General features: G+C 48.5%; 7 protein-coding genes and 1 long non-coding RNA gene across 19 annotated transcripts in view; 2 read left to right on the top strand and 6 right to left on the bottom strand.

The window, feature by feature from the left end:
• Positions 1 to 23,586: 23,586 nt before the first annotated feature.
• On the bottom strand, positions 23,587 to 55,832 carry SNAP29 (synaptosome associated protein 29). Its single transcript, XM_004063069.5, has 5 exons — positions 55,290 to 55,832; positions 44,090 to 44,286; positions 33,645 to 33,730; positions 31,207 to 31,305; positions 23,587 to 27,076 (listed from the first exon to the last, which is right to left on the bottom strand). Exons 1-5 carry the CDS (start codon positions 55,704 to 55,706, stop codon positions 26,919 to 26,921), a joined length of 957 nt encoding a protein of 318 aa, XP_004063117.2. The 5' UTR covers positions 55,707 to 55,832; the 3' UTR covers positions 23,587 to 26,918.
• Positions 55,824 to 206,551, top strand: PI4KA (phosphatidylinositol 4-kinase alpha). Of its 5 annotated transcripts, XM_031007555.3 has the most exons (56): positions 55,911 to 56,081; positions 75,869 to 75,985; positions 79,943 to 80,036; positions 90,138 to 90,226; positions 93,932 to 94,004; positions 94,643 to 94,902; positions 95,997 to 96,063; positions 101,030 to 101,178; positions 103,511 to 103,576; positions 107,095 to 107,191; positions 109,408 to 109,599; positions 110,171 to 110,271; positions 111,270 to 111,399; positions 112,489 to 112,621; positions 114,821 to 114,916; positions 115,310 to 115,493; positions 115,899 to 116,002; positions 118,270 to 118,438; positions 121,351 to 121,401; positions 148,919 to 149,027; positions 149,374 to 149,510; positions 149,660 to 149,793; positions 153,212 to 153,294; positions 161,388 to 161,458; positions 161,541 to 161,665; positions 162,810 to 162,891; positions 163,189 to 163,272; positions 164,569 to 164,658; positions 166,888 to 167,007; positions 169,867 to 169,959; positions 171,383 to 171,539; positions 171,792 to 171,919; positions 179,605 to 179,763; positions 179,964 to 180,115; positions 180,315 to 180,422; positions 181,060 to 181,187; positions 184,162 to 184,281; positions 184,461 to 184,540; positions 184,666 to 184,859; positions 186,309 to 186,399; positions 186,776 to 186,943; positions 187,633 to 187,686; positions 192,802 to 192,922; positions 195,388 to 195,517; positions 196,419 to 196,489; positions 199,509 to 199,581; positions 199,682 to 199,752; positions 200,820 to 200,929; positions 201,423 to 201,527; positions 201,609 to 201,734; positions 202,762 to 202,882; positions 203,386 to 203,545; positions 203,975 to 204,130; positions 204,246 to 204,335; positions 204,866 to 204,949; positions 206,144 to 206,551. In XM_031007555.3, exons 1-56 carry the CDS (start codon positions 55,911 to 55,913, stop codon positions 206,193 to 206,195), a joined length of 6,480 nt encoding a protein of 2,159 aa, XP_030863415.3. In that variant the 3' UTR covers positions 206,196 to 206,551. The 5 variants fall into 5 exon arrangements, with proteins under 5 accessions (XP_030863418.2, XP_055230992.1, XP_030863415.3 ...); XM_031007558.3 differs by lacking the exon at positions 203,975 to 204,130 and having other exon boundaries at positions 55,824 to 56,081; XM_055375015.1 differs by lacking the exon at positions 103,511 to 103,576.
• On the bottom strand, positions 126,865 to 140,469 carry SERPIND1 (serpin family D member 1). Its single transcript, XM_031007559.3, has 5 exons — positions 140,400 to 140,469; positions 134,366 to 135,270; positions 130,339 to 130,612; positions 128,436 to 128,580; positions 126,865 to 127,710 (listed from the first exon to the last, which is right to left on the bottom strand). The coding sequence occupies exons 2-5, from the start codon at positions 135,252 to 135,254 to the stop codon at positions 127,519 to 127,521; spliced, it is 1,500 nt and encodes a 499-aa protein (XP_030863419.1). The 5' UTR covers positions 135,255 to 135,270; positions 140,400 to 140,469; the 3' UTR covers positions 126,865 to 127,518.
• Positions 206,552 to 209,666: 3,115 nt separating the features above from the next.
• LOC101134240 (transmembrane protein 191B) lies at positions 209,667 to 212,284 on the bottom strand. 6 transcript variants are annotated; one of them, XM_055375019.2, is made up of 10 exons: positions 211,989 to 212,284; positions 211,586 to 211,709; positions 211,401 to 211,451; positions 211,172 to 211,249; positions 210,770 to 210,826; positions 210,602 to 210,649; positions 210,411 to 210,475; positions 210,259 to 210,331; positions 210,071 to 210,162; positions 209,667 to 209,988 (listed from the first exon to the last, which is right to left on the bottom strand). In XM_055375019.2, the coding sequence occupies exons 1-10, from the start codon at positions 212,282 to 212,284 to the stop codon at positions 209,784 to 209,786; spliced, it is 1,089 nt and encodes a 362-aa protein (XP_055230994.1). In that variant the 3' UTR covers positions 209,667 to 209,783. The 6 variants fall into 6 exon arrangements, with proteins under 6 accessions (XP_055230994.1, XP_055230995.1, XP_030863421.1 ...); XM_055375020.2 differs by lacking the exon at positions 210,411 to 210,475 and having other exon boundaries at positions 210,543 to 210,649; XM_031007561.3 differs by having other exon boundaries at positions 210,071 to 210,331.
• A 406-nt stretch (positions 212,285 to 212,690) lies between these two features.
• On the top strand, positions 212,691 to 214,200 carry LOC129529581 (breakpoint cluster region protein-like). Its single transcript, XM_055375021.2, has 2 exons — positions 212,691 to 212,953; positions 213,673 to 214,200. Exons 1-2 carry the CDS (start codon positions 212,720 to 212,722, stop codon positions 213,760 to 213,762), a joined length of 324 nt encoding a protein of 107 aa, XP_055230996.1. The 5' UTR covers positions 212,691 to 212,719; the 3' UTR covers positions 213,763 to 214,200.
• On the bottom strand, positions 212,757 to 217,090 carry LOC129529582 (uncharacterized). The gene is made up of 3 exons (XR_008675126.2): positions 216,731 to 217,090; positions 214,818 to 214,924; positions 212,757 to 212,784 (listed from the first exon to the last, which is right to left on the bottom strand). It is a non-coding gene; the product is annotated as an uncharacterized lncRNA (long non-coding RNA).
• Positions 217,091 to 223,475: 6,385 nt separating this feature from the next.
• LOC101130998 (uncharacterized) lies at positions 223,476 to 231,018 on the bottom strand. Of its 3 annotated transcripts, none has more exons than XM_031006406.3 (5): positions 230,086 to 231,018; positions 229,480 to 229,552; positions 229,213 to 229,253; positions 228,596 to 228,750; positions 223,476 to 223,915 (listed from the first exon to the last, which is right to left on the bottom strand). In XM_031006406.3, exons 1-2 carry the CDS (start codon positions 230,665 to 230,667, stop codon positions 229,481 to 229,483), a joined length of 654 nt encoding a protein of 217 aa, XP_030862266.2. In that variant the 5' UTR covers positions 230,668 to 231,018; the 3' UTR covers positions 223,476 to 223,915; positions 228,596 to 228,750; positions 229,213 to 229,253; position 229,480. The 3 variants fall into 3 exon arrangements, with proteins under 3 accessions (XP_030862266.2, XP_063561119.1, XP_030862265.2); XM_063705049.1 differs by having other exon boundaries at positions 223,476 to 223,826; XM_031006405.3 differs by lacking the exon at positions 229,213 to 229,253.
• A 5,996-nt stretch (positions 231,019 to 237,014) lies between these two features.
• LOC129529663 (uncharacterized) overlaps positions 237,015 to 243,186 on the bottom strand; it is a gene marked incomplete at its 3' end in the record, with an annotated part of 17,796 nt that continues 11,624 nt past the window's right edge. Inside the window, exons 5-8 of the mRNA XM_055375393.2 lie at positions 241,934 to 241,999; positions 239,873 to 239,934; positions 239,374 to 239,407; positions 237,015 to 237,160 (exon numbers count right to left, since the gene is read on the bottom strand). Coding sequence (XP_055231368.2) covers positions 237,015 to 237,160; positions 239,374 to 239,407; positions 239,873 to 239,934; positions 241,934 to 241,999 — 308 coding nt within the window. The remainder of the gene's footprint in view (positions 237,161 to 239,373; positions 239,408 to 239,872; positions 239,935 to 241,933; positions 242,000 to 243,186) is intronic.

Here is a 243,186-nt window from a genome sequence, read left to right as displayed (position 1 = left end):
GTGACTCCAAACACATATTCTAAAAGCAGAACCAAAACTGACCATACTCTCTGATTACTATGTATACACTGTGGGCACAGCCTAAATTAATTTTTATCGCATTCTATTGTAATTGTTCATAAATATTTTTCTCATCCCAATCTGAGCATCTTGAGGGCAGCCTGCTATATATTATTTTTTCTATTCCCAGTACCTAGCACATAATACATACTTTTTTTTTTTTTTGAGATGGGGTCTCATTCTGCTGCCCAGGCTGGAGTGTAGTGGTGCAGTCTCGGCTCACTGCAACCTCTGCCTTCTGGATTCAAGTGATTCTCCTGCTTCAGCCTCCTGCGTAGTTGGGATTACAGGCACGCGCCACCATGCCTGACTAATTTTTGTATTTTTAGTAGAGATAGGGTTTCACCATGTTAGCCAGGCTGGTCTCAAACTCCTGACCTCATGATCTGCCCGCCTTGGCCTCCCAAAGTGCTCGGATTACAGGTGTGAGCCACCACGCTCAGCCGATACATACTTAATGTATGGTTTTTTAATGTAGATGGATAAAGATGGGAGGAAGCCAGAGAAAAATGATAATTGAACATTAGCTGCTGGCTCACTCCCTTTTCAGCAGCCCTCTTTGCCTCATCTTTTCAGGGTGTACTATCTGTCTATATAAACTATCTGCTCTTGGCAAGGTGCAGTGGCTCACACCTGTAATCCCAGCATTTTGGGAAGGTGAAGCAGGTGGATCCTTTGAGGCCAGGAGTTAGAGACCAGCCTGGACAAGATTGCGAAACCCCATCTCTATTTTAAAAAAAGTAAAAACATTCTTTTTTTCGAGACAGAGTCTCACTCTGTTGCTCAGGCTAGAGTGCAGTGGCGTGATCTCGGCTCACTGCAACCTCTGCCTCCCTGGTTCAAGTGATTCTTCCTGCCTCAGCCTCCTGAGTAGCTGGGACTACAGGCGCATGCCACAACACCTGGCTAATTTTTGTATTTTTTAGTAGAGACCGGGTTTCGACATATTGGCCAGGCTGGTCTTGAACTCCTGACCTCGCAACCCGCCCACCTTGGCCTCCCAAAGTGCTGGGATTACAGGAGTGAGCCACGGCACCCAGCCAATGTAAAAACATTGTAAAAATAAACTCTCTGCTCTCTATTTTCCTTAAATAAACTCTCCTTTTAGAAAAAAGTAAAGTCCGGGCACGGTGGTTCACACCTGTAATCCCAGCACTTTGCAAGGCTGAGGTGGGCAGATCACTTGAGGTGAGGAGTTCAAGACCAGTCTGGCCAACATAGTGAAACCCTGTCTCTACCAAAAATACCAAAATTAGCTGAGCATGGTGGCGCTCACCTGTAGTCCCAGCTACTTAGGAGGCTGAGACAGGAGAATAGCTTGAACCTGGGAGGCAGAGGTTGCAGTGAGCCGAGATTGTGCCACTACCCTCCAGCCTGGGAGACAGAGTGAGACACCATCTCAAAAAAAAAAAAAAAAGAACCAAATATCTCTCATTTTGCTTCTAAATACTCCAGAGGGGAATAAGGTGTGGGTTAGATAAAAGTGAAACAAGAATGGCCATGTGAGATTGATAATTATTGAAACCAGGTGACATGATGTGAGGGTAGGGTTAATTATATTCTATAATACTTTTATGTATGTTTGGAATTTGTCATAATAAAATTTTTGTAAAAGATACTTTCCTTTATTTTTCCTTAGCACAGTTGAGACAAGCATAAAATAAACTTTCCAGGCTGGGCATGTTGGCTCATGCCTGTAATCCCAGCACTTTGGGAGGCCAAGGTGGGTAGATCACTTGAGCCCAGGTGTTCAAGTCCCAGCTACTCAGGAGGCTGAGGTTGGGGGATCATCTGAGCCCAGGAGGTCGAGGCTGCAGTAAGCCTTGATTGTGCCACTGCACCTCAGCCTAGGCAACAGAGCAAGACCCTGTCAAAAACATTCCAAAAAAAGTTACTAAATGCTGAGATAGCAAAACAGCAATGAGTAGAGAAACAGAAAGAAACCATTAAAAAAGCTGTAACAGGCAGGGCTCAGTGGCTCATGCCTGTAATCCCAGCACTTTTGGAGGCCGAGGCGGGTGGATCACGATGTAAGGAGATCAAGACTATCCTGGCTAACACGGTGAAACCCCATCTCTACTAAAAATACAAAAAATTAGCCGGGCATGGTGGCAGGAGCCTGTAGTCCCAGCTACTCGGCAGGCTGAAGCAGGAGAATGGCGTGAACCCGGGAGGCGGAGCTTGCAGTGAGCCGAGATTGCACCACTGCACTCCAGCCTGGGCGATAGAGCCAGACTCCGTCTCAAAAAAAAAAAAAAAAAAAAACTGTAACATATAGATTTTGATTCTTCCTTAGCTTGCATATTCCCAGGGTTTCTAGATGGTATTATACTTAAACTCTTGTCTTCTAAAATAATTACAATTGCCAGGCCAGCTGCGGTGGCTCATGCCTGTAATCCCAACACTTTGGGAGGCCGAGGTGGGCAGATGAGCTGAGGTCAGGAGTTCAAGACCAGCCTGGCCAACATGGTGAAACCCCGTCTCTACTAAAGACCGGGCATGGTGGCACATGCCTGTAGTCCCAGCTACTGGGAAGGCTGAGGCAGGAGAATTGCTTGAGCCCAGGAGGTGGAGGTTGCAGTGAGCCGAGATCGCACCAATGCACTCCAGCCTTGGTGACAGAGTGAGACTCTGCCTTGGTGACAGAGTGAGACTCTGTATCAAAAAATAATAGCTACAGTTGCCACATGTGGTGGCTCATGCCTGTAAACACAACACTTTGGAAGTCTGAGTCAGGAGGAGTGCTTGAGCCTAGGAGGTTGAAGCTGCAGTGAGCCCCAGATCATGCCACTGTATTCCAGCCTGGGTGACACAGTGAGACTGTGTCTCAAAAAAAAAAAAAAGGCTGGGTGTGGTGGCTCACACCTGTAATCCCAGCACTTTGGGAGGCCAAGGCAGGCAGCTCACCTGAGGTCAGGAGTTTGAGACCAGCGTGGTGAAACCCCGTCTCTACTAAAAATAGAAAAATTAGCGAGGCATGGTGGCGTGCGCCTGTAGTCCCAGCTACTCAGGGGGCTGAGGCAGGAGAATCACTTGAACCTGGGAGGCAGAGGTTGCAGTGAACTGAGATTGCGCCACTGCACGCCAGCCTGGGTGACTGAGAGAGACTCTGTCTCAAAAATATATATATATTTTTATCATGGATTAGTTTCAGATGAATAATGTCATAAATAACCATAGGCTCTAAACACCTTATATTTTCCAGGGCTTTATAAATTTGCTCAACTAAGCCTTTTTCTGCTTCATACATGATTACCACCATCACTTGTTACACATTTTAGCAGATTCCACTGTGGGTTATACTGAATTATTGTTTTCTCAACTTAAAAAGAATACGTATATATATATAATGCACACACACACACACGCATATATATGTAAAAACTCTGCAAGGCAGGCATTTGGTGCTGGGCTCTTACCTGTTCACTTGCCATTACTGAGGGAATCCTGGTTAGTTTCTTTTCCTCTGCTGACTAATATGCTTAAATTCAGCTAGTCATCACGTCTGGTCTGAGGTCAAGTCTTTTATGTATTTATTTTGTTGTTGTTTGTTTGTTTTTTTGAGACAGAGTCTCGCTCTGTCGCCCAGGCTAGAGTGCAATGGCATGATCTCAGCTCACTGCAACCTCTGCCTCCTGGGTTCAAATGATTTTCCTGCCTCAGCCTCCTGAGTAGCTGGGATTACAGGCGCGTGCCAACATGCATGGCTAATTTTTGTATTCTTGTAGACACTGGGTTTCACCATGTTGGGCAGGCTGGTCTTGAACTCCTGACCTCAGGTGATCCGCCTGCCTCGGCCTCCCAAAGTGCTGGGATTACAGGTGTGAGCCACTGCACCCGGCCTATTTATTTATTTTTGAGACAGAGTCTCACTCTGTCACCCAGGCTGGAGTGCAGTGGCATGATCTTGGCTCAGTGCAACCTCTGCCTCCCAGGCTCAAGCGACTCTCATGCCTCAGCTTCCCGAGCAGCTGAAATGACAGGTGTGTGCCAACACGTCCAGCTAATTTTTGTATTTGTAGTAGAGAGAGCGTTTCACCCTGTTGGCCAGGCTGGTCTCGAACTCCCGACCTCAGGTGATCTGCCTGCGTCAGCCTCCAAAAGTGCTGGATTACAGGCATGAGCCACTGTGCCTGGCAGAGGTTAAGTCTGTTAGAGATGAGGGCCCACTGTGTTGCCCAGGCTGGTCTCGAATTCCTGGGCTCAAGCAGTCCGCTGTCCTTGGCCTCCCAGTTAGGATTACAAGCATGAGCCACCATGCCCGGCCAACTTTTCAGAATATTGCCTATAGTTATTCCATGCACACTATTCAAGAGAAATGTATTTGTCAGTGATTTTATATTCAGCATTGGCACCTCAAATAAACAACAATTGAGCACTAATGGTAACATCTATCAAGTCGTTGATAATCAAGGAAAATCATTCAAAATCATTTTTCTTTGGACACTTTTCTTCTGCTACGACAAACAATTTAATGAACTCACTGCCAGTAAGCAGCTTTCTTTGGCTAACACATAAGCCCCTTGGAAACTTACTTTTGCAGTTTCATTTTCATTTTTTCTTTTCTTTTTTTTTTTTTTTTTGGAGACAGGGTTTCACTCTGGCACCCAAGTTGGAATGCAGTGGCATGATCACAGCTCACTGCAGCCTCTACCTCCAGGGCTCAAGTGATTCTCCCACCTCAGCCTCCCAAGTAGCTGGTACTATAGGCATGTGCCACCACACCTGCCTAATTAAAAAAATTTTTTTTGTACAGGCAGGGTCTTGCTATGTTGCCCAGTCTGGTCTCAAACTCCTGGGCTCAAGTGATCCTCCCACCTTGGCCTCCCGAAGTGTTGGGATTATAAGCATGAGCTACCATACCCAGCCTCATTTTTCATTTTTGTGCAGAAATTCTGATAAGATGTTCCATTTGAAATTTTCCTATTTTTTTTCTTTCTTTCTTTCTTTTTTTTTTTTTCTTTTTTCTGAGACGGGTTTTGCTTTGTCACCCAGGCTGGAGTGCGGTGGCATGATCACAGCTCACTGCAGCCACGACCTCCTGGGCTGAGGCAGTCTTCCCACCTCAGCTTCCCAAGCAGCTGGGAGCACAGGCACATGCCACCACTCCTGGCCAATTTTTTTTTTTTTTTTTTTTGGTAGTGATGAGGTCTTGCTGTGTTACCCAGGATGGTCTCAAATTCCTGGGCTCAAGCAGTTCTCCTGCCTCAGCCTCCCAAAGTGTTGGGATTACAGGCATGAGCCACAGCACCTAGCCAAAATTGTCCAATTTTTCTGACTGTTGCTTTCCTATAAATTGGTAATACTGTGATGACTGCTTAGTCTAAGTTAACATACATTTTATTCTTTTAGCACAGATACAGTGTCACTGCATAATAAACACAATACTTTGCAATTGTATGCTTTTTTTTTTTTTTGAGACAGTTTTACTCTTGTCACCCAGGCTGGAGTGCAGTGGTGCAATCTCGGCTTACTGCAACCTCCGTCTCCCGGGTTCAAGTGATTCTTCTGCCTCAGCCTCCCAAGTAGCTGGGATTACAGGTGTGAGCCACTGCGCCCCCGACCTTGCAATTGTATACAGTAACAAAATAATCTACACTTTGCCTTGAAAGTATGACATCCAAAGTCTACTTTTCTGGCCTGGTGCGGTGGCTCATGCCTGTAATCCCAGCACTTTGGGAGGCTGGGGCAGAAGGATCACTTGAGGTCAGGAGTTTGAGACCAGCCTGGGCAACATAGCAAGACCCCATTTCCACAAAAAATTTTTAAAAATTAGCTGTGCATAGTGGCCCCAGCTACTCAGGAGGCTGAGGTAGGAGAATTGCTTGAGCCCAGGAGGTCAAGGCTGCAGTTAGCTGTGATTAAACACCACGGCACTCCAGCTTGGGCATTGAGACAGCGAGACCCTGTCTCAAAAAAAGAAAATTATACTTTTCTTCTTTTGATACAAGAACGTGCATTGGCAATTTTTTTTTTTTTTTTTTTTTGAGAAGGAGTCTTGCTCTGTCGCCAGGCTGGAGTGCAGTGGCATGATCTCGGCTCACGGCAACCTCCGCCTCCCAGGTTCAAGTGATTCCCCTACCTCGGCCTCCTGAGTAGCTGGGACTACAGGCGCCCACCACCACACCTGGCTAATTTTTGTATTTTTAGTAGAGATGGGGTTTCACCATGTTGATCAGGCTGGTCTCGAACTCCTGACCTTGTGATCTGCCCACCTCAGCCTCCCAAAGTGCTGGGATTACAGGCGTGTGCCACCACGCCTGGCCAAAATACTGCTGAATTATAATTGCAGCACTCCAACTTGTAGTGCACTGAGCAGCAGCACAAAGGGATGAGAGTGCCAGGTACGTGTCTGCCACAACTACTCAACTCTGCCATTGTAGTGGGAAAGCAGCCACACTGTATGTGACTTTGTCCCAATAGGTTTAGGTTTAGCTATATTCCAGGAAAACTTTATTTATGGGCCCTGAAATTTGAATTTCACATAATCTTCATGTATCATGAGATATTCTTTTGATTTTCCCCCCAACCGTTTAAAGATGTAAAAACCACTCTTGACTGGGTGCGATGGCTCACGCCCAACACTTTGGGAGGCTGAGGTGGGTGTATCACCTGAGGTGAGACCAGCTTGATCAACATGGAGAAACCCTGTCTCTACTAAAAATACAAAAGTAGCCAGGCGTGGTGGCACATGCCTGTAATCCCAGCTACTTGGGAGGCTGAGGCAGGAAAATTGCTTGAACCCGGGAGGCAGAGGTTGCGGTGAGCCAAGATCGTGCCATTGCACTCCAGCCTGGGCAACAAGAGCAAAACTCCATCTCAAAAAACAAACAAACAAAAAAACACTCTTTGCCCACAAGCCTTAAAGGTAGAGTTGATGGGCAAGATTTGGCCCATGGGCCATTGTTTGCCAACTTTAGGTCAAAAATCTTCTGTATTGAATGTGTGCCTTTTGTGTTGCTCCCAGTGTGACCCAGAACTTTTTTAAGGTCACTGCCACAAATTCTTTTTTTGTTTTCTTGAGACGGAGTCTTGCCCTGTCGCCCAGGCTGGAGTGCAGTGGCGCAATCTTGGCTCACTGCAACCTCTGCCTCCCATGCTCAAGTGATTCTCCTGCCTCAGCCTCCTGAGTAGCTGGGATTACAGGCGCCTGCCACCACACCTGGCTAATATTTGTATTTTTAGTAGAGACAGGGTTTGACCATGTTGGTCAAGCTGGTCTCAAACTCCTGACCTCGTGATCTGCCCGCCTTGGCCTCCCAAAGTGCTAGAATTACAGGCGTGAGCCACCGTGCCCAGCCTACTACCACAACTTCTAATAGATGTCTTCCCCTAAAAAAGACCCCTGATTATAACCACACAGCCTTGATAAATTCAGTATTGGTTTGCATCTTACTTCATCTCTGTGTCTAGCCCAATTCTCTAGTTCAGAGTATTCAGTTCCAGATAGCCTGGCACATGATCCGGGCATATCCCACAGCACTGTCAACATCTGTGCCAGATGGAGCTCCCTCATCTAGTTATAGTATTCCAACCAGAAGGGTTACTTGAGCCATCAGAGTTAGGTTCTAGAACACAGAGCAAAGGCCAAATACTACCCATACCCACAACACAAAAACTGCCTCTCAGATATCCTGTTTCATCGAGACTGAAGCTTAAAATACCAATTCTCAGTGCTGACTGAACATTTGATCACCTGCATAGCATAAAAAAACAACAACAACAAAAAGCCCAGTCCTGATCCCAGAAGACTCATTTATTTATTTGGCTTGCAGGGAGACCTGAGTACTATATTTAAAAAAAATAATGTATTAATATGGTTCAAATATAAAGTGATACAAATGGTATTTATTGAGAAGTCCTGCTCCCATCCCATCCAACTTGGAGGACCCTATAGTTAACCACTTCTATTCATCTCTTGTGTATCACACAAATGTTTATGTAAGAATATTTTTATTTTCCCCCTTTCTTACACTAAAGGAAACATATCCACTCTTCTGCATCTTGCTTTTTAAAAATCTAACAATATATCCTGGAATAATTTCCACATCAGCATTTTGAGAGTTTCCTTATTGTTTGTTTGTTTTTATATTTGCATACTATTCCATTGTGAAGATAGACCATAGTTTATTTAACCAGTCTCCATACTTAGATATTTATTTCCAAACTCTCGTTACAAACAATGCCATAATGTATAACTTTGTACATACATCATTTCATATGTATGCAGGCATTTCTGTAGGATGAATTCCCAGAAGTGGAATTAAATGATAGATTAAATGATAAATGTGCATCTATAGCTATGGTCAAATTGCCCTCCATGATGCTTATAGCATTTGGTACTATTGCAGCAATATAGGAGAATACCTGTTTACTCACAGCTTCATCAACAGCGTGTGTCACAATGGGCTGGGATTATGCAGCAGTGGCTTAACTATTTCTGACACAGGGCAATGTTCCTCGGTGCAGCGGCTCAGATCCAGGGTGGTGAAATTCCCCCATCCTGAGGCTGCACCAAATGGAACACTTCACCTTCTCCCTTAGTAGCTGAATTGGGGAACAGAACTGGAGAATCCCCATAGTTTGATTAATAGCACCAGCTATTAAATCCTTCAGCCCAGAGGAAAATATGTTAATTCTGCTCACATTTTATGGGCCAGAATGAGTCACATGCTAAGCCTAAATTCAGGGGGTGCAGGAAATTGTATAGTCCATATTCTCAGAAGTAGAGGAGAACTGGATATTAATAAAATTTTATGTCCAACTTTTAGATTCTTGCCAATCTGATAGGTGAAAAAAAATGTTCAGAGTAGTTTTATTTTGCATTGCTCTTATTAGGAGTGAGGTCAAGCATCTTTTCATATGTTCAGGGGCTATCATGAGTATTTATTAAAACTTCTAGCCAATTCTAATGTGCAACCAGGCTTGCACCTCCTGGGGCTTTCCTACTCAGTTTAGATTTTCTGAGAGAAACATCTTTTCCCTCCATGATTAGTAGGACCACAGTGACTGACCAAGGGAGAATTCGTTCTATAGCTGAGACTGCCTTTTATGTAATAGCAATAGGGTGTCTCATTATAAAATGGCTTTCAGTCAATAACCATAGCATTCTTGTTATATAACCTGTGTACCATAATGGGTGGCCAGATGGTCTTTCAGTAATAGAGCCAGAATTAGAAATCTTTGACTAAAAACAACCAAGAGTCAATGCTTACTAAGAGTATTGCATCAATGCCTGTTATCATCATCTCTATTTGAAGGAGGAAGTATTTTATAATGGATCTTCACTGAACTCGAATCTTTGATAGGGTAAGATTTTTTTTTTTAAATTGAGGTAGGGGTCTTACTCTGTCACTCAGGCTGGAGTGCAGTGGCTTGATCTTGGCTCACTGCAACCTCCAACTTCCAGGCTCAAGTGATCCTCCCACACCAGCCTCCCGATTAGCTGTGACCACAGGCATGTGCCAATCTGATAGGGTAAAATCTTTTAATGCTGTAGATTGTGTATGGACAGAAGACTTTAATCCTAAATCCACTTTTCCTAACACAAGACTAAAACCTCAAGAGCTAGTATAAAATCATGAACATAGTTTTTCCTGCTTCAGGTACCTGTTTCCACTTTTTTATCTCCTACCCATCATGGAGCAGTTTCTTGGGACATCTTTTCTTCTAAAATTGAAGATTTTATTTTTGTTTAAACTCCTAGATCACCTAGGTTCCTCCCACTCAATTCCTGGTGCCAAGCCTATTCAGAAAGTAGTCATGACTGAGGTCAGGGCCTAACCCTCCTGGAATTAGGCAATCAGATCCGTCTATACTTGCAACACCAGAGTGACTCAATGGTCTTACAAAAGTTTACTCGCCATGGATTCATGATGTAATCATCTTAACTAACAAGCTGTATTAGCATGCTTTGGCTGCAATATCAGAAATCCCTATTCAAAATAGTTTGAGCCAGGAGCAAGGGCATTTATTATTTTTCATAACACGAACTCTGTAGCAGGCAGCTCAAGATGCAGGATGTCCAGGCCGTGGGTCTGCTTCTGTGTGATTTTTTTTGGTTCTAATTTCTTTCAGGTTTTGGCTTCATCCTCTGGCTGGTTATCCCACGCCTCACATCCAGTTATGCCAATGCCCAGTGGGAAAAGGACAGTCATTTCCTTGTGTCCTTTTTTTAGAGACAGGGTCTCACTATGTTGCCCAGACGGGAGTGCAGTGGCACGATCATCATTCACTGCAGCGTCAACCTCCTGGGCTCCAGTAATCCTCGTGCCTCAACCTCCCAAGTAGCTGGGACCACAGTTATGTGCCACCATGTCTGGCCTTCTGTCCTCTTTTATTTTTTTCTGTTTTGCAGAGATGAGGTCTCTCACTATGTTGCTCAGGCTGGTCTCAAACTCCTGGCCTCAAATGATCCTCCCACCTTGCCCTCCCAATATGCTGGGATTACAAGTATGAGCCACCAAGGCCAGCCCTTGTGTCCCTTTTTAAGGGCAAAGAGCACTTCCTCCAGAAACCTGAGAGCTCTCCCTTTACATCCCATCCCATCAGGGCACATGCCCATTCCTAAGGCAAGGACCAGCAAGAATGGGACCACCTGTGCTTGACTGAGCGCATACAAGACTCTGGCTTCCTGCTAGGCATGGTGGCTCATGCCTGTAATCCCAGCACTTTGGGAGGCTGAGACAGGTGTATCACCTCAGGTCAGGAGTTTGAGACCAGCCTGACCAATATGATGAAACCCCTTCTCTACTAAAAATACAAAAATTGCCAGGCACAGTGGCTCACGCCTGTAATCCCAGCACTTTGGGAGGCCGAGGCGGGCAGATCATGAGGTCAGGAGATCGAGACCATCCTGGCTAACACGGTGAAACCGCATGTCTACTAAAAATACAAAAGATTAGCTGGGCGCGGTGGCAGGCGCCTGTAGTCCCAGCCACTTGGGAGGTTGAGACAGGAGAATGGCACGAATCTGGGAGGGGGAGCTTGCAGTGAGCTGAGATCCTGAGACTCCGTCTCAAAAAAAGAAAAAAGAAAAAAAGAAAGACTGTGGCTTTGCCTTCAAGCGGAAGGAAACATTTCTTTGGGTAATCAGACACATGCGGACTAAAACTCCTCCTTGCTGGATTTCAGGAAAAAAAGCCCTTTGTAAGATCCTGAGATAATGAACATTTAAGTGACAAATAGGTTCAGCACACCTGTATTAAGCATCTCCCAGGAGCTAGACTTGGGGATGCAAAGTGAATGTGATATGGTCCTGCTTGGTGGTACTTAGTCTAGTGGAGGAATAAGCACTATTCAATCTGATTTTAACTTGGCTCCTCAGATAGCCTTCCTACAGAAAGAGAATGAGCTTTTTTCACCTTTCACTTGCTCCTTCCCCACCGCCTCTTCTCTCCCTTCCTTTTCTTACTATCCATCCTACAAAAACTTCTTAAGTGCCTACTCTGTGCCAGGCACAATGCTCTGCGCTCGCATCAGAAAACTTACATTCTGGTCAGTTATCTTTCTTATTGTAAATGAGTAATAATGGTCTTCTGATTATAAGATTTATTGTGATTTTGGTTAGTACCTGTAAGACGCTAGCCACCTCTCGTCCTGTGAACCCAGGGCCACACTCAGGGCCATCAGTGGAGACTGTGTCATGTGCTGCCTAAGCTGGCCAATTGGCTTCCCTAAATGACACGTTAATAGGAGCCAACAGAAGTGGGATTTGTTTGTTTGTTTGTTTTTGAGACAGGGTCTTACTCTGTCACCCAGGCTGGAGTGCAGTGGCGTGATCTTGGCTCACTGCAACCTCCACCTCCCAGGCTCAGGCAATCCTCCTGCCTCAGCCTCCCGAGTAGCTGGGATTACAGGCGCCTGCCACCATTGCTGGCTAATTTTTGTATTTTTAGTACAGAAAGGGTCTCTCACAATGTTGACCAGGCTGGTCTCAAACTCCTGACCTCAAGTGATTCACCCACCTCGGCCTTCCAAAGTGCTGGGATTATAGGCATGAGCCAAGGCACCTGGCCCCCAACAGATGGTTTTTTTGGTTTTTTTTTTTTGTTGTTGTTGTTGTTGTTGTTTTTGAGACGGAGTCTCGCTCTGTCACCCAGGCTGGAGTGCAGTGGCGCGATCTTGGCTCGCTGCAAGCTCCATCTCCCGGGTTCACGCCATTCTCCTTCCTCAGCCTCCCGAGTAGCTGGGACTACAGGCGCCCGCCACGACGCCCGGCTAATTTTTTGTATTTTTAGTAGAGACGGGGTTTCACCATGTTAGCCAGGATGGTCTTTATCTCCTGACTTTGTGATCCACCCGCCTTGGCCTCCCAAAGTGCTGGGATTATAGGCGTGAGCCACCACGCCCGGCCCCAACAGAAGTTTTAAGTGGTGGAATGACATGATCAGTATTAGCCTATCGTGGAGAAGGGAAACTTGAAACAAACCACATTTTAAAAAAGAAAAAAAAAAAAGCCAAATCAACCCACAACAGAACTTGGTCTCTCAATGTTGCCCAAGCTGGTCTTGAACTCCTGTACTCAAGCAATCCTTCTGCCTTGCCCTCCTAAAGTGCTTGAATTACAGGCATGAGCCACCACACAGGCCTTTTTTTTTTTTTTTTTTTTTTGAGATGAGATCTCACTCTGTCGACCAGGAGTGCAGTGGCAGGATTATAGCTCACTGCCGCCTCAATCTCCTGGGCTCAAGCAATCCTCCTGCCTTAGCCTCCCAGGTAGCTGAGACTACAGGTGCAGACCATCACGCCCAGCTAATTATTTTTATTCTTTGTGTGTGTGTGTGTGTGTGTGTGTGTGTGTGTGTGTGTGTGTGTGTGTGTGTAGACAGGGTCTTGCCGTGTTGCTCAGGCTAGTTTCAAACTCCTGGGCTTGCCGGGCACGGTGGCTCATGTCTGTAATCCCAACACTTTGGGAGGCCGAGGAGGGCAGATCACCTGAGCTCAGGAGTTCGAGACCAGCTTGACCAACATGGAGAAACCCTGTCTCTACTAAAAATACATAATCAGTTGGGTGCGGTGGTGCATGCCTGTAATCCCAGCTACTCAGAAGGCTGAGGCGGGAGAATATCTTGAACCTGGGAGGTGGAGGTTGCGGTGAGCTGAGATTGCGCCATTGCACTCCAGCCTGGGCAACAAGAGTGAAACTCCATCTCAAAAAAAAAAAAAAAAAACAACTCCTGGGCTCAAGTAATCCTCCTGCCTTGGCCTCCCAAGGTGCTGGGATTTATAGACATGAGGCACTGCACCCATCTGTTTTAATTTAATTTTTTTTTTTTTGAGATGGAGTCTTGCTCTGTCATCCAGGCTGGAGTGCAGTGATGTGATCTTGGCTTACTGCAATCTCTGCCTCCTGGGTTCAAATGATTCTCCCACCTCAGCCTCCTGAGTAGCTGGGATTACAGGCATGCACCACCAGGCCTGGCTAATTTTGTATTTTTGGTAGAGATATGGTTTCTCCATGTTGGTCAGGCTGGTCTCGAACTCAGGTGATCTGCCCATCTTGGCCTCCCAGCGGCTGCGCCTGGCCTTGATTTACTTTCTTTCTTTTTTTTTTTTTTTGAGACGGAGTCTCGCTCTGTTGCCAGGCTGGAGTGCAGTGGCGCAATCTCACTTCACTGCAACCTCCACCTCCCAGGTTCAATTGATTCTCCTGTGTAGCTGGGACTACAGACAAGCGCCACCACACCCAACTAATTTTTTTTTTTTTTTTTTGACACGGAGTCTCGCTGTCGCCCAGACTGGAGTGCAGTGGCGCGATCTCGGCTCACTGCAGGCTCTGCCTCCTGGTTCCCGCCATTCTCCTGCCTCAGCCTCCTGAGTAGCTGGGACTACAGGCGCCCGCCACCACACCCGGCTAATTTTTGCATTTTTAGTAGAGACGGTGTTTCAGTGTGTTAGCCAGGATGGTCTTGATCTCCTGACCTCATGATCTGCCTGCCTCAGCCTCCCAAAGTGCTGGGATTACAGGCGTGAGCCACCGCGCCCGGCCTAATTTTTGTATTTTTAGTAGAGATGGAGTTTCACCATATTGGTCAGGATGGTCTCGATCTCTTGACCTCGTGATCCGCCTGCCTCAGCCTCCCAAAGTGCTGGGATTACAGGCGTGAGCCGCCATGCCCGGCTTGGTTTAATTTCTAAATGACCTAGAGGTGCTCTTGGTCTCCAAGGTTTGTATCTTCTTTAGGGTGTTGTTGTGCTTCCTTCAGCATTGGTGGGGGTCGGGTGAGCAGTTTCTTTCCTATTTATAAATGGCTTGCCTCACTCTCTTGCTTTTAGTCTATGGTCAAGTCCTGGCTGGGTGGAGTGGCTCACACCTGGAATCCCAGCACTTTGAAAGGCAAAGGTGGGAGGATGATTTGAGCCTAGGAGTTCAAGATCAGCTTGCACAACACAGCGAGACCTGGTCTAAAAAAAAAAAAAAAAAAAAAATTAGCAGGACGTAGTGGCATGTGCTTGTGGCCCCAGCTACTCAGGAAGCTGAGGTGGGAGGATCGCTTATGCCTGGGAGGTCGAGGCTGCAGTGAGCCATGATTACATCACTGCAATCCAGCATGGGCAACTAAGCAAGTGTCAGTCAAGTCAAGTCCTATCCAGATTTTGGGACATTTTTTTGGGGAATATTTAAAGCACTTAAATGCAAAGATCAATGTCAAGTCAGCTTTACTTTTTCTCTGATTTGAGCCCTGGGTCTGGCACCTAGACTTCTGCCTTGTGACCATAGTCAGGGAACCAGACCTTTGCCCTAAGCCTTAAGCCAGAGCTCTGATTTCTAACTTGCCTTTCTTGGCTGTCTGGTCAGCCCAGGGACAGGAGGCTCGATCTTTTTAAAATTTAATTTTTAGCTGAGCACAGTAGTTCACTCCTATAATCCCAGCACTTTGGGAGGCCAAGGCGGGTGGATCACCTGAGGTCAGGAGTTCAAGAGCAGCTTGGCCAACATGGTGAAACCCTTTCTCTACTAATAATACAAAAATTAGCCAGGTGTGGTGGCGTGTGCCTATAATTCCAGCTACTCGGGAGGCTGAGGCAGGAGAATTGCTTGAACTTGGGAGGTGGAGGTTGCAGTGAGCCAAGATTGCGCCATTGCACTCCAGGCTGGGTCACAAGAATGAAACTCCGTCTCCAAAAAAAAATTTAATTTTCTAAGAAGTGTAGGGGGCCAGTTCTTGCTGTGTTACCCACACTGGTCCCAGACTCCTGGCCTCAAGTGTTCTCGCTTTAGCCTCCCGAGTACCTGGGATTATAGGTGCAAGACAGAGGGCCTGGTTCAGGAGTCCTGCTCTTGAACTTCAGCCGTATTGGTGAGGTCCTCTACTACCTGCTGCTAAGCAGCTGCAAAGCTAACTAGTGACTCTAAGGCTAGAAACTGCTACTCTATTTCTTTAAATCCATGAAATGTGTTAAAGACCAGGGTCCTTCTAAGTGCCCTGTCTTAGCTGGGTCTACAACAGCCCTATCCTTGGTGATCTAACTCTCCAATCATCTATCTCTGCTCCATCCAATTTCAGCCACGCAAAGAAAATAAAGGCCAGGCCAGGTGCAGTGGCTCACGCCTGTAATCCCAGCGCTTTGGGAGGCTGAGGCGGGTGGATCACAAGGTCAGGAGATTGAGACCATCCTGGCCAACACGGTGAAACCCCATCTCAACTAAAAATACAAAAAATTAGCCAGGCGTGGTGGTGGGCACCGGTTGTCTCAGCTACTCAAGAGGCTGAGGCAGGAGAATGGCATGAACCCGGGAGGTGGAGCTTGCAATGAGCCGAGACCGCTCCCCTGCATTCCAGCCTGGGCAACAGAGCGAGACTCTATCTCAGAAAAAAAATAAAGAAAGAAAAGAAAGGCCATCAGATGTCAGCTCCTTCCAGCTGAAACTTATTTGTATGGGTTCTGGGTTGAACTGTGCTCCCCTGACTCCCCTGCCAAATTCATATGTGGATGTTCTAATCCCCAGTACCTCAGAATATGACCTTATTTGGAGATAGGGTCTTAACAAAGGTAATTACTGAAAGTAAGGTCTTTGGGGTGGGTCATAATCCAGTACAACTGGTGTCCTTAAGATGATATAAAGATACAGGGAGGAGACTGCCCTGTACAAGCCAGGGAGAGACCCAGAACAGATCTTTCTCTCACCACTCTCAGAAGGGACCCAACACTTTGGTTCCTCTAGAACTGTGAGAAAATAAATTTCTAGACTGGGCGCAGTGGTTCATGCCTATAATCCCAGTACTTTGGGAAGCCAAGGCAGGCTGATCACTTGAGCTCAGGAATTTCAGAGCAGCCTGGCCAACCCCATCTCTACAAAAAATTAAAAAATCAGTTGGGTGTGGTGGCACATGTCTATAATCCCAGCTATTTAGGAGGCTGTGGTGGGAGGATCACTTATGCCTGAGAGGTTGAGGCTGCAGTGAGCCATGATCCCACCACTGAACTCCAGCCTGGGTAGCAGAGTGAGACACTGTCTCAAAATATGTATATAGCTGGGTGCAGTGGCTCATGTCTATAATCCCAGTACTTTGGGAGGCTGAGGCGGGCAGATCACCTGAGGTCAGGAGTTCGAGACCAGCCCGGCCAACATGGTGAAACCCTGTCTCTACTAAAAATACAAAAAATTAGCCGGGCGTGGTGGCAGGTGCCTGTAACCCCAGCTATTTGGGATGCTGAGGCAGGGGAATCGCTTAAACCTGCGAGGCGGAGGTTGCAGTGAGCTGAGATTGTGCTATTGCACCCCAGCCTGGGTGACAGAGCAAGACTCTGTCGCAAAAAAAAAAAAAAAAAAAAAGGCCAGGCGTGGCATGCCTGTAATCCCAGCTACTCAGGAGGCTAAGACACAAGAATTGCTTGAACCTGGGAGGCCGAGGTGGCAGTGAGCCGAGATCGAGCCACTGCATTCCAGCCTGGGTGACAGAGTGAGACTGTCTCAAAAACAAAACAAAACAAACAACAACAAAAAGTATACAGGAGAATGTACATAGGTCATATGCAAATACTTCACCATGGTCACATTTAATATTCTATTAATTTTCTTTTCTCTTTTTTTTTTTTTTTTTGAGAGGGAGTTTTGCTCTTGTCACCCACGCTGGAGTGCAATGGCACAGTCCCGGCTCACTTCAACCTCTGCCTCCTGGGTTCAAGTGATTCTCCTGCTTCAGCCTCCCAAGTAGCTGGAATTAATAGGCACCCACTACCATGCCTGGCTAATTTTTGTATTTTGTATTTTTATTTTATTTTATTTTTTTTTGAGATGGAGTTTTGCTCTTTTGCCCAGGCTAGAGTGAAGTGGGGCAATCTTGGCTCACTGCAATCTCTGCCACCCGGGTTCAAGCGATTCTCCTGCCTCAGCCCCTGGAGTAGCTGGGATTACAGGCACCCACCAGCACGCCTGGTTAATTTTTGTACTTTTAGTGGAGACAAATTTCGCCACGTTGGCCAAATTGGTCTCAAACTCATGACCTTAGGTGATCTACCCACCTCGGCCTCCCAAAGTGCTGGCATTACAGGCGTGAGCCACCACATCCAGCCTAATTTTTGTATTTTTTTAAATTGTTTTGTAATTTTTGTATTTTTTAGTAGAGAGGGGGTTTCACCATGTTGGCCAGGTTAGTCTCGAACTCCTGACCTCAGGTAATCTGCCGGCCTCGGCCTCCCAAACTGCTGGGATGACAGGTGTGAACCACTGCGCCTGGCCTGTTTTCTTTCCCTTTTTTTTGAGATGGAGTTTCGCTCTTGTTGCCCAGGTTGGAGTGCAACGGCATGATCCCAGCTCAGTACAACCTCTGCCTCCTGGGTTCAAGCGATTCTCCTGCCTCAGCCTCTCGAGTAGCTGGGATTACAGGCATGCACCACCATGCCCGGTTAATTTTTTTATATTTAGTAGAGAGAGAGTTTCACCATGTTGGTCAGGCTGGTCTTGAACTCCTGACCTCGGGTGATCCACCTGCCTTGGCCTACCAAAGTGCTGGGATTACAGGCCTGAACCACCACACCTGGCCTGGCCTATTAATTTTCTTTTTTCTTTTTTTTTTTTTTTTGAGACGGAATCTCGCTGTTGCCCAGACTAGAGTGCAGTGGTGCGATCTCAGCTCACTGCAAGCTCTGCCTCCCAGGTTCATGCGATTCTCCCGCCTCAGCCTCCCGAGTAGCTGGGACCACAGGTGCCCACCACCACGCCCGGCTAATTTTTTGTATTTTTAGTAGAGGCAGGGTTTCTCCGTGTTAGCCAGGATGGTCTCGATCTCCTGACCTCGTGATCCGCCCGCCTCGGCCTCCCAAAGTGCTGGGATTACAGGCGTGAGCCACCGCGCCCGGCCTATTAATTTTCTACTTGTCTTGTTCATTGTCTTCTCTGTCCATTCCATGAGGGCAGGGATTCTGATCTGTTTTGTGCATAACTTTTGGTGCAGCACCTGGGATCCATCTGGATGTCCCAAAGGTCTTCAAACTTAACCTGTCCAGTACCTAGTTCATCAATGCCCCTAACCCCAAACTTGCTTGTGCTTTTTTTTTTTTTTTTTTTTTTTTTTGAGACAGGGTCACACTCTCTTGCCCAAGTGGCATGGTCATGGCTCACTGCAGCCTTGACTTCCTGGGCTCAAGTAGTTCTCCTGTCTCAGCCTCTCTAGTAGCTGGGACCACAGGCATGCACCACAATGCCTGGCTAATTTTTGATTATTTGTAAAGACAGGGTCTCACTATGTTGCCCAGGCTGGTCTCAAACACGTGGACTCAAGCAATCCTCCTGCCTCTGCCTCCCAAAGTGCTGGGATTACAGGTGTGAGCTGCCATACCCAGCCATGTTTTTTTTGTTGTTGTTTGTTTGTTTTTTTGAGACAGAGTCTTGTTCTGTTGCCCAGGCTGGGGTGCGGTGGTGCAATCTTGGCTCACTGCAACCTCCATCTCCTGGGCTCAAGCAATTCTTATGCCTCAGCCTCCCAAGAAGCTGGGACTACAGGTGCTCGCCACCACACGTGGGTAATTTTTTGTATTTTTAATAGAGACAGGGTTTCACCATATTGCCCAGGGTGGTCTCAAGCTCCTGGCCTCATGTGATTCACCCACCCATTGATCTTGGCCTCCCAAAGTGCTGGGATTACAGGTGTGAGCCACCACACCTGGCCTGTTTTTGTATTCCTTTTGTGAAATAAAACACTGTCTACTAATTCCTTTGCCCAGAAGCCTGAGTGCTATCTTCGCTTCCTCCTTCTACGTCATCCTACATTGGTGAGTTTGTCACTAAAGCCTGTCCTACCCAGTGCTCTGCAGTCTGCCCCATCTCTCCCTTTCTGTCCTGCCACCACTCTAGTTTGGTCCCCTCTTCAATTCTTGCTTGGACCATGACCAAAGTCTTTTCCTTACTCTGTTCCCAGCTTGTCCTCCTCACTGATGCAATAGTGATTTTTTTTGTTTGAAATTCACATATTGGTTTGCTTTTCCACAAAATTGGGACCATACCATATAATGTTTTATGTTAACCTTGCAAGCATTATCTTTGAAGACTTTTCATAGATGCAATTGTCTGTTGCAGCTATGGGTGAACATAGTTGACTCCATCATCTTCCTAATCAGGTTGTTTCTAGGCTTATTATTTGCTTTTATTTATTTATATTTATATTTATTTATTTTGAGACAGAGTCTTGCTCTGTCACCCAGGCTGGAGCACAGTGGTGTGATCTTGGCTCACTGCAACCTTTGCTTCCCGGGTTCAAGCGATTCTCCTGCCTCGGCTTCCCGAGTAGCTGGGATTACAGGTGTCTGCCACCACGCCTGGCCAATTTTTGTATTCTCAGTGGAGACAGGGTTTTGCCATGTTGGCCAGGCTGGTCTCAAACTCCTGACCTGAGGAGATCTGCCTGCCTTGGCTTCCCAAAGTGCTGGGATTACAGGCAAGAGCCGCCGCGTCCAGCCATTATTTGCTTTTATAAATAATGCGGTGATGCATCTTTATGATCTTTCAAAATCTGAATCTTGTCACGTCACTCGCTTGCTTAGACTCCATCAGTACCTCCCTGTCATTGAAGTGCAATGTTCTGACTCCTCAGTATGGCTCATAAGGCCTCTTAGATTAGATCCTGCCTACCTTTCATGTCATCTCCCACCCACAACCCATAACGCCAATTCCCTACTTGCAGATGCCAAATGTGAGCCGCCTTGATTTTTTTCACTTATGCTTCTTCCTCTGTAATGTCCTCTTTTTTTTTTTTTTGAGATGGAGTCTCACTCTGTCACCCAGGCTGGGGTGCAGTGGTGCGATCTTGGTTCACTGCAACCTCCGCCTCCTGGGTTCAAGAGATTCTCCTGCTTCAGCCTCTTGAGTAGCTGGGATTACAGATGCCTACCACCACGCCCGGCTAATTTTTGTATTTTTAGTAGAGACGAGGTTTCACAATGTTGGCCAGGCTGGTCTCGAGCTCCTGACCTCAGGTGATCCACCCACCTCAGCCTCCCAAAGTGCTGGGATTATAGGCGTGAGCCACCACGTCCAGCTTGTAATGTCCACTTCTTTGTCTCCCCAGAAAAGTTCACTGCCTGGGTTCAAATCCTCATCGTTCCTTATTTATAATGATGATATTTAAAGATGATATTTGGCCGGGCACAGTGGCTCACGTCTGTAATCCCTGCACTTTGGGAGGCCGAGGCGGGCAGATCACCAGGTCAGGTGATCGAGATCATCCTAGCTAACAGGGTGAAACCCCGTCTCTACTAAAAATACAAAAAATTAGTCAGGCGTGGTGGCATGCGCCTGTAATCCCAGCTACTCAGGAGGCTGAGGCAGGAGAATCACTTGAACCCGGAAGGTGGAGGTTGCAGTGAGCCGAGATCGCGCCATTGCACTCCAGCCTGGGCGACAGAGCAAGACTCTGTCTCAAAAAAATTAAAAATAAATAAATAAATAAATAAATAAAGATGATATTCCACTAAAACCAGAGTGGCTTTTGGGACACGGGGAGCTAGCCCACTGACAGATAAAAATTTCCAAGATGGGCCAGACTCCGTGGCTCACACCTGTAATCCCAGCACTTTGGGAGGCTGAGGTGGGCGGATCACGAGGCCAGGAGTTTGAGACCAGCCTGGCCAACATGGTGAAACCCCGTCTCTACTAAAGTTACAAAAAATTATCTGGGCGTGGTGGTGGGCACCTGTAATCTCAGCTACTCGGGAGGCTGAGGCAGGAGAATCGCTTGAACATGGGAGGCAGAGGTTGCAGTGAGCTGAGATTGCGCCAGTGCACTCCAGCCTGGAAGACAGAGACTCCATCTCAAAAAAAAAAAAAAATTAATTAATTAAAAAAAAAATTCCAAAATGGCCTAGCCTAACCTACAGATGCTTTCTCAGACCTTTTGATTCTACAATAAGATGCTGTCTCAAAAACAAAAAAAATTCATAGCATTTTATCACATGTGAATTATGTGAAATTTCAGTCTCCATAAATAAAGCTTTGGAACACAGCCACTCTCGCACACTCTCACTTATTTACGTATTGTCTTTGGCTGCTTTTATTCTTTATTTTTTGAAACTCACTCTGTTGCCCAGGCTGGAGTGCAGTGATACAATCTCGGCTCACTGCAACCTCTGCCTCCTGGGTTCAAGTGATTCTCCTGCCTCAGCCTCCCAAGTAGCTGGTACTATAGGTCCACTCCACCATGATTGGCTAATTTCTGCATTTTTAGTAGAGACAGGGTTTCACCATGTTGGCCAGGCTGTTCTCAAACTCCTGACCCCAAGCGATCCACCTGCCTCGGCCTTCCAAAGTGCTGGGATTACAGGCGTGAGCCACTGCGCCCGATCTTTGGCTGCTTTTATGCAACAATGGCAGAGCTGAGCAGCTGCAATAGAGATGGAGATGGTTTGGCCTGTAAGCCTGAAACACTGACTCTCCGGCCCTTTACAGAAATTTGCTGAGCCCTGGTCTAGATAGTGCTGCAGAGCGGGTAGGGAGCTAGGAGACAGACTGGAAAATTGATGAGAGGGTTTCAGGACAGAAGGTAGTTCGTAGGGCTAAACATGGCATCAAAGACCAAATACATGAAGACTCAACGAGGAAGATCCCCTCCACCAACTCACTAAGAAATAACCACACAGGAGACAAAATTTGTTTAAAAAAACAACTTGACATTTTGATGGAATATGGTCATTTGTTGAGTTGAAGGCATGGAGGAAAAGTGCTGTTCTGAAACAGAGTTCGAACTAAAGAGCCCATCCCATCCCCACATAATGAGCACTTTTTTTTTCTTTTTTCTTTTTTTTTTTTTTGAGACGGAGTCTCACTCTGTCACCCAGGCTGGAATGCAATGGCGCAATCTTGGCTCACTGCGAGGTCCACCTCCCGGGTTCACGCCATTCTCCTTCCTCAGCCTCCCGAGTAGCTGGGACTACAGGTGCCCGCCACTGCGCCCAGCTAATTTTTTGTATTTTTAGTAGAGACGGGGTTTCACCGTGTTAGCCAGGATGGTCTTGATCTTCTGACCTCATGATCCGCCTGCCTCGGCCTCCCAAAGTGCTGGGATTACAGGCGAGTCACCATGCCCAGCCATAATGAGCACTTTTAATGACTAGCTCATCAATTTTTTTTAATATGGAATTTCGCTCTGTCGCCCAGGCTGGAGTGCAGTGGTGTGGTCTCGGCTCACTGCAACCTCTGCCTTCTGGGTTCAGGTGATTCTCGTGCCTCAGTCTCCTGAGTAGCTGGGACTATAGGCACATGCCACCATGCCTGGCTAATTTTTGTATTTTTAATAGAGACAGCGTTTCACTGTGTTGGCCAGGCTGGTCTCGAACTTAGCTCATCATTTTGTTTATTATTTTTTAGAGACAGGGTCTCCCTCTGTTGCCCAGGCCAGAGTGCAGTGGCATGATCATAACTCACTGCAGCCTCGAATTCCTGAGCTCAAGCAATTCTCCCACCTTAGCCTCCAAAGTAGCTGGGACTAGAGGCCCAGCTATTTTTTAAAATTTTTTCTAGAGATGGGGTCTCGCTACGTTGTCCAGACTGATCTCAAACTCCTGGCCTCAGCCTCCCAAAGCACTGGGATTATTGGCATGAGCCACCATGCCCCGGCTCTAGCTCATCATTTTGTACTGACACCGCATTCTTCAGAGCTAAAGATGCTGAACAACATTTGTAACTTTAAAATTCTACAGGTCACCTGTAATCCCAGCACTTTGGGAGGCTGAGGCGGGCAGATCACAAGGTCAGGAGTTGGAGACCAGCCTGGCCAGCACAGTGAAACCCTGTCTGTATTAAAAAAATTAAAAAATTAGCCGGGCATGGTGGTGCACACCTGTAACTCCAGCTACTCGACACGCTGAGGCAGGAGAATTGCTTGAACCTGGGAGGCGGAGGTTGCAGTGAGCCGAGATTGTGCCACTGCACTCCAGGCTGGGTGACAGAGTGAGACTCTATCTCAAAAAAAAAAAAAAAAAAAAAAAAATCTGAAGAAAAGGCCCATATGGGCAAAGTATAAGATTATTACTAAATTGGTATAGTGTACACTTAAAATTACATATTCACAAAAAGAGGTTAAAGAGAAATTTAAATGCACTGACATTTTTATTTCTTGCAACCCGAGTTAAATTCACGTTTCATTTCCTACAGAATGCAAAAAAGACATCACAAGGCAACTCCACTTCTAAGTTACAAATTACTAGATGTTAGAAAACTTTCTCGAAGGACAGTGCACTATTTTTTATTTTTTGAGACAGAGTCTTGCTCTGTCGCCTTGGCTCACTGCAAGCTCCGCCTCCTGAGTTCACGCCATTCTTCTGCCTCAGTCTCCCGAGTAGCTGGGACTACAGGCGCCCGCCACCATGCCCGACTAATTTTTTATATTTTTAGTAGAGATGGGGTTTCACTGTGTTAGCCAGGATGGTCTCGATCTTCTGACCTCGTGATCCGCCTGCCTCGGCCTTCCAAAGTGCTGAGATTACAGGCGTGAGCCACCGTGCCCGGCCAGAGAGTGCACTTTTTTTTTTTTTTTTTTAGACGGAGTCTCACTCTGTTGCCCAGGCTGGAGTGCAATGGCGCTATCTTGGCTCACTGCAAGCTCTGCCTCCCAGGTTCACGCCATTCTCCTGCCTCAGCCTCCCGAGTAGCTGGGACTACAGGCGCCCGCCACCACGCCCAGCTAATTTTTTGTGTGTTTTTAGTAGAGATGGGGTTTCACCGTGTTAGCCAGGATGGTCTCGATCTCCTGACCTCGTGATCCCCCCGCCTTGGCCTCCCAAAGCGCTGGGATTACAGGCATGAGCCACCACGCCCAGCCACTATTTTTTAAGTTAGTAGCACACTTAACATATAACCAACCTTAAGTTAGAAAAGTCATTTTTTGAAGGCACAGTTTGTTTCCAGCTCAACTGTGGAAATCAAAATCCGTCTGCAGTACCAAATCCCATCCCACAGTCAGCCCAGCCCTGGCACCTTTTTGCTTGTCTCCATGAAATGTGTCTAGTCTAGAGGGTAGCATTTTTTTGTCGATCCCAATCATCATGTGAAAAGTTTCTGGAGCCATGTTACGTCTTCCTTCATTCTCTGTGAAAATGCAAGCAACTCATTTATAAAGTAGCATCAGCAACTAGGCCTTCCTGGGCATGGGAGTGGGGAAGAAGTGGCAGAAAGGACCAGCTCGCTGTCCTGTAGCTTAAGGACAGTCCCCTCAGCATAGGACGTAGAATGAGAGGGTCTGAACAAGAACAGGACAAAACGAGGCCCTCTAATATGTCAGACGAAGACAAATTTCCAGAAAAGTGAAGGCAACTCCCCTTCCATATACCTGGGGTTAAGAAAAAAAAAAAAACCAAAAAACAGAGAAGGGCGGGTGACTGGCTTCATCAGTCCAGCAAAAGACAGGGAAGGTGCATAAAATAAGATGTTACTGTGCTTCAAGTCAGTTGAATCACTAATCTCATTAGGCAAGTGGAAGTCTGCTGAGAATGTGGCAGTGGCCTTTACATGTATTTATTTTAAATAATTAGCTTAGGTCTGAGGTATAATGACTAATCTCCACGAGTCTATGCCTGACGGTGATAAAAAGTTGACATACATGGAAGGTGTTAGAGGAAAGAACCGGAAACAATTACAGTAAGTGGAACTGTGCACAAAAGCTGCTCTGCATCCCGGGTTCATGCTTTTAAGCAGCCTTTTTGCTGAAAGCCTCACGAAGTAGTTTTGTTTGGGTTGAGTGTTATGTTTAAAATTTCCCTTCTACCAGTTATTGAGAAAATAATAATGCTGAGCTCATCTAATAAACAAATGTCTAGTTCGATAAGCTTTAATCAGGCCCTCACACCCTGGGATGGTCGTTAATGACATGGATCAGAATCCCTGAGGTGGCTAGAATCTAACCAGTGGGTAGCACAGAAAGCTCACCTTGCCTATGGTGGCTGTGGATATTTTTAGGAAGGTCATGCATTATAGGATGGGAATTTTTATAAATAAATTGCTACATAAAAACTAATGCACTGTTGCAGCACTTGTGGAGGTTTCCTTTGCTTTGAGACACCACTGTTTATAGGCTGCAGACTGTAAAGGGAAGTACTGGGAAATGGCAAAGGTCACATGGGCCAGTGCCATGTTTTAAGGTCAAAGGCACTGTTATTTTAAGTGACCTATCTCATTAAAATCAGTCACTTTCACCATCTTCAAAATATTTTGTTTTTTTAAAAAGACAAGGGCCTTGTGGCTCCAACTATTTTGTTGGATGTACCAACATAAATAAATCAGTTTTAATTGATGCTTCTGCATGATTTCTTTTGTAAAATGAAAGGAGAAAATGAGCTGGGCCAGTTAAAATGGTATCTGGGCTTTTTGCCCCCTTAGCTAAATCCTTCTATACAAAGTCAGCGTCATTTATAGAGTGCCAGTCCTAAAACCAGGTGGCAGAGAAATAAGTGATGATTCAAGTTACCTTGCAAGAAGTGCAGAAGAGTGGGTGGGAATGCTAGACAGGTCAGGAGACCCCCGGTACCAAATAAACATTTTGCCCTACTGAGGCCTGCCTAATGGTGATTCCCAGAGGGGTGGAGGAAGACCATTGTGCAGCCGCATCTGTGCGATACTCCATTCCCACAAACTCTATTGGGCGCCCCTGTCGGTCAGCCTCGCAGCCTCGAGCCAGTGGAAGACCTGTTGCAAATCACAGATGGAGAGTTACAGATGAGAGCACGTGGGGAAGAGGGGCTCACCCAATTCCCCACACATTTCCAGGAGTCGCAGTGAGCAGTCCTGGTGTGAAGCCCTCCTACTAATATACATGCCAAGGATGGGGGGCTGGAGGGAAGCGGGGACATCTGCCAACAAAAGAGCAAGATGGCACACTCTATTTCCCATTCTAACACTGATCCTTTCCGGGAGGATGAAAGAATCGCAGATAACGTGGTGTGTGTGTGTGTGTGTTTTGACTCCTAAACAAAGGTGTGGGAAGGACCCTCCTCCACCAAACGACTGGCTCACAGGCCCCCTTAACACTCTGACTCATGGTAAGGCTTAGGAATGAGAAATAGAGGCTCATGGCTGCAAGACTGAAATTCTGTCCCCATCTTTCCATATGCTCATTAAAATGAGAAATGCAACTCTTCTTATTCCAGCATGGTAATCAAACGCCCAAGATATGCAGGGCCAGGCTACTGTGCTCAGACAAAAACTCTAATAAGCATTTTGCTGGAAGAACTTGGTGAGGTGTTAACCCTAGGAAAATGTGGGACAAACACTTCCTTATAACAGCAAAAATGTCTTAAGACCTACTCTATTATAACATTTGCAAACACACATTAATTTACATACTAAAATAGTAAATGAAATTTCTTGGAAGTTCAAAAAAAGATCTTTCAAATCTTTTCATCACAATAGAGTGGAAATCTGTCTGTCTTCAGAGTTGTCGAACTTTTCTTTCTGTGCTTTTTATGTTGACATCTAACTTGTCCACTTTGGTTGTCAGCCGGTCAAGAATGTCATCTTGCTCCTCAATTTCTGTCTGCATCCCCAGGGCTATGTCCTTCAGACGGCCCAGTCCCATGGACAGCTCATCTGCAGGAGGAGGAAATGACACGCAGGCATGAGCAAACAGTCACGGCACCTGCAAATGCTTCTTGATGGTGTGGGTAAGGGGGAGAGACAGGGATCTGTGTTGCCTGGGGGGGCTGCACCCACTGCAGAGATGAGTCTTGACTTAACTGATTCTGTCAGGGTGAAGAGTAAAGCCTTTTCCCAGGTTTGTGACTCTGTGTGTGTGTGTATGTGTGTGTGTGTTTGTGCACGCTGGGGGTAGGGAGATATGCCCAGGGCTGCTTTCTGCCTTTTTACTAGGAACAGCAGCCAGGAAAGAGCCAGAGAGGAGAGAGAAGAGGTGGTGCTTTGTAAGCCTTCTTACTTGCAAGATTAAATATAAAACACTAAGAGAAAAAGGATCAGGATACACAAAGGCTTAGCACTGGTACCACAAATCTAAGCAAAATCAGTTTTTTGTTTTTTGTTTTTGTTTTTTGTTTTTTTTTTTTTGAGACAGCATTTTGCTTTTTCGTCCAGGCTGGACTGCAGTGCCATGATCTCGGCTCACTGCAACCTCCGCCTCCCGGGTTCAAGCAATTCTTCTGCCTCAGCCTCCCGAGTAGCTGGGACTACAGGCACACGCAACCACACCCGACTAATTTTTTTTGTATTTTTAGTAGAGATAGGGTTTCACCATATTGGCCAGGCTGGTCTCGAACTCCATACCTTGTGATCCGCCCGTCTTGGCCTCCCAAAGTGCTAGGATTACAGGCGTGAGCCACCGCGCCCAGCCAAAATCAGTTTTTTTAAAAAGGTAGTCTTGGCCGGGCACAATGGCTCATGCCTGTAATCCCAGCACTTTGAGAGGCTGAGGCGGGTGGATCGTATGAGGTCAGGAGTTTGAGGCCAGCTTGGCCAACATGGTGAAACCCCATCTCTACTAAAAAATATAAAAATTAGCCAGATGTGGTGGTGCATGCCTGTATTCCCTGCTACTCGGGAGGCTGAGGCAAGAGAATCACTTGAACCTGAAAGGAGGAGGTTGCAGTAAGCTGAGATCAATGCACTGTACTCCAAGCTGGGCGACAGAGCAAGACTCCGTCTCAAAAAATAAAATAAAAAGGCTGAGTGTGGTGGCTCATGCCTGTAATCCCAGCACTTTGGGAGGCCGAGGTGGGTGGATCACTTGAGGTCAGGAGATCGAGACCATCCTGGCTAACATGGTGAAACCCCGTCTCTACTAAAAATACAAAAATTAGCTGGGCATGGTGGTGCACACCTTGTAATCCCAGCTACTCGGGAGGCTGAGGCATGAGAATCGCTTGAACCCAGCAGGCAGAGGCTGCAGTGAGCTGAGATTGCACCACTGCACTCCAGCCTGGGCGACAGAGTAAAACTCTCAGAAAGAAATTAAAAAATATAAAAATAAAAAGATTTCCTTCAGGTCAGGCACAGTGGCTCATGCTTGTAATCCCAGCACTCTGGGAGGCTGAGGTGGGAGGATCACTTGAGCCCAGGAGTTGGAGACTAGCCTGGGCAACAAAGCGAGACTCCATCTCTAAAAAAGAAAAGAAAAGAAAGAGAAAAACAGTATAATTAAAATTAAAAAAAAAAAAAAAAAGATAAGTCTTCAGCTCTTTGCTTCTTAAGCTTACTAAAATTCATGGCCTCGTGCTCCATGGCCAGCAGAGCCTGTGGTTGCCTCAGGCCTCAGGAGGAAGCTCACTGGCAGCCAGGGCAGCAAAGCATAAGCAAACAGAGAGGCTGAGATAAAATGTGTGATAATGTAAAACCACCAGGCCAGGGCGCTGGAGTCCAGAGAGCTTGCCTGAGATCCTGAAATAGCAGGGAGATAGTGTTAAGACGGGAAGAGTGCGAACAAAGGCAACACTCCCTGCCCCACCAGAGTGGACTGGCCTGGCCTGTGTCAGCAGGGCCAGAGGGCTGAGCTCTGAACTAGCCACTCGCCCTTCTGCCCAGGCCCATCTCCTACTCTAGACTGCGTCCTTCCGGGACCTGCCCAGCTGCCCGTCCACAGTGCCAACTGTGCACCCTCAGCACCTCCTAGTGGCGGGCAGTACTCAGCACTTCTTCCTGCCTCTGAATGCAGTATCCTTCCTCAAAGTCCCTTCTCCCACTTCTGCCAGCAGGCACCAACCATACCACTAGCCCTAACCACTCCCTTTCTCGTAGTGAAGGACAAAGGGCTTTCACGCCTCTCTGGGCTTCTCTGGAGTGGTTAGATCTGGGCAGACACACCTTCTGCCTCAGAGAAGTCTTTGGCTCTGGAGGACAGAGTCCAGGGCATAGAAGGAGGTGGCAGCTGTCTGGGGCTTCCCAGACAGCAAGCAGGAGCAAACCCGTGCACAGACACTCCATGTGCATCTTCATGGGTTTCAGTTTTGCCTTCCACTAGATACCTTTACAGCAGGGTAGGATTTTATTATTTGTCCCCTACACTTTACCAACTCCTAACAGGGGCTGGGAGACTGACAGGGTGACCCAGGTCACCACGGGGGAGATTTCTGTTCAGGGAATAGCGGTAGGAGGAGGCAGCAAGTCTGAGACACTACTTAGAATAAACTCACAGAACTGCCCACAGGCCAACACCTACTTGAATTTCAAGTAACTGACTTTTCCATTCAAAAAATAATCACTGGCTAGGGCGCAGTGGCTCACGCCTATAATCCCAGCACTTTGGGAGGCCGAGGCAGGCGGGTCACCTGAGGTCGGGAGTTCGAGACCAGCCTGACCAACAAGGAGAAACCTCATCTTTACTAAAAATACAAAATTAGCTGAGCATGGTGGTGCATGTCTGTAATTCCAGCTACTCGGGAGGCTGAGGCAGGAGAATCGCTTGAACCCAGGAGGTGGCGGTTGCAATGAGCTGAGATTGCGCCATTGCACTGCAGCCTGGGCAACAAAAGCAAAACTCTGTCTCAAAACAAAACAAAACAAAACAAAACAAAAAATAATCACTAAGTGCTTGCCTGTTGGGCCCCAGATACAAAGTAGTGACAAAATGGAAACACTCCCATGCTGTCCTGGAATCTACAGTCTGATTGGGAAGACAGCAGGCAAACCAGCAGATACACAATCACAAACGGCCAGGGCAGCCCCCTGGAAACACAAGGGTCCTGAGAGACAGGGAGAGGAGGCCACACTAATGCAAGACTGACAGAAAGAGAAGGAGCCAGCCTGCAGAGAGTCGGGGGAGCCCATCCAGGCAGATAGCGGCCACGAGGCAGAAAGAACTCACATCAGAAATCCCACACGAGCCTGCAGGTGATGAGGGCAGAAGGGACTAGGGCAGCCAAAGAGAGCCTGGACTGCACTGTGAGTGTGTGGGGTTCCATGAGAGAGTTCTGGAAGAATATACCCCTCACTTCTTCTTTTTTTTTTTTTTTAGGTGGAGTTTCGCTCTTGTTGCCCAGGTTGGAGTGCAATGGTGCGATCTTGGCTCACTGCAACCTCTGCCTCCTGGGTTCAAGTGATCCTCCTGCCTCAGCCACCCGATAGCTGGGATTACAGGCGCCTGCCACCACGCCTGGCTAATTTTTGTATTTTTAGTAGAGACAGGGTTTCACCATGTTGGTCAGGCTGGTCTTGAACTCCTGACCTCAGGTGATCCACCCGCCTTGGCCTCCCAAAGTGCTGGGACTGCAGGCGTGAGCCATTGCGCCCGGCCCCCTGCACACCCTTCTGTTTTGAAACATCATGCTGGAGGCTGTGTGGCCAAAGTGCCAATTGCAACACGAGCACCAACTCTTACCATCCCAGGCACTTTCTGGCTCAGGTAATCTTTCCACTGTTCTCAGAGGTAGCCCATTTCACAAGGAGGAAAACAGGGCTCTGAGTGGCCAGGTGGGAAGGATGAAGTGAGCGGTCACGTCCAGGCTACACTTTATGGCCTCTCAGGGACTCCTGGGTCCCTGGTGCTGTTCATGAAAGTGAGAGGTGGGGAGGGCTCGGCTGGGCTAGAAGTAGGAAATGGCGAGAAGTGGAGAGATTCCAGAGACAGTGAGGTGGCAAGATGGACCCAGCTTGGCGTGGGATGTGATGTGTGGTGAGGGAACTGAAGCTGGAGGATGCTCATGCAGGGGCTATGCTTGGCGTGAGCTGCCTGAAGGACAGTGGCTTACAGAAGCTAGTGTGGCGCTCAGTCTTACCTAGGTTGCTGTCGATCTTCTGGTGATAGGCTCGAAGGTGTGGGTTCTTTGGGTAAGCATCAGTACTCACGGCAGAACCAGCCCCTCTGGGGACAGGATCTAAGTTTAGAAGGAAACACCAGGAGAGCGGTTAATTGACATTCCTTCAAATGCTGCTTCACACACCCAAAACAATTTCATCTGGAAAATGGGTGGAAGGAATGAAGGGGTTGGTTCTGAGGCTATCCAGAGGGATGAGGGAGGAGCACAGCGCAGGCTCATGGGCCAGAAGAAGAGACGCTTCCATGGGGTAGGAGAGGGTTCTCACTTTCCCTCAGTACTTGGGAGATCAAACACCCTCAAACTAAGGGTCACCTAACTCCTGGTGCACAAGCTCAGGAAAGACAGAGTCACACAAGTGACAATACAGAAGTGGAACTGCAATAATGCAAAACTACACAGTCTGTGGACAAAGTATAAAAATACAAATTGTTACGTTACATAAATGGAATTATGGGTAATTTTGTTTCTTTCTGAAATTTATTTCTACACTATCTTTGCACTTGAAACAAATGCGCAAAAAAAAAAAAAAAGAAATGTTAAATAATGCACATTTGCCACAAGAAATCTTCCTTGAACTTTTAGTTTCTTCTTTTTTAAAATTATCTTTCTTGGCTTGAATGAACTTCAGTTTCTAAACGCACACAGAAAAGCCCTGTCATCCCGGTTTATCTCTTTCAGGGAAACTTCACTTTCTAGACTTAGCACATTTCCTCCAGCACCAACCAACTGAAACCATTCTGCAAACTGTGTCGATTTTTTCTTCAGTCTTTTAAGTTAATATATACTGCACAAATGAAAACTCTCTTTAATTCCTTAAAATTGTGTCTTGGGTGCAGTGTCCTGTGCCCCTTCTCCAGGGTGTGATGAGGCCGGTTTTCCCAGCCCTTGCCTTTCAATTTACACTCACTTCCTCCACTTGCCTTTCCAGAATGAACTGTGCTGATGATGTTAGTCTCTCCTGCTCCCCGCTCTTCCTCCATATGGGCTCTCCTCAGCTGCATCAACCACAACCATGGTGGGTTCCAGAGCTTCCATGGTGTATCGTTTTCTTGAAGGCAGCACAGTAAGCCTTTGGTTTCTAGCACCAATTTCAATGTACCTGGCTATTGTGGGGGCCTATGGAAGAGGCCCCAGGAGCCCTAAATTCCTTTCCAGATAAGGGATGTTTCTGGGCCTATCACTTGATAGAAGTGGAATGATTCGATCAACACTGTCTTGCACACCTTGTCCATGTGGCTGCTGCTCCTCCTGCTTGGGCTGGAGGCTGTATTAGTCCCTCACTGATGCTGTGACAAATGACCACAAACTTGTCTTACGGTTCTGGAGGTCAGAAGTCCAACATGGGTCTCACTGGGCTGAGTCGGGGTGTCCTCAGGGTTGCACTCCTTCTGGAGCTCTTGGGAAGAATCTAATTCCTCACCTTTTGCAGTTTCTACAGTTCACCTGTGTACCTTGGCAGGTGGGCCCCTTTCTCTATCTTCAAGGCCAGCAGCATCTTCAGATCTCTGACTCTGCTGCTCTCTCTCCTGCTTCTCTTTCCACTTAAAAGGGACCTTTGTGATGACACTGGACCCAACTGGACAACCCAGGATAATCTCCCCATCTTGCTGATTAGCAATTGTAACTCCATCTGCAACTGTAATTCCACCTTTGCCATATAACCTAACACACTCACGGGGTCTGGGGATTATGACGTGGACAGCTTTGGGGGGCCAGTATTCTATTTACCAAGGGGTTTATCTGCAGTTGGCTTTTTACTGCTGGAACAATTGAGAATGACACAGGCAGGAACCAATGATGGGCACGCTCATTTTCTTTTTTGAGACAGAATTTCACTCTTGTTGCCCAGGCTATATAGTGCAGTGGTGTGATCTCAGCTCACTGCAACCTCCGCCTCCCAGGTACAAGTGATTCTCCTGTCCGAGCCTCCCAAGTAGCTTGGATTAGAGGCATGTGCCACTACATTTGGCTAATTTTTTTGTATTTAGTAGAGACAGGGTTTCACCACGTTATTACTAAGGCTGGTCACAAACTCCTGACCTCAGGTGATTCACCCAGCTTGGCCTCCCAAAGTGCTGGGATTACAGGCGTGTGTTACTGCATCAGGCCGGCCGGGCAGGCTCATTTTCAATGGAATGCAGGCCCTCACTTCCTTGTTCTCGTCTCCATGGAGGGAGGGAGGGAGAGAAGGAGGAGCCCCACCATAATGCACACCCCCAGCTCCGCAAGAGCATGCTGGGTCCCTAAGGCCCTTCGGCTAGCATGGGTGATGCCAGCAGCTGGGGCCCCTGCCCACCTCCCCAGAGAGGTTGCCACTGCCCCCCAAGGACCAACGCCAAACCTAGAGGTCTCCCCCCAGAATTCAAATGTGGCTGTGCACACAGGTATCCACTTACCTGTATCATCCAGCTTTCTAAGGTTTGGGTGGCTGGCCTGGTACTTTGCTTCCTGTTCTTTACTTGTACTTATAGCTTCTTTCAATCTTTGGATAAAAGTTCACAAAAAAGAAAACGTTTAAAAAGGAAAAACCCCTATGACAATGTTATCAGTCTTTTCACACAATGCCTGTGTGCTAAAAATCAAATGCCTCCTCTGTGCCAAACTCCTTCTGACCAAAGTAGGGATTTCAACAGCTTCTCCCAGGAGCACAGTTGGCCAAGCAGTAAGCTTATGAAGACCCCTGCCTCAGAAGTGTGGCAGCTAAGCCAGGTGTGGTGACTCATGCCTGCAATCCCAGCATTTTGGGAAACGGAGGTGGGAGAATTGCCTGAGCCCACAAGTGTGAGATCTGGGAAACATAATAAGACCTTGTCTTTACTGAAAAAAAAGAAAAAAAAAGCAGTGTAGCATCGAGTTAGGTGGCCCTCTCTCAGGGGAACCTGGATTCCTAGGACCAGGCAGATGAAAAGCACATGGAACAACCAAATGGGTACTTTAGACTACAGTCAGCAAACAATGACCTGCTGATCACATCTGGCTCACCTCCTGTTTTTGTACTGTTTCCCCATTCTTTTTTTTTTTTTTTTGAGATGGAGTCTTGCTTTGTCACCCAGGCTGGAGTGCAGTGGCGTGATCTTGGCTCACTGCAACCTCTGCCTCTCGGGTTCAAGTGATTCTCCCGCCTTAGTCTCCCGAGTAGCTGGGATATTACAGTTATAGGCAGGTGCCACCATCCCCAGCTAATTTCTGTATTTTCAGTAGAGATGGGGTTTCACCATGTTGGCCAGGCTGGTCTCGAACTCCTGATCTCAAGTGATCCAACCACCTCGGCCTCCCGAAGTGTTGGGATTATAGGCATGAGCCACTGTGCCTGGCCCCAAGTTATTTTTATTATGGTAAAATACACAAAACAAAATTTCACCTGTTTTTATATGACCATGAGCAAAGAATGGCCTTACAGATGACCATGTGCACCTCAGATGACAAACTTAGAACCTCAAGAGTTTCATTCCTCTCATTAGTGCGCTTATATTACCAGAATACTGTACTCAACTATTACTGTTTTTGTTGTTGTTGTTGTTTGAGATAGGGTCTCTCTCTGTCACCAAGTTTGGAGTATAGTGGCGCAAACACTGAAGTGTCTAACTCCGAGGCTCGTGATCCTCCCACCTCAGCCTCCTGGGTAGCTGAGACCACAGGCACTCACCACCCTGCCTGGCTTTTTTTTTTTTTTTTTTTTTTTAATTTTTTCAGACAGAGTCTCGCTCTGTCACCTAGGCTGGAGTGCAGTGGCGCAATCTTGGCTCACTGCAGCCTCTGCCTCCCGGGTTCAAGTGATTCTCCTGCCTCAGGCTCCTGAGTAGCTGGGATTACAGGCCCCCACCACCACACCTGGCTATTTTTTGTATTTTTAGTAGAGACAGAGTTTCACCATGTTGGGCAGGCTGGTCATGAACTCCTGACCTCAGGTGATCCGCCCGCCTTAGCCTCCCAAAGTTCTGGGATTACAGGCATAAGCCACCATGCTTGGCCAATTTTTAAATTGTTTTTTCTTTTTGAGACAGAGTCTGGCTCTGTTGCCCAGGCTGGAGTGCAGTGGCGTGATCTCAATTTACTGCAACCTCCACCTTCCGGGTTCAAGCTATTCTTCTGCCTCAGCCTCCTGAGTAGCTGGGATTACAGGTGCCTACTCAAGTGATCCCCCTGCCTCAGCCTCCAAAAGTGCCAGGATTACAGCCATGCAGGCATGAGCCACTGTGTCCAGCCTATTACTTTTTTTCTTTTTTTTTTGAGATGGAGTCTCGCTCTGTTGCCCAGGCTGGAGCGCAGTGGCACGATCTCGGCTCACTGCAACCTCTGCTGACCAGGTTCACACCATTCTCCTGTCTCACCCTCCTGAGTAGCTGGAACTACAGGCGCCCACCACCACGCCCGGCTAATTTTTTGTATTTTTAGTGGAGACGGGGTTTCACCGTGTTAGCCGGAATGGTCTCGATCTCCTGACCTCGTGATCCGCCCACCTTGGCCTCCCAAAGTGCTGGGATTACAGGCGTGAGCCACCGCACCCGGCCACTGTTTTTATATTTTAAATTTTGTCACTAAAAAGTTGTGAAAATATGTTTTTTTCTCATCACGTAAGTCCCTATAAAATATCTTTGATTTTGCTCCGTGGCCTAGTTTGCTGACTCTGGCTGTAGACAGGGATAGCTCTTGCAACTCAAAGTCATTTAGACTATGCCTGATGCCCTGCTGATCCCCCTGACATCCTGCTGAGCCCCCTAAGGCGTGGCAGGTGCCTCCAGCTGGGAGCTGTGCCTCCCCAACAGCCTGCTCTCCTCTATCTCAACAGCAGCCTGACCACTTCGCCAGCCAATCTGGGAATCAGGGTTACTCGCAATTTTTGCCCTCCCCCTGCACAGCGCTACTCCCAGTAATCCAGGCAAAACAAACGCCCTCTTGATCTCCCACCCCCTAAGTAGCCCAGAAACCCAGCCTCTCCTTCTGCCTTGCCTTTCTTTTTTTTTTGAGACATAGTCTCGCTCTGTCACCCAGGCTGGAGTGCAGTGGCGTGATCTCCACACACTGCAAGCTCTGCCTCCCGGGTTCACGCCATTCTCCTGCCTCAGCCTCCCAAGTAGCTGGGACTACAGGCACGCACCACCACGCCCGGCTAATTTTTTGTATTTTTAGTAGAGACAGGGTTTCACTGTGTTAGCCAGGATGGTCTCGATCTCCTGACCTCATGATCCGCCCGCCTCGGCCTCCCAAAGTGCTGGGATTACAGGCTTGAGCCACCGTGCCCGGCCTGCCTTGCTTTTCTTTACCTTTAACAAGGATTATGGCAATGCCTCTCAATTCAATCCCCTCCCTTCCAATCCTTACTCCCCATGGGTGCTGGGCATCTTTCTAAAGCAATACGAGCAAGCACCTCTTCAGTTAAAGTCTTTAATGACTCCCAACTTGTAAGAGCAAGTCCAGACTCCCGCAAGCTAAGGATTTTGCAGGCCCAGGGCTCCAGCTATGGGTAGAATGCAGCAGAGCCTCATGAATGGAAGGATTTAACACTCCAGGATTTCACCCCACGGAAGCTGTGACTGAAAGTCTAGAACACAGAACTGGCTCCTCTAAGCACCACTGTGGGCAGTGCATTGCCATGCTGGGAGTAGGAGGAGACACTTGGCTTCTGAGTCTGCCTGGCCACCTCTCAGCCTGCACATCTCAACGCTGGCTTTATTCTTTCTATGTGCCATCACATATATACTGGTAATACATAAATGAGGAAAACAATGGTTTCTTTGTGAAAAATGGCTCCCCCACAAAGAAAGCCAATTTTTTTCTTTTTCTTTTTTTGAGACGGAGTCTAGCTCTGTCTCCCAGGCTGGAGTACAGTGGCATGACCTCGGCTCACTGCAACCTCCACCTCCCTGGTTCAAGAGATTCTCCTGCTTCAGCCTCCTCCTGAGTAGCTGGGATTATAGGTGAGCGCCACTACGCCTGGCTAATTTTTTTTTTTAGATGGAGTTCTGCTCTTGTTGCCCAGGCTGGCGTACAATGGTGCGATCTCGGCTTACTGCAACCTCTGCCTCCCCGGTTCAAGCGATTCTCCTGCCTCAGCCTCCCAAGTAGCTGAGATTACAGGTGTGTGCCACCTTGCTTGGCTCATTTTGTATTTTTAGTAGAGACAGGGTTTCTCCATGTTGGTGAGGCTGGTCTCGAACTCCTGACCTCAGGTGATCCACCCTCCTTGGCCTCCCAAAGTGCTGGGATTACAGGCGTGAGCCACTGCGCCAGGCCTGATTTTTGTATTTTTAGTAGAGACAGGGTTTCATCATGTTGGCTAGGCTGGTCTTGAACACCTGACTTTGTGATCCGCCCACCTTAACCTCCAAAGTGCTGGGATTACAGGCGTGAGCCACCACGCTCAGCCAAGAAAGCCAATTTCTAGGGAGACTGAGAAAAGTGATAAGACAGTAGAGGTTTAAGAGAGGGTGGTTCCTGGTCAGAGACCAAGTCTTAAATAAGTTAGAGAATTTCAAATTAAGGGTGCATCTGTGACAGGAACGCATGAGCTGTAAGTGAAAATGAGAACAAGCAGCTTGGAAAGCTGTCAGCAAGAACAGGGCTTCCCAAGAGACAAAACTTCAGAGAAGGCCGAAGGGTTTGTGTGATAATGATGTACGCAGGAAATGCATGACTGAACAGAAGTTTGATAGGAGAAACTTATTTTAAAAGCTTTTGAGGCCGAGGCGGGCAGATCACTAGGTCAGGAGATCGAGACCATCCTGGCTAACATGGTGAAACCCCATCTCTACTAAAAATACAAAAAAAATTTAGCCGGGCGTGGTGGCGGGCGCCTGTAGTCCCAGCTACCTGGGAAGCTGAGGCAGGAGAATGGCGTGAACCTGGGAGACGGAGCTTGCAGTGAGCCGACATCACGCCACTGCACTCCAGCCTGGGTGACAGAGCAAGATTCCATCTCAAAAAAAAAAAAAAAAAAGCTTTTAAGTGGGCCAGGCACGGTGGCTCATGCCTGCAATCCCAGCACTTTGGGAGGCTGAGGCGGGAGGATCAGTTGAGCCCAGGTGGTTGAGATCAGCCTGGGAGACATAGTGAGACCTTGTTTCTACAAAAAATACGAAAATTAGCAGTGCATGGTGGCCGACGCATGTAGTCCCAGCTACCTGGGAGGCAGAGGTGGGAGGGTTGCTGGATCCTGGGAGGTGGAGGATACAGTGAGCAGAGATTGCACCACTGCACTCCAGCCTGGGCGACAGAGCGAGACCTTGTCTTAAAAAAAAAAAAAAAAAAAGGCAAAGTTTTTAAGTGACAGTATTCCTGCATTTATGGATTAAAGGTTTTGACAGGATCACAAAAATTTTACTCACAATTTATTGCATTTTTTTTTTTTTTTGAGATGGAGTCTCCGTCGCCCAGGCTGGACTGCAGCGGCTTGATCTTGGCTCACTGCAACCTCCACCTCCCGGGTACATGCCATTCTCCTGCCTCAGCCTCCCAAGCAGCTGGGACTACAGGTGCCCGCCATCACCCCCGGCTAATTTTTTGTATTTTTAGTAGAGACGGGGTTTCACCGTGTTAGCTAGGATGGTCTCGATCTCCTGACCTCGTGATCTGCCCACCTTAGCCTCCCAAAAGTGCTGGGATTACAGGCGTGAGCCACTGCACCCAGCTCCCCCCTATTTTTTTTTTTTTTGGTCGTCCATGTAGATATGACTACAGGCCTGTATCACCATGCCCAGCTTTAAAAATTTTTTATGTTTGTAGAGACAGAATCTTGCTATGTTGCCCAGGCTGATCTTCAACTCCTGGCCCCAAGTGATTGTCCCGCCTTGGCCTTATAAAATGTTAGGATAACAGGCATGAGCCACTGTGTCTGGCCCTGCTGGGCCCTTGAAATGGCCAACAACTTCCTTCATCCTGGCTTCCCCTGTGCTTTTACTGCCATGTGCCTGCACCAACCCCTCCTTCAATTGGTGGGTTCCCTCAAAACCTTCACCTTCTGTAAAAAGTCAGGTCCTTTGTGCAGCCTTCCTCTGTTCCCAGGGCCAACCTCCCTCTCCTCTGGGTCCCCACTGCATCCCTGTGGACTGTCTGCCTCCCCCATATCTTCCAACAGACAGACTGCATTCCTGCAGCTTCTGCTCCCACAGAACTGCAGAGTGTGGGTGAAAGTTTTGCTTTCTTGAATTTACTAAGAGATGGCAAGAATGCTACAACTGATTGGGGCTAATCTAGGGGCAGGCCAGGCAGGGTACATGACTTTGGGGACCTTGACGGGAACGCATCAGCTTTAAGTGGAAATGAGAACAAGCAGCTTGGAAAGCTGTCAGCAAGGACAAACAGGACTTCCCAAGAGACAAAGCCCACCTCACTGAAATAACTATGGCTGCCTCACTGATGGAAGCCTTTACTGGGAAGCCCCTGAGTTTTCATGATGCTCCAAAAAAAGAAAACTGCCCCTGGAGCCACAGGACTTCCATGGCTTTCATAGCTACGTTCAGGGATGCAGGGGCCTCCAAGAGCCCCAGAAGCAGCCTTTGTGAAGAGGTATGTAGGATGTGGAAGGGTGTGAAAGGGTGCTAGTCACGAACTTGCCAGCTTCCCACTCCTCCAAGGGCTCACTCTGCTCCTGAGTTTGTACATGGAGGATGTCTTAGACCAAAACAAATGAACATCCTACCTTCTCCTATGGCAATTAAATGTGGCCAAAGATTAGGATATAAAACATCTTTCTGATATGTATATTGAAAAAAAAAACAACAAAAAACAAGCAACGACTAGAACTGGAGGGAAATGGCAGATGTTTAAAATTAGGGTTGAGCTGGAGAACCCAGAATGGTGATTATGGCTGAACCAAAAAAACCAACCAACCCTCATAACCTTAGCTAGTGCCTCCCCAGGGCACTCACTGAGGCCTGCAGGTTCCCAGGGCCAACTCTGCAGGTCCTTCCTGCAGTATTTTTTTTTTTTTTTTTGAGACAGGGTCTCACCCTGTCACCCAGGCTGGAGTAGACTGGTACAATCATAGCTCATTGCAGGCTCAACCTCCCTGGGTTCAGGTGATCCTCCCACCTAAGCCAAAAGGTCGGGTCCACCTCAGCCGCCTCAGTAGCTGGGACCACGAGCACGTACCACCATGTCCGGCTAATTTTCGTGTGTGTGTGTGACAGAGTCTTGCTCTGTCGCCCAGGCTGGAGTGCAGTGGCGCGATCTCAGCTCACTGTAAGCTCCGCCTCCTGGGTTCACGCCATTCTCCTGCCTCAGCCTCCCGAGTAGCTGGGACCACAGGCGCCCGCCACCACACCCGGCTAATATTTTGTATTTTTAGTAGAGATGGGGTTTCACCGTGTTAGCCAGGATGGTCTCAATCTCCTGACCTTGTGCTCCGCTGGCCTTGGCCTCCCAAAGTGCTGGGATTACAGGCGTGACTCACCATGCCCGGCCTTTTTTTTTTTTTTTTTTTTTTGAGACAGAGTCTCACTGTTACCCAGGCTGAGGTGCAGTGGTGCAATCTCCGCTCACTACAACCTCTGCCTCCCAGGCTTAAGGGATTCTCCTCCTCAGCCTCCCAAGTAGCTGGGGCTACAGGTAGGCACCACCATGCCTGGCTGATTTTTGTATTTTTAGGAGACACTGGGTTTCACCATGTTGGCCGGCCTGGTCTCACACTCCTGACCTCAAATGATGCACCCGCCTCGGCCTCCCAAAGTGCTGGGATTATAGGCCTGAACCACCATGCCCAACTTCATTTTTGTGTTTTTCTGTAGAGACGGGGTTTTGTCATGTTGCTTAGGCTGGGATCAAGTGATCCTCCTGCCTCAGTCTCCCAAATTGCTGGGATTACAGGCATGAGCCACCATGCCTGAACCTCTCCATAACTCTTGATGGCTTTGCCTGCCTGTTCTTTCTGCCATCACCACCAGCTTTGTTACCTACACTGGTTTCTCCCCAGCCCCACTCTGAGTTTGAAGTAGTTATCTAATTTCCTCCCTGCCACACCCTACATCTTGATCTGGGTGGTGGCCACACTAGTGTACACAGGTTCACAGTCACTGGCTCTCCACTTAAGATGCACGCATTTTACTGTACCTTAGTGATGCATTAAAAAAAATGGCTCTGCAGTTAGGTGTGGTGGCTCATGCCTGTAATCCTAGCACTTTGGGAGGCCGAGGTGGGAGGACTGCTTGAGGCCAGGAGTTCAAGACCAACCTGGCCAACACAGCAAGACCTCATCTCTTAAAAAATAAATAAATAAAATGAAAAAGAAAAGCTCCACATTACAGAATTAAAACAAAGAGAGAGGCCAGGTGTGGTGGCTCACGCCCATAATCCTAGCACTTTGGAAGGCTGAGGCGGGCGGATCATCTGAGATCAAGAGTTCGAGACTATCCTAGCCAACATGGAGAAACCCCATCTCTCCTAAAAATACAAAAATTAACCAGGCATGGTGACACATGCCTGTAATCCCAGCTACTCAGGAGGCTGAGGCAAGAGAACTGCTTGAACCTGGGAGACAGAGGTTTCAGTGAGCTGAGATGGTGCCACTGCACTCCAGCCTGGGCAACAGAGTGAGACTCTGTCTCTCAAAAAAAAAAAAAAAAAAAAAAGCCTGGCGTGGTGGCTCGGCACTCTAGGAGGCTGAGGCAGGTGGATCACCTGAGGTCAGGAGTTTGAGACCAGACTGGCCAACATGGTGAAACCCCATCTCTACTAAAAATACAAAAATTAGGCCGGGTGTGGTGGCTCACACCTGTAATCCCAGCACTTTGGGAGGCGGAGGCGGACGGATCACGAAGTCAGGAGATCAAGACCATCCTGGCTAACACTGTGAAACCCCGTCTCTACTAAAAATACAAAAAATTAGCCAGGCATGGTGGCGGGCGCCTGTAGTCCCAGCTACTCGGGAGGCTGAGGCAGGAGAACGGCATGAGCCCGGGAGGCGGAGCTTGCAGTGAGCCGAGATCGCACCACTGCACTCCAGCCTTGGTGACAGAGTGAGACTCCGTCTCAAAAAAAAGAATTAGCCAGGCATGGTGTGGGCACCTGTGATCCCAGCTATTTGGGAGGCTAAGCAGGAGAATCGCTTTAACCTGGAAGGCAGAGGTTGCAGTGAGCTGAGATAGCGCCTTTGCACTCCAGCCTGGGCAACAAGGGTGAAACTCCATCTCAAGAAAAATAAATAAATAAAATAAAAAATAAATAAATAAAAGAGAGAGAGAGAGATGGTTATGGAACCTGAGTTATCACATAATATAAAGCAGTTTTTCTGGGTTAAATGGAAGAAAAAGGCTATCAAACCAAAAGAATACTATGGTTACAACTATGAAAATACTGAATAAGGGGAAAATGAAATTTTCTGTTTTTGTGTTGTGGTAGGTAAAGTATAGATTGTCTGTAATATGGCCATGTTGTTTTTGTAATAAAAACAGACACAGTGATCTGAAATACAAACAATAGTAATCTACTTCAGCAGAAACTCCATTCCTTTATCCTTGAACATGTAACACTGAAGTCTACCAAAATCTCATGAATTTTTTTTTTTGAGACGGAGTCTTGCTCTGTTGCCCAGGCTGGAGTGCAGTGGCGCGATCTCAGCTCACTGCAAGCTCCACCTCCCGGGTTCACACCATTCTCCTGCCTCAGCCTCCCGAGTAGCTGGGACTACGGGCGCCCACCATCACACCCGGCTAATTTTTTGTATTTTTAATAGAGACGGGGTTTCACCGTGTTAGCCAGGATGGTCTTGATTTCCTGACTTGGTGATCCACCCGCCTCGGCCTCCCAAAGTGCTAGGATTATAGGCGTGAGCCACCGTGCCTGGCCCCCAGTCTCATGTATGATTTTATATTTCGAGCCAAAACCTGAGGAAAGCAACTTCTAACTTTATTTTTTTGATTTTAATTATTTAGCTTTAAATCTTTTTTTTTTTTTTTTCTTTAGAGACAGGGAGACTCTGTCCCTGATGCTATAGCGCAGTGGCACCATCATACCTTAACTCTAGTCTCTAACACCTGGGCTAAAGCAATCCTTCCACCTCAGTCTCCCCTGTAGCTAGGAATATAGGCACGTGCCATCATGTCTGGCTAATTTTTTTTTTTTTTAGTTTTTATAGAGATGGGTTTTTGCTATGTTGTCTAGGCTGGTCTCAAACAATCCTCCTACCTTAGCCTCTGAAAGCATGGGATTTTACAGATAAGCCACTGAGCCCAGCCTTGTAATTTTCAAATAAAAATCAACGGGCGAATTGGATTAGATATGACAAATTTAGACATAAAGACTTTTTTTTTTTTTCTTGAGACAGGGCCTCCCTCTGTAGCCCAGGTTGTAGTGCACCATTACAGCTCACTGCAGCCTTGACCTCCAGGCCTCATGAGATCCTCTTACCTCAGCCTCCTGAGGAGCTGGGACTACAGGTGTGCACCACAATGCCTGGGTAATTTTTGTAAAGACTGGGTTCCCACTATGTTGCCCAGGCTGGTCTCGAACTCCTGGGCTTAAGCAATCTACCCACCTTGGCATCCTGAAGTGTCGGGATTATAGGTGTGAGCCACTGCACCCAGCCCTAAAGATTTTTTAAAGCAAAAATTATGTGAAGTGAGTCATATTTGTACAGATTACGCTGAGGTGAACACCCTCTCTTTCAAAGTAGTGGGGTCACAATTATTGGAGAAGCAACTGACAGACTAGATGTCAATCAAGTGAACATGGGATCAGGGAAGAACAGTTCCTGGTTTCACAATGTTTGAGGACAAATATCCCCTGATGAGTAATTTAAAGGGTTGTTGGATCCCTTCATGGCACTGATGTGGACTGAAAGTCTTGGTCATTTGCACTAATCCCCACTTCTGCTCCTTTATACCCAGATGGTAGAAGATGCACTCACCTGCTGTTGGGCTGGGAGGTGAGGGTGCCATTCTGTTCAGGTGGGGTCTCTACTGGTTTGGATTTGAAGTAATTGACCAGCCCCCCAAACACGCTCTTAATGCTATTGATGTGTTTCTGGCTGATCTTCAAATCTTGGTCCATCTTGTCCACCATCTTCTCTGTGCGCTCCAGGACTCCTCGCTGACGGGCGAGCTCCTGGGGAAACCGAGAGGCAGTGGCATTATAGCTTTCTGTGACTCTCCCCCAGGGCAGTCAAGGACCACATGGAGCAGCCCCTTCATAAACTCTCAGTGGGCACATCTGGAGACGCGTACTGTCATCTGTGAGGGGCACACTACCCTTTCCAACAACACATTCCTTTGCCTCTCCCTCCCTGCCCTACCTCTACTTGCTTTCCTCATTTGTTCATGAGACCCTTTTCCTGAGAGGCTGGCTCATGGCGCCATGTTAAGATGGATGGCAGAGGCCTGGTGCAGTGATTCACACCCGTAATCCCAGCATTTTGGGAGGCTGAGGCGGGCGGATCATGAGGTCAGGAGTTCAAGACCAGCCTGGCCAACATGGTGAAACCTCCTCTCTACTAAAAATACAAAAAGTAGCCAGGTGTTGTGGCGGGCGCCTGTAATCCCAGCTACTTGGGGGGCTGAGGCAGGAGAATTGCTTCAACCCTGAACGCAGAGGTTGCAGTGAGCCAAGATCGTGCCAATGTACTCCAGCCTGGGCGACAGAGCAAGACTCCGTCTCGGTTGGGGGTTGAGGGAGATGGATGGCAATGTGCCTGTGAGGTTCAGAGTCCATGGCCTGAACTGGAAGCAGATTCTCTCTAGCCCTCCAACTCTGGGAACCCTCACAGGCTTGGGCCTGGCACTGCCCCCTGGACTTTGGTTCTTATATTCTTCCTTTAGAAGTTCCCACTTAAGGAGTTCCCACTGGGCCACCTGAGCCTCCTGGCCATGGTCAAATCCTCAAATTCTATTTCAAGGACCAGTGTCTCCTCTGGGCCCTATTAGCGTCTGACTCTAGCCCATCCACAATTCCAGCTTTAAAACCTGTTAACACGGGTGACCCTGTCCCAGGGCCTTTGCACACACCACTGTCTCCGCCTGTAATGTTTTCCATCCAGATACTTACATGGCTCAGCCTCTCATCCCTCATCCAATTAGGGTCTCCTTTCAAAGGCCACTCTCTCAGAGAGGCCTTCCCAGACATCTTCCCTAAAGGAGAATTCCTCCTTCCAACCACTACCCCTCTTCTCCACCTCCTTTTCTGTTTTGAGATGGAGTCTTGCTCTGTCACCCAGGCTGGAGTGCAGTGGCGCGATATTAGCTCACTGCAACTTCTGCCTCCTGTGTTCAAGCGATTCTCCTGCCTCAGTCTCCTGAGTAGCTGGGATTCCAGGCGCCTGCCACCATGCCTGGCTAGTTTTTTGTATTTTTGGTAGAGACGGATTTTCACCATGTTGGCCCGGCTGGTCTCGAACCAACCGCGTCGGCCTCCCAAAGTGCTGGGATTATAGGCATGAGCCACCGCTCACAGCATATGAGCTCCACGAGGCAGGGACTTGTTCTGTTCACTGCTGAGTCTCTGCAAATCTGCCCAATGGAGACGTGAGTGATGCTCTGTGGCCACAGTGGCAGCCTGATGGTCCCTCCAGAGCTGACGGTTCTGGTTGTGGATATACATTCACAACATCAACACTACCACTTTCCTTTATTTACGACAAACTTGCTTCAGTCCCTAGTTCAGAACTGATCTACAGCTGCGGCCCATCTGTGAGCTGCCTTTCCAGCCAGAAGGCTCTCGAGCTTCATTTTTCCTGCTCTGTCAGGCAGCCTCTGCCCTCAGCTGCCTTCCTCTGAATCTGCTATCCACCCATCACCCTGTGGCTTAGCAATTACACTAACTATGCAAATGTTTTTTAGATATATTCTCTCTTGATGCCTAAAAACAAAGTCAAAAAAAATTTTAAACATCCTGGAAATCTGAAGAGCAAAATGCAACTATAAATAAATGGTTGTGGCTTCCTTAAAGTCCTTAAGGAATCAATGTGTAACCTGAGTCCTTGTTTAACGGGTGAAATTTAAAAACATAATGTATAGGCAAAAAAGCTAAAACACTAGTTGGTTGAATTTACTATTAAACTTTGTTTAACTCTTGCTGGAAATAAACTTAGAACTGCTGAATTTTACAGCTTTCAACGTTTATGTTTTTCACTAGTTCACAAGAGATGTCTGAACAAACCATCAGCCTTTTTTAAGTAAAAAAAAAAACGTTTTCTGGATAGTGTCACTCAGTATGTCAAGCAAATCTTGCAAGGGCTAGTTTTCAAAAGAAAAAAGAGCTGCTAATGTATCTGGCATTTCTGCTTCTTCCATCACCTCAAGTTTATCATCTTCATGTCCACACTGCGGTCTTTTCTGGAATAAGGCAGAGCTATACGTTAGGATTAACAGATTTTCTCCAGCATCTACATGTTTTTCTGACAGTCCAGTTCCAGCTAGCTTTGCAGGCTGCAGAAGAAGCTTTCCAGTAGCTGGAAAGACACTCAGAGCAGCCAGGTTGGGGACTGGGGAATGAAGAGGTGGCCAAGACTCTGCTGTCACATTAGGAGGGGGGTCCTCAGCTTCCCTGATGGTGAGCTCCTCCCATCAGGGCCAACCCACGACCACTCACCCTCCCACCCTGACCTCCTCATCTCAATATGGAGAGCTACCTTCCCCAGTATGGACTTATTTTCTCCTATTCACAAGTGACACATTCTCTCAAACTCCCAGAGTCTGTGCTACTGTTAAGGAAACCAGATGGCTGATTTAGATGTTTAGATGGGAGCCCAGAGAAGTCTGTGAGGGTGGCTTATCTTGCCTGTGAGGCTGGAAGGCCAGGCGAGTGAGTGCTGCTCTGGCCTCTGGAAGTTTCTGTTTGCTGAAAGCTAGTGTTCACCAGAGGTCATGAGGCCAGCAAGGGAGGAGTTGTTTCTTCTGCTAAAATCCACCCCCAGAAGGCAGAGGAAATGACCGGACTTAATGTGCTTGTGACCTAGTTCCAACCAATGAGGAAGAAGGGTTTGACAGAGCAAACACCAAAATACCAGGAAAGAGAACACTGACAGTCTGTAAGGACAGGCCAGGCAGACACCTGTGCCCCAGCCACCACCAAGACAGGCCTCAACCGCTCCAGGTACCGAGGCTGGTCCACACCCCCCTCCGCAGAGCCACAGCCCATCTTCTCCAACGTCCCCTGGGAGAATGAGGTCCCTGAACGGACTTGAGTGGCTGCTAGGGGAGTGAGCTCCGCAGGTGCCCTCAGCGTAAAGGACGCACATGCAAAGTGCTTCCTTGTTTCAGTGATTACTAAGCATTACAGGTGATGCCCTTCTTACTCCCTTGAACCCCAACAAGAGTTCTCTCTTTGTCCACGAAACAATCCCAAGTCTCTGTCCTGATGGTGTTTACAGTCTGACAGAGAGCAAGATGAGTGAGGTTCAATCTCAGCTTTTCATTTGTTGACAACATCGCAATGCTCGGAATCCAAGAAAGGCAGATGAGTCCTTGCTTCACTGAGCTTACAGTCTTGTGGGGGAAGCAGAAACTAAAGCTACTGCACGCGTGCACACAAACACATACACACACAGAGTCACCTCTCCCTGCAGACTCTTTGTTTAGCTTAAGGTGGGGGTCAGAGAGGCTCCCTGTTGAGGCTGGAGGAGAGACTGAGAAGTTAGGCAGTCAGAAAGTTGGGGGTCCTGTCCATTTGGACTTAGTTTTCCTAAAAACAAATCACATTGAAGAGTTGGGGTGGGGCAAGGGCACCAGGCAGAGGGTGCAGCTTGTGCAGGGGCAGAGGAACCGTGTGGGGAGTGAGCGGGGCTACCCACAGGACTCGGCAGGGAACACCCACAGGATGTCACTAAGGCCTTCAAAGGGCAGCAGTGACCAACAGATCTCAACTGCAACTCGCAGCCAACACATCTTATAACATCAGGTGGGCTTCCGTGACCGAGACCTCCCCAGGTTCCTGACGGAAGGGCATCAATACCGTGTTTCTCATACTGAGCTCGTAAACTCAGGTTCTGATAAGTGAGGTTCATCATAAGTAGATGGAGGCCAATCTGGAGTCAGTGAGCTGAATCTAGAAATCTGAAATTTATCTTTGTTCCATCTCTCCCTTCCCAAGGGAGTGTGCACAGGCACAAGCCTTGGCAGGGATACGTGAGCACCCATGGCAGATGCTCAAACCCGGGGCTCTGACTGTGGCAGCTGGAGTATGGGGTGGATTCAGAGACAAATCGGGTCTTAGGGTGCAGGAAAAACCACCAAGGGCAAAGGCGGTAGTGCTGGTGCCCCTCACTGTCTGTGTGCAGGCCAACCTGGGGCTGAGCAAAAGGCTAGCTCAGCAGCTCTGGGTTGTCCATACACTCAACATTCCAAAGAGAGGTGTGGCCCTAGCCTGGTTCCTTGTTTTTGGAATATCCTGCCTGATAAGAGTGTCCTTGCTTAAGTGAGCCTAAGCTTAGACCAGGTCAGACAGACTATGCTAACAATGTGATATACGATGGTGGCCTTGGGCTACATGTTATCGGCTTGACCTCTGGTGGGGTTGGAGACTATACTCAGCCATGCCTATGTGACAGACTCCCCAAAAAACTCTGGACACCCAGGCTTAAGTGAGGGTCCTTGGTTGACAATACTCTGTGTGTGTTGTCATGCACTGCTTGGAGAAGTGTTGTCCACATGACTCCATGGGGAGAGGACAACTGGAAGCTTGTGCTTGGTTTCCCCTGGACGCTGCCCTATGCACTTTTTTCATTTGATGGTTTTAATTGGCATCTTTTCATTGTAAGAAACCATCACCATACGTATAACAGTTCTGTGCATCCTTCCAGTGAATCAGTGAAGTTGAGGGTAGTCTTGGGAACCCCCAAACACCTCCCTACAACACTTCCCACTCTAAGAACACCTCAGAGGCAGAAAGCTGTATAGCAGATGGCCGCTCAGCTTGTCACAGCATGTTTCCTGGTCAGCAAAGCAAGGTTCCTTGGGACAATGTGGCAGCTGTGAGTGGATGTGCCCAGGAAGGAGAAGCCAGAAGCTCGAACAACCAGCCCATCCTCAGAAGGCATCCTGTTACAGCCAACAAGCCAGCAAGTTGGCCTGGGATCAATGGTCTAATTCTTTTTTTTTTTTGAGACAGGGTCTCACTTTGTCACCCAGGCTGGAATACAGTGGCATGACCTCAGCTCACTGCAGCCTTGACCTCCCTGGTTCAAGAGATCCTCCTACCTCAGCCTTCTGAGTAGCTGGAACTACAGGCGTGCACCGCCATGCCCAGGTAATTTTTGTATTTTTTGTAGAGCCAGGGTTTTACCACATTCCCCAGGCTGATCTTGAACTCCTGGGTTCAAGGGATCCACCTGCCTCAGCCTCCCCAAGTGCTAGGATTACAGGTGTGAGCCACCACACCTGGCCATCAATGGTCAAATTCAATCATTGACAGTTCACCAAAAATTAATTAAAAATAAATCCCGAACAGACCTAGCAGTGAGTATGTGGTCCAATGCCATTTCTCCACCAGACTCCCTCCCACCTGCTAGACACAGCCTGACATGTGTTGGGATGCATTTTCTGGTCACAGGACAGGCATTGCAACCAAGGCACACAGCTCAATGCGTTCTTTCCACCCAACTCTCTCCTCCTTTTTCAAGCAATCTTCTGTTCCCTCCCTCCTTCCTTTCCTTCCCCAGGTCACTTATTCATTTGGCAACTATTTTGGGAGCGCCAATAACGCTTAAGGACATTGTGCTGAGAAGCGTGGGGGTAGAAAGTTGAGCAAGAGATGGGTAAGAGACTGCTCCTGTTCCACTGCTGACATTTACAAATTTGAGGAATTACTTAGTCTAGCAGCTGCTTGTCCCCATCCATCAACTTTTGCTAAGAACTCTGGCTGCATCAGCATCACCACACGCTGCCTCAGAGGGGTGACTTTGGTCTGTACGGCCCCTCATTTGGAGTGGGCTGCTCCAAGACCAGAATCCCTGAGAATGAGGATATCACCTTTTGGCAATGTATCTACTCTAAGTTCCAGGGACACCTTGATGGCCTCTGCTCCTGGGCCAGGAGGGGTGTCCTCCTCTCTCCCACCTCTGAACGGAATGCCCAGTGTGGGTGACTGTTGTGTGCTGGAAAGACACAGAGATGGGTGCGCCCCTGCACGAGACGGTGTGGAGGATGTGCTGGCGGTGGCTGCTGAGTGCATCACGTTTGAACTTTCAAACTCTGTCCCTTTCCATTGATGTTACTGTGCCAGCCGTTCCAACCCTGGTCTAATGTTTGTTGCTGGACTCCCCTGAACCGAGATCTCGGGCCCCAGAAAACCTCAGTGGAGTTAAGTTCAGCTACAAGAGAGGAAGCAGAGTGTCCTGGGCAGGTGAGTCTCCTCCACTGGAGTGATGAAAGGGTGTACAAAAACCATGTCCAAGTAGGATGCAAATAGACTCACCAAAAGGTGTAAACAACCTCAATGCTCATCATTAGGGGACAGGCTGCATAAATAGAAGTCATTTGTTCAATGGAATACAACACAGCCAAAAAGAAAGCCCAGCTCATTACATACTAGTGTGGAACAACCTCCATTCTATTAAGCACGTGCAGACCAGAATGTATAGAATACTTCACTTAAAAAAAAAACAAACCATTTTTATCCACAGCATTATCTCCCCAAAACACTGAAGGAGGGAAAGTGCCTGGCTGCCTTAGGGGCAGAGGGATGACAGGGAGGGAAGTGGGAGAAGACTACACCCTTTTGTATGTTTTGAAATTTTGAACCATGTGATTGGAGTATCTCTTCATAAAAATTAAACCTTAGGAAAAAAAAAAGAAGAAATCATGCTTACTAAACAGGGAAAGAGATGAGTGGCTTACAAGTCTCCCTGTAGTTCTACAAAGCGCCTACCAGGTCGGCCTGGGGAAACCGCCCTGCTCCCACTACTTCTCCTCTGTTCTTTTGTGGTCACAGCCTGTGGCCTGAGCCTTTGTGAGAAACAATCCTTGCCAGGTTTCACAGTAGGAGAAGGGCAGCTCTCTTTGCTAGAGGTGACTTAACTAAGCCATTTTCCTGCCAAGCTGGGACTGAATTATGATCTTCCCAACCTGATATAATTTGTAAAGTCCTCATCTTTGACATAAATCTGTCATGTGTTGGCATGTTTCACAGTGCTGGGGTAACCAGGAGGCACCTAAGTTGGGTGATTAGCAGGGTACACTGGTACACTGGAATTTGCTGGAAGCCACACTGTGCACTGAGGGTTGGAAGAGCTCATACTCCTCTGTTCCCATCCCAACACCAAAGGGAATGAAAGAGTGATTACAGTGATTCAAAGACAGCTTGGAGCCTGTAATCCAGCACTGGGAGGCCAAGGTGTGCAGATCATCTGAGCTCAGGAATTCGAGACTAGCCTGGGTAACATGGCGAAAGCCCCTCTCCACCAAAAATACCAAAAATTAGTCGAGTGTGGTGGCGTGCACCTGTAGTCTCGGCTACTTGGGAGGCTGTGGCAGGAGGATCACTTGCACCTGGAGGCAGAGGCTGCAGTAAGCCAAGATTGCACCACGGCACTCTAGCCTGGTTGACAGAGTGAGACCCCCATCTCAAAAAACCTCCCCCAAAACAAAAGACAAAAACAAAGACAGCTTGGAGAACACTGGGTGTGGTGGAGATGTAGGTCATCCCTGACTCCCAGGGCTTCTCATAATTGAGAACTGACCCAATCCTGGAAAATTCCAACGTGTTGTCTCACTGACAAGAGCACCTGTCACCTGCCCAGTCATGACCACATTGTACTTCTCACAGCAATGCCTGGCCTGGCCAAGCCTGATATGCCTGAAGTGCCACTCTGCCTCAGCTCTCACTGTCCCCACTGCATAGAAAGACCTTTGGGGGCAGCACGGGGCATGTCATCACAATCTATATCAAACTCACACCTATTACGTTTTTGCCTCCCCTGAGTTATGAGACCAGAACTTTCCCTATGACCTCCAAGGGCTCCTAAGCTACCTCCTCCATCCCCTGTCCTCTAACACACCCAGTCTATCACGTCCCTTCTCTGGACCCAGGAGCTCTGTTGCTGGGCCAGTGCATTTGCATATTCGCTTGTCTTCCCTAAGAACATCCCTCATTCTCACTCCTCTTGTGTAAACCTCAGCCTTAAAAGCTAGATTCAAGTTTATCCTCTGCCACAATGCCCTACTTTGAATCATTGATTCCCTACTTCATTTTTTCTCAGTTTACAAAGATGTCTCCTTAAATAGTTGTTAGTTGACTTCCTTGGGCTTGAGATCCTCAATCATGTGACCCATTCACCACGGCCCTAAAACCTCAGGCAATCCTCTCAAATCTAAACCAAGACTTCCCATTTAGAATGGAACATAGGAATCCAGTAGGTATGAGATGTAAGAACTACAAGCAAAACCTCCTCAACAAGGTTAGGACCGGGCGCAGTGGCTCACATCTGTAATCCCAGCACTTTGGGAGGCTGAGGTGGGCAGATCACCTAAGGTCAGGAGTTTGAGACCAGCCTGCCCAACATGGCGAAACCTGTCTCTACTAAAAATACAAAAATCAGAGGCCAGGTGTGGTGGCTCACACCTGTAATCCCAACACTTTGGGAGGCCAAGGCAGGTGGATCATGAGGTCAGGAGTTCAAGACCAGCCTGACCAACACAGTGAAACCCCGTCTCTGCTAAAAATACAAAAATTAGCTGGGCATGGCGGTGGGTGCCTGTAAGCCCAGCTACTCAGGAGGTTGAGGCAGGAGAATTGCTTGACCTGGGAGGCAGAGGTAGCAGTGAGCTGAGATCGCGCCACTGAACTCTAGCCTGGGAGACACAGCAAGACTCCAACTCAAAAACAAAAAACACCAAAAAAACAAAAACAAAAAAATTAGCCAGGTGTTGTAGCAGGTGCCTGTAATCCCAGCTACTCGGGAGGTTGAGGCAGGAGAATCACTTGAACTGGGGAGGTGGAGGTTGCAGTGAGCTGAGATCACACCATTGCACTCCAGCCTAGGTGACAGAGTAAGACTTTGTCTCAAACAAAACAAAAATAAAAAACCAACAGTTAAACACAGGGAGGTGGGCTAGGTGCAGTGGCTCACGCCTATAATCCCAGGACTTTGGGAGGCCGAGGTGATGGATCATGAGGTCAAGAGATCGAGACCATCCTGGCCAACATGGCAAAACCCCATCTCTATTAATACCAAAATTAGCTGGGTGTGGTAGTGCACGCCTGTAGTCCCAGCTACTCAGGAGGCTGAGGCAGGAGAATCACTTGAACCCAGGAGGCGGAGGCTGTAGTGAGCCAAGTTGGTGCCACTGCACTCCAGTCTGGTGACAGAGCGAGAATCTGTCTCAAAAAAAAAAAAAAAAAAACACAGGGAGGTGGATCAATGAGGGATACATGAACAGAGAGAGGTGGGGAAGGGAATTAACCCAAGAAAACAGCAAGGGGAAATGATAGGGTGTTGCTCTGTCGCCCAAGCTGGAGTGCAGTGGTATGAACATGGCTCACTGCAACCTTGACATCGTGGGCTCAAGCGATCCTCCTGCCTCAGCCTCCACAGTAGCTGCACTCACATGCGTGTGCCACCATGCCTGGCTAATTTTTCAAATTTTGTAGAGACGCAGTTTCGCCTGCTGGTCTCAAACTCCTGGGCTAAAGTGATCTGCCTACCTCAGCCTCACAAATTGTTGGGATTACAGAAGTACAACCGCGCCTGGCTTATACATTTTTTTAAACCTTTTTTTTTCCTCTGTCCAAACAAAACTGTTTCATTAGCAGGCTGAAGAGAGACTGTGGTGTACAATAGAGAATAATTCTCGACCGGTATGGTGGCTCACGCCTGTAATCCCAGCCCTTTGGGAGGCCAAAGCGGGCGGATTGCCTGAGGTCAGGAGTTCCAGACCAGCCTGGCCAACGTGGCAAAACCCTGTCTCCACTAAAAACACAAAAAAAATTAGCCGGGTGTGGCGGCGCACCTGTAGTCCCAGCTACTCGGGAGGCTGAGGCAGGAGAATCGTCTGAACCCCGGAGGCGGAAGTTGCAGTGAGCCCAGATCGTGCCACTGCACTCCAAGCAAGGGCGACAGAGCGAGATTCCATCTCAAAAAAAAAAAAAAAAAGAAAAAGAAAAAGACCCTCCAGGATCTCGGTCTGTTGCCCATGCTGCAGTGCAGCAGCACGATCTCAGCTCACTGCAACCTCTGCCTCCCGGGTACAAGCGATTCTCCTACCTCAGCCTCCTGAGTAGCTGCGACTACAGACGCACCACCACACCCGGCTAGTTTTTTTTTTTTTAATTTTAGTGGAGACAGGGTTTCACCATGTTGCCCAGGCGGGTCTCGAACTCCTGAGCTCAGGCGATGCGACGCCTAGGCCTCCCAAAGTGCTGGGATTACAGGCGTGAGTCACTGCGCTCGGCCAGAATAATTGTTATTGAAGGTACTACTCTCTGAAATCTAAGGATGGGAAGAACTGATGAATATGAGTTGGAGCAACAAACTCTTAACCCGCACACTATTTGTCTAGGATTTGGGAAGTAAAGGTAAGACCCTGGACTCAACCAAACCCAGGCTTTGGTCAACTCGGCAGCTGTCTGAGCTGAAAGGACTTCAATACCTCTATTGGTTGGTTAGGTGGAGATGTGGTCAATGATGCGGGAAGAACTCGTGGACCACCTGCCCTGATGCTTCAGGGTATCACCTGACACTCGCAGGCACATAGTCCTCTCTTTCTGGCTCACTCCGGAAGGAATGGCCAAAACCCTGTGCCAGATTTTGCACAGGAAATAATGTCGAAGAAACGGACTCTCCATTTCCCAAACTTAGGACCTGCTGTTCAGAATTTTTACTCACCTGGACAGAAAATAATCTGGCGTTTCCCCGTGAGCTAGGCGTAAGAAAAAAAAAATCAACGAAGCAGACTAATAGCTAAGGAAGATTTCTGGGGTAAACTGCCCTCTTCAAGTACTCCAGATGCACATACCTTTACATAGTTAACAGATTGTTACCACCATCGAGTCACTAAGGTGCAAGAATCTATGCTAGGCAACTTGAGAATTCTCAAAAGATTGTGAGCAAAAAACATTTCTCGTCTCCGTTTGACAGCGCAGACACCGGCCAGTCCACACCAGCCCTGCCCCAGGCTCACCTCGGAAGAGGCGACCCCAACCTTCTCGGACTCGTACATGAGGGCCAGGGACCTGCTGGTGCTGGCGGCCGTGGCCTCAGCCCTGCGGAGGACCTCCTGCCGCAAGTACTGCTGCCTGTCCGCGGGAGCGTCGGGCCCGTCGGAGAGGTCTCGGGCGTCCCTCCAAGGGGCCGGCCGGGCGCCTTCGTCCTCCCCGTCGTCGTCGAACGGATTGTAGCTTTTAGGGTAAGCTGACATGGTGCCGGCGCGGCTCTCGGTCTGGGAAGGAGAAGGAGGAGCCCCACTGCCGCCGCCGTCCAGGGCCTCGCCCCGCCCGCCGACCCCGCGGTCGTCGCGCGAACTCCTTCCGCGCGTCGCGCGCAGGTGGCCCCGCCCTCGGAGCCGACCATCGCGCAGGTCGGCTGGGGGGGCCCACATCCGGCGCGCGCAACCGCAGCCTACTGTCCATCCCCTCTCTCCCCTGCAGCGGTGGGCCCGCCCTGCAGCCACGCCCTATCTAGTGTCGGCAACTGATAGGTCACGTGGCGGGAAAGCCGGATGCACCTACGCCTGCGCCGTGAGGTCGGGCGCTCGCGGGCCGGGAGCGGGGAGCCGGCGGGCAGCGCCGCGGCTCGTGAGGCGATGGCGGCGGCCCCGGCCCGGGGAGGCGGAGGCGGAGGAGGAGGCGGAGGCGGAGGAGGCGGCGGCGGCTGCTTCGGCTCCGGCTCCAGCGCCTCGCGGGGTTTCTATTTCAACACGGTCCTGTCACTGGCCCGCTCCCTGGCGGTGCAGAGACCAGCATCCTTGGAGAAGGTAACGTCGGCGGGCTGGGCCGCGGGCTGACAGGAGGAGGGGCTGGGGTGACGAAGCGTGGAGGCGGGACGAGGGTCTGTGGGAGGCCGAGGCTGGGCTCGCCGGCAGCCTGTGCGGGAGGGGGCGCCTGAGCGGAGGGATCTAGCGGGGGAAGGAGGCCCTAGAGGGAGGGGCTGGTGAAGAGAGAGGGACCGTGGGGGAGGGGTCGGCGGGGCCTGCAGGGCCGCTGCAGGTGGGTGGTTGTGGGATGGAGGTGGGGGATGTGAGCTGCTGGCCCAGGGAGCATCTTGTGACATCGCGGAGGTGGAGGCTGGATCGTGGGCGGCTGTGCGGAGCAGTGGGATGAGCCGAGGACCAGGGGTCAAGACCTGGGTTTCTGCTCCCGATTTCACCTGCTTTTTATTCCGCGACCTTGGGAAGATGGCTTTCTTGTAAAATGGGGATGCTTTTATCTGCTTTGCCGGCTTCACCGGACTGTGGTGACCAGGAGACGAAACACTGTCTTGAAAGTGCTTTGTGACTGTAAACCAACTGCGCAGTGTTATTCTACGAGGCTGGGGGCGTTAGGTTGGGTAAAAGATTGTGCGTTTGCAGAGGGGACAGTGGCAGGGAAAGGAGAGTGAACTGTCAGTGGGCAGAGAAGTGAACTCGGAATTGCTTCAGAAGAGAAAGGTGAAGTCATGCCAGAGCAATCCTCATCTTGGGAGAAAGGTGAAAGGCAACTCAGTGGTGTGCCTTGAGATCTGGAAAGAGACAGATTTTAGAGTCAGACCTGAATTTGTTCCCTGCACTGGCACTTACCATGTCCTCTTGGGTAAATTTAACTCTTAGAGCCTCTGTATCCTTATCTGTAAAATGAGGTTGTTCTTGAGAATTAAATGAGTTCTAGCATAAAGCATCTTGCACGGGTCAAGGCACAGAGTGGGTGAGCAGTAAATGTCAACTTTCTTTGCCCACCAGTGTGCGATGAGACTCAGCACAGTGTTTAGCCCTGAAAGGATGGAATTATTTTCCCACTCAACTTTTTGGCAGATGGAAAGAGGATGTTTTCCGACAAGATAAGGCAGTGTGATCGGAGACCAGCCTGCTGCAGTTGGGAGTGGTTTTGTGGCTGTCTGCTGATGGATGAAGCTGAAAGGCTGTTTTAGGCACTTTTGGCAGAGTGACCTGGTCCTTGGCCTTGTCGGTTCTCATATTTGATTTTATCATGCACCTTCGGGGTGAGAAGGTCCTGGCAGATTGGTGCTAACCTGACTTCTAGCTAAAGAGGGAGTACAATGCAATGGAAAGGACGTGAGTTTGGAAAATGGGACCTCTGAATTTAAATCCTGTATCACTTGCTTTCACTAGTGTGACTCTAGACAGGTCAGTTCCCTTCTCTGATACTTTGCTATCTTCTGTCAAATACAAGGTAGTACTTCATAGGAGTATTGTGAAGAGCAACAAAAAGGCACGTGGGTACCTAATGTATGAGCACTGTTATCATTAGATAGTCTGACTAATGGAGTGTAGTGCTGTTTTATTGAATCAAACTCATGCTAGCTAGTCAGCACATTCGCTTCTTAGCAGGAGAGCCAACAAATATATCTTATGACTGATTGCTGGATTCTGGGAGGAGAGAAGAGAATGCAGTGAATTGGATGATCTTTAAGAAGCTGGTCCTGCAGCTCCAGCAGTGGTAGCACCCTTTCCACTCAGTAACTCAGAAAAGGGCACCTTGAGCTCAATTTGCTTCTTCAGCCATGTTCACTAGTCACGAGAACATTCTGTAATTGCAACATTCTTAGCTTTGTAGTAATAACTGCTTCAGTTGTTAAGATTATATTTTATGGCGGGGCGCGGTGGCTCATGCCTGTAATCCCAGCACTTTGGGAGGCTGAGACAGGCAGATCACTTGAGGTCGGAGTTTGAGACCAGCCTGGCCAACATGGTGAAACCCTGTCTCTACTAAAAACCCAACATTAGCCAGGTGTGGTGGCACGTGCCTCTAATCCCAGCTACTTGGGAGGCTGAGGCAGGAGAATCGCTTGAACCTGAGAGGCAGAGGTTGCAGTGAGCCAAGATTGCACCATTGCACTTCAGCCTGGGTGATAAGAGCAAAACTGTCTCAAAAAAAAAAAAAAAAAGGAAAAAGATTATATTTTACAAGGAACACAGCCATAGCCACAGGTTGGCAGCTCCCTAATGCCACTTACTTTAGGAAGTACTTCAGTCTCATTGGCAACATTTACCAATCACTTTTTTGGTTTTTTTGAGAGGGAGTCTCGCTCTGTTGCCCAGGCTGGAGTGCAGTGGTGAGATCTCGGCTCACTGCAACCTCTGCCTCTCAGTTTCAGGCTATTTTTCCACCGTAGCCTCCTGAGTAGCTGGGACTACAGGCACGTGCCACCACCCCGGGCAAATTTTTTAGTATTTAGTAGAGACGGGGTTTAGTATTTAGTATTTAGTAGAGACGGGGTTTCACCCTATTGGCCAGGCTGGTCTTGAACTCCTGACCTCAAGTGATCCACCTGCCTCGGTCTCCCAAAGTGCTGGGATTACAGGCATGAGCCACTGTGCCCGGCCATTACTAATCACTTCTGTGAAGAAGAGTGAATAGAGCAGCACTGGGGCTGCTGTTTTTACAAGAGCCTGCTTACGAGGTTGGCCTTTGGCTGGCATCTGGGAAATAGGCACTTGAATGCTTTCCTCAATCCTGTAACTATTAGTAATAAAGATGGTTCACTATGCCTAGATCCTTTTTACAAACTGTGATTTATGTTGAATACCTGCTTTCCTTCTGGGAATCTGATGGCTAGGCTGGTAGTGCATAAATTAAAAACTTAGGGTGCTGATTCTCTAATGGACTTTCCTGGGCACAAACTGCACACATGTATTGAATTTTTTGCTGCTGTAGCAAGGAGCAAGCTTGATGTATATCCTCACAGGAGGGAGAGAACATGAGGAAGCCTGTGCATGGGTTTCTACAGGCAGCCCTGACATGCTTTTAGTGACACTTGAGGTCCTTTCCTATTGCTGATATCCATTCACTGTAAAAAATTTAGCCATGAGTACAACTATATACATGTGGGCAGTCTGGGGACCCCTGAAGCAACTTATTTCATAGAGGAGGCTTCTGTAAGTGGCTGACCCCATTAAGTATATGTGAATTCCTCTCATCCTTATCTAAGATCTTGCGACTTGATTATGCTAGGGATCATTGTTAATATGTAGTCCCTGGCACATGTATACATATGTAACAAACCTGCATGTTGTGCACATGTACCGTTGAACTTAAAGTATAATAAAAATATATATATATAAAATATGTAGTCCTATAATATGTGTTTTACTACATTCCTCCTTTTAAAGCAATTGACAAAAAGCCCTTAGCATTCCCAAGGAAAAGTTTCTTGTTCTTTTTTTTTTTTTTTTTGAGACAGTTTCACTCTTGTTGCCCAGGCTGGAGTGCAATGGCATGATCTCGGTTCACTGCAACCTCCACCTCCCGGGTTCAAGCGATTCTCCTGCCTCAGTCTCCTGAGTAGCTGGGACTACAGGCACCTGCCACCACACCCAGCTAATTTTTGTATTTTTAGTAGAGATGGGGTTTCGCCATGTTGGCCAGGCTGGTCTCAAACTCCTGACCTCAGGTGATCCGCCCACCTTGGCCTCCCAAAGTGCTGGGATTGCAGGCGTGAGCCACCACGCCCGGCCAAATTTCTTGTTCTTAAGAGTAAAGGAATTTTAGAGTACGCACCTGAGATAATAAAGATGGAGACTTATAGGGGGAGATGAGTATTTAAAACCCAATCCCTCCCCTTCTCTCTTCCTTCTTCCCCTTCTCTTTGCTTCTATTTTATTCTCTTCTTCCTGAGAGATTGGAGGACTGCGTGGGGCTTGATCTAGATAGGGTTGACATGGCGAAGGCTAAGTTTGCAGAACCAGACCTCACATCTCAGCTCAGACATTGGTAACTCAGGCAGCCCTGACATGGTTTTAGTGACACTTGAGGTACATTAATGACATAACCTTCCCTACCTTTGTCTCTCTACATGCCACAGTTGTGTTTACTTACTCTAGTCACTCACTCTAATCCCAGTCCGTGAAACCAAGCCTATTGCTGCTCTGTGGACTTTACTTAAAAAAAAAAAAATTACCTTAGGCTGGGCACAGTGACTCACGCCTGTAATCCCAGCACTTTGGGAGGCTGAGGCAGGCTGATCGCTTGAGGTCAGGAGTTCGAGACCAGCCTGGCCAACATGGTGGAACCCCGTCTCTACTAAAAATACAAAAATTAGCCAGGCATGGTGGCGGACGCCTGTAATCCCAGCTACTCTGGAGGCTGAGGCCAGAGAATCACTGGAACCCAGGAGGTGGAGGTTGCAGTGAGCCGAGATCTCACCACTGCATTCTGGCTTGGGTGACAAACGGAGACTCCGTCTCAAAAAAAAAAAAAAAATTACTTTCAGAAAACATTTATTGAGCTCCTGCTGCTCCTTGGTATGTGCTAGGCCCCAGGTAAATCAGAAACAGTGTTAATTTGATTGCTCAGGTGAACAGCAGCAAGTCAGCCTTGCTACAAGTTTCCCGTCTACTCTTTTTTTTTTCTTTTTCCTTTAATGAACCAATGAAATCCCATAAATCCCATCTACTTTTTTTTTTTATTTAAATAGAGATGGGGGTCTCACCATCTTGCCCAAGCTGGTCTCAAATTCCAGAGCTTAAGGGATCCTCCTGCTTTCGCCTCCCAAAGTGCTGGGATTACAGGTGTGAGCTACCCCAACCTGACCAAGATCCCATCTACGCTCATATTTCAGGTCTGGTGACTAGACTCCTGCCATGTTCCCATAGCCAAAGCCAAGACCCTTGAGCATCTGTTCTGATCCATGGCTGAGCTTTGAGCTTTTCCTGCTAGGCTGTGCTTTAGACTGGGGTCCCACCCCCAGGATTGGAACCCACCTCAGAGGACACTCTGTCTGTGAAGCCCTTTGAACCAAATCCTACCCAGTCCTCAGCCCTCTCCCTCTGGGAGAAAGATAAGAAGAAAAAAATAGACAAGAAAGAAAGTGAGGCTTTTCAACATTGGGATCTCCATATACAGTTGGCTTCCAGACTCCTCCTTCCTGATTTTTATCTGCCCCGCTAGTCTTGTTCTGCTTTCCTGGTTCTCACCTGTCTTCAGAATGTTGCTGAGCCACCCCTACTAAGCTTCCTCCTGGCCCTGCCTGGTTAATCTTCCTTTGTCAGGGAAGTTCAGTGGCCTGTTTGTGTCTCTCCTCTATAGGCCTGTATTAAACCAGTGGACCCTCGATCCTGGGATACCGAGAGTCATGGGCAGAGCTGCAAAGTAGATAGCATTCCTTGTCCTTCTATTCCTCTCCCCACCCTCAGGAGGCTTTGATCAGAGCCCTTTTTCCATGTCCTAAAATGTTCTCTTTGTTTTCTTCAGTTAGAATGCCAGAATCCTGAGGTGTCATAGCTAACTATTGATCTGGTTTTTGAAAGAAAATACAGATGGGGTCTCACCATTTTGCCCAGGCTGGTCTCAGATTTCTGGGCTCAGGTGATTCTCTTGCCTTGGCCGCCCAAAGTGCTGGGATTACAGGTGTGAGCTGCTGCACCCAGCCTGATCTGATGTTTAAATGGCACTGCGGCATTAGGGACAGGCTGAACCCTCCTTGGTGGACATATGTGCTCCATAAGATGAGTTAATTATAATCTGTAGTTGAGAGAATATGTGGCTTGGTGCTTAGGGTAGTGGGCTTTCTGGGGTTCATGGTTATTCAGTCTGTACTTTAGAGTGGTCTGCCATGGAGTAAAAATCATAGTGTTGGCGTTTTTCCAGTATCATGAAGCCAAGAATTTCCTATCCTCTTTCCCTTTCCTTTGTAAGGCTATGTTAAGAAGAGCCATCCGTAGAGCGAGAGGAGAGAGATAATGAGGGTCGGCGGAGGGTATACGCAGTGCCAGAATCATTGTTATTAAATCAACTAGAAAATATTTTAAGAAGAAATTGGAAGAAGAAAAAATCTTTACCTGTAACCATGCCATATTAACTATTAGTTTGCTAGGCTGCCATAACAAAGTACCACAGACTGGCTTAAACAACACAGATATATTTCCTCCTCATTCTGGAAGTTAGAAGTTCAAGATGAAGGTGTCAGCAATGTTGATTTCTTCCGAGGCCACTTTCTCCCTCTGTCTTCACGTAGCCTTCCCTCAGTGCCCTTCTGTGTCACCAGCTGTTTGTCTCCCCAGGGGGCAGAAATGTTCTATTTCTCACTCCTTACTGCAGATTCTCTTTTCTGCTGTCTGTGTTTGCAGTTTGCACTCATTGGAGATGTGGTTGCCTCTAATCTTTCCCACCAGCAGCTATTTCCATCATTGACGTCAGTTGCTGAAATTTATGCATTTTATCTTCCTGATTGCTTATTTGTTTATTTATTTATTTACTTTTTGAGATGGAGTCTTGTTCTGTCACCCAGGCTGGAGTGCAGTGGCGTGATCTCTGCTCACTGCAAGCTCCGCCTCCTGGGTTCACGCCATTCTCCTGCCTCAGCCTCCCGAGTAGCTGGGACTACAGGCGCCCGCCACCACGCCCGGCTAATTTTTTGTATTTTTAGTAGAGACAGGGTTTCACTGTGTTAGCCAGGATGGCTTATTTATATTTTTATTTTTGTATTTGCTTCTGTTGTATATGTTGGCATGCTGGAGAAAAGCTTGGCCTTTCATGAACATTGCCAAGTTGGCCAGAACACTACTTTCATTTGTGTGGTAAACTGACAAATAAATACAGAGTTGAGGCAGAAATCCTCAGGTCTCACTTGCATTTGTTTATTGAGTCCTGAGAGGCTCTGTCTCTGCTGCAGAAGCCATTCTCTTTTCCTGAATGTTTTTCTGTGTTTAAAGCTTGTCTGGAAGCCTGGATTCAGGATAACCAACGCGGCCAGGCACAGTGGCTCACGCCTGTAATCCCAGCACTTTGGGAGGCTGAGGCAGGCAGATCACCTGAGGTCAGGAGTTCGAGACCAGCCTGGCCAACATGGTGCAACCCTGTCTCTACTAAAAATACAAAAATTAGCAGGGCATGGTGGTGTGCGCCTGTAAGCCCAGCTACTTGGGAGGCTAAGACAGGAGAATTGCTTGAACCCGGGAGGTGGTGTGGTAAGCTGAGATTGCACCACGGCACTCCAGCTTGGACGACAGAGCAAGACTCCGTCACAAAACAACAACAACAACAACAAAAAAACCCCAAGGCTATACTATTATGAAAGCAAAAGATGGCACCATCTGTTCATATGATAAATCTTTGGGGGTTTGCTGTGTTGCAGGCACTGTGCTAGGCCCTGGTATTAGAGGGGTGGATAAATAGACATTAAAAAAAAATAGAGATAGGGTCTCACTGTGTTGCCCAAGCTGGTCTCAAATTCCAGGGCTCAAGCCGTCTGCCCACTTCGGCCTCGCAAAGTGCTGGGATTATAGGCATGAGCCACTGTGCCTGGCCTAGACATTTTTAAAAATAGAAATTACATTTTTTTGGAGACAGTTTTGCTTTTTCACTCAGGCTGGAGTGCAGTGGCATGATCATAACTTACTACCACCTTGAATTCCTCGGTTTGAGGGATCCTCCTGCCTCAGCCTCCCAAGTAGTTGGGACTACAGGCACACACATCGTACCTGGCTAAGTAAAAAAAGAAAAATTTTTTTAGAGATGGGGTCTTACTATCTTGCCCAGGCTTATCTCAAACCGTGGGCTCAAGTGATCCACTCACCTCAGCCTCTCAAAGTGCTGAGATTATAGGCTTGAGTCACTGTACCCAGCGAAAATTTTAAAAAATTTTAGTAGGCCAGGCGCGGTGGCTCACACCTGTAATCCCAGCACTTTGGGAGGCCGAGGCAGGCGGATCACGAGGTCACGAAATCCAGACCATCCTGGCTAACATGGTGAAACCCCGTCTCTACTAAAAATACAAAAAATTAGCTGGGCGTGGTGGCCTGTAGTCCCAGCTACTGGGGAGGCTGAGGCAGGAGAATGGCATGAACCTGGGAGGCAGAGCTTGCAGTGAGCTGAGATCACGCCACTGCACTCCAGCCTGGGTGACAGAGCAAGACACCATCTCAAAAAAAAAATTTTTTTTTTAAATGAGTATTTATAGTCCCAGGGACCTATGGGGACTCCTTCAGCATGCGCCACCACAGTCAGCTGATTTTTTGTATTTTAGTAGAGACGGTGTTCCAGGCTAGTCTTGAACTCCTGGCCTCAAGTGATCCACCTGCCTTGGCCTCCCAAAGTGCTGGTGTTAACAGGCGAGCCACCGTGCCTGGCTTGAGTGTTTAGATTTTTGTTGTGTTACTTTAGGGAATGTTGGGCTTTGTTCTGGTAGGCAGTTGCTTGTGGTTTGATTTGATCCTTCAGAGGCTAGGTTTTTCAATAGTGCTTTCTTGAGATATAATTCACATACCACAAAATTTACCCATTTAAAATGTACAATTCATCATATTTAGTGTATTCACAGAGTTGTCCATCCATCACCATGATCAATTTTAGGTCATTTTCATTGCCCTCAAAAGAAACCTTGCTGTTACCCTGCAGCCCTACCAGCCCCATCCCTAGACAACCACTAGTTTACTTTCTGTCTCTGTAGATTTATTCTGAACATTTTGTAGAAATAGAATTATATAAGATGTGGTTTTTTGTGATGGTTTATTTTTATTTTTATTTTTTTTTGAGACAGAGTTTCGCTCTGGAGCCCAGGCTAGAGTGCAGTGGCGCGATCTCGGCTCACTGCAAGCTCTGCCTCTCAGGTTCACGCCATTCTTCTGCCTCAGCCTCCCGAGTAGCTGGGACTACAGGCGCCCGCCACTGCGCCTGGCTAATTTTTTGTATTTTTAGTAGAGGCAGAGTTTCACCGTGTTAGCCGGATGGTCTTGATCTCCTGACCTTGTTGTGATCCACCTGCCTCGGCCTCCCAGAGTGCTGGGATTACAGGCGTGAGCCACCACACTTGCCATGATGGTTTTTACTTGGCATATTTTCAAGGTTCATCCATGTTGTAGCATCTCATTACTTCATTTTTATTACTGAATAATATTTGTATGCATATACCATATTTTATCCATTCATTAGTAGTTGGATGTTTGGATTGTTTCTACGTTTTGACTATTATAAATAATGCCACTATGGAAATTCATGTACAAGTGTTTCTGTAGACATATTTTCATTTCTCTTGGGTCTTTAACTAGATGTGGAATTGCTGGGCCATGCAGTAACTCTAGGTTTAACCTTTAGAGAAACTCGAGACTGTTTTCCAAAGTTGCTACACCATTTACATTCCCACCAACGGTGTACAGAGGGCTTGTTTTCTTTACATTGTCACCAACACTCTGTATTGTCTGTCTTTCCAGTTATAGCCATCCTAGTGGATGTGAAGTGGGATCTTATTATTCTGTTGTTGATATGCATTTGCCCGATGGTTAATGATGTTGAGCCAGCCTATTCTATCCTAGAACAGCCACTCTTTTGGGGTATTTGTAGATCTCCTTTGGAGATATATCTATTCAGATCCTGTGCCCAATTTTAAATTGTAGTATTTTTTTAATTAAGTTGTAATAGTTCTTTATTTTAGATACAAGTTTCTTAAGATATATGATTTGCAAATATTTTCTCCCATTCTGTGGGCTTTTTCACTTTCTTCATGGTGTTCTTTGAAGTACAAAAGTTTTAAATTTTGATGATGTCCATTTTGTCATTTTTTTTTCTTTTGTCCCTTGTGCTTTTTGTGTTGTATCTGAGAAACCATTGTCTAATTTCAAGGTCACAAAGACTTACACCTGTGTTTTTTGTTGGCAGTTTTATAGTTTAGCTCTTACATTTGAGTTTTTGATCCATTTTGAGTTAAGTTTTTATGTGATATGAGATGGGGGTCCAGTTTCATTCTTTTGCATGTGAATATCCAGTTGTCTCAGCACGATTTCTTGGAAAGACTATTCTTTTTTCCATTGAGGGGTCCTGGAACCCTTGTCAAAAATCAGTTGACTGTAAGTGTGAGGGTTTATTTGGTCTGTATGTCTTTCCTGATGCTGGCTAGTATACTGTCTTGATTACTTTAGCTTTGTAGCAAGTTTTGAAATTGGGAAGAATGAGTCCTCCAACTTTGTCCTTCCTTTTCAAGATTGTTTTTGTTATTCTGGGTCCCTTGAATTACCATGGAAATTTTAGGGTTAGCATGTTAGTTTCTGCAAAGAACTCACCTAGGGTTTTGACAGGGATGGTGTTGAATTTGTAGGTTAGTTTGGACTGTATTGCTATATTGTCCCTTTTTTTTTTTTTTTGAGATGGAGTCTCGGTCTGTCACCCAGGCTGGAGTGCAGTGGCACAATCTCAGCTCACTGCAACCTCCGCCTCCCGAGTTCAAGCAATTCTCCTGCCTCTGCCTCCCAGGTAGCTGGGACTACAGGTGTGCACAACCATGCCCGGCTAATTTTTGTATTTTTAGTAGAGACAGGGTTTTGCCATGTTGGCCAGGCTGGTCTCGAACTCTTGACCTCAGGTGATCCACCCACCCTGGCCCCTCAAAGTTCTGGGATTATAGGCATGAGCCACTGTGCTCGGCCTGTATTGCCATCTAAACAGTAGTCACTGTTTTGATCTATGAACATGGGATGTCTTTCCATTTATTTAGGTTTTCTTTACTTTTAGCAGTGTTGTAATGTTTCTTAGTTTTGCACTTCTTTTGTTTTTATTCATAAGTACTTTTTCTTTTTGATGCTGTTTTAAATGAAATTGTTCTACTGGTTTTTTTTGTTTTTTTTTTTGAAACAGGGTCTCACTATCACTCAGGCTGGAGAGCAGTGGTATGCAGTGGTATTATCACAGTTTACTATAGCCTGGACCTCCTAGGCTTAAGCAGTCCTCCCACCTCAGTCTCTGAAGTAGCTGGGACTAAAGGCACAAGCCACCATGGCCTGGCTAGTTTTTGTAGAAACTGGGTTTCACCATGTACTCCAGGTTGGTCTTGGGTTTCACCATGTACCCCAGGCTGGTCTTGAATTCCTGGGCTCAAGAGATCCACCCACCTCAGCCTCCCAAAGTGTTGAGATTACAGGCGTGAGCCACTGCACCCAGCCTCCTGGTTAATTTCTAAAATTTTTCTTAGAGACTCACTATGTTGCCCAGACTGGTCTCAAACTCCTGGGTTCAAGCAATCCTCCTGCCTCGGCCTCCCAAAGTGCTGGGATTATTACAGTTGTTTTTCTTTTTAAATTTTTATTTATTCATTTTTCTTCAACTTTTATTTTAGGTTCATGTGCAGGATGTGCAGGTTTGTTAAATGTGTGCCATGGTGGTTTGCTGCACAGATCTTCTCATCACCTGTGTATTAAGCCCAGCATCCATTAGCTATTACTTTTTTTTTTTTTTTTGAGATGGAGTCTTACTCTGTTGCCCAGTCTGGAGTTCAGTGGCGTGATCTCGGCTCACTGCAACCTCCACCTCCTCGGTTCAAGTGATTCTCCTGCCTCAGCCTCCTGAGTGGCTGGGATTACAGGCGCGTTGCACCACACCCAGCTAATTTTTTTGTATTTTTAGTAGAGACGGGGTTTCATCATGTTGGTCAGGCTGGTCTCGAACTCCTGATCTCATGATCCACCCACCTCGGCTTCCCAAAGTGCTGGGATTACAGGCATGAGCCACCGCACCTGGCCCCCCACCCGTTTTTTATTTTTTTTGAGCCTGCACTATTGCCCATGCTGGAATGCACTGTGGTGATCTCAGTTCACTGCAATCTCTGCTTCCCAGGTTCTAGCAATTCTCTTGCCTCAGCCTCCTGATTAGCTGGGACTACAGACGCTCGCCCCCACGCCTGGCTAATTTTTGTATTTTTAGTAGAGATGGGGTTTCACCATATTGACCAGGCTGATCTTGAACTCCTGACCTAAAGTGATCCACCCACCTTGGCCTCCCAAAGTGCTGGGATTACAGGCATGGGCCACTGTGCCTGACAGCTATTTTTCCTGATATTCTCCCTCCCCACCTCACAGGCCCCAGCGTGCATTGTTCCCCCCCACTGTGTGTTCCTGTGTTCTCATCATTCAGCTCCCACTTATAATTGAGAACGTGCAGTATTTGGTTTTCTGTTCCTGCGTTAGTGTTTTTCTTTTTTTTTTTTAATAATTGAGATAAAGTTCATATAACATAAAATTAACCATGGAATAGTTTTCTTAATTTGCTCATTGCTGCGTTGTAGAAATACAATTTATTTTCTTTTTTTTTTCTTTTTTTTTTGAGATAGAGTCTTGTTCTGTCGCCCAGGCTGGAGTGCAGTGGCGCGATCTTGGCTCACTGCAAGCTCTGCCTCCCGGGTTCATGCCATTCTCCTGCCTCAGCCTCCCGAGTAGCTGGGACTAGAGGCACTCGCCACCAAGCCTGGCTAATTTTTTTGTATTTTTCTTTTAGCAGAGGCAGGGTTTCACCGTGTTGGCCAGGATGGTCTCGATCTCCTGACCTCCTGATCTGCCCGCCTCGGCCTCCCAAAGTGTTGGGATTACAGGCGTGAGCCACAGCGCCCGGCTGATTTTCGTATCTTAATCTTGTGTCCTGTAACCTTGCTGAATTTGTTTGTTAGAAGGTCATGAATCTGTCTACAGATGACCAAAGAGCATCTTTTTTATTTTGTATTTTTGGAGACAGGATTCTGCTCTGTTGCCCAGGCTGGAGTGCAGTGGCACGATCATAGCTTACTGCAGCCTCTAACTCCTAGGCTCAAGCAGTACTCCCACCTCAGCTTCCCAAGCAGCTGGGATTACAGGCACTTCCCACCGCGCTCAGCTCAAAAGCGCATCTCTAATGAAACTCTGATCCAGGGTGCTTGTAGGAGCAGGTGCTGTTCCATTTACATTTGTAGGTCCATGTGTATCATGTCACAGTCACCTTTGTTTATCATGATAGCTCTGAGTCACTTCGAAAATATCAGCTTATGTTCAATATTTTTTGTCTGAGGGGATGGTACATTTGAGAAAGACAATTACAAATGGTTTTAACAGAAAAATATACCATTAATACTTAAATCTTAGTCTTTTGTTCTCAGAGAATTTTGTTTCTCCAGAAAGACAATTCCCAGAGGTTTTAAATAACAAGTAGTGCTCTTTTAAAAAAATCATTTAATTATCCAACTTTTATAATGCTATTATTGTAGCTTTATTTTGACCTAAATACCTTACAAGTACCCTCTGTTATGGTTGATTCTCATCTGCAATTTTCTGCCCAGTCATCCAGACTTACTTTCTCCTTGAATCTTATTTTCTCCTTGGTTTAGCATTTCCTTACCTTGGCAGTCAAAATTCACATCTTTGAGATACCTGTCTTTTAATATCCTTGGGTTAAAGTATTGCCAAGAGTTCTTATCAAAGTCTAAGTCAGTCATATTTGTTGCCTCCCTGTGGTCCATTGACTTAAAAACCTTTCGAAAGTGGTGGGTAGAAGCCCTCTGGATCCTTTTTGTAAATGGGAATAACCCTGGCCATCGTGGTCAGATTTTGGGCTTAATGACTTTTTATAATGACCCACTCCCCCTAAGACCCATAAAAACAAACAACTTGCTAGTTTATTGTAAAATTCTGATTCTGAAAAGCCATTTGATGTTATTTTTCTTTTCATTTTTTCAAAGACTATAGGGTTAATGCTTTATCCTGCATTAGGACTTCGACCTCTCTGTGTCTGTTTCATCATATGTAAAAGGGGGATGATTAATAATAGCTACCTAATGAGCTGTTGTGAGGATTAAATAAGATAATATAGATGAACACATGATAAATGTTCAATATGTGTTAGCTGTCATTATTTGGAGAATGGCACCCACCAGAACTGGGTGTGATGATTTCTGTAGGACCCAGGTTCAAGTTTTCAGATGTCTTTCTAATAAGAGTCCCAGTTTCCAAGAGCATTTTGCTCCAGGCTTTCAGGGCCCTCTGTCGTTTAGTTTCTGACTTGTGTTATTTGCTAGTTGTATTATTTTTATTAGTTTTGTAACTCCTGCTGGATTGTAACGCTCATGAGGGAGTGACTGTACATTATATATTACTTCATTTGAGAGTTCTTCCATCCGTCCCTCCATTCATTCAGTGAGGCAGCAGATACTTGTTCAGTGTCAACTGCATGCCAGCACTGTGCCTGGTACTGACTATATGACAAGTATCACAGTGTAGTTAAACCCTGCTTTCTAGTAGCCCTGTACCTCTTTTCTTTCCTCCTCACCTTATCAAATGTCTGTGACCTTGGCCGCTTTAGTCCCATTAAGTAGTTGTTAAAGTTCTGAAATGTGTAGGGTGCAGTGGAGTGATGAGGAGGTCACAGGCCTCTCTGCAGTGAGAGGATAAGTATACAAGTAACTGTAAGATATCAGGACGGTAATTATCTTGAGAAATACAGAGTTCTATGTGAGCTATTGAGAGGTATGATGGGAGATATGTCAAGTTGCTGGGGTCTGGAAAATGTTTGAGAGTTTTGAGACAGTTGAGATGGATCTTGGAAGGATGGGTTGAATTTTTATAGGGGAGATAGGGCAGGTTGGACAAAATGTTTCAGATGGGTCAAAACCATGGAAGAGGCCAGGCAGGGAGAAATGAGAATTGATACATAGCAGCCTGGGTTTATGAGAGAAGTTTTGGGGCTGGGAGTGTGCACTGAGTGTTATTTGGGCAATGGGGAACCATTGAAGGTATATGAACCAGCAGTGGAAATATTGGAGTAGGAAGAGACAAAATGAGAAGGAAGATCTATTTAGGAGCCTGTTGCCTCAGGTGCACTTAACTTATCTGGACCTAGTTGCCTAACCTGTAAAACAGGAATAGGATAACACATGGCCTGCCTGAAAGTGAACGTTTGCTGGTTGCTTCTGTGCAACCTCTCCTGACCTTATACCTACACTTCTTCATATGTTTGGGAGTTGTCAGTGATCCTTAGGCCTGCAGTTCAGGTAAGCATATCAGTGCAGCACATGAACTTGGGTATATTCTATATTTCTTTTCTTTTTCTTTTTTTGTTTGGAGATAGGGTCTTGCTTTGCCACCCAAGCTGGAGTGTAGTAGTGTGATCACAGCTCACTGCAGCCTTAACCTGCTGGGCTCAAGCGATCCTCTAGCAATCTTCCCTCCTCGGACCCCCGAGCATCTAGGACTACAGGGGCATGCCACCGTGCCTGGCTAATTATTAAATTTTTTGTAGAGACAGGGTCTTGCCATGTTGCCCAGCCTGGTCTTGAACTCCTGGGCTCAAGCAGCCCTCCTGCCTCAGCCTTCCAAATTGCTGGGATTACAAGCGTAAGCCCATGCCTGGCCGTATTTTTTTCTGATTCTAAAGTTATCAATATTTTTTATAGAAAATATGGGAAATACAGAAAAGAATAAAGAAGCAACTAAATATTGTCTGTAATTTTTTTTTTTTTTTTTTTGAGACGGAGTCTCGCTCTGTCGCCCAGGCTGGAGTGCAGTGGCGCAGTCTCGGCTCACTACAAGCTCTGCCTCCCGGGTTCACGCCATTCTCCTGCCACAGCCTCCCAAGTAGCTGGGACTATAGGCGCATGCCGCCACGCCTGGCTAATTTTTTGTATTTTTAGTAGAGACGGGGTTTCGCTGTGGTCTCGATCTCCTGATCTCGTGATCCGCCCGCCTCGGCCTCCCAAAGTGCTGGGATTACAGGCGTGAGCCACTGCGCCCAGCCTTTTTTTTTTTTTTTTTTTTTTTTTTGAGACAGAGTCTTGCTCTGTGGCCCAGGCTGGAGAGTGCAGTGGCACAATCTCGGCTCACTGCTATCTCCGGCTCCTGGGTTCAAGCAATTCTTGCGCCTCAGCCTCCCGAGTAGCTGGGATTATAGGCCCAGGCCACCACACCCGGCTGATTTTTGTATTTTTAGTAGAGATGGAGTTTTGCCATGTTGGCCAGGATAGTCTGGAACTCCTGGCCTCATGTGATCCGCCCACCTCAACCTCCCAAAGTGCTGGGATTACAGGTGTGAGCCACGGTGCCCGGCCTATTGCCTGTAATCTGATTACTCAGTTTGGTACTTTTCTTGATAGGCAGTCCAGTAGGCTTTGAGTTTTGTTTAATTACCTGTGACCGATTACATTAGTTTCCTATTACTACTGTAAATAAATTGCCACAGACTTGTTAGAATAACACATTTATAATTTTACAGTTCTGTAGATTAGAAACCCAACCTATGTTTCACTGGACTGAAATCAAGGTGATGGCAGGGCTCTGTATCTTTTTAGAGACTCTAGGGGAGAACTCATTTCCAAGCCTTTTTCTTTTTTTTTTAAATATGTATATATTGAGATGGAGTCTTGCTCTGTTGCCCAGGCTGGAGTGCAGTGGCGCAGTCTCAGCTCACTGCAACCTCTGCCTCCCGGGTTCAAGCAATTCTCTTGCCTCAGCATCCCGAGTAGCTGGGACTACAGGCACCTGCCATGGGGCCTGCCACCATGCCCGGCTAATTTTTGTATTTTTAGTAGAGATGGGGTTTCACAATGTTGGCTAGGCTGGTCTTGAACTCCTAACCTCAGGTGATCCACCCACTTCGGCCTCCCAAAGTGCTGGAATTACAGGTATGAGCCACCCGCACCCAGCCATCATTTCCAAGCCTTTTACAGCTCCTAGAGCTGCCCACATTCCTTGATTCCTGTCCCCTTCCTTCATTTTCAAAGGGAGCAATGGTTGGCCAAGCCCCCATCTCACATCACTCTGACTCCCTCTTCTGCCTCTCTCTTCTCCTTTTAATGACCTTTGTGATTGCCCTGGGCCTATCTAAATAATCCAGGATATCCCTCCATTTCAAGGTTCTTAATTTAATTAGATCTGGAAGGTCTCTTTTGCCATGTAAAGTAACATATTCACAGGTTCCAGGGGATTGAGGGTGTGGACATCTTTGAGGTGCCATTATTCTGCCTGACATGCCAGTGTAGTGCATAAATCATGGAATCATTACATGGATCTCTGAGTTGTTCTTTTTGGTATCTTCGCTTCACATTTAAAGCTATGCCTGGCTTTTAAAGTAATTTATGAATGGTCACAGATTATTTCTATTTAAATGTTTTTAGTTGAGTGGGGATAGGGGAGGAAGGTCTGAAGTCAGAGTACCCCAGAGCCCCTCTGGGCATTTGAAAGAGAGGAGGCCCTGGCAGTCCAGGGAATTGAGGATGGTAAAAAATGCTGCCTTCAGTTCTTTCTACTGGGTGGGGTGACAGCTGCACTGGCAGTATGGCTAAACTGTGTTGATGATGCTGAATTCTGATCCTGGGATATTGTTAGAGCCCAACCCAGAGCACCTGGCCTGAGAGAGGAAATCCATTCTTATGCTTTATGTAAAAAAGAAAGCCTTGTTGGCCGGGTGCGATGGCTCATGCCTGTAATCTCAGCGCTCTGGGAGGCCGAGATGGGCGTATCACCTGAGATAAGGAGTTCGAGACCAGACATCTTGGTTTTGGTGGGTTTTAGCTGGCTTCTTTACTGCAGCCTGTTTTATCAGCAAGGTCTTTATGACTTGTATCTTGTGTTGACTTCCTGTCTCACCCTGTGACTTAGAATGCCTGAACTGCCTGGGAATGTAGCCCAGTAGGTCTCAGCCTCATTTTACCCAGCCCCTATTCAGGATGGAGTTGCTCTGGTTCACTCGCCTCTGACAATAGCTGATTACTTTTGTTATTTTTTTGAAGGGACAGGGTCTTACTATGTTGCCCAGGCTGGTCTCAAACTCCTGGGCTCAAGTGATCCTCCTGCCTTGGCCTTCCAAAGTGCTGGGATTACAGGCATGAGCCTTGCACCTGGCCTGGATACTTTCTAGTGTGGTAAAGAGGCAACTAAAGTAATCTCTCCTATATCCTGTCCATCATCAAGTCCTCTTAACTCTTCCTTCAAAACATATCCTGAACTGGTCTGTTTCTGTCTCTACTCATTGATTGCTACCATGCTAACATCTTCGCCTAAGCTGCTGCAGGGGTCTCCTCACCTGTCTCTGTTTTCACTCTTGTCTTCCAAAATCCATTTTCTGTGTATCAGCCAGAGGGATTCTTCTAGATTTCAGTTCTAAACTTGATGCCCTAAGGCCTCTATGTGTTTGTTATTAGGATACAATTCAGGCTTCTGACCTGGCCTGTGGGGCCCTCTGGGGACCTTCTCTATCTGGACCTGAACTCCTGGGCCTCCTTGCTTCTTTTCCACTGTGCTGCTGCAGCAGCAGCCTTTCCTGATTTGTCCTGGCTTCCTTCTTGATCAGATCCCAATTTAAGGAACCATCTTAGAGAGGCCCTCCCTGATCACATTATCAAAAGTTGTCTTTCAGGCACTGTTGTTGGAGAAATAATGATGTTATGCCAATTTTGATGAGTTTTCAAGTCTTCGTGCTGTCTTCTAGCACGTTAGTTTCATCTGCCAGGTTTGTAGTGGAATGTATCTTCTGTGTTTTAGTGCAGGGTATTGATAAAGTATTGCATAGGACAGAGCAAAGTACATAGGCTTTGATAGGGCCAGTTCTTCCCTGTGCTTCAGTGATTGACTCATTAATCAGCATTCTTTGAATCTCATTGCCTGCTTTTGCCTTCCACTAGCCACTTTTATAGTATATCCAATAACAATAGATAATGTTTATTGAGCACTTACTATATGCTGTGCTCAGTCCCAACTGCTTCACACATTTGATTTTTTTTTTGAGATGGAGTCTTGCTCTGTCGCCCAGGCTGGAGAGTGCAGTGGTGCCATCTCGGCTCTCTGCAACCTCCGCCTTCCGGGTTCAAGCAATTCTCCCGCCTCAGCCTCCTGAGTAGCTGGGATTACAGCCGCTTGCCACCATGCCTGGCTATATTTTGTATTTCTAGTAGAGACGGAGTTTCACCATATTGGCCAAGCTGGTCTCAAACTTCTGACCTCTTGATCCGCCTGCCTCGGCCTACCAAAGTGCTGGGATTACAGGCATGAGCCACCGCTCCTGGCCATGCATTTGATTTTTTAAAAGAGTCAGTGAGGCATTGTTACTGCAGGTTGGTTTGGGTAACCTGTTCGTGGTCAAGGGGTGGGGACACCCACTTAGACTGTCCTAACACCAAAATGCAAACTTTAGCCATTGTGTCTTACCCCCTCTGAGTATACACAGTTTTAACCTTCAGCTCATATTACTCAGAGTTTATGTGTTTTGAGGGGCATGTGTACAATTGTTTCAGCAGCTAGAGATGTCCTGTGATCTTTTAACTGAAAAAAAACTATGACTTATTGGTTACATGGACTCTTTGGGGTTTATGGTAGTGTTTTTTGTTTGTTTGTTTGTTTGTTTGTTTTTGAGACAGAGTCTTGCTGTGTCACCCAGGCTGGAGTGCAGTGGCACGATCTTGGCTCTCACTACAACCTCTGTCTCCTGGTTCAAGTGATTCTTCTGCCTCAGCCTCCCAAGTAGCTGGGACGATAGGTGTGCGCCACCACGCCTGGCTAATTTTTGTATTTTTAGTAGAGATGGGGTTTCACCATGTTGGCCAGGCTGGTCTTGAACTCCTGACCTCAGGTGATCCACCTGTCTTGGCCTCCCAAAGGGTTGGGATTACAGGTGTGAGCCACTGCACCTGGCCTATTTTTTATTTTATTTATTTAAGAGATAGGGTCTCACTATGTTGGCCAGGCTAGTCTCAAACTCTCAACTCAAGTTATCCTCCCACCTCAGCCTCCTGAATAGCTGCTACTACAGGCATGTGACACTGCACTCAGCTTGCTTTATTTTGAATGTGGTTTTCTATTTTGTAGAGCTGTTTTTGGGGGATCTCATTTTCTAGGTCCAAAAGCTTCTTTGCATGTGTCCAGTGGATTTCCATGGGATCTTCCAGTTAGATGAAAGACGGAGAGATGCAGTGATTGCATTGGGCATTTTTCTGATTGAATCTGATCTTCAGGTAAGTCTTCATGAAATTAAAAGTTTCTTCATTGTAAAAGGGGGTGTAGTGAGCATTTAAGTTTGTATCTGCTTATATTTACCTAAAGCATTAGTAGAAGAATACATTTGAACCTAATCAAAGTGGTTAGTGGAGAGGGTAGGACAAGGTGGGAATGAAACTTCCTAATGTAAACCTTCTTAGAAAATTTGAGTTTTTTAGAATTGTGTGCATATATTATGTTGTAAAAAAAGTGTATTTTTGTTTGTTTGTTATTATGTGCCACAGAGTAAGTTAAAATGCTTTGAGAAGTAATTGTGTGCCTTCCAGGGTAGGTTTGGTTTTCAAGCTCAGGTAAAATGCTTATCAGTCAGACTCAGGGGTATTGTATTTCTCCTTCCAAAAGGACAAAATCATTTTAGGTAATTTTGATATGATATCATCTTTTTCAAAATTGCGATTATGTATATAAACTTTTAGAGTATGTATCAGTGTGTCTTGTTTTTTTTTTTTTTTTTGAGATGGAGTCTTGCTTTGTCGCCCAGGCTGGAGTGCAGTGGTGCAATCTCGGCTCACTGCAACCTCCGCCTCCAGGGTTCAAGTGATTCTCCTGCCTCAGCCTCCTGAGTAGCTGGGATTACAGGCACCAGCCACCACTTGTGGCTAATTTTTTTGTATTTTTAGTAGAGACAGGGTTTCTCCATGTTGGGCAGGCAGGTCTCAAACTCCTGACCTCAGGTAATCCGCCTGCCTCTGCCTCCCAAAGTGTTAGGAGTACAGGCGTGAGCCACGTGTGAGCCATCATGCCTGGCCTCAGTGTACCTTTTAATAGGGACTTAAAAGCTAGCCCTGTAGCTCCAACAAAAAAATAGTGTGACTGTTGTGTATGTGTATTTTTATATTTACCAAAGCTATTTGAAACAAATGATTGATCATTGGATATTGAATCTTTTATTTATTTATTTTTATCATTACTAGATACTATTTCTAAATTCCAAGTTAATTATGCTGTGTTAGGTAAATAAAGATGTTAGATATTTGAATATTTATCTAGAACAGGTTGCTTCCATCTCCTGGAAATTTTGCTGTAATAAGCATTAATATTTTAACAGTATTTGTACATTGGAAACAAATAAGAATTTTAATTATAGAGCAGTATTTTAATAATTAAATAGGTTACCTGATCAAGGTTACATAAAAAACCAAAATTAGATACATAAGCTGCATTTTGGCCTTTCTTCTGCTATCTATTTATTTATTTATTCTTAGAGTGTCACTTGCCTAGGCTGGAGTGCAGTGGCACAGTCATTATTTAATGCAGCCTTGAACTCCTGGGCTCAAGGGATTCTCCCATCTCAGTCTCCTGAGCAGCTGGGATTATAGGCATTGGCATGATTTTTTAATTTTCTGTAGAAATGAGGGTCTTGCTATGTTGCCCAGGTTGATCTCCAACCCTGGTCTCAAGTGATCCTCATGCCTAGGCCTCCCAAAGTGCTGGGATTACAGGCATGTGCCACCATACCCAGCTTGCCTGTTTATTTATAAATGTGAAAAGAAAGAAAACTATTTTTTTTTCTGTTTACCATATCCTACATAAATATAAAATGAATTATAAAGGGCAAAAAATAATTTTAAAAATATTTATAAGAAACTATTGTTGTTCAAATGTGGATTACTTGATAATATCTTTGGCAAACACGTTTCTTGATAGATTTACCTGTAAGTCCTGAAAGTGTTGTACTTGTATTAGACTTCTTAAGATGACAACAAATAGATGAGCACAAGTGTCATTCAGGTTCTGGGTAAGGACTAGCAGGGTCCCAGGTGGCATGTGATGTTGTCCCTTGGACCATAGAGTTTGCCTGTATGTCCAGGGCAGCCCACCGGCCTTGCATATACTGGGAGAGAAGCCTAGCATGCTTTGCCAGCCCCCTGAGAAAGCCCTAGGGACCACCTTGGTTTACCTGGTGCTTATATTCCTTGCTTCCCTCCAGGATGGGCTGTGCATTGACCTCCTTCAGGTCCCAGCAGTGGGCTGCCATGGTAGCAGCTGTGGCCAGAGGAGCTGAGGTGGTTTTACTCACCCTGTGCTGCTAATGTCATCACAGTTTATATAGGAAAGAGCCACCTGGAGCCACTTCCTCTGCAGGAGGCCATGTGGTTCAGGCCTTATGGAGTTTTGTTCCTGTTAGTACACTAGGATCCTCGACAGATGTCTTAGCCAGTTCCTTTTTATGGTTTAGAGAAAAAACTTTTGTTTTTGATAAAGTTCTTTGTTTTTAGTTATCTATTATGGTATAACAAACTCCCCCCAGACTTAGTGCTTAATACATCATTTTGTTTGATTCGTGAATCTGCAATTTAGACAGGGCTCAACTGACTCCATTTAGCGTCTGTTGGGGTGGCTCAAAAGCTGGGGGCAGGAATCACCTGAAGTCTCATTCATGGGTCTTATCACAGCATAGCGTCTAGGTTCCAGGGCAAATGTCCTGAAAAAGAGCCAGGTGGAAGCTGCATGCCTTCTGCCATGTTTTTTTGTTGTTTTTTATTTTGTTTTGTTTTGTTTTGTTTTGTTTTTTTGAAATGGAGTCTCTCTCTGTCACCCAGGCTGGAGTGCAGTGGTGCCATCTAGGCTCACTGCAAGCTCCGCCTCCTGGGTTTACTTATGCCATTATCATGCCTCAGCCTCCCAAGTAGCTGGGACTACAGACGCCCACCACCATGCCTGGCTAATTTTTTGTATTTTTAGTAGAGAAGGGGTTTCACCATATTGGCCAGGACGGTCTCGATCTCCTGACCTCGTGATCCGCCTGCCTCGGCCTCCCAAAGTGCTGGGATTACAGGTGTGAGCCACTGCACCTGGCCACCTTCTGCCATGCTTTTATGTTTTAATTTTTTTCGAGACAGGATTTCACTCTCTTGCGCAGGCTGGAGTGCAGTGGCACAATCTTGACTTACTGCAGCCTTCACCTCCCATGCTCAAGCGATCCTCCCACCCCAGCCTCCCAAGTAGCTGGGACTACAGGCACGTGCCACTGCACCCAGCTAATACTTGTATTTTTAGTAGAGACAGGGTTTTGCCATGTTGGCCAGCTGGGTCTCGAATTCCTGAGCTCAAGTGATTCACCTGCCTGGGTCTCCCAAAGTGCTGGGATTACGGGTGTGAGCCACTATGAGCCACTATGCCTGGCTGCAGCCATGTTTTTAAAACTACCATGTGGTTTGTCAGCATTTCAAAACATCAAATAGTACTCCTCTTCTCTAGAGCACACTTCTTCTCTGGAGCACATCTAATCCTTAACTGGAACATCTGTAAATAGGGAAATAGCTCCAAAAGCCAATGATGGAAGATTATGAAGCTATATATTGGTGTTGATTGGCTAGTTCAGAAATTAGAGGAAAGTAAAATTTTTCACTGGGCTAAAGTTGGCTATAAAGTCTGATGCTCAACTTGAGAAGAACAAGAGGAAACATGAAGTAGAAAATTAAAAAAAAAAAAAAAACAAGGAAAATGGACAAGGGACATGAACAGAAAAAAGCATCACCCAGTTGAGATGCCCGCATTGTGAGCTTCTTTCCATCCCCAGGATCTTATTCTGGGGCTCATGGATGGGTTTTGGGGCTCTAAACCATTCTCACTGAAGACAGCTTTGAGTGCGTACACACGTGTACCTCCTGTAGAGGCCCAGCCCCCAGAAGAGGCCTGAGCAGGCTGGACCCTCAGCTCCAGAAGGCAGGTGTGAACCCTTCCTTAGGCTCCTGTGGTACAGGTTGATGGGACAGCCTCTGGACTCTCCAGTGTGAAAACAGGAATGGAGTGATGCCACGTGAATTTACATGCACTTTACATTATCCCTGGAGAATCTCTGAGATGATTAGGATATGGATATGCTTTGCTTTGGGCTTAATCTGGGCTAAAAAGCTGCCAATCACTTATTTTATTAAATCTAATTTATTATTATTCTTATTATTTTTTAGCACAAAGATTATGTGGTTCCTTACCTTCTTCGACTTCTCAAAGGTCTTCCAAAAGTGTATTGGGTAGAAGAAAGCACAGCTCGGAAAGGCAGAGGTAATTGTATATAATATTTTCTCTGAATATAAGAGAAAATACACATGTTCAGTGTCTGTAGGATCAAGTGTTTATTCATATTGACACATCAGATGCATCTTGTCTCCCTCCTGGCTGTGAAACAATTGCCTGCAGCATTGTGGGCTGAGCTTACATCCATGTGTTGGCCACAGCCCATGGATGAGTTGGGGAGAAGGTAGGCCTGGGTAGGCCAGCTTTCCATTGCATTCTTCTGAGAGTGAGCAAGAACGTTGAGACCTTCAAGAACCTTTTCTCATGTCTCATTGGCCAGAATTGGATCATCTGCCCGTCCCCAAATCAGTCACTGTTACCGTTAGAATTTATAGGCTCACTCCTGGAGTGAGGTCAGTTTTCCAGATTATATTGCTGCTGCTCAAAAAGGGTGAGATGGAGGTTGGAGCAATGTTCACTGTAAATAGTTTCATCACTTTGTTTCTAAGTTCCAGTTAAACTTTGCACCTTTAGAAACGGAATAAATTGGCTGGTATGGTGGCTCACTCCTGTAATTCTAGCACTCTGGGAGGCTGAGGTGGGCAGATCGTTTGAGCTCAGGAGTTTAAGACTAGTCTGGGTCAGCCGGGCGTGGTGGCTCACACCTGTAATCCCAGCACTTTGGGAGGCCGAGGCGGGTGGATCACGAGGTCAGGAGTTCAAGACCAGCCTGGCCAATATGGTGAAACTCTATCTCTACTAAAAGTACAAAAATTAGCCGGGCATGGTGGTATGTGCCTGTAGTCCCAGCTACTCGGGAGGCTGAGGCAGAAGAATTGCTTGAACCCAGGAGGCAGAGGTTGCAGTGAGCCGAGATATGCTACTGCACTCCAGCCTGGGCGACAGCACGAGACTTCGTCTCAAAAAAAAAAAAAACAAAAACAAACCAAAACTAGTCTGGGCAACATGTCCCAGTCTGCTAAAGATGGGTTTTGCTGTTCTCATTAACATTCTGGGCCCCGCAACACCACCGCCACAGGCATGAACGCATGTACAGAGGTCACCAGCTCCAACTCTGTGCTACCGCTGCCATTGGTGCAAATGTGCACACAGACCCCAGCGGCCGTGCACCACTGCTACTGCCAATGCCCACACAGAGGCAGGCAGCCCCAGGCCTCCTAGCACCCCACCTCAGCCAATGAGCATGCACCGCATTGCACTGCTGGTGCTGCTGTCACAAGCAAATAAGCTGCCACTATCCGACAGAGTGCTTTGGCTGGCACTACCCTTCAGAGTGTTGTGGCTGTGGCCCAAGAACACCTCAACCCCTCCAGTGCTGCATGTTCTCAACCTCAGAGAGCCAGAGAACAAAACTGAGTGCCCAATACCAGCCCCCCAGTGTTGGAGGACACAGCCCAGGAGTGCTGAGCTGAGCCTTAGTCCCCCAAAAATCTGCCAGAAATGAAGCCAGTTGACTGAACCCAATCAAACCCCCAAAGACATCAAAGAAGATAAAAGCACCACCCCCAAAAAAATCCATCCAAAGGACAGCAGCTTCAAAGATTGAAAGAACATTAGCCCATGAAGATAAGAAAGAGCCAGCATAGGAACTCTGGCATCTCCAAAAGCCAGTGTCTTCTTGCTGCTAAGTTGACTGCACTAGTTCCCCAGCAGTGGTTCTTAACCAAGCCAAAATGACAGAAATAGAATTCAGAATATGGATAGGAACGAAGATCATCAACATTCAGGAGAAAGTTGAAACCCAATCCAAAGACTGTAAAGGATACAATAAAACGATATAGGAGATGTAAGATGAAATGGCCATTTTAAGAAAAAACCAGCCGGGCACAGTGGCTCACACCTGTAATCTCTGCACTTTGGGAGGCCGAGGTGGGTAGATCACTTGAGGTCAGGAGTTCGAGACCAGCTTGGCCAACATGGTGAAACCCCATCTCTACTAAAAATACAAAAAATTAGCCAGGTGTGGTGGCAGGTTCCTATAATCCCAGCTACTTGGGTGGCTGAGGCAGGAGAATCGCTTGAACCTGGGAGGTAGAGGTTGCAGTGAGCTGAGATCATGCCACTGCACTTCAGCCTGGGTAACAGAGTGAGACTCCGTCTCAAAAAGAAAACAAGCAAACTGAGCTGATGGAGCTGAAAAACTCACTTCAGGAATTTCGGCTGGGCACAGTGGCTTATACCTGTAATCCCAACACTTTGGGAGGCCAAGGGAGGTGGATCACAAGGTCAGGAGTTCAAGACCAGCCTTGCCAAGGTGATGAAACCCCATCTTTACCAAAAATACAAAAATCGGCTGAGTGTGGTGGCGCACGCCTGTAAATCCCAGCTACTTGGGAGGCTGAGACAGGAGAATCGCTTGAACCTGGGAGGCAGAGGCAGCAATGAGCCGAGATCGCGCCACTGCACTCCAGCCTGGGCAACAGAGCAAGACTCCATCTCAAAAAAAAAAAAAAAGAATTTCAAAATAAACAACAGAATTGAGCAAACTGAGGAAAGAATCCCAGAGCTCAAAGACCAGCTGTCCAAAATAACTCAGACAAAAATAAAGAAAATAAAGAATGAACACCTCTGAGAAATATGGGATTATGTAGAGACCAAATATACAACTCACTGGCGTCCCTGAAAGATAGGGAGAGAGAAAATAAGCAACATGGAAAACATATTTCAGGATATTATCCATGAGTATTTTCCCAATCTCACTAGAGAGGCCAAAATTCACATTCAGGAAATGCAGAGAACCCCTATGAAATACTACACAAGAAGACCATCCCCAAGGCACATAGTCATCAGATTCTCCAAGGTCTAAATGAAAGAAAAAAAATGTTAAAGGCAGCTAGAGAGAAGGGACAGGTCACCTTCAAAGGGAGTCCCACCAGGCTAACAGCAGACCTTTTAGCAGAAACTCTACAAGCCGGAAGAGAATGGAGGCCTATATTCAGCCTTTTTGTTTTGTTTTGTTTTTGTTTTTGTTTTTGTTTTGAGAAAGAGTCTCACTCCATCACTCAGGCTGGAGTGCAGTGGTGCGATCTTGGGTCACTACAACCTCCGCCTCCCAGGTTCAAGCAATTCTCATGCCTCAGCCTCCTGAGTAACTGGGGACTACAGGCACACACCACCATGCCCAGCTAATTTTTGTATTTTTAGTAGAGACAGGGTTTTGCCATGTTGACTAGGCTGGTCTTGAACTCCTGGCCTCAAGTGACCCCCACTCCTCAGCCTCACAAAGTGCTGGGATTGCAGGCATGAGCCTCTGGGCCTGGCTCATGTTCAGCATTGTTAAAGAAAAGAATTTCCAACGAAGAATTTCATATCTGGTCAAACTAAGCTTTATGAGTGAAGGAGAAATAAGATCTTTTTGAGACAAGCACATGCTAAGGGATTTCTTTACCACGACCTGCCTTACAGGGTCTTGAAGGGAATGCTAAACATGGAAGGGAAAGATTATTACCAACCACTACAGAAACACACCTAAGGGCTGGGCGCAGTAGCTCACACCTGTAATCCCAGCACTTTGGGAGTCCAAGGCGGATGGAACACCTGAGGTCAGGAGTTTGAGACCAGGCTGGCCAACATGGTGAAACCCCGTTTCCACTAAAAAGACAAAAAATTAGCTGAGCATGGTGGCAGATGCCTGTAGTCCCAGCTACTCAGGAGGCCGAGGCAGGAGAATCACTTGAACCCGGGAGGTGGAGGTTACAGTGAGCCACAATCGCATCACTGCACTCCAGTCTGGGCAACAGGAATGAAACTCTGTCTCAAAAAAAAAAACAAACAACAACAATAACAAAACACACCTAAGTACCTAGACTAGTGACACTATAAAGCAACCACACAAACAAGCCTACATAATAACCAGCTGACAATATGGTGACAAGGAACAGAGCCACACATGTCAATATGAATGTAAATGGACTAAATGTCCCATTTAAAAGACACATTGTGGCAAATTGGATAAAGAAGCAAGACCCAATGGTATGCTGTCTTCAAGAGACCAATCCCACATACAGTGACACCCATACATTCAAAGTAAAAGGATGAAAAAAATCTGCCAAGCAAATGGAAAATGGAAAAAAGAGCAGGGATTGCTATTCTGATTTCAGACAAAATAGACTTCCAACCAACGAAGATCACGAAAGACAAAGGCATTACATAATGGTAAAAGGCTTGATTCAGCAAGATTTGACTATATGTATCCAACACGGGAGCAAATTTATACATATCGAACACGGAAGCAACCACATTCATAAAGCAAGTTCTTAGAGACCTATGAAGAGGCTTACATAACCACATAATAACTGGGACACTTCAACACCCCACTGACAGTGCTAGACAGATCATCAGGGCAGAAAACTGTTAAAAGATATTCAGGATTTAAACTCGACACTTGACCAAATGGACCTAATAGATATCTACAGAACACTCCGCTCGAAAGCAGCAGAATATACATTCTTCTCATCTGCACATGCAACATACTCTAAAATCAACCACACTATCAGACATAAAACAAGCCTCAGCAAATTCAGAAAAACTGAACTCATACTAACCATGCTCTTGGGCCGCGGCACAATAAAAATAGAATTAAGTACTAAGAAAATCACTGAAAGCATATAATTACATGAAAATTAAATAACCTGCTCCTGAATGACCTTCGGGTAAATGATGAAATTAAGGCAGAAATCAAGAAATTATTTGAAATTAATGAGAACGAAGATACAACATACCAGAATCTCTGGGACACAGCTAAGGCAGAATTAAGAGGGAAGTTTATAGCATGAATGCTGACGTCGAAAAGTTAGATCTCAAATTAACAACCTAACATCACAACTAGAGGAACTAAAGAAACAAGAACAAACTAACCCCAAAGCTAGCAGAAGATAAGAAATAACTAAAACCAAAGCTGAACTGAAGGAAATGAGATATGAAAACCATACAGAAGATCAACAAATCCAGGAGTTGGTTTTTTGAATTAAAAAAAAAAAGATCACTAGCTAGACTTACAAAGAAAAAAAGAGAAAAGGTCCAAATAGACACAACCAGAAATTGATAAAGGGGACATTACCAGTGACTCCACAGAAATAATAATAATTAAAAAACCCAACCCAGAGAGACAAACACCTCTATGCATACAAGCCAGAAAACCTAGAAGAAATGGATAAATTCCTGGACATATACAACCTACCAAGACTAAACCCAGAAGAAATTGAATGCCTGAACAGACAAATAGCAAGTTCCGAAATTGAGTCAGTAGTAAAAAGTCTGCCAGCTGAAGAAAGCCTAGGACCAGATGGATTCACAGCTGAATTCTACCAGATGCATAAAGAAGAGCTGGTACCACTCCTACTGAAACTATTACAAAAAATTAAGGAGGAGGGACTCCTCCCTAATTCTATGAGGGTAGCATCATCCTGATACCAAAACCTGGCAGAGACACAACAAAAAAAGAAAACTTCAGGCCAATAGATGAACATAGATGCAAACATCCTCAACAAAATACTAGGTAACTGAATCTAGCAGCACATCAAAATGCTAATCCACCAAGTCAAGTAGGCTTTATCCCTGGGATACAGGATCGATGCAATGTATGCAAATCAATTAATGTGATTCATGGCAGAAACAGAACTAAAAACAAAAACCATGTGATTATCTTAATAGATACAGAAGAGGCTTTTCATAAAATTCAATATCCCTTCATGTTAAAAATCCTCAACAGGCCAGGCGTGGTGGTTCACGCCTGTAATCCCAGCACTTTGGGAGGCCGAGGTGGGCGGATTACGAGGTCAGGAGATTGAGACCATCCTGGCCAACATGGTGAAATCCTGTCTCTCCTGAAATACAAAAAATTAGCCAGGCGTGGTGGCAGGCATCTGTAGTCCCAGCTACTCGGGAGGCTGAGGCAGGAGAATCGCTTGAACCCGGGAGGCAGAGGTTGCAGTGAGCCGAGATCACGCCACCGCACTCCAATCTGGCAACAGAGCAAGACTCTGTCTCAAAAAAACAAAAAACAAAAAAAATCCACAACAAACTCTAGGCATTGAAGGAACATACTTTAAAGTAATAATAGCCATCTATGACAAACCCATAGCCATCATTATACTGTATGGTCAAAAGCTCGAAGCATTCCCCTTGAAAACCAGAACAAGACAGAGATGCCCTCTCTCACCTCTCCTATCCAGCATAGTTCTGGAAGTCCTGGCCAGAGCAGTCAGGCAAGAGAAAGAAATAAAAGGCATCCAGATAGGAAGAGAGGAAGTCAAACGATCTCTTTTCACAGATTATATGATTTTATACCTAGAAAACCCTATAGTCTCTGCCCAAAGCCCCTTGATCTGATAAACAACTTCAGCAAAGTTTCAGGATACAAAATCAATGTACAAAAATCAGTAGCATTCCTATACACCAACAACATCCAAGCTGAGAGCCAAATCAAGAACACAGTCCCATTCACAATATTCACAAAAATAATAAAGTACCAGCCGGGCATAGTAGCTCACGACTGTAATCCCAGCACTTTGGGAGGCCGAGGCAGGTGGATCACTTGAGGTCAGGAGTTCGACACCAGCCTGGCCAACATGGTGAAACCCATCTCTGCTAAAAACACAAAAATTAGCTGGGCATGGTAGCACACGCCTGTAATCCCAGCTACTTGGAAGGCTGAGGCAGGAGAATCGCTTGAACCTGGGAGGCGGAGGTTGCAGTGAGCCGCGATTGCGCCACTGCCCTCCAGCCTGGGCGACAGAGTGAGACTCCATCTCAAAAAAAAGAAAAGATAAAATACCTTGGAATACAGCTAACCAGGGAGGTGAAAAATCTCTATAGCAAGAATTACAAAATACTGCTGAAAGAAATCAGAGCTTACACAAACAAATGGAAAAACATCCCATACTCATAGATAGGAAGAATCAATATTGTTAACATGGCCATACTACCCAGAGCAATTTATGGATTCAGTGCTATTCCTATCAAACTACCAATGACATTCTTCACAGAATTAGAAAAAAACTATTTTAAAATTTTTATGGAACCAAAAAAGAGCCTGAATAACTAAGGTAGTCTGAAAAAGAGTAAAGCTGGAGACATCACATTACCCAACTTCGAACTTCACCTCTACTACAGGGCTACAGTAACCAAAACAGCATGGTACTGGTAAAAAAAATAGCACATAGACAAATAGAACAGAATAGAGAGCCCAGAAATAATGCTGCACACCTGGAACCATCTGATCTTCAACAGAGTCAACAAAACAAGTAATGGGGAAAGGACTCCCTGCTCAATAAATGGTGCTAGGATAACTGGCTAGCTGTATTCGGAAGATTGAAACTAGACCCCTTACTTACGCCTTATACAAAAATCAATTGAAGATGGATTAAAGATCTAGATGTAAAACCTTAAACTATAAACACCCTGGAAGATACTAGGAAATACCACTCTGGACATAGACCCTGGCAAAGATTTAATGGCAAAAATTTAATGACAAAGATGCCAAAAGCACTTGCAGCAAAACCAAAAATTGACAAATGGGACCTAATTAAACTAAAGAGCTTCTGCACAGTAAAATAAACTGTCAAGAGAGTAAACAGCCACCCTACTGAATGAAAGAAAATATTTGCAAACTATGCAAAGGTCTAAAGTCCAGAATCTATGAGGAACTTAAATTTACAAACAAAAAACAACCCCGTTAAAAGGTGAGCCAAGGACGAATAGATACTTTTCAAAAGAAGACATACAAGTGGCCAAAAATATATGAAAAATATGCTCATCATCTGATGCTAATAATAAGAGAAATGCAAATCAAAATTGCAGTGAGATACCATCTTACACCAGTCAGAATGGCTATTATTAAAAAGTCAAGAAATAACAGATGCTGGTGAGGTTGTAGAGAAAAGGGAACACTTACACACTGCTGGTGTGAATGTAAATTAGCTCAGCCATTGTGGAATGCAGTTTGGCAATTTCTGAAAGAATTTAAAACAGGATTACCATTTGACCCAGCAATCCCATTAGTGGGTATGTACTCAAAGGAATGTAAATCATTCTACTGTAAAGATGCATGCGTAAGTATGTTTATTACAGCAGTATTCACAATAACAAAGATAAGGAATCAACCTAAATGCCCATCAATGGAAGACTGGATAAAGAAAATGTCGTATGTGTACCATGGAGTACTGTGTAGCCATAAAAAAAGAAAAAGATCATGTCCTTTTATTTTTTATTTTATTTTATCTTTTTTTGAGACAATCTCGCTCTGTCACCCAGCTTGGAGTGCAGTGGTGCGATCTCTGCTCACTGCAACCCCCGCCTCCCAGGTTCAAGCGATTCTCCTGTCTCAGCCTCCCAAGTAGCTGGGATTATAGGCATGTGCCACTACACCCGGCTAATTTTTATATTTATAGTGGAGATGGAGTTTTGCCGTGTTGGCTAGGCTGGTCTCGAACTCCTGGCCTCAAGTTATTTGCCTGCCTCAGCCTCCCAAAGTGCTGGGATTACAAGTGTGAGGCCACCATACCCGGCCAAGATCACGTCTTTTGTAGCAACATGGATGGAGCTGGAGACCGTTATGGGAGAATTAGCACAGGAACAGGAAACCAAACGCTGCATGTTCTCATTTATAAGTGGGAGCTAAACATCGAGTACATATGAACACAGAAGGGAACAGCAGACACTGGGGCCTACTTAAGAGTGGAGAGTAGGAGGAGGGTGAGGATGGGAAAACTACTTTTTGGGTACTATGCTTATTACGGGGATGATGAAATAATCTGTACACCAAACCCCCGTAACATGCAGTTTACCTGTATAACAAAACTGCATATGTACCCCTGAACCTGAAATAAAAATTAAAAAACGTTCTGTTTGTGCCAGTATTCCTCTTAACCTTTGGGTTTTCATCATTTCTGGTAACATGCCTAAAACTGACAGATCGCAAATTATGCATGTACCTGCAATTTGTTAGGATTTTGTTTGTTTTTTGTTTTTTTGAGACAGTCTCACTCTGTCTGCACTCCAAGCTGTAGTGCAGTGGCCTGACCTCAGTTCACTGCAACCTCCACCTCCTGGGTTCAAGCAGTTCTTGTGCCTCAGCCTCCCGAGTACCTGGGATTACAGGCATGCATCACCATACCTGGCTAATTTTTGTATTTTCGGTAGAGATAGAATTTTGCCATGTTGGCTGGGCTGGTCTTGAACTCCTGGCCTCAAGTGATCTGCCTGCCTTGGCCTCCTAAAATGCTAGGACTATAGGCGTGAGCCACTGCACCCAGTCTGTCCTGCAATTTGATGGACTACAAATTAAATAGAGCATCATTACTAAAAAGTCAAATTTTAGGCCGGGCATGGGCACATTCAAGTTTGAGAACAGCCTAGAGCTGCACTTTAAAATTTTAAGTGCTGGAGTAGAAATGTAAGTCTTCTGTCATGTACTATGAATATATCTATTAAATAGTGGATACTCTCTTGTCCTTGATTCAACATTCAATATTCAAAATTGATTTTTTATTTTTTTTGAGATGGCGTCTCATTCTGTCACCCAGGCTGGAGTACAGTGGTGCGATCTCGGCTCACTGGAACCTCCACTTCCTGGCTTCAAGCTATTCTCCTGTCTCAGCCTCCCAAGTGGCTGGGATTACAGGTGTGCGCCACCACACCCAGCTCATTTTTGTATTTTTAGTAGAGACGGGGTTTCACCATGTTGGCCAGGCTGGTCTTGAACTCGACCTCAGGTGATCCGTCTGCCTTGGCCCCCCAAAAGTGCTGGGATTACAGACATGAGCCACTTCGCTCAGCCAAGTGTTTTTTTTTTTTTGTGTGTGTGTGATTTATCACATTTACTTAGGGAATAAAAAATTGAATCTGTCATGCTGAGAGGCTTTGTTATCTCACACTAGCTATTGGCTCAGGAAACATTTAAGTTTATTGAACCAGAACATTTACTTAAAGGAAAGGTAGGGGTGTTTCTCAGCAAACTCATTGGGCCCATAGCTGTTCTTTTGAGACTCGTCTCAAGGAGGGCAGCTGCTGTAAACTGGTCCCTTGGCAGGTCATGGTGGTGGTTGGGAACATATTGAATTGGATGGCCAGAGGTGTGACCCAGTATCTGGTTCCTGGTTATCTGATTTATGTTTTTACATCTTCCAGGTGCCCTCCCGGTTGCAGAGAGCTTCAGCTTCTGCTTGGTAACTCTGTTGTCTGATGTGGCCTATAGGGATCCTTCACTTAGGGATGAGGTAAGCATGTGTTGGTTGATTTGGTATGCATTTCTATTAGATTGAATAGAGTCCCAAAGTGATGAAAAGATTTTAAAAATGTGAAATGTGATTGGATTGTTTGTTGGTATTTATCTATTTCATCCTGTTCACAGCAGACCTAAGACATGTTTAGGTCTTTCAGTACTCTTTAGGATCTCATGAGTCTTATCTTATTCAACTTTTCTTTTTTTTCTTTTTCTTTTTTCTAATGAAGGGCAGGCGCTGCAGAGACATGAGCAGCGCTGTCCCTTTCAGCTTTTCAGAAAGTCCTGTAAGGTAGGTGGCAGAAAAAGGCAGAGGCAGCTCATTTTTCTTGCTCTTTGTTGGGGATTGAAGTCATTCATAGAAGATCATTTTCTTTTCTTTTTTTGAGGCAGAGTCTTGCTCTGTCATCCAGGCTGGAGTGCAGTGGCGCAATCTTGGCTCACTGCAACCTCTGCCTTCCACCTCAAGCCAGCCTCCCTAGTAGCTGAGACTATAGGCGTGCACCATCATGCCAGCTAATTTGTTTTGTATTTTTTGTAGAGACGAGGTTTCGCCATGTTGCCCAGGCTGGTCTTGAACTCTGGGCCTCAAGTGATCCTTCTGCCTCGACCTCCCAGAGTGCTGGGATTATAGGTGTGAGCCACTGTGCCCAGCTAGAAGAGAATCTTCTAGGTAGCTGAAGCTTTTATCTTTAAGGGCACAGACTTTCTTTAGATTTTGTTAATTTTGATAGAAATGTTACAAACGTGTATTTCATACTTTCCTGTTCTTTAAACAAAGAATATAATCATACAACTTTTTCTTAAATTTATCACTTAGAAAGTTAGTTTTTGTATGCTGCTGTTCCTAGGTTCTTCCAAACAGTGCCTAGTTGCTTGTCTGCATTCTAAATGTTCCCAGTTAGTGATGTATTTTGACTAATTTAGATTCTTCATTTATTTGTAGGTTGGCTAAAGAAATACTTAAATATGTTAGAATAATGTGTTTTTATTAAAAAGTTGGACATTAAGGGCTTTTCTGTGAATAAAATTTATCAGAATAAAGAGGCCAGCACCAAAGGTGATAACATGACTTTAACATATAAAATGGAAAAAGTGGCTGGGTGCGGTGGCTCAGGCCTGTAATCCTAGTACTTTGGGATGCTGAGGCAGGTGGATCACCTGAGGTCAGGAGTTTGAGACCAGCCTGGCCAACATGAAGAAATCCCATCTCTACTAAAAATATAAAAATTAGCCGGGCGTGGTGGCAGGAGCCTGTAATCCCAGCTACTCAGGAGGCTGAGGCATGAGAATCACTTGAACCTGGGAGGCAGAGGTTGCAGTGAGCTGAGATCATGCCACTGCACTCCAGCCTGGACAACAGAGTGAGACTCGGTCTCAAAATAAATAAATAAAGTAAAATAAATAAATAAAATGGAAAAACTATTGCTTTTTAAGCTTTTGTAGATTATTCAGCATTACTTAATATTAGGAAAATGTAAGAGATTTGACTTGGTTATGAACAAGTCATGTCACACCAACTTCATTTTTTCTTTGCCTGGGTTTTCTAAGAAGAATGGTTGAGAGAAATGAAGTTGCTGCATTCTAGTGGATCTTCATAAATGCTTTGGACAAGCACCTTTCCTGACATCCTGGACCAATTATATGGGCTGAGGGCCAAATGGTTTGGAGGGTTTGCAGAACTGCCTGAAGGGCTGTCCCAAAGGGTGATCAGTGAGGTATCAGCCCAGCAGGACCCTCCTGTCATTGGAGCAAAACAAGCTAGTGCTGTGAATGAAGATCTGGAAAGCAAGTTGATTTCATTTGTAGAAGGCACAAAGCTGGGAATCACAGATTTGTACAATGAGCTAAAGCTAATACCATGAGTTTTTGTAGGGGTAGATGAAAGATAAAAAATACCAACTACGTTAGTAGAGATTACATAGTTCAGGAGAAGCAGGTGCGAAAGAAGACTTAGGTATCTTCCTTATCTGTAAGCTCATTGTCATGCATGGTGGCTCACGCCTGTAATCCCAACATTCTGGGAGGCTGAGGCAGGAGGATCACTTGAGCCCAGGAATTTGAGACCAGCTTGGGCAGCATAGCGAAACCTATCCCTACAAAAATAAAAATAAAATTTAGCTGGGCATAGTGACACATGCCTGTAATCCCAGCTACTTAGGAGGCTGAGGCAGGAGGATTGCTTGAGTCCAGGAGTTTGAGGCTACAGTGAGCTATAATTGAACCCTTGCACTGTTCTTGGCTCACTATATCCTCGGCCTCCTGGGCTCAAGTGACCCTCACACCTAAGCCTCCTGACCGCAGGCACGCACCACCACACCTGGCTAATTTTTATATGTTTTGTAGAGACAGGGTTTCGATACTTTGCCCAGGCAGGTCTGAACTCCTGAGCTCAACTGATCCACCCGCTTCAGCCTCCCAAAGTGCTGGGATTGGCTGGGCGCGGTGGCTCATGCCTGTAATCCCAGCACTTTGGGAGGCCGAGGTGGGTGGATCACCTGAGGTTGGGAGTTTGAGACCAGACTAACCAATGTGGAGAAACCCCGTTCTCTACTAAAAATAAAAAATTAGCCAGGCGTGGTGGTGCATGCCTGCAATCCCAGCTACTAAGGAGGCTGAGGCAGGAGAATCGCTTGAACCCAGGAGGCGGAGGTTGTGGTGAGCCAAGACATGCCATTGCACTCCAGCCTGGGCAACAAGAGTGAAACCGTGCCTCAAAACAAACAAACACAAACAAAAGTGCTGGGATCATAGGCATAAGCCACCCTGCCAGGACAAAAAAAAATTTCTTAACTTAAAAAATTATGGACTGGGCGCAGTGGCTCACGCCTATAATCTCAGCACTTTGCGAGGCCAAGGCAGGTGGATCACCTGAGGTCAGGAGTTCGAGACCAGCCCGGCTAACATGGTGAAACCCTGTCTGTACTAAAAATACAAAAAATTAGCCAGGCATGGTGGCATGCACCTGTAATCTTAGCTATTCAGGAGACTGAGTCAGGAGAATCGCTTGAACCTGGGAGGTGGAGGTTGCAGTAAGCCAAGATCATGCCACTGCACTCCAGCCTGGGCAACAAGAGCGAAACTTCGTCTCAAACAAATAAAAAATATTTAAAAATTATGTATAAGCTCATTGAGATAGCAGTGTGAAATGGCTGCAGAAAAGCTAATGTCACATACATAGAAGTGTAGAATCTGTGATGAGTTTGGTGAGTATGCTGGGTGAGTTCCAGCATCCCAGATGTTAATGTATTTTATTCTGAGCACTACACTTCCAGACAGAAAAGTGGACTACCGTAAAATCAGAAGCTGGCAATTAGCATTATAAAGGATTTGTGATCATGAAGAATACAGTTGAAAAGCGCTAGGGCGTTTACCCATGAAAAGAGAAGATTTGGGGACCCATCACCTGTTTACAGAATATGTTAATAGAGGAAAAAGTAGCCCCAAGGGCTGGTAGGTACAAGCCCCAGGAGGACAACATTGGCCCAGTATTGGGAGGAACTCTGAACCAGCCCAGAGAGTGAGGGTTTTGTCCCTGGAAAGTCAGCTGGTTGGCCACTTGGCACAGTCGTTGTGGAGGGATGTATCAGATATGGGGTTGGTTAAGATGTCTGAAGTGCCTTCTAATTCTGACTTAGTTTCGTGATATTTACCTGATTTTGTTCATGTTTTTTTTTTCTTGTTTCCTTGACTGTTACAGATTTTAGAGGCGCTTTTGCAGGTTTTGCATGTCCTCTTGGGGATGTGCCAGGCCTTGGAGATTCAAGACAAAGGTACGCATATCCTTAAGGTTTTTCTTAAAATGGTTTTGTGGTTACTCTTTCCCTTGCTTTTCTCCAGTCTTTTCTGTTGTTGGGTACCTAATATATATGATGGGAGAAAACCTTCCTATGTTAGTTTGATTTGTTGTGTGTTAGTATCCTCAGAGGCCACATGGGGTCATGCGCATTGCTCTGCTACATAGATGCTGGGTCACCTTGGACAAGTAGCTTCACCCTTCTGGGCCCCAGTTTCTTCACCTGTAACATCTGTGGGTAGATTAGTTGACTTCCAAAGGTCATTTTTTCTGTGTTGTGAGGCTACCAATATGCTCCTAAGGGGAATAAATGTGTAAGGTACTTGATAATACGGCCTAGCTATATTATTGATTTGGGTGTGCCATGAATAGATGAAGACCTTCCAAGCAGGGCAGCTGGGTGTGTTGAAGTCATAGTCTGAAGTTGTTAATGACAGGTTGAAGATATCACTTGTCAGCCCTTGGGGTTGACCCCATTATTGTGGCTTATTTTGAACCTTCACAGTTATTAGTGGGTGGGTTGTGAAATCTTGGTCAATGTTACAAGTTAGTACTTACTATATGACTCTATCAGGATACTTTCTTATATTGTAACGTTTTCACTTGATCTTCTAGAATACCTCTGCAAGTATGCTCTCCCATGCCTGATAGGAATCTCGCGAGCATTTGGGCGTTACAGCAACATGGAAGAGTCTCTCCTCTCAAAGCTCTTTCCCAAAATCCCTCCTCATTCCCTCCGTGTCCCGGAAGAGCTTGAAGGTGTTCGAAGGCGTTCCTTTAATGACTTCCGCTCCATCCTCCCCAGCAATCTGCTGACTGTCTGTCAGGAGGGTACCCTGAAGAGGAAAACCAGCAGTGTGTCCAGCATCTCTCAGGTGGGCCTGGGCTACTGGGGAAAGAGCAGAGGAGAAAGACCCCGTTAAGCTCCCCTGCGAAGAAAATCCCTCTTCTTTGTAGTTGGAGTAAACTTAAGTAACGTGAAATGTTTCGCTAGAATTCTCTTTAATACAAAGACTTGTCTTGTCCCTCTTAAGATGTTGGGGGGAAGGGCTTAGAGAGTGCACATATAAACTGGCCATAAAACTATGAAACAGTGAGGTGTAAAAAGCCACAAAAGGCTTCTAAAAAAAAAGCCTTCTTATCGCCATTATATTCCCATACTCTGAGCAAGACTTACTCTCTTATCCATAAACACTGTGTTAAAAAAAAAACCCCACTCCTTTAAAACATGAAAATATGGCCAAACATACAGACTCCTAGTTAAGCCTGCTCCCACTAACTGCTGTCCAATAAGTTGGAAATAATACTGTTTAAACACAAAAAAAATTCATTTAAACTGCCGCTACTATAGATTACACATATGACACACTGCCTTCCTTTCACCGTTTCGCCCTAAACATCTGCTTCTTAAATCTAAGTGATTATACTCAATAAATAGTGTAAAAACCAAAACTCTAGGCCTTTGTGGCCTCTGATTTGCTCTGGTCCCCTGGCTCCCACCTTTATAAACTCTTAACCTGTTTCTTCTCATTCCTTTGTCGCCACCAAACTTCAAATACCCTACAGGTGGTGTTGAGGCTAGTCCCCAACATAAGATTTATAAGTGATTTCATAGTCGTAAAGTATATGTTTCATAGCAGTTGGGTGCCAAATGCTATTTTGCCTGGAAGACAGTTGGTGCCCTTAAGAAGTATATAATTGACTCATGGAGAAAAGACAAAAACACAAAACACTGAGGACAATTCAGCTCAGTAATCAAGTGTCAAATATACGGCTAAACACAAAGAATTTAGTGATATAGCATGTAGTAGAGAATGCTGTAGCTGTGATGGGCTTTAGGAAGGAAATGAGGCTTCAACCAGGACTTGAAGTACAAACATTGGGCTGGCAGAGAGGACCTTGTCTAAGACAAATCTGATGGAGGTCTCACTGGTGTTTTCTGATATGTAACTGTGATTGTGTGTTTCAGGTCAGCCCTGAACGCGGCATGCCCCCTCCCAGTTCCCCTGGAGGATCCGCCTTTCACTACTTTGAAGGTGGGCTTCACCTTTCCCAAGAATATTTTGACCTAATACTTGGAGAACAGGCTCACAGTGACTTCTCGTGATATTAAGGATGCTGATGCTAACTCTGTTGTCATGGATGGACCTAGAGTGCCAAGCTTTTAGGAAGCATTTATTTTCTGTTTTCATTTAAGTTTCTTAAAATTTAATTTTCAAATATTTTATATATAGAGAAAAGTACATTTAATTTTCAAATATTTTATTTAGAGAGAAAAGTACAGAAAATAACTTACAGACCCCTATATACCTGCCATCAGAATTTTTGCACTTTAACTTGTAAAAGTTCCTTTTCAGGTGGAAGTGCTAATGGTGGATATTTCTTTTCTTTTTCTGAGATAGAGTGTGGCTCTGTTGCCCAGGTTGGAGCACAGTGGTGTAATCTCAGCTCACTGCAGGCCCTGCCTCCTGGGTTCAAGCAATTCTCTTGCCTCAGCCTCCCAAGTAGCTGGGATTACAGGCACACACCAGCATGCTCAGCTAATTTTTGTATTTTTAGTAGAGACAGGGTTTCACCATGGTAGCCAGGCTTGTCTTGAACTCCTGACCTCAAGTGATCCACCCATTTCCTCCTTCCAGAGTTCTAGGATTACATGCATGAGCCACCACACCTGGCTGGACATTTTTTTTTAATGATATTAAGTACGTAGATAATATTAAAGAATGTAGTAATACTACCGTTACTACTATTTTTTTTTTTTTTTTTTGGAGAGAGAGTCTCACTCTGCCACCCAGGCTGGAGTGCAGCGGCATGATCATGGCTCACCGCAGCTTCAATCTTCTGGGCTCAAGTGATCCTCCCACCTCAGCCTCCCAAGTAGCTAAGACTATAGGCACCCTCCACAACGCCCACTAATTTGTGTATTTTTTGTAGAGATGGGGTTTTGCCATGTTGCCCAGGCTGGTCCGGAACTCCTGGGCTCAAGGGAACGCCTGCCTTGGTCTCTCAAAGTGCTAGGATTATAGCCCTGAACCACCATACCCAGCCTATTACTACTTTTTATAGAGCTCTGCTGTTCACAAAGTACTTTTACATAATTTACTGAATTGGATTCATGTGACTACCCTGTGCCATGTCAGACACATGTTAAAATTACTTCTACCTTATACTTGATGGAAGTAAGACCCAGATTAAGGGATAGCAAATGGGGAAGGCAGAATTCCATGCTTCAGTATAGTCTCTCCTTTTTTGAATAATGCTGTTGGTTAAAAGAGCATGTCTCAAGACAATTTCGAGAGATGTGAGGGGAATTTTGAAGGAAAAAGGGAATATCTGGGCTTAGATAAATGTAGGAAGCTTTCCATCTCTTAGATCTGTGAGAATGTAACAGGTTACATTCTATATATATGTTAGAATATAAGGGCTAATTTCAGCCACTCAGAATTGCACCTCTTAGAGACAAGTCCTTGTTTAAGTATAGAATGTATTCCTCCAGGCTCTGAAAATCTCACTGCCACCTGCCTGCCTTTGGGGCATTTTAGGATGGCCATGATGTGCCCTTGGAGGCTTCCCTTTTCCTGGTAAACAGCTCATTGTCCACCCTCTGTGGTGAGGGCTCCTCTCCATGACCGCTGCCCCACTTTGAGCACATCCAGTAAGTGGCAGATGGAAGCACGCTAATGTGGCTGACTGCGAGATCCCCATGCATCACTCCATCAGACCTGGCTGCCGCCCACTTTGCCTGTAGTGGTGACGAGACAAGCGAGCCCTGCTCTCTGAAATGCCACACTGTAGGACAGACAGCAGCAGACCCTGTGCCTTCTGAGTTTCCTCTCAAACTTCCTGTTTTACTTGGACTTTTTCTTTTTTTTGAGTTGGGGTCCTGCTCTGTCACCCAGGCTGGAGTGCAGGGGTGCAGTCATAATGATCCTCTGGCCTTGGCCTTTCAAGTAGCTGGGACTTCAGGTATACAACACCACATACTAAGACTTTTCTTACAGCTGGTCCTTCTATCTCCCTTCCCAGGCCCTCTTCCAAACTGCTGTAAGAATTTAGTTTTTAAGAATTGTTTTTAGGCCAGGAGATGTGGCTCACGCCTGTAATCACAGCACTTTGGGAGGCCCATGTAGGAGGATTGCTTGAGCCTAGGAGTTTGAGACCAGCCTGGGCAACATAGTGAGACCCTTAAAAACTAAATAAAAGAAAAAATAAATAAGAATTATTTTTAATAGCGCAAATTTGATCACTTATTTTCCTGCTTAAAAACTTTCAGGTTGGGCACAGTGGCTAACACCTGTAATCCCAGCACTTTGGGACAGGTGGATCACTTGAGACTAGGAGTTCGAGACCAGCCTGGCCAACATGGCAAAACCCCATCTCTACTAAAAATACAAAAATTAGCCGGGTGCAGTGGCTCACACCTATAATCCCAGCTACTCAGGAGACTGAGACATGAGAATCACTTGAACCTGGGAGACGCAGGTTGCGGTGAGCAGACATTGTGACACTGCACTGCAGCCTGGGCAACAGAGTGAGACTCTTGTCTCACAGGAAAAAAAAAAAGAAGTTTCAATGACATCCCCTGCGTAAATCCCAAATGTTAGGTCCCTAGTTCTTGCAGCCCCTGTCGTTTGCCATCATCTGTGCCCTCTGTGGGGTTCAGCCACACAGGACTTAGCCCTTATTTCATGATGTCTTTCTGAGAAGTGCCCGATAATCACAACCTTCCTTTCTCCCTCATCTACCCTTTTTAATCCGGCTGTTTCTCCCTCCCTTCTTTCCTCACTTGTTCCCTCTTTCAGTGGCCATTTCTTATGTTGGCCTCTTGGCGTCTCAGCTCCCAGTGGTATTGTTGCCCATCCTTTCTGCTGTAAGTTGCTGGTTTGCGTCCTCTTTAGACAGATTGGCAGTGTGCCACCAGCTATGAGATACCAGCTTTGACACAACTGGAGCTAAACTAAACTCTTTGAGTCTGTTCTCTAGTGCTTGAAAAAGTCATAAAATTTAGTATTCACTTCTTTATGAATTGATACTGTCTTATGAAAATATTACAAATTCATCTGTTTTTCAATCATAGTTTTTTGTTTGTTTGTTTGTTTTGATTTGTTTTGTTGTTTTTTTTTTTTGAGACGGAGTCTCCTACTGTCACCAGACTGGAGTGCAGTGGCGTAGTCTTGGCTCACTGCAACCTCAGCCTCCTGGGCTTAAGCAGTTTTCCTGCCTCAGCCTCCCAAGTAGCTAGGATTATAGGCACGTGCCACCACGCCCAGTTAATTTTTGTATTTTTAGTAGGGACAGCGTTTCACCATGTTGGCCAGGATGGTCTCAATCTCTTGACCTTGTGATCCGCCCGCCTCGGCCTCCCAAAGTGCTGGGATTACAGGCATGAGCCACCACACCTGGCCTCATAGTTTTCTATTATAGTTTCCAAATAATAGATTTTCAAACAATTATATGCTTTTGGGTTCCTATTTACTATATTTCTATTTTAATTAAAAAAAATTTTATTTATGTGGAGACAGGGTCTCGTCGTGTTGCCCAGGCTGGTCTCAAACTCTTGGGATGAGGTGATCTTCCCACCTCAGCCTCCCAAAGTGCTGGGATTACATGTGTGAGTCACTGCATTGGGTCTGGGTTCATATTTATTAAATGTCAAATGACTGAATGACTTTATTTTTGTTGATTTTTTTCCTTCATTTTTTTTTATTGTGGTAAAATACACATAACATAAAATTTGCTATGTCATTTTTTTTTTAAATACAGGATTTTACTCTGTTACCCAGACTGGAGTGCAGTGACAAATTCATAGCTCCACTGTAGCCTCGACCTCCCAGGCTCAAGCAACCCTCCTGCTCCAGCTTCCTGAGTAGCTGGGACTATAGGCCCATGGTGCCGTATCCGGCTAATTTTTATTTTTTGTAGAGACAGGATCTCCTTATATTGCCCAGGCTGGTCTTGAATTCCTGGACTCAAGCAATCCTCCCACCTCAGCCTTCGAAAACTCTGGGATTATAGGCATGAGCCACCATGCTTGGCCTTAATTATTTTAAAGTGTATAGTTTAGTAGTATTGAGTACATTTATAATATTGTGCAACTATCACCACAATTCATCTCAAAAACTCTTTTCATCTTGTGAAACTGAAACTATACATCAAACAATTATTCCCCATTTCCCCTTCCCCCAGTCCCTGATAGCTACCATTCTACCTCTATGTATGATTTAAGTTCCTCTAATAAGTGGGATCGTACAGTGTTTGTCTTTTAGTGACAGGTGTATTTCACTTAGTTGCTCTGACTTTGAAACTTCTAGTAGTGTGCATTTTTTTTTTCTAATTTTGATGGGAAAATATCTCTGAGGCCCTGTGGACCCCAAGCTTTCATATCTCTTCACCTTTAAAAAGGTGTATTTTGGCTGGGCATGGTGGCTCACGCCTGTAATCCCAGCACTTTGGGAGGCCGAGACAGGTAGATCACTTGAGGTCAGGAGTTCGAGACTAGCCTGGCCAACATGGCAAAACTCCGTCTCTACTAAAAATACAAAAATTACCTGGGTGTGGCGACGGGCATCTGTTATTCCAGCTACTCGGAAGGCTGAGGCAGGAGAATTGCTTGAACCTGGGAGGCAGAGGTTGCAGTGAGCTGAGATCACACTGCTGCACTCCAGCCTGGGCAACAGAGCGAGACTCTGTCTCAAAAAATAAAAATAAAAATAAAAAAGATATAATTCTTTTTTCACTTCCCACATACTAAGTTATATTGTCTAAGATGGAAATATTAGGACCATCATATCTGAGTCTTTGACCTGAAAGACACAGGTGAGGGGCATCAGTCCCCAAGGATTTGCAATCTACCCTGTAGTTGTTAATTTAAAAACATGCAGAGAATTGGGATATAAACAAAGGCAAAATCTGCGCCTTTGTTGGTTATTGGGGGAGTCAGCTTGAGGAAGTACCCTAGTTGCCTGTCACCATGGCTGAGTTTCCAGCTTTATCTCCCACCAGCCTCCTGCTTGCCCGATGGGACTGCCCTAGAGCCTGAGTACTACTTTTCAACCATCAGCTCCAGCTTCTCAGTCTCTCCCCTTTTCAACGGTGTCACATATAAGGAGTTTAACATTCCATTGGAAATGCTTCGGGAACTCTTAAACCTGGTAAGCAAAGAACTGATGGATGAACAGACCATGGATATGTCAGTAAAATTGCTAGTGGTGAAAGCTTGTATTTTTAAAAGAAAAACTCAGAGTACCAGTATTTCAAAGTACAATTTAATAGTCATAAACTTGCAGATTAATGAAGGAAGTAGAGTAACATTCATGGAATCATTGTATACTGGTTTCTCATTTCATCCTTGAGCAACCATGTTGGGGAGGCACCCATGCATCCCCATTTGGAGGTCAGGAAATCAGTGTCAAACACATCATGGATATGTAGGCCAGCAGCTGGGCTGCATCCAGTCCAGGAATTCTGACTCCAAGTCCAGTGCTTTTCCTGGGCTTGACTTCCTCTAAGGGGTGGCTCTATTTGGGTTAATAACAAAACCTGACTTTTTCATATTTGGGTACCTTTGGATGACATTGAGGGTGATACCAGAGAAAACACCAGTGCCATTGTTCGATTCCTTAAATGGCCAGAGCTTTGGTCAGATTCAGGGACCCTGGTTGGACGCCATGGCTCATGCCTGTAATCCCAACTTTGGGAGGCCAAAGTGGGCGGATCACTTGAGGTCAGGAGTTCGAGACTAGCCTGGCCAACATGGTGAAATCCCATCTCTACTAAAAAACACAAAACTTTAGCTGTACATGGTGGTGGATCCCTGTAATCCCAGCTACTCAGGAGGCAGAGTTAGGAGGATCGCTTGAACCTTGGAGGTGGAGGTTGCAGTAGCCAACATCGCACCACTGCACTCCAGCCTGGGCAACAGAGTGAGACTCCATCTCAAAAAAAATTACAAAATAAAGATCCAGGGGCCCTGAAGTTGTTACAATCAAGCTAGGATGGTTCAAGACAGATTTGAATAGGTACGGGTGATGATGTCATCAAGGCCAGACTCTCAAGATTGGGCTTGCTGTCTTGGAAATGAGAACAATTTGGATAGCATGGAGCATGTGCTGAGGAGTGGCCACCTCCCTGCTGTGTGGAGTGTGAATAGAAATCCCTCAGAGAATGGCTTCAGGCTGAAGATGTAAGAAGACATTACAACATAGGTAATAATTAATGAGGATGGAACCATAATGAATTACTAAATAGGCTAGGATGTTTTTGAAGTTGCTGTCAAGAAGGAAAACTACCTAAACTGCTTCTCAGTGTCAGTGCCCCGGACAGAATGGTGGCCTGGTAGAGCCATGACCTTCACAGATGGCTGTTCCCAGTACCATGTCAGAAATTCTAACTGAAGACTGACTGTTTCACATCCTTTCTTGGGGTATTATTTTTTGCAGTATATTTTAACTTTTAACTTTTTTCAAGTTTAGGTTTTCTTTCTTTTTTTTTTTTTTTTTTTTTTTGAGATGGAGTCTCGCCCTGTCGCCCAAGCTGGAGTGCAGTGGCACGATCTCAGCTCACTGCAAGCTCCGCCTCCCAGGTTCACGCCATTCTCCTCCCTCAGCCTCCCGAGTAGCTGGGACTCCAGGTGACCACCACCATGCCTGGCTAAGTTTTTGTATTTTTAGTAGAAACGGGGTTTCACCTTGTTAGCCAGGATGGTCTCGATCTCCTGACCTCATTATCCGCCTGCCTCGGCCTCCCAGAGTGCTGGGATTACAGGCGTGAGCCACCACGGCTGGCCTAGGTTTTCTTTTAGGCGGTTTTTCATTTCTTTTCCTAGCATGTTTATCATTATCTATACATTTTGGAAATGACTTTCATCAAATACTACAATTGTGGATGTGGGCAGTTTTGTTTTTTTTTTGTGGTTTTGCAGTTGACAGAACAATTCATTCCTACACTAAATACTGTACAGATAACAGGTGAAAATAATTGCTTCTATTGAAAATTTAAAATATGAGCTCTAGTTTGAGTACCTAAGCAGTTGTAGAAGAGCCAGTGCACCGGGCCCGGAGAGGAGGGAGGTGCCATGAGCTCCAAGGACTGGCTGTGAGGATGTCCTTGATGTCTGGGAGGGGATTGCAGGAGGATGTCACACAACTGTGCTTGTTAACCATGAGTGGGTGAAATGGCAGCAAGGCCTGAGGTCTGCACATCCTGGAAACGGAAATCTCAGGTCAACAAATCTGAGGGAGTTTGGCTTTTTTCCTTTGTTTCTATGTCATTGCTATCTAAGGTAGAAAAGCAGTCCCAAGTGACTTCAGAATTAAAGGCATTTTGTGCATATAGTTTGATACATAGCCATAATTTGTATTTATTGGCCTTTATCTGCATCACATTTTTCACCATGTGAGTTTGTCATGGGTTTTTGGTAGAAGGAGCTAGCATTCCTGTCTCTGTGTATGTCAGTTGCTTCATGAGGTTCTGTTTCCTTGGTAGGTGAAGAAGATCGTTGAGGAGGCTGTTCTCAAATCTTTGGATGCCATTGTAGCCAGTGTGATGGAGGTATGTCGCTTCTGAGGGCATTACCATGAGATCAGCCTGACTTCAACATGTGTGTAGAGAAAGCAGGAAGAGTTTGAGCGGGGGCTGGAGTGGAAGGGGTTTTGCAGTGTTTTCACTTTCCTTGTTCATGTGGTAACAATCCACCTGCCGCTGAGGGCTTGGTCTGTGGTAGGTACTGTTGCATGCTCTTTTAAATACGTCACCTCAGGGTGCCTCTGACTGGCGGCATTTCACAGACAGAAGATAGAGTTTCAGTGAGAACTCACTAATGTGCCCACATCACATAGTTACTGTGGGAGCTGGGAGTCTGGCCTGGGTCTCTCCTACTCTTTTATCTTCCTCGCTCCTTTGGTGCTTCCAAAGCTGCTCCTCTGGGCTCAGAGCTGCACTTTCTAGGCGTATGCAAGTCCTGGTTTTTAAGTGTAAGGGGTACGTAACTAGGGAACTTTTTTTTTTTTTTTTTGAGACGGAGTCTCGCTCTGTCACCCAGGCTGGAGTGCAGTGGCGCGATCTCGGCTCACTGCAAGCCCTGCCTCCCAGGTTCACGCCATTCTCCTACCTCCGCCTCCTAAGTAGCTGGGACTACAGGCACCCGCCACCACACCTGGCTAACTTTTTTTGTATTTTTTGGTAGAGACTGGGTTTTACCGTGTTAGCCAGGATGGTCTCGATCTCCTGACCTCGTGATCTGCCTGCCTCTGCCTCCCAAAGTGCTGGGATTACAGGCGTGAGCCACCATGCCCGGCTGGAACTCTTGTCTTTAATGTATTTGGAACCAAGGCCTACAGCATTATTTATGAAATCATTACATTGGTGCTGGGAGGTCTCAAAAATCTCGGGGAACATTTGGGTCAGGCCCCTCTTGAGGGTTAGGATGCAGACAGGTTGTCATTTGCCAGGCTAATTATTACCATGGGTATGTCCCTGACCCAGATTCCTTATTGAAGCCTGGTGTTCCTTCTCTCACCTGATTTTAAGACACAGAGTACCTGATATCACTGTACCTGGGGCTCAGGTATGAAGCAGGGAAGGAACTACCGGGGCCCTTCATGTGCTGTAGACCATGTCTCTTCCTGCTTTGTACCCCTGCCAACGAGCTATTGCAGATGTGAGATGTATGTGCTGGCCGTGGTTTGGTCTGGGTTGGTTCTTGGTTAAGTAACAGAGTTCTTCTAACTCCCCAAGTTGCATCTGGGCAGTTCCTACCTTGTCTCCAACCCTTTTTCAGGTTGTCATTCTGCCCATTGGCCTGAGCTTTAGCTCTCTCACTCACTCGCTATAGACTGAGCTTGTGGTCTCAGAGACCTTTGGTTTTCCATCATAAGTGTATGATCATTTGTGACTGAGGGCAGACCAGGAGGACCAGGGTGAGAGCTGGGCTGGGCAGTTAGACAAGTGGAGACTTAGTGGGCCTGCACTCCACCTCTGGGACCCTCCTTCTCGTTGAACCAGGGCAGTTTCTGGTATTTTTTGTTTTGTAATTTGTTCTTTAGCATAAACATCCATTTGAAGAAACAGTTTCATAGCTAAAAAAAAAAAAGTTTCTTGTAATCTTGACCTAGAGTCTGCAATATATTACTCAGTATCTGTAATCAGTGTAATAACCACTACCAATTATTACATGCTTATTATGTGCCAGAATTTTACTCACTCACTCCTTGAATCTCACAACAATCCCCAGTTTACACATGGGGAAACTGAGGCTTAGCTAAGGAACTTTATTTACATAGCTCGTGAGTGATGGAGCTGGGCTATGGGCTTGTAAGATGGTTGGTCTCCACGGCTCCAAAGTTTAACACTCGTGTTGTCTGGACTCCCAGAGTCAAAGCCCTGAACTGCTTTAACCTCTCCCAGTCTCATTTCTCCATTTCTGCCCTGTGAGGACCACCAGACGTTGTCTGTAAAGCCATCATTGCAGTGCTGTCAACCACAGCTCTTCCTGTCAGTGTCCTCCTGGGAATTGGCATGACTCTCACACTCTCCACATGATTCTTCTTTTCTCCACCTGCTCGCTCACCCTCTGTCAACCTCACACTGCATGCCCTATCCCACTCTGGCCAACTTCTGGCCCCTTTAAGATTTGCTATATTTGCAGACCACTTTTATACTTGTCAAGAATTATAATATTAGCTGGGCATGGTGGTACATGCCTGTAGTCCCTGCTACTCAGGAGGCTGAGGCAGGAGGATCACTTGAGCCCAGGAGTTCAAGGCTGCAGTGAGCTGTGATCACACCACTGCATTCCAGCCTGGGGTACAGAGTGAGACCCTATCTCTAAAAAAAAAAAAAAGAAAAAAACGAGTTATGATAAACCATAATTTTCTATCCTACTCAACTAGGAGTATATAGAAGTTAAGGACTGTTACCTTTTTTTTTTTTTTTTTTTGAGACGGAGTCTCACTCTGTCACCCAGGCTGGAGTGCAGTGGCATGATCTTGGCTCACTGCAAGCTCCGCCTCCCAGGTCAAAGCAATTCTTCTGCCTCAGCCTCCTTAGTAGCTGGGATTACAGGTGCATGCCACCACGCCCGGCTAATTTTTTGTATTTTTAGTAGAGACAGGGTGTCACCATGTGGACAGGCTGGTCTCGAACTCCTGATCTCGTGATCCACCCGCCTTGGCCTCCCAAAGTGCTGGGATTACAGGCAAGAGCCACTGCACCTGGCCTTTTTTTTTTTTTTTTTTTTTTTTGAGACAGAGTTTTGTTGTTGCCCAGGCTGGAGTACAATGGCGCGATCTCTGCTCACCGCAACCTCTGCCTTTCAGGTTCAAGCAATTCTCTTGCCTCAGCCTCCCAAGTAGCTGGGATTACAGTCATGCACCACCACGCCCAGCTAATTTTGTATTTTTAGTAGAGACAGGGTTTCTCCATGTTGGTCAGGCTGGTCTCAAACTCCCGACCTCAGGTGATCCACCCTCCTTGGCCTCCCCAAATGCTGGGATTACAGGCGTGAGCCACCACGCCCGGGCTGGACTATTATCTTTCTTAACTCATTAGACCTTGTGTGAATTTTTTTTTTTTTTCAGAAGAAGAATAGTGCTACATTTCAAATAGATTCCTAAAGAATAATTTAAAATGAGTTTTAATTACAAAACATAAGTTGTATCTGAAGGTGTCCTGGCTGTAATTTGTATCCTTGGGATGATGGACAGTGTGGATCCCTTACTCTGGTGGCCTTTGTCAGTCTTCCTCCTTCACCACTTCCCATGTCCCTGTCTGGGCCAATGATGGCCAAAGATGGTGAGCTTCAGCCACAGCAAGGAGGTTCTTCCTACTAGGGTGCAGATGGCTGCTCCCCCGCAGGCATCTCTGGACTGCATGAGCCTCCTGTTTTCCTTGGTCTGATGCTTAAGAGGATGAAGACAGTAGAGTGTCCAAGTGATGAGTCATGATAAACAGTTGCTTCATTTAGAATGCTAAGTCATGAATCACCATTCCGCTGGGCCTTGCTGTGAAGGCAAAGGGTGGGCAGAAGGGCGTTTTTGTTCTATAGTCATGTGTGTCTGCCTTCCCTGCAGGCCAACCCCAGTGCTGATCTCTACTACACTTCCTTCAGTGACCCCCTCTACCTGACCATGTTCAAGATGCTGCGCGACACTCTGTACTACATGAAGGGTGAGGACAGTTTGCCCATGTGTTTGTGAGTACGGCAAGACTGGCTCCCAGGCCACTGTCGCATGCTAGTGGTTGCAGACTGGTACTCACTTTCTGCTGGGGCCACTGAAAAACACATATGAGCAAAGTGGTCATGTTACTGAAATTTTGGGAAAAAAGCAAATTTGAAAAATCTGTCCATGATCCTGCAACCCCGGTACCATCGATGATGGCTCCTTTGCTGAGTTTATTTCCTAAGGTGTTTATCTAAAATGTGCATGTTATATTGTCCTAAGGACAGATATAGTTTTACATATCCATTTAGATAGTTTAGAAAATTAAAAAAGAGGCCAGGCACAGTGGCTTACGCATGTAATCCCAGCACTTTGGGAGGACAAGGTGGGCGGATCACTTAAGGTCAGGAGTTCGAGACCAGCCTTGCCAAACAGGGTGAAACCCTGTCTCTACTAAAAATACAAAAGAAATTAGCCAGGCGCAGTGGCATGCACCTGTAATCCCAGCTACACAGGAGGCTGAGGCAGGAGAATCGCTTGAACTTGGGAGGCGGAGGTTGCAGTGAGCCCAGATCGTGCCACTGCACTCCAGCCTATGTGACAGAGTAAGACTCCATCTCAAAAACATTAAAAAAAAGAAAATTAAGTACTTGTAATACATGTAATCTGTTAATGTAGAGGTACTAGCTTTTTTTTTCAGACAGAGTCTTTCCCTGTCGCCCAGGCTGAAGTGCATTGGCTTGATCTGGGGTCACTGCAACTTCTGCCTCCCAGGCTCAAGCAATTCTCTTGTGCCTCAGCCTCCCAAATAGCTGGGATTAGAGGCATGTGCCACCACGTCTGCCTAATTTTTGTATTTTTAGTAGAGATGGGGTTTTACCATGTTGGCCAGGCTGGTCTTGAACTCCTGGCCTCAAATGATCCACCCACCTTGGCCTCCCAAAGTGCTGGGATTACAGGTGTTAGCCACTGCACCCAACCTGAGACAATAGCTTAATAATTAACATGCACACACAACAATTTAGCATTTTCTTCTAGTCCCTCTTTCATGAATTTTGTTTTTCCCAGAAGTAAGGAAACAATCTTTTATGCATTTTACAAAATGTTTTTCCTGTGCTCTCCCCTCACACTGTTGAGTGTTCTTCGTAAGCTTAAGTTTTGATGAGCACATAATATTTTGTCAGGAAGGTATACCAAAATTTAGTAACCACTTTCCTAATCTGATTCTGAACATTCCTCAGAAGCTGAGTCATCTGGGCCACGGCAAGGGTTGAGACTCCCTAAGAAGGGGCATCAGGGATTGCCCCTGCCCTCCCCACCACCCCTGCCCTCCCCACCACCCCTGCTGTGTGTCGCTGGCTGCCTTGGCTGGGCTGACTTGTGCGTGCATCATGGTGGTTCTCCTGAATTTTCCAGGCCCTGGGGATGAGGGTTTGAAAAGTCTCTCAAACTCAGGGTGAGTGCTCTGAAGATCCAGATAATTCTCTTCTCAAGGCTGCAACCAGTTTTTGCCCTTATCTGACAACCTTTTTCTTTCTTTTTTTTTTTTTTTTGAGATGGGAGTCTTGCTGTGTTGCCCAGGCTGGAATGCAGTGGCACGATCTCGGCTCACTGCAAGCTCCGCCTCCCGGGTTGACGCCATTCTCCTGCCTCAGCGTCCCGAGTAGCTGGGACTACAGGCGCCCACCACCACGCCCGGCTAATTTTTTGTATTTTTATTAGAGATGGGGTTTCACCGTGTTAGCCAGGATGGTCTCGATCTCCTGACCTCATGATCTGCCTGCCTTGGCCTCCCAAGTTGCTGAGATTACAGGCGTGAGCCACCGCGCCTGGCCCTGACAACCTCTTTCTTAAAAGAAAAAAAAAAAATCACAGAAGTATCTCATATTGTCAGTGGAAGTAGTTCCAGTGACGATACTTCCCAATTTATCTGTTTCATGTATTCAGGTTTTAGTACATTGACTGCTTAAAACAAAGCATGGCTGTAACGTCCCTGGGAAATGATCATTTCCTCTGATTGCCAGGTTGTGTGCACGTGGAGGACAGCTGTGCACTTCCTATCCAACTTCTTTCCAGTGGGCATTCTAGGACCCAAAGTGGCCAGTAGCAAATGCTACTTTTCTGGGGTTTTTGTTAAAAGGGGAAGACTGTAGCCGCTGCTAGCACTGCCTGTGTTCTACTGTAGTTTTGTTCCCAGCTGTGATGCCACACTCTTTCCTACAGACCTCCCGACCTCTTTTGTGAAGGAGATCCATGATTTTGTGCTGGAGCAGTTCAACACGAGCCAGGGGGAGCTCCAGAAGATTCTACATGACGCAGACCGGATCCACAATGAGCTGAGCCCCCTCAAACTGCGCTGTCAGGCGAATGCTGCCTGTGTGGACCTCATGGTGTGGGCTGTGAAGGACGAGCAGGGTGAGACAGACTGCCTTGCCTCTCATGTGAGCTCCAGGCATGACCCAGAGGCTTTCTTGCCACAAGTTTCCCCAAACTACTTCTAGAACACTTGGCTCTGTTACCAGCACAGGCAGTTGCAGTAGGCCTCCTGGGCACGTGCAGAGTGGAGCATTAGCCCCTGCTGTACTCTGCACGTCTGGTGTCCTGTCCTGCAGGGAGGGCACTGGACCTGGGAGGATGGGGATGCCCGTGGCCTCAGGGCCTGTGTATGCTCTCTGCTGCATCTTGCTGGTTCTTTAGGCTTTTCTGTGGTGACATGGAAGCTCAGTGCCTTCAGGTGAAGTGTTTTTCTCGGGGAGGAGTAGAATGGGAAGTTTTCTGTGGAATGAACACTGCAGGGACAAGGGGGCTTAGGGCCAGCAGAGAAGAGAGAGAGAGTCACACACTGTGTGACCTCTCAGTATGAATAAGCCCTGCCTAAAGTATGTCTCTGGGGTTTTATTAAATTCTGTGCTTACTTGGTGGATAAGTGTGTTAGAAAGACTGGCCTGTGCTGATCACTAATCTCCTCTTCTGGTTTTGAATTAAGGTGCAGAAAACCTTTGCATCAAGCTATCTGAGAAGCTGCAGTCCAAGACGTCCAGCAAAGTCATTATTGCTCACTTGCCCCTGCTGATCTGCTGCCTGCAGGTCAGTCTCCCTGAACCCAGAGAGGCTCAGATCCCACCTATAGGGCCTCCCTCTTGTCACACTGTTGCTGTTCAGGCTGTGGTGGGCACACCAGCAGCAGAGACCCTGCCAGTTCTGTCTTTAGGAGCTTTAACCAGTGCGTGCTGTGCACAGTTCATCACTGAGTGTGGGCTGCCCCCAGCAGGATGCCAGGGCTTTCTGTCAGTGGCATCTGGGTGCAGCTGGCTTCAGTTCTCTGTTGTTGTGAGGCTGGGGGCCATTCCCAAGGCCTGTGGGGGAAGGACTGTGGACATGTGCCATGGGGCCACGCAAGGGGATGTCTCCTGACACCCACAGTGCTAGCTCTGCTCTGCCGAGACTCTTAACCTTGTCACAGTCCCACTCCTGCCAGTCCTAGCAGGTGACTCCACACCTGCCATTGTTTAAAAATTCTATTTTGTCCTCTTCTTCTTTAGTATGCTTCCAAAAGAGATGAGCACACTTTAACAATCTATATCCCCTGGCCAGGTACGGTCGCTCACTCCTGTAATCCCGATACTTTGAGGGGCAGAGGTGGGAGGATCACTTGAGCCCAACCTGGGCAACATAGCGAGACTCCGTCTGTACAAAAAATTTAAAAAATTAGAATTAGTTAGGGATGATGGTGTGTGCCTACAGTCCCAGCTACTCAGGAGGCTGAGGTGGGAGGATTGCTTAAGCCCAGTAAGTCAAGGCTGCAGTGAGCCATGATCGTGCCACTGCACTCCAGCCTGGGCGACAGCGAGACCCTGTCTCAAAAACAAAACAAAAAAATAACAGTTGATGTCCCCTATAGGTGGAGGAGAGTCAGCACCATCGCTTCCGTCTTTTTATGTCCTGGGCAGGTGGCCTGTGGGAGCTTTGACCTTCGAAGTTTTGGGTCAGACTTGGGTACTGAAGGGTTGAGCACCTCCCTGCTCAGGGCCTACTCAGATGGTCCCACACCACAGGCCATGTGACAGGTTGATGGTGTGTTGCAGGGTTTGGGCCGCCTGTGCGAGAGGTTCCCGGTGGTGGTGCACTCTGTGACACCGTCCTTGCGAGACTTCCTGGTCATCCCGTCCCCAGTTCTGGTGAAGCTCTACAAGTACCACAGTCAGTACCACACAGGTAATAACAGATTGTGTGCCCTTCAGGCCCTGAGAAAGGGGCTCTGTGACTGTGTGTGAGCCTCACACAGGTTTCATGACTGTACCTGGGTGCATTCCTTCACCACACCTTTCCTTCTGTCTTTCCCTTTGCGTCCCCTCCAAGCTCCAGGCCTTTCCTCCCCGGCCTTCTCTCATCCTGTATTCCTGTTACACCAAAGGCTCCTTCAAGTCCTGTTTTCTTTTCGACATCTTTCACTGTGGAAGTCTGAAATGCAAATCGTGTGTGCCCCAAACACTTAGCCAGGGGCCCAGTCCCTGCTACCCCTTCGAGAATGGATTATGATGTTTCCACATATGATGAAACAATAATTAACATTAATTAATTAAACACCTGCTGTGTGCTAGTGTCTCTGATGTAGTATCACCCTCTTACCCACAGTCTCATGAAGGTGGCTGTTTTTATCTTCCCCTTCAGATGAAGACTTAAACTCAGAGCAGTTTAAAGATTTAGCCAGGCGTGATGGCGCTCGCCTGTAGTCCTAGCTACTCAGGAGGCTGAAGTTGTAGGATGGCTTGAGCCCAGGAGGTTGAGGATGCAGTGAGCTGTGATAGCGCCACTGCACTCCAGCCTGGGTGACAGAGCAAGACCCTATCTCAAAAACAAACAAACAAAAAACAAGACTTCCCTGAACCCCGTAGTGGGGAGGGTTCTCTCAGGCTCTAAGGCCCCTGCTCCCCCAAGCATCCCTAACCCTCACCAGGCTTTGTACATATTAGTGAGGTAACTCCAAGCACAGGGCCATGCCTCAGTCGCCCGCAGAGCTGCTTTTGGTGGTTGGTCATCAGTACTTTTGAACAGTTGATTGAGAAATTGGTAGTTTTCTGTATTTATCACTTTCTAACTTGAATATTCTTCCTTTTGATTTAAACATATTATTTCCTGTTGCTCTTAGACTCTTCTCTTTCTGAAATATTTGGTCAGATGTTTTTAGAGTGATCATTTTGCTTTTATAAATGATCAGCATATTATCTTGGTTTTTGAATTACAAAGAAGGTGACGGAAAATGATAGGCTTAACTAGGTATATATTTGAATTTTTTACTTTTAGTTGCTGGCAATGATATAAAAATCAGTGTGACTAATGAGCATTCCGAGTCAACCCTGAACGTCATGTCGGGTAAGAAGAGCCAGCCCTCCATGTACGAGCAGCTCCGAGACATCGCTATTGACAACATCTGCAGGTGGGAAGCTGGGCAAGTGGCGAGTAGACAGCAGTGCTCCAGACAGCGGGTTATTACAAAATAAGAGACATTTATACTTTTTTTTTGAGATTGAGTCTCGCTCTGTTGCCCAGGCTGGAATGCAGTGGCACAATCTCGGCTCACTGCTACCTCTGCCTCCTGGGTTCAAGCTATTTTCCTGCCTCAGCCTCCCCCGAGTAGCTGGGATTACAGGCGCCCACCACCACGCCCAGCTAATTTTTCTATTTTTAGTAGAGATGGGGTTTCACCACATTGACCAGGCTGGTCTCGAACTCCTGACCTCAGGTGATCCACCTGCCTTGGTCTCCCAAAGTGCTGGGATTACAGGTGTGAGCCACTGCACCCACCCCATTTATACTTTTTTTAAATATAGTCTCGCACTGTTGCCTGGGGCGGGAGTGCAATGGCGCAATCTCAGCTCACAGCAACCTCTGCCTCCTGGGTTCATGCAATTCTCCTGCCTCAGCCTCCCAGGTGGCTGGGATTACAGGCGCACACCACCATTCTTGGCTAATTTTTTATATTTTTAGTAGAGATGGGATTTCACTATGTTGGCCAGACTGTTCTCAAACTTGTGACCTCGTGATCCGCCTACCTCAGCCTCCCAAAGTGCTGGGATTACAGGCGTGAGCCACCGTGCCTGGCTGCATTTATACTTTTTTAAAGCTTGTTTCTGATTATTTTAAACCTACACTTGATCTATAAAGAGGAATTATTTCTTGTTACTTCTTTTCTTTTCCCGATCATAAACATAATAAGAGGCCTGGCGTGGTGGCTCAAGCCTGTAATCCCAGCTACTTGGGAGGCTGAGGCAGGTGGATCATGAGGTCAGGAGTTCGAGACCAGCCTGGCCAATATGGTGAAACCCTGTCTCTACTACAAATACAAAAAATTAGCCAGGCGTGGTGGCACGTGCCTGTAATCCCAGCTACTTGGGAGGCTGAGGCAGGAGAATCACTTGAACCCGGGAGGCGGAGGTTGCGGTGAGCCGAGATTGTACCATTGCACTCCAGCCTGGGCAACAAGAGCGAAACTCCGTCTCAAAAAAAAAAAAGAAATTCTTCCTTTTTTTTTTTGAGACAGAGTCTTGCTTTGTCGCCCAGGCTGGAGTGCAGTGGTGCGATCTCAGCTCACTGCAAGCTCCGCCTCCTGGGTTCATGCCATTTTCCTGCCTCAGCCTCCGGAGTAGCTGGGACTACAGGTGCCCGCCACCACGCCCGGCTAATTTTTTTGTATTTTTTTTTTGTTTAGTAGAGATGGGGTTTCACCATGTTAGCCAGGATGATCTTGATCTCCTGAACTCGTGATCCGCCCACCTCTGCCTCCCAAAGTGCTGGGATTACAGGCGTGAGCCACCGCGCCTGGCTAAGAAATTCTTACTAGAGAAAAATTGTAATGTATAGAAAAGTAAAAAGAGAAGGATTATCCATTAGCTCAACATCCAGAGTAACGTATCATCATATTTTCTTTACCTTGTTTTCTGTGGAATGTTTAATATAAATGTGAGGTTTTAAAATGTGATTAGGTACCCCTTGCTGCCCAGACTCCTGCACTGTGGACTCTTGTTCTTCCAACTTGAGAGCTAAATACAGTCTGATTTCCATGCAAATACTTCTTTCCCTGGATTCTGGTTCCTTGCCCTTAGAAGCTAAATCAAGATGGCAGCTTGTCTGTCAGACTCAAACTGTTCAAACTCTGGCCCAGGAGCCAAACAGATGTGGAGAGCTAGGACATCTTACAAGATTTTATGTTTTTAGGGGCTTTAAATTTTTCCCCTTTTCTCTGTAACGTAAATGTTTCTCCTTACCGTGAAAACCTTGGTATATAGTTGTGATGTTTCCTCTGCTATCTTGGGACCATTTGTCTTTGGAATCAGTCACTGTGACCTTAAGAAACAGTTCAAGGGATTGAAATTGGAATTAGGGCGAGCATGATATTCCAAAGGAAACTGTTCTGGGCAAAATAATGAAATTATTGTTTCCGACTGAGACATTTATCAAGTGGGCAAAATCTGGAGTAATTCTTTGAATTCATTCTGTGTTATGACCTCCAATTTGGGGGGAAGAAAATTCAGAGCAGTTCTTTAAACTTTGTAGGCCTAAGGAAGGAAAAATTAAAAAACAAAAAACCTATCTTGTTTTGATGCCTCAGTGCCACATGGGTTTTCTTGCTCCTCAGGTGCCTGAAGGCTGGATTGACGGTGGACCCAGTGATTGTGGAGGCGTTCTTGGCCAGCCTGTCCAACCGGCTCTACATCTCTCAGGAGAGCGACAAGTACGCCCCTATTCCTGTCTCTCAGAGGCAGCCCATTGTTCTCAGCAGGCTCGTGTGGGGCACCTGGCGTTGTGCGTATGCATGCCTCTGTCCTTATCTCCTTGTCTCAGAGCGTAGGCATGTATCAGGGTTGTCACAAGATTTAAGGTGAAGCCCACCTTGGATTGTACTTCCTGGACCACTGTGTGGAAGTCGAGAAAGATCTTTGTCATCCAGACTAGTGCCTGGGGCTTATGTTTCTGCCCGTGGTTAAAATCCTGGGCTGTCAGTTTCAGATGAACACTGCATCAAGACTGTTATGAAATTAAGGTCTAGATCGTAGTCTCTGGGTACTGTTTCACTACTGCATGCTGGAGGACTGTTGCTAGGGCGCTTCTGTTCTTCCTTCTGTAGGGACGCTCACTTGATTCCCGACCACACAATCCGAGCCTTGGGACACATTGCAGTGGCCTTGAGGGACACCCCGAAGGTCATGGAGCCCATTCTGCAGATCCTGCAGCAGAAATTCTGCCAGCCACCCTCCCCACTCGATGTGCTGATTATTGACCAGCTGGGCTGCCTGGTTATCACCGGAAATGTAAGGGAGGCCAGAGCCAGAACACCACTAACCCTGTGCAAGCTACATTAAACTCTTGACTATAAGGGATGTACAAATACAGATTAAATATACCTTGCAGATGAGCTAAATGCTGACAACGGTTTTAACATGGAGTAGTAAGAATAGTGTAAGGTGCTGTGAGTGCTGGGGAAAAAGAGGTTTAATTTCTTGTCAGTGTATTATAACAGAAGATTTGAATCTAAGCCATGTCCCTTTTAGCTTTTAATTTGAGGTTTGATTAAAGCTTTAGAAATGGATGATCTTTGGGCTGATAGTCTTTGGGCTGTTGTGCCCCAGGATTTCAGAGCTTTCCCTCTAGGTAATGACAGGAGGGGCCTCATGAGGGCATCCTGCGTGGTGACAGTGCATCTTGCTCTCTCCCAGCAATACATCTATCAGGAAGTGTGGAACCTCTTCCAGCAGATCAGTGTGAAGGCCAGCTCCGTTGTATACTCAGCCACCAAAGATTACAAGGACCACGGCTATAGGTAACTGGACCTCATTGTCACTTTTTTATCATGACAGTATTTAACTTACTTTAAAAATGTGAGGTTTGTGAATTTGTCTCTTAAATAAACTCTTCTTGCAAGAAAACTATATGCTACAGATCAGTGCACACATAAGGGGGGAAGTGAAAACCCAATGTGGCCCCCACCTGGAGGTGACCACTGAGCATCTCAGCGCACGAGGTCTCAGCTCCTTCCTCTCCTTCTGATCGGGCCCATGCTGCACATGCAGCTGACCTGCTTTTTTATGGGGCAGCACATCGGCCACATCACGAATGATCCTGTGCAGGTTGCCTTTAGAGGTTGTGGAGCGTCCCATCCTATAGTAGAACCAAGATTTAACCAGCCAGTCTCTAGCTTGGATGTTAGGTTGTTTTCCAGTTTTCCTACTAATAAATGCAGCATTGACAGCCTAACAGCTACATATCTCTGAGCATCTTTGATGCTTTCTGTGGGTTAGATTCAGAGAAGTAGGATTTTGGGTCCAAGGAAGTAGGCGTTAAATGTCCTTGAACATTTGATACTTGCATAAAGTCTGACCAGTTTTCCCTGACAGATTGAGAGATGCTTCTTGGCTATTCCTTACCCTCCTCTAGGAATGCCTTGAGGACAGGGACATGTTCATCTGTGTTTGGAAGAGAGGGAAGGGGAGAGGTGAAGTCAGATGAGGACAGGACGGTGGGGAGGGAAGAAGAGAGCCCCTTTGCAGGCATTACTCTTCTTGACCTCCGGGCTCCTCCCTTCTGACTGTGAAGTCCAGGCCTTCCTCTGAGATTCTCTCCACGTCAGTTTAGTGGGTGGGAGTGCAGCTGTGGAGCCATGCCATGTAGCTGCATGACCTCAGAAAATGCTGAACCTCTGTGCCTCAGTTTCCTCTGCCAAATGAGAACCTGCCTGCAGTTGGGAATGAGATTGCATACATGAAAGCTCCCAATCAATAGAGCTGTCTCTCGCATCGATACTACTTCATTGCGTTCTTGCTGCCACCGTCATGAGCCCAGGCTACTAGAACAGCCTGAAGACTGGATTGGGGATGGGGTCAGGCTCTCCTTTCCTTCCTTCCTCTGTCCCATTCTCCGCCATGGAACCTGCACACAGGCCAACACATTGCTTCCTTGCGCCTATGTGACTGCTGGGCCCTTTCTCCAGAAGCGTCCCCAGCTGCCTCGCCAGCTGCCTCCCCGGTTTCCTTTGCTCCCACCCCTCCTAGGTGTTCTGCCATGCCTTACCCTGTGTCTGTAGCACCTGCCAGTCTTCATCCTTCCAGTTCTTCAGTTCTGGCTCAGCTTGTCTCTCCTTCCATAAAGCCTTTTCTCATATTGCCACCAAAAATGATTTGTCCTCTTCCTCACCAGCGGAAGCATTTACTGCCCTTTGTTTGCCCTTGACCTACCAGGTATTACTTAACTGCAGTGCCTTTTGCCGTGGCTGCCGTTGCTCTGGGATTTCTTAGTGGAGCAGACGACATGCTTAGTGCTTCACGTGGTGTTTCACTCTTCCCGTGATCCTACGAAGAGAAATTATCATCCTTGTTTTACTTAGGAAGAAACTGAGGCTCAAAGACTTAAAGAGACTTACCCAGGGTCGTGCCGCTTCGACGTGACAGAGTCTGGCAGTCTCCAGGGCCACAGAAGCCTGGTTGGCCTCAGTGGTTTCAGGTTTCTGGCCAAAGGGGCAATGTCAGCTTCACATCCGGGGTTTACATGGGGCCAGCCAAGATCCTGAGGCAGGACCCCGGAACACTTGCTGAGCATTGGATGTGAAAAAATACTGACATCAGCTCCAAGGTGGAAGCAGCGTTAGGGAGAAGCTGGTCATGAGGTGAAAGTTCTGTGGGTGGTAAATGATGCATTAAGGCTCTTTGTGATTTGTAGCGGGGAAGCAAGATCCAACCTGGAATGCCTGGGCATGGGCCCTTTCATTTTCAGCCCTGAGGGAAGTGTCCTGAGACCCTCACAGGTACCCAGTGTTGCAGATGCCTAGAACTTAGTCTCCTGGAGGTCCTTACTACATTTCAGGAGAGAGGATTGCAGTCATTTCTGCATCGGTTGGCTTTCTTCTACAGGTTGTTTTTCACGAAGATGACATGTTCTTTTCCACTCGAGAGTCCTTTGGTTTACAGACACTGGGAGGAGTGTGGTAAGGCAGGCTGGGCCTGGCCCGCTCAGCTCGCCTCACCCCTGCAGTGCCGTCCCTTGGGGACGGTTGAGGGCCTGGCAGTGGCTGTTATTTCATTCCTTCTTCTTCAGGCATTGCTCCCTGGCAGTGATTAATGCCCTGGCCAACATCGCGGCCAACATCCAAGACGAGCACCTGGTGGATGAGCTGCTCATGAACCTGCTGGAGTTGTTCGTGCAGCTGGGGCTGGAGGGGAAGCGAGCCAGCGAGAGGGCAAGCGAGAAGGGCCCTGCCCTGAAGGTAGGAAGGAGGATGGCTATGCCTTCCCCATCAGTGTCCTATCCCTGCTGGCCAAGGCTTAGTCTTCAGGCACCATCTTGGTTGGAATATGGCACTTTCTTTGTGAGTGATTTGAATGTGCCTGGTAGAATGCAAGTAAGAAGGGGTGGGGTTCTTTCTCAAGGATGCTGGCAGGGATCAGGGGAGAGGGCAGTTTTCTCACTGGGTTATATCCAGCTCATAGTAGCTGCCCGACCCATCCTAGGGTAGTGACATGACAACAGTCTAGCCTCAGCTCCCCACGGGCCCCTCTCTCTGTCCTTGCCTTTATCATGAAGCCCAGGGGTGGTAGCTGGGCCTAGGAGGACTTTAGGGGCCCATAATCAGAGCACAGTGGCAACATGAGAAGGGCTAGATTTCACCTAATCTCAGGCCTCCCAAGGAAGACAGGTCTACTGAGATAAACGTCATGTCTTGAATCCCCAAATACATTCGTGGTGGGGCCGAGGCAGGTGAGGCCTCTTCCTTCGTAACTCACCAGTAGCAATGTCACGTGGGCAGTAGTCGCTCTACCATGTTAGGAATAACCCTTAAAATTTTAAGGAAATTGAATATTTGAACAGAAGATTTTTAGTAAAGCAATTTTATTTTTGCATAGAGGGGTGTCTTTTGGGCTAGTTGTTATAAGAGCATATTTGAATAAGGGGCACGAGAATTTTTATTTTTGACGCAAGTTTTGTTTTTGTATTTTTTTTATTGGCTGGGGTTGGGTCATATAATTTAAACTAATTTTCGTTGGCTAAACATTTGATTTTTTTAGATAGGGTGGGTATGTAAAAGAAAGTGGAGAGAAAGGGGAAGGGGGTGTTTGTAATGAGCTAGAAAGTTAGTTTTTTTTTTTAAATAAGGAAAGGAATATGAGTTGGTGTTGATAACACTTGGTACTGAGGCGTGTTTAGGCATTTAATAAAGGCAAAAAGGAAAAAAAAGAAAAAGTGGGGGGTACTATAAATTAAAAAATAAAAGGTTGATCAGATTATTTAAAGAAAAACCCCATTGTATCCCACAACCATATCTCTACTTCCACCCTGTTTTGTCATTTCCTCTCTCTTCCATTTCTTCCTTCCCCTTCCCCCAGACAGTTATTGTTCACCTACTCTGTGCCAGCTACTGTCCTAGGTCAGGGGTCAGCCCACTTTTTCTGTAAAGGGCCAGAGTGTAAATATTTTACGCTTTGCAGGCCATACAGCTTCTGTTGTAACTGCTCAACTCAACTCTTCTGTGGTCACCTGTCTATGAACGAACAGGCGTGACTGTGCTCCTATAAAATTGTATTTGCAAGAACAGGTGTTGGGTTGGATTTGGTTCATGGGCCATAGTTTACCAGCCCTTGCTCTAGATGAGGGTGTTACAGAAGTGAACGAGACAGACAGGGTCCTCTCTGCCTGTGGCGCTGAGTGGGAGAGTGAAACAGGGCAGTGTGGTGAGGGGCACTTTAGATTGGGCTGGTTGAGAAGGCCTCTCTGAAGAGTGGCATTTGAGATGACAACTGCATGAAGGAGTCCCCCTGTGAAAGTCTCAGCCAAGAGAGAGTGGCCGATGCAAGCAGGGATCCTAAGACTCTTGTCCCTAATTCAGCCTTGCTATGCCGGGCCCTCCGACAGTCATGTGGCTGACTGACTTCCCAAGTCTCCCAGTGGGGTACACAGCTGGGACCACCTCAGTGCACAGGAGAGAAGTGCGTCCCGCGTGTCTAGCAGGACCTTGGGCATCAGGATAAGAGTGGGGTACTGATGATACAAGGTGGTGCTGAGCACCTGAGAAAGCAGAGGCTGTCTGAGGGGCATTTCAGGAGCCTGCTTTACCCTGGAAATTGGACCTCAGTGCCCCACCTTGTGGAGGACAAGGAGCTATAATTATAAATTAAACTAAGGTCTGTGGGTTGTTCTCCATCATCACGCATCCCTTAGGCTATCGGTTTCCCAGAGGGGACCAGGCAGGGCCAACCCTTGTGGCCCCCAGCCCAGGGAAAACAGCTTGGCATTCTTTTTAAATTTTCAAAAAAATTTTTGTGAGTACATAGTAGGTGTATATGTTTATAGCTTGGCATTCTGTCTCCACCACTGAGGTGCTGTGTGGCCTTGGCAAGCTACTGAGACCTCCCATGAATCTTTCCAGAAGTTAGTGCATGCGAAGCACTCAGCACAGTGCCTGGCCGCAGTGGATGCTCAAGGTCTTCAGCTGCTGTTGTTATTATAGATTAAGAGCATAAATCAAGTCGGCTTAGGCCAGTGCTTCCAGAATTTTTACTAATCAGTGTGTACTGAAGATTAGCTACATTTGTGTGTCTAACCAGGGAGTCTATCTTTTATTAAGTAACCCCCCAAATTTCCCTAACTTGGGAAGAATATATGTTTATTTTAGAAAAGATACAGAAGCCTATAAATAGTAAAGTAAAAAGCACTTATCCCTTGACTCAGATATATAATCATTACTAACACTTTGACAGATTTCTTCCTAGCTTTTTTATGCATATGTATTTATTACATAATTGGGATTGAATCATAGCATAGTCTTAAATCTTGATTTATTTTTTCATTTGACATGTGCTGTGGGCTCTTTCCATGGTGACTAAATGCTTTTCAGAAAGTTGTATTTTAAATAGCTGTGTCATATCTAATTATGCAGAAGTACCATGATTTATGTAATCGTTTATGTAACCATGGTTTATTTTTCACATTTGTTTTCATTTTTTGCTATTAAAATTATGCTGGATGAGCATCTCTCTGCCTCTGTCTGCGTATCTCTCATCATTTCTCTTAGATTAAGACATTCCAGGTTTACATAACACTATGTTGTTTCTTGTGGTTTTTTTTTTTTTTTAATAAAAGAAACACATACTCGTTAATGACAATAATTCTGTTCTTTTCTAGGCTTCTAGCAGCGCAGGGAACTTGGGAGTACTCATTCCTGTAATAGCTGTGGTGAGTATTCACTAATTGAATGATAAAAACTGCAGATACTGTGTTCATGCTTTAGGTGTTGCCTGGTGACGCACAGTAAATTCCTTAGAAAGGTGCAGTGTTGAGGCCCCTATGCCTCTAGATGTGACTGCTTCAGCCATCACCAGCTTTTCCATGACAGCCCCATAGGTGTGTCCACCATGGCACACCCTTCACTCCCTTTCTCCATGACCTGCCCGAACCCCCTCAACCAATTGACAAGGGCACTTGCTTTGGTTCCCTGCCGGGTGGCTCCCAGGTCCTAAATCTGACTCCACTTTCATCCTATGTCTCATGCCCTTGTGACTGATGCTGGGCCAGCTCCCTGCTTCCATCCCTTCCTTGGCTCCTTCCCACAAGTGCAGGCCTGGAAGCCTCTTGTCGGCGCTCAGGCCTCGGAGCTATGGCCCCAGTCTCCTTCGGGGGCGTTGTTGGCATGGCGGGCACAGTCCCTGCCTCCTGTGTGGCACCATCGTGTTGGAGAGCCTGTTTCCATCCTGTCCTGTCCCAGCTTGGGTCCGCTTCTTCCCAAATGACTTGTAGAAGTTGTTTTTCCCTTTCTTCGTCACTCCTAGCTGCAAGTCCTAAGCCCAACACCTATGTTCCAGTATTTATTTTCATTCCATATTCTCTCCCTTCCATTTAACCGACCTTCTAGGCCATCCCTTGTGTCTGCCTTACAGTGCCTTCCCTCCTCCTCACCCCATAGTAGTTCGAGTCTTGAGCACTTACATGTGTCCCCTTCACCTTGTACACCAGAGGGGTGGGCCTGGTGGCAGAACTGCTACGGCACCCTTGGGACGTGGAGGTCAGGCAGACAGGTGGCATTGCAGGTACAGAGAGGCACCTCTCCTGGTCTCATTGAAGTGGTTCCCCTGCTCACACCATCTGAGTGTTCATCATTATTCCCAACCTGGGGACTTCTAGGGTGTCCAGTTTTGGCTGGCCGAGGTAGATGAAAAATAGTAACTGACTGGTCTGCCATTATTTATCTTTAGTAGTAAAATGTCATATGTCGCATGTTATTTATTTATTTTTATTTTTTATTATATTGTATTTTATTTTTTATTTTTGAGACAGATTCTCCCTCTGTCACCCAGGCTGGAATGCAGTGGTGCGACCTTGGCTAACTGCAATCTCCACCTCCTGGGTTCAAGCAATTGTCATGCCTCAGTCTCCCGAGTACCTGGGATTACAAGCACGCCCTACCACGCATGGCTAATTTTTGTATTTTTAGTAGAGATGGGGTTTCACCATGTTGGCCAGGCTGGTCTCGAACTCCTGGCCTCAAGTGATCCACCTGCCTTGGCCTCCCAAAGTGCTGGGATTACAGGTACGAGCTGCCGCGCCCGGCCTGCCATGGTATTTTTCATGGACACCCCCATTGGTTGATTTATTTTTATTTTTATTGTTTTTGAGACAGGGTCTCATTCTGGCACCTAGATTGGAGTGCAGTGGCACAGTATCAGCCCACTGCAGCCTGGACCTCTGGAGCTCAAGCAGTCTTCCCACCTCAGCCTTCCAAGTAGCTGGGACTACAGGTGCACATCACCATTCTCAGCTACTTTTTCTATTTTTTTGTAGAGATAGGGTTTTGCTATGTTGCCCAGGCTTGTCTCGAACTTCTGAGCTCATGTGATCTGCCCCACTTCAGCCTCTCTTAGTGCTGGGATTACAGGCGTGAACCACCATGCCTGGCCCCATTGGTTGATTTTTCAAAACAGAAATTTTCCCACTGTGTAGTTAATGTTGAGTAGTGTATGCTTGTGTGTTTAAAGTGCTGTTGTATGTGGGCCTTTTGTGTGGCCTGGAGGGAAAACTAAGGGGCATGAAGCCCAAGGCACTCTCTTGGCAGCAGGCTCTGCAGGAGAGCAAGTTTTAGGCAGACAGGGAGGATGCTTAGGGCAACACTAAAATCAGTGAGTTCCAGGATCTTTGACCATCAGAATTTGATGACCTGTATTCTTGTGAACTTTCAAATATGTTGAGCAGTTGTCATTTAGAGCTTAATATATGCATAGTGGAAATCTGTCAGGCACTTTGCACTTTAGGGAAGCAGTGAGTGGTGAGGTTGGTTGAATTACACAAATTTGAGGGTCACAGGGTTCCAGGTTGGACTCCTGGTCCTACATGTGGGATCGTGTGTGAGCCTGCGCCTCTCCGGGCTGCTGGGGTGGGTGGTACAGGCAGAACTGTTATCTGTGATAGCTTAGCACATGCTCATTTAAATACTCCCCTGATGTGACCTTTTACATGAGTAGAATAAGTGTATTTTTAGTGAAAGTTAATGGTTATATTATGGGGGAGGAAACAAATATTTGATTTTATTGCTCAACAAAGAGCACAGAGATCATGGGTCCTTGCATTTACTTTAAGGTTACCCCTTGGACCTTCTGGAAGAAACTAGTTTCCAGAGGTGGTTTTTTTGGGGGTGTGTGTGTGTGTGTGTGTGTGTGTGTATGTTTGGTTTTTTAAAATTTTTTTATTTTTATTTTTATTTTTGAGACAGAGTCTCACTCTGTCACCCAGACTGGAGTGCAGTGGCGTGATTTTGGCTCACTGCAACTTCCATCTCCTGGGTTCAAGCTATTCTCCTGCCTCAGCCTTCCAAGCAGCTGGAATTACAGGTGTGCACCACCATGCACGGCTAATTTTTGTATTTTTAGTAGAAATCAGTTTTTGCCATGTTCACCAGGCTGGTCTCAAACTCCTTGTTTCAAGTGATCCACCTGCCTCAGCCTCCCAAAGTGCTGGGATTACAGGTGTGAGCCACCACTCCTGGCCTACTTATTTTATTTTTTAAAAGAAAGATATACTCTATTTTGTATATAGAGTATATTCTGTGACCTTTGATGACACAGTGTCTCAGATTACTCTGTTGAATGGAAGTACCAGTGGATTTGGGGCAGGAAGCCTGGGTTTTGGCCCTAATGCAGCTGTTCTCAGTGACTTTGAGGGAGTTGCTAGGAAGCTGGGTCGTACAATCTCTGAGGCTCCTTCCTGGCTAGGTTTGGTGATCTTTGTACTGCAACTTTGTGAATAATATTTCTTCAGAGATGTCATTGATTAAATTACTTCAGTTGTTATTTACCTTGTTAGTTAAACGTTTTGAATGGTATCTAATGCTTAGAGACTTAGTTGTTCCACTGTCATATAATAGTGATTTAATAAGATGCACCTCCTTCTGGAAAAACATTCATGTATTTCACTGAGAGCAAGTTTATTTGTGTCACCGGTCACTTTTGTGGCCTTGGAGGGTTTACTTATTTTCTCAGTGCCTGCAAAACCAGGTGTGTGTGGATTAGCATGTTTTAGGTCACAGAGAACCTTTTTGAAAACTGTGCACTCTCTGTCCATGGAAATCCGTATTATTCTCAAGATTTTGCATGTAACTTCAGGAAGTTAAATGGAAGCAATCTACCCAAGGCTCCCCAGTTAAGAAGGCCTGGCTTACGTACTCTCTTAGATTGAGAATAACGTGACAACCTTTCCTAGTTCTTGCTAAAACCAAGCAGTGATCTAAATGCTTTCCAGACCAGGCACGGTGGCTTACACCTGTAATCCCAACACTTTGGGAGGCCAAGGTGGGCAGATCACATGAGGTCAGGAGTTTGAGACCAGCCTGTCCAACATGGTGAAACCTCATCTCTGCTAAAAATACAAAAATTAGCCAGGCGTGGTGGCACGTGCCTGTAGTCCCAGCTACTCGGGAGGCTTAGGCAGGAGAATTGCTTGAACCCAGGAGGCGGAGGTTGCAGTGAGCCAGGATTGTGCCGTTGCACTCCAGCCTGGGCAACAGAGCGAGACTCCATCTCAAAAAAATAAAATAAATGAATGAATAAATGAATAAATAAATAAATAAATGCTTTCTAGACATTAATTTAATTAATCCTCACAGCAATCCCTCAAGGTAAGTGCTGCTAGTCTCCCCATTTTACAGATGAGGATACTGAGGCACAGAACCTGCTACTAGAGTTTCATAGCTACTAGATGGCAGAGCCAGGATTCAAACCAGGCAGCCTGGCTCAGAGCCTGTGTTCTGAATGAATACTCTCCTGCTTTGAGTAACAGATGGGCTAGTTTCTGTAAGAGGGGATCTGAGAGATTCTGAGTGGGTATACATGAACAAAAGCATTGAAACGGGGGTGTCCGGATGCTCAAGAGTGTGGAGGACTCCACACCGGCTGTAGCAGAGAGGGCGCTGGGTGAGCAGAAGTGACCACTGCCTTTCTGGGTATGGGACAGACATGGCAAAGGACTAAAAGGGTTTTTTGAGATTATTACGTTTAGAAATGAGAAGAGCCAAAAGAAAGCTGCAGCAAGATGAGAAATATAGGACAGGCACCAGAAAAGAAGAGTGGTGAAGCAGGTTGGAGAATGACAGAAAAGAAGAGTGGTGAAGCAGTTTGGAGAATGACAGAAAAGAAGAGTGGTGAAGCAGATTGGAGAATGAATTGAAGGAGTGGGCCATCCGCAGCATCAGGGCTCACCAGGAAGCTGAGAGGATGGCTTGGGGCAATTCACCCAGCCCCTGCACCGTCTGCTCTCAGCAGAGTAAGGAGGCAGAGCCCGGTGTGGGAAGTCAGGAAGGGAGCAGGGGAAAGCAGGGCTGCAGGGTCCCCCTGCCTGGGTGTGGATTCAGGTCTCAGGCAGAGGCCTTCCCTTCTGTGAGCTGAAATTGCTTCTGCAGCTGTAAAAAGGAGGGGTAACAGTGCCAGCCCCCTAGGGATTGAGGGTAAGGAGACTCTGTGAGATAACCCACAGGCACGCCTACACAGGGCAGTGATGTTCCCCTTCCGTCCCTACTCCCTTTTACCACTCTTCTTACTGGTATTGGTCTCATGGGGTCAGAAGCCTGTGACAGGACTCCTTGTGTGGTCCCTGGAGTCCAGCCAACCTGCACTTGAACCCAGCCCCACTACTTCAGCATCTTGGACAGGTTTCAGAACTCTTCCAACCCTTGTCTTCCTCATCTGCCAGGCTGTGTGGGTTACAGTTAGACACCTGCACACAGCACCTGGGACCGTCAGTCATCCCCTCACTGAAAGAGCACTGGCACTCTTGCGTGCTGAACAGCCTCTGTGGATTTCACTTGTCTTACCTAGGGATTGAAGGATCCAGAAACATATTCCTCAGGTGTCATCTGCTCTGTCAAACCAGACCCACTGCAGGACCAGGTATGAGGGATGAAAGCTGCAGCAGCCTGGCATAGACTGTGGGAGCCCTGGGGCTTGTGTGCCACTTAGCACCCCACAGTCCTGGGGTACTGCACAGACCCTCCCCAGGATTCAGCACACACCTGTCCTGTCCTGAGAACATGCTGCTGTGGCACATTGTGGTGCTCAAGTGACTTCCTGTCAGCCTTTATCATACCTGGAGTTGTCCAGGAATTTGGATTTGGCTTTTGATATTTGAGCTTCAAAAAATAGAGAATTATAACAGATACACAGTAAATGTGGCTACATTTATTTATCTCTAGTATGGGAGACATGGCACACACTGTCCTCCAGGTCACAGGGAGGCAACAGCAGGAGGGACTGATGGCATTCATCATGGATTTGAAAGGTCAGGCTTTGAGAAAATTAAGCCCTAACATTAGCCCAGGGCACCCCTCATATGTCTTGAGGTGGCTTCTTCCCTGGACATCAAGAATGGTGCTAGTTGTGTACCCTTCTTGGGAGAGGTAAGGAATTAGTCACACCACTCATTTCTGTGCTTGGTATTCAGATGAGGGGCCTGGTGGAGAAAGGCTTGAGTGACAGAGTCAGGTGTGCAAGGATGGGGTCACTGGAGCGGGAGGTGCTTAGGACGCGCTGCTCAGGTTTGCTGTGAAGAGTGGGGAGGTGAGACCCTCTAGGTAACAGCAGACACACTACAGTTACAGTGACTTCTATGAGCTTACAGCATGGGCTATTGTGCAGAATTGATTCCAACAAGCCTCTCTTCTTGGTCGTTTCTAAGCTCCTCTCATATGGGCCTCGAATTCAGATTGGTAGCGTAAACTACGTAAATGATGCCAGAACATCTCTGTTCTCATTGTTGGAATGGAAACAAAATGAGGGTGCCCCCAGGGCACTTCAGACACCCAGACCTCCACCTCTAGGACCTGCTGGGGTTGGCCACTCTTCCCATGAAGAGCAGGCAGCTGGTGCGGTGCTCGTAGATGAGGAAAAGAAAGGGGCGGTCGACAGTGAAGCGGACTTGGGTGGACAGCGGCATGAACCCCACCGTGGTCACAGTGGTGGCTTGGGTGCCTTCCTCGTTCACTGTGATCGTGCCTTGGTGCTTGAACTGTTTGGAAAGGAAAGTTGTCAGATTCTGGAGGTCAGCACACAGAGGGCTAGAGTGCCCAGCACAATCTCATGTCATTCAGGGAAAGGATCCAAAGACAACATGTAAGGTGGAAATCACAGCTGGTCAGGGTCACTCTTGAAAATATCTGTCACCACCTGTCAGGGGCAGCCATTGCACTTAGAGGCCGGCTAGGTTCATGTTCCCTCTTGGCAGTGCCTGTGGTCTGAGGGTCGTGGGGGCTGGTGCAGGACAGCCACCCCAGCTCCAGCTCCCCACACTGCTGCACACTTCCCTGGGACGGGGAACTGGGTCTGCGGCACTGTTTGGACTGGTGTTCTCTCTCTTTTGCTGAGTGCCTGATTGGTTTAAGTTAAGTATGTGTATAGTGTGGTGTTTAATGGCTCTTTCATGATTTGGCTGGGGGTAGCTATTTCCCAGACCGCAGCACGTGTCTCCCCTGTCTCTGGTGTCAGTGGGAGTGGGGCTCACCCCATGGCTGCTCTTGGGACCTCCCTGCCCAGTAAGTGTCTGCCAGGTGCCGTGCTGTCCAGCTGGCATCCATGAAACTAGGAATTCTGTGTACCCCACCCAGGCCGAAGAGCAGACTGAGCACTCCAAGCTGGGACATCAGATTGGGGGGTGGGTAGGAAGGGCAAGTGGAGGTGGGGCTGTGCTGAGGCAGACCCTGGAGACGGGTCGGGGGTGGACAAGGGAGTGGTTACCAGGTCGATGGCGATCCTTTGGTCTGAGATGCCTGCCATGTTGCCATTTTTGTCAAACAGCGTCGTGATCCCCATCAACTTCAGGGACTCCACTAGATTGTAGTTCTTCTCCAGCTTGAATTTCGGCAGAAGCACTTCTCGAGTTCTAGACAGAAAAGGAAAGGGGGGCCCAGTTTTATTGAACCACAAGTTACAAAAGAATCATGATTTTCCCTTTAAAGGGCCACGGGTTATATTTATCACAGAATTGATACAGCATTTATTAAACTTTATATTCCGGGACTGTCAGTTGAGGATTTTAGGAAGCCCACTCCATTGTAATTCCGCTACTGAAAACTGAGGTGTGTTTTCTGTTGCATGATTATTTCCTGGAAACTGTGTGGTTCGTTTCCTATCTTCAAGGTTAGCAGCAGAACTCTTCCTGGTTTGTGGTTTAAAAAGGCATCTAAAATAATTCTCTGGTTTGGTTTCCCAATTTTAGGCATTTGGTTTTTTTTTGTAATTAAGGAGTCGAATATCTGGTAGTGTACTTTTAAAAAGAACCTTTCCTGTATATACTAGACAATGCTGAACATTCTCAATCTTTGCCTCAATTTACTCAATCCCTAAGGGGGTGGATAGCAACAGTAGTGCCTGTGGAGTCAGTCTGGCACTTTGCAGGGGATGAAGAGATTTAAGGTGCAATCCCAGCTGGATGGGCAGGAAGGCTTGATCTTCTTCACTCTTTTATCTAGCTCATACCTGACACCAAGTAAGATCTCAATTAAAAGTCAAATGGGCCAGGCACAGCGGCTCACGCCTGTTAATCCCAGCACTTTGGAAGGCCAAGGCAGGAGGACTGCCTGAGACCAGGAGTTCAAGACCAGCCTGGGCAACACAGCGAGACCTCATCTCTACCAAAAAAAATTTAATTAGCTGGGCATGAAGGTGCACGCCTGTAGTTTCAACTATTCAGGAGGCTGAGGTGAGAGGATCACTTAAGTTCAGGAGGTTGAGGCTGCAGTGAGCCATGATGATGCCACTGCACTGCAGCCTGGGTGACAGAACAAGATCCTGTCTCAAAAAAAAAAAAAAAAAAAAAAAAAGATGCAGTCCCTTTCTCAAGAGCTGCCGGGCTGCAGGGAGGAATGGAAGGAGGCAGGTACAGAAGGGACGTTGTTAAGGAAAAATTCACAGAGCATGATGACTGGCTACCCGGGCAAATACCTTCCTCTGAGAGCCTACTTTTCTCAGTTTGGTTGCATATGTTTGTATTCTTGTCCTATAAGGAGGTTCAAACCAGAATCACTTCTTCATATGGGCCTAGCCAGTATCCAGTAAAACAGAAATAAGACCTCTCCATTCTTTCTGCCATGACCAATAATAATCTCAATAAGTACTTAACACCTGCAGTTTTAACTACAGAGTAATGAATATTAATAGAGGAAATCATGAATGATGTGTCCTCGGTAGGCTAAGAGGACCTTGGAATTTCCTGGGCAGGGAAGAGTTGAGCCAATCTTTTTTTGAGTGCCTCCTAGGTTCCAAGTACTGGGAGGGGCGCTCAGCATCGCTGATTCTGTTATTTTCTCGAGTGACCCAGGGAAGTAATGGAATTATCCCCATTTTAGGGATGATGAAGCTGGGACTCAAAGCCACAAAGCAAGCACCAAGCTGTCTAAGTCATCTGCCCCTAACTTCTGAAACTGGCCCCTAGAGGGCAGATGTGTCCCTTATGAATGCTCTCTAATCATCTCTCATCTCAAGCAACAAATTGGGGCTGAATTAACAGAGTGGCCCTGTATGGAAGTTCTTGGGTACTTGTACATAATTCTCCCTTTTTAAAAAAAGATCCATTTTCCAGTATTCCCAGACACCCCCAGCATCTGGGAGATCAAAAGAACAAACACACAGTGTGAAATACCTGTTTGTCATGCTTTTTTGCCATCTCTCCACCACCCGGGGTGTCAGTTGCGCTTCGAGGGTCTTCATCCCAGACATCTTGTGTGGGACCACAATTAGCATGCTGATGCCCCCCACGTATTCCAGCTGGAGGATGTCGCAGTCCAGCTCCTGGTCATTTGCTGCGAGGAAGTTCCCCTTGGTCTGCATCATGGAAACCTTAACTACCTCTCTCTCATTCAGCCGGAAGTTGTGGTTGTGTGTCATTTCCACTGGGAATTTATTCACCCAGGATCCTGTAAAGGCCACAGGAAGAGGCTGTTATGAGAAGGTTCCTTTAGGGAAATCGTCTCACCCTTGAGAGTGAATCTGATTTCCCTGGAGGCTTCATTCAGATAGCCGGCCTGCCGACCCCACAGTCTCTTGATTCCTGAGGCCTGGTTTGGGCAGAAATTTGCATTTCTAACAAGAGAGGTTAACAAGAGGTTACCCGGACTGGAATAGTTTCTGGATTAGGGTCTGATATGAACTAGTTGTTTGACCATGGTAAGGCACCTAACTCGCTTCTATTTCTTCATCTGTCACATCTGTCAAATGAGTAACTTTGAGCTCTTTCCAGCTTTTATTACTGTTATTATTATTTGGTTTTTGAGACCAGGTCTCACTGTGTCATGCAGGCTGGAGTGCAGCGATGCCATCATAGCTCACTGCAGCCTCACACTCCTAGGCTCAAGGAATCCTCCTGCCTCAGCCTCCCTCCCCAGTAGCTTGGACTACAAGCACATGCCATGCCTGGCTATTTTTTCTTTCTGTCTTTTTTTTTTTTTGATTGTAGATGGGGTCTTGCTATGTTACCTAGGCTGGTCTCAAACCCTTGGCCTCAAGCAATCCTCCTGCCTCAGCCTTCCAAAGCACTGGGATTATAGGCATGAGCCACCCTGCCAGCCTCAGCTCTGTCTTGATGGCCCTCATCCCTCACACTGTGATTCTGTAGTGACTAACAAGACATTTGGGTGATGCCATGTTGCCCTTAGGATCACCACTGTAGATATGGGGACAGTCCTGTGTATCCAGGAATAAGCCCATGTCTGTGTTAGCTCTAAGATGCGAGTAACTAATAGTAATGGGTGACTAGTAGTTGAGAACTGGCCATGTGCCGGGCATTCTTCTCCGCACCTTTCCTGTATTATCTCATTTCTGCTCCTAGCAACATGCAAGTTGTGTGCTTTTTGTTATCCCTGTTTTACATATGAGGAAACAGAGGCACAAAGAAGTGAAGTAACTTGTTCAAGGTTTCTAGCTGGTGGGTAGAGCAGCCAGGATGAGATGAGCAGGAGGTGTCTTGGAGGTTGAAGTACCAGACAGCTCCTGTCTGCCTGTGAGTGAAGCTCGATTCCCTTCTCCCTGAGTCTGCCTCACCCAGGGTTTCTCAACCTCAGCATTTTTGACATTTGGGCCAGAAAATAGTCTGTGGCAATGTGGGCTGCCCTGTGCATGGTAGGGTGTTTAGCAACATCCCCAGCCTCCCCCTTCTAGATACCAGTAATGCTTACTCCAACCCCCCAGGTTGTGACAACCAAAAGTGTCTTCAGACCTTGGGGACAAAATTGCTCTTTCGGGAATCATGGCCCTTTCAGTTTGGATGGAGCTGTCCCATGTCTCTTGGGATTCTTTCCTTCTGACTTCCTCATGAGAGCCTGCCTCTGTTTATTGTGCTTTACAAAGTGATTATCACATTAAAATTAGAACAAAATTAGTGATGGAGATGATTCCATATGAAATTAAGTGAAATTAAAATTACACTTCTAGACACTCCTCCCCTTTGAGAAGCATCCACGAATGATTGGGTACTCCTAGCATTTGATCCGTTGTGATGCCCAGCATTGAGTGACTATTCTCATGATGGGGAAAGGAAGCAGAAGCATTTGCATGTGTGTTTACACTGTGGTATGACACGGGTTACTGTGTTTAGGAGATTGTCAACTGACCATGCCTGATCATTTCTCCACCTCCATGCAGGCAGGGATGGCTCACTGCTGTACTTCTCTGCCTGTCCCTGAACCCGCAGCCAGGGCTAATGCAGAGGCTCTTTGGTGTACTTGGGGGGCTCCAACAGACCAGTAGGTGGGAGGACTTTGATGCTGCCAAAAATGCTTCTGCCAGCCTGTTCTAAAGTCAGTCCTAAACATAGGTTATTTGCTAGTAGAAGTAAAATAAATGTCACTAACAATATCATATATGTTTATCATATTGTACTAGTATTGTAATCTACAGTTTCATTCCCTCATATTCGCTGAGCTCTTGCCATGTGCCACTCTATTGCATCGCCATCGCTTATGGTTCTTCCCTCGGCCCTGTCAGAGTGGGTGTTATCTCTGTGATAAAGATAAGGAAACTGAGTCATAGAGATGTTGAATGACTTGTCTGAGGTCACACAAACGAGAAGTGGTGAAACCGGCGCTTAGACTCTTGTTTGCTCAATTCCAAAACTTGTACTAATAACCTGTAATGAAAAGGATATATGTGTTCATCATGTACATGTGGTCTCTGGGTGTGTGTCTGCCACAAGCCTGTTAGAACTCAGCCTTTGATTCCACCCACAGGAGGCCAGCATTGTGCCTTGCCTTGGGGTGGAAATGTGGGTGTCAGAGTGACCCTGCTTGGCCTATCCAGCAGAATGCCTGCCTTGTAGAGCTGCAGGGGCCTCAGCCAAGGCACAGAGCAGGTGTGTGGACAGATCAGGAGGGTCTCTGGCCTCCTTTCCCTGAACGGAAGCCAGGAGCCGGGCGGAGTCTCCTTCCTTCGCCTGAGCTGCTATAAAACCACGGGAGCTAACTAGCAGAAAGCACTGGCCTCCAAGTACTGCCCTTTGCAGGTACCTGGTAGTCCTTGGTGGCAAAGAGAAGTGGTTGTGTGTCACCGCAATTAGTCCTGAAGCCGAACCATTCCTCGTGTCTCCCCTTCCACACTCTCAGCTTAGAGAGTAAAGTAGAGGTTTCTTCTGGTCTGGTCCAGGTGAGGATATTTGAAAAGAGAGGTTTGGATTTTACAAATCCATGCTTATTTATTCCTAGGATTCCAGGGGTCCTATGTGTGTGTGATGGGTGTGGGGTGACCTCCTTAAAAAGTGCCCTTGTGCTCAGCCCAGAACAGTTGCTGGGGAAATAGTAATTTATTTCTCCATCCCACCTGCCCAGTAGTTCAAAAGTATCCTGAAAAGCACTTGTAGGTGTCAATGTCAGCTGCTCAAGCTGAATAGTTCACAGGTGCATTTCTTTAGCCTTTTGTCTATATTCCTGCTTATTGATAATTGGGAAAGGAAAAGAGAAAACTCAAATCCAGGCTGGCCAGATGCTAAAACAGTTTTTGTATTATTTCTTCCGATTTAACAGATTGCTAGGGTTGGCCTCCCTGGGTTCAGCTTTGGCTCTGCCCCTTAATAACTGGGTGCCCTTGGAGCATCGTTTTACTTCTTTTTTTTTTTGAAATGGAGTCTCACTCTGTCGTCCAGGCTAGAGTGCAGTGGCACAGTCTCGGCTCACTGCAATCTCTGCCTTCCAGGTTCAAGTGATTCTCCTGCCTCAGCCTCCCAAGTAGCTGGGAGTACAGGCACCCACCACCAGGCCCAGCTAATTTTTGTATTTTTAGTAGAGCCAGGGTTTCACCATGTTGGTCTGTTGGTCAGGCTGATCTCGAACTCCTGACCTCAAGTGATCTGCCTGCCTCGGCCTCCCAAAGGCTGGGATTACAGGCGTGAGCCACCGCGCCCAGCCCATCCTTTTACTTCCTGCCTTGGTGGCTTCTTCTGTAAAATGGGGATGCTAATAACAGTGATGACCTCACAAGGCTGTGTTAAAGCACAGAGTTAGGGCTCAGTAAGTGTCAGATGCTACTGTCACTTCAGCTTGGCCTTCCCTGTCCCTGTTCCAGAGTCAATCTTGTGTCTAGTTTTCCTGGATAAATTATAGCTACAGTATAGTTCTTGGCATTCAATCTACCCACATACAAAAATAGTATGTTGTGGGTTTGCTGTGAGAACTGCTTCTTACCTTTGAAGTAGATGCAGTTGAGAATCATCATCTGGGTAGCAGGGTCTATATTCTCCAGAGCATCTTTTATGAGGCCCTTGGTGAGCTTCATGATATGGTTGTTGGTTTTTGATATGAAGGCAGGGTCTGAGAAGTCAGCTCTCTGGGCCTCAGCAAAGTAATACTCTCTTACTTTAGTTTTGAAGTCAAGCAGGATTGGAAACTGCTTCTGGATATAAAGGTCATTGACTGACCGCAGTGTGTACCCAAAATTCCTCCTGAAGAGGCGATGAGTCAGCTTACGGAAGAGATTATGAATGGTCGTGATTTCATACTTGCTGCTGGCATTAACAAAGTCTTTAAAATGCAAAATCGAGTGCACTTGTTCATGGGTCTCTCCCTTCAGACCTAAGGAAATCATACCCATCGCAGTAGAAATGCCAACGGGTGCTATGAAGATGTTATCGAAAGTGTTGACCTGGTCTTTCAGCACTCGGTAGAGGTTGAAAGCGAACTTGGCGTTGAGGATGTTAAGACGCTGGATCCGACTCTTGCCATGAAAAAGCTGGAGGATGTTCCCAGCACTCACATCAGAGTCTGTCGGGGAAACTGACAGACTGTCGACGATGTCGATGTAGTCGTCGTCTTCACTGAATATCTTCTCCAGGTCCAGATAGTCGTCATCCTCCTCCCCCTCTGGAATCCAGTCGTTGGTGACGGTGTTTTCCTTGTGGAAGTCAGCAGGGAGAAGAGGCATGCTCAGGTTTTTGTTATTTAACTGCTCCCACTGGGGATCTGCAGACTGAGCAGTTTCCCCTCCTTTCTCTAGCTGATCCAGCGGGCCTTTGCTCCCACCCCACACAGATGTTATGATGAGGAAAATGAGAAGTGCGTGGAACGAGTGTTTCATTTTGGCAGAGCTAAAGCTGGGAGGGAAAACAGAACACAGTGAAAGGCGGCCTGGCTGATCCGCACCCCGCTGCAGCATCCACATGGCAGGTTCCCTGTGGCTTTGACCCAGGAAGAGGCCCTCACAGCATTAGTTCTTAACCGTTTTAGGATCATGGACTTTAAGAGAATCTGATGTAGATAAACAGACACCCCACCTTTGATGTGGGACTCATAAACCTCAATGAAGGGTCCGCGGGCCCCTTGATGAAAATCCCTTCTTTAAAGGTTTGCAAAACTAACCCTCTAGAATCCTGGGAGCTCAGGCATCCTGGGGAGGAGTTTGTTTTTCTCCAGACACCTTGTCCACCACCTCCAGACAGTGTTTAGGTACCAGAGACGAAGTTCCCACCACGGGCTCATGGACCAGTCAGGACAGATGGGACAGACGTGCAGTAAAGCGAAGGCTCTCAAAATAATGCTGCCAGAGCACATGGGGGTACGGAAAGGGGTGTGGCTCTACCCTGTGTGGTAGGAGTGGAAGTGCCCAGAGAGTCAGGGAAACCTCACTAAGAGCTGGGCTTGAGTGGGCACCTGGGGCTGGTGATTGGAGAGTACCCAGAAGGGATGTGCATTAGAGGGACTCAGCCATGCCTGTGTGACTCACACCATTCCACCTTTGCAGTGGAGATGCTGTTGAAAAGTGCCCATGGGCCAGGCTTTCTGAAAACATATTCTAAAGATACTTGAAATTTGTGCAATCTTTGGGGTTGTTTAATTCGTTGTTTTGTTGTTGTTGTTGTTGTATTTGGCTTTTGTTGTTTTTATTTTTTGAAATGGAGTCTCGCTCTGTCACCCAGGCTGGAGTGCAGTGGCGCGATCTCGGCCTACTGCAACTTCGGCCTCCTGGACTCAAGCAATTCTCTTGCCTCAGCCTCCCAAGTAGCTGGGACTACAGGTGCACACCACCACGCCTGGTTAATTTTTGTATTTTGTTTAGTAGAGATGGGGTTTCGCTGTGTTGGCCAGGCTGGTCTCAAACTCCTGACCTCAGGTGATCCACCTCAGCCCCCCAAAGTGCTGGGATTACAGGCATAAGCCACCACGCCTGACCTGGGGTTGTTTAATTTGCAAAAGATTTGGAACTTGTCTAGTGCTGAGACCCCCTCAGGGCGTAGTGAGGTGTTGTGGTGGCAGCCCCAGAGGTGATATCACTTGCTGCAGGTATACTTTTTTCTCCTTTGTATCTCTTAGACAATAGCTCCCACTGCTGTCAGGAGCAACTAAATCTTCTATGTTACTGCTTCTAACACAGGGTTAGAAACGAGATAAAGTCTGTGTGAGGTTGATGTCAGCAAGCTCTTACTCAAGACCTGAGGGGCACTGCCTTTATTTAAGTAAACAAGATAAGCTTTTAGCACAGAGGCATTATGGCAGTCCTGTCTTTATTTGTTCCTCTGACTCGTTCAGAGGAGGATCTGACTTGGCCTGTCAAATCTGTTTTGACTGCCAAGTCCTTTGTCTTTCTCTTGCTTACTTCCTGATTATTAACTGCACTCTGGTTAGATGAGCTTTGATGATTCCATGTTTTGCCAGGACAGTGACCATAGGTGTTTATAGTGCTGACTCAGACAGGTAATACATGGTCCCAACTTCTAATCACCCCAGAAAGAACTGCCGGCCAGGCGCTGTGGCTTACACCTATAATCCCAACACTGGGAGGCCAAGGCAGGAAGATCACTTGAGCCCAGGAGCTCAAGACCAGTGTGGGCAACATAGCAAGACCTCATCTCTGTGAAAAATTAAATAAATAGGCTGGGCGCGGTGGCTCAGGTCAGTAATCCCAGCACTTTGGGAGGCCGAGGTGGGCGGATCATCTGAGGTCGGGAGTTGGAGACCAGCCTGGCCAACATGGAGAAACCCTGTCTCTACAAAAAATACAAAAAAATTAGCCGGCGTGGTGGCGCATGCCTGTAATCCCAGCTACTTAGGAGGCTGAGGCAGGAGAATCGTTTGAATTCAGGAGGCAGAGGTTGCGGTGAGCTAAGATCACACCATTGCACTCCAGCCTGGGCAAAAAGAGCGAAACTCCGTCTCAAAAAAAAAAAAAAAAAAAAGAAAAGAAAAATAATTAGCCTGGTGTGATCGCACACGCCTGTGGTCCCGTCTACTTGGGAGGCTGAAGTAGGAGGATCACTTGAGTCTGCAGTGAGCCATGATCACGCCACTACTGCACTCCAACCTGGGGGATAGAGTGAGTCCTTATCTCAAAGAACAGAAAACAAAAAAACAAAAAAAACTGCCTTTTGTTAAGCTTATTTTGTGTCTGTGACCATTTCCTATAAGATAGATATTTGAGGCCCAGAATATCTGCTGCCAGTTGAGGCCAGGTAAGAGTTACTGGCTGCTCTTGTTAAGCAAATATTTGAACTCAGTAGGCCTGAAGATGGGGTAACTGTTCGGATACTCTGCTTGAAATGCTGTCAGCGTGGTTAATGTTGATAATGGCCTCTGTTGGATGCCTGACACACTGTATAAGGCACTTCGTGTAACTTAGTTTCATCCTCCCGACATTTTATATATCAGGAGACTGAGCCTTTCGTCACTGTCACTAATAAGTGGCAGTGGCTAGATTCGAACCAAGTTGGTTGAGCCTCTAGCCCCACATCAAGCGCTCAGCCTTGTTCGCTCTGGAGTACCAGGATGCTTGAGCAGCTTCCTAGCTGTTTTCCCAGTGCCAGTCCCATTCCTTGGGTCTTCCCCTTATAATACTGTTGAAATAGTAAGTTCAAAGTTTGTTTTAGTCACAACTAAGAAAGACTTTTGAATTGCACATTTTGGAGCAGGAAAGTCACATTGTTTCTGACTCAAAATGCCTGTTGCCTTTTCCAGGTCCCCATCTCAGCACCTGCCTGAGGCTGCAGTGCCACTAGTTTACACATGGGAAAACAGTTTCTAGAAACAATTTCTTTTTATTTTTATTTTGAGACGGCGGGGTCTCACTCTGTCACCCAGGCTGGAGCGCAGTGGCACAATATTGGTTCACTGCCGCCTGTTCCTCTCAGGCTCAAGAGACCCTCCCACCTCAGCCTTTTGAAGTAGCTGGGACCACAGGTGTGTGCCACCACACCCAGTTAATTTTTTGTGTTTTTGGTAAAGATGGGGTTTTACCATGTTGCCCAGACAGGTCTCAAACTCCTGAGCTCAGGCAATTCGCCTGCCTTGGCCTCCCAAAGTGCTGGAATTACAGGTATGAGTTACCATGCTCGGCCTCTAGAAATGATTTCTAATGTATGTAGCTGCAAATAGAACTGGGCCCAGTTTCTGAATGGCACTTTGTGTAACTTAGCTTCATCCTCCCAGCATTTTACATATCAGGAGACTGTGTATCAATAGCAACACACTTTTAAAAGTCAGGAACAAAGAAAGTAAGCAGCTGGTAGAAGGCTCCTTGCCCAACTACACTTCAAGTGTCCTCCTCTTATCACTTCTTGGCCTTTTGGCTAAGATCAAGAAGGAGAAGACCAGGCATAGGGGCTCAGGCCTGTAATCTTAGCATCTTGGGAGGCCAAGGCAGGAGGATCGCTTGAGCCCAGGAGTTCAAGACCAGCTGGAGCAACATAGCAAGACCTCATCTCTATTTTAAAAAAGAAAGCCAAAAGAAGAAGGAACAAAGGGGGAAAATGTTTTCTTCTCAGATAAAAATAAGGTTAAAGAACAAAACAAAAACCAACTTGAATAAATAAGCATTCAGGAAAACGTATCTGCGGCCAGATAGAGTGGCAGAGTAAAGACATTCATGTTTTATCCCGGTATTCAGAAGTTATATTTGGAAACTTCTTATACCCTGTTCCCACATTATCTGATGAAAAGCCAAAAATAGTTTTCATCATTCCGTTACCAGAGGAAGGAGAAAATATCTCTGGTATCTTTTATGGATTGAAATTAAAGATCTGAAGGTAAATCTTCCTGTTGTTTTGCTATTTAGTATAACAAACATTGTAGAAGACGTTTAAAAACTATCACTAGGTTGTGATTAAATCCAGATTACTGTTTGAAGAGAAACAATATATTTTAAAGATAAATCATTCAAAAGTTTGTTTTGCTTTTTTTTTTCCTGGGAACTTCATATTGTGCTTTCTTGCTAATTGCCAGAGCTGGGTTGGCCTTTTCAGTCACGCATCAGAGCATAACACTTGATAAACCGTCATCCCTCCTGGTGTATGGTCTCCAGGCCCAACAGAGCAGGCAGAATGGGAGAGAAGTAACTGCCTAGAGTTTGGAAAACTTTTTATTTTGAAGTAACTTCAAACTTCCAAAAAAGTTGAAAGAATAGTGTAGTAGAACAACTCCTGTATACCCGTACCGAGATTTACCAGGTTTAAAATTTTGGAACCTTTGCCCTGTCATTATCTGTGTGTGTGTGTACGTACGTGTGTGTACTCACAGGCATGCACATACACATTTTTTCTTCTAGACCATTTGAGAGTAGGTCTATGTCTTGTTCCTCTAACATTTTTTCTTTTTTCTTCTTCTTTTTTTTTTTTTTTTCTTGACGGAGTCTAACTCTGTTGTCAAGGCTGGAGTGCAGTGGCACGATCTCGGCTCACTGCAACCTCCGCCTCCCGGGTTTAAGCGATTCTCCTGCCTCAGCCTCCTGAGTAGCTGGGATTACAGGCACATGCCACCACGCCCAGCTAATTTTTGTATTTTTAGTAGAGACTTGGCTTCACCATGTTGGTCAGGCTGGTCTTGAACTCCTGACCTCGTGATCCACCCGCCTCGGCCTCCCAAAGTGCTGGGATTACAGGCGTGAGCCACTGCACCCGGCCCCTCTAACCTTTAATACTAATACTTCAGGGAAAATACCTAAGAGCAAGGATATTCTCATACATAATCACAGGACAGTTATCCAATTCGATTAATTTAATATAAGTACAATATTTTCATCTGTCCCACAGCTCCTATTCTAATTTTGTCAACTGTCCCAACAATGGAACTGACAGAATTTTATAATAGGCACATTGAAAAATGAAACCATTTCCCACTTCTAAAACAGTGCAGAAAGCTTCTGAATTCTTAGTTTGCTAGAAAAATGAACCATTTGCCTATCGGTAAACACCACAAATAATTTATAATCAGCAGAAACATTAGAAACCCAACTTACCTCTGTGTTTCTGAGAAGTGGCGCTTCAGAGATGAAAGCAGCCAAGGTCATCAGTGGGATTTTGATGTGAACTTTGGTGCTGGGCTGTTGCTGCATATTTTCCAAAGTAAATAAGTCCCAATCCAAACACCAGGCAACTAGCTTGGTCAGCACAAACCCCCTCAGCTGTGCCTTTGATAACTGTAGAGTGGCTTGCAGCTCCTCATCTCCAGTTCTTAGAGCTGATACTTTGAGTATATGACGGTTACTGTGTTAGCATACACACATAGCCTTGGTGCAGGAGCAGCCCCTCTTGAGGTCACCACATAAACAAGGCGCTCTTCAGGCCTCTGGGGACCAGGCTGCATTGAGGGTAGCTGAAAGTAGAGACCATGCATCTGCCTCCAACTGTGTCTTCTCTTCTGGGATGATCACAGCATCTGCCCTCCACCTGCTCTCCAGGACTGATGTGGCTGGCTCAGCTACTAGGCGGGTGTCCCTGTCCTTCCAAGAGCTCGTTCCTCAGTGAAAGGTGGAGGAGAGAGGACAAAATTAGTGGCTTACAGAATAAGGAGATTGTGGCATGGACCTTTCTCCAGTCAAGGGTTGCTGTGTTTGTTGCCAGTAGGTGCAGCCCAGCACTCCTGTCTGTTGTGGGACAGATAGGACTATTACTGAGCAGTGCCTCCCAAATTCAGGGCCACTTAGGCATTCATGGGGATCTCTGAGGCTGTGATACATTTTGTGTTTATGGGTGTTTGTTTGTTTGTTTGTTTGTTTGTTTTGAGACAGAGTTTCACGCTGCTGCCCGTGCTGGAGTGCAGTGGTGCGATCTTAGCTCACTGCAACCTCTGTCTCCCAAGTTCAAGCGATTCTCCTGCCTTAGCCTCCTGAGTGGCTGAGATTACAGGCACACACCACCATGTCCAACTAATTTTTTGTATTTTTAGTAGAGACGGGGTTTCACTATGTTGGCCAGGCTGGTGTTGAACTCCTGGACTGAAGTGATCCTCCCGCCTCGGCCTCCCAAAGTGCTGGGATTACATGCGTGAGCCACCACGCCTGGCCCTATGTGTTTTTTGAGACAGGGTCTCACTCTGTCACCCAGGCTGGAGTGCAGTGGCGTGATCTTGGCTCACTGCAGCCTCAACCTCCCGAGCTGAAGCAATCCTCCTCACCTCAGCCCTGCAAGTAGCTGGGAATACAGGTGCACACCACCATGTCTAGCTAACTTTTGACTTTTTTGTAGAGACAGGGTCTCACTATGTTGCCTAGGCTGGTCTTGAACTCTTGGGCTCAAGTGATCCTCCTGCCTCAGCCTTGCAAAGTGCTGGGATTACAGGCATGAGTCACTGTGCCCGGCCTTATGATAATTTGTTTTTTAGTTTGTGTTTTAAATTTTATGATCTAAAAAGTTTTAAGAATATTCTGGATTGTCTGGAAGATCAGCTTATCACAGAGACTGCTCCTCGAGAGCGTGTTTGGGAGTGTCGGCACCCAGAGTCTATCTGAAGAGAGAATGTGACTCCTAGGAGAATCTGCGGGTGTGCAAGGGGCCCATGGGGGTGTCTGTGCATTGCTCCGTTTGAGAAATTCCAGAGTGTAAAGGTCCATTGTGTTCAGGACACAGACCGGTGGTTGTGTTTGAGTCTGATTTTGCACTCTAGCTTTTGTCAGAGCTGTCTTCTCAGAGCCTTCATCTGTCACATACAATACTGAGTCTTCAGCGTGGCACCACAGGCAGAGGCTGCTGTCTGTGCCCACACTCCTCCTGGGCCCACCTCCCTCATTCTCTGTCTTGTTCTCACACATGCCAAGCCCGGCCCCAGCACAGCTCTGGCACTTGCTATTCTTTCTGCCCAGGGCACCTTCCCTGCAGACCAGCAGGTGGCCACTGCTCTCACTGTTCGCTCTTGGTTTCACCGAGGCGTCACCAGCCACCCTGGCTGAAATTGCCCCTTGGCCTCCAGCTGTCAGTATTCTGCTCTCTGAAATGAGGGTGACAGTTACACCTACTGCATGAGGTTGTTGTGAAAATTAAATGAGATAAATTAATTTATCTCATTAATTAAATGAGAAAATTAAATGAGATAATGAATGTGTGGAAAGCACATAGAGTGGTGCCTGGCATTCAGAAAATGTTAGTCCTCATCATTTCATGGTATTACATATTTATTCACAGAAATGGTCTGGGAGGGGACACAGCATTCATTTTTCATTCTATGTACTTCTTTGTTTGACCTTTTTCTATGTGTATGTATTACTTTTGTTATTTTTAAAGCCAGTACCGGCCAGGTGTGGTGGCTCACACCTGTAATCCCAGCACTTTGAGAGGCCAAGGCGGGTGGATCACTTGAGATCAGGAGTTCAAGACCAGCCTGACCAACATGGTGAAACCCCGTCCCTACTAAAAATACAAAAATTAGCTGGGTGTGGTGGCACACATCTGTAGTCCCAGCTACTCAGGAGGCTGAGGCAGGACAATCGCTTGAACCTGGGAGGTGAAGGTTGCAGTGAGCCGAGTTCATGCTACTGTACTCCAGCCTGGGTGACAGAGTGAGACTCTGTCTAAATAAATAAATAAATAAAGCCAATATGTTTCTTGTCTGTCTAGATTTCTGATCATGTAACCCACTATTGGAAAAATTTGATTTCAGTCCCTCTTGACATTGACATTTTTCAGTCATTTTCCCATTTAGTGGTAACAGCTTGTGTATGGCTTTTTTTTTTTTTTTTTTTTTTTTGAGATGGAGTCTCACTCTGTCGCCCAGGCTGGAGTGCAGTGGCGCAATCTCAGCCCACTGCAAGCTCCGCCTCCCGGGTTCATGCCATTCTCCTGCCTCAGCCTCCCTAGTAGATGGGACTACAGGTGCCCACCACCACGTCTGGCTAATATTTTGTATTTTTAGTAGAGACGGGTTTCACCATGCTGGCCAGGCTGGTCTTGAACTCCTAACCTCGTGATCTGCCCGCATCGGCCTCCCAAAGTGCTGGGATTACAGGCGTGAGCCACCACAGCTTGTGTATGGCTTTAGCCCCCACTGTAGAGCAGTACCTCCTGTCACACATATTCCATTGTTCTTTTGCAGTTTCAAGGTTTGTCTTATGGCTAGATATTTTTTCCAACTTGGAAAAAAATTTTTTTAGTTAGAAAAAAGCGGGGTCTCACTATGTTGGCCAAGTTGGTCTTGAACGTCTGGCTTCAAGCAGTCTTCCCACCTTGGCCTCCCAAAGAGCTGGGAAGACAGGCGTGAACTACCTCATCCAGACTTTTCCATCTTTTAACATGAAATTTTAAAAATATACAGAGGGATCAGGCACAGTGGCTCATGCCTATCATCCCAGCACTTTGGGAGGCTGAGGCAGGAGGATCACTAAAGTTTGGAAAACTTTTTCTTTTGAAATAACTTCAAACTTTCAAAAAAGTTGAAAGAATAGTGTAGTAGAACAACTCCTGTATACCGGTACCCAGATTTACCAGGTTTAAAATTTTGGAACCTTTGCCGTGTGTGTGTGTGTGTGTGTGTGTGTGTGTGTTGGAACCTTTGCCGTGTGTGTGTGTGTGTGTGTGTTGGAACCTTTGCCGTGTGTGTGTGTGTGTGTGTGTGTTGGAAGCTTTGCCGTGTGTGTGTGTGTGTGTGTGTGTCCCCAGCTTGGGCAACATAGCAAAACTGATCTCTCTCTCTCCCTTTTTTTTTTTGAGACAGAGTTTTTGCTCTGTTGCCCAGGCTGGAGTGCAGTGGCTCGATCTTAGCTTGCTGCAACCTCTGCCTCCCGGGTTCAAGTGATTCTCCTGCCTCAGCCTCCCAAGTAGCTGGGATTACAGGCACCTGCCATCATGCCTGGCTAATTTTTGTGTTTTTAGTAGAGACAGGGTTTTACCATGTTGCCCAGGCTGGTCTTGAACTCCTGACCTCAGATGATCTGCCCGCCTCAGCCTCCCAAAGTGCTAGGATTACAGGCATGAGCCACTGCGCCTGGCTAGCAAAACCCATCTCTACCAAAAAAAAAAAAAATAAAAAAATAACTGGGCCATGATGCTGCACACCTGTAGTCCCAGCTGCTCAGGAGGCTGAGGCAGAAGGATCACCTGAGCATGTACAGTGAGCTATGATTGTACCTCCTACTCCAGCATGGTCAACAGAGTGAGACCCCATCTCTAAAAAAAATATGTATACATACACAGAGAAATTGGAATAATTGAATACTAAATATCCATACACCCACAACCTAGGTAGAATAGTTAATATTTTTATATCCACTTAAAGACATCACTCACTTCTGCCCTGGGCACTAGCACCAGTGTTTCTTCCATGGACGGGTCTCTGCCCTGTGCTGTGCTACCATCACTCCTGGGAAGATCACAAGCCTCACATATATCACATGTCTAGTCCAAGTCAGATTACTCTATGACTTCAAATATGTATTTTATGGGTTTTTAATTTTTATCTGGTCAGGGTTTCATGTGTTGCATTTGACTGTTATATCTCTTTAGAATCCTTTATCTATTTCAGTCTTCCCACTTCCCCCCGACCTTGATTTTTTTTTTTTTTTGAAATGGAGTCTCGCTCTGTCGCCTAGGCTGCAGTGCAGTGGCGCAATCTTGGCTCACTGCAACCTCGGCCTCCCGGTTTCAAGCGATTCTCCTGCTTCAGCCTCCCGAGTACCTGGGACTACAGGTGCGTGCCACCACCCCTGGCTAATTTTTTGTATTTTTAGTAGAGATGGGGTTTTACCGTGTTAGCCAGGCTGATCTCGATCTCCTGACCTCCTGATCTGCCTGTCTTGGCCTCCCAAAGTGCTGGGATTACAGGCGTGAGCCACCACACCTGGCCTGACCTTGATACTTCTTAGGAGTGAGCAGATCTCCTTTCTGGAGACTAGAGCAGTCTCAGCCAAGACAGTGGGCAGCAGTCTCGGAGAAGTCAGAGAGCAGGGAGAACCCACAGAGCCACTTTCAAGCCGACGTCCTCAAGAGGGAGCCAAGAAGTTCACAGGGTCAGGAGCAGGATCCCAAATCAAAGATAGAGTCCACTTACTTCCTCTTTTCTGGTCAAAACCACTTTGAACTTCCCAGCCACGTGGAGCTGCTGTTCTCATTGAGAGGGAAGCATTCTAGAAGCGCAACCCTTTCCATAACCACCAAAGTCTAGTTCTCTTTAGAAGGTACCAGAACCTCTTAGCCACATAGGCCTTGAATTCTGTAGTCTGGAAACCCCTTCATATCTCCACCATCACTTGGGACCTTATCCTGGGAGGCCGATCACTTCAGAGACAGTCAGTCCCACAGTTGCGTGTTCTTACTGTCACTGTCCTTGGCCACTAGCTGAACTGGAAGCCCTTTGTCAACTGTCCTTTTGTGGCCACATCCTGTGTGGCTCTAGATTTCCTGCCCTGTGTCGCTTCCGTCTGCTGCTGCCCTCCACACAGCCCTCTCCAAAGTGCCCCACCTCCTCAGCACCTACGCAGAGCCTGCCCTGCACCCCCAGGTCTTGGCACACTCTTCCCAAGGACACAGTGCCCTGGTGGCTCTCAAGCAGAGAGGTGTGGAGCCTTCTTCCACACAGGTTGCCAAGCCCTGGACCGGCACCTGCACCACCCCTTTGATTGTAAAAGGAACATGTTGATGGAAGAGCTCCAGGAAATACAGACATTAAAGAAGAGGAGTGAAATCCCTAGCAACCCAGAAATAATCTTAATATGTGGCTGCTTTTTCCCATCTTTGTTCTATACGTATATATTTAGATTTCTTAAAATCTATATCATTTATACGTTTTGGATTTTTTTCACTTGACATATTGTGAGTTCTACATGTGTCACCAAATAGTCTTAGAAAATATGATTCTTGGCTGAGCGTGGTGGCTCACGCCTGTAATTCCAACACTTGGGGAGGCCAACATGGGAGGATCTCTTGAACCTAGGAGTTTAATACCACCCTGGGCAACATAGTAAGAACCTTTCTCTACAAAAAAATGTAAAAAGTCAGTAAGGTGTCTGTTTGTATGAAAAAAAGAAAAACAATAATAATAATAATTATTATTATTATTATTAAACCGGGCATTGGCCACCACCCCGTCTGGGAAGTGAGTAAGTAGCACCTCTGTCTGGCCGCTGCACCGTCTGGGAATTGAGGAACGCCTTTGCCTAGCTGCCGTGCAGCCCTGCAAGTGTGAAGTGGCAGCCTTGCGTGTGATCTTTCTCCCCTCCCCAAGTTTGCATTTTTGACATTAAAGTTTACTTTTAAATTAAAAATTTTGAATTGGAAATAATAATAATTAGGCCAGGTGTGGTGGCTCACACCTGTAATCCCAGGACTTTGGGAGGCTGAGGTGGGCAGATCACTTGAGGTCAGGAGTTTGAGACCAGCCTGGCCAACATGGTGAAACCCCATCTCTACTAAAAATACAAAAATTAGCTGAGCATAGTGGTGCATGCCCGTAGTCCCAGCTACTCAGGAGGCTGAGGCAGGAGAATTGCTTTAACCTGGGAGGCAAAGGTTGCAGTGAGCTGAGGTTGTGCCTCGGCACTCCAGCTTGGGCGACAGAGCAAGACTCCATCTCAAAAAGTATAAATAAAATAATAATTAGCTGGACATGGTGGAGCACACCTGTCCTCCCTGCTACTGGGAAGGCTGAGGTGGGAGGATCACTTGAGCCTGGGAGATCGAGGTCAGTGCTGCAGTGATGATTGTGCCACTGCACTCCAGCCTGCACTCCAGCCTGGGTAACAGAGTGAGACTCTATCTCAAAAATAATTAATTTATTATACTTTTTTTTTTTTTTTTTTGAGACAGAGTCTTGCTCTGTCGCCCAGGCTAGAGTGCAGTACCGCCATCTTGGCTCACTGCAAGCTCCACCTCCCAGGTTCACGCCATTCTCCTGCCTCAGCCTCCTGAGTAGCTGGGACTATAGGTGCCCGCCACCACGCCCGGCTAATTTTTTTGTATTTTTTAGTAGAGACGGGGTTTCACCCTGTTAGCCAGAATGGTCTCGATGTCCTGACCTCGTGATCCACCTGCCTTGGCCTCCCAAAGTGCTGGGATTACAGGCATGAGCCAGTGTGCCCGGCCAATTTATTATACTTTTAATATACCATTACTTATTTAAATGTCCCTTTCAGGTGGACATCTAGTGTGTTTCTATTTATTTTGCTGTTACAACATTTTTGTGCCTAAATCAGCTTTTTAAAATTTTTTGGATAGATTTCTCAGGGATGGGATTTTGGGTGAAATATGTGGGGATATTTAGAATTTCTGATGCATATTACCAAATTCCTTTCAAAGAAGTGTTGTGACAGTTTACAGTCCTGCCTGCTGTGCATGATGTGTCACAGCCCATCCCATTGTGCCCTCCTTTCCTCAAGAGATGGTGTCTTCATCTCTCCCACCTCTCTCCCTGGCCCAGTGCCTGGCCCATACCAGGTGCTCATAAGTGTTTGGGGCTAGCAAAGCCCCCGCTTACCACAGGTTCAATATCACTGATGGGAGCTCAACATCCACTGGGGGGTCTGTAAGGATCAGCCTGTCCAGCTGGGCATCGTGCACAAGTTAAACCTTTTGGTTTTTTGAGATGAAGTTTCGCCCTTGTTGCCCAGGCTGGAGTGCAATGGTGCGATCTTGGCTCACTGCAACCTCTGTCTCCTGGGTTCAAGCAGTTGTCCTGCCTCAATCTCCGGAGTTGCTGGGATTACAGGTGCCTGCCACCACGCCCAGCTAATTTTTTGTATTTTTAGTAGAGATGGGGTTTCCCCATGTTGGCCAGGCTGGTCTTGAACTCCTGACCTCAGGTGATCTGCCCACCTCGGCCTCCCAAAGTGTTGGGATTACAGGCGTGAGCCACCGTGCCTGGCCAAGTTTAGCCATTTATACCACTGATGAGTCTCTCTCCCTGCTTCCCCCCAGCATCTGGAGCAGGAACACAAGGACAATAGCCCCTCACCTGCACCCAAGCAACTCTGCTTTACCTGTTACATATATGAGGATTCTGCTGAAGATTACTGTTTGGAAAATTTGTGCTGCCTGGCCCATGAGAGTTCTTGTGCTCTCCCTGCCTCCCCAGTGGCATCCCTTCCTCAAGCTCTGGCTCGCATCCATTGTTTGCCTTTCCTGAGCATTTGTTGCCCTCCACAGCGCCAGGCTTAGGACCTAATGCTCTTATGGCTGGACAGGCTGCCTTCTCTTCTTTCCTGGCTAAGCTTTCCTCAAATGTTAACTCTGAGACCCATGACACCTTCTCTGGGAACTCCACCCCACTGTAACTGTTGCTCACCTGCCTCCAAACTAGACAGGAAGTCCTTCAAGTGCAGGAACAGGGCTTTTTCCTCCCTGGCACAGCACCTGGTGCACACTAGGGACTCAGTAAATGAATGGATGGACAATTGCTTATTGGCAAAATTATCACTGCTCGGTGTGCCTTTTCCTACCCAGTCTGAGTTTCTGAGAATGCTCTTAGAGAATGAATCTGTGGTTGATTTTACACCTACAGGGCTTAGGGTTTCCTGAGCAAATAACCTCCTTTCTTCCTCTCTTCTTGGCACATCAGCTCACCCGACGACTGCCGCCCATCAAAGAAGCTAAGCCTCGGTTACAGAAGCTCTTCCGAGACTTCTGGCTGTATTCCGTTCTGATGGGATTCGCTGTGGAGGGCTCAGGTAGGGGGATCATCTCTCTCCCGGGGAAGACGGAGTGCAGAGTGAAGGTAAAGGTGAGGTCAGAGCCCACGTAATTATGAATGTGAGCATGTTTAAATGAGTCCACATGCAGCTGCTGCTTTCTGCAAGTATTAGCAAGTGTTACTGTCCCCAGATGTAGTTTAGGGTGCTGAGAATGCCACTCACCTTAGGAAAGTCTGTCCAAGTTAGGTAACAGACTCGTTTCTGTGCCTAGTTTTTGGGATAATTGTCTCAAAGGACCCATGACTATAGAAATTGTCAGTCAACCTCACTGCAGTGCTTTCTGACCAAGGTGATTTCCTCATTTATGTTCACTTTATTGCAGGACTCTGGCCAGAAGAATGGTACGAGGGGGTCTGTGAAATAGCCACTAAGTCCCCCTTGCTCACCTTTCCCAGCAAGGAGCCACTGCGGTCCGTCCTCCAGTACAACTCAGCCATGAAGAATGACACGGTCACCCCCGTAAGGATTCACATCTCATTTTTACCATGCTCTCTGTGCCAATTAGGGCAGATCTTTTCATTGTCATTATTAACACATGTTGCCAGCCACTGGGACCTGTTTGTCCTGGGGGGTGCCCCATGAGCCCTCGGGTGTTTCTCTCCCTCCAGGCTGAGCTGAGTGAGCTCCGCAGCACTATCATCAACCTGCTGGACCCCCCTCCCGAGGTGTCTGCACTCATCAACAAGCTGGACTTCGCCATGTCCACCTACCTCCTCTCTGTGTACCGGCTGGAGTACATGAGGTACACGTGCCTTCACCACCACGCACATGCACATCCACATTTGAGCAGGGTTTTCATTTTTGTGCCCTCATAAGTATGAGACTTTTTTCAACTTCTCCCAAGACATGCAAACTTTCTGAAAAACCAAGCAAAAACACCCTCTACTTTTCTCGTATGCCCCTCCTTCATGACCACCAGACGCCATGTCTAGTAACACCTCCCAGTATCTAAGTTCCGCATCATCTTCTCTCTGATAGGAAACAGGCTTCTGAGCAGTTGCAGTCAGTGTTGTGAACTCAGCCCACGGACTGAGCGAGGCCCTTCTGAGGACCCAGCCTCGCTGAGTGCGTGTCTAGGACACTCACTGAGCTGTTTCCCAGGACCACGGTTGAGTACAAACAGCAAATGCGACATGGGGTGGGGCCGGCTCCAAAACAGTCCTGCATGTGGCCCGATGCTCAGGACACATTTGTGGCCACAGCAGTCCTAACAGTGGTAGTGACACTTAGGATCTACAGCTGTTATCATGTTGACCTCAGAGGTAAGCTTGGATTGAGTGCCTGTGCTGTACCAGGTACTGTGCTGCATTACACATGTTTACGCACTCCCCGACATGCTTGTGAGGTAGGCAGTGTTATACAGACCCACTGTGCTGAGGCCTCAGGCGCCCTGGGACAGCAGCTGAGTACATTGGGTACAAAATGATGATTCCTGTCGTCAAGAAAAGGTCAAATTACACTCAGCTTAAGTCACGGGAGGGATGCAAATAAGTCGTAGAATAATTTCTTTCCCAAATGATTTGAAAAAGAAAGTGTTCCTAAAAGAAAGGCTATTTGGAAAACACTATTTTAGCCTTTCATTGTTGCCACCAACCCTCTAGTAAAATAGTCCTTGAAAGCTCAATACATAAAAGAAAGGCAGAGTGCTTTGGTTGCATGGGAATGCACCCTACCCTCCTGCTCAGTCTCCTCCTCCCTGCCCTCAGCCCAGGGCTCCACACAGAGCCAAATGTGGAAATCAGTGACCCATTCTCCCCAAGTCCCACAGAGCCAAGGGAGTGTTGACTTTGTTCTTTTTTTCATTGTAAGTGTCTTTTATTTTGGCCGGATGTGGTGGCTCACACCTGTAACCCCAGCACTTTAGGAGGCCAAGGCGAGTGGATCACCTGAGGTCAGTAGTTCGAGACCAGCCTGGCCAATGTGGGGAAACCCCATCTCTACTAAAAATACAAAAATTAGCCAGATGTGGTGGCGGGTGCCTATAGTCCCAGCTACTCAGGAGGCTGAGGCAGGAGAATGGCATGAACCCAGGAGGTGGAGCTTGTAGTGAGCCGAGATCGCGCCACTGCACTCCAGCCTGGGCGACAGAGCGAGACTCCATCTCAAAAAAAAAAAGAACATTGCACAAAAATGGCTAGGCATGGCCGGTTGCAGTGGCTCACGCCTGTCATCCCAACACTTTGGGAGGCTGAGGCAGGCAGATCATGAGGTCAGGAGTTCGAGACCAGTCTGACCAACATGGTGAAACCCCGTCTCTACTAAAAATATAAAAATTAGCTGGGCGTGGTGGTGCATGCCTGTAGTCCCAGCTACTGAGGAGGCTGAGGCAGGAGAATTGCTTGACCCAGGAGGTGGAGGTTGCAGTGAGCCAAGATGGTGCCACTGCACTGCAGCCTGGGCGACAGAGTGAGACTCTGTCTCAAAAAAACAAATGGCTAATCCCAGCATTTTGAGGGGTGGGAGGATCACTTGAGCCCGGAAGTTTTGAGCTTCTGCAGCAGAGCAAGAACTTATCTCTAACCGCCCCCCCCGCAAAAAAAGCAAAAAAACCTAGCCAGTTGTGGTGGCACATGCCTGTAGTCCCAGCTACTCAGAAGACTGAGGCAAGAGGGTTGCTTAAGCCTAGGAGGTTGAGGCTGCAGTGAGCTATGATCAAACCACTGCACCCCAGCCTGGGCAAAAGACCCTGTCTCAGAAAAACAGAACATTTATACAAAATTTTGCAAAATAAGTAGAGAGAGAAAAAACACTGACCTCACTGTCATCCCCTATAGCCTGTTAGTATAGCTGTTTGTAGTCTTTTTTCTAAACAATGTATTTTCAAAGAAAAAACAGCCAAAACAAAACAAGCCAGACCCAAACAGAGCAAAAACATGGCTTTCATCCCAGCATGTATGGCTAGAAGAGGTATCTCCAGACCCTCTCAACCTCATGTGGTTTGAAGGCAGAGCTACCTCTGCCTTTCCCATGAGTATGCCCCTGAGTAGTTTTCTCAGGTTCTCAGGACGGGCTCTTAACTGGCAGAGGAAGACTCTAAGACGCAGCCCATAGCAGCTCCTGTGAGCCCACCTTCCACCTCGGGCTGCCTACCAGGCCCTTGAGAGCACTCTGTTAGCATAGAGAGGCAACCTCAAAGCCTTTATTCAGGAACCTGGCTCAGGTTCCCAGCCACTGGGTATTGAGAGAACTTTAAAACCACAAAGTGGAGAATTTGGGAAATCAAGTTAAAGGTGTGTGCACGTGCACACTCGAATGCGTGTGCTGAAAGTCACCTGGCCTGCCCTCCTGAGGCTTAACTCTTGACAGGTTGGTGCAGAGGCCAAAAGACATGGCCTGCTGAGCCGCTGCTGCCTTAGTGGAGCCCCTGGAACTCTGAACAGCCCTTCACAGCACCCATGGGACAAGTGCATGCGCTTTTTCCTTTTTCTCCCTTTCCCCCTGAGGTTAAAGATATTTTTTTACCATAAAAGAAAAATGTACAGAGTGCATAAAACAAAAAAGAGAAGAGAAAACACTGGAATAGTACAGAAGATACTAAAGATGAAAAAATACAGGTGTCACTTTTGTAGACGTGAATACTTCATTTCTACTATCCTACTGTTAATGGCCTCTTAATTTTCCTCTAGAAATTTTCTGTGCATAGGCAAGCATGCATAGCCTACACATACACATGCAAAGACAGGCCTTTAGGAAACCTGTAAGTGGGATCATGCTGGACATGTGTTCCCTGCACCTTGCTTTTTTCTGTTAATAGTATGTCTCAGACTTTTTTTGTAACAGCACACATAGAGAGCTGCCTCTCGTTTGGTGGCTGCATAATGTGTCATCGAATGGGTATGCTTTGGCTTATCTGCCCAGTCTCCTATTGGTGAGCATTCAGAGTCTTTCCATTTTGGATAATGCAGTCAGTGCTGTTAGGAAATCCTTGTGCATGTAACCCTTAAGATATATCCTAATGGTGGGGCTGCTGGAGTGAAAAATATGGAAATGTGTAATAGATGGTGCACATCACCCTCCAAAAAGTCCACGTCAGTGTGCGCCCTTATGAATGACAGAGGGCAAATGTTCTTCACATCCTTACCACTTAACGGGCAGTGTCAAATCTGTGATAGGGAGGGCCCAGATTTTTCAAAATTTATTTAAAGCTGTTTTCTTCTTAGGGTACTGCGTTCAGCAGATCCTGATCGCTTCCAGGTAATGTTCTGCTACTTTGAGGATAAAGCTATTCAGAAAGACAAATCTGGTAAGCTCATTATTATGGTGCTTTCATGATGAATTGAGCTTTAATAGGATAAAAAGGAGTACTACTTCCTCTTTTCTATCTACATGTAGAAAATGTTTTATGAATTTAAATATTGCATGAGAAAGATCAGTATAAAACATATAGCCTTCAAATATACTCCTTAATGGTTCTGCCGCTGGTGCAAGGGCCCCGAACAGAAGGATGGTCATTCTAGCCCACTATCTATGCTCAAGAGTGCTCCAGCACTTATCTAGAGGGACCAGGGCTCCTCGGATGGTCACTGATGGACCTGCAGCAACTTGCTGTTGCCAGAGAGCAGTCATGGTTTTTAAACGTCAGGAGCAGGAAACACAGTAGTTTGTGCCTGTAGTCCCAAGTTACTTGGGAGGCTGAGTGGGAGGATCGCTTGAGCCCAGGAGTTCAAGATTACAGTGAGCTATGATCATGCCACTTGCATTCCAGATGCAACTTGTCATCAGACCCTGAGTGCACAGAGGGCCTCAGCTGTTACCAGCCCTAGCCCAGGAGACCAGCTCCTAGGAAGACAGAGAAATGGTGGAAACTGTAGGAAGGCATAAAAATGTTACAATTATCAAAACCCTATGAAGACAAAGCTAAGATAAGAATAAAAAGGAGAGATGGAAACTGGGAAGGTTACCAGGAGACCCTCTGGATTGATGGAAGTGTCCTCTAGATTGTTTGGGTAGTGGTCCCATGAGTGTGTACAGTTGTTAAGTCATGGAATTGAGCACATAAGAGCTGTGGATTTTATTATATGCAAATTATACCTTAATTTTTTTAAATTGCAAAAGGCTAATATTAGTTTTACAAAAATGTATTTAGCCAATAAAAAGATATTAAAATAGAGACAACAAAGGAAAAATTTAAATGCTGCGTATAAGCACTTTTTGGCCAGTTTTAGTGTAAGGGCACTAAGAAGTCTGATTTATAAGGTGTTTAAAATCAAAAATTTAAAATATGCTGAAATGTTAGACCTAAGTTTTAATTAAATGCTTAGAATAATTTGATAATTTTTGTAATTATGATGAAATTATGTTTAAATATGCAAGGGAATTGGGGAGAATCTACAAATTTTGATTAACTGTATGAATTCTTTGAGGCATGCTTATTGATAAATTCTTGAGATTGACAGATTTAGTATTAATGAAGTACAACTAGCAGTGTATAGTCCTTTCCGCACCAGAAGCCGTTGATAGGTTGGTGAATCTATCAACTTGTTCTTGCTTATGGAGAAATTATTTCCGATACTTCTTGTACCATTTTTTCTTTTGTTGAAAAATCAGGCTGGGCACAGTGGCTCACAGCTGTAATCCCAGCACTTTGGGAGGCTGAGGCAGGTAGATCACCTGAGGTCAGGAGTTTGAGACCAGCCTGGCCAACATGGTGAAACCCCATCTCTACTAAAAATAAAAAAATTGGCTGGGTGTGGTGGCTCACGCTTGTAATCCCAGCACTTTGAGAGGCCGAGGCGGGCGGATCACAAGGTCAGGAGATCAAGACCGTCCTGGCTAACACGGTGAAACCCTGTCTCTACTAAAAATACAAAAAATTAGCCGGCTGTGGTGGCGGGCGCCTGTAGTCCCAGCTACTCGGGAGGCTGAGACAGGAGAATGGCATGAACCCGGGAGGTGGAGCTTGCAGTGAGTGGAGGTCGCGCAACTGTACTCCAGCCTGGGTGACAGAGTGAGACTCTGTCTCAAAAATAAATAAATAAGCTGAGCGTGGTGGTGCGCGCCTGTAGTCCCAGCTGCTCGGGAGGCTGAGGCAGGAGAATTGCTTGAACCTGGGAGGCGGAGGTTGAGGTGAGCCGAGATCGTGCCTCAGCACTCCATCCTGGGTGACAGAGAGACTCTGTCTCAAAAAAAGAAAAGAAAAAGAAAAACCAATGCTTCAAGAAATGTTTTTTAAAAATCACCCCAGGCCAGGCACAGTGGCTTATGCCTGTAATCCCAATACTTTGGGAGGCCAACCCAAGTGGATTACTTGAGGCCAGGAGTTTAATACCAGCCTGGGCTACATAGCAATACCCCATCTGTACAAAAAATATAATTAGCTGGGCATGGTGGAACACGCCTGTTGTCCTAGCTAGTCTGGGGGCTGAGGCAGGGGGATCCCTTGAGCCCAGTTCAAGGTTGAAGTGAGCCAGGATGGCACCACTGCACTCCAGCCTAGGTGACGGAGCAAGACCCTGTCTCTTAAAAAACAAACAAACAAAAAAATGCCCCAGGGGCTCTGAGATACTGCTTCAGGTAAGACTCTTCTAGTAAGTCCTTTGTGGAGCACTTCACACTGCTGTACAACAGTCAGGAAGTCAGGTGCATGAATTTATTTTTGCAGCTGGGAGCCAGTGGAGTTGTCAAGGAAAGACTGTGAGGGTTCTGGAAGCTCCCCCTTCTGGCAGTAAGCGGGGGATTGGAGTGAGCAAGGAGCCCATTTGAGGCCAGGGATGGGAGGTGCAGGCAGGCAGTTTCTACAGAGAAGCCTCTTCCAGAGGGGATGTAGACACAGGGCGGGATGGGGGCCACATTCAGAGAGTCTCACACACATGCCCCAGGACCACTTGGGGCTATAAGAGAGATGCTGTCAAGCTGTGGCTGAACTGTTCATTGATCTGTTCCCCTCATCTGTCCACCTTGCATTTGTCCATGTAGCAGCAGATTTTGTGCTAAGTTTTGTGCCAGACCAGGGGTGTCCAATTTTTTGGCTTCCTTGAGCCACATTGGAAGAAAAAGAATTGTCTTGGGCCACACATAAAACATACTAATGATAGCTGATGAGCAAAAAAAAAAAAAAAAAAAAAAAAGAAAAGAAAGAAAAATCACACACAAAAAATCTTATAATATTTTAAGACAGTTAAGACACAGAATCTCATGATTTTTTTTTTTTTTTTTTTTTGAGACAGAGTCTTGCTCTGTTGCCCAAGCTGGAGTGCAGTGGAGCCATCTCAGCTCACTGCAAGCTCCACCTCCCAGGTTCATGCCATTCTCCTGCCTCAGCCTCCCAAGTAGCTGGGACTACAGGCGCCCACCACCACGCCCGGCTAATTTTTTGTATTTTTAGTAGAGACAGGGTTTCACTGTGTTAGCCAGAATGGTCTCGATCTCCTGACCTCATGATCCGCCCGCCTCGGCCTCCCAAAGTGCAGGGATTACAGGTGTGAGCCACCGTGCCCGGCCCAGAATCTCATAATGTTTAAGTTTACAAATTTGTGTTGGGCCACATTCAAAGCCATCCTGGGCTGTGTGTGGACTGCGGATTGGAAAAGCTTGTGCTAGACAATTGGCCCACCCTGCGATTCTTTGGTTCTAGGAGAGAGACTAAGCAACAACAAAATTGAAACTGCCAACCTCTAGAAGAATTAAGCACCTAGCACATTATTCAGACAAGACCTGAGGAGACAAAAAAAGGAAGAAAAAGGCTGGGTGCGGTAGCTCACACCTGTAATCCCAGCACTCTGGGAGGCTGAAGTGGGTGGATCACTTGATGTCAGGAGTTCGAGACCAGCCTGGCCAACATGGTGAAACCCCATCTCTACTAAAAATACAAAAATGAGCCAGGTGCGGTGGCTTGTGCCTGTAGTCCTGGCTACTTGGGAGGCCGAGGCAGGAGAATCACTTGAACCTGGGAGGCAGAGGTTGCAGTGAGCTGAGATCATACCACACACTCCAGCCTGGGAGACAGAGTGAGACTCCATCTCAAAAAAAAAGGAAGAAGGAGAACCTAGCAGATTTTGCCAGCCTTCTAGAGAATATTCATAAACCGAATCAGATCCCTTTCTGAAGTGAGATGTCTCATTCGCCCTTCTCTCTGAGCTCTGTTTTTCTGTTCCTGTGACATCAGAGGACGTTAAATTGTTCCGGGGACTGATTGTTCCTCCTCACCTTAATTCAAAATAAAGCGATTTTCATTTTTGCAGTACATTGTACTCTTCCACATGGTTTCAAACTGATTATTTTTGTTCTGAGCGTGGCACTTAGCCAGTAAATGTACAGCTATTGAGTGTATATCCCTCTTATATTTTTCCTCTAAAACATGAAAGATAAGAAGGAAATGTCTTTGGAGACATATATTATTCTTGAATTTTCAGGACCTACCAGGAGGAGAGGGTATATGAAATATCTAGCATCCCCACTAAAGTGAGGACTTCTGCCTCCTCTCTGCAGGTATAAGATGAGCCTCTGTTATGTTCTCAGCTGCACAGGAACGTGAGGGCAGGAGCCTGCTGCTCACCTGCCCACCATCCTGTGAGTCAGTTCACCAATAATCCAGAGCTAAACTAAGGGGTTAAGAGGAGAGTGGCCTTTTTAAAGTGAAAATCTTACTTACCTTAGGGCCGGGTGTGGTAGCTCACACCTGTAATCTCAGCACTTTGGGAGCCGAGGTGGGCGGATCACTTCAGGTCAGGAGTTTGAGACCAGCCTGGCCAATATGATGAAACCCATCTCTACTAAAAATACAAAAATTAGCTGGGTGTGGTGGCAGGTGACTGTAATCCCAGCTACTTGGGAAGCTGAGGCAGGAAAATCAATTGAACCTGGGAGGCAGAAGTTGGAGTGAGGCAAGATCACACCACTGCGCTCCAGCCTGGGCAACAGAGCAAGACTACGTCTCAAAAAAAAAATTTTTTTTTAATCTCCTTAGATGCTACTACATGATATTGATTGGCATCTGATGACTATCTGATTATCAGGAATTTACAGTTTCAGTTTCCAAAGAACTATATGAAAAAACTATTATACTAGGCCAGGTGCGGTGGCTCACGCCTGTAATCCCAGCACTTTGGGAGGCCAAGGCGGGTGGATCACTTGAGGTCAGGAGTTTGAGACCAGCCTGACCAACACGGAGAAACCCCATCTCTACTGAAAATACAAAATTAGCCCTGCATGGTGGTGCATGCCTGTAATCCCACCTACTTGGGAGGCTGAGACAGGAGAATTGCTTGAATCTGGGAATGCAACCCGTCGGAGGTTGCAGTGAGCTGAGATCGCGCCACTGTGCTCCAGCCTGGGCGACGAGCGAAACTCCGTCTCAAAAAATTAAAAAAAAAAAACACTATTATACTAAACACACGGCCCAAAATAAGATTTCACCCACCCAACCCAGCCTCTTAAGAAAGCAGCCTCTCACTACCCTTAAGCATCTGTCCAGGTCACACTGATAACTTTTCAAATTGCTGTGGTCCCGCTTACCCTCATAACAGATAGCTATGAAAGGCCTCTTTATGTCTCAGGCTCCATGCTGGGCGTGAGGTGCCAAGCTGATAGCACCTGCCTTCTCTCTGTGCCTGAAGGCAGAGGGCAGACCCGGCATGTAGTCATGCAAATTAAAAACACTGGATAGAGAAACAGCATTATGGAGTGTGAATTGCATTTTATTACAGTTTCTTCATCTGCACTGTGATGATCACTGTGTTCTGTTGCTTTTTTTCTTTTTCTTTTTTTTTTTTTTATGTGACAGTGTGTCGCTCTGTCACCCAGCCTAGAGTGCAGTGGCACAATCTCAGCTTCCTGCAACCTCTACCTCCCAGGCTCAAGTGATTCTCGTGCCCCAGCCTCCCATGTAGCTGGAATTAACAGGTGTGCACCACCATGCCCAGCTAATTTTTGTATTTTTAGTAGAGATGGGGTTTCACCATGTTGGCCAGGCTGGTCTCAAACTCCTGACCTCAAGTGATCCACCCGCCTCAGCCTCCCAAAGTGCTGGGATTACAGGCATGAGCCACTGTGCCCAGCCCATTCTGTTGCCTTTTACAGCCTACTTGGCACCTCTGTAACAATGAGCATATCCAGTGCTCAGATCTTGGTTTCTAAATAGTGTTCTCCAATAAAAGGAACCAGGGCTCCATGGAGAAATGGTTGATTCTAGGGAGGCCTGTACAGGATGAGCCTGGGGCACCTTGTTACACCAGAAAGTAAGGATACACCAAGAAAGAAGAAGAAAAGACAAGACATGGGGCCTGTCCGAATGACACAGGAGCCAACCTGAAAGACCTCCAAGTGGCCAAAGCTGGAATGATTTGAATAGAATAAATGGTATTGGATTATAACCCAACGAATAAACATCCACGGTTCTGTAATGATTAGACTACCGAATAAATAAAAAATGGGGGAAAAGGCTGAACCTTCCTTACAGAATTCCAGTTACTATTAATAAAAATAGAAGAGGCTGGGCATGGTGGCTCATGCCCGTGATCCTAGCATTTTGGGAGGCCAAGGCAGGAGGATTGCTTGAGCCCAGGAGTTCAAGACCAGCCTAGGCAACAAAGCGATACCCTGTCCCTAAAAAATAAATTTTTGTTTTGTTTGAGACGGAGTCTCGCTCTGTCACCCAGGCTGGAGTGCAGTGGCATGATCTCAGCTCACTGCAACCTCTGTCTCCTGGGGTCAAGCGATTCTCCTGCCTCAGCCTCCCGAGTAGCTGGGATTACAGTGGCGCGCTACCATGCCTGGCTAATTTTTGTATTTTTAGTAAAGATGGGGTTTCACCATGTTGGCCAGGCTGGTCTCGAACTCCTGACCTCGTGATCCACCCACCTCGGCCTCTCAAAGTGCTGGGATTATGGGCGTGAGCCACCATGCCTGGCCAACATTTTTTAAAAAGTAGAAAGAATGAGGGAAATAGAAAATTCCTATGACAACCACAGTAACTACTGCAGGCAGAATTCACTCATGGATGCCAAAGTGAAGGGGCAAAATCTTAAAAGACATGATCTCTGCATAACTTCAAAGTATCTTCCCCAAAATATCAATCGCTGTGGTGGCTGTAATTCTCATTCACAAATTTCCTTCAGGAGGTAGCATTTAATTCCTTGGCTCTGAGTGTGGGCTGTCCTTAGTGACTTGCTTCTAAAGAATAGAGAAAGGGGACTGGGCATAGTGGCTCACGCCTGTAATCCTAGCACTTTAGAAGGCCGAGGCAGAAGGATTGCTGGACCCAGGAGTTCAAGACCAGCCTGGGCTACATAGTGAGACTCCCAGTCTCTACAAAAAATAATCAATTAGCTGAGCATGGTGTTGTACATCTGTAATCCCAGCCACCAGGGAGGCTGAGGTGGGAGGATCCCTTGAGCCTGGGAGATCAAGGTTGCAGCTGAGCTATGATCTCACCATTGCACTCCAGACTGGGCAACAAAGTGAGACCCTATCTCAAAAAAAATAGAAAAAGGGAAAAATGGTAACTCAAACCAAGTGGTCAAGGTTAGCTTCACCAGTAATAAGAGATACTGTTATCACATACCACTTACGTGATGCAGAAAGAGCACATCCAGGCCGGACACGGTGGCTCACGCCTGTAATCCCAGCACTTTGGGAGGCCAAGGCGGGCGGATCACGATGTCAGGAGATCAAGACCATCCTGGCCAACGTGGTGAAATCCCGTCTCTACTAAAAATACAAAAAATTAGCCGGGCGTGGTGGTGGGCACCTGTAGTCTCAGCTGCTCAGGAGGCTGAGACAGGAGAATGGCGTGAACCCAGGAGGCGGAGGTTGCAGTGAGCCAAGATCGCGCCACCGCACTCCAGCCTGGGCAACAGAGCGAGATTCAATCTCAAAAAAAAGAGAAAGAAAAAAAGAAAGGACACATCCACTCTATGGAGTTCTCCCTCAAATCCTGTAACCCTAGTCTTATCATGGGCAAGCATCAGACAAACCTAAATTAGGGGACATTCAACAAAATAACTGTTCTTCAAAAGTGTCAAAGTCACAAAAGACATTGACAGACTGAGGAGTCACCACATATTGGAGGGGAGTAGGAGACACAGATTAAATGCCACCTGGTGTCCTGGGTTGGATGCTGGAACAGAAGCGGGGCATGTGTGGGAGACCTGGGAAATCCAGACGAAGTCTGAAGTTTAGGTAATAGGATTATATCAATATCTGACTCAGTTTTGACACATCAGCCTGGTTACTGCAGATGTTAAAATCCAGGGAAGCTAGGTGAAGTGTATATGGGAGCTCTGTGCTGTCTTTGCCACTCTCTGTAAGTCTAAAATCATTTCAAAAGAAAATGATTGAAAGTTGCTAGGATTCTCTCTCTGTTGCTGCACCTTATCCGTGGAAACCTTCTCGTTTCAGGGATGATGCAGTGTGTGATTGCAGTCGCGGACAAAGTATTCGATGCCTTCCTGAACATGATGGCAGATAAAGTAAGCCTCTCCAGCATGAATGCGTGTCTGTCTGCTGGAGGCATCTGGGGCACTGCGGTACCTGTTTCTTTTGCATCTCTAGGCCAAGACCAAGGAGAACGAGGAGGAGCTGGAGCGGCACGCTCAGTTCCTGTTGGTGAACTTCAACCACATCCACAAGAGGATAAGGAGGGTGGCAGACAAGTATCTATCTGGTCTGGTGGATAAGTAAGCTCATTTTCCTGCTAATGTTTTGTGTGTATGTGTATAAACTTCTGTGATTTCAAATGCTGGGAAAAATCATCCTTATATTATTAGTCTAGGAAAAAATGGAGTCAGAATGAAAACTCCTAAGGGTGATGCAGCCTCCCTCCAATGTCCGTGAGTTTCCTGCAGAGTCTGAATTTTGGTGCAGAAACTTCTGTTCATTCTGAGCTATCGATGTTACTTACAGCACATTTGCTGGGTGCCACATCCCTGTGTCTCTCAGTCCCACCCACTCTGGCATGACCTGGTGCACCATCTTCTAGCCCAGGGCCCAGTATCTTTGGGCTTCTCAGGAACAAAAGCCCACACAGACCCTTCTGTGCTGTATGCTCTTCGTTCTGGGAGCCAAAACAGACCCTGTTGGGACATGTCCCCACACTGATGAGAACTCTCACAGGTGGGCTGGACCAGCTTCTCCAAGGTGAGAAGGCCAGAGGCAGCAAAACAACCACATGGAGGCTGCCTGCAGCTCCCCAGAGGTATCCAGTGGTTCTGGAGCCTGTTGCAGATACTGTGTGCCTGGTCCAGGCAGCAGCGCCACCAAAGGTGGTCAGGAGCCAGCCAGGGGTCACGAGAACGAGTCCAGCACACACATGGCGTGTGTCTGAGCTGGGCCTCCTGAGCAGTGGGCCACTGGTGGGTCACAGCTGTGCAGAGACACCTCTCCTTCAGCCCTGGGGCCGTCGGAGCCCATGGCCTGTCTTACCCCAGGGTGTCAGGTAGATACTGTTGTTTTCTCCATTATGTGAGAAATAATGGAGAACCCTGGTCAGAAACTAAGAGGATTGCTTTGGGAAGTGAGGGGTGTCCTGGCCAGTGCATAACCAAGGCAGTTGGTGTCAGGTTTATAGCAGGTCACTTGGGACGTGTCTGGCCCTAAGAAGTGGGGCTGGCAGGGGCCTGGGGAGCCTTTCTGACCAGGCATTGCTCACCTTACTGCAGTGAGCCTGAGGAGGCCAGGCATCCTGCTGCAAGGGCCTCCCGACCTCCCCCTTCAGCTGGCCTGAAGCAGATATGAGCTCAGGCTGGAATCTGAGGGGGCTCCTGGAAGCAGACCTTCCTTGGAGGTTTGGCTCTTGGTCCTGAGAGCCGGCTCTTGGTGCAGGTTTCCCCACTTGCTCTGGAGCGGGACTGTGCTGAAGACCATGCTGGACATCCTGCAGACCCTGTCACTGTCACTGAGCGCTGTGAGTGTCCCCAGGAGACCTAGGGCCCAAACACCACCCGCTCTACCACCACCCCGCCGGCCCTGTCCGCCCTGTGTTGTGGCATGCTTCTCTGACAATAAGCCTGAACATAATTAATGCTACAGGTGTCGAGTTGGGGGTGAGGGGGCCCAAATCCACCTGGTGTTTTGCAGTAAGTTGCATCAAGTATGGAGGCCTGTCACAGACAGACAGGTGGTGGGTAGGGGTGGCCCATGTGGTTGCTAGTGGCAACTTGGGGAAGGCAGTTTGGAAGAGGGAGTCTTGCTGTGCTTGCAGGATATTCACAAGGATCAGCCTTACTATGACATCCCCGATGCCCCCTACCGGATCACGGTTCCTGACACGTACGAAGCCCGTGAGGTAGGCCCGACACGATCCCCTGCATTAAGGGCCATCTTTACCACAATTCCCTGAGTATGTCCACGAGATGGTCAACCTGCCTGAGCTCACCCAGTCCCCAGCAATTCGAGGTGTGGGTGGTCCTGGCCCCATCCCCCAGTGAGGAGACCAAGCCATTGCCAGGCCCCACCGTGTGCAAGGTGAGCCGGCTGCCCCCAGGTCGTTCTGTCTTCCAAGCCCAGCTCTCCCACTTCAGCCATGTTGACTCAGCTGTGTTCTCGGTTTAGCTGCCAAAGAGGTCTTCAGCTACCAGCCAGTTTATAGCTTCTCGAGTCTGCATCGCACAAGCATGATTTTCAGGTGGACTTCACTTCTCTGAGGTGCACTGACATTTTGTTATTGTGGTAATAGGGGATCATGCCTTTGACTTATGCTATCCAGTGGGGAAACTGGCAGAATAAATCACTCCAAAAGAGGAGGATGTACTGGGTCTCTCCTCTCCCCAACTCGGTCTCAGAGCCCTCACTGTGGCAAGACTGCAACTCAGCTCACAGCTCCTTCAGCCTGGGCTGAGTCATGTCCTACCTCTGGACCTCCCTGCCAGACCAGCTGTCAATGGGGAGTTTCCCACAGAGTGGTGTGGCACCGAAGAGGATTTTGCCACGCAGAGCCTGCCCTCCCATCCAGTCCCAGACCCAGGACACAAGTTGCACAGTGTCTCTGTGACATGTTATTCATGTAGATGCTGCCACAAACCTTGTGCAGGAATTACAGATCATAGGGTGTGTGGGCTTCCTGGCCCCAGGGGCCTTGAGGTTCAAACTTAGTGGCTGTGCTAGTCTCTTGGGCTTCTGTAGCAAAAGACAACAGACTGGGCAGCTTGAAATGTCTTGACAGACATTGATTGTCTTACAGTTCTGAGGGCCAAAGTGTAAAATCAGTGTGTTGGCAGAGCTGGTTTCTGTGGAGACCTCTCTCCTCGGCTTGTGAATGGCAGCCTTCTCCCTGTGTCTTTACGTGTACTTCCCTCTGTGCACACCCTCCTCCCTGCCCCAGTATTTCTGTGTGTCCAAATTTCCTCTCCACACACGTAAGGAAGGATACTGGCCAGATTGGATCAGGACCTACCCTATCAGCCTTTTAATTGAATCACCTCTTTAAAGCTCTGTCTCCAAATGAGTTCCACTCTAAGGTACTGGTACCAGTTAAGGCGCAGCATAGGGATTTGGGGAGACACAGTTCAGCCCATGACAGTCACTACAGCAGCTCAGATGAACCGACCTCGGGTTGTTGAGAAGCAGCTTCACCCTCTTCCAGAGCATTGTGAAGGACTTCGCTGCACGCTGTGGGATGATCCTGCAGGAGGCCATGAAGTGGGCGCCTACCGTCACCAAGTCCCACCTGCAGGTACTTGAAACCATCAAAAGGCAGTCGCCGTAAGCTCCTTCAAGCTCCCCAAAAAGCTTTACAGAGACATGAAGAGCTCAAAATCCAAATAGCACTAGTGTGAATGGAGACTGGAAGCATCAGTCTAGGGCCTGAGAATAATAGATGCCTCAGAGGCTGCTCTGTGTGTTAGGAGCGCCTGTGGGGCCAGTGCTGGCCAGGGCACAAGGAGGGCATCTGACGGCTCACACCAGGTGAGGTGCCAGGTCTGTGGCAAGACTTGGGGGCTGCTCACGAGAGCAAGGGCTTGTGTGGTGGATGTGGGAGGCTGCCAGATGGCAGCATCTCTAAGGGCCAAGTGCATTGCTGGCACCTATGCCCAAAGGCAGGGGCCTGACCAAGGCTCGTGGAGCAGAGGCAGAGTTGGGGACTTGTGTCCCATTAAAGCTCCACATAAACTGCACATGTAGGTGCATGGGAGTCTTTCAGACAAAAACACTGGTTTGGAAACTCAGATGGCCACGAGGTAAACCACGTAATGCCACAGGGTGTGAGAGGAAAGAATTGCCTTAAAAGGAATCAAAGATGAGAAAAATACCTCTGGAAGGAATCTGTGTTAGCAGAGAGTGGGTGTGCTGAGAGGAACTCTTGTGAGGTTTACCTTGGCAGCACTTTAAAGATGAAACAGGCTCAAAAGTGTTTCTGGTTGTGGAGTCCAGGAAGGATAGAGCAGCCAGCTCCAAGAGCCCTGAGAGCTGTGTGGAAAGGCAGTGGCAAGAAACTATTTCCCTTTGTTCATTTACAGCAAAAGGGCCTCAGGTCCCAAGGGTGTCTGTCGTCTGAAGAGGGGAGGCCCCCTCTAATGCCTAGAAAGTTTAAGTGGACAAAAAAAGCAGCTGATAGAGCTTTTTACTTTCTCACGCAGGTCTGGCCTAAGAAGGAAATGGAAAATGAAAAGGCTTGAAGTGGTCTTGATTTTTCCACCAGGTGTCCCCTTGGCGTGCCCCAGGCCTGCCCTTTCACTTCCCCTGCAGTGCGCTTATTCCCCACCCTCCGTGCCCAGCCTCAGCCTTCCCCGAATCTGCCCTCTCCTCCACCCACCAGAGTAGTCTGGTTTTAATAGGCTATCTGGTCAGTGTACTTCCCTTTTAAACTTGATCATTAGTCACTCTTCATCGCCATGGTGTCCAAGGATGGGTTTCTGGAGCCCCAGGAGTCCCCCAAAACCATTGAGACAATTCTGCATGTACATACTCCTGTACATTTCTTCTTAAGGGAATTAGTTGGTTCACGCCTGTAAACACCTTTGCGTGACCCTGGAGGCCATTCTCGCCTGGCCTGCATCTGGCCCAGGCTCGCCCCCACCCTCCAGACCCTTGTCCTTGGTACTCCTGCAGGCTGAGCCCCCTGTGGTCCCCAGAAGAGGAGGCCTCCCTCACAGCTCTGGGCTCTGCCAGGTATCCCATTGCCTGGCACCCTTCTCCCACTGGGTGGCCAGGTGGACACAGGTGTTCTTCGTTCCTGCTGTCCAGTTCACCCACTCCAGGCTGCTGGTATGCTGCAGTAAAGAACCGAGGCCCCACACCACGCAGCCTGCCTGTTGAGCGCAAGGCCAAGGCTTTGTAGCTTATTTGCCTGGTGGCTACCACAGCAGATGCTCAGCAAGGATGTGCTGAAAGAATAAATGGTCCTCCCCCGTTGACGGTGCAACACTGCAGTGACTGCATGACAGCCGCTCAGGGAATTGGCCTCATCCTCAGTCAAATGAGCAGTAGCTGGTCATAGAGGGGCTTTGACTTACTGACAGTCCCACAGCTAGTTAGGGAGGGGCAGACCCAGGACAGAAACCCAGTGTTTGGTCCATTTGCCCACACCTTAATTTATAAGTTTTATTTTCCCCTTTAAATGAAATAGCAAGGCCAGGCACAGTGGCTCATGCCTGTAATCCTGACATTTTGGGATGCTGAGGCAGGAGGATCACTTGAGCCCAGGAATTCAAGCCAACCTGAGCAATATAGTGAGACACCATCTCTACAAAAAAAATTACAGAATTAGCCAGGCATAGTGGTGTGCCCCTATAGTCCCAGCTACTTGGGAAGCTGAGGCGGGAGGATGGCTTGAGTCTAAGAGGTCGAGGCCACAATGAGCCATGATCGTGCCACCACACTCCAGCCTGGGTGACAGAGTGAGACCCTGCCTCTAAAAAAATCAGATAAATAACTGAAACCCCATGTGTTTTTCCTATTTCAGGAATATCTGAACAAACATCAGAACTGGGTATCGGGACTGTCCCAGCACACGGGGCTGGCCATGGCCACTGAGAGCATCCTTCACTTTGCTGGCTACAACAAGCAGAACACAACTCTCGGGGTATGTGCGAGCCTTCTGAAGAGCAGTGACCCCTTAGACCATAGGAGCCACAGTGCAGGGGAGCTTAGAGCTCGGCTGTCGCTTTTCATGACGCACATGAGTACATGCAGGGTGCTGTGGATGTCTGTTGACAATGGTAGTGGTGCAAGCCGCACCTTGGCCCAAAGAAGAGGTGGCCATTGAAATGAGTGTTTCCTTATTGTGCTTTTTTTTTTTTTAATTTATGGATTTATGGGCATCAGTGCTTGATATGTCAGTGATCAGATTTTGATTTGAATGTCCCCATCTGAGAGGACGGAAACAGAGCTCCACCTGACACGGGCAGCGCGATGCCACAGTTGCACTTACCTGGAGCGTATACTGGACTCCTGAACAGTTCTGTTTTCTGCAGGTGCTGAACCGCACATGAATGCCTTCAGCTTCTTGTTCTGCTAGAGATTAATCTAGAGGACAGAGGGTTCACACAGCAATACTTTCTGAGTTAAATTAGAGCTAAGAGTTAAATAGGATTAAAGCAGGCAGTTCCACCTGGCCATGTGACTGGGGCTGGTCACAGAGATTTTGTTGGTTAATGTGAATCTAGAGCCTGGCCATGTGTGCTTCCCAACTCTCTCCAAATGGAGCATGAGATGGGATATGTGGAGGTGCAGAGGCTGAGCACCCAGGAGGAAGGGTGACAGGCCTCCCTTGGGATACCGGCGGGAGAGAGGGGCCTGAGTGCCCTCTGGCTTTTGTGGGGCCTGAGGCTGTGCCAGAGAAGGCTGGTGTCTTCTCGCCTCATTTTGCTATCAGGGCACTTCCCTCGAGGTTACTGCACTATCTCTAAAGACACCAGTCTAGCAGACATGGTTGAGCTGGGTCCAGCCTGCACCTGCAGGGCCACCTGCACCGGGTCTCCTACTCTGACAGGGCACCAGGTATCAGTGCCCTGACCTGGACGTCTCTGCCACTGGGTGGCCACAGAGGCCAGAGGCGGAACTCATAGACTGTAAGAGTTTATGACAGTCATAAGCCTTTTCCTTTTTGGGGGTGGTAGGAGCAAAGCTTTATTACATAAAATAGAATATGTGTTCCCATTTGTAAGCCTTTTCTAGACTCTAGCCAGCTGACTTGTGAAAGATCTGTTTTGCCTAAAATATTTTGTTCTTTTTCCCCAGAAAATTCGATGTAAGTTAGGTTTTCTCTAACTTATTTTTTTTTAATTTTTAAAAATTAATTCTGGGGCCGGGCACGGTGGCTCATGCCTGTAATCCCAGCACTTTGGGAGGCCAAGGCAGGCGGATCACAAGGTCAGGAGATCGAGACCATCCTGGCCAACATGGTGAAACCCCGTCTCTACTAAAACTACAAAAAATTAGCCGGACATGGTGGCAGGCGCCTGTAGTCCCAGCTACTTGGGAGGCTGAGGCAGGAGAATGGCGTGAACCCGGGAGGCGGAGCTTGCAGTGAGCCGAGATCCCGCCACTGCACTCCAGCCTGGGCAACAGAGTGAGACTCCATCTCAAAAAAAAAAATTAATTATTATTATTATTATTTTTTTTTATGAAACCCCATCTCTAGTAAAAATACAAAAATTAGCCAGGCGTGGTGACACGCACCTGTAATCCCAGCTACTCGGGAGGCTGAGTCAGGAGAATCACTTGAACCAGGGAGGCAGAGGCTGCAGTGAGCCGAGATCGCATTGGGCAGTGAGGAGTGATGGTGGAAGGGAGGGAGCTGGCCTGCGCTGCCCATCAGGTGCTGTTTGCCATGCCAGGACATTGTGTGTGTCATTACGTTGAACGTGTAACAACATTGTGAGAGGGTTATGCCCACTTTACAGATGAGCACATTGAGGCTCAGAGACATTGACTTCCCAAGGTCTCACAGCTGATTAGTATCAGAGCCAAGCTCTAACTCAGTCCTGCTTGGTGCCAAAGACCGCATTGTTTCCAGAAAATGTAAAGCAGTTTTACATGATCTATGTTTTTAAATAAACCAGTTTAATAATTTCATGAGAAAAATCATGTATTTTTGTTCTTGTTTATATTTTGATGTTCCCCAACATCTGTATTTTCTTCTCCTGGTCCTGTTTCTCCACACCATGTCCCCTCAAAAAAAATCCCTCTAAACTCAAAACAGTTGAGAAGCTCACTTTCCCCATTAGTACTGATGCTAAAGGGAAATGCGAAAGGAGGTCCTTTTCAATGCATGCTGTACTCTGCAGTGACCGTGGATGAACAGGAACTGAAAGGTGTGGCACAGCAGCCAGCCTGGGTTAGGAAGCCAGGTCACTGAGGCCCTGGGGTTGGGAGGCTGAGGCTGAAGCAGAGAGAGTGGCTGGAGGGGTGGAGTGGGTGGGCGGTAGTTTTCAAATATTTTTCTCCCATTCTGTGGGTTGCCTTTGTATTCAAGGTGTACCCTTTTCTGTCTCTTCCCATTAGACTGAAGAGCAGCCAGCAGATGTTTAAGAGCCTGCTGGCCTTGGCTCTCCCCTTCAGCCCCTTTACGGTCTGTAAGTGACATTTATAAGCTGCACACGCAACTCTCAAGGAGACGGCTGTGAATGCTTTCATGGCGTTTCCATCACAGGTGACAATTGCTCTCACAATCTAGTGATTCTTTTTCTTGCAAAGGCCTATTTACCAGTAGCAGAAACTGCCTTCCAGAGACTTTTTTTTTTAATTTCTTATGGAACATATCAAACTGCTGGGTATTCTAAAATATTTTGCTTTATTAACTTGCCAGCAGTGAAGATTTTTATTAATAGTAACCCCCAGATCCGAGTGTGACTTCTTAATTGGGTTTAGGCTTAGCCATGGTAAACACGAGAAAAGGATAGTGCTGCCATAGTCTAAAATAATGGTTATCTGTCTGTAGGCAACTCAGCTGACTGAGCGCCCGGCCTGTGTGAAGAAAGACTACTCCAACTTCATGGCATCCCTGAATTTGCGCAACCGCTACGCAGGCGAGGTACTTCTCTTGTCCTTGCACCCTAGGTCCTTTAAAGTGTCCTCTTGTTTTGAGGCCTGTTGGCTGCTTCCTCGTGGAAAATGAACAAAGCGTCCGGGTGATGTGGAATTAACATATTTTAGGAGGATTTAAAGGGCACATTTTAGGAGGATTCTTGGCACATTCCAGAGTGTTTATGACAGTTACTTGTTTTTTCCACAAGAGGGTAACTCTGTGTACACTTTGGCTACACTGAATGAAGGTTTTTAATTTTTTTGGCTTTTTTTTACAGCAGTAACAAACAGTTACATGCCATAGGCTCTTGGGCACTCGGTAAGATGTATGTATTATTATTCCAGTTTTATAGATAAAAAGAGGTTCCCAAGATTAAGTAACTTGCCAAAGTCGCACAAGTGAGCCACCGCGCCCGGCCTAGTCTATGCCATTTCTAAGCTCCCTGGTGACTCTGAAAGTCTATCAGTGGCCTGGTCCGAGTGGGAGTTCACTCCTTCTTAGCTCTCTGTCACTTGTATGTTCTTCTCTCTGGAAAAAAAAGTTATATTTGTCTTTAAAAATAGATAGGTTGGCCAAGCACAGTGGCTCACGCCAGTAATCCCAGCACTTTGGGAGGCCGAGACAGGAGGATCACCTGAGCCCAGGAGTTCGAGGATGCAGTGAAGTATGATTGCACCACTGCACTCCAGCCTGGGCAACAGAGCAAGACTCTGTCTCAAAGAAAAAATTATTAATAATAGTAAGGAGGGCTGGGTGTGGCCGCTCACGCCTGTAATCCCAGCACTTAGGGAGGCCAAGGCGGGTGGATTATTTGAGGTCAGGAGTTCAAGACCAGCCTGGCCAACATGGTGAAACCCTGTCTCTACTAAAATACAAAAATTAGCCGGGCGTGGTGGCGCATGCCTGTAATCCAGCTACTTGGGAGGCTGAGGTGGGAGGATCACTTGAACCCAGGAGGCAGAGGTTGCACTGAGTCGAGATCATGCCACTGCACTCCAACCTGAGCGTCAGAGCGAGACTCCCCTCTCTCAAAAAATAATAATGAGGCTGATATTGTTGTTTGAGTCATTAATTGAGTTTGAGGAAATATATTTATCCAGCTCACATTCATGCAGTCCCACCATGGGTCAGACCCCGGGCTCACTGCTGGGTACAATGATGAGGGACAAGGTTCCCACCCTTGGGGAACATCTGCAGTGGTAGCACTGCCAACATGCATTTCTAGAGGAGCTGTTCTTTAAAAAAAAAAAAAAAGCTGTGATCAGTAGTAGCATCATTGAAATGAGCCTGTCTCTCTGCATGCATGAGCTCCACTTTGGGACAGCGAGGCACCCACCAGTGCCACCACAAGTGTGGTCTGGTGGCTTCCAGAACCTCACCCACATTGCCTGGATTATATGCTTAGTTGCTGATGAGAATGTTTTTGCAGGTGTATGGAATGATTCGGTTCTCAGGCACCACAGGCCAGATGTCTGACCTGAACAAAATGATGGTCCAGGATCTACATTCAGCTTTAGACCGCAGTCATCCTCAGCACTACACGCAGGCCATGTTCAAGCTGACTGCAATGCTCATTAGCAGTAAAGGTAACTCACTGAAGCACTGTGGAATTCTGGGCTCGTTTCTAAATGAATGCTGGCCTTGATGACCCATAGCCAGCTGGAGTACTGGCCGGAGAAAGAGCAGGAGCTCCCCCAGTAGAGGAGTATCTCTCATGAGTGGAAAGTCAATAAAAGGCCATCACTGGCCCCAGCTGGTCAACTCTTGTTAGCCCAGGGAAGCTGTTTTTGGGTTCAGCTGTTGTTGGAGGCCTCTGACTGACGTGTGTTTGGTTCCAGATTGTGACCCGCAGCTTCTTCATCATCTGTGCTGGGGTCCCCTCCGGATGTTCAATGAGCATGGCATGGAGACAGCCCTGGCCTGCTGGGAGTGGCTGCTGGCCGGCAAGGATGGAGTGGAAGTGCCGGTAGGACCCTGACCTCGGGTTGGCAATGCGGATGGGATGGGATAACAGACGGGAAGAGCCTTCCCTGGTGCTGCCACCACCAAGCATGGAGACACTGGGCAAGCCCCTCACCTTCTCAAGCCTCAGTCTCCTTATGGATTCTATTATTATACCTGACAGTTACAGAAAATAGAATATATGTTAACAGCAACCCACTGGTACCTAGAAGCCGTTATCTCCCAAAACCTCGGTAGGGGAAGCCATTTCCCTACTGAAATGGGAAATCCAGCTTTTTGAACACCTGTTAACTCTGAATTTGATTGGGAGCAGTTGTGTTTGTCCATGGGAATGTTTTTCTTGACCTAATCTTGGGATCAGCCCCCTTTCCCTGGCATCCGTATTTCTGGAGTTGCTACTGCGGGGGGCCCACAAGGAAGTTTATACTCACCTTTCAGCTGATTAGATAAACGCTTAAGAACAATTTTATTTTTCAAAGATCCTGTTAACTGTCAGGGTAGCAGGGAATTTGACATGTTTTCTTTCTGTATTTCTTAGGATCAGTTGAAATGAGTGGTCAGAAAGGGGGATTTTGATTTTCTTCTTCCCTCAGGAAAATTGGAATATTTCCAAAAATGGAATTAAAATGTTCCGGGCTGGTGGTGGTGGCAGTGATGATAATATCTCACATTTGCCTGCTATTTTATAACCTCGTGGGGTTTGTATCAATCACACCATTCAGCGCTGTTAGGAAACATTTTGGTCCAGTGGGCGCCTGGGGGAGGTTATCTAGTCAGGGGGACACCTGTGAAGTCAGGGGAGTGCTGGGTTCTCAGCCTGACCAGCCTGCTCCCATCAAAGATATGCAGAAGGGCCTGTGGAAGTCACGCTTCAGCCTGCAGGGCTCTGATTCCTGGGCGGGGCTCCTCACCTGCATGGTGGACATCATTACAAGAGCACCTGCATCCTAGTGAGCTGTCGGTAAACGACAACTGGAGTGGCCGCAGCAGTTATAGTTCTTGCCAGGGAGAGGATTCTGCAGAGACAGCTGTATACCATTGCCACTGTGGATTTACTGCCATTATGACACCCAATTTCTCCCTCTAATTCCTTGTGTCCTGTTTTCATATTTTACTACTATATGCAGTAGACCTTATAATGTTGTTTCTGTTCAAAAAAATCAAAAGTCTTTCAAAGAAATTAAGACAAAGCTTTGTTATAGCATTATAATTTATCCAAATGTTTTTCATCACTCACACTTTTAGAGTCTTCCTGTGATCTCCTCTGCCAAGTAATTTTCTTTAACAGTTCCAGTAATGCAGGTCTGCTGGAAATAAATTCTCTCATCTTAGTTCACCTTCATCTTTGATGCATATGGATTATTTTTTCTAGGCCCAGGATTCTAGGTTGATAGTTTTTTGTTTTATTGTTTTTAGCATTTCAAATATTATCTTCTATTGTCTAGTAGCTTGCATTGTTTCTGGAGAGAAGTCAACAGTCTTTTTGTTTCTCAGTACAGCCGGCCCTCCATATCCATGTGTTCCACATCCTGGAACCAGTTCCCCTGAGGATACCAAGGATGACTGTATATGTTATTGTTTTTCTTTTGACTACTTGTTGGATGTTTCTCCTTATCTTTCATTTTTAGTTGTTTGACTGTATATGTTATTGTTTTTCTTTTGACTACTTGCTGGATGTTTCTCCTTATCTTTCATTTTTAGTTGTTTGACTGTGTGTCATTTTCATTGTATTTATCCTGTTGGAATTAATTGAGCTTCTTAATTTCAGGGATTTAGGATTTTCATCAAACTTGGAAATCTTGAGGTCAATATTTCTTTGTCATTTCTTTTTTTTTTTTTTTTTTTACTTCCTAGGCTCTTAGGTCAATATTTTTTTAATTTTTTTTTTACTTCATTCTCTCTCTCTCTCGTCTCCTTTTTGGATTCCAGGTACACATATATTAGTGACTTGGTATTGTCCCATAGATCATCGACATTCTCTGTGGTCTTTTTCAGTTTTTCAGGGTTTTTCTCACTCTTTCATTTGGTTAAATTTTTTTTTAACCTGTATACCAGTTCACTGTTCTTTTCTTCTGCTTTATTCATTCTGCTGTAAAACCATCTTGTATATTTTTTATTTCAGATACAATTCTCAGGTCTAGAAAACAAAACAAAAAATAAATAAATATTTAATTTAAAAATAAGAAAAAGAAACAATTCCAGATCTAGGATTTCTAGTTAATTCTTTTTTGTTTTGTTTTGTTTTTGTTTTTGTTTTTGTTTTTTGAGATGGGGTCTCACTCTGTTGCCCAGGCAGGAGTGCAGTGGCACAATCTTGGCTCACTGCAACCTCCACCTCCTGGGTTCAAGTGATTCTCCCACCTCAGCCTCCCAAGTAAGTAGGATTACAGGCACCAGCCATCATGCCCGGCTAATTTTTGTATTTTTGTACAGACAGGGTTTCACCATGTTGGCCAGGCTGGTCTTGGACTCCTGACCGCAAGTGATGCGCCTGCCTCAGCCTCCCAAAGTGCTGGTATTACAGGCATGAGCCACCACGCCCAGCCATTTAATTCTTTTTTATAGTTTGCATTTTCTGCTGCTGAGATTCTCTTACCTTCATGCATTCTTTCCATTATTTCTTATAAATCTTTGAGCATATTTATTGTAATTATTTTTATATCCTTATCTAGTCTGTTCTTATATTTGAGTCATCTTGGGTCAGTTTCTTTTTATCTGTTTTCTTCACTGTTTGAAAGTTTTTGTTTCTATACTGGACATTGTACATTTAAATAAAACTGACAGTTGAGGAGGACTGCTGTATATTTTCCCAGAGAGAAGGAGGTCTTTATTTTTTTTCTTTTTTTTTTTTTCTGAAGACAGTCTTGCTATGTTGCCCAGGCTGACGTCAAATTCCTGAGCTCAAGTGATTCTCCTGCCTCGGCCTCTTGACCCAGTAGCTGGGACTTTTTTTGTTGTTGCTTTTTTTTGTTTTTTTTTTTTTGAGATGGAGTCTCGCTCTGTCACCCAGGCTGGAGTGCAGTGGCCCGATCTTGGCTCACTGCAAGCTCCGCCTCCCGGGTTCACGCCATTCTCCTGTCTCAGCCTCCTGAATACCTGGGACTACAGGCGCCCGCCACCACGCCCGGCTAATTTTTTGTATTTTTTAGTAGAGATGGGGTTTCACTGTGTTAGCCAGGATGGTCTCGATCTCCTGACCTTGTGATCCGCCCGCCTCAGCCTCCGAAAGTGCTGGGATTATAGGCGTGAGCCACTGCGCCCAGCCAGTTGCTTTTTTTTTTTTTTTTTTTTTTTTTTTTTTTGTGACTGAGTCTCCTGACTGTGTTAGCCAGGATGGTCTCGATCTCTTGACCCTGTGATCCGCCCGCCTCGGCCTCCCCAAGTGCTGGGATTACAGGCGTGAGCCACCGCGCCTGTCCGAGATGTCTTTCTTATGTCTGGTGGCTCCTCCTCCTACTCAATAGCTGGTCTTGGCAGGAAGTATGGGTTCTTCCTGCTTTTTACCTCACTTCCTTTTTTTTTTATTTTAAGCAAAATTGGGAAAGGTGTCTTAAAGGGATTTTTATACAAACCAAATTACTGTTTCATTTGGGGTCTTTTGGAGTCCAGCTTGCACTTCCTGCTCCTGCCATCTCCAGTGGCTCAGCTGGCCTCAGGTCCCTTGGCCTGTGTCAGGCTTCTCCACCCACTCACACTCACACCTGGCACTGGCCCCAGCAGCACATGGTCATTCAGGTCCTCACTCCCTGTCTCTGCCTTTACAAGGACCTGACCTGTCCAGGTCTCATAGTGCCCAGGAGATGAAGAGATGTCACACTTGCTGTTCACATCTCAGCGTGGGAACAGTGGGGAGCCTGACCTCCTTACAGGGGTCTGGGACCTTCATTTCACTGAGAGGGGAAAGATTCGTGATCCTTGTATGATACTTAAAATTCATGACCCAAAATAAATGCATGTGGGCTGCACTAGTAACTGATAACTTGCTCTGGTCCTGCTGTGTACCCAACTTAAGCAGGGCATTATATGTATATTACTCTCCTGTCCATCGAACCCAGGCCTTGGGGTCTAGGCTGACGGTTGCAGTTTCCCCCACACCCTGAGGCTGTCCTCCTCTGGGCTCAGGAGGTACCCGATCCTGGGAAGTCTTAGCCACGCTCACTCCTGTGTGGGCCCAGGTGCCCACCTGCCTGCACACACCTGCCTACACACTATCTCTTGGTGGGACTCTCCACTTCCCAGAAGAGGACAAGTGTGCCCTCCTCTCAGGGTCTTCTGGAAGCCCTGGTTTCACCACAAATTGTGACTGTCAGGACACAGTGCTGCTATGGTCAGGATTCCTTTCCATATGCTGCTTCAGCCTCAGACCTCGGTGGGCCTTAAGAGTAGGGGCTGCTCAGCCAGGCGCAGTGGCTCACGCCTGTGATCCCAGCACTTTGGGAGGCCGAGGCAGGTGGATCACCTGAGGTCGGGAGATCGAGACCAGCCTGACCAATATGGAGAAACCCTGTCTCTACTAAATATATAAAATTAGCCGGGTGTGGTGGCATGTGCCTGTAATCCCAGCTACTTAGGAGGCTGAGGCAGGAGAATCGCTTGAACCCAGGAGGTGGAGGTTGTGGTGAGCCAACATCGCACCATTGCACTCCAGCCTGGGCAACAAGAGCGAAACTCCGCCTCAAAAAAAAAAAAAAAAAAAAAAAAGAAAAAGAGTAGGGGCTGTAGCCGTTCCCATTTCACAGGGCACTGGGGGTGCTCCTGACCACGTGTCAGCCCTCACATTGTACCTGGGGCTCTGGAGCCCAGATCCGTCTCTCTCCTCTCCACTTCCTTAGTCCAGGTGCCCTTGAACCTCTGACCTCCCTGTCTGGTCCTCAGATAGGAGTGGGTTGGTTGACCCCTGGGGGCAGGGCAGTTGGAGTACAGATATCACTAGCAGGTCCCAGATGGTAGGAGGACAGATCAGCTCAGGGAAAGCTGCTCACAGCCTCCTTCAGAGTTCTGGGTCTTGAAAGCAGCTGTTTTGGGACTTAAGGCCTTTGTAATTTTTGTAGCCCTTTCATCCTCCAGAATAAAGGGACCTTCTTGAGCTCAGGGCCTTCTCAGTACCGGCATGCCCCAGGGCTCCTCCTCCCTGCCTGGCTACTCTGGCCAGCTCCACTGCTTACCCAGCCCAGTCACTCCTAGTCCAGGTGCATCCCTTCAGTGGCTTGGCCCACAGCCTGCATGGTGAACTGATTAGCAGCCCCAACTAATGGGTCCAACCACAGCTCCAGACACCGCTACACTGGTCGCCCATCCGCCATCACTGTTGATGCCAGGGTGGTTCTTCCCTTCGCTGTTGATGCCAGTGTGGCCCCTCCCTTTACTGTAGATGTCAGCGAGGTCCCTCCCATCACTGTAGATGCCAGTGAGGTCCCTCCCTTTACTGTAGATGCCAGCGTGACCCTTCCCTCCACTGTAGATGCCAGCGAGGTCCCTCCATTCACTGTAGATGCCAGCGAGGTCCCTCCCTTCACTGTAGATGCCAGCAAGGTCCCTCCCTTCACTGTAGATGCCAGCATGGCCCTTCCCTTCACTGTAGATGCCAGCGAGGTCCTTCTCTCTGCTCAGACATCTTTGACTCCCTCTTATGCACATCCCATAGATGACTCTCAGCACATCCCATCACCTTCACCTTTGAGGTTTATCCAGGATCTGACAAGTCCCAGCATCCCAGCTGCTGCCCCCTGGCCTGGCCTCCTGCTCCCCAACCCCAGGCATCTTCCCCTTCTCCACATGCGGTTGGCGCAAGCCAGGGGGGAATCAGAGCCCCCCTACAGACTCGAAGGTGGGCTTGTTCTGTGACCTGCAAGCCCCCTTCCCACCTGACTTCCATCCTCTCTCTTCCCTCGATTGCTGTGCTGTGGCCATGCTGGGGTCCTGCTTGCACTTCCCACGGATGATTCTCAGCACATCCCATCAGTTTCACTTTTGAAGCTGCCCTCCTGGGCTGCTCCCACCATAGGCTGCGTCATGCATTCCCTCTTCTCAGACGGCTGTGCCTTGCGCGTCACTCCTGCGTCTCCTCCAGGGCTCATCTCAGATGTCCCCTCCTTGCCAGGGCTCTCCCTGGCCACCTGGTCTGTCACACTGTCACTCGCACTGCTGTTTCTTAGTGTTTCTCAGTGTGTGTAGCTTATTTCTTGTTGTCTGTGGTCCCCACCATAGACTGTGTGGTCATGTTTGTCTTCATTCACAGCACCATGCCCAGAGTCCACGAGGCCCTGGCACAGAGGCAGCCACCAGGATGTGGTTGTTTAACAAATAGATGGGAGTGTATCTCTTCCATGGCTTCTTGTGCGTGGCAGTTCTGGGGTCCCCCCCCACCACCATTTTTTTGCTCCCTTGTCTGCTTCCATAAGACTAATCGGTCTGCAGGAAACAGAAAGCAGGCTCTAGTGCCTTGTCCCCCAGGAGTCCTCACCCCATGGGCAGCTTAGAGGGAAGCAGCAGACAGAGCCCCGCCCCAGGCTCCCATCGGCTCCTGGCCATCCTGGGCTTATGTGGCCTTTGTCTCCACCCTCACAGCCTCCAGATGGCTTCTGTGCCTCCCAGCAGGAAGGAAGACAAGGACAGAGTGCAAAAGGCAGAGGCCAGCTGCCTTGACCTTATGAAGCTCACCCTGGCGTGTGTTCCCAGGGCCTTGCCCAGTTCACTCTCCCTGGCTCATTAGAGTGGCCGGGGAGAACAGTGGCCGCCTCAGCCAGCAGGGACCCTGGCTGAGAGCCCTGTGACTGGCCACGTGGCCACCCTGATCCACCTCATGAGGAAGAAGGGAGGGGATGGGTACTGGGGAGGGAGCCGCAGTGTGTGTTCTACTCACTAGGCCTCGTTGCCACCTCTGCACAGGCGCTTGGAGCCCTTGTAGAAGCTGGTGCTGCTGGGACAACAGAGGGATAGAATCCTCTATGGCCAGATGCCAAATGCTGTTTCTTGGTCTCCTTGTAAAAACACCCAGAAATCGTGGGGGCTTTCCACGTGTGAGCTGCACCTCTTACTCTCTGCAGCACCCAGGTGTCTCCCGGGCACCATGCTGCTCCCTCTGGGCACCCCTCATGCCCCGCCACGGAATGGGGACCTGGCTGAGCATGACTGGGCCGTGGGAGTAGCCTGACCCTGGGCTCCCAGGCCTGGCCATGGTGGCTGCAGGCTCACCTCGGCTCCATGGGCCTTTCCTGATCTGGTTAGCGGGATGAAGGCATCGGGTAGGGTCTGTGTGGGGTGGAGAGGAGGAGCCAGGCTCTGGATCCAGAACCCTCTTCTGCCCTTGCCAGCTCAGCAGCCCACAGAGGGGTCTTCCCGCTCACAGCCACAGAGGGTTCTCAGGGTTATAGAGAAGAGTCACCTACCCAGTGCCTGTCAGGGCATCAGGTACATCCCGGGTGCTGCCACCTCACACCTGCAATGTCCACACTGTGAACCGGGTTGAACAGAATGCAGCCTCGAGAGGCTGGAGAAAATACACCAAGCACTGACACAGATGACCCTGGGATGTGGGACTATAGGCGATCTTCATTTTTTTCTTCATACTTTTCTTGGTTTCTAAATTTTATTCAGTGAGCACGTGTTCCTTTTTTTAATTAGAGAAAACTTGACAGTAGCCCCTTTTTGTGTTTCACAGAGGAACTAACATTCCTTCTGTACCTGTAGTTCATGCGGGAGATGGCAGGGGCCTGGCACATGACGGTGGAGCAGAAATTTGGCCTGTTTTCTGCTGAGATAAAGGAAGCAGACCCCCTGGCTGCCTCGGAAGCGAGTCAACCCAAACCCTGTCCCCCCGAAGTGACCCCCCACTACATCTGGATCGACGTACGTGCCTGTTCCCCCACCAAGGCTCTGGGGTGCTCCACCTGGGGGGCCAGGACTGTTCCTGGGGTGGGGGTAGCCGAGCCCAAGGCCTTCGGCAAGCTTGGCCAGTCAGCCCAGAACCCCTCCTTAGCTGTCTCTGCCGGCCCCAGGGTTAGCCCGGCTCAGCCCCACCACCACAGCGTCTTCCTCTTTTCGCTCAGTTCCTGGTGCAGCGGTTTGAGATCGCCAAGTACTGCAGCTCTGACCAAGTGGAGATCTTCTCCAGCCTGCTGCAGCGCTCCATGTCCCTGAACATCGGCGGGGCCAAGGGGAGCATGAACCGGCACGTGGCGGCCATCGGGCCCCGCTTCAAGTGAGGGCCCTCTTCCTGGGGAGCACAGGGCCCCTGGTGTGTACAGTGTGTCATGGGGCGTCTGCGTATCACGGTGCTTCTGTAGACGGGGAACACATTTCAGTGAGCTGCTCCTGGAAGGGCAGGGAAGAGAGTCCAGAAGGTGAACTTGGCCCCAGGCCAGGCTCCTGCTCTGACCGGGTCCCGGGCTCCCTCACAGGCTGCTGACCCTGGGGCTGTCCCTCCTGCATGCCGACGTGGTTCCAAATGCAACCATCCGCAATGTGCTTCGTGAGAAGATCTACTCCACTGCCTTTGACTACTTCAGGTACTCCCCCAAGATGTGCTGTGCAGCGTCCAGGGACGGCCCAGCCCCTCCAAGTGTTCCATCGCCCCAGACCCCCAGGAAGTCACTCACAGGAATACACAGTTGCCCAGTTGTGCTCACCAACCTCCTCCTTCAGTATCCCTGGCCCTGTGGATTTAAATACCCTTCAGCCCTGTGCATGTGTCCCGTGTACTTAGAGCTAGCCTCCCAGCGAGATGTAGGCAAATTTTCCCTCAGTTCAACTGATTTAGGAGATTAAGTGCGTCCATTTAATTTCCCTGTTAATGTGAAGACTTATTGCACGAAGAATTGCAAACACCCACTGCCTGGGGCTCTGCACCCATAGGCTGTGCTGTTGTATGAGTGCAGCTTCCTTGCCCTGATCTGCCACAAGTGCAGCTTCAGTGGAAAGCTGTAGGGGCTGCTGTGGGCAGTGAGGGAGGAGGGCATAAGAGGGCTCCCGAGCCACCACACCTTCCCATGGGAATGGGCCAGATCATCCTTGCTAATGACTGGCTTTGGGCTGACCTTTTGTCATTAAGAAACTGTCTGCATCACCTTCTCACTGCTTCGTGTGACTGGCCTCTAGTCCCTGACTCCAGACACTCAGCCCTTGTCCTCTTATGGTTGTTTGAAGCTGTCCCCCAAAGTTCCCTACTCAAGGAGAGAAGCGGCTGCGTGAAGACATAAGCATCATGATTAAATTTTGGACCGCCATGTTCTCAGATAAGAAGTACCTGACCGCCAGCCAGCTTGTTCCCCCAGGTAACCATCAACAGTGCAGCTGCTCATGGTGGAGGCAGGCAGGACAGGGGTGCAACGTGGGCTGCCCTGAGGGTGCCAGAGGTAGGGACGGAAAAGCAGTTAGACCCCCCCTGAGCCCTGGCCTTGGCTGTGTTGCACGGTCATTGGAGGCCAGTGCATGCCTGGCTCTGCTTCTCCTCTGGCCTGAGCTGAGAAGCATAAACACGCACCCGAGGCAGCTGAGCCGACTCCACTCACCGCGCTTTCCCTGCACTGGCACCAGCTGCGTTCACACATCCCTCTGAGCAGCTGATGGCCCAGGATTGGGCTGAGGCTGGTGCACACCCACATGACGGGGGTATGGTCTGTTGTTGTCTTGTAGGAGGCAGTCAAATGGACAGGTGATTTCAATATGAGGGAACTGTGGGAGCACTCCTCGGGGACAGACACTTAGCCCATCCAGAGTTGGGGAATCAGATGGTTTTCTGGAAGAGAGACAGTTCAACTGAGTCTGAAAGGCTGCACCGGCATGCAGGGTGGACAGGGCAAAGCATTCCAGGGAAGGGAATGTCGAATGAAAACATGCCACGCAAACAAGCAGCAAACCTCTGTAAGGAGGCCATGCCCTGTTCTCCCAGCACCTAGCTGATTACTAAGCACAGACTGAGAGATGAGAGAGGGTTTTTTGTTTTTTTTTTTTTTTTTGAGAGACAGAGTCTCACTCTGTCGCCCAGGCTGGAGTGCAGTAGCGCAATCTTGGCTCACTGCAACCTCTGCCTCCTGGGTTCAAGCGATTCTCCTGCCTCAGCCTCCTGAGTAGCTGGAACTACAGGTGCTCGCCACCATGCCTGGCTAATTTTATTTATTTATTTATTTATTTTTATTATTTTATTTTATTTTATTTTTTTGAGAGAGTCTTGATCTGTCGCCCAGGCTGGAGTGCAGTGGCACAATCTCGGCTCACTGCAAGCTCTGCCTCCCGGGTACGTGCCATTCTCCTGCCTCAGCCTCCTGAGTAGCTGGGAATATAGGCGCCCGCCACCACACCTGCCTAATTTTTTGTGTTTTTTTAGTAGAGACGGGGTTTCACCGTGTTAGCCAGGATGGTCTCGATCTCCGCGCCCGGACGTTTTTTTTTTATTTTTTTTTTGAGACGGAGTCTCGCTCTGTCGCCCAGGCTGGAATGCAGTGGTGCAGTCTCCGCTCACTGCAAGCTCCGCCTCCCGGGTTCACACCATTCTCCTGCTTCAGCCTCCCAAGTAGCTGGGACTACAGGCGCTCGCTACCACACCCGGCTAATTTTTTGTATTTTTAGTAGACATGGGGTTTCACCGTGTTAGCCAGGATGGTCTCGATCTCCTGACCTTGTGATCCGCCCATCTCGGCCTCCCAAAGTGCTAGGATTACAGGCATGAGCCACCGTGCCCGGCCAATTTTTTTATTTTTTAGTAGAGATGGGGTTTCACCATATTGGCCAGGCTGGTCTCAAACTCCTGACCTTGTGATCTGCCCGCCTCAGCCTCCTAAAGTGCTGGGATTACAGGTGTGAGCCACATTGCCCGGCTGAGAGGGTTTTCTTTAGCAGACCTACGGCTGACAACCTAACTAGCAGGAAAAGGAAAGAAAAAAGCAGATGCAGTGACTTTCTAAGGCAGCTTTCTGGCTCCACTTAGAAGAGGGCAAACAGTCCTTACAGTCTGCCCCCACAGGCCCTCAAGTTGTCACCGTACTAAAGGACTATACATTGCCGGTGATCAGATAACTGCCATCTTTTATCAAGAAAATTATGATATTTGTTTTATTCTATTTTATTTTCTACTTTTTTTTAGAAATGCAGTCTCATTCTGTCGCCCAGGCTAGAGTGCAATAGTGTAATCATAGGTCACTGCAGCCTCAAACTCCTGGGTGCAGGCAATTCTCCCACCCCAGCCTCACAAGCAGCTAAGACTACAGACACATGCCAGGTCCCCTGGCTAATTTTTATTGTTGTTGTAGAGATAGGGCGTCTTGCCTTGTTGTACAGGCTGGCCTCGATCTCCTGGCGTCTAGCAATCCACCTGCCTTAGCCTCCCAAAGTGCTGGGATTACAGACATGAGCCACTGTGCTCAGCCTATTCTATTTTAAAGTCTAGAAGAAGTCCAGGTGCAGTGACTCACGCCTGTAATCCCAGCACTTTGGGAGGCCAAGGCAGGTGGATCATTTGAGATAAGGAGTTCGAGACCAGCCTGGCCAATATGGTGAAACCCCATCTCTACTTAAAATACAAAAATTAGCCAGGCATGGTGGTGGGCGTCTGTAGTCCAGCTATTTGGGAGGCTGAGACAGGAGAATTGCTTAAACCCAGGAGGCAGAGGTTGCAGTGAGCTGAGATCACGCCATTGCACTCCAGCCTGGGCAACACAGCGAGACTCCTTCTCAAAAATAAAACATAGGCTGGGCACAGTGGCTCACTCCTGTAATCCTAGCACTTTGGGAGGCCGAGGTGGGTGGATCACCTGAGGTCAGGAGTTTGAGACCAGCCTGGCCAACATGGCGAAACCCTGTCTCTACTAAAAATACAAAAATTACCTGGGCGTGGTGTCGGGCACCTGTAATCCCAGCTACTTGGGAGGCTGAGGCAGGAGAATCACTTGAACCCAGGAGGCGGAGGTTGCAGTGAGCTGAGATCACGTCATTGCACTCCACCCTGGGCAACAGGAGCGAAACTCCATCTCAAAAATAAATAAGTAAATAAATAAAATAAAAAAAGTTTGAAAAGGTTAAAAGAAATATAATAAAAATGTTTACACATTCCATCTAGAATAGTTAAAGAACTTCTCACGCTTTTGGAAAACTCACCATCCAGACAGGTTTGTTCCTGCAGTCGATTCTAGGACTCCAGAAAATGCCTGCTCTGCCACTAATTGCTTTATCTCTGGTGAATAGTAGTTTATTTTTTGTGGTACCTTTTCTTGAGCCACCTCACTCTAGAATCAACAATGTGTTTGCCCTCAGATAATCAGGACACCCGGAGCAACCTGGACATAACTGTTGGCTCTCGGCAACAAGCCACCCAAGGCTGGATCAACACCTACCCTCTGTCCAGCGGCATGTCCACCATCTCCAAGAAATCAGGTCGGTGGGAGGTGTGCTGCTGGGGCCACACATGCAAGTTATCATTCTAGTTGCAAGCTGCTTGATGGACACTTGCTCAGACAGCAGAACAGAGCACTGCAAGCTTCCTCTAGGTTTAGAATCTCAGGGCAGACAGGTGGCATCTGAGGACTACACCTGTGCTTTGTCTTTCCTCCTAGGCATGTCTAAGAAAACCAACCGGGGCTCCCAGCTGCACAAATACTACATGAAGCGCAGGACACTGCTGCTGTCCCTGCTGGTAAGGCCCACAGGTGCAGCTGTGCCTGCTGCCCCCCACCTGCCTGTACAACACCTGGTGGCCGGGGCAGCGTGTGGGCACTCACGGAAGGGGTGCATATCAGGCCTTATGTCTTATCTTGCCAGGCCACCGAGATCGAGCGTCTCATCACATGGTACAACCCGCTGTCAGCCCCGGAACTGGAGCTAGACCAGGCTGGAGAGAACAGCGTGGCCAACTGGAGATCTAAGTACATCAGCCTGAGTGAGAAGCAGTGGAAGGACAACGTGAACCTCGCCTGGAGCATCTCTCCCTACCTGGCCGTGCAGCTGCCTGCCAGGTGGGCCCCCGGGCACCACAGCCTGACACAGGCCTCACCAGAGGTCCAGCGCAGGGTGCTTGCCAGCTGGGTCATGAGTTCTCAGGAGTGCCCTGCAGCCTCTTTCAAGGATAGTCAGGAAGTAGTCTAGTCCTCGAGCCCCAGGACACTCCCCGAGCCCTTCTGTGCAGAGATAACCCAGCAACCCTCGTGATCTTTTCAGATGCCTGCCTGGGGTGCTGCAGCAGCTGGAGCCTAGGGAGGTAGCAGCAGGGTGAATTCAGAGCCAAGATCTGATTCCTGCCGGATAGGAAGCATGTGGAGGCTGTCACTCCTGGCAGGCGGCTGCCGGAACCGCCTTGGGGAGGGTTTGGGTTTGTTCCTGGATGTCACCTTTCAGTGGCAGAGTATTTGGAGGAGGCACATGCTGCAGACAGCAGTGACATTCCTGTGATCTCTCTGTGGCAGCTCTTATGGGGACAGAACTTCGGACCGATGGTGGCTGAGAGGGACTGCAGAGTCCCTGTTTAGAATCCCACCAGATGGTGCACAGCCTCCTGTGAATGTGTCCAGGGTGGGTGATTCTCCATTGTGAGCCCAGACTTGCCAATGTACTGCATCCTCTCTCCAGCCCTACTTTGATCCTCTGGAATAGGATCGCAGCGCAGCTCTGCATTGTCTCAAAGCACAGTGCTCATGGGACATCCGCCTTGCATTAGCCTGAGGTGGGAACACCTGGAAACTAGTAGCTGCCCCTTCATGGACCAGGTGCCTTGTGGCCCCTGGACTGTTGACTGAGACACTGACTCACTGGATGAGCAGCTGTGGAGAGTCAGGAGAGGATATGGTAGGAAAAGGAGTAAGAGGCAGGGGTTTTAAGACAAGGATGGTGAAAGGAAGCCCTTTGAACAGTTAAGTGTAGAAAAATTCCTGTTTCTTTAAGAAAGTTCCAGCATTTCATCACAGCAGATTATAATCCTCTTTTTAAAAAACACTAATGTTCAGACCTACTAGTTAGTGGCATAATAGAACATTTAGCCGTCACCTGGCTAAACATTTTTTTATTTAAACTTTTTTTTTAAAATTTCTGTGCATATGTAGTAGATGTCTGTATTTATGAGGTGCGTGAGATGTTTTGATACAGGCATGCAACGTGAAATAAGTACATCTTGGAGAATGGGGTATCCATCCCCTCAAGCATTTGTCCTTGGAGTTACAAACAATCCAGTTACACTCTTTTAAAGTTATTTTTCAATGTACAATTAAGTTATTATTGGCTGTAGTCCCCCTGTTGTGCTATCAAATAGCAGGTCTTCATTCTTTCTATTTGTTTGTATCCAAGCCGTCACTTGGTATTGATGTGAATCCCTCCAGTTCAGTGTTTCCCCCTGGCTCCCCTCACTCCAGTGTGGTGGGAGAGTGCAGGTTCCCTGGCGAGGCAGCACCACCCATACCCTCTGTGCACTGTAGGTTTAAGAACACAGAAGCCATTGGGAACGAAGTGACCCGTCTCGTTCGGTTGGACCCGGGAGCCGTTAGTGATGTGCCTGAAGCAATCAAGGTAGCGTAGCCCACGTACCAGGGCCTGAGTTCAAACTGCACAAAATAGCACATTGCACCCAGAAATGCCTGAAACTAGAAATGAGACAAAAACAGCCACTTGGCAACTTCAGTGCTATTCATGGTTTTTCTGATTTCCTGTGTTTTCTATTTTTTGTCTGTAGCATTTATTTTGTTCACAGTAGAAAAAAATGTAATGCACTTCACCCTAATTGCAGTTACGTTGTTTTCCATAACACATCAGAAGCATCTTCCCCATGGTTACCGATGCTTAGAAACATCACTTCTCATGGCCATCCCTGTGTGGCCCGTGGACCAGGTATCTCCAGAGGTCCTGGGACTGCCCAAGCCACAGCATCTCCCCGCCTTCTCTGCAGTTCCTGGTCACCTGGCACACCATCGACGCCGATGCTCCAGAGCTCAGCCATGTGCTGTGCTGGGCGCCCACGGACCCACCCACAGGCCTCTCCTACTTCTCCAGCATGTACCCGCCGCACCCTCTCACGGCACAGTACGGGGTGAAAGTCCTGCGGTCCTTCCCTCCGGTGAGCCCAGGGCCCTGCTGAGCTGACCTCTGGTAGGACTGTTGGGAGGGGTCTTACCTGGTGAGAGGCACAGGCCCCACCATTGGCCATGAGGTCGCCCCGTTACATACTGGTCCTTTCCCTGTTTTTTGCTCAAGTAGTTGTAGAAGATGGATTTAGTTCTAATTCAAATGTGTTCTCTAGTTACATTTGTTTTTTAATCTAGTGAGGCGTTTGAGTTAAAGACATAAAGTTAACTTGAGTTTGATTACGAGGCGGCGCGGCAGCTGTGCACACCCCACACAGCAGTGCAGCTAGCTGTGCCTTGGAACCCCACAGTGACCTCACCCGTGGAGCGTCCCTCACTCCTTGTGGGAGCCCAGGGAGCCCACGAGATAGCCATGATGATGGTGGAGAAGGGTCTCTGGAATATTCTAGAGTCTGACCCACAGCAGACCATTTCCCTGAGGCAGGCTCGCTAGTGAGGAGCGCGAGGCCCTTGCCCACTGTAGAACAGGAGCCTTGCTCCTTTTACCTGTTTCCTCCATTCCTGTGTTCTGAGCCATCGGTCATTTTGCCTGCCATCCTCTGGGCTTTCCCCAGTTCTCAGCCCTGCTGTGGGCAGAGCAGAAGCAGAGGCAGGGCCTGGGCTGTAGGGTTGGGTGGCTCTGCTCTCAGAAGTCATGGCCAACTCTGCTCCACCTCCACAGGACGCCATCCTCTTCTACATCCCCCAGATTGTGCAGGCCCTCAGGTACGACAAGGTAAGCCTGCACCTGCATGGCCGTCCTCTTCACTCACAGAGTGTGTTCCACACCCAGCCTGTGCCCGGTCTGTCCCCAGCCCTCACAGGCTCCTCAGAGCCTCCTCAGGGGCAGGGCTGCCCAGCAGTCCCCTTGCTCCCCCTACCCCAGGCCCTGTGATTGTCCCTTGATACCCAGTGCTGTGCCAGGGGAAGCCATGTTCACCCACTGCCTCACCCTGAGGCCCAAGCATGCTCTGTGGAGCGAGCCGGTTCTGGGGCTGTTGCCAGCCTGGCTAGGCAGCCTGGCCAGGCTTCCCTCTCATCAGTGGGGTCCCCTCAAATCCCTGAATCCTGCCCTCTTCAGCCGTAAGTGGTGAGGAAAATTAACGAGATGACGTGTGCATTGGTCTGCCAGGGCTGCATAGCGAAGCACCACAGACTGGGCAGCTTAAACGACAGAAATGTCTATTCTCATTCTCAGAATTGTGGAGGCCAAAAAACAAAACAAACAAACAAAAAACATGAATTCTGGAGGCCAGAAGTCCAAGGTCAATGTTCGAACAGGGTTGTTTCCTTCTGAGGCCTGTTTCCCTGGCTTTTTTTTTTTTTTTTTTTAAGAGACAGGGTCTCACTCTGTCACTCAGGCTAGAGTGCAGTGGCGTGATCTCAGCTCACTGCAGCCTCAACCTCCCGGGCTCAAGCGATCCTCCCACCTCAGCACCTCCCCCACCACCCCTCCCAAGTAACTGGGATGACAGGCGTGTGCGACCACGCCCAGCTAATTTTTGTATTTTTTGTAGAGATGGAGTTTCGCTATATTGTCCCAGGCTGGTCTCAAACTCCTGAGCTCAGGCAGTCTGCCCACCTCCGCCTCCAAAAGTGCTGGGATTATAGGCCTGAGCCACTGTGCCCATCTCCCTGGCTTATTGATAGCCATCTTCTCCCTGAGTCCTTACAGGGTCATCCTTTTGTGTGTGTCTGTGTCCTAATCTCCCCTTATAAGAACACCTGTCATACTAGATTAGGACCCACCCTATTGACCTCATTTTACCTTAATCACCTCTATAAAGACCCTATCTCCAAATACAGTACCATTCTGAGGTCCTGTAACATATGAATTTGAAGGGACACAGTTCAGCCCGTAACAGTATCCACGGACATAAAGTGCTCAGCACAGGTCATGGCACAGAAAATATCCATGGGAATGACCACAGCCAGGAGCCCGAGCCTCCTCTGCCCTCGCGCCGGCCTGTCCACTGCACCCTGTGTCTGAGTGCAGCTTGTCTGCCCTATTCCCCAACCCCAGGGCTGACCTCATTTCCCTGGCTGAATTGGGCAGCAGACTCCATGTGTCCTGGCTGAGTCCTCACCACTCTGGCCCACCTGTGGGCTGGCTGAGTGCCATGGCTGGGTGTCCCAGGGGCTAGCATTGGAGTCTATAGACCAAAGTGCTTCTAGAACAGCAGCCAGCCTCCGCTGAAAGACCAAGTCCTGTGGAATCAATTCACTGCCCTCACTAGGTAGTGCCACATTCTCTGCGCCTCTGAATGGTGATATGTGTGGAGCCACACTCACCAAGCCGGAGCCTTCACACTGGTGGCAACTTACAGGATTGTCATGAAGCACCTTCTCTTCAGCAGCCTGTTTCCTTCCCCCTGGCTCCTCTCCCACATTATTTTCCCTTGACTGCTTGGCTCTCTGCTTGCATACAGGCCTAGCATAAGGGTTAGATCCGGAGGCAGTGGGGAGGGGAGCCGGTACCCAGGGCCTCCGTGTGAACTCTTGGTGGTGGCTACCAGAGAAAGGCCGCCTGAAATGATTCTTCTGTGTGTGGTTGTACCAACTCAGGACTCAGCTAGTTTCACTGGTTTCTTTCTTGCTTTCCATTTTCAGGGAATTTTTTTGTTTGTTTGTTTTGTTTTGTTTTGTTTTAGACAGAGTCTCGCTCTGTTGCCCAGGCTGCAGTGCAGTGGCATTCTCGGCTCCTTGCAGCCTCTGCCTCCCAAATTCAAGCAGTTCTCCTGCCTCAGCCTCCCAAGTAGCTGGGATTGAAGGTGCATGCCACCATGCCCGTCTTATTTTTTGTATTTTTAGTAGAGACAGGGTTTCACCATGTTGGCCAGGCTGGTCTCAAAACTCCTGACCTCAGGTGATTCACCTGTCTTGGCATCCCATAGTGCTAGGATTACAGGCATGAGCCACTGCGCTCAGCCAGAATTTTTTTTTTTTTAGACAGAGTTTCGCTCTTGTTGCCCAGGCTGGAGTGCAATGGTGTGATCTCAGCTCACTACAACCTCCGCCTCCCAGGTTCAAGCCCTTCTTCTGCCTCAGCCTCCCAAGCAGCTGTGATTACAGGCATGTGCCACCACACCTGGTTAATTTTTTTAATTAATTAATTAATGGCTAGGCGCAGTGGCTCACGCCTGTAATCCCAGCACTTTGGGAGGCTGAGGCGGGCGGATCACGAGGTCAGGAGATCGAGACCATACTGGCTAACAGGGTGAAACCCCGTCTCTACTAAAAATACAAAAAATTAGCCAGGCGTGATGGCGGGAGCCCGTAGTCCCAGCTACTTGGGAGGCTGAGGCAGGAGAAAGGCATGAACCCGGGAGGCGGAGCTTGCAGTGAGCCGAGATCATGCCACTGCTCTCCAGCCTGGGCTACACAGTGAGACTCCGTCTCAAAAAAATAATAAATATTTATTTATTTATTTATTTATTTATTGAGACAGAGTCTTTGTTGCCCAGGCTGGAGTGCAGTGGCACGATCATGGCTCACTGCAACCTCCATCTCCCAGGTTCAAGTGATTTTCCTGCCCCAGCCTCCCAAGTAGCTAGGATTACAAGCGTGCACCACCATGCCTGGCTAATTTTTATATTTTTAGTAGAGACAGGGTTTCACCATGTTTGCCAGGCTGGTCTCGAACTCCTAACCTCAGGTGATCCACCTGCCTTGGCCTCCCAAAGTGCTGGGATTACGGGCGTGAGCCACCACACCTGGCCTAATTTTTTGTATTTAATAGAGATGAGGTTTCACCATGTTGCTCAGGCTGGTCTCGAACTCCTGACCTCAGGTGATCCACCTGCCTCGGCCTCCCAAAATGCTGGGATTACAGGCGTGTGCCACCACGCCCAGCCTGGAATATTTTTTAAGTTTAAAAAAATTTATATCACTGTGGCAATACAAATGTATATACATATTTGCTTATACTTTTACAAAAAAAAGGAACAGTAGGCCGGGCGTGGTGGCTCACGCTTGTAATCCCAGCACTTTGGGAAGCCGAGGCGGGTGGATCACAAGGTCAGGAGATCGAGACCATCCTGGCTAACACGGTGAAACCCCGTCTCTACTAAAAATACAAAAAAAGATTAGCCAGACGTGGTGGTGGGCACCTGTAGTCCCAGCTACTCGGGAGGCTGACGCAGGAGAATGGCGTGAACCCGGGAGGCGGAGCTTGCAGTGAGCTGAGATTGCACTCCAGCCTGGGCGACAGAGCGAGACTCTGTCTCAAAAAAAAAAAGGAACAGTAAATCAAAAGTTAATAAAAATGGCCAAAGAGGGAGAGATCAGGATGGAAGTGACAGATATGTACCATATTTAACAATTTTGACTTTGGAACTCTGTCAGTGTTTACATAATTAAAAAGCAAACGTATATTTAAAAACACTACACATTGAACATTCATAGTTTGTCTTTAGATCCATTTGCCGGGTTAGAATTGGGAAACCCAAAGCGAAGACTTCTGCCTGTGTGGTAAGACCACCCCCGACTCACCCAGGTCAAAAATGTCCATCCAAGGGACACTTCACCAGATCAGTAGCCATAGACTCCAGGAGGCTGCCCAGAAAGGCCAGCTCACCTTTTTAAACCTAGGGCATGGAATTAAAACTGGAGTTTCAAAACTTATGGCTCTAGGAACAAAAAAAATTTTTTTTAATTATAAAGAAAAACTGGAGTTACCACTATGAGTGGCGGAAAATGACCAAGAAGGAAGAGGAGGATAGGTCCTTAGGATGGTGACCATAGTTGTGTATATTAGTCCATTTTCACACTGCTATAAAGAACTTCTTGGCCAGGTGCGGTGGCTCACGCCTGTAATTCCAGCACTTTGGGAGGTTGAGGTGGGTGGATCAGCTGAGGTGAGGAGTTAAAGACCAGCCTGAACAACATGGCGAAACCCCGTCTCTACTAAAAATAAATTAGCCAGATGTGGTGGCGTGCGCCTGTAATCCCAGCTACTCAGGAGGCTGAGGCAAGAGAATCGCTTGAACCTGGGAGGTGGAGGTTGCAGTGAGCTAAGATTGTACCACTGCACTACAGCCTGGGTGACAGACGGAGACTCTGTCTCAAAAACAAACAAACAAACAAAAAAACTTCCTGAGACTGGGTAATTTATAAAGGAGGCTTAATTGACTCACAGTTCCACATGGCTGGGGAGGCCTCAGGAAACGGAATCATGGTGGAAGGGGAAGTAGGTCCGTCTTACCTGGCAGCAAGCGAAAGAGAGCAAGTGTGTGTGTAGGAGGAACTGTCAAACATTTATAAAACCATCAGATCTCCTGAGAACTCATTCGCTGTCATGAGATCAACAAGGGGGAACCGTCCCCATGATCCAGTCACCTCCCACCAGGTCTCTTCCTCAACACCTGAGGATTACAATTCAAGATGACATTTGGGTGGGGACACAAAACCTAATCATATCAGTGTGTAAATTTGTGAAGGAGGTATCTCTGCATGTTTCTGGAACCTGTCTATCACTTTGGAAGATTGTTCTAAACAACCAGCTCACAAGTGAGTTTTTAGTACCCAGCCTGCTTTTTCTCGTACTTGACAACCCCAGAAATTGGTTTGAGAGTTGTGCTTCTTAAACCCATGGGAAGACACAGAGGAGACAAAGGCTGACTGTAGCCCTCTTTGCAACCCTGCCCCCCAGGTCCCAGCCCCCAGCCAGCTGGAACTTGGCCTGGCCACTGGCTGGACTCACCATCAATCCTGGAGAGCTTGTCCACACCACTGGAGCCACCGGGCCTTACCCTTGCCTGGTCTACCAAATGCCGGGAGTCAGCAGCTGCTGACAAGGCCCTCCTCGTGGAGAGGGCCGAGCCTGGCTGACAGGGACCTTGCTTTCCTGCAGATGGGCTATGTGCGGGAGTATATTCTGTGGGCAGCGTCTAAATCCCAGCTTCTGGCGCACCAGTTCATCTGGAACATGAAGACTAACATTTATCTAGATGAAGAGGGCCACCAGAAAGACCGTGAGTATTTTGCCCTCCCACAGGCCTCACTTCCTGTCTTCAGTGCACTGCCAAGCACCTTCTACAGCCCCCAGGGCTCTCGCCAGCCTGCACTGCCCCAGCTCACCAGCCCCTCCACTCCCACCCTTTGCTGGGGCACTTCTCACCTTTCAGCACACAGGGGAGCAGGACCCCTCCTTCATGACACCTTTGCTAACTTGCTGTCCGATGCCACCCTGCACTCCCAAGTGCGAGTGAGACCCTTCTGCTCCAGTGGCTGCTTCTGCAGAGTCTCCATGGTCAACACAACTGTGACTGCATGTGAGGAAGGGGCCGTCAGCCCAGGGCAGCGGTTCCCAAATAGCACAGCCTCAGGACCCCTGCACTGTCAGAAATGTTTATTGAGGTCCTCAAAGAGCGCTGTTTAATATGAGCATTAGCTGTCAGTGTTAACGAGGATTAGAGATTAAGACAGAATTTCAGAAAATGTAAGCCCATTCATTACATGTTAATATAAATAACATCTTTTTGGGAAAATAACTTTCCCCAAAAAACTAAAAAGTGAGCCAGAAGAGTGGCATTTCCTTGTAGAAGACGGCTGGATTCTCATTCTCGTTCCGCTTCTGCAGTTGATCTGTTGCAGTGTTGTTTCAGTTGAAGTGAATGTAGTTGAAAAAGGAAGTTGTATGTTAGCAGTCTCTCAGGTCATTGTGGAGATCCTTTCTGATACTGCACCACACTTGAGAAGTGGTAGTTTTTGTTTTCTTTTTTTAGAGGCCGGGTCCCTCTCCCAGGCAGGAGTGCAGTGGCGCAATCACGGCTCACTGCAACCTTGACCACCTGGGCTTAAGCGATCCTCCTGCCTCATCCTCCCAAGTAGCTGAGACTATAGGTGCACGCCACCATGACTGGCTAATTTTTAATTTTTTGTAGCTCAGCCTAGCTTCTTAATGATTACTTGCAGTCCGGGCATGGTGGCTCACGCTTGTAATCCCAACACTTTGGGAGGCCAAGGCAGGAGGATCTCCAAAAAAAAGGTTACTTGCAGTGTGGCATCTTAAACTTGGCAGTAAATTTCTCATGCTGTGTTTTGTTCAAGTCTGCCTACGTCGCACCTGGACCCACAAAAGCTTTTATAACATCAAACAGTGGGCATTTATAAAATATAGGCCAGTGAGTTATGCACATCTTTCAAAGGTTGATGCATTTCTTTGTACAGTGTGGAAAAATCATATTTGTTCACATGCTGCCAGTCTTATCAGAAAGGTTTTTTTTTTTTTTTTTGAGACAGAGTCTTGATTAGTCGCCCAGGCTGGAGTGCAGTGGCGCGATCTCGGCTCACTGCAAGCTCCGCCTCCCAGGTTCACGCCATTGTCCTGCCTCAGCCTCCCGAGTAGCTGGGACTACAGGCGCCCGCCATCACGCCTGCTAATTTTTTTGTATTTTTAGTAGAGACGGGGTTTCACCATGTTAGCCAGGATGGTCTCAATTTCCTGACCTTGTGGTCCACTCACCTCGGCCTCCCAAAGTGCTGAGATTACAGGCATGAGCCACCGCGCCCGGCCCAGAAAGAGTTTTTAAGGGAAGCTGTTGAGCTCACAACAGCAGATCCAAGTTTTCCAAAAAAATGTTTTCAGTTCCTTTGAGTGGAAGATTTATTTTTTGTTCATTTTCAGGAAAACATCTGCCACATCCCTAAGTCTGAATAGCTATATGTTGTCTGTCAGTCATTTCTTCAAGTAAAAACAAAGGTCTGTGAAAAAGGTTAGTCCAGGCTCCAAAATCAGACAAGCTCCAGGTGCTTCTCAGGACAGCGCCTGCCTTAGATGCGGCAAGAGTGCTTCGTGCACGTCCCGTTTCATCACAAAGGATACTTTAAAAGCCAGATGTGGTGATGCGCACCTGTAGTCCCACCTACTAGCTGTAGTCCCAGCAACTCAGGTGACTGAGACAGGAGGATCTCTTGAGCCCAGGAATTTAAATTCAGCCTGGGATTTGAATAGTGAGAGGCACTATTTAATATAGAGCCCCGCCCACTGTGTGCCTCTATTAAAAAAAAAAAAGACATGTATTCAGGGTAGAGATTAGTAAGAATTAGTTTTCATTGCTTCACCTGTGACATTCATAAATGACACGGGCTTTTTTCTCCCAGCGTGTGCAGCAGTGAGGATTCTACGCCCTGTGACATTCCTAAATGACACGGGCTTTTTTCTTCCTGCGTGTGTAGCGTGTGCAGCAGTGAGGATTCCACGTCCACTTGTGCGCTTGGTCCCTGCCTTGAGCTCCGCTTAGGCACCAGCTTAGCTTCCCAGCAGCGTCGGCTGTGTCAGCACAGCAAAAGGGGCACACGGCAGCTGTTATGGTCTCACCAAGCCTGCAGAGCATACTCTGGGCACCGCCAGTCTGGGGCCTGGGAAACAGCGCTGGTATTCCTGAGGGGCCTCTGCCACAGCCACAGAGACTCAGCCTCTTTGTTTCCTTGGCAGCTGACATCGGCGACCTCCTGGAGCAGTTAGTAGAGGAGATCACAGGCTCCTTGTCGGGCCCAGCAAAGGACTTTTACCAGCGGGAGTTTGATTTCTTTAACAAGATCACCAACGTGTCGGCTATCATCAAGTAAGTGCAGTGCTTCGGAAACCACCTTCTGGGATCTCGTTCCAGTCCCTGCAGCTTAACAGAATTGCCTGGGAAGCTTTAAAAATACCCTTGCCTGGCCCCAACCAGATGAATGAGAGTCTCTAGCAGCGGGGCCACTGGTGGTTCTGATGGACAGCCAGGGTGGGTGGGGAAGCACTGCTTGGGGTGAGTCAGGGCTCTTGAAGGTATGGCAGAATGCACGGCCACACCAGTTTCAGGAAACACAGCTTAGTTTCATTCCTGAGGTTTGCGGAATTTAGCACATGACTTCACAATTTGAGGCCACCCTGCCCTCTCCACACTCTGAAGGATCGATCCTCTTGGTGTCAGGAAAACCAGACTGCTTTTGCAGCTCTTGTCATCGTTTTCCTAGACCTTCCATTCATGTGGACCTGACACTATCCTTGGATGTTGGTGGCTTTGTGCATTCATAAGGGATGAAACCCTGGAGTCATCAATGCTGGGCTGTCTCCAATGCTTACGCTGCTCTGACCTTGGTCACTTTGAGGCCCTTTTCTGGGCTGGGTGCTGAGAATAGCAGTGCTGGCAGCTTCTAACCCACGATATGAAGGACGGGAGCTAGCATTTCCTGGGTGGCAGCAGGTGGCAGACATTATTACCCCCACCACCCCCAGCCACACACTCCCGCACACAGCAGGGGCAGAGCCTGCCGGAAAACAGCCCTTCCGGGGCTGTCGGGGATTCTCCATGAGGAATGCAGGGCAAGAATCGCTGCCAGTGGTGCCTGGCTGCACTAGGAGCAGCTAGAGCCGGGAAGAGAGGGACAGAGAGAGCAATCCAGGCAGGAGGGGCCCTGGGCTGTCCCCCAGCAGCCGGTTCCTCCAGGAGACAAAGCAAGAATTTCTTTCCTGTTTCTCAGGCCCTACCCTAAAGGCGACGAGAGAAAGAAGGCTTGTCTGTCGGCCCTGTCTGAAGTGAAGGTGCAGCCGGGTGAGCAGGTGGCTTCTGGAGGCGCAGACCAACCTCTTCCTGCAGGCGGGTGGTGGGGCGTGAAGGCTGCTGCCCTCTCCAGGCACTGCAGGATGTGGACACAGTGGCTTGGCCAGCCCCACACCTGCTTGGGCCCACGGTGCCTGGTGCCCCAGGACCCCAGCCCCTCCCCAGAATCTGCCGCTAGTGAGCGGGAGCTGCTCGTCAGTGGGTGCCCTTCATCTTCCTTGCTGCCTGCTGTTTTTCTGGAGGCTGACACTGACCTCAGTAGCTGTTACTCTAGAAGAGGGTTCCTAGGCTCCAGCATTATAGGAGCAGGTCACACAGACGAGGGGATGGTGGGCCCAGTGTGGGACGGCTCAGGTGTGCTGGGACCCATCAGCACCACCCCCCCACCGCCTCCATGGGAAGTCGCTTCTGGGTGCCTGTGGCTGTGGCCACATGGGAATTCAAGCTGAGCTTTTCAAGAGAAGATGGAAATCCAGACTTCACTGGGCAGCTCTCTCTCCATTTCTTTTTTTTTTTTTTTTTTTGAGATGGAGTTTCGCTCTGTCACCTCAGCCTCCCGAATAGCTGGGACTACAGGCGCCCGCCACCACACCTGGCTAATTTTTTTTGTAGTTTTAGTAGAGTCAGGGTTTCACCGTGTTAGCCAGGATGGCCTCAATCTCCTGACCTTGTGATCCGCCCGCCTCAGCCTCCCAAAGTGCTAGGATTACAGGCATGAGCCACTGTGCCCGGCCTCTCTCTGCATTTCTAACTATTGGCAGAAACTTGTCTTCCAAACTCTGTCTGTCCTGTGCAGATGTTCACAGCGGCTGGTGTCAGCTGTGGAGTGCCCTGCAGGACCCCCGTTTAACCATTTCTTCCCAACACATTGTGTTGAGCTCACACAACAGCACGGCTTCCCAGAGAGGGCAGGACATGTATGCAGGGCCTCTGTTCCCGCATCGGGAAGGCCACAACTGCTGGGGAGGGGCAAAAAGAGCTGGAAGCATTGTACTGCAAGGGGCATGCACAGAAGTCCCCAGCCCCTGGCTCTAGATTGTGTTGACTGAGTCTTGCCCCAGAGGTCAGGGAAGCCAGCAGGGCCCTAGCAGGAGAGCACAGAGGGGCCTGTGTGTGAGCCACAGCCTGGAGCAGGCAGAAGGGCAGGTGAGGAAGAGGAGGAGATGGCATGCCCCCCTCTCCCTGTACCCCACAGCAAGGCCAAGCTTGGCTCCCGTCAAAGCCCACCTCTCAGGACTCAAGGAGCACACATCCCCCTTGGGGACTGGCAGTTCCTTGGCCAGAAACAGGCTTTCCCTTGTCCTCTTATTTCACACATTTACTGAGCACTCACTGAGAAGGGGGAGCCTGGGCCGGGCGCGGTGGCTCATGCCTGTAATCCCAGCACTTTGGGAGGCCAAGGCAGGTGGATCACCGGAGGTCAGGAGATCAAGACCATCCTGGCTAACACGGTGAAACCCCGTCTCTACCAAAAATACAAAAAAATCAGCCGGGTGTGGTGGCGGGCGCCTGTAGTCCCAGCTACTCGGGAGGCTGAGGCAGGAGAATGGTGTGAACCCGGGAGGCAGAGCTTGTAGTGAGCCAAGATTGCGCCACTGCACTCCAGCCTGGATGACAGTGCAAGACTCGGTCTCAAAAAAAAAAAATTAACCAGGCATGGTGGCGCGTGCCTGTAATCCCAGCTACTTGGGAGGCTGAGAACAAGAATCACTTGAACCCAGGAGGTGGAGGTTGCAGTGAGCCGAGATTGCACCACTGCACTCCAGCCTGGGTGACAGAGTGAGACTCTGTCTCAAAAAAGCAAAAACAAGAAAAGAAAAGGCATGACATTAGGTATTGTAGCTGTTAAAAAGATGAGTAAGACATGGTCCCTGAGCTGAAGAAGCTTGAACTCACAGAGATATAAAATAAGCATAAAGAAACAATGTTGGCTGGGCGCGGTGGCTCATGCCTTAATCCCAGCACTTTGGGAGGCCAAGGCGGGTGGATCACCTGAGGTAAGGAGTTCCAGACCAGCCTGGCCAACTTGGTGAAACCCCGTCTCAACTAAAAGTACACAAATTAGCCAGGCGCGGTGGCGGGCGCCTGTAATTCCAGCTACTCGGGAGGCTGAGGCAGGAGAATCGCTTGAACCCGGGAGGCGTAGGTTGCAGTGAGCTGAGACCGAGCCACTGCACTCCAGCCTGGGCGACAGAGTAGGACTCCGTCTCAAAAAGAAAAAAAGAAACGTGTTAGACAAAAGTCCTAAAGGCTGGGAGAACCAAGGACAGTTCATGGACATAGTGACATTTAAGTAAGGCTTTTGAGAGAGTAGTATTCAAATGGGTAAGGAAGGCCAGGCGTGGTGGCTCACACCTGTAATCCCAGCACTTGGGAGGCCAAGACGGGTGGATCACTTGAGGTCAGGAGTTTGAGACCAGCCTGGCCAACATGGCGAAACTCCATCTCTACTAAAAATACAAAAATTAGCCAGGCATGGTGGCAGGCGCCTATAATCCCAGCTACTCAGGAGGCTGAGGCAGAAGAATTGCTTGAACCTGGGAGGCGGAGGTTGCAGTGAGCCAAGATCACACCACTGCACTCCAGCCTGGGTGACAGAGTGAGACTCTATCCAAAAAAAAAAAAAAAAAAAAAGGGACTCCAAGAATGGAGGGCTGTTCAGAGGGTTGCTCAGGCAGGTGGAGGCAGGACAGGCCTCACACGCACCCCCAGAAGCAGTAGGGCTGTATCCATGAGGATGGGGCTCAGTGCTCCTCCAGGAAGAGCATTTCCCAGAAGGTGCAGACTCATTTGGTCGATGGCTGGAAGAGTCGAAGAGTCAAGGAGGACGGACCCTTAGCGGCCACAGAATAATAAGTTAGTGGTGCCCTGGACAAGGACCAGAGGCCCCTCCACAGGGGTGGGGTGTGCCTGCAGGGTGGACACGCGTGTAACATCCGTGTTGGAAACTGACTCTGGCTCACCTGTGGTGACACATGCACTCCCTGTAACTTCCTCTGTCCCTGCACAGGCTGCTACCTGCCCAGCAACCCTGAGGCCATTGTGCTGGACATCGACTACAAGTCTGGGACCCCGATGCAGAGGTGGGTGCCTCACCCTACCCATCCCCCGCTTCCACAGCGTCCGCGTATGAAGTTTTTCTCGGCTGCATCATGGGTGCCACATTCTTTTTGTTGTTTTCAGTGCTGCAAAAGCCCCATATCTGGCCAAGTTCAAAGTGAAGCGATGTGGAGTTAGTGAACTTGAAAAAGAAGGTCAGTAAAGAACCCTGATTTTGTTTGGGAGCTCAGTGCTTTTCCTTGCTAATGCCAGTTTCTTTTGGCATGTGTTAAATTTAGTACAGCTCTCCATAAAAGATGATGTCTGTCCATCTGTCTGCCCTCACTCAGTCAGACCCCTCATTGGGGGATGGCAGGGAGCTCAAATGCACTGACAGATGTGCCACCCCAGAGGTCCGTCTGCCGTGAGTCAGCTGGCATGCTCCAGCAGACTCCTTCCTGAGGCTGAGGGGCCCGGGGCCATTGGGGGTGTTAGTTTCCCGGGGCTACTGTACGGACGATCTCAGTTCTGGAGGCTGGAGTCCATCATCAGGGCCGTGCCCCCTCTGAAGGCTCTGGGCAGGTCACACCTTGCTTCCTCAGCTTCTGGTGGTGTTGCCAGCAGTCCTGGGCTCACCTTGGCCTGCAGATGCTCCACTCCCATCTCCGCCTCCCTCTTCACATGATGATCTCCCTTGAAGGACATCAGTCATTGGATTAGGGACTGTCCTAATCCACTGTGACCTTGTCTTAACCTAATTACATCTGCAAAGACCCTGTTTCCAAATAAGGACACATTGTAAGGTTTGGGGTGAACTTGAATTTTAGGGAGACACTCTTCAACCCAGTACAGACGGTGTGGCCAGCTGTGGAGAGGGGGCTGCCACCCCTTGCAGGGACCTGCCTCCCATGGCCATGTCTGCACACTGGCCCTGAGCCCTCGCAGGACCGCAGTGTACAGACACATTCCTCCTGCCCCCCAGCTCACAGCACCCAACACTGACCCAGGCACACCTGGGTCTTCACTGCAGATGAAATGGGGCTCTGTTTTTAGTTCCATTTCAGCCTAAATGTTCTTAGACTCCAACCCTGGATTCCACCTGCTGTTCCAAGGCTTTCCTTGGGCCCTGCTGGGCTCCTCCTTGGCCTCCTTGGGGTTTTGAAGAAGTGATCCCCAAGATTGCTGGGGTTCCTTTCAGGCATGTGAGAGGACTCATCCCTGGCGCCCTCAGAGGGCTTCTCACTGCCTACAGGCTAACAGCAGCCTCTCTCCCTGCGGGCAGGTCTGCGGTGCCGCTCAGACTCCGAGGATGAGTGCAGCACGCAGGAGGCCGACGGCCAGAAGATCTCCTGGCAGGCAGCCATCTTCAAAGTGGGAGACGACTGCCGGCAGGTAAGCGGGGTCAGGCCTCGAGTAGGCTTGGGGACTGGGCTTGCTGCTCCCCAAGGCTCCAGGCCCGCCAGAGTCCAATCTCATATGCAGAAATGTGAATCTTTTCCTTCTCTTATATGGTTCAGGTGCCACGGGGTAAATTAGGGCTTCTGCAGAACCCAGAGGCCTCTCCTTCCAGCCCCTTTCCCACTGTCCCTGCCATGCCAGTGCCCACCTGAGGGAACTGCCCAGGGGTTGGGTGCCTTATCTCACACACCCACCAGACAGCTCAGCCTCATGCTCAGCCCCATGCTCAGCCCAGGGCCTGGTGGTCCCAGCAGCCTGAGTCCAGCCCCCGGTGGTCAGAAAGGAAGGCCTTCCAGACTCTTGCTCGGCTGTGGTCTCCCCACCTCACTCCATCTCTGGGTGCTCGGCTTTTGCCCTGCATGAGCCAGAAGAGCTGCTGGGGTGCAAGGACGCCAACTGACCGCATCCTGCGCCTCCCGGCTTCCAGGACATGCTGGCCCTGCAGATCATCGACCTCTTCAAGAACATCTTCCAGCTGGTCGGCCTGGACCTCTTTGTTTTTCCCTACCGCGTGGTGGCCACTGCCCCTGGGGTAAGTTCCCTGAGTGGAGCCAGTAGGGCAGCCCTGGGCACCTCGCACCCGGCGTGCCTCAGAACTGGCCTTTCCTCCTAGTGCGGGGTGATCGAGTGCATCCCCGACTGCACCTCCCGGGACCAGCTGGGCCGCCAGACAGACTTCGGCATGTACGACTACTTCACACGCCAGTACGGGGATGAGTCCACCCTGGCCTTCCAGCAGGTAGCCAGGGTGGCCACAGGCCGGGGGAGGTCGTGTGCGCTCCACCCCACCCCAGCCACCCATACCCAGCCTCCACCCACACCCTGCTCTCCTCAGTCATCCTTTGTTAAGGGTTAAAACCAGGGCACCTGGGCCGGGCACAGTGGCTCACGCCTGTAATCCTAGCACTTTGGGAGGCCGAGGCGGGCAGATCACGAGGTCAAGAGATCAAAACCATCCTGGCCAAAATGGTGAACCCTGTCTCTACTAAAAATACAAAAATTAGCTGCGCGTAGTGGCACGCGCCTGCAGTCCCAGCTACTCAGGAGGCTAAGGCAGGAGAATCGCTTGAACCCAGGAGGCAGAGGTTGCTGTGAGCCGAGATTGCGCCACTGCACTCCAGCCTGGGCAACAGAGTGAGACTCCATCTGAAAAAAAAAAAAAACAAAAAAAACAGGGCACCTGGCCGGGCGCAGTGCTCACGCCTGTAATGCCAGCACTTTGGGAGGCCAAGGCGGGCAGATCATGAGGTCAAGAGATCGAGACCATCCTGACCAACATGGTGAAACCCCATCTCTACTAAAAGTAAAAAAATTAACTGCGCATGGTGGTGGGCACCTGTAGTCCCAGCTACTCGGGAGGCTGAGGCAGGAGAATCTCTTGAACCCAGGAGGCAGAGGTTGCAGTGAGCCAAGATCATGCCACTGCACTCCAGGCTAGCGACAGAGCGAGACTCCGTTTAAAAAAAAAAAAAACACCAGGGCATCTGTAAGCCACTTTGGGAGTCAAAAGAATGTAGAGCTGGGCTGGACTCCTTAGAAGAAAGTTAAGTTCTGAGTGTGGGAGGAAGTGCCTGCACCCCCACATCCACAGACAGCCCCTGTCACTCCTGCTGCCGAAGACTGGCTTGTTGATTCCGGCTCTGCCTCCACAGTGGGGGCACAGAGCCAGGGAGAGTGCCCACAGGCCCAGGGATCCTGGGTGTGGGACCAGGGAGAATGCCCACAGGCCCCAGGGCCTTTTTGAGCCCAGGGCGCTCTCTGCACAGGCCCGCTACAACTTCATCCGAAGCATGGCCGCCTACAGCCTCCTGCTGTTCCTGCTGCAGATCAAGGACAGACACAACGGCAACATTATGCTGGACAAGAAGGGCCATATCATCCACATCGGTCAGCCAGCCACAGCGCCACCCTCCTCTCCCTTCACCCCTGGCACCCAGGGGTGGATAGGGATCTCCACCCCACAGAGAGGAGAATGCCCAGGACCACCCTGCCAGGAGTGTCAGGGTCCAGCTCTGAGGTCCGAACTGTCGGGCACCAAGCTGTTCTGCTGTAGAGGGTGCCTGGCCCCGGCCCCGGCCCCAGCCCCAGCCCCAGGGAGCTGGGGCAAGAGCCGCCATTGCTCTGAGTCAGAAGCTGGAGCTGGGCGGAGTGGGGCTCGTCCAGGTTCAGTGCCCCAGCTTGGCTCCTTCCTCCACTTCCTCCCTTCTCTTTCTCTGCCTGCTGCCCCACCACCCACCCCATCACTGTCCCCAAGAAAACACAACCTGCCTGTTGGGGGTGGAGGGGGTGTTCCCTGTTGCAGAGTCCTTTTCCAGTCCTCAAAACAGACCACTCGTCCTTGCCCGCCCTGGCTCCTACCCAGTCACAGGCAGCTCTTTGGGGTTTTGCAGACTTCGGCTTCATGTTTGAAAGCTCGCCGGGCGGCAATCTCGGCTGGGAACCCGACATCAAGCTGACGGATGAGATGGTGATGATCATGGGGGGCAAGATGGAGGCCACACCCTTCAAGTGGTTCATGGAGATGTGTGTCCGAGGCTACCTGGCTGTGCGGTGAGCCTGGGTGAGGGCCAGGGTGGAGGCGGAGGGAGTGTGTGGAACGTTCTGAGGTCCCCTTTAGGATGAAGGGAATCTGGTTCCAGAGAGTGAGGTAGGTGCTAGCAGCCACCTGCTGACCTACACCTGTCCTTTGGTCACCTCTGTCTGCCCACCTGTGCCAGTAAATTCTTGCTCTGGGCATCTGATTCCAACCACCTTCCCCACGATCCTGCCCACGCCTTCAGCCATGGGCTCTCCCTTTCTGGGCATCCCATCCACCCTGTCACCAAAGCCGAGCACCTGCCACCCCACAGGCTACGTGCCAAAGATGGGCTTTGTCCCAGTTTCATATACAGGTCACTTGGCCAAGGCCACAGTCCAACCTGGGTTCATCCCCACTGCCCTGCAGAGAAAGGCAGGTCAGCGTGTCTGCATCCCACCCAGGTGCAGAAGCCATGGCCGGCAGCCTTATGTGGGGGACAGGGCAGGACACTCAGCCTGTCAAGAGTGCGTGTGGGCAGCCCTTGCCTGGGCGGTACGGGTTACCAAGTGCAGCAGATCGAAAGTTGCCTCGGGGACGTGCAAGATGTGGCAGGCGAGGTGGGTGGCAGAAGCCCACACCTGAGGCTGTTGGCATCAGCCAGGCCACAGGACTACAGGCAGGGCCACCACCTAGGCTGGCCTCAGCCCACCGCTCCCTCCTATCTCTCCCCAGGCCCTACATGGACGCGGTCGTCTCCCTGGTCACTCTCATGTTGGACACGGGCCTGCCCTGTTTTCGCGGCCAGACAATCAAGCTCTTGAAGTAGGTTCCTTGGTGGACACGCAGGCCATCTGGGGGACAGTTGTCCATTAGCTGAGGCTCCATCCAAGATAGGTACCTTTCGTGTAATTGTCACTGTGGTTGTCATCTCCTTGGAACCTCAGAGCAGACAGGGTTCCTGGGTGAGGCTCTGCCCCTAGACCACGACTGTGAGGGGCCCCTGCTTGTGCCGGCCACACCAAAGACCCACCCAGGGGCCTCTATTTATGTCAAGGATGCTACGCCCACCCCACCTCCACCCTAAGGTCTGGGGCTGCAGTAGCTTAGCTCCCCAGTGCTTAGATCCCTAATGCCATGGGGCCACTCAGGTGATGCTGGGAAGGGGACAGGGCCCATGATAGGCCAGGCGTGGCCTTCACAGCACCCCATCTTCCAACATGTGGACCCCAAAGGTACATTTCCAGGGCGTGGCTCTCAGCTGAAGTCCGTCCCCATGGAAGACCCTCCTCCCACTGGGCCAGGGAGCCAGCACGGCCCTGCCCATGGCAGCCCTGACACAGCCTCTCCCCCAGGCACAGGTTTAGCCCCAACATGACTGAGCGCGAGGCTGCAAATTTCATCATGAAGGTCATCCAGAGCTGCTTCCTCAGCAACAGGTGAGTGCACCGCCCCCCTGCCTTCACCCACTGCCTCGGTGGCCATTGGGCACCTGCGGGGCCTTGCCTGCACCAGGCGATGAGGATTCTGCTGTCCCCAAGCCGCCCCTCTCATGAAGACCCAAGCCTTGACAGGAACTCTTGAGGAGCAGTGGGGTGCTGGTTTAGGGGGCTGTGGTGTGCCGAGGGGAAGACTTGGCAGAGGCCGGGCCTACCTGGGCAGGGCTTGTGAGGCCGAAGGAGCAATGGGGACACAAGGCCAGGAGTATTAGAACTGAGTTTGGTGTCAGGCCTCCCTCCTCCCAGGAGGGCTGAGGAGTCAGACCCCACTCCTTCCCTGCGCCTGCCTCGGGCTGCTTCATGGGCAGTGACTGGAGGTGCAGGCCGGGCTGCTGGTCACTACTGTGGTGGGAGGAGATGGGTGCAGGGGGCCCTGGGGAGGGCTGGCTCAGGGTCCGAAGGCAGAGCACCGGGCTGACAGGCTCCCTGCTGTGGGAGTCAGAGGTGGCTTTGAGGGGTCCGGCCTGAACAAAGGGAGGATGGCGATCCCAGCAAGTGAGCCATCCCCGAAGGGGGCAGCACTTAAACATGTGGGGTTGCTAAGGCCCTGAGGGGCATGTGGGAGCCCAAGGCTGTGCCATGGGACAGACCACATCCAGACTAGGAGGAGGAGCCCAGGCATGGCCATCTGCATGGGGAACTGCCGGAGGAGCGTGAGCGGAAGCTGAGACCTGCCCCCAGGTGGCGCCTGGGTCCGGCACCCTAACAAGGGCACTGTGGAGGCTGGGCACAGAAGGAGCTCTTGCTCATAGGAAGCACAGAAACCAGGCAGACAGGACCTCAAGAGGGGCTGGGGCAGGGCGAGAAGGGGCTCTCCCGAGGTGCGAGGAGAGTGTACAGATCCCTTGGAGGCATCTGGCCAGGACGAGCCAAGGGGCCTGAGGCCCATGTGGCAGAGCAGTGGCTCCCACGGATGGAGGCGGTTTGGCTGAGGAGCATGAGGTGGCCTCGGAGGCCCCCGGGTTGGAGCAGGAGATGTGGTCACTGGGTGGGGGAGGGCACGCCTGGGACATTTGTACCTTCAGGTGCTGCGCAGCCATAAGGGGCTGATTGGACAGGGAGGGCTCCCTGCGGGGAGGGACCCCAGACCCTGCTGGCTCCTCGCATCTCCGTTCACTCTTCTTGGCCTTTCAGGAGCCGGACCTACGACATGATCCAGTACTATCAGAATGACATCCCCTACTGAGGAGGGGACCTTCGAGGCCCTCTGCCCCATGTGCCCTCGAAGCTGCCCCACAATCACGGAGCCCTGCGACCTCCCCGCCCTGCCGCCACATGCAGTGGAGGAGAGGCCTGTGGCCCAAAGAACCTGGTAGCGCCTCCTGGGGCAGCACGTGGGTGGCACAGCCTTGGTAATGCCATGGACTGCAGCGACAATCATTGGATGGTGCTGTCTATGCACAGGTGTGAGTCCTCTGTTTGCACTGGACATATTCCCTACCTGTTTTATTTCATAGGTACATGAAGTATTGTGTATAAAAAAAGAGATAAGATTTAACCAACATCAACAAAATAAAAACCCAAAATAGTGCTGTGTTGGAATCTGTGAGGTTTTGTGTCAAGTCCTAAGTCCACCTTCAGCCAAAGGGCAGTTCCTGGATTTGCCCCTAGAGAGGGGGGCCCAGCGTTGGCTGCACTCAAAGGCTGGGGCCGAGGAGCACGGGTTGTGGCTTAACAAACATGAGATTCCCACAATCTCACCACGGCATAGGTGCACCAAAACACACATTGTGTTTGTCCTGACTGCTGTCTGCACGCTCCAAAACTGTCTCCCTCAGGGCTGCCGTGGGGGCCTGTCTGTGGCTCTCCGCAGCATCTTCCCACTGCTCTAGTCTTTCCCTCTTGCTTGTTTTGAAGTGCTGTGCTCTGGAACTCCAAAATCTTTGTGTGACTAGACCCAGCAAGCATCTACTCCCATCCACTGAGGCCCTGCATCTGAAGCAGATAGGAATAAAGACCTGAAACAAAAGAGAAACTCCAAAAGATCAGCTAAACAGGAGCAGGTAAGAAGAGAAAATCAGTGATCAGAACAGTGAAATGACCAAACATGCAGTGTGAAGGAAAGGAAAGCCAAGCGGGGTGGCTCCTAATCCCAGCACTTCAGCAGGCCAAAGCGGGAGGATTGCTTGAGCCCAGGAGTTCAACACCAGCATAAGCAACATGGGAAGACCCTGTCTCTACAAAAAAATTTAAAATTAGCCACATGGTGGTGCATGCCTGTAGTCCCAGCTACTCAGGAGGGTAAGAAAGATAGGATCACTGGAGCCGAAGAGCAAGACTCCAGTGAGCTATGATGGTACCACTGCACTCCAGCCTGGGTAACAGGGTCAAAAAAAAAAAAAAAAAGTTGAATGAAAAGCTCCAGTCAACTTTTTCTTTTTTTTTTTTTAGTCGGAGTCTCACTCTGTCGCCCAGGCTGGAGTGCAGTGGTGTGATCTCTGCTCACTGCAACCTGTCTCCCAGGTTCAAGCAATTCTCCTACCTCAGCCTCCTAAGTAGCTGGGATTTCAGCTGCACGCCACCACACCCAGCTAATTAATTTTTGTACTTTTAGAAGAGAAGGGGTTTTGTCATGTTGGCCAGGCTGATCTTGAACTCCTGGGTTCAGGTGATCTGCTCGCCTCGGCCTCCCAAAGTGCTGAGATTGGAGCCACTGTGCCCGACCCCAATCAACTTCTAATGGGATTTCCAGAGTTGAAAAACACAAATATTCAGCTTTAGGAAGCACAGTTGAGTCCTGAGCAGTACAAATAAAAATATAGGCTGGGCACAGTGGCTCACATGTGTAATCCCAGCACTTTCAGAGGCTGAGGTGGGTGGATTGCTGGAGTCCAGCAGTTTGAAAACAGCCTGAGCAACATGGCGAGACCCCATCTCTACAAAAAATACAACAATTATCCGGGCATGGTGGCACAAGCCCGTAGTCCCAGCTACTCAGGAAGCTGAGGTGGATCGCTTGAGCCCAGGAGGTGGAGGTTGCAGTGAGCCAAGATCACACCATTGCACTCCACACTGGATGACAGAGTGAGACTGTCTTAATAAAAAATATGAGTCAGCATATAAGTTAAAAGGAGTTTTAAAAGATACTAATCCAAAAGAAGGCAGAAAAGGAGAAACAGACTTACCAGCCCAATTTAAAAGTCAGGGATTATAAACATGAATTGAAGAAGTGAGACCCAGTTAGGTGCTGATTATAACCAAAGCACTTTACATATGAAGACAGATCTAAGATAAAAATAACAGATGGAAAAAAGACTGGCCATCCATAATCAAAATGTGTATGGCTGTTTATGAAGGGGCATTTCACAATAAGCAATTGACGGCGCTACCAACAAGAAAGTAAACACAGGAGCCCTGAACAAGCCTGTCACTCACCTGGACCTGCTGGGTATTTAGAACACACTCTGTCGGCCTGGCATGGTGGCTCATGCCTGTAATCCCAGCACTTTGGGAGGCCAAGCCAGGTGGATCACAATGTCAAGAGATCAAGACCATCCTGGCCAACACAGTGAAACCCTGTCTCTGCTAAAAATAGAAAAATTAGCTGGGCATGGTGGCATGCATCTGTAGTCCCAGCTACTCGGGAGGCTGAAGCAGGACAATCACTTGAACCCAGGAGGTGGAGGTTGGAGTGAGCCGAGATTGCACACCACTGTACTCCAGCCTGGCCACAGAGCGAGACAACGTCTCAAAAAAAAAAAAAAAAATCACTCTGTCAACAGCAACAATACACTTTCTTCTCAATGTTCATTACAAGCTTTGTGCTGGGCCACAAAACAAGTCTCAGTAAATGAGACTTAAATTTTAATTTAAAATTAAAATTCAATTTTAAATGAGAATTAAAATCACGCAGAGTGTATTCTCTGGCCACAGTGGAAATTAGGACTCAGTAAGATATCTGGAGAAAATGTTGGCCAGGCACGGTGGCTCATGCCTGTAATCCCAGCACTTTGGGGAGGCCAAGGTGGGCGGATCACGAGATCAGGAGATCGAGACCATCCTGGCTAACACAGTGAAACTCTGTCTCTACTAAAAATACAAAAAATTAAACGGGCATGATGGCGGGCGCCTGAAGTCCCAGCTACTTGGGAGGCTGAGGCAGGAGAATCGCTGGAACCCGGGAGGCAGAGCTTGCAGTGAGCCGAGATCATGCCACTGCACTCCAGCCTGGGCACAGAGCAAGACTCCGTCTCGAAAGAAAAGAAAAAAAAAAAAAAAGCACATGTAATCAGAGGGAAAAGACCTAAGATGCTTCAAGGCGGTTTAGGGGAAGATGACAGCGATGAGCTGAGCTCAAGTAGTAAGAATACCAGAATACAGAGTGTGACTTCCCAAATAAACAGAAGGAAAGGGGAGCATTGAAAAATCAGGATCAACATGTTACAAATGGTAGAAATAAATTCAAATATAGTAGAAATAATTTCAAATCACAATACTTGAAAAAGGCAGCTTGTCAAATTGGCAAAGGAAAAAGTGTCAAATGCTATGTACAAGTTTCTGGCAATATGGCAAATTATGTATCCTGAAAAACTAAAAATGCTGTTTACTGGGGAGTGGATCTAAATCCATGAGCTGTAAGAAAGGAAGGAATCTTTGGAGGCTGAAAAGCTAGTCAAGCTCTTACGTGACATGGGAGACAGACGACGAACCCACGAGCTTCATCCCTTGAGGAGTTTATTAGGCGACCTTGGTCTACACTCTCAGGAGAGGAGTGCACCAGAAATAAAGCCAGGTGCCCTGGAGTCCACCTGGAGCCAGGCGCGGGGCGCTGCACTTAGGTTGGCAGCAGCCCGTTAGCGCGCAGCTCCAGCAGCGGGGACAGCGTGTAGCGCAGGCGGCGCAGCGTCGTCTCCGAGGTGAGGCTCCAGAGCCACGCGGAGACGGCGCCGGGGTCCAACAGCACCGTCGAGAGCAGCGACAGCCCCAGGAAGAGGAGCGGCAGCGTCAGCAGCACCTGCAGCGCGCCCAGCACGCACCGCCTGCAGGGCGAAAGGCGGGCAGGTGGGCGGCGGCTCGGGCGGGCACCTGGGGGACCGCGGCCGCGCCCACCGCCCTGCTCACCTGATGGCCAGCGCGCGAGGGCCGCGGAACAGCCGCATCTCTTGCGGGGAGAGAGGGCCGCATCCAGCTACCTCCGCGCCCGCGGCGCCGGCCTGGTTTCCAGGAGGAGGGGGAGGCGGTACCGCGGGGGGGATGGGGAGGGGTGTCCCGCTCCAGCCCACTCCGCCCGGACCCGCGCAGGCGCTCACTCGGTCCGCCCTGGCCATCTCCTCCATGAGCGACTCGGTGCTGTACTGCACTCCGCGAAGCTGCCCGTCACACCTGCGGGGACAGGCATGCAGGTGGGAGCCCGGCCCGGCCCCACAGTGCCCCGCCGCGCCCGCAGGCCCAACTCCCTTACAGTTCCCGGCCACTCTGCCAGGCGTCCAGCTCCTCCGCAGCCTCCATCACCTTCACCTGCACCTCCTAGAGCGGGTGAGAGTGCGGACTGAGGCCTCGGGGAGGCGTCCTGGCGGTGGGTTGGGAGACTTACCGCCCCAGGTCTGGGGGAGCAGAGGCGGGAGGCACCTTGGCGTTTGAGTGGGGCCGCACCTGCAGGACTACGGTCTGCTCCTGGAATATGGCCCAGGCCTCCGCTGTCTGCAGCGCGCCGTGGGTGTGGACACCCGGGTTAGACTCGGCGGGGGCGGGGCGACAGGCCCTTCCCCATCCACACTCGAAAGCCTACCCTCCTCCAACACAACCCGCTTCTGCCCTCACCTGCTGCAGCTTCTCCTCCTGCAAGGCGCATTTAGTCTCCGCCAGCTCCAGTTCATTCTTGAGAAGGACCCAGGGAATGTCAGGAGATCCGCAGGCCCGCAACCCGCTGCGCCTCCGGGCCCCGCCCCCGGCCCTCAGTGCCCGCCCCCAGTTGATCATGACCCCGCCCAAGTCCTCAGGACCAGTCGTAAGCAACGCCCCAGCTGGTCATGGCCCCGCCCCCTCCGCGCTCCGCCCATATCTAGCCCTCAGGGCCCCGCCCCCAGGCGATTATGCTCCGCCCACATCCACGCCCCGCCCACGCCTTCAGGGCCTGCCTTAAGCCACACCCCCAGGTGGTCACGGCCCCGCTCATGCTGCTGCTCCGCCCCTACTAAAGACCTCAGGGTCCCGCTCAAGCACCTGCAGCGTCACCAATTGGGCTGCGAGTTGCTGCTCCGTGCTCTTCTGGCTCTGTGGTTCCCCTCCGTAGTAGAAGAGCTAGGGGCGGGGCTCGTAAGGGCGGGGTTTACCGGGCTTCTGGAGGAACGGGTGTCAGCGGACACAGGGACGGGGAGGTAATGAGAGCGAGGGCAAGGGCAGGACTTCCGAGAGGAACCAAGAGACAGGCCCTCCCATCTCCTGCACGTACCTGACTCGACAGCTCCTCCCACTGCTCCTGCAGCTGCCTGCTGTGCTGCTCCTGCGGACAGGGTCTTGGGGCGGTGCCGGCCTCTCCGCCGGTCCTACCTCACCCCACCCCCGGATCCCGCCCCCTTCCGCCCGCCGTGCCCCACCCCACCCTGGGTCCAGCCCCATTCCAGGACTCTTCCTCACCAAGTCCTCCTTGTGGCGCTCCGCCTCCTCCAGCCTTCTGCGCACCCGCTCCGCGCGCTCCCGCGCCGCCTCGCGCGCCTCCCCTTGCAGAGGCTGCGCTGCCTGGCTTCGCCTCCGCAGCAGGCTGCAGAGGGAAACTGAGGTTGGCGCTACAAGGCGGACTGGGTCGCTCAGGATCCCGCAGTCGCCAGGAAGGACCAGCCGCAGGCTCATGATTGAGGACTGGGAAGTCCTGGCCGAGTCCCCCACCTGGGTCCTCTGGGTGGATCACCCGTTCCCAAGGGCCTAGAGCAGAGATGCGGGCCCGGGCGGATCAGCCTGGTACTCTGCGAAGCACCTCGCGGCGCTGCCTGCGGGACCGACCCTCGCGCGCCCGCCAGGTAGAGCGGCGTTCCCCGCGCACCTTCGCTCCCGCTCGCTCAGGTCCTGCAGGCGCCGATTGAGGCTCTCGCTCTCGGCCTCGAGCCCGCGCATCAGCTTCTCTAGCTCCTGCTTCCGCTGGCGACCATCTCGGTTATCCTTCTGCAACTGCAGCAGCAGCTCCTGCGTCGCGGCCATGGCTGTGGAGACCGAGCCTAAATGCCGCCCGCCTCGGGGACCCAGCCTGCGGCTGGCAGGCGTCACAATGGGCGGCAGGGAGCACCTAGCGGGCTGGATCACAATGGGCTGCAGGGGAAGCCCGAGCGTAGCCCGACACATGCCCCTTCTCACGGCGGCCGGAGGCGGGTCAGGCCGGATCACACTTAGTCCATCACTGATGAAAATTGTGTCAAAGAGCCGTAATTGGATCAATGAAAAGTTAATAAAATACTAATACCAAATGCAGGCAAGTTGAAGATTGGTTCCCCCACAGTGCAGATGGCACTTGCAAACTGCAGGGGAATCAAATGATCTTGCAGTATATGTAACGAACAGCAAACGAGAAAAAAAATGACCTTGCAGAAAAACAGGTGTAGAAATTCTAGAAACAAACAGCATTCAGCCCAATGGGTTTAACAGGAATAGGAGAATAAAAAGAGAATACCTACGCTGAAGATACGTCAGAATAAATTATGCTGAATAAAGAAGAGTGAGAGGCCGGGCGCGTTGGCTCACAGCCAGGGTTGAGGTCACTCTCTCCCTGAGGACTCTAGCATGGCACAGCCCCTCTGCCTCTCTCCTGGTGGTGGCATTGAAACAGCACCCTCTGCTTCGGTCCTCTACAGGGTGGCAGAGAAGGAGGCAGTCAATAAGATGTCCCTGCACAACCTTGCCACTGTCTTTGGCCCCACGCTGCTCCGGCCCTCTGAGAAGGAGAGCAAGCTCCCTGCCAACCCCGGCCAGCCCATCACCATGACTGACAGCTGGTCCTTGGAGGTCATGTCCCAGGTTTGGGAAGACAGTCTCCAGCCCATGCAACCCTGACCTGACAGAGGTGGCCTCTGCCTGCCCCACCCCCAGTCCTGCCCATCTTCCAACTTGCATTGTATGTGGTGGTGGCTGAGATTCAGAGACAGGGACTTGCATAGGTTTGCATGGATGGGAGTGATAGGGGGAGCCCAGGCCACCTCCTGGTCCTGCTGGTGCACCTTGCTGGGGGCTTAAAACCACCCCAAGTGTTCAGGTGTGGTGGCTCATGCCTGTAATCCCAGCACTTTGGGAGGCTGAGGCAGGACAACCGAACCCAGGTGTTTGAGACCAGTCTGGGAAATGTAGCAAACCCCATCTCTAGAAAAAATACAAAGAAAAATTAGGCAGGCATTGTGGCACACATCTGTAATCCTAGGTATCTGGGAGGCTGACACAGGAGGATTGCTTGAGCCCAGGAGTTAGAGGCTGCAGTGATCCATGATGGAGCCACTGTACTCCAGCCTGGGGACAGAGCAAGGCCCTGTGCCTCTCTAAAATAAATAACCACCCCCCACCCAACAAGTCATGCCTTGTCAGGACCCCACCCCACCCCCATCTCACTGTAAGGGGTTCATGACACCAGCAGGGGTTTCTAGCACCTGAGGTGGACTTGGGGGCTTGGGCCCCAAAGACCTCCCCACCAGCAGCTGTGAGCCCCCCTCTGAGCCACTCTCCTCTTCCCCACTCTGCGAGGGCAGGTCGAGGTGCTGCTGTACTTCTTGCGGCTGGAGGCCATCCCTGCCCCGGACAGCAAGGGACAGAGCATCCTGTTGTCCACCGATGTCTAAAGGTCCCAGTCCATCTCCTGGAGGCGGACAGACGGCCTGGAAACCTCTGGCTAATCAGGCCATCTGTAGAGTGGGAATCAAGATTTTCTGAGGCATCTTTGGGCCACCCCCAGGTGTCAGGCCATCTGCCAAGAGACAGCGGCCCAAAGCAGAAGGACAGGTGGCCTGGGCAGATCCCGCCCAGGTCTGAAAGCCCCAGGCTGGCCTCAGACTGTGGGTTTTTTATGTGGCCACCTGAGGGCGCCCCAAGCCAGTTCATCTCGGAGTCCAGGCCTGGCCCTGGGAGACAGGGTGAAAGCAGTGGTTTTTATGAACTTAACTTATAGAGTCTAAAAGATTTCTACTGAATCAGCTGTCAAGAAGCGCCCTCTCTGGGGAGAAGGGAACGTGACCGGATTCCCTCACTGTTGTATCTTGAATAAACGCTGCTGCTTCATCCTGTGGGGGCCGTGGCCCTGTCCCTGTGTGGGTGGGGCCTCTTCCATTTCCCTGACTTAGAAACCACACTCCACTTAGAACAGGGTTTGAGAGGCTTAGTCAGCACTGGGTAGCGTTTTGACTCCATTCTTGGCTTTCTTCTTTTTCTTCCCAGAAGGATTTTTGTGCAGAAATGGGTCTTTTGTTGCCGTGTTAGTCCTCCTTGGAAGGCAGCTCAGAAGACCCATGAAATGTCAGGGGACAGGACCCCCAGGGAGGGAATCCCAGGCTACGCACTTTAGGGTTCGTTCTCCAGGGAGAGCGACCTCGTCCCCCGATCCTGACCGCCCTTCCGGCCCACGCTCTCCTGTTTGGCTTCCACAGGCCTGGACTTCTCCGGCTTCTCTGCCCACACGCTCCCTGCCCCCAGTGTCCCTGCCCCTGCCCCAGCACAGGTGACTTCATTTCTGTCCTCTCAGCTCAGTGGACTCGCTCAACTTTTGTATAAGTCTCCACTTGGTGGTAGCAGCTTGCTGATGACTTGTTTTAAAACTTTCATCCTAAATAACCTTTTGATACTTGAATATTTTTAAGTTTTATACATAGTTTCTAATTTTTTCCCCAACAGATCCAGATACCTAATAAGATGCTGGAATGTAATCCCTGGACAATCCGTGTCCTGGCAGCATTTGGTCTTCCTCTAAGCGCCTGGCTCCGCTGTTCTCAGGAGTGGGTTCTGAAGTCTCTGGAGAACAGGATACGTGGAGAGTTAGGAAGGGGCCAGGCCTAGAGATGGGAGACTCCCTCCCGGAGCAGGTGGAGGCACAGGACCATTCGCTACCCCATCTGCCGACACCTGCGGGGGAGCCCAGGCATTGTTTGAAACCCTCCTGACTACCTGGCTCAAAGAAAACAGAAGCATGGAGGGCGCCAAGTATTTTCAAGAAATAACCCCATGAACATGGCATCACTTTTTTAGAAAGAGGGGCGTGGGGCAGGCAGAGGAGAGAAGGGAGAGCAAACTGAAAGCCAAGTTTCCAGACAGTCCTGCAGGAGGAGAGGATGCAGCTGCCCAGAGGGAAGCAGGATCACATTTAAGGAAGTGTGTGGGGTCCCTGGATGACACCAGCACCCAGCGCGCTTTGTCTGGCAACCGCTCCCAAGGTGGGAGGAGTGGGTGTCCCCTGTGTGTCAGTGGGCAGCTCCTGCTGAACCCGCAGCTCACTAGGGAGCCTGACAGTGGGGCCATGCACCTGACACTCCTCTCTGCTTGTGGACCTGATGAGGCAGGGAGCAGAAAACAGAGCCACTTGAAGGCTTTCTGTCTGCGTCTTTGTGCAGTGTGGATTTAGTTGTGCTTTTTTCTTGCTGGGAGAGCACAGCCACCATTTACAAGCAGTGTCACCCTCATGGGTGGTGAGGACAGAACAGGAGCCTCTGCTCTCTGTACCTATCTGGGCCCAGTGGGCTCCCCTGTCCTGGCTTCCATCTCTGTCTCAGAGACCATTCAGCCCTGCACAGGAACACATGTTGCTTAGAAAAGCCAAATCCAGCCCTTGTCTCTGTCTCCTCTGGTCTCATGATGTGCATCTGTTACCTTGAAACTGGAAACGAGTCTGTCAATGTCTGTGCCAATTTTTTATTCCCTCCCCAACCTCCTTCCCCATACGACTTTTTATTTATGTAGGATGTGTGCTGTCTAATGATGGGATGACCACACTTTTCCATGTTCTAAAAGTGCTCCTCTCCCGCAGGGTCCCAGGGCTGGTGGTTGATTTGGGTCTACAGCTACGTCTTACCCACCTCCTGCCTCAAAAGCCTGTGTGGTGGCAAAGCCGGTGTGGGGCTGGGGAACGCAGCGTTCTCCAGGAGGGGGACCCGGCTCTCCTTCTGCAATGCAGGCGAAGGCCTAGATGCAGTGTGACCTCCCACAAGGCATGGCTTCCAGACTCCCCGACCAGAAGTGATGCTTTTTTGCCTCGGGCCCTGGGTTTGAAGCAGCCTGGCTTTCTCTTGGTAAGTGGCTGGTGTCTTAGCAGCTGCAATCTGAGCTCAGCCACCTACACACCACCGTGGCCGACACTTTCATTAAAAAGTTTCCTGAGACGACTTGTGTGCATGTTGATTTCATGATCAGCGCCGCTGGGAAGAACCCCTGAGCCGGTGGGGTGGGGCTGGAAGCAGCAGGTGCAGTGATGGGGCTGGGTGCCCAGGAGTCCTCAGTGCTCAATCAGGCCAAGGTGGCCAAGCCCAGGCTGCAGGGAAGGCTGGCCTGAGGGGTGTGGGTGAGCACAGGCAGGCACCAGCTGGGCAGTGTTAGGATGCTGGAGCAGCATCCGTAACTCCACTGAGTGGGGTAGTCTGGTTGGGGCAGGGACCGCTGTTGCTTTGGCAGAGAGAGATGATCCCCACTGGGGAGAGGCTGTGCTGACTCTGCAGGTGGGACAGGGACAGATGGCCACCAGGGTGACCTGGCTGGTCTTCCTTTGCTATGCTAAGCCCTGGGACATGGAGGATTCCCGCCACACACAGCCTGGGCCCGGGTTCTTACCTGTGGCCACCGCTCTGGCACGAGCCCCTCAGTCTTGGGTGGTTTCTGCCTGGTCCGGGATTTGGTGTTGCTGCTGAGTCCAGCCTTTCTACCACCTCCGCATGGGCCGTGGGTGTTGTCAGCTGCCTCCCGCCTTGGCTTCAGTAGCTCACCCAGCTTACAGGGGAGCTGCCCTGGGCTGGAGATGGGCATGCACCCTGGGTCCTACTTGAATGAATGCAGCTTGAGGAGACCCAGCCATATCCACTGGGCCACAGGTTACCCTCAGCAATGCCCACATCAGCCGTCAGCCTGAGCCTCCCCAGGAGAGCAAGGCTCACACGACAAAGGCTGCCCGTGGCCAATGAGGTGGCTGAGCCCAGCCAGGACCTTTCTCGGACTCCCGGGATGTGGCTCTGCTCATGAGCTGCCTGGTCAGCTCTCTCGGGGTGAGAGGGGCTTGTCACACGGGCCTCTGCCTGCAGTGTGACCCTTCTCAGCTTCTCTCAGCAGCCCTGCCTGCGGAGTGTCACCGCCACCATGATCATTTCCCTGACACTGCGAGGGTTGGGGGACGTCCTGGGTAGAGACAGGGCCCGTGGCAGCAGCAGGCTCAGGGGCACCCTGCACTGGTGGGCTGGGGACCTGGTGGAGACCACGCCAAGGGCTGGACAAGGGGACGAGCCTCCACCCTGGCCTCTCCGCAGGCCTCAGCAGCCCCTCCCACAGGCAGAAGGGTTGACACTGGGTTCTGCCCTCACTGCAAGAGCTGCAAGTGCCATGTGCTGTTCTGCCCAATCTGGTGTCTGCAGGTGAGGAAAGGGCTGCCACTGGCCTGTTTCTGAGTGTTCAGCACCTAAGGGTGACAGCACTGTCTGTCCCTACCTTCCGGGTCCTGTTTGAAAATCAAACACATGCTCACAGGCCAATTTTTTTTTCTTTTAGAGACAGGGTCTCACTTTGTCACCCAAGCTGGAGTGCAGTGGTGCGATTATAGCTCAATGCAGCCTCCAATTCCCGGACTCAAGGGACCTTCCTGCCTCAGCCTGCCAAGTAGCTTGGACTATAGCTGTGTGTTTTATTATTATTTTGTAGACATGGGGTCTGGCTATGTTGTCCAGGCTATTCTCAAAATTCCCAGCCTCAAGCAATCCTCCCGCCTCGGCCTCTCAAAGGTTGGGATTACAGGTGTGAGGCAAGGCACCCAGCTCAGCCACAGAGCCCTATTGCATCTCTCTTACTAGGAGCAAGAGCTGACTGCCCCCTCATCCCCATTCCAGAGTGTTGGGGCTGTGTTCAGCCGAGGCTGGGCCACTGGCATGGCCCAGGGAGCGGGATCATTCACTGCTGCCCCAAACCTGAGATCATTCCACCTTGACAAGACTTCCTCATCCAATCCCTTTACTTGACAGCTGGGGAAACCAATGCGCACAGAGCACCCCCAGCTCACTCGGGGTCTCAGAGCTGATCCATGAGCGGAGGCTGAGATCCTGGGATCTTGTCCCCCAGCCTCCCCGCAAGCTTACTCCCTTTCTGCTGGAAGAGATGGGGCCGGACCTCGACCAGCAGCCCTGGCCTGGACATGACTGTGCTCATGCAGGTATTGAGGACAAGATGCCCCGGCATCATATGTTTTTCTTTTCTTTTTTTTTTTTTGAGATGGTGTCTCACTCTGTCACCCAAGCTGGAGTGCAGTGGCATGATATTGGCTCACTGCAACCTCTGCCTCCCTGTTAAAGTGATTCTGCTGCCTCAGCCTTCCAAGTAGCTGGGCCTACAGGCTTGTACCACCACACCTGACTAATTTTTGTGTTTTTACTAGAGATGGGGTTTCCCCATGTTGGCCAGGCTCATGTCGAACTCCTGACCTCAGGTGATCCACCTGCCTTGGCCTCCCAAAGTGCTAGGATTACAGGCATGAGCCATGGCATCACTTAAATGTAGTGAGAGGCCGGGCTCGGTGGCTCATGCCTGTAATCCCAGTACTTTGAGAGGACGAAGCTGTCAGATCACCTAAGGTCATGAGTTCGAGACCAGCCTGGCCAACATGGTGAAACCGTGTCTCTACAAAAAAATAGAAAAAAAAAATACCTGCGTGGTGGTGAGCACCTGTAGTCCCAGTTACTCAGGAGGCTGAGGCATGAGAATCGCTTAAACCTCGGAGACGGAGGCTGCACTGAGCTGAGATGGCGCCACTGCACTCCAGCCTGGGTGACAGAGCAAGACTTTGTCTCTAAATAATTAAATAAATAAATATGGCCAAACATGGTGCCTTAGGCCTGTAATCCCAACACTTTGGGAGGCTGAGGCAGGTGGTTCATGAGGTCAGGAGCCCGAGACCAGCCTGGCCAAGATGGTGAAACACTGTCTCTACTAAAAATACAAAAATTAGCCAGCTGTGGTGGCAGGCACCTGTAATCCCAGCTACCTGGGACACTGAGGCAGGAGAATCGCTTGAACCTGGAAGGCAGAGGTTGCAATGAGCCGAGATTGCACCACTGCACTCTAGCCTGGGCGATGGAGCAAGACTCCATCTCAAATAAATAAATTAATAAATACAGAGCAAGATTCCATCTCAAATAAATAAATAAATGTACACCTGTAATCCTAGCACTTTGGGAGGCTAAGACAGGTCGATCACCTGAGGTCAGGAGTTCGAGACCAGCCTGACCAATATGGCAAAACTCCATCTCTACTAAAAATACAAAAATTAGCCAGGCGTTTTGGCGTGTGCCTGTAGTCCCAGCTACTTGGGAGGCTGAGAAGAGAACTGCTTGAACCCAGGAGGTGGAGGTTGCAGTGAGCCGAGATCTCGGCTGCACTTCAGCCTGGGTGACAGAGTGAGACTCTGTCTCAAGAGGAATAAATAAAATACAAAGTAAAAAAAAAATGTAGTAAGATTGCAGAGTCGTGCCGCAGAAGCGTGCTGGTCCTATCCATGTAGTGAAGGCTGATTTCATACACAAATGTCACAAGAACTTTTCTTTTCTTTTTCTTTTTTTTTTTTTTGAGACAGAGTCTCGCTCTGTCACCCAGGCTGGAGTGCAGTGGTGCGATCTCGGCTCACTGCAAGCTCTGCCTCCCGGGTTTATGCCATTCTCCTGCCTCAGCCTCCTGAGTAGCTGGGACTACAGGCGCCTGCCACCTAGCCCAGCTAATTTTTTTGTACTTTTAGAGGAGATGGGGTTTCACCGCGTTAGCCAGGATAGTCTCAATCTCCTGACCTCGTGATCTGCCCGTCTCGGCCTCCCAAAGTGCTGGGATTACAGGCATGAGCCACCACACCTGGCCTTCTTATATGCTTTTATTGCATTTGAGCGTACCTCTTTTACAGCGAAGATCTTTTTTTTTAATTTAATTTTATTTTTAGAGATGGAGTCTTGCTTTGTTGCCCAGGCTGGAGCACTGTGGTGTGATCATAGCTCACTGCAGCCTTGAACTCCCGGGCACAGGTGATCCTCCCACCTCAGCCTCCTGAATAGCTGGGACTACAGGCATGCACCACCATGCCTGGCATATTTTAAAAATGTTTGTAGAGATGAGGTCTCGCTATGTTGCCAGGCTTGTCTCAAACTACTGGGCTCAAGCCATCCATCCATTTCAGCCTCCCAAAGTGCTTGGATTATAGGCATGAGCACTGCGCCTGGCCATCACACTGTTTTTTTGTTTGTTTGTTTGTTTGTTTTGAGATGGAGTCTTGCTCTGTCGCCCAGGCTGGAGTGCAGTAGTGGGATCTCACCTCACTGCAAGCTCCGCCTTGTGGGTTCACGCCATTCTCCTGCCTCAGCCTCCTGAGTAGCTGGGATTACAGGCGCCCGCCACCACGCCTGGCTAATTTTTTGTATTTTTAGTAGAGACGGGATTTCACCGTGTTAGCCAGGGCGGTCTCGATCTCCTGACCTCGTGATCTGCCCGCCTCGGCCTCTGAAAGTGCTGGGATTACAGGCATGAGCCAATAAATATTTTTATAATCATTAACTACCGAGGAGAAGCTGGAGAGAAAAAAGGTGGATGAAGTTAAGGCAGAGAGACTTTGTAAGTTTCTTAGCTGAGCTTTTGGAGACTGTATATCAGAGATCCTATTTGAGGTGATTTTCAGCTACAGAGATAGGCCTGGTCATTTGAAAAATAACGGATTAGGTGAAGCTTGCGTTTGAAATCCTCCTTCTACTTTTCATCTTTCTCTCTTGTTTATTCTGAGCATCCATCTTAGACACCCAATCTTTGTCACTTTGTGGTTGTCATCGATTTCTCTGTTATTGAGATTAGAGGTTGGCAGAGTTTTTCTGTAAAGGGCTGGAGAGAAAGTACTTCAGACTTTGTGGTCTGTGCAGTGTCTGTTGCAACCACTTAACTCTGCCCTATAGAGCAAAAGCAGCCATAGACAGTACATGGGCAGATGAGCATGGCTGGGGTCCAGTTACATTTACTTGCAAAAAGAGGGTTGGAGACTGGGTGTGATCTCACACCTTTAATCCCAGCACTTTGGGAGGCCGAGGCAGGAGGATCACTTCAAGCCAGGAGTTCAAGACCAGCCTGGGCAACAAAGCAAGACTCCATCTCTACAAAAAAATAAAAATTATTATAGCTAGGCATGGTGGTACACACCCGTAGTCCTAGCTACTCAGGAAGCTAAAACTGAGGCAGGAGGGTCAGTTGAGCCCAGGAGCACGAGGCTGTGGTGAGCTATTATTGTGCCAGTGCACTCCAGCCTGGTGACAGAGCAAGAACGGTCTCGTCAAAAAATAAAAGGCTGGGCACGGTGGCTCATGCCTGTAATCCCTGCACTTTGGGAGACTGAGGTGGGCAGATCATGAGGTCAGGAGATTGAGACCATCCTGGCTAACACGGTGAAACCCTGTCTCTACTAAAAATACAAAAAGTTAGCTGGGCGTGGTGGCGGGCGCCTGTAGTCCCAGCTACTCGGGAGGCTGAGGAGGGAGAATTGTTTGAACCTGGGAGGCGGAGGTTGCAGTGAGCCAAGATTGTGCCACTGCACTCTAGCCTGGGCTACAGGGCAAGACTCCATTAAAAAAAAAAAAAACAGCAACAACCAAACAAAACATAATGCATGTTCTCTCTTATAAATGGGAGCTAAACATGGGGACTCATTGACTTAAAGATGGCAACAACTGGGAACTGCTGGATGGGGAGGGAGGGGAGGGGCAAAAGGCCAACTGTTGGGGAGTATGCTCATATCCACGTGACAAACCTGCACATGTGCCCGCTGAATCTAAAATAAAAGTTGAAAGTAGATTTAAAAAACCCCAAGAGGGCTGGGTTTGGCTTGTGTGTCCATAGCTTGTTAACCTCCGCTTTAGATATTAACTAATAGAAACATAGTGCTTATCTTCCCAGGCCACCTATTTTGTTCCTCTCCAAGGTGATGGATAGATGAAGGCTTAATCCAGCGGCCTGGAAGTTTGCTGACGCTTGCCCTGTCGGGGATTAATGAAGCATTGTTTTCTGATGAAGGTTTCATGCCGCTGTGCTGATGTGTCTTCTTTTCTCTCTAGGCAGGAAACTGCATATCTTCTGGTTTACGTGAAGATGGAGTGCTAATGGAAATGCCCAAAACCTTCAGAGATTGACACGCTGTCATTTTCCATTTCCGTTCCTGGATCTACAGAGTCTTCTAAGAGATTTTGCAATGAGGAGAAGCATTGTTTTCAAACTATATAACTGAGCCTTATTTATAATTAGGGATATTATCAAAATATGTAACCATGAGGCCCCTCAGGTCCTGATCAGTCAGAATGGATGCTTTCACCAGCAGACCCGGCCATGTGGCTGCTCGGTCCTGGGTGCTCGCTGCTGTGCAAGACATCAGCCCTTTAGTTATGAGCCTGTGGGAACTTCAGGGGTTCCCAGTGGGGAGAGCAGTGGCAGTGGGAGGCATCTGGGGGCCAAAGGTCAGTGGCAGGGGGTATTTCAGTATTATACAACTGCTGTGACCAGACTTGTATACTGGCTGAATATCAGTGCTGTTTGTAATTTTTCACTTTGAGAACCAACATTAATTCCATATGAATCAAGTGTTTTGTAACTGCTATTCATTTATTCAGCAAATATTTATTGATCATCTCTTCTCCGTAAGATAGTGTGATAAACACAGTCATGAATAAAGTTATTTTCCACAAAAGGACTTTGCAGTTTTAACGGGGGGCAGTAGGGATTGTGCTATAGAAATTCAAAGGCAAGGGAAGTCACTTCTGTTGTGGGGCCCTGGGAGGAGCCTCCAGGCTGGAAAGGGTTAAGGTGGAGGTCTCCGATAGGGGCAGCGTACACAGTGGACTGGCTGCAAAAGGCCGTGCTCAGCATTCAGACAGCATCACACACTCTGCTTTTCTCTACCAGGGAGGCAGGTGGGGAAGGATAGCGATGGGAAGGCAGGCGGAGCTCAGAATGTGGAAGGGGATCCAGCGAGGCTTGGAAGTTTGCACCTGATCTGGTGGGTGGTGAGGAGCCCTCGAAGGGGCAAGGAGGCGAGGAGCACTCAGCTGTGTTCTTACGCTGATCTGCCACTGGGGTTAGAGACAAACGTGGTGGGAATGGAAAGCCACGCACAGTCACTAGCGCCTCTGGGGGGGAATGGATGTGGCTGGTGAGAGAACAGGGGCCCAGGGAGAGTCTGGCACCAACCTGGGAGGGGAGCCCGGTGGGTGTGAGCACCCCCACTTTAGAGATGAAGTGATGGAGACATTCAGATGTTTAACCCGTTGTTCAAGATTCCATACTTGATAAATGGCAGATCAAACTCCCAACATAAAATGTGGGTCATTTCTTTATTATTTTATTTGTATTGGTTAACAATGATCAGCCATGCAAGAATAAATGATTATTGTAAAATCTGCAAACAATGTAGATATGTAGAGAATCCCTTCCTTGGAGCTTGACCTTGTCAGACAGGTATAGATGAGTGTTCGGGGGCAGCCGTAAAAACTGCCAGAGACTGGGCTGCTTATAACAGAAACGCATGGTCTCCCAGAAGCCCACATTCAAGGTGTCCAAAGGCCTGGCTCCTGGAGGCTCTGGAGGAGAGCCTGTTCCCTGTCTCTCAGCTTCTGCCGGTTGCCAGCAAGTGTTGCCGTTCATTCACTCCAGCCACTGCCTCCATCTGCACACAGCAAAACAGCATATCCTGAAGTGCTCAACCTTATAGCCATTATTTTTAAATATCCGGAACACACAGGACCGTGGGAGTGGCTGTTGGAGAAATTTTCATGAAGGAAGAAAGATTACAACTAAGTTTTAAAATGCTAGTTTTGTTTGTTTTGTCTTGGAGAGGAGGTAAAAGTGGGAGTAAAAATAGGGAGTTTGGTGTAAGGTGGGAAAAGCAAAGGATCCCCGCATGGATGGGCTGAAGGGTGTGATGGGAGAACAGTGAGAAGTACGTTTGGGGAAGCAATTGGAAATAGTAGCTAAGCTTAATCACAATCTATCAAAAGGGACTTATTGAAGAATTAATGTGTGACTAGGAACAGGGAGGTTATGGGCTTGTCAGCTCGACAGTGGGCACTCAGTTCCACTAACAAATGATGCCCGTGTGGGCAGACAGAATGATGGACAGACAGAATGATGGGCAGGCAGATGAATGCATGGGCTTTACGTGAAACAGGCCCACTTGGTTGCTGACAAGATACTGTTTTAAAGTTCCATTTTGCCATACTTCGAACAGCTTGTCATTAGCTCAATTTAGCCACATGTAAAATCACTAAGGCAGACTTCCAGAGTTTCCACATGAAAATCAAATGTAAACCAGCTGTGACCTGCTTCAACACCATCATCGGAAGTCAGAAGTTGAACTCTTTTTTGATGTTTAAAGCCTGCATAATATTCGCTGTATTATTATTCAGCATATTACTATTTCCTTCGTGATGGAAATTTGGTTTATCCCATTTTTCTATTCTATCAAAACACCGCTACATAGAAAATCCCCATGTACATATTTCTCCTAATTGTGGAAATAGTTTACATAGAAGACTCTAGACATGGGATGAAATTCCCAGGTTATTGGAATTTTAAAATAGATAGGTACTTCCAAATTGACCTCTTACAAATTATACGAATTCATAAACTTCCAACTGTTATGGAGTTACCCATTTTGAGAAATCTGTGCTAAAAGGACCCAAACAATCCTGATGACAATGATCAGGATAATAAGTACGCTGGCAAGACAACAAAATGATTTAGATCTTAGACAAGTCATTCTAGGTGTCTCCATTGTTTCAGTTCTTGCGTTCGTTCATTCTTGTGCTTTTTCATTTTACCAAATAAAATAGCTCCTTGATGTCATATGAATCCACGCTATGCTTAATGAGTATTGGTTAGTAAAATGCCTATAACTAGTAATCTTCATCTATGCAATTAAATATTAATTCATAAAACACTTCAAATGTAAACAATAATTAGTAAATGAAAAGTACATAATACCTCAATTAGAAAAAAATCACTCCATTAAAAAGACATTATTTGTGTGATAAAAGAGATTGCCATTTTTGTATTTTTCTACAAGGTTAAAGAAAACTAAGTCAACTTATACAAGTGAATTTTAAAAGACTTTAGGGCGGGCATGGTGGCTCACGCCTGTAATCCCAGCACTTTAAGAGGCCGAGGAGGGCAGATCACCTGAGGTCAGGAGTTCGAAACCAGCCTGACCAACATGGTGAAATCTCATTTCTACTAAAAATACAAAAAAATTAGCCCAGTGTGGTGGCACGTGCCTATAATCTCAGCTACTTGGGAGGCTGAGACAGGAGAATAGTTTGAACCTGGGAGGCAGAGGTTGCAGTGAACCAGGATCGTACCATTGCACTCCAGCTTGGGCAACAACAGCAAAACTCCATCTCAAAAATAAATAAATAAATACATAAATACATAAATAAATAAATAAATAAATAAATAAATAAAAGCCTTTAACCCAGAATGCTGAGTAAATTGGCCAAAAATGCTAACCTACGCATTTCAATACTATAGGAGTTGCATGGGTAGAAATAACTAGATGAAATACTTCCGGTATTTCACCTTCCCAACCCACATGAGCCAGTGTTTTTTCTGTGAATAACAAAAACAGCAGAATTTACTTGCCTATCCATAAGAGGTTACCACTTCTGTGTGTTCCCCTGAAACAGGTGGTGGCTGGGTGAGAAGGTGGACGGCACTAGGGCAGGAGATGGGGGCTCCAGTATCGTGGGTGAGCTTCCTAAACCTCTGCAACTTTCAGCCCCTAAATGGGATGAGCCATCAGAATTTTTAGCACAATGCCCAGAACAAAGTGAGGATTTGACAAATGACGCCTCTCTCCACATTGTTCTGTCATCAGCCACCGCGTCCTGTACCTCCAAGCCCACTGGGCTCCGGCTGTTTCCATCACATGCAGAATGACTCAGAGCCTGGCCTCCAGCCACCCTCCTGGCCTTTCTGCTTCTCACTCTGCCACTGGCTCCTCATGGACCAGCCTGGGTGTCCTCAGACATACCACACACTTCACTGTGGGAGTCACGCAGCCCTCACTGCTCCTTCGCCAGGGAGCCACGGGGCTTTCCTCCTCAGGAGGACTCTGCAAGCAGCTGGATGAAGGGCCCTCCCGTCTCTCATCCTTCCTTAATTTTTGTCGCAGCTCTCCTTCCTTCCACTCAGTGCAGCGCACACTGATTGATCCTCCATCTTCCCCAAAAGACAGGAACAGCATGAGCAGTAGAGAGTAGATTCCAATGATAGAAAAAATAGTCAGTGATGTCTCATTTCCATTGATCATCAATGAAGAAAATGTATCCTGAAGGTCATGTACCTCCTATGGGGCTGCTGCATCCTCAGCCTCCTGAATTTCAGCCCAGCACCTTCCTCCCCAGCACAGCAACAGGTCAGCCCTTACCAGCATCCCTCTCTTATTGCCTTTGTGCAGAGCCAGCACCAGGGCCAGGGGAGGCCTTGGGATTGTCCCTCCCCAGCAATCTGCGAAACAATCCTTTATGTCACCAACAAAGCACAGCCTTATGCACTGGTGGTCAGTCCCTCCCAACACCTCTGTCACTGTAAAGCTGGCAGGCAACCCTCCAAGGTTGGCCTTCCCAAGCACTGCACCTCTAGGTGACAGAGCACGTCCTTACCTTGAGGCCTGGGCGCCCAGTCTATCCTATCCAATGAGCGAGCTGTGGAGAAGGGGGGATTCCGGGTTAAGGGGTGACTAGCAGGGCTCCTGCTTTTATGTTGCCCTGTTGGGAAGGCTATTAAAGAAACACAAAGTGCTAAGCAGTGAGGATAGAACATGTTTTCATTATTTAAACCAATACATTCCACAGATGGAATAATAAGAAATGCTACAACCAAGCTAACTGAATCCAACAGCATATCAAAAAGATAATCCACCATGATTCAAGTGGGTTTCATACTAGGGATGCAGGGATGGTTTAACATACGCAAGTCAATAAATGTGATACATCACATAAATAAAACTAAAAACAAAAATCACATGATAATCTGAACAGATGCAGAAAAAGCCTTTGACAAAATCCAGCATTTCTTTATGATTAAAACCGTTCATCAAAATCAGCATAGAATGGACATACCTTAAGGTAATAAAAGCTATCTATGACAAACCCACAGCCAACAGTTTCCTGAATGGGGGAAAGTTGAAAGCATTCCGCCTGAGGACGGGAACAAGACAAAGATGCCCACGTTCACCACTTCTCAACACAGTGCTGTTCACTACAGCATTGGTTATAAGAGCAAGACTGGAAACAGAACAAATGGATACCCATAGCGGGGTGCTTAAGTAATTTTGGGAATAGTCATGGGGTGCAGTACTTTATAGCTCTGAAACAATACAATGGATTTACATTTGAAATGTGGAATGATAACTAAGGTGCATTGCCCAGTGATATATGCAGAGGTACAGAGGACTTTGTGTAAACACAATCACACATCAGCCTGCATTCCAGGTGCATGCTTCTATTTGCACATAGATTGCAGGGATGATATGCAAACAAAAATGTTGACTTGGTGTTTGGAAGTTCAGAGTGGAAGGGAAACTTCCTTGCTAACCTTTTATGATATTTAGAGTTTCTAAATGTGAATACATAATACATTTAGAAATCTTAGTTAATAAGAAAAGCCTCTGTTCCTGGCCTCTTGCTGGCACATGTCAGGTGGAAATGGGGCTGTCATGCTAATGTGTGCAAACTGAGAAAAATCCAAGAATGGGAGTCTGCTTTTTTCATCATACAAATAATTGTTAATAGAAACAGTATGATAATTGCTCATTGATATACCATGCATATTCTATTAGATAATAATAAATTTCTGAAATTTGAACTATACTTACACATGGAAATTGAAATATATGGATGAAACATTGTGGCTTATATAGGCAATTGTTTTATTGGCATTTTACAAACTGATCATCATTCCTCATGGCACGGGTCTATGTGATATTAAGTAGCTTGTTATGCTTGGGAAAGGCAGTGATGACCACAAGAATGACTTCAACTACTAAAGTACAATGGAGATTTCAACAATGTTTTGTTTAATATTTAAATATTTCATTGTGCTCCCAGGCTTTTTCTCACCCTAATAGCTCTCATCCATATCATGTGGGTCCCATTAATACAGATACCTCTGAATGCACCACTCTTCCATTATATCCAGTCAATTGCTGGTTACCTTGGGCCTACAACTGGGGGAGGGCAGGGGCTGCTGGCCACCTCCTCATCTACAGTAAGAGTCAATGAGCAGTTAAATGGATACTGAAAACCATTTATCCTGCTGGAGTGAGAAATAAATGGTTTCTTTCAATAGCGTAGTAAAATGCATCTTTTCCAAACTATTTATATGACTCAAGGCCCATCTCAATTTCAGATGTGGTTAGCCTCAATTCCTGATTCTCACCAAGGTGTGTAATGTCATCCACGGCCCAGTGCAGAGGAACACAGGTGCTGCCGTCAGACTGCCAGGGTCCGATCCCGCCTCCTCACTCACCCCGGGAGATCCCTTTAAGCCAGGAGTCAACAGTGAGGCTGGAAACATGAGTGCTTTCTAAAGTCCTGAAAGTTCAGAAGCAGACTGTGAATTTCTCCTCCACCCCTGGGCACACACCAGGAGAACTCTGTCTCCAGGTTGAAGGAAGTGCCTGTGAGAGAGTTGTGTCCCTCAGATTCTGTTCACCACAGGTGACACTCGATGCAACCCCAAACCTCTTCTGCACAATCCCAAGGGGTGCTGACTAATCCAACCCAAAGGCTGTGATGTTTGGCAGAGGCAGAAAAGAAAAGGCCAGGTGTTCTGGGAAAGATCACCTTTAAATAACACAGCACCCTCATAGCCCAGAGAGACAGTTCTTACTATTATGCCAATAAACCCGGAAAAGACCAAATCCAATATGACACATATTTCCTGTTTCGTTTTGATTTCATGCCCCCTCCCTTAACCTCCCAAGCAGCATGGATACCCCGAAGGCCCCTGGGAACTCTCTCCAATTGGATCTTACGTGGAAAGTAGTTACCTACCTACAAATCCCCATCATCAGATATGCTCTCCACAATCAAATCTTTAGAAACACAAACACCAGGATAAGTCATTAGAGAGAGGCCCACCCACTCCTCCCACCCTAGCTGAAGCCATGGTGCTTCGCACAGGATCCCCTGGTGTTTCCTCTGAGCTCACAGATATCCCTACAGCCTCTCTGGACATTGTTTTATACTTGCAAAATCATTTGCTCTCACCAGACCCCAAATCCTCCTTCCCAAAAGGAGCCCAGAATCAGGTTTCTGTACCCTAGAGATGGCGCTTTTTCCTCAGGAAGTGAGTTATTTCAGGGTACGTATCATTCTCCAGTGTCAATGGCTCCTGCAATTATAGAAAAGAAAACATTAGGAGGGTGAAATGATGCCATACACGTCACACAGATCTGATAGTCTCTCGACAACTTGAGAGAGAAAATAAGAAGGGGTATAGTGATTGAGTCAAAGGTCGAAGTCCCCCAAAACTGGCACGGAAGACACCTGTGGAAAAGACAAGACCTTTTCCCACAGAATTTATCTTTAAAGTGTATCTAGATTGGCAGTTTCACAACTCTTAATCCATGGGGGAAAACTGCTGTGGAGGGAAACACCTCTGCATTGCAGTGGATCGTGGATGCTGCCATCTACCACACCCCAGTGTGCCTGGCATGGGTTGGTGAGAGGCTGCCAATCAATAGCACCACACCAAGGGAATTGCAGATGTCATAAATAGTCCACATTGGCAGATGTTCATGTCTACATTTGATTAAACTGCAGATGACATCGATAATGCACACCAGCAGATGTTCATGTCTACATCTCATTGGAAAGAAGCCAGGAAAGTAACATTTATGTTCAAGACAAAGAAAAGTGTCTTACATTGGCAGCATCTTCTTTTTTACCGATGTCTTGTACAGTGTCCTCATTAGCAATGTCATATACAGCGTCCTTATTAGCGAATTCGTATACAGCATCCTCATTAGCGATGCCATATACAGCGTCCTCATTAGCGATGTTGTATACAGCGTCCTCATTAGTGATATCGTATAGAGCGTCCTCATTAGCGATGTCATATACAATGTCCTCATTAGCGATGTCATATACAGCAACCTCATTAGCTACGTCTTGTAAAGCATCCTCATTAGCGATGTCATATACAATGTCCTCATTAGCGATGTCGTATACAGTGTCCTGGTTAGCGATGTCTTGTACGGTGTCCTTATAAGCAATGTCGTCTACAGCATCCTCGTTAGCATGCCTTGTGGGTGTCATTAGCGATGTCATATACAGCATCCTCATTGGTGATGTCTTATATGGTGTCCTCATTAGCGATGTTGTGTACAGCGTCCTCGTTAGCAATGCCTTGTACAGTGTCCTCGTTAGCGATGTCATATACAGTGTCCTCATTAGCGATGGCTTGCACACTGTCCTCATTAGTGATGTCGTGTACAGCATCCTCATTAGCGTGCCTTGTATGGTGTCATTAGCGATGTCGTATACAGCGTCATAATTAGCGATGTCTTATACGGTGTCATCACTAGTGATGTTGTGTACAGCGTCATCGTTAGCGATGCCTTGTATGGTGTCCTCATTAGTGATGTCGTATACAATGTCCTCATCAGCGATGTCATATATAGCGTCCTCATTAGCGATGTCGTATACAGCGTGCTCACTAGTGATGTCTTTTTTTTTTATATATACTTTAAGTTTTAGGGTACATGTGCACATTGTGCAGGTTAGTTACATATGTATACATGTGCCATGCTGGTGCGCTGCACCCACTAACTCATCATCTAGCATTAGGTATATCTCCCGATGCTATCCCTCCCCCCCACCCCCACCGCACAACAGTCCCCAGAGTGTGATATTCCCCTTCTTGTGTCCATGTGATCTCATTGTTCAATTCCCACCTATGAGTGAGAATATGCGGTGTTTGGTTTTTTGTTCTTGCGATAGTTACTAGCGATGTCTTATACGGTGTCCTCATTAGCAATGTCGTGTACAGCGTCCACGTTAGCGTGCCTTGTCGGTGTCATTAGCAATGTCGTATAAAGCGCCCTCATTGGTGATGTCTTGTACAGTGCCCTCATTAGCGATGTCCTGTACAGCGTCCTCGATAGCATGTCTTGTACGGTGTCATTAGCGATGGCGATGCCCTGGGCGGCGTCCTCGTTGGCGATGCCCTGGGCGGCGTCCTCCTTGGCGATGCCGTGGATGGTGTCCTCCTTGGCGATGCCCTGGACGGCGACCACGTTGGCGATGCCCTGGGCGGCATCCTCGCTGGCGATTCCGTGGGCGGCGTCCTCGCTGGCGATGCCCTGGGCGGCGTCCTCGCTGGCGATGCCCTGGGCGGCGTCCTCGCTGGCGATGCCCTGGGCGGCGTCCTCGTTGGCGATGCCCTGGACGGCGTCCTCCTTGGCGATGCCGTGGACGGCGTCCTCCTTGGCGATGCCCAGGATGGCGTCCTCCTTGGCGATGCCCTGGGCGGCGTCCTCGCCGGCGATTCCGTGGGCGGCGTCCTCGCCGGCGATGCCGTGGGCGGCGTCCTCGTTGGCGATGCCGTGGGCGGCGTCCTCGTTGGCGATGCCCTGGGCGGCGTCCTCGTTGGCGATGCCCTGGGCGGCGTCCTCGTTGGCGATGCCCTGGGCGGCGTCCTCCTTGGCGATGCCATGGACGGCGTCCTCCTTGGCGATGCCCTGGACGGCGTCCTCCTTGGCGATGCCCTGGGCGGCATCCTCGCCGGCGATGCCCTGGGCGGCGTCCTCGTTGGCGATGCCCTGGGCGGCGTCCTCGCTGGTGATGACGTGGGCAGCGTCCTCGTTGGCGATGCCCTGGGCGGCGTCCTCGTTGGCGATGCCCTGGGCGGCGTCCTCGCTGGCGATGCCATGGGTGGCGTCCTCCTTGGCGATGCCCTGGACGGCGACCACGTTGGCGATGCCCTGGGCGGCGTCCTCGCTGGCGATTCCGTGGGCGGCGTCCTCGCTGGCGATGCCGTGGGCGGCGTCCTCGTTGGCGATGCCCTGGACGGCGTCCTCCTTGGCGATGCCCTGGACGGCGACCACGTTGGCGATGCCCTGGACGGCGACCACGTTGGCGATGCCCTGGGCGGCGTCCTCGCTGGCGATTCCGTGGGCGGCGTCCTCGCTGGCGATGCCCTGGGCGGCGTCCTCGCTGGCGATGCCCTGGGCGGCGTCCTCCTTGGCGATGCCGTGGGCGGCGTCCTCGTTGGCGATGCCCTGGACGGCGACCACGTTGGTGATGCCCTGGACGGCGACCACGTTGGCGATGCCCTGGACGGCGACCACGTTGGCGATGCCCTGGGCGGCGTCCTCGCTGGCGATTCTGTGGGCGGCGTCCTCGCTGGCGATGCCCTGGGCGGCATCCTCGCTGGCGATCCCCTGGGCGGCGTCCTCGCTGGCGATGCCGTGGGCGGCGTCCTCGTTGGCGATGCCCTGGGCGGTGTCCTCGCTGGCGATGCCCTGGGCGGTGTCCTCGCTGGCGATTCCGTGGGTGGCGTCCTCGTTGGCGATGCCCTGGGCAGCATCCTCGCCGGCGATTCCGTGGGCGGCGTCCTCGCTGGCGATGACGTGGGCAGCGTCCTCGTTGGCAATGCCCTGGGCGGCGTCCTCCTTGGCGATGCCCTGGGCGGCATCCTCGCTGGCGATTCCGTGGGTGGCGTCCTCGTTGGCGATGCCCTGGGCGGCGTCCTCGTTGGTGATGCCCTGGGCGGCGTCCTCGCTGGCGATGACGTGGGCAGCGTCCTCGTTGGCGATGCCCTGGGCGGCGTCCTCCTTGGCGATGCCCTGGGCGGCATCCTCGCTGGCGATTCCGTGGGTGGCGTCCACGTTGGCGATGCCCTGGGCGGCGTCCTCGCCGGCGATTCCGTGGGCGGCGTCCTCGCCGGCGATGCCGTGGGCGGCGTCCTCGTTGGCGATGCCCTGGGTGGCGTCCTCGTTGGCGATGCCCTGGGCGGCGTCCTCGTTGGCGATGCCCTGGGCGGTGTCCTCCTTGGCGATGCCGTGGATGGCGTCCTCCTTGGCGATGCCCTGGGCGGCATCCTCGCTGGCGATTCCGTGGGTGGCGTCCTCGTTGGCGATGCCTTGGGCGGCGTCCTCCTTGGCGATGCCCTGGGCGGCATCCTCGCTGGCGATTCCGTGGGTGGCGTCCACGTTGGCGATGCCCTGGGCAGCGTCCTCGCTGGCGATTCCGTGGGCGGCGTCCTCGCTGGCGATGCCCTGGACGGCGTCCTCCTTGGTGATGCCCTGGACGGCGACCACGTTGGCGATGCCCTGGACGGTGACCACGTTGGCGATGCCCTGGGCGGCGTCCTCACTGGCGATTCTGTGGGCGGCGTCCTCGCTGGCGATGCCCTGGGCGGCGTCCTCGCTGGCGATCCCCTGGGCGGCGTCCTCGCTGGCGATGCCGTGGGCGGCGTCCTCGTTGGCGATGCCCTGGACGGCGTCCTCCTTGGTGATGCCCTGGACGGCGACCACGTTGGCGATGCCCTGGACGGCGACCACGTGGGCGATGCCCTGGGCGGTGTCCTCGCTGGCGATTCTGTGGGCGGCGTCCTCGCTGGCGATGCCCTGGGCGGCGTCCTCGCTGGCGATGCCGTGGGTGGCATCCTCGTTGGCGATGCCCTGGACGGCGTCCTCCTTGGCGATGCCCTGGGCGGTGTCCTCGCTGGCGATTCCGTGGGTGGCGTCCTCGTTGGCGATGCCCTGGGCGGCATCCTCGCCGGCGATTCCGTGGGCGGCGTCCTCGCCGGCGATGCCGTGGGCGGCGTCCTCGTTGGCGATGCCCTGGGTGGCGTCCTCGTTGGCGATGCCCTGGGCGGCGTCCTCGTTGGCGATGCCCTGGGCGGTGTCCTCCTTGGCGATGCTGTGGATGGCGTCCTCCTTGGCGATGCCCTGGGCGGCATCCTCGCTGGCGATTCCGTGGGTGGCGTCCTCGTTGGCGATGCCCTGGGCGGCGTCCTCGTTGGTGATGCCCTGGGCGGCGTCCTCGCTGGCGATGACGTGGGCAGCGTCCTCGTTGGCGATGCCCTGGGCGGCGTCCTCCTTGGCGATGCCCTGGGCGGCATCCTCGCTGGCGATTCCGTGGGTGGCGTCCTCGTTGGCGATGCCCTGGGCGGCGTCCTCGTTGGTGATGCCCTGGGCGGCGTCCTCGCTGGCGATGACGTGGGCAGCGTCCTCGTTGGCGATGCCCTGGGCGGCGTCCTCCTTGGCGATGCCCTGGGCGGCATCCTCGCTGGCGATTCCGTGGGCGGCGTCCTCGTTGGCGATGCCCTGGGCGGCGTCCTCGTTGGTGATGCCCTGGGCGGCGTCCTCGCTGGCGATGACGTGGGCAGCGTCCTCGTTGGCGATGCCCTGGGCGGCGTCCTCTTTGGCGATGCCCTGGGCGGCGTCCTCGTTGGTGATGCCCTGGGCGGCGTCCTCGTTGGCGTTGCCCTGGATGGCGTCCTCCTTGGCGATGCCCTGGGCAGCATCCTCGCTGGCGATTCCATGGGTGGCGTCCTCGTTGGCGATGCCCTGGGCGGCGTCCTCGTTGGCGATGCCCTGGGCGGCGTCCTCCTTGGCGATGCCCTGGACGGCGACCACGTTGGCGATGCCCTGGGCGGCATCCTCGCCGGCGATTCCGTGGGTGGCGTCCACGTTGGCGATGCCCTGGGCGGCGTCCTCCTTGGCGATGCCGTGGACGGCGTCCTCCTTGGCGATGCCCTGGGCGGCGTCCTCGCTGGCGATTCCGTGGGCGGCGTCCTCGTTGGCGATGCCCTGGGCGGCGTCCTCGCCGGCGATGCCCTGGGCGGCGTCCTCGCCGGCGATGCCCTGGGCGGCGTCCTCGTTGGCGATGCCCTGGGCGGTGTCCTCCTTGGCGATGCCGTGGATGGCGTCCTCCTTGGCGATGCCCTGGGCGGCATCCTCGCTGGCGATTCCGTGGGTGGCGTCCTCGTTGGCGATGCCCTGGGCGGCGTCCTCGTTGGTGATGCCCTGGGTGGCGTCCTCGCTGGCGATGACGTGGGCGGCGTCCTCCTTGGCGATGCCCTGGGCGGCATCCTCGCTGGCGATTCCGTGGGTGGCGTCCGCGTTGGCGATGCCCTGGGCAGCGTCCTCGCCGGCGATTCCGTGGGCGGCGTCCTCGCCGGCGATGCCGTGGGCGGCATCCTCGTTGGCGATGCCGTGGGCGGCGTCCTCTTTGGCGATGCCCTGGGCGGCGTCCTCGTTGGCGATGCCCTGGGCGGCGTCCTCGTTGGCATTGCCCTGGATGGCGTCCTCCTTGGCGATGCCTTGGGCGGCATCCTCGCTGGCGATTCCATGGGTGGCGTCCTCGTTGGCGATGCCCTGGGCGGCGTCCTCGTTGGCGATGCCCTGGGCGGCGTCCTCCTTGGCGATGCCCTGGACGGCATCCTCCTTGGCGATGCCCTGGACGGCGACCACGTTGGCGATGCCCTGGGCGGCATCCTCGCCGGCGAGTCCGTGGGCGGCGTCCTCGCCGGCGATGCCGTGGGCGGCATCCTCGTTGGCGATGCCCTGGGCGGCGTCCTCCTTGGCGATGCCCTGGACGGCGTCCTCCTTGGCGATGCCCTGGACGGCGACCACGTTGGCGATGCCCTGGGCGGCATCCTCGCCGGCGATTCCGTGGGTGGCGTCCGCGTTGGCGATGCCCTGGGCGGCGTCCTCCTTGGCGATGCCGTGGACGGCGTCCTCCTTGGCGATGCCCTGGGCGGCGTCCTCGCTGGCGATTCCGTGGGCGGCGTCCTCGTTGGCGATGCCCTGGGCGGCGTCCTCGTTGGCGATGCCCTGGGCGGTGTCCTCGCCGGCGATGCCCTGGGCGGCGTCCTCGCCGGCGATGCCCTGGGCGGCGTCCTCCTTGGCGATGCCGTGGACGGCGTCCTCCTTGGCGATGCCCTGGACGGCGACCACGTTGGCGATGCCCTGGGCGGCATCCTCGCTGGCGATTCCATGGGCGGCGTCCTCGCTGGCGATGCCCTGGGCGGCGTCCTCGCTGGCGATGCCCTGGACGGCGACCACGTTGGCGATGCCCTGGGCGGCGTCCTCGCCGGCGATGCCCTGGGCGGCGTCCTCGCCGGCGATGCCCTGGGCGGCGTCCTCGCCGGCGATGCCCTGGGCGGCGTCCTCCTTGGCGATGCCGTGGACGGCGTCCTCCTTGGCGATGCCCTGGACGGCGACCACGTTGGCGATGCCCTGGGCGGCATCCTCGCTGGCGATTCCATGGGCGGCGTCCTCGCTGGCGATGCCCTGGGCGGCGTCCTCGCTGGCGATGCCCTGGACGGCGACCACGTTGGCGATGCCCTGGGCGGCGTCCTCGTTGGCGATGCCCTGGGCGGCGTCCTCGTTGGCGATGCCATGGGCGACGTCCTCGTTGGCGATGCCCTGGGCGGCGTCCTCGTTGGCGATGCCCTGGGCGGCGTCCTCCTTGGCGATGCCGTGGGCGGCGTCCTCCTTGGCGATGCCCTGGATGGCGACCACGTTGGCGATGCCGTGGGCGGCATCCTCGCTGGCGATTCCGTGGGCGGCGTCCTCGGCGATTCCGTGGGCGGCGTCCTCGTTGGCGATGCCCTGGGCGGCGTCCTCGCTGGCGATGCCCTGGGCGGCATCCTCGCTGGCGATGCCGTGGGCGGCGTCCTCGTTGGCGATGCCCTGGACGGCGTCATCCTTGGCGATGCCCTGGACGGCGACCACGTTGGCGATGCCCTGGGCGGCATCCTCGCTGGCGATTCCATGGGCGGCGTCCTCGCCGGCGATGCCGTGGGCGGCGTCCTCGTTGGCAATGCCGTGGGCGGCGTCCTCGTTGGCGATGCTCTGGGCGGCGTCCTCGTTGGCGATGCCCTTGTCGGCGGCCTCGTTAGTGATGTCGTGTACAGTGTCCTCGTTAACGATGTCGTGTGTGGCATCCTCGTTAGTGATGTCGTGTATGGCGTCCTCATGGGGAGCTAGAAGAACACAGAGTTAAGGTCAGTGCCCTGGTGGTGGAGACTGTGAATCACCCAGGGGCTTGCTTGGTGTGGTGCATGGAGGTGGCTGATCACAGCATGGGCCAAGCTGATGCTGGGACATCCTCCCAGGTGGACCTGCACTAGTGAAGCTAAGGGATGTGGCTCAGAACACTTTCTGCAGTGGGAATCAGTTTCCAGGTTCAGGTATGCATTATCCGGTGAAGTGGGGAAATATAAAAAATAAAAATTGACAAATTCATGAAAAGCCTTCCATGAGTGCAAGTGTGAGTTTTTTATCCACTTTACATTCAGTATGCATTCACACATACAAAATATTTTTACAAGAAATCAGAAATTTTAATTTTTGTCAGTTATGTTAAATCTAACTTAGCTGCCAACATAAAGATTCTATCTCATTTACTTGGTCTCGAGAAAATCTAGCACATAGTAAGTAGACCAAAATGTTTATTAAATGAAAACACAGAGCAGAGATAGGGGGGCTGCTAGGCAGACTGGGTTGCACCTGATTACCTGGATGATAATAAACTGCACAAAACCTCGGTCAAATTAATATTGAAACTGCCTTTTGCTTGGGCTCGTTTCCCTTGCGGAAGAAGGATGACCAAGAAGATGAACAGGAAAGAAATGAGAAACAGAGGCCTTTGCTTGGTAGCTAAAGGCCACCTTCTGTAACATGAAATAGTCTACAAGTGGCCTTGAACTCTGCCGTGATTTAGTGACAGAGTTCCCTCATGTCTTCTACCCAGGTTGAAGTCCAGCAAAATCGTGACTGTCCTCTTTACAACTTGCGAGACCACACTGCTTCTGCATTTGCCTGTTGTATGTATGAGATTTACACTTGTTTTAAAGCAACATTTTGTTTCAGTTGGGCTGGTGGCCATACCCGGCACTAGCCAGTCAATAGTGAGATGGCTCCTCATGGAGGAGGCTTGGCTTGAGGCTGAGGGTCTTTAACCCACATATACAAGAGAGTTGCCACTAAGGGATGGAAGCCAGGCTAATAACCAAGTGCCACACAGAGTTCCTATCTGTTCCTCCTCACCATTTTCAGCTGGCAGGATTTGAGCATTTTAGGGCTTGGGAAGATAGTATTACTAAATCTACTAAAATACATCACCCAACCTTATAGACTTTGGCCAGTTGCTGAGCAAATTAACTTCACAACTGAAGTGGGCCACACTGGCCTTTTTGGTCCCCCACTCCTCTTAGAATTTGTGAGCGTGGGGCCTACTGGAGGGTGGGAGGTGGGAGGAGGGGGTGGATCAGGAAAAATAACTGATATTAGGCTCAATATATGGGTGATGCAATAATCTGTACAACAAACTCTCATGACACACATTTATATATGTAGCAAACCTGCACATCCTGCACACGTACCCCTGAACTTAAAAGTTAAAAAAAAAAGGGATCTGTGAGCTGAGCCAAACACCTGGGGATCTTTGTGTTTTTGACACACTGATGACTATGCCTGTCCGTGGGGAGATGAGCCGATAACTGCCCTGGGTTGTGTGACCACGGAGGCCACTTTATGATGATGGGCAGTGTCTGGGGCCTTTTGGGCTCATTGCTTTAGGGCTTATACATGAATGCTGGACTCCCTGTGTGGTGGTGAACACCCCATGACTAAGTGCATGTCAGCGTCAGCACTGGCCCACACTCCTGGGTTCGTGTTTTCACTTTTTCGTTCAGGAACTCGGGAGCTGGGGCCACTCCCTTGGCCCTTCAGGTTCTCCACCTGAGCAGTGGGGTAATAAGGCAGACCCGGGGATGGCTCTGGTGAGGGTGGAGGAATCACTGTACAGAGAGAGTAGAGCGGGGGTGGATTTTATTGTTAGAAGTGGACACTGGTGATTGGGTTGTATAAGTGGGAAATCTCTCCTGAGAAAACACACAGCCTCACCTGTACAGAAACACACACATTCACACCACACGATGCAGCCTCACACAAGACACCACCAAGCCTCAAGCACCCAACTCAGCACCACCCAAAAGGGAGCACAGCTGCTTCCTCAAAATTTGGCCATAATTTTTCCCTGGGGAATTCAGGTTTTAAAAAAACACTTCCCCTATACTTATTCCTATCACAATCCCAGGATCAGGGAGGCTCTTCACATTGAAACTAGGCAAGGATGCCACACCTTTCTTGGCATCCAGATTGTTTTCTTGGCAAGTGATTCCAGAACACTTACTAGATTCACGCCTCAGAGGGGCCACCTGCACCACCTGCAATACAGAAACAAAGCTTTTTGAGGGGTATGTCATGTTGTGGATTGTTTGCACAAGGCTGTGTTTCTCTCAATGAATACTGAAAACTTGATCAGAAAGTGTAGTCAACTTCAAGGCCTCCAAAACAAGGGTAGGATACACACTGGAAAAGACATCAGCTTCTGGATGGTGGATCTCTCAGGTCCACGTAGGTTGGCAAGTGCAAAATACTGAATCCAAGGAGAAGACATTGCTTCCAAGGACAAGGACCCCAAGGATACAGTCTACAACCTGAAGCCGTCATAGCTAAATGCCATTTTGGATTACATATCAGTTGCTAAGAGTCACTTCTTCCTCCCCCTCAGAAAACTGCATTTAATACCTGTCATGGACATTGTCATTTTTTCACATGTAAAGTCAGTTGAAAAAGAAAGACACCAAGAAAGGAACATTTCTATTTCAGAGAAAGCAAGGCAACCTTACCCTCGCGTTGACTGGCCTCTCTCCATCTCCTCTGTCCTTGTGAACTAGAGACTCCTCAGAGGCTAGGAGGACACAGAGCAATGGTTAGTCATAGATGCTTTTGTTCATGAGTTATTCAGGGAGCTCTGCTTAATGTGGACAACAGGACAGTGTGTGTGGATGTGTTTCATTAAAAGCACAGCTTGAGCTCCTGCTAGAAAATCTTCCCTCGTGGAAAGACAGGCAAGAACGAGGAGCTAAGGAGCAAGAAATAGAGTCCCTGGCATTTTGCTGATGGCAACTTAAGGCAATGGGAATGAGTCAGTCTACAAATGGTACTGAAGCACATGCTATAGTTTGATGAGAGTCCCACTGCTCACACTGTGAGGTTTGAAACCCAGCTAAATGGTTTTCTAAACCTGTAAAAACAATATTAGCTTGCAGGATTTATGTCCCAAGACTACTTTTACCTCTGAGGATCCACAGTGGCTGTCACTGCAGTTGTGTATTTTAGCATTTTGCACTTGAATAAAAGCAAAGTTTAATAGATAGATTGGATTCAATTCTAGGCAAAACAGTCTATGGTATTTATTCACTAATCCTTTGTTATAACTGCTGATGGGAGAATTAGAAGTACTGAAATTATATCTTTTAAAATTAATTAAAGCATAATTATTAATCACACAATATTTTTTCATCCAGGCCTCCTTTTCTTTGTCATGCATGCATATTAATTGAGGATGGAGAATATCTACGCTTGTTCAGGCCAGCCAACATACGACAGTTTACTTCAAGAGAGGAGACATGGGTTGAATGCTGGTGTGTTTTAACTCTGCAGCGCAAACAGTTGCAACAAGTGTGGTGAACTAATCACCAGATGGCCCTTTGCTGCCTTATTTGTCATTGTGCCTTACATGTAGCTTGCAGGATTTGATTACGCTTATGTTTTGTGGTGATCATACTTTCAACTATTCCTAAAATACTGCTTCAGTCTTATCTGTTTGGGGTCAACTGCTGAGGATTTCATACAAATTAATGAAGTTTGTGAATCTAAAGTTCTACACAAAGGTGGAAATATTTGCAAATCATTTATCTTGTAAGAGACTAAAATTTAGAATATATTTTAAATATATTTAAGATATATTCAAAAATCTACAGCAACAAATTAACTAAATAAAAATCAGACAACTCTTTAAAAATGGGCAAAAGACTTCAACATATATTTCCCTAAAGAAGATACAGCCACAGATAGTAGCACACGAAAAGCTGCTCAGGATCATTAGTCATTAGGGAAATGCAAATGAAAAACACAAGCAGCCACCAATATACACCTACTAGGATGATTTAAAGGAAAATAAGTGTGAAGAAGGACGTAAAGAAATTGTAATCCCGATACATTGATGGTAGAAATGGATAAAGTTGCAGCCACTGTGAAAAACAGTCTGCAGTGGCTCAGAAGGTTCAATATAGAACCCCTGTTGGACCCAGGAACTCTACTCTTAGGCACCCCAAAGAATAGAGAACAGAAATCAAACAGATGTTTGTATACTAATGTTTATAGCATCACTTTTCACAGGAGCCAAAAGGTGGAAATAATCCAACCATCAGTGAACAAATGAATGTAATAAAAGTAAGGTGGTCTGCATGCAATGCTACATCATCCATCTGTAAAAAACGAACATAATTTTGATAGATGATACAACATGGGTGGACATTGAGAACATTATGCTTAGTGAAATAAGCCAGACACAAAAGGAATATATTGTATAATTGTAATTACATGAAGTGCCTAGAATAGTCAAATTCATACAAGAGAAAGTGGGATAGGAATCACCATGGGCTGGAAATAGGGGGAAGGTGCTATATTACTTATTGTGGACAAGGTTTTGTAAGAAATCATCAAAATTGTGGGTGTAGATAGTGGTGTTGGTTATGCAACCCTGTGAATATATTGAATGCCATGGAGTGCACACTTTGGTTAAAAGGTTTAAATGATAAATATTGTGTTATATATATTTCCCCACGATAGAAAACACGCACAGCCAAGCCCAGATGCCAGTCTTGTTAGCTGCCTTCCTTTACCTTCAAGAGTGGGCTGAAGCTTGTCCAATCTTTCAAGGTTGCTGAAGACTGTATGATGGAAGTCATCTGCATTGGGAAAGAAATTAATGGAGAGAGGAGAAAACTTGAGAATCCACACTACTCACCCTGCAGGGCCAAGAACTCTGTCTCCCATGCATTGCTGACCCGTCTCAGTATTTCCTGTGACCACCTCCTTTTTCAGCTGAAGACTTTGCACCTGAAGGGGTTCCCAGGTTTTTCACCTCGGCCCTTGTCAGGACTGATCCTCTCAACTACTGACCATTTCACCTCCATTCATGTCCATGCCACATCAGGCTGTGTTGTCTAGATGGAATGAATCTACCCCAAATGTCCCTTTCTGGAGGAAGCCACCATTACGCTGTACCTCCAAGCATAATGGTACATCCACACACACCAAGGCACCTCGCTCATGCAAGGTGTGTGTCCTCTAACAAAGTTTCACGCTCTAAACCCAGATAACTTTTCAAACCCAAGTTCTGTTGATTCCCCTACTTTGGGTGCTCCATAGATGCTCATTTGTCTACTAAACACTGCCCCAGGCAATTAAATATTCCAAAGTGACCAGCAGAATTTTTATGTTAATTCTGACATTGCATTGTTAGTACAAGTGTTTTTCCCCCTTCAAATTTATGTCTTTGTTACTGATAAATGTAACTGATAATGCGTTTTTCAGCTATGTTGCCAAGCATATTTATATAAAAATATACTCAGATTGTTTTCAGAATTTGACAAAGATGATAGCAACAACGATAATCTCATTTGTTTTATACTAATCTTTATGTGTTACTTTCATCATTTCTTACATATTGGGGCCTACCATACATTGTACGGTGAAATTAGTGCTATGCATCATGGTAGAAATATAAATTGGCAAAAGTAATTTAGAAAACAGTTCTCTTGTTTCTTAAAAAAATTAGGCTGGGTGTGGTGGCTCATGCCTATAATCCCAGCACTTTGGGAGGCAGAGATGGGTGGATCACCTGAGGCTAGGAGTTTGAGACTAGCCTGACCAACACAGCAAAATCCTGTCTCTACTGAAAATACAAAAATTATCCAGGCATGGTGGCGTGTGCCAGTTGTCCCAGCTACTCGGGAGGTTGAGGCACGAGAACTGCTTAAACCTGGGAGGTGGAGGTTCCAGTGAGCCAAGATTGTGCCACTGCACTCCAGCCTGGGTCTCAGAAAAAAAAAAATTTTTTTGACCAAAATGTCATTATGCATTACATGACTGT

This window comes from Gorilla gorilla, chromosome 23 (assembly GCF_029281585.2).
Source record: "Gorilla gorilla gorilla isolate KB3781 chromosome 23, NHGRI_mGorGor1-v2.1_pri, whole genome shotgun sequence".
Classification (NCBI taxonomy): Eukaryota; Metazoa; Chordata; class Mammalia; order Primates; family Hominidae; genus Gorilla; species Gorilla gorilla.
Note: the sequence above shows the minus strand (reverse complement) of the source record. Positions and strands in the feature narration are given on the sequence as shown.

Bases quoted from the DNA above. Each gene is read 5' to 3' on its own strand.
- SNAP29 (XM_004063069.5), bottom strand. From the start codon at position 55,706: ATGTGGGCCCCCCCAGCCGACCTGCGCGATGGTCGGCTCCGAGGGCGG. The intron at 33,731-44,089 runs GTGAGTGCATCT...TTTTATCCAAAG, and splicing joins ACCTCCCAGCCCAACAGCAG to ATTGAAAGAAGCTATAAGTA. The intron at 27,077-31,206 runs GTAAGACTGAGC...CTCCTCCTGCAG, and splicing joins GAAGATCGACAGCAACCTAG to ATGAGCTGTCCATGGGACTG.
- PI4KA (XM_031007555.3), top strand. From the start codon at position 55,911: ATGGCGGCGGCCCCGGCCCGGGGAGGCGGAGGCGGAGGAGGAGGCGGA. The intron at 118,439-121,350 runs GTAGGAAGGAGG...GTTCTTTTCTAG, and splicing joins AGAAGGGCCCTGCCCTGAAG to GCTTCTAGCAGCGCAGGGAA. The intron at 201,528-201,608 runs GTAAGTTCCCTG...CTTTCCTCCTAG, and splicing joins TGGTGGCCACTGCCCCTGGG to TGCGGGGTGATCGAGTGCAT.
- SERPIND1 (XM_031007559.3), bottom strand. From the start codon at position 135,254: ATGAAACACTCGTTCCACGCACTTCTCATTTTCCTCATCATAACATCT. The intron at 130,613-134,365 runs GTAAGAAGCAGT...TGGCCTTTACAG, and splicing joins CAACTGCATCTACTTCAAAG to GATCCTGGGTGAATAAATTC. The intron at 127,711-128,435 runs GTAACCACTCCC...CTTTCCAAACAG, and splicing joins AAAGGATCGCCATCGACCTG to TTCAAGCACCAAGGCACGAT.
- LOC101134240 (XM_031007561.3), bottom strand. From the start codon at position 212,284: ATGTGTCGGGCTACGCTCGGGCTTCCCCTGCAGCCCATTGTGATCCAG. The intron at 210,827-211,171 runs GTGCTTGAGCGG...GTCCTTCTCAAG, and splicing joins CCCAATTGGTGACGCTGCAG to AATGAACTGGAGCTGGCGGA. The intron at 210,332-210,410 runs GTAAGGGAGTTG...CTGTCCCCGCAG, and splicing joins TGGCAGAGTGGCCGGGAACT to GTGTGACGGGCAGCTTCGCG.
- LOC129529581 (XM_055375021.2), top strand. From the start codon at position 212,720: ATGGCACAGCCCCTCTGCCTCTCTCCTGGTGGTGGCATTGAAACAGCA. The intron at 212,954-213,672 runs GTTTGGGAAGAC...CTGCGAGGGCAG, and splicing joins CCTTGGAGGTCATGTCCCAG to GTCGAGGTGCTGCTGTACTT.
- LOC101130998 (XM_031006406.3), bottom strand. From the start codon at position 230,667: ATGAGGATGCTGTACACGACATCACTAATGAGGACAGTGTGCAAGCCA. The intron at 229,553-230,085 runs GTAAGACACTTT...CTATAATTGCAG, and splicing joins AAAAAGAAGATGCTGCCAAT to GAGCCATTGACACTGGAGAA.